At 46.1% G+C, this 211339-nt stretch overlaps 1 protein-coding gene across 1 annotated transcript; it reads left to right on the top strand.

Annotated features, from left to right (window-relative positions):
- Window positions 1-38168: 38168 nt before the first annotated feature.
- Window positions 38169-164960, top strand: FAM216A (family with sequence similarity 216 member A). Its single transcript, XM_069214873.1, has 8 exons — window positions 38169-38367; window positions 77105-77145; window positions 90360-90505; window positions 97027-97171; window positions 98282-98468; window positions 115535-115620; window positions 123732-123836; window positions 159294-164960. Exons 1-8 carry the CDS (start codon window positions 38261-38263, stop codon window positions 159392-159394), a joined length of 918 nt encoding a protein of 305 aa, XP_069070974.1. The 5' UTR covers window positions 38169-38260; the 3' UTR covers window positions 159395-164960.
- Window positions 164961-211339: the final 46379 nt, after the last annotated feature.

Raw genomic sequence — 211339 nt, 5'->3', positions numbered from 1 at the left:
AACTTGTCACAAGTGTTGTAATGAAGACTGCTCTGAAGAGAAGAATGTCTTTATTCCACGTCTCCCCTCTCCACCAAAACCTCATCTCTCGCTCTCCTGACTGAATAGAATGTTCAGTCATTTAACATTCTAATCCAGACAGCACGTCTAACTGAAGGATTGTGTCACCAGGAAACATAGGGAAGAGGCACAAGTGGAAGGCACCAAGTAAGAGTTATTTAATGACAAGACCGGAGGCTCCTATTATGCGTTTCTTTTCTTGCTTTAATTAAACAGCAGCAAGTGAAGAAAACTACAAATCCCATAAGCGAAGAGAAAACGAGCCAATGGGAAACAAGGTGTAGTACATTTTCAACAACCAATCAGCACAAATGCATGCTATTATTACGTAACTTGACTGCGAACAGCCCTCTTTTCTTGCTGCTCGCAGCCAAGTTAAGTACTTCCATTTTATACCACTGTTAATATCTACTATTTTGTTATTTAATGTCGGTTTTTCTTAAAACATTTTCGCGCTAACGCGCAGCGTTTATATTGCAGTATTGTATCTTTTCCTCTGTGTCAGTCGGCAAGTTGCCGCATAGGTGTATTCCACTCCTTTAGCTCTGCCCGCGCGCATTGCCTCACGAGCGCTCTTTCACAAATGGTTTTCAACCGTTCCTCAGGCGATGGGCCTTCATTCCGGCCCGCGCTTCAGGAACGAAGGCTTGTTATAATCAATTACGCTTACCGGAGACGCCTCGCATTTACTACAGAGTATTTCCTGCATTCCTTCCGGCAGTAGGACGATTTTTGTACACCCCCAGGGACGGGGTCTTCTGTTTCCCTTCAAAATTCATCCCTGTAACACCCAGTTTTTTCTTTCAACTGTTGTTATTCCTGGTTATATTGGGCAGAATGGAATCTAGCAGCTCTACTTCTCTTCAGGCTGACCCTGATGAAGTATCTGCAATAAAACAGGACATTAATGTGTTTATTCAGAACTCTGTTCAACAGGCAGTGAACAGCTCCATGAATAAATTATCAAAGAATCTGGAATATTCAGTTTAAAAAATGTTTATTAAGACCATTGCGGCCCAGTCTGCGGGAGAATGCAGACATCGCCTTTCACCTATTTGACAGTCAAAAAATGCTCAAAAATTGGCGTTAAAGATTTGTGAGGTTCCCTCACCCATGGCAGAGGACGCGCTTCCTCAAAAGGCTCCAACTAAGGAGAATAAAAATCAAGATAATTTTAATCCTTCTCAAAAACGTAAATCTAAAACCAAACACATTATGGGGGTCATTCCAACTCTGGCGGTCGGTGATAAAGCGGTGGCCAACCCGCCAACAGGCAGGCGGTATAAAAAATGGAATTCTGACCCTGGCGGGAACCGCCAACACAGGCCGCCACTTTAACACTCCGACCGCCACGGCGGGACAAACAAACAGCGCGGCGGTCACCGCCAACAGGCAGGCGGCAGACAATGTACTGCCCACCCTATCACAACTCACCAATCCGCCACCTTTTCCGGGGCGGGGGCCCCGCCGATAAAAACACGGTGGAAACAGACTACGAACGGGAAAACGCTCACCTCTATACACTCCACGAGGAATCAGGACAGCATGAAACCCGAATTAAACATCCTACCAGCTATTGTCTACCTGCTCCTCTACCAGGAGCACGAACGCCGGCGCAGACGACAACGGTGAGTACTGCACCTACGACACAGGGGAGGGGGGAGGAGGAAAGGTTACGGGCACACACATACGCGATACACCCACCCCCCCGACCCCCCCCCAAATACCTACACACCAATACAGAGCAACAAGTCAGAGTGACACCCCCCAAACCCCACGGAATAATGCAAAGACAAAATAAAATGATCATTAAAATTGAAGTATATTATAGCACATTTGAAGTAATGTGAAATATGAAATATATAAATAAAATAAATAACATCATGAACAATATATACATAGGCCAAAAGTCCGGCACATTTTGGCAACCTTCCATTGTTCGTGGGCCAATGTGCATAAACACATGGGCAAAGCCCACACACGACCCCCGATTCCATTGGAGAGAACACTGCTGGGGCATCAGATAATAAAACTACAGGCACCTCAGGGGGAAGGGAAGGGGGGGCACCTCAGCCATATGAGTCTACGACGCCAGATCCACGAAGGGCCTCCATGCCCACTGTACCATCCTGGGGAGTGCAAAGCCACAGTCTCTCAAGTCTCACAAGTGGGTGGGTTGCCCACTGCTGCATCCTGGGGAGTGCAAAGCCACAGTCTCTCAAGTCACTTCAGTGGGTGGGTTGCCCACTGTGCCATCCTGGGGAGTGCAAAGCCACAGTCTCTCAAGTCTCTACAGTGGGTGGCTTGCCCACTGTTACATCCTGGGGAGTGCTAAGCCACAGTCTCTCAAGTCTAACAAGTGGGTGGCTTGCCCACTGTTACATCCTGGGGAGTGCTAAGCCACAGTCTCTCAAGTCTAACAAGTGGGTGGCTTGCCCACTGTTACATCCTGGGGAGTGCAAAGCCACAGTCTCTCAAGTCACTTCAGTGGGTGGGTTGCCCACTGTGCCATCCTGGGGAGTGCAAAGCCACAGTCTCTCAAGTCTCTACAGTGGGTGGCTTGCCCACTGTTACATCCCGGGGAGTGCAAAGCCACAGTCTCTCAAGTCTCTACAGTGGGTGGGTTGCCCACTGTGCCATCCTGGGGAGTGCAAAGACACATCTTCGCAAGTAGATGCAGTTCTCTACTGGTACTGGGTGGGACTGGTGCCCAGACTGGATGAGTCTCCCCGTGAAAGTACATGTCCTGTCACAGTCCCAGCTGCACATGGGAGAACGATGCCTGATGTGCCGGACTATTCATACCCACACAGTCTTTGCTCTGTTCAGCGGTGCTTTGCCATGGCAGTCTTTGCCCTGTTCAGCGGTCTTCACCATGGCGGTCTTTTCCCTGTTCAGCGGTCTTCACCATGGCGGTCTTGGCCTTGTTCAGCGCTGCTTTGCCATGGCTGGCTATGGACTGTTCAGCGGTGCTTTGCCATGGCAGTCTTTGCCCTGTTCAGCGGTCTTCACCATGGCGGTCTTGGCCTTGTTCAGCGTGCTTTGCCATGGCTGGCTATGGACTGTTCAGCGATCTTCACCATGGCAGTCTTGGCCTTGTTCAGCGGTGCTTTGCCATGGCGGTCTTTGCCCTGTTCAGCGGTCTTCACCATGGCGGTCTTTGCCCTGTTCAGCGGTCTTCACCATGGCGGTCTTGGCCTTGTTCAGCGCTGCTTTGCCATGGCTGGCTATGGACTGTTCAGCGGTGCTTTGCCATGGCAGTCTTTGCCCTGTTCAGCGGTCTTCACCATGGCGGTCTTGGCCTTGTTCAGCGTGCTTTGCCATGGCTGGCTATGGACTGTTCAGCGATCTTCACCATGGCAGTCTTGGCCTTGTTCAGCGGTGCTTTGCCATGGCGGTCTTTGCCCTGTTCAGCGGTCTTCACCATGGCGGTCTTTGCCCTGTTCAGCGGTCTTCACCATGGCGGTCTTGGCCTTGTTCAGCGGTGCTTTGCCATGGCTGGCTATGGACTGTTCAGCGGTCTTCACCATGGCAGTCTTGGCCTTGTTCAGCGGTGCTTTGCCATGGCGGTCTTTGCCCTGTTCAGCGGTCTTCACCATGGCAGTCTTTGCCCTGTTCAGCGGTCTTCACCATGGCGGTCTTGGCCTTGTTCAGCGGTGCTTTGCCATGGCTGGCTATGGACTGTTCAGCGGTGCTTTGCCATGGCAGTCTTTGCCCTGTTCAGCGGTCTTCACCATGGCGGTCTTGGCCTTGTTCAGCGGTGCTTTGCCATGGCGGTTCTGGTACGGATATTGGTGTGTGGCATTACGATCTCCACAATGGACATTGGTGTGTGGCATTACGATCTCCACAATGGACATTGGTGTGTGGCATGACGATCTCCACACTGGACATTGGTGTGTGGCATGACGATCTCGACACTGGACATTGGTGTGTGGCATGACGATCTCCACACTGGACGTTGGTGTGTGGCATGACGAACTCCACACTGGACGTTGGTGTGTGGCATGACGAACTCCACACTGGACGTTGGTGTGTGGCATGACGAACTTCAAACTGGACGTTGGTGTGTGGCTTGACGTTCCATCATTGCCCAGCGGGGCTGTGGTATTCTGGACCCTCATGGGCTGTGACTCCGGCGGTGGTCTCCTGACCAGTAACGATACTTGGGTCCTCCTGGGCTATGACTCTGGTGGTGGTCTCCTGACCAGTTACGATACTTGAGCCCTCCTGGGCTGTGACTCCGGCTGTAGCGGTGATCTCCTGACCAGTAACGATACTTGGGCCCTCCTGGGCTAGGACTCTGGCGGTGGTCTCCTGACCAGTTACGATACTTGAGCCCTCCTGTGCTGTGACTCCGGCGGTGGCGGTGGTCTCCTGACCAGTAACGATACTTGGGCCCTCCTGGGCTATGACTCTGGCGGTGGTCTCCTGACCAGTTACGATACTTGAGCCCTCCTGGGCTGTGACTCCGGCGGTGGCGGTGGTCTCCTGACCAGTAACGATACTTGGGCCCTCCTGGGCTGTGACTCCGGCAGTGGTCTCCTGACCAGTAACGATACTTGGGCCCTCCTGGGCTATGACACTGGCGGTGGTCTCCTGACCAGTAACGATACTTGGGCCCTCCTGGGCTATGACTCTGGCGGTGGTCTCTGGACCAGTGACAACGGTGCTGGCGGTTGTGTCTGGACCGCCGGAAATGATGGCGCACTTCTCCGCCGTGACACTCACAACAGGTTGGGGAGACTTCCTCAGGACCTTCCCCACCTTCTTTTGAGTTACATATGACTCACCAATCGCCTTGGATCCCATTTCACTGTTTGTCCCACCAGGAGTCTTGATACGGTCCCGTCGTCCACTCTCCAATTTCGGAGCCTTTACAGGGGGTGGGCTGAGAGTGTCTTGGCTCCGGGTCCTACTGCCTGCCCTGGTGGACGGGGCACTCCAAAAACCTGGTACACGCACCACTGGTACTGGAGGCACTTTTGGCTGAGGCGCTACGACGGGACTGATGAATTGGAGGGGGGGGTGGGGGCAAAAAGGTCAATTTGACATAGGGACAGTTTCTGACGTACACTGGGATGGGTAGCTGGAGGGGCTCTGGGAGTGGAGGAAGAGGAGGTGGTTGTAGGAGGTGTCACTTTAGCTGTTTTGGGTGCAGGTGCAGGTACTGGAGGCTGTCGTGAGGTGGATGGATGTTGGGTGAGTGATTGCCGGCGTTTGTGTACTTTGGAGGGGGCGTCACAGACACACTGGGAGAGGACACAGGGGACGTGTATATGGCAGTGGAGGTGGTGAGTGCAGGTGAGCGGCTTGTGGTGCTGGGTGTCCTGGTGCGAGTCCTAGTGCCTGTAGATGTGGTGCATGCAGGTGTGTGTGTAGACGACACTGGGAGGGAGGAGGGAGAAGAGGAGGAGGGGGACACAGTGGAGACAGTGGATGTTGCTGTGTCTGTATGGGTCTGATGCTTGTGTGAGTGCCTGTGGTGTGTGTGGTGCCTATGTTTGCTTGAGCTACTTGTGTGTGTTGACTTGTGTGCATGCTGGTCTGTAGGTGTGCTTGGGATGGGCTGGGGTACAGGGTATTGGGTCTGGGTGGAGGAAGTTGGAGGGGGGGAGGCTGGACACAGGGACAATGGCTGCCATCAGTGCTGAAGCCAGAAATTGCAGGGTTCGCTGAAGGACAGCCTGACCAGAATGAATGCCTTCCAGGAATGCATTACCGTGTTTCAACTCTCGTTCTACACCCTGGATGGCATTCACAATGGTAGACTGCCCAACAGTGAGTGACCTGAGGAGGTCAATGGCCTCCTCACTGAGGGCAGCAGGGGTGACTGGGACGATGCCCACCCTCCTGGGTGAGCGGGCACGGGGCGAACGCTGAGGGGCTGCTGGGAGGGTGGTGCTGGTAGGGGAGGTGGCGGCTGTACCTGTAGAAGTGGGGCGCACAGATGGTGCCGCTACCACAGGGGAGCTCCCATCGGCGGACGAGTCCGTGTCGCTGTTTGGTGATCCTGTGGCCAACGTGAAGCTCCCCTCGCCCTCCGTCCCACTGGTGAATTCAGAGTCTGTGGTGTGGCCCTCCATGGCCATGTGGGATGCAGCTCCCTCGTGCTCCGGTGCCACTGTACCTCTGCCTGTTGATGCTGATGTACAGAAGGACAGGGAGAGCAGAAAAAGGGTGGAGACAGAAGAAAGAGAGTTTTAGTGCATGGCATACCGCTACCGTTGGCGGACAAGACAAACGCAGCAGCCCCCTGCATTACGCCGTGCTCCTGCCCTCTGCACATGCAATTTCTGGGATATGGCCTACATGGCAATGGTAGAAATCTGCCCACATGGATGGCAAAGGGGCAACTATACATCAATTTGCCTTTTTTTGGAGCTGGGGTAGAGTGCCACATGGCCTACATAACGGAGGGGCCTTGCCTACCTAACTCGCCCTGGTCTAGGGACACCCACAGCCCACCACCCCACCCAGACAGCTCCACTGCACGCAAAGTCCATAGGATGAGGTTGTACTCACCCCCTTGTGTCTGCTGTGATGTCCTTAAGCGCCCATCCAACTCCGGGTAAGCCACCGCCAGGATCCGGAACATCAGGGGGGTCATGGTGCGACGGGCACCCCTCCCACGTTGGGAGGCCATCCCCAGCTGAGCCTCCGCCGTCTTCTTGCTGCAGCGGCGAATGTCCTCCCATCTCTTCCGGCAGTGGGTGCCCCATCTCTGGTGGGCCCCCAGGGTCCGGACTTCCCTGGCGATGGCACACCAAATGTCCCTCTTCTGGTGGGCACTGACCTACATGACATGCACAAGGAAAGAGGAACAGTCATTACCTACAGCACCGTTGTTGTAATTGGCCCCCTCCCAACTCTATCCCTGTGGCCCATTCATCCCCATGCATGACTGTTCTATGTACTCTGTCCCCTTCCCTCATCCACCCAGCCCTGTCCACCCAGGCCTAGCCCATACAACGTGCTCCCTGTGTACTAACCTGTTGGTCTGGAGGACCGTAGAGTAGCGTATACTGGGGGAGGATCCCATCCACAAGTTTCTCCAACTCCTGTGCAGTGAAGGTAGGGGCCCTTTCCCCAGACGCAGCAGCCATCGTCGCTTCCAGACCGAGGTCACAGCAGCACTAGCAGTGTAGGTCCTCTCCTGTCGAAGGTCAGGTATCTAGTGATTGAAAAGATAGAAAATGGTGGTGACGTCCGCGGCGGTGCGCATCATCACTGCCAGCACACCTGTTCATTGGCTCCTGGGACCCATAGGGTCCAATGCTAACCAATGCAGCATTGCGCCGCGCTCTACGACCGCCTACCGCGACGGTGTCCAACGCCAGCGCTGTTACCCCACAATTCCATTGTCCCAGTTTAGAGGTCAGGCAGCCGCCATTTCAGGGGCCCACATGGCTTCAATTACTACTGCGTCACACATACCGAGGCCTACACTCAAAACCTTTCCCGGATGGGTTAATTGTCTGGTGTAGTCTTGTGTGTGACTGTGTTTAAATACCTGGAGGAATGCTGACAGTTTTTTCGCTGTTGCCCTTCTTAGGCACCGTCAGTTGGGACATATTGGAAGATGGCGGAATCCGCTGGTGTACCGACCGCTGGTGGACCTGTTGACAATGGAAGAGCGACATGTCATCGTGACCTACCGGTTTGACCGTGCCACAATCCGGGAACTATGTACCCAGTTGGAGCCAGACCTGATGTCACCAATCCGCCATCCGACTGGAATCCCCCCTGACGTGTAGGTGCTGTCAGTGCTCCATTTCTTTGCAAGTGGGTCTTTTCAGACAACAGTGGCCATGGCATCAGGGATGTCCCAGCCTATGTTTTCCAACGTGTTGTCCAGAGTGTTGTCTGCCCTGCTGAAACACGTAAGGAGATACATCATTTTCCCTGAGGTGGCGGATTTGCCTACAGTGAAAGGTGACTTCTATGCCCTTGGACATATCCCCAACATCATAGGTGCCATTGATGGGACCCATGTAGCTCTGGTCCCCCCCGCAGGAATGAACAGGTGTACAGGAACAGGAAGAGTTATCATTCGATGAATGTACAGATGGTCTGTTTGGCAGACCAGTACATCTCGCAGGTAAATGCAATGTTCCCTGGCTCAGTGCATGACGCCTACATCCTGCGGAATAGCAGCATCCCTGATATGATGGGTGAACTCCAGAGGCACCGTGTATGGCAATTGGGGGACTCTGGTTACCCCAACCTGTCCTGGCTACTGACCCCAGTGAGGAATCCCAGGACCAGGGCAGAGGAACGGTACAATGAGGCCCATGGGCGGACTAGGAGGGTGATCGAGCGTACCTTCGGCCTCCTGAAGGCCAGGTTCAGGTGCCTCCATATGACAGGTGGGTCCCTATTCTACTCACCGAAGAAGGTGTGCGACATCATCATCGCCTGCTCCATGCTCCATAACTTGGCATTGCGACGCCAGGTGCCTTTTCTGCAGGAGGATGATCCAGATGACGGTGATGAGGAGGAAGCTGATGAAGATGAAAACGACAACAGGGAGTCAGTCATACAGCAATATTTTCAATGAGACACAGGTGAGTACAATTTCATGTTTCACATTATATTACATTTCACACCTCTACCTCTATCCTCTACCTACATTTCACTCCCTATTTGGTAACTGAGTTGTCCCCTTCCATTTCAGTTTCAGTAATGTGGTAACCTAAGTGTCAACAGCTTGCACCCTTGAAAGGCTTGTGATGTGTGACATTGGTATGTTGACCTTCCAATGGGTAACCTTTTTTAACACTGTAATTGACAATACAAAGTTCACAATCATTGACTGACTCCAATATTATTGAGGTTTCAAAGGTGTTTATTGAAGTGCATAAAAATATAGGGGGGTTGTGAAATGGTGAGAGGTCATGGTGGAAGAATATCCATGGCAGAGTCCTGTCTATTAGTCTCACAGGTACATTGCACATCTGGGCATTGGAAGTGGAGCTGGGGCAGTTCCAATCTGGACAGGGTAACAAAGTGGGACAGTGGGGGGACAATCAGGGTGGTCTTATTTTCTGGCGGGGATCTTGCCATCTTGCTCTGTCCTGTTCCTGGATCTCAGGGCCCGCTTTCGTGGTGGTTGTCCGTCTGCAGTGTGTGGCTGGTGTGGTGGTCCTGTGGCGGGGCGTCCTGTCCACTAGCGCCGGCGGAGGTGGTGGGCATTTCATCGTCCTGGCTAGTGTCAGGGGCCCCTTGGAGTGCCACGGTGTCCCTCAAGGTCTTTTGAATGTCCGTCAGCACCCCTATGATGGTGCCCAGGGCGGAGCCGATGGTCCTGAGCTCCTCCCTGAACCCCAAATACTGCTAATCCTGCAGACGCAGGGTCTCCTGCAACTTGTCCAGGACCGTTGCCATTGTCTCCTGGGAGTGGTGGTATGCTCCCATGATGGAGGATAGGGCCTCGTGGAGAGTGGGTTCCCTTGGCCTGTCCTCCCTCTGTCGCACAGCAGCCCTCTCAGTTCCCCGGTGTTCCTGTGCCTCCGTCCCCTGGACTGTGTGCCCACTGCCACTGCCCCCAGGTCCCTGTTGTTGTTGGGGTGGTGGGTTACCCTGGGTGCCCTGTAGTGGTGGACACACTGCTGATTGACCTGTCCTGGGTAGGGAGGTATGGGCCCGCTGGGTGGGTGCTGTGCTGGGGTTACCAGAGGGTGGAAGCTCGGTGTTGGGCTGTGGCTGGGCAAGGGGAACCGACTGTCCTGAGGCCCACGATGGTCCGAGCTGGTCATCAAGATCCAGTAGGGCAGAGCTGCTGTCGTCACTGTGGGCCTCTTCTGGGGGTGGAGTGGTGTTTTTTTCTGGACCCTCTGGTGTGGTGACGTTCCTTCGGGTTCCTGCGGGGGTATAAGTACATGATTATTGCATGTGTGTGTTTCATGGTGTGCAATGGTTGGGTGTGCGTGAACCCCAGTGCAGGCATTCCTGTGTGGGGGCTTGTGTGGTGATGGTTGGGGGGTGTTGTGGGTCTGTGCAGTGGGCATGCTTTAGTGATGGGTGTCCATGCTTAATTGTGTCATGCAGGTCTTGGGGTTGGGATGGGTGGTTGGTGTTATGGGTAGATTAGTGAGGAGTTAGGGTGATAGGGGAGGGTGTGAGGGTGGGGGTGTGTGATAGCATGCAGGTAGGGTGGGGGATATGATAGTGAAGATTAGACTTACCAGTGTCCGTTCCTCCAACGACTCCTGCGAGGCCTTTAGGATGCAAGATGGACAAGACTTGCTCCTCCCATGTTGTTAGTTGTGGGGGAGGAGGTGAGGGTCCGCCGCCAGTCCGCTGTACTGCGATGTGGTGCCTGGATACCGTGGAATGCACCTTCCCCCGTAGGTCGTTCCACCTCTTCCTGATGTCCTCCCTATTTCTTGGGTGCTGTCCCACAGCGTTGACCCTGTCGACTATTCTTTGCCATAGCTCCATCTTCCTGGCTATGGATGTGTACTGTACCTGTGAGCCAAATAGCTGTGGCTCTACCCTGATGATTTCCTCCACCATGACCCTGAGCTCCTCCTCGGAGAAGCGGGGGTTTCTTTGGCGTGACATGGGGTGTTGTGTGTGATGTGTGGGGTGGTGTATGTGTTGATGAGTGTGGTGAGTGTAGTGGTATGTGGTGTTTTGTGCGTGGATGTTGTGTGGGTGATGGTGTAGTGTGCCTCTGTGTGATGGTGTTATCTATTCTGTGCTGTCTCTCTCTGGCCTTCATCTCTAATTTGTGGTCGTAGGGGTTTGTGGGTGATGTGGGTGTGTGTTTTATATAGTGTTGGGTGTGTGGGAGTGGTGTGTGTATGTGTATCAGGTGTGTGTATTTGGAATTGTCCAATGTGGTGGTGTTTTGGAGATGTGTGTGTATTTTGAGCGCGGCAGTGTGTACCGCCAATGGAATACCGCGGTTGAAAGACCGCCGCGTGGATTCGTGGGTCATAATAGCATGGGCGTGTTTCTGTTGGCGTGGAGGATTTGTTTCTGCATATTTATCGCTGACCTTTGGTGTGGCAGACTTGTGTGGGTGTCTGAATTTCGGCGGATTCCGTGATGTGTGTCATAATAGCTGTGGCGGTTTCCCGCCGCCGCGGCGGTGTATTGGCAGTCTTCTGCACGGCGGTAAGCGGCTTTTACCGCCAATGTTGTAATGACCCCCTATGTGTCGCACAATGTTTGAACGTTTACGAGCAGATGACTGCTCATCTAACAAAGTCCTCAACTCCCCAACTCCTTATTTCCTTCAGGAAGCCTTATAAACCTGTGTCTTCCGCTACCTTAGCCCGCTGGGTTAAATGGATTATGTCACTGGCGGGGATTGATACCTCCAGGTTTGGAGCACACTCTTCCAGAGGAGCATGGAATCTAAAGCCTTTTGGACGGGTTCCCGTCTTGAGGACATTCTTAGATCTGCAGATTGGTCTAATGATAATGTGTTTAGAGTTTTTTATTGTAAACCTGTCGATAATGTTTCTATGAATGTCATTAATTTGCTTTAAACAAGCATAATAGGAGCCTCTGGTCTTGTCATAAAATTTTGATTTTCCTAGTTTTAATGACGGAAGTCTTAATTTTATTAAAGACACGGAGGCGAGTATTATCCCACCTCTTATATTGGTAACTGTTGTTTGTTTTTTCTTTTTTCTCCCATCCCTTCAGTGTCAACATCTTCTGTTCAACCTGCCACGTAGAACATCACTTGATGGTTTGGATGCTCCAACAGCGGCTCGTCTTTCTCCTTCTCCACTCCTTGGATTGGCAGACCATCAGTGTGCTTCTCTTCATCTTCAGTTTCCTGGATTTATGAACTTTTGTTCGGACTTGTTATCCTTTATTATGGCAGTTCTTATTTTAGCTTCTATTTTTCCTTTACTTCGTACTAGCTGATTCTTAAGCGCAAAAAAAGAGGGCTGTTCGCAATCAAGTTACGTAATAATAGCATGCATTTGTGCTGATTGGTTGTTGAAAATGTACTACACCTTGTTTCCCATTGGCTCGTTTTTTCTTTGCTTATGGGATTTGTAGTTTTCTTCACTTGCTGCTGTTTAATTAAAGCAAGAAAAGAAACGCATAATACTCGCCTCTGTGTCTTTAATAAAATTAAGACTTTCCGTCATTAAAACTAGGAAAATCTACATTTTACAGCAAACAGAATAAGAATAAAATAGGTTTAAAACTATAACATTTTAATAGGTAGCAATCCTACCTATCATTCTTTTGCTCCCCATGCCATCTCAGTTTAGACCAAGCCACATGAAAATCAGTCTTGACCCTGCTCCAACAAGAACAGTTCAACCCGAACTGCCAAGCCAGGTCCTCTCTGTATCTGAACACAAGCAATCCAAGTCCGGTTTTGCCCTGATTGGAGGATCTGCGATCAGGTATAGCTTGGTTCCTATGACCAGTGGGCATGGGAACGACATCTGAGCATACTCTTGGCCACTTATGGCGGTACATCAAACACACAAAAGTTGATGGGAGGATGCTTGCAATAAGTTTAACCACTGGCATTCCTACCCATTATTATTTTGCCCACCTTGCCATCTCAGTTTAGATCCAGCCATATGCAAATCAGTCTTACCCTACTTTAAGCCTGACCTGTCAGGCCAGGCCAGGTCCTCTCTGTATTGGAACACAAGCACCCAAAACAACTTTTGACCTGATTGGGGCTCTTGAGTCTGGTGTAGCTTGGTTCCAGTGGCATACTGAGCAAGAGACCCACATCTGGGCATACTCCTGGCCACTTAGGGAAGCACATCAAACACACAGAAGTTGATGGGAGGATGTTTGCAGCTGTCCAATATTGTAGGGTATAAAATGGCTCTTACAGCTAAAGATGTAATGCTTGGACATCATGGGAAAAACACCTTTTGCTAATGCTTTAATTGTAATTGATATTAATGAAGGGCAACTAAACATTGCCAGAATATTGAAGGAAGCTATATCACCTGCATTCATGCAAACTGTATTAGAGATTTTTATAACATCAACAGAGCAATTAGCCAGGTAGATGGTAAACCTGCCAGTATGTCGAATATGGGTCTCAGTTACAGCATGTATGGAAGCAGGAAGTAACAGAATGCTATAAGTTCTGAATTAATATTTACTGTACATTTATCTGCTGTGGCTCACAGTAAGTTCATTCACTTTTCTTGCAGCCTTTGTCCTGTGCTCCTCATCTATTTTGTTGCATGCTTTCTCTCCACTGTCTTTTTTCTTCTTTTCTTCTATTTTGTTTTAGTTATATAGAGCATGACAAGTGTTTATATGTGGTTTCAGAATATCTTGATTGTGCTGCCTTGAAGTGCAAAAATAAATAAAAAGTCAATTTTAAATATATATTTGCAAATGCAAAAAAACTCTGAAATATTTAATTATTAGTTTTTGTTCTGAAAAAGTAGTGTTTCATTTTTCAGTAAATGTTTGATAAACAAACATCAATTTGTCATTTTCGTTGAGAGAACTCATATGGACTAAAGTCAAACATGGATAGAGTTTGCCTTGCATGCCACCATATAACAGTCTCATAATACAGGTGCTCATCATATGCCAGGAATTACCACCAGACCAGAATTATACCAGGAATTGGCACCATCATGCCATGGATGCCCAATGCATGCCAGGATTTACCAGTATTATGCTAGGGCCAGAATTACACCAGGGGTGGACATCATCATGCAATGAATGCCCACAGTGTTCCAGGAATTACAACCATAATGACAGGGTCTACCTTATGCCAAGTGTGAGCAGTGGGCTCTATCATGCCATGATGTTTTCAGTATGCCAAGAATTACCACCTTTATGCAAAGGCTAGTATTATATTAGAGACGAGCACCATCATGCTTTGGATCTCTACAATAGGCCAACAATTGCCACCAATATGCAGTGGTCAACATCATACGAGTGATAGGCAGTGGGTATCATACCATGGAGGTCCACAATATACCAAGCAAGAATTACCACCATTATGCCAGGACCAGCAGTGCCAAAGATGGGCACCATGATTCTAGGAATGCCCACAGTATGCCAGGTATTACCATGACCATTATGCCAGGGTCAGGCACCATCGTGTGATGGATGCCCATAATTAGCCAATAATGAATTCCTTTAAGAAGGACCAACATTTTATCAAGGGTGGTCACAACACATATACACTCACACATACACACATGCATATTTTTACCCTCACAATCACGATACAGGCAAACATAGGTACACATACAGCAGCAGTATTCAAGACATTTTCTTTCATGCTTACCTATTGCTGGCTGGGTGGATATGTTCCTTGCATGTCAATGACATTGTGTCATGCGGGCCTGCTGTTGGATATAGGGATCTGGTGTACAATATTCTGCTGGAAAGCTGCGAGTTACAATTTTAGGATCCACCTCTATAAAAGAGCACTAATGTGTCTGCAGTCTGAAAAACACAGAACTGTGCATGTCAGCTAGGCAGAATATGGGCTACTAGCCCATCAGACATGCACGACTTATCACTCCGAGGGTCTTGAGATGGTCACAGAGGCAGCTTTACACAGCATCAGACCCTAGGAAAGACTGGGGAAAAGAAATGGGGCGATGGCCAATCTTTATTTTCAATGACCGTCTGACCTGGGTCAGGAACAGTTTTAAATGGAGCACTATAAGTAGTTATGTGCAGGGTGCAGCTGAAAAACGTTTGCCTTCAGAAGAGGAGACCTGCTGTCAAGGGCCACCACTATGGTATTTGCATCGAACGCCTGTGAAATTCTTCCACTGCCTACCTGTGTCCTGGATTCACTGGCCCTCTAGTGAGTTATAATTTAGTTTTCTATTGTGATAAACAGCATAAACAAGTGCACATCTATGCGGTCTTTACAATTGCCCCCCTCCTCCCCATTGTCCGTGTTTCAAAATTGAGTTCTGTTCTGCAGTAAGGAAAATGAAAACAAGAAGTGCCCATTCTAACAGTGTTATCATAAGGCTTTAAGCTTGTTATGGATCAACATTTCATAGTATGCTCAATTGAATACTGACATTTCCTCCGTCTAGCAAAAGGTTTAGGATGTGACCTTCATCCACTATCATTTACCCGCCCTATAGTTTGGTAACAATGTGGATCAGGAACATGAAGAGTATTTGAGAGATGGTGTATTTGTGTTTTTTGGTTGAGTTTGGGTGGTGGTTACTATAGCATAAGAATTTGTTATGATCGGCTGAGAGGCTATTGTTAGCCACCTTTGAGAATCTTTTAAAACGGAATCAAGGGCCTTGGAAACTGTGGATCCCATATTTATTCCTCCGAGTATTTTGGCAGTTCACAAGTATATATCTGTATCTCAGTAAATATTTCATTTGTTTCTTTTAGAGCTGTTAACTTCACAGCTGGTGTCTATTCGTTTCAATCTTTCATCAGTAAAGGTTGGTTCTCCACCTTCTTTTAACAAGGAAGATCCAGTATCACCTAGTCATCCTCAAATCAAATCAAATCAGGATTTATAGAGCACAACTACTCACCCTTAAGGGTATCAAGTCGCTGAGGGGGTTTGTCCTATGTGCTTCAGTTGAAGAGCCAGGTTTTAAGGTCCTTCCCGAACTGAGGCAGCGATGGTGACTGCCTGAGGTGCAGGGGCAGGGTTTTCCAGCTCTTTGCCACGAGGTAGGCAAAGGATCTTCCATTCGCCAAGAACTTGTCGGGTCACGGTATGACTGACACACAGGGTATGGTGTCCCCCGTATGTGGGGTACGGTGAATAGTGCTCATTGAGTGGAGCGGTCTGGTGGGGGAGTAAAAGGTGATGCGGTGGTTGAGGTAGGTGGGTCCTAGGTCGTGGAGGGCCTTGTATGCGTGGACAACGAGTTTGAAATTAATTATTTTCTCGATAGGAAGCCAGTAGAGGTCTCTCAGGTGATTGGAGATATGTTTGCAGCTGGGAATGTCCAGGATGAGTCTGGCGGAGGCATTTTGGATGTGCTGTAGTTTCTTCAGTTTTTTTTTTGGGTGGTGCCAGCGCAGAGGGGGTTGTCATCGTCCAGTTTGATGGTAACCAGGATATGGGTTACGGTTCTGCAGCAGTCCTTTGGGATCCATTTGTAGATCTTTTGGAGAGGTCGGCGTGTGTGTAAGCAGGAGGATGCGACAGAGTTGACTTGGCGGGTCATGGTGAGCGATGAGTCCAGGATTAAGCAGAGGTTGTGTGTGTGGCTTGTTGGGGTGATGGGGGGTGCCTAGGGTGGATGGCCACCGAAATGCATCACAAGCTGATATGGATGGTCCAAGGATGAGGATTTCGGTCTTGTCAGAGTTGAGCTTGAGGCAGCTGTCCTTCATCCAGGCGGCAAAGGCCTTGATCCCGTTGTGGAAGTTCTTCTTGACAGTGGTAGGGTTTCCGGTCAGTGAGATGATCAGCTGGGTATCTTCAGTGTAAGAGACAATGTTCAGCCAGTGGTTCCTGATAATGGATGCTAGTTGGGCCATGTAGATGCTGAAGAACGTAGGGCTCAGGGGGGAACCCTGTAAACTCGCAGCTGATATCCATGAGTTCTGACAGGTAAGTAGGGGGTCTGATTCTCTGTGTTCTGCCAGTCAGTAAGGAGCGTATCCATTGTAGGACCATTCCACGGATGCCAGCTGCGTGGAGTCTGTAGCAGAGGCTGAGGTGCGAGAACATGTCGAAGTTATACGCTTCCTACAAATTAAGTAGGACTGAGTATCTGGTCAACATAAAAGTCAGGGTATAGGAAGTCAGTCCGCATTTACTATTGTGAAATGTTGACACGGTTCCTAGCTAGCTCACAGTGCCCCATCTGAACCCCTAAACACACCAGGGTACCAGATGGGTTTCGCAACCTCGAACATGACTACTCAGATTCCCAAGGAAATCATGGAAAAAGATCTACCCTTTCATTGTCACTTACAGTACCCAAGATTAGACACAAGAAAAGATGAAACAATGTATTTTACAGCATTTATTGCAACAGTCTTATTCTTGCATAAAAAAAACATGCGCTGCGATTATTAGGGAAACGAGACAGAGCATGGTAACCAGAATTGCAAAGATGGTGAAAAAGATAAACAGTTTAACCATGTTTTGTGATTGTGTTGGTACACTCCTATCTGTAACTTCCTACACTGCTGAAAGCATAGTGGGAGCACCCTCTGCCAGATCTACTGGAAAAACAGACCCCACGTACCTAGGTAAGATGTACTGGGAAGTCAGGAAGCCGGTTTGGTGTAGTGCGGCCTATTGGTCCTGTGAAAGGTGGAAGTCAGATTCAAGATCAGCATCAGAGTCAGCCAAGCTGCATCTCATGCTTTGCATGGCGTATTCCAGGATAACCCCAGTGGAAGTGCTGTTCTGTCACATATGGTGCAGAGGCAGTTTTTATAATAAAAGAACCATCTGTGTCACACTGTGTCAGGTGCAAGTTCAACGCTGTGATATGTCTACAAATGCAGAGCTGTCTCCACGGACAATAAGAATGTTTAGGCATTGTGTTCTTTGTGCTCAGTCTTGGACAGAGTGTACAGACTAGATGGCATCAGTGCTTACTAGGAACAAGCAACATGTACAATGATTTTGCAGTACATTATCACATAAACCAAAAGCCATGTAAAATGTTACAGACAGAAAATAAATACTATCTTAAAAATGTGCATTTAAAAATGGAGGCTCTAAGCAAGCCCTAGCATGCTTTACTACAGTCCAAGAGCATTCAATCATTACACTGCCTACTTTATAGTCTTCAATGGAGCCTACCCCTTTCAGTCCTTGGGCTGACATGCAATAGTATAATTATTGGGCCCAGGGACCTGAAAGGAAAAATTTAGTAATTAAGGAGAGGAGCCCATGTAGCCAATCTGTATTCTAGCTTCTTCCACCCTCTTTTCTCTGTATTTCTTAGTTGAGTCATTTACCTGCAAAGGAGAAAGGCGGTAGTAAGGAAATGAGCCCTGGCATCCAGTCTATGGTGGTCATTACAACCCTGGCGGACGGTGTTAAAGCGGCGGTAAGACCGCCAACAGGCCGGCGGTAAAAAATCTGCAACAAGACCGTGGCGGAAACCGCCAACAAAGACAGCCACTTTAACACTCCGACCGCCACGGAGGTACAAACAAACAGCGCGGAGGTCGCCGCCAACAGACAGGCGGGAGACAATGTACCGCCCACACTATTACAACCCATCAATCCGCCACCTTTTCCGGGGCGGATTCACCACGGCTAAAAACACGGCGGAAACAGGAATTCCGAAGGGAAAACGCTCACCTCTATACACCCCACGAGGAACGAGGACACCATGGACCTAGAACTCCAAATTCTACCTGTGATAGTCTTCCTGCTCCTCTACCAGGAGCACGAACGCCGGCGGCGAAGACCACAGTGAGTACTGCACCTACGACACAGGGGAGGTTGGAGGGAAAAAACAGGGACACACACACGCAACACCCCCACCCTCACCCACTACAACACACACACTAATGCATATTAATACACACACCTCCCAACCCCCTCGGAAGAATGCAAAGACAATAGAAAATTAGTGTAACCATTGTAATATATGAAAATCAAGTAGGAAAAAATATATATATATACACCATTTCCAAAATATATACCAAGCAGAGTAGTCCAGGTAGTGCTCCAATTAAGTCAGTGGAACACTGGGCCCACACGGTATGGGCGAGGCCCACACAAGATCCCCAACCATGACGGAGAGAACACTGCAGGGGCATCAGAGAGCAACTAAACAGGCACCTCAGGGGGAGGGAAAGGGGGGGCACCTCAGCTGGTTGAGTGCACAACGCCAAATCCACGAGGGGGCCACATGCCCACTGTTCAATCCTGGGGAGTGCAAAGCCACAGTCTCTCAAGTCTATACAGTGGGTGGGTTGCCCACTGTTCCATCCTGGGGAGTGCAAAGCCACAGTCTCTCAAGTCTCTACAGTGGGTGGCTTGCCCACTGTTCCATCCTGGGGAGTGCAAAGCCACAGTCTCTCAAGTCTATACAATGGGTGGCTTGCCCACTGTTCCATCCTGGGGAGTGCAAAGCCACAGTCTCTCAAGTCTATACAGTGGGTGGCTTGCCCACTGTTCCATCCTGGGGTGTGCAAAACCACAGTCTCTCAAGTGGATAACAGTCTCCACTGGTTCTGGAGGGGGCATGGTGCCCAGAGTGCTTCATCCTGCTAAGGACAGAGGTAGTGGATGGATCTCTCCACTGGTTTTGGAGGGGGCATGGTGCCCAGAGTGCTTCATTCTGCTCGTGACAGACTCAGTAGCATCAGTGCCCTTGGCGCTAATGGACCAGCGGTGCTTGAGGCGGTGGTGCCCTGTTCAGCGGTGCTTGAGACGGCGGTGCCCTCTTCAGCGTTGCTTGAGACGGCGGTGCCCTGTTCAGCGGTGCTTGAGACGGCGGTCTCCATTGCAGGGACTCAACTGCTGGTGGACCTTAATGCCCCAGCGTGGCTTTTGCTGGCGGTCCTTCATGGCCCAGCGGGGCTTTTGCTGGCGGTCCTTCATGGCCCAGCGGGGCTTGTGCTGGCGGTGGCCTCCTGGGCAGCTGGGCTGGTGCTGGCGGTGGCCTCCTGGGCAGCTGGGTTTGTGCTGGCGGTGGCCTCCTGGGCAGCGGGGATGATGGCGGTCTTCTCCGCCGTGCTGCTTTTCCCAGACTTGCCGGGTTTCTTGTGGCCCTTTCCCACCTTGGAAGGTGTCACAGCTGACTCCACATTCTCACCGGGACACCTGGGAGTGGCTTTGGTGGCTGGAGTCTTCCCCCTCTCCTGCCGGGCACTGGCCAACTTCTGATGCTTCACAGGTGGGGGACTGTCTGTGCTGTGGCTCCGTGCCACACTGGCTGCCCTACAGGCACCACTGGTCCCGGAGATGTTGTGGCTGAGGTGCTAGTTCGGGACCTATGAGACGGACGGGGTGGGGGAGGTGTGGGAAAGAGGTCAAGGTTGGACAGGAATAGTTTTTTTGACACACTGGGACGAGTAGCTGGAGGGGGTTTGGGAGTGGAGGAAGAGGTTGTAGGAGGTGTTCGTTTGCTGACTTTGGGTGAAGGTGCATGCGCTGGAGGCTGTCGTGAGGTGGATGGCTGTTGGGTGGGTGTGTGCCTGTGATTGTGTAACTTCGGAGGGGGCGTCACAGACACACTGGGAGAGGACACAGGGGACGTGTGAATGGTAGTGGGGGTGGTGACTGCACATGAGCGGGGTGTGGTGGTGGGTGTGCTGGAGAGGGACGTAGTGGCTGTAGAGGTAGTGCATGCAGGTGTGAGTGTAGACGAGACAGGGAAGGAGGAGGGAGACGAGGAGGAGGGGGACACAGTGGAGGCAGTGGATGTTGGTGTGTCTGCATGTGTGTGTTGCTTGCGTGAGTGCCTGTGGGATGTGTGGTGCTTATGTTTGCCTGAGCTTCCCTTGTGTGTTGACGTGTGTGCATGCTGCTCTGTAGGTGTGCTTGGGATAGGCTGAGGTAAAGGGGATTGGGTCGGGGTGGAGGAAGTTGGAGGGGGGAGGCTAGACACAGGGACAATGGCTGCCATCAGTGCTGAGGCCAGAGTCTGAAAAGCTCGCTGAAGGGCCGCCTGACCAGAATGAATGCCCTCCAGGAATGTATTGGTTTGTTGCAACTGCCTTTCTACACCCTGGATGGCATTCCAAATGGTAGACTGCCCAACAGTAAGGGACCTGAGGAGGTCCATGGCCTCCTCACTGAGGGCAGCAGGGGTGACTGGGGCAGGGCCTGAGGTGCCTGGGGCGACGGTGATGCCCACCCTCCCGGGTGGGCGGGCACGAGGCGAAGGCTGAGGGGCTGCTGGGAGGGCGGTGCTGGAAGGGGGGTTGGCGGCAGTACCTGTAGATGAGGGTGGCACAGATGTTGCCGCCACCACAAGGGAGCTCCCATCAGAGGACGAGTCCGTGTCACTGGTCTCAGCTCCTGTCCCCGCTGTGGAGCTCCCCTCGCCCTCCGCCCCACTGGTGAAGTCCGATTCCGTAGTGTGGCCCTCCATGGCCATGTGGGATGCAGCCCTCTGGTGCTCCGGTGCCACTGCTCCTCCACCTGATGATGCTAATGCACACAAGAACAGGGAGACCACAAAAAGGGGGGGGGGGACGACAGAAGAAAGACATGACGAGTGCATGCATTACCGCTACCATCGGCGGACACGACAGACACAGAAGCCCCCTGCACTACGCCGCGCTCTTGGGCTCCACTGTTCAATTCCTGGGAAATGGCCTAAAAGGCTATGGACGACATCTGCACACATAGGTGACACAGGGGCATGACTAGGTGTAGTTGTCACTCTACAGAGGTGGGGTGGGGTGCCACATGGCCTGCCTTACGGAGGGACCTTGCCTACGGAGCTCGCCCTGGCCTAGAGAAACCCACAGCCCACCTCTCCCACCCAGACCCCTCCACTGCGCGCAAAGTCAGCAGAATGCGAGTGTACTCACCCCCTTGTGGCTGCTGTGATGCCCTCAAGCGCCCATCCAACTCCGGGTATGCCACCACCAGGATCCTGAACATCAGGGGGGTCATGGTGCGACGGGCACCCCTCCCACGTTGGGAGGCCATGCCCAGCTGAGCCTCCGCCGTCTTCTTGCTCCAGCGGCGAATGTCCTCCCATCTTTTCCGGCAGTGGGTGCTCCGTCTGTGGTAGACCCCCAGGGTCCGGACGTCCTTGGCGATGGCACGCCAAATATGTTTTTTCTGGTGGGCGATGACCTACATAATTTGTATGGGAGGAATAGAAAGTTATTACCAACTGCACTGTCAAAGTGATTGGCCCCCATCCCTACCCTTGCCATGTGGCACATGCACTCACCGTCGTTTCATGCACGCCGCACTCTCCCCCCTTCCTTCTTACATCCACCCCTCTCCACACAGGCGTAGCCCATACATCATGCTCCCAGTGTACTTACCTGTTTGTCTGGAGGACTATAGAGTAGCGTGTACTGGGGGAGGACCCCGTCCACAAGTTTCTCCAACTCCTCTGATGTGAAGGCAGGGGCCCTTTCCCCAGACACTCGAGCCATTGTCTCTTCCAGACCGAGGTCACAGCAGCACTTGCAGTGTAGGTCTTCTCCTGTCGAAGATCAGGTATCGAGTGATTGAACAGATAGAAAATGGCGGTCACGTCTGCGGCGTGCGTACCGTCACCGCCAGCGTACATCGTCATTGGCTCCTGGGACCCATAGGGTCCAATGTTAACCAATGCAGCATTGCGCCGCGGTCTTCGACCGCCTACCGCAACTGTGTACAACGCCAGCGCAGTTACCTCACATCCCATTGTCCCACTTTAGAGGTCAGGCAGCCACCATTTCAGGGGCCCACATAGCTTCATTTTCAACTGCATCACACATACCTAGGCTTAGACTCAACACACATACAGGCCACTTTTTGAGTATGAATGGTGTTCTGTGTAAGCTGTGGTTACGTACCTCTGAGTTGTTTGACTCTGTGCTCGCTGTTGTCCTTCATAGGCACCGTCCACTGGGACATGTGAGGAGATGGCGGCATCCTCCGGTGTACCGACCGTTGGTGGACCTGTCGGCAATGGAGGAAAGACATGTGATAATCACATACAGACGTGACCGTGCCACAAACCAGGAACTGTGTACCCAGTTGGAGCCAGACCTGATGTCAGCTATCCGCCATCCCACAGGAATCCCCCCTCAAGTGCAGGTGCTGTCAGTGCTCCATTTCCTTGCAAGTGGGTCATTTCAAACAACAGTGGCCATAGCATCAGGGATGTCCCAGCCTATGTTTTCCAACGTGTTGTCCAGAGTGTTGTCTGCCCTGCTGAAACACGTGCGGAGCTACATCGTTTTCCCTCAGGTGGAGGATTTGCCTACAGTGAAAGGTGATTTCTATGCCCTGGGACATATCCCCAACATCATAGGTGCCATTGATGGGACCCATGTGGCTTTGGTACCCCCCCACAGGAGTGAACAGGTGTACAGAAACTGGAAGAGTTATCATTCGATGAATGTACAGATGGTATGTTTGACAGACCAGTACATCTCCCATGTGAATGCCATGTTCCCTGGCTCAGTGCATGACGCTTACATCCTGCGGAATAGCAGCATCCCTTATGTGATGGGTCAACTCCAGAGGCCCTGTGTGTGGCTATTAGGTGAGCACCTGGAAGCTAGTCAGTGGGAATGGTTGTCTGGGTCTGGGGATATCCCTCCAGGTTAGTGGGTGTCTAACAGTTGTCCCTCGCCATTTGCAGGTGACTCTGGGTACCCCAACCTGTCATGGCTACTGACCCCAGTGAGGAATCCCAGGACAAGGGCAGAGGAACGCTACAATGAGGCGCCTGGGCGAACTAGGAGGGTGATCGAGCGGACTTTCGGCCTCCTGAAGGCCAGGTTCAGGTGCATCCATATGACAGGTGGTTCTCTATTCTCCTCACCAAAGAAGGTGTGCCAGATCATCGTGGCCTGCTGTATGCTTCACAACTTGGCTTTGCGACGACAGGTGCACTTTCTGCAGGAGGATGGTCCAGGTGGCGGTGTTGTTGCAGCTGTGGAACCTGTGGACAGTGAAGACGAGGAAGCAGAGGAAGAAGACATGGACAACAGGGACTCAGTGATCCAGCAATATTTCCAGTGACACACAGGTAAGAATACAAACCTGCCTACTACATGTACTTAAACACTACTACCTCTCTACTGTCTGTCGTTTTCACCCAGTGTATGGTCACTGAGTTGTCACTTTCCCTTACGATTTCACAGATGTGGGTCCCACTGTAAGACATCTGCTTTGATTCCTCATGGACTAGAGCTGTGTGACATAGGTATGTTGCCATTACCAATGAAAAAGCTTTTTGCCACAGTTATTGCTAATACAGTATTCCGAAATCACAGACAGACTCCAGATTGTTTTGTGCTTTAAGGGTGTTTATTTAAGTGCTCAATATTGGAGGGGGTTGTAAAATGGTGAGGGGTGATGGCGGAGGAATGTCCATGGCAGAGTCCAGTCTATTAGTCTCACAGGTGCTTTGCCCAAATGGGCATAGGAAGTGGAGCTAGGGCAGTTTGAGGATGGACAGGGTGACAAAGTGGGACTGTAGGATGACTATCAGGGTGGTCTCATTTCTTGGCGGGGGTCTTGGCATCGTTCTCTGTCTTTGTCCTGGATCTCAGGGACCATTTGCGAGGTGGTTCTCCATCTGCAGGGGGTTGGGTGCTGGTGTGGTGGTCCTGTGGCTGTGCCTCCTGTCCACTAGCGCTGGCGGAGGTGGTGGGCATTTCATCATCCAGGCTAGTGTCAGGGGCCCCTTGTAGTGCCACATTGTCCCTCCTGATGTTGAGTACTTCCTTCAGCACCCCTACGATGGTGCCCAGGGTGGAATTGATGGTTCTGAGTTCCTCCCTGAAGCCCATATACTGTTCCTCCTGCAGGCGCTGGGTCTCCTGAAACTTGGCCAGTACCGTTGCCATTGTCTCCTGGGAGTGGTGGTAGGCTCCAATGATGGAGGAGAGGGCCTTGTGGAGAGTGGGTTCCCTGGGCCTGTCCGCCCCCTGTCGCACAGCAGCCCTCCCAGTTCCCCTGTGCTCCTGGGCCTCCGTCCCCTGGACCGTGTGCCCTACTACCACTGTCCCCAGGTCCCTGTTGTTGTTGGGGTGGTGGGTTAGCCTGGGTTCCCTGTAGTGGTGGACACACAGCTGATTGACGTGTCCTGGGGACGGAGGTATGGGCCCGCTGGGTGGGTGCTGTGCTGGTGTTTCCAGAGGGGGGAAGCTCTGTAGTGGCCTGTGACTGGGTGTGGGGAACCGACTGTCCCGAGGTCCCCGATGGGCCGGGCTGGTCATCTAGATCCAGTTGGACAGAGGTGCTGTCATCACTGTGGGCCTCTTCTGTTGGTGGTGTGGACATGTGTGGACCCTCCTGTCCGGTGACGTTGGGTAGGGGTCCTGCAGGGGTATAATGTGCCACATGGCAAGGGTAGGGATGGGGGCCAATCACTTTGACGGTGCAGTTGGTAATAACTTTGTCTTCCCCCCATACAAATTATGTAGGTCATCGCCCACCAGAAGGTGTGCAATGGGTGGGTGACCGTGTACCCCAGTGCTGGCATTCCTGTGTGGGACCTTGTGTGATGATGGTTTAGGGAGGTGTATGGGTATGTGCAGTGGGCATGCTTTAGTGATGGGTGTCCATGCTTTGGTGTTGCATGCAGGACTTGGTGTTGGGATGGGTGGTTTGTGATTTTGGGACATTTGTGAGGAGTAGGAGTGATGGGGGTGAGTGTGAGGGTGGGGGTATGTGCTGGCATGCAGGTAGGGTGGGGGATGTAATAGTAAAGCTTTGACTTACCAGAGTCCATTCCTCCAGCTACTCCTGCGAGGCCCTCAGGATGCAGAATCACCAAGACCTGCTCCTCCCAAGTTGTTAGTTGTGGGGGAGAAGGTGGGGGTCCGCCGCCAGTCCGCTGAACTGCCAGATGGTGTCTGGAGACCACGTAACGCACCTTCCCCCGTAGGTCGTTCCACCTCTTCCTGATGTCCTCCCGATTTCTTGGGTGTTGTCCCAATGCGTTGACCCTGTCCACTATTCTTCGCCATAGCTCCATCTTCCTTGCAATGGAAGTGTGCTGCACCTGTGATCCGAATAGCTGTGGCTCTAACCGGATGATTTCCTCCACCATGACCCTGAGCTCCTCCTCCGAGAACCTGGGGTGTCTTTGCCGTGCCATAGGGTGGTGTAGGTGATGTGTGGGGTGGTGTGTGGGGTGATAAGTGTGCTGATATGTAGTAGAGTGTTGTGTGAGGTGGCTGGAAGTTATGTGGGTGATGGTGTTGTGTGCCTGTGGATGCTAGTGTTGTTGATGGTGGTGTCTCTCTCTGGCTTTCGTTCGTGATTTGTGGTCGTAAGGGTTTGTGGGTGATGTGGGTGTGTGTTTTATATTGTATTGGATGTGTGGGAGTGGTGTGTGTATGTGTATCAGGTGTGTGTATTTCGAATTGTCCAATGTGGCTGTGTTTTGTATCTGTGTGTGTATTTTGAGCGCGGCGGTGTGTACCGCCAATGGAATACCGCGGTTAAAAGACCGCCACGTGGATTCGTGGGTCGTGATAGTGTGGGCGTATTTCTGTTGGCGTGACGTTGGAGGTTTTGTTTTCGCTAGTTTATCATTGACCTTTGGTGTGGCGGACTTGTGTGGGTGTCTGAATTTTGGCGGATTCCGAACTGTGGGTCATAATAGCTGTGGCGGAATTCCGCGCCCGCGGCGGTGTGGTGGCGGTCTTCTGCACGGCGGTAAGTGGATTTTACCGCCAATGTCATAATGAGGGCCTATGTCTTGGGAAAGATACTGTGTAAATCGGGATAGAAAACCCCACTCTTGCTCCTCCTTTGATTTCCAGAATACTGATTGTCTGTGGAAAGAGTTGGCTGTGTCCTGTCTCCTCCCCACTTCCGAGTATTGGTCCTGGGCTTCTATGTTCCGGCCCCTATAAAATGCCTAACCCTGCCACCTTCCTTGACATGATGGCCATGGTATGTCAGAAGGATCCCTGCTTAGCATTTACCATTTATTGTTGTCAGCCTATCTGGCCATAACAATTACACATTTACATATACCAATCCAACATAATGCTTTAAAAAACACGTAAAATAAAAGCATGTCAATAAAACTACACTTAACATTGGTGCTTAGACATGCGCCACAACGCTGCCTAATATACCCTACATTATCATGTATATTCTTTTTAACTGCGGCTAACCAATCGCGCCATAGTTTATTTACATAACACACTAGACTGTTCTGTAATGGAGTTATGGATCTAAAGATTCAGTAACTTAACCTGCCGCTAATCATTTGGGACCTTTCAGTACAAACCTCCAGGTTGATGACGTCCCAGAAATTATCCCTGTTTTACCTCTTCCTGCACCAATTTCCCCAGGCTGGTAACACCATTGGGATGCCGCAAGTAGTTATTCTCGTGCCAGCTGCAGGTACATTGATGAACGTAGCTTCCATGCCTCCAGGATGTATGTTGAAACCATCATCACAATGTGTTTTACGTGTGATCGCATACATAACACGTTAGCTTCTTTGCATTTCCTGACTCTGTGCGTTCTGAAGAGTGGGTGTAAGTACAGTTTACGAAGTTGGAGCGTAAAGTGGCATAATAAAAGGAAATGGGATAATGTTTATTGGCCACCATGAAGGCATGGACAGCAGTCTGATCTACCCGGGGGGACAGGCTGTCATTTATTGGTCACCACGGTCACCAGTAATATGCCCATACAGAATTTAAAATAAAGAGCTCTTTTTGCCTCCTGGTAGATACTATCTATGAAGGCAGCAGGTTTGAGTTCTTGATTAAATAAAATGTAATGCTTAAATAAAAGACTAAGGGCTAGATGTACCAACAAATGGGTTTGCGACTCGCAATTTGCGAGTCGCAAACCCATATGGAGGATGGTGTCCCTGACACCATCTGCGAATCGCAAGGGGGTCGCAAAGACCCACCTCATTAATAATAATGAGGTGGGTCGTATTTTGCGACCCCCTTGCGATTTGCTGCACTCACAGGGATGGTGGCCTGCTGGAGACAGCAGACCACCATGTCTGTGACTGCTTTTTAATAAAGAAGTTTTTTTTTTTCTATTGCAGCCCGTTTTCCTTAAAGGAAAACGAGTTGCAATACACTCGAGAAAATTAAACGTTTTTGTTTCATTTTTTCAGAGCCATTCACAAAGGGGAAGGGGTCCCATAGGGACCCCTTCCCTTTTGCGAATGGGCCAGCACCCATTTGAAATGGGTGCTAACTGCGAATTGCTTTGCGACCGCGAATGCGGTCACAAAGCAATTCTACATGGCAATGCGAATCGCAAATAGGAAGGGGAACACCCCTTCCTATTTGCGAGTCACATTCCCATTTTGCGAGTCGGTAACCAGGTTACCGACTCGCAAAATGGGAATGAGCATCGCAATGCGCGTTTTGCATGGCGCAAACAGCTAAATTCGCTGTTTGCACCATGCAAAACGCTTTGTACATCTGGCCCTAAGTGTCTCGCACATGTTCCGTGTCTTTTGGTCCCAATATGCCTTTTTATAGCCAGTAAACTAGGCCTTCTGATTTTTTCTGGATGAAGCCAGAGTTCTTCTAGGCCTATTGCAGCTAGGGTGGTTGAGATGTGTTTAAATCAAGGCAGTTTCTGATGGTTTTGTAGATTTATGATGTCGATCAATACATCTTTATATGATTTAAGTTCCTCTTTTGCCCAAATGCGAATCCAGTATCTTATTGGAGCCAATGAAATATAATCCTCAATTTTCCTCATTTTTAGATCTATTCTTATTGCATTCATCAGTGTGGCATTGCCTAGACAGAGTAATCGACGTATGAATTTGTTTTCAGTTACTTGTATTGGTGTAGTCTTTTTGAATCCTCAAATCTCTGCACCATATAATGCTGCGGCCATTGCTTTTGTTTTGTACGCAAGCAGTGCAGAACTCACGGAGTGATTACCTGTGGCTTTTGCAAATCTGAGTACGGTTCCAGCTTGTTGGGCCAGGGAGATGTTACTTTTATAGACTTGCGGTTTCCATGTTAATTTGTCATCCAGCTTGCAGCCCAGGTAGTCATAGGTCGCCACTTGGGCCAGGGGCTTTTTATTTACCCTGAAGGTCACTCGCATCTTCTGTTTTTGATTGAGAATCATAAACGTGGTTTTGCCCTCATGGATCGCCATGTTCCTCGAGGCACAAAATGATTCAAAGCCCTTTAGTAGACGGTGCATTGCTATCTCCGTTCTTGTCAGTAGTACAGCGTCATCTGAGAAGACCAGGATAGTTATAATTTCGTTGGCTAGTTTCGGCACATCCAAGTTTTAAGTTCCTCAGGTTTTGGCCTACTTCATTTATATACCAATTAAATAGAGTTGGGGACAAGACACAGCCTTGTTTAACACCTTGCTGGATTGGAATCTCTGCCGTATAGTCATTTCTCGCGCTGTATCTGACCCTAGCGGTATTTCCTGTATGCAGTAATATTAACAGCCTTAAGATTTTTCCTGGTATTCCCATTTCTGACAGTAGCTGCCATAATGTTTGGCAATTCACACTGTCAAATGCTGTTTGAAGATCCACAAAGACCAGGTATAATGGGGAGTCCTTTAGGGCGACATACTTTGCACAAATCATGTGCAGCTTGAAGAGTTGATCTGTTGTGCTTTGGCCCCACCTAAAACCAGCTTGATGTGGCGATAATAAATCTACATCCTGGTCTAGGCGCGACTGGATCAATTTGGCGAAACTTTTTCCAACACTGTAAAGCAATGAGATTGCCCTGTAGTTACACACCATGCCCCTTGGCCCTTTTTTGTGAATTGGAACAATTATTGATTTCCTCCATGAAGGTGGAATTACCTCAAAGTGCCAAGCGCTGTTAAATAGGCGAGCTAGAGCAGGTAGCCATAACGTTAGTTGGTTACAGTAGACATCCGAGGGAATGCCATCTGGTCCTGCAGCCTTGTACGGCTTTCGGAGAAGGATAACATGTTTTATTTCTTTCTCACTGAGTTCAAACGCTCGCTCCATGGCGCCTGGAACAACATGGGTTATTTGCATCGAGTTTGCACCAGAGAGATTACAGAGGACTGATTTGTTCTGTGTTTCGTATTCTGATACAATGGGCCGCTTTGATGATACCACATAAGTTTCTTGGGATGGCAATGCCTTGCTTGATTTGTGGTTGCTGCCATCTGACCCTTGACTGAGAATATTTGGATTATTGATGCTCCCAGGTACAGTCTTGTCCTCTTCCTGATACAGGGTGGTGAAGTGCTTTACTGAAAGTTGTGGGTGGATGTTCAACTCTAGATTTTTTGGGGGGACCTTCACATCCCCACCTAATTATCTCCCAGACATTTTTAGACTTTCCAGTCGAGATTGCATGCAAGAGGTCTTTCCAAAGCTTGTGTGGAAAAGTATTTTTCTTATATCTGAGGAATTTCTTATATTGTTGCCTGCACTCTAAAAAATGTTGCTCATTGAAGTTATTCCGGTGCCGGTTCTTTAGTGCTTGTGATAGCGTCTTTTTTAATTTTAAACACTAGTTGTCGAACCAGCCCTCAGTCGTTTTTGGGTTGGTTTTGAGCTGCCTGGTTCTTTCTTTTTATGTTTCTAATACCAAATTGTTAAAATTATGCAAAAAGAGTGAGGCCTCATTGTCTGGTAGGTTAAGGAACGTGGAGAGTGATGACAACCAGGTTTGACTAGGTGCACCCATAAAAGATTTGACCGCATCTGTTGTTACAATGTTTTTCCTGTTTGGTCTCAGGGCTATTGTTAGGTTATTTCTTTTATATGGGGGTTCAGATTTCCCAGGTCTCATGTCCGGGTGGGCCATCTCCATTAGCAACGGGTTGTGGTCACTCTCTAGCCTGTCTCTTATTTCCATGTCAATAACATAGTGCCAGGGTTCGATGTTTATTGCCATGTAGTCAATAATACTTTGCATTTTCCCAATTCGGAAAGTAGATTTGAAAGCTCTGTCTGAGTCTGTTCTGCCATTTAGTATACGGGTCCCTTCCTTTCTTGGAGTCTTGGCAACATTGAGTAGAGGGGATCGGAATATTCCATGCATGATCTTCCTCTACTACTTGTTCATCCCTGATAATAGAATGGGGTTTGGTGTTAAAATCGCCACATATTAGTAGGATGCCTTCACAGAACTGAGGAGGATAGTCATGCATGTGGCCAAATCCTGGATTCCGCCGGGCTTTAGATCTTTTATTTAAGATGTATTCCTTGAGCAGCCGCAATTCTGGCTTGTCTTGAACCCAGTTGATAGGAGGGAAATACACGTTCACTATTTTGAGTGACCACTCTTCGTATTTTACTGTTAGCGTATGAATTTCCTTGCTTAATACAACATGTGTTACTGCAGAATTTTCCAGCAGTGAAGTTCTAATCCAGATAATCAAGCAGCCTGTTGGTCTTCCTTTTTTGTGTTTAGTTGTGGGTAGATGAAAGGTGGAGAACCCATCTAGATTGATGGTGTTAGTAGACCAGAATTCCTGGAAGCAACTGATATTTTGTTTTTTAGTAAATTCTACCCAGTCCTTGTCCTCCATTTTGGCTTTTAGGCCTCCAATATTCCAACTTAAAATTTTTAGTGATGGACTAGTTCTATCTTTTGTACTCGGGCAATCCAGTTTTTGCTACAGACTTCTAAGTGACTGTTCCTCATATGTCTGTGGCAGTAAGGGGTTACCCATGATGTTTCTTGGGGAGTTAACCAGAAAGCGGAACCTCATGTTGCTCAGGTTTGTTAGTTCGGGTAACTGTTGTTTGGAGCTAATTGCTCCCTGCAATATCGAGCCAGAGTTTCCTTTTGCTTCGTACCTGCTTGGCACGTTTTGCTTTTGAGCTTTTTCAAGAAATATTGATAGATACAGTTCCTTTTGCTGGATAACAATGGATATTCCCCAGCTCTTCAGGAGACTGGAGCATTTTAGAATCTGTTTTACTATTCATGGCAAAACCCAGACTGTTTCTGTTGATTACCCACTTTCTAACCCTTTTCTTTGTATGAATCTTACTGAGAGCAGGTCTTTAGATGTTACGTTCTGCAAGGCTGGCAGGGAATTAACCAGTTGTAGAATATTACTCCTGTTTAGAATGTCTTGGCTCCCTCTTGAGGAATATTCGGGGATAAACATGATCGCGTCTTCGTGCTCTTTAGTTCTTTTAGTGTGGCTCTCTGTATGCTCACCTCCTCCCTGCGACCAACTTCCTTGCGATCGATTATCTTCCTTTTTCAATCCTGTAGATGCTGGCTCTTCCTGATCTTTTATCCTTCTGTGATACATCTCTGTATCCTTACATCCTTCATGTATTTGCCTTTTTGACGGCCAGGTTTCCATTTTTACTTCATTTTCCCAGTCAAGTGCTGGGCGCAAAAGGGCTGGCAGGGCGGTAACCCGGCCGAGCTGGCTACTGTAATTTTCTAGACTGACCTGATAACAATATGTTGTTTTTGTCCGAGGTACAGGGGCCGGAACTAATGAATTGTTATTGGTTGTCACACATGTGATTATTCTTGTACTTAGTTCGCTTCCTGTTGGCTCACGGCTCTTTGCCCTCCTGATTTTGCTTTTACTATTTGCTTGTAGTGTCCCCTCAGTAGTGGAGTTTAAGAATCGCTGGCAGTTTCCAATATGATTCACCACTACATTTGGGTAATGTACTTGAACTAAATGTTCTGTTTTTGTAACACCGGAATTCTTGTCTTTACCGTTGCTTGAGTTTGATTTTGATATCTCTGGACTCCATTTGTGTGTTCCATTGGCTAGCGTACCGCTTGCCTCACTTAACCCTAGATTTGTTACTAGATCTATTTCCGGCCTCTTTATGTTACCTGTCCCATGGGTAAGTGTTTGGCTTCCCCTAAGTCTTGTTGGTATGCGATTTATGTGAGAATGGTAAGTGCAGCTTTTGTCGCACAATAACCCTGGGTTTTTATTTGTGAAGTTGCTATCTTTGTCCGTTGCTTTCCCAGGACTCTCTGTCTTGATATTTTGATCTGTGTGCTGCTGTTGGGTGAGCTGTCCGGCAATTTTTCTGGTTTGCTCTGCTGGGCTTAACTGCCGCAACAGATTTGGTGCCTTTTTTGTTGTAACTTTTGTATTCCCTCTGACTTTTTTCCATTTATTTTTCCATTTCCCTCTTTGTTGAGGCCTTTTGCTCTGTGCCCTCTTTCCTGCTATATTTGAAGCTTCAGTTCCTGGTGCAAGGCTTCCGTTCTCTCCCTCTGTCTTGTCTCTTCAAATGTTCGCATCTGGGCAGTCTTCTCGACCCAGGCTTGACAGCCCTTCTCTGTCTGTTGGCATTCCTGGAGTTCTAGACTCTATTTCTTTGGGCTCGCGGTTGCGCACATAGAAGCTTTTGAGACTGTATTTGCAATCTTCAATTATGTGTTTTATTACCTTCGGGACTTCCAGTAGCTTTTCCAGCAATGGTCCACAGGCTTGCCTGTCCACCATGTCAACCACGGCCTGTTGTCGGAGATTTTCCCTGACAGCGCCCTCTACCAGGGCCAACCTATAGTCTATGGTCTTTATTGAGGCTGTAAATTGTTTGGTCAGCTCCAGTTGATTGTCGAATTTAAGGGACTGGGCCATGATCGTTGTTGCAATTGAGTCCAAGGTTGTACATATAACTTTCATGGTACTAAGAATAGGTTGATCTAGTGAGAAATTGACTCTTGTTTCCTAGGCTTGCCCGTTATGCTTATTAATTGTATGGCCTTCTGAGGTCTTGTCATCCTTGCCCCCAAAGCCTTTTATTAGATCGCCATCCAGGAAATGTAGGTCTTCCGATGTTATGCTGTTTAATTGGGGCTCTATATTGCCAATTGCAGAGTTGTGGAGTGAGGATAGCTCTAGACTAAATGAACTAATTTTGTGTCTACGTAGTGTTGAATTGATTTTTCCTAGTTGGCTTCCATAATAGGACTGCGACGCTGAAAGCTTACGTGTCTGCTTTGTTGATGGTTGTTCCATTTCGGGCCCCTTTATATTCTGGTGTTCTATTGGCTCTGCTTGGATGCATTCTGCAGGGATTGTTTGTGAGGCGCTCCCAGGGTTGGATGACCCTGTTTGCGCACGAAAATGATTCCTGTGTAATTCATGACTTGTTCTTTGCTCCCCTGGGAATGGCCCCACTCTGGTGGATTATTTACTTCCGCTTCACCACCCTTCGAGGAGTCGTTCATTGATCTTGATGATCGCGGCAAAGGTAAAGGAATATCAAGCTGCCAAATCTCCACTTGCTCTAGTTTAACTCCCCTCACCTTGGCGTCATCTTTTTCCCCCAGTGGCTGTACTATGGAGTCACTAATCATGGAGCTTTGCAGCTGCAGCCAATCAGTGGTCGAGTTAAGATAGTTATAATGGTTATAGTGTTTGCCTTTAATTTGGCTCCCTTGTTCCCAGCTAATCCCATGTGTGTTGATATGTTCTGTTGTTTCCTGCTTGGGGGACTTGTGGGGCCCCTCTCAGTTTCTCCTACGTTCGATGTTACATACCCGATGTCGTGGGTCAGGCTCCGGCCGTTCCCCCCACTGGGTCTCTTGTCCTCCATATGGTCGGGCCAGCGCAGGGTCCCAAGTCCAGGTCCGGCGCCCCACCCGTCCTCTCTCCTGCTTCGCTTTAATCGCCAGAGTTTTATTGAGCATCCCCAGCTGAGGCCTCTGCTTGCCTTGCGAGTTTCCCTTGGGTTAATTGTGAGGTTCTGAGGTCCTGATCTGGCCCGGGATCTTGCGGATGGTCAAGCTCCTGCTTTGAACTTTGGAGCTTCGTTGGGCGAGCTGGTCCTTCGTTGGTCTCCTTAGCCCGCTTTGTTTTTCCCCTTGTTCCAAACATCCTGGGGGTACATGACTTCACCTTTAGTTACTTGCTAAATCTTTAAGATCCTTAAAGACTATTGTTTGTTTCTGTTTGTTGTTGTTGCTGGGCTCTTGCCTTATCAGTCTTCCAGCGATTAGTATACGCAATATAACTATCCCTCGGACGTTGTTAGCATCTGCTCCACTCCTCTCCTTATCTATCCTTATCTGTCTCCTCTCTTCTCCCCTTAGCGGCCGCCCATTTGCAGCTCGACTGTCGACTGTCTATGGGTTATTACTGGCTGCTAAAGGTTATTATCAAGCAGTCAAAGCAGATCGTCGAGTTACTCGCTTACTTGTGTCTGTTTGGCGTCTGGCGTCTGACGACTTCACTCCTCTCCTCTCCTCACGGGCGTGCCTGGTCTTAGCCACACGAAGGCTACACCAGAAGCCAAGTACCCGGCAATCAACCGCCAGGAAATGGCAACAGCCAAAGTGGGGGAGAGGGAGGGCAGCGGGGAGCAACAAGGAACAGCAAGGAGCAGCCGGGCCCCCCCCTCAAGCCAGCAGGGCAGCAGCAGGGCAGCAGGGCCAGCACAGGAGCACAGAGCACTGGGGGCCAGCAGGGCCAGCAGCAGTAGAAGTGTCAGCTCACCGCGCCATCTCCAAGCACCGCCATGGAGAGGTGCACTTTTCGCGGCACCGTGGAGGACCCATGCACACCTCGCACGCCTTGCACACTTCGCGGCAGGACCCGCGCTGCCTGTATCTGCGTCGCCACCACCACTCGCCTCCACTCACAGGGAGAGCCGTGAGCCACCCGACACCAGCATCGCCGTCGCTCTTCAGGATAAAAGAGAAAATATCACATTCCACCCCCCATGCTTACAGGAATCCCTCTACAGCATCTTGTGTGTGCCTTCTTGCAGTCTTTTCCTGGGTGTGTTTCAGAGATAAAAAGGCACTGGGATAGGTTGTGTGTATGGAAGCCTTTATTCCTCTTAGTGGTTTGGCATCAGGAAAACAAGGTACTGGATCTTCACGGGGTTGTCGCACGGGACAAGAGCTATCACTAAGGACATGGCCTCCCCAGTCATTCTCCCAACAACAGAGGAAATGGATAAACCCATCTTGACAAAAGGTGTGGATTTAATGCCTGTAGACCTGAGTCTGGGGAGTGATTGGATGCCTGATCGTGAGGTTCATATTTGGACTTTCTCATTCATGTTGTTAGTTATCACTAGTAACTACTTTAGGAAGTATTCATACCATCATTCTTAGTTTCATGTTTACTTGAAATAAAACACATATTCGAAACAATCCGCCAACATCCACACTGGCATCAACACAGTAGATTTTGACACATTACAATCACTATCTGATACAGAGGATTCTAAGGATAAATTGCGCTCATCCTTTATCCACTCATCATCTCATACTTGGTCCAGGCAGGACCAGAAACGAGAAAGGAGTAGAAAAGAGAGACAAATGCAAAAGATTGAAAAAAAAAATCAAATAATATGTGTAATCCATGTTGCTCACCCCTCACAGACTCTTCCCCAGAAGAGGACTCCTGTTCTACCAAACGCCCTCCAATCCATTCAAACCCTCATCAATAACCCCAAAAAGAGAATAGCTTCAATAGTGCACCAGAACATCACCATTTATCAAAGGGAGGCATGCTTTCAAAAGAGGCGCTTTCAGAATCAAGCTTTGTAAAAGCATATATTCCTTATTGTCAGCTCTTAATTTTGCTGGAAAGCTGACCGAGGCTGTTACACCTCTCTGCATCAGCCCTCTCCTCATCTTCATGAGGGCTCTCTTTCTAGAAAAAGTCTTAGCATTTAGGCACAGAAAAATGATCATTACAGTGTGCAAAAGAACTGTACTGTGACTTTATTCACTGCTGCGCTTAGTACCCTTTGTCTCTACCCCAAACTCATCAATGTGACCATCTCAGTGCTGCCAGTCTCTATGTGTCAGCCTTGCGGCATCTGAAATTCACCTCTTACCACCTTGCTCACTTAGTTACCATTCACAGCCAGTGGGTCACTTATGGTCCATTGCATCACTTCCATAAAAAGACTCAGACAATATTTGTGCAAGAACCCCAAGCAGACTTAAGCGTTTAGCTTAGTCTTCATCAGCTCAAAGCCCTCTTTCACCTTTGATTTAAAGGACACCAAGTCCTGCACCTCAGCATTTGAGTCCTTAATCCGACACACCAAGACTTGAAACCTATTTGCCTGTTTCTCCTGTTCCTTTTCATACCAGGCACTTTATCTGTCAGCCCTTCAACCTTGCCTTCCACAGCTCTCACTGCCTTGCCGATGCTACCTGTCTTTTGACCACATCACATCTCAACTTTATGATAGATCTCAAGAGGGTTTGCACCCCAGCCTCAAGCTGCACTTCAAGCAAAGGGTCCCAAAACAGGCTCTCCTTTCCTCTTCCCTGACATGCTTTTCAGCTGGTAGAAGTCTTTGCGGTGCCCCCTACCTCTCACTTCTCCCTGAAGCAGCACAGCAGAGACGCAATTATACATGGTCGAAACATTGTCAGAATTGAGTGGACGTGTGCCTTCCGGCCTGCTGAGTGTTCTCAATCAGTCACTCACTGTCAGGGGTCCTGGTAGGCTTCGGCACGCGACATACAGTGCTGCATGGTGTAAACTGATGGATGATCCCTGGGGATCAGGAAGCCGTCTCCCTTCTGGTGAGGACCAAACCTGCCTGACACCCTCTGGCACCATCATCATCTGCTGCAGCCCCAGTCAAGCAGCACCTCCAGCACCAACTTCCTCTTACTTCAACTGGTCTGCATGCACTTTTCGGGTTTGCGGTACCAGTTGGTGCCAGGCACTCACCCCAGGTCATTAACTTCACAGGTTTGCTCCCTTACCCTACAGCTCTGCTGTCTTGTGCATTTAAACTACGTCTTAAGGTTATATTAATTCAAAGCCAATACAACCTCTTCTTTGAGCCAATAATAATCATATTTATCTGTGAGATGATTCGCTAAAAAAACTATGAAAAACTCAAACAAAAGGTGGTATACTTGTTCTAAGTACACCTGTCTGTCGCAAAGCACTTGTACTTCTCTATTAAAATGATGTATAATGTTAGATTTATTTTTCCATTACATTTTTTTTAATGCAAGCAGATGGCCGCCTCGTTTAGATGGTGACATTTGTGTGGCATATGCTTGCAGTTAAAACAAACATTAACCATCGCACCAACTTGCCAAGGCCAGGCCTTTTGACTTTGCCAATTCTTGGTTGCAACTGTGAATAAATAAAGTTTTGTGTTCTACCTCTGGTAACTCGGTTTGGAGTTTCTTGGCTTTACATTAAATGGGTGCAGAGATTCTATAATTGTTCATGTGTATGTTGTGTTCTTTTCATTTTTGTGCATTTGCTTTCTGTAGGCTTTGTTTTGTTTTCTATGAGAGATCAGACACTTGGATTACCGTTGGGAGAATGTGAGGGAATTCCCAATTAAGATTTTAGGAATTGATATTTTATTTTTTGGGGAGATACAGTTTAAGAATAATTCATATTCAAGTAAACACCATAAATGGGTCATCAATGTTTTAGAAAGAAATGTATATCAGCCATTTCATTTTTAAGTAAGCATTACTTAGAACAAAAAAAGCAGATCAAATAATATGAGCATCTGTATCCTAAAATCAGGCAATTAGTTTACAGCGCCAGCCTTACTGACAGGGCCTTCGGCTGAACCTGTCTGCGCATGCGTTTACGCCTCCAGGCTGCTAATGGTACAGCCACAGGAGCCCTTCAGTGAGCAGCGTTTCTCTACACCGGGTCGGGAGGGAAGAAAGAACCCGTGCTTGAAGAGAAAAGGAAATGAAAAAACAGGTTTCTTTCATTCTTCGGGAACCAAGAAGCTACCAAGGGAGCTCAGCTCATACCGGGCAAAACATAGCAGACAAGCCCTTAGCAACGACATCAAGGTGAGGTGTTTGACGTGAGCACCGCTCGCTTTCGACTTCAGTTAGAAAGTCAGTGCATTGTCAACGCGACGTTCATCATATCGCACTGTGTTTTTAATGTTACAATACCCGGTAGGCTTGTTTCTTTTTACTTTGACCGCACACGTGCATTAAAGCAGTCAGTATTAGTATAATTTTATTATGTGTGTTAACAATATGTGCATTTGTACAATGCTTGGTTGCATCTTCACGCTGAATAACAGCTGTTTATTCTTTCACAACTCAGTTGTACCCATCCTATCGACCTGGGAAGGTTGAAAGGTTGACTGTGGACGCTAGGATTTGAGCCTGAGACCCCGAGCTCATGCACTGATCCCTGGGGTGGATGCATCAGACCGAACCACCAGAGGCCGGCAAGCGTCCCCATGCCAAACTTGACATCTGTAATCATTCCTCTCTTTTATCTAACATGTCCCGTTCGTATTCTATGTAAAAGTCCCAGAATGCATGTTGACTAAAAAAACAGGACTAGTTGAGAATGTCACACATGACACGGGGCTCCAAAGCAGCCATGTAACAAGCATAGAAATGATGGTGCACTGTAATGTGCTTTGTACAACCAGTGCTGTGCTAGCAACACTGACGTGCACATTATACACGCAAGATGACTCAAAGAATACATGCCTTGTATAGTGTTTTTTGTACAGCGCCGACCAAGTCCTAAGAGAAGTCAGAGCGCTATACAGACGTGTGGAAGGTGGTCGCACAGATACACAAGCAAAGGAGATGTGCATATTATTTTTTGTATAGAACTACAGGCATGCCACTGGAGAAGGATAACTTTAGCACCATTAGATGGAGGTGGACAATGGTTACATATTAGTCATAAGAGAAGCGACAGACGTGCTGTGTTTCATAGTAGACCTAGCTAGCAGTGCTTAATTTGTAAATAAAAAGGTGCCGGTGCTCAAAGCCCTCCTCGTAAACACGCGGCTGCTGCAATTAAATGTGCGAACACGGAATACTGAGGCAGCGTACTCCTGAAGCCATCCCGGGCCTCTTTAATCCATTTAAAACCACTCCCTGCCCCTTTAGCTCACACCTGCAGCTTTCTGCTTTCTCTCCTCGTGAGGCTTTTTCGATTTTCTCTTCCTCCGTCTTTCCCAAACGTGTCTTTTGCTCTCAGCAAATGCTTGAGACAGAAGACTAAGCGCCGGCCCTCAAAAATAAGTGCCGGTGCTCAGCACCGGAAACAACAAGCACAAATTAAGCACTGCTAGCTAGTAAGAGGCGTGGAGAGGTGGGTTTAGAGTAGGTAACTAGGGAGTAAATAGGATTGTGCTCAGATCCTAGGGGCAGTAATCTCAGTAGATTAGGTTCAGGGATGTTACAAATGAGTAGAGGCGACATGGGAAAAGAAGAGGTGAGGGGTGCCTTGGAGCTGAGCTTCAATCATATAGCGGTGGAGATATGTTCTTAAGTATCCATAAACATTTTCTTACCACTGAAAAGGACGAGAATAAAGGCTGGAGGCGGCATCTTCCCCTGATTAGTACTTTCCGCCGTAAATTATTGTGCTCAATAAATCCTTGAAAACGTTATAACTTTAGGTACTGGGCAGCAGACCGCATTGTTACTATGTTGCTGTTTTTTAACTCTATATGACTCATTATGGAAGTTTTGATATGTGTGGTTGACGAAACCTTTCAACCTTTGGGAACTGCTGTAGCAAAGCAATCTAGAAATGGTGATAATTCGGATGAAAGTATTTACATGTTTATTTATGTATTTATTTGTATGATTTGCAAAGCGCCAACAATGTCAAATCGTAAGAAGGCAAGGATAACTCCAAAGGCTTATACTTCGGTAAATCCTCGTGCTATTTTTAATGAGGGAAATAAATAACATGTACATCAAAACATGTTAGTCCCTCGGCATGCATGAATTTACAGTTGCCCTATGCGTTCATATCACGGCCTTAGTACGTTGAGCCCCGGTGATTAGCAGTTTACTCCCAGGGCTGCTGGCAAGCGCTTTATTTAAATTCTTCTGGGAACAGCGAGCTCAGGTTAGCAACAGGATCCACGTGGAAATTAACAGTGGGAAACCTTGTCTGTGCGTGCGCGGCGGAGGCGCAGTGCGTAACGCCGAGATTCACCTTACGTATGTTGCGTAATGTCCTCGTGTGCCAGTGACGTAGCGATGTGGCGGCCAAACAGCAAGTGGTGCACAGAGGTAGGTGGGTCTATTGGAGAATTGTACAAAACATGTAGTTCATTATCCCAATTTATTTATTGTCTACGCAGGATCAGTTTGGCAAGAATACGGCCACATTAAGTGGCCAATTTATTTAGACCATTCTCTGAGGTTGTGAGCAAATGGTGGAGCTGTGAGTAGCCTATGTTGGCCTAATATATAAATGACTGTGATCTGCACACATTGAAAATGTATTTCTGCAGGAGGAGAGCGAGGTAGATAGAGGGTAGCGTTTTTGAGTTTGTTGTAGTCGCAATTTGGTCAAGCAAGGATTGATCCCAGATTTTCTATCCTCTCTCTCACACTCTCTCTCTCCAACATTTCATCTATTAGATAGGTATCGCTTTCTGACATCAAAGGTTAATACTTAGACCTTAATGCTTCAATGATGACAGAGTTTGGGTGGAAAGCAGAATTCACAGTTTATTTCTGGCAGTTATATTTATTGTAAACCTTGCCCATCGACATAAGAGAGCTTCACAGCAGACACAGGTTACAGTACATGTTTTTTACATTTCGGTGCAGGATTATTTGATTAGCCGGAATTCACAAGATGCTTTTCAAGGCTGGGATTCAAACCTGGTTCCCCTTGTTGCTAGTCATCTCGTGTAGCCACAAGGCCACATCGTCTCCCATGAAAGCTCAACTTATTTTCGGCTCAAGACATCTGGATTAAGCTTTAGTGGCTCACCCAACTTTACTCCAGAAAGAAACCCAGTCCGTTATGGGTTGGACCCTGATGCGCCACTAAGAAACTAGGAATTAGCAGAGGAGACAGAAATTTAAGGTCCAATTCCTCCAGTAATTCCTCAATTTGTCCCAGATTTTCACACAGATATTTTGGCCGTTTTTAGCAGCTAAACTGTCTGTGTGAATGTCAAGAGATCCACTGTTCCAGCAGATCTCCTAATTCCGATAAGGACAGTAATCGCTGTTAATGTCCCCATCGAAAGTAAGTGGCCACTTGTCATGAGGGCCAAGTATAACATATATAAATCTCCCTGTCAACCTGCTGGTTCCCAATTGAGTCTTAGGCTAGATGTTTATGAGGCTGGGTCCATTAAAGAGAATAGGCAAAAACACATTTTTGGATAGGGATGCAGGTTTCCAAAGAGGTGACCTAAGAAAGTCCCTGGAAGCATGTTGCCTTTTAGAAGGGTGTTTATTAGTTCAAAGAGGGTGACACCCTTCAAATGAGGATAACTTGACAAGTATGCATAGTGGTACTGAAGTGAACCATCCAGCCACTACAATACATTATATGTAGTGCACACCCCAATAAAGGTGGGTTTGCCTCTCATGGCAGAGGCACGGTCTCACTCACAGCAATGTGTCCAGTGTACGTTATTAATGCCCATTTGAGAGTGCTTATAACGATTGTATAGCGTTGCCACCACAGCGCACACATAGGCACGAGGCCGGTACCACTGCATGCCCCGGCGTGAGTGTCACCTGGATCTGGTGCCACAATTGCTGGTGTGCCTCACTGAGCTCCCTGGCGGAGAGCACGCCATTCAGGAGGCCCGGCCAGTCCATGGTGCACTGCTGGGTGCCTGAAGGCCAAACAGAGGCGAGCACGAAGGGCTGAAGCGGAGAGAAGCAGAGCACGCCATGCTGCTTGAAGCGTGACTGGCCCTGAAGAAGGCCTGTAGGCGTGGTGGATGACCACGTGGGCAGCTGCGGAAGGCCCGTGAAAGGAGAGAGGCCTCCAGTGGTAGGCGCGCGCTAGGAGCTGGGTACACGACAGGGCCTGTGGGCATTTTACTTACTATTGGCAATGCGAGCAGAAGGATGAGGTAAAAATTACACAGAGAAAGACAAAAAAAGAACTAATAGCACTGACACTGTTAAAGGCACATGGGAGCAAGATTAATGGCATGCTGAACTAAAGTCACAGACTTAAAAAAAAAATTAACAATACAGCTGCAGTGAGTTACCGGAGAGGGGGTGAAGAAGTACTCTAGCCTCCACCCTGACAATTGAATAGTACAATAGTGGAGTACCCAAACCCAGAAGGAAAGCAAGAAGCATGTCGAAATCACGGCAGGAAGCGTCAGACTCAGCTTTGCAGAAGTGTGCGCGTGCATCAGTCACGGCACTGCCGCCCTTGAGTCAACTAACAGATCTGGCAACAGCAGCGCCGAAATGGCTCAAATAGAAAGATGGCAGAATTATTTGCTCGCAGTGTGCAAAACGGACGGCGCGGTGAGAGCCATCATGTTACACATGGAGGGTGACGAGCTATAAAAACTGTTTGAGGATTTATCCAACACCAGAGCGGATGACGATTTTGATGCGGATGTAGCCGCTCTGAACAGGTATTTTGACCCCCAGCTGAATCTGGACTATGAAAGGTTCAAACTGCGGCAGGCCAGGCAGGTGGAAGGAGAGTCTGTAGACATTTTTTTTGCAAGATTACACAAACTGGCAAGTTCGTGTATTGGCATAGATAAACAAGGCAAAATCGGGGTGCAACTGATTCAGGGGTGTCGATCGTTCAATCTGAGGAAGCTCATTCTGTGACAGCCTGGTATATCGCTAGACAATATATTAATACTGACGCTCTCCCATGAGCTAGCAGACAACAGAGCGGGAGAAATGGAGTCAGCGCTAGAGTGCAGCACGTCCACCCTATCATCGAGGACAGGAGTAAAATAGGAACACAAAGAGGACATTCAGAAATGGTCAGCAATAGGGAGGGCTACCCCAACAGTAAGGTCGGGTGGAAAACGGTGTGGAAGTTGTGGAATAGTATACCACCTGCCGAGGGGATGCCCAGCCCAGGGAATAGGTTGTCCAAAGAACTATTGCATGTGGGTCCACAGAAAGTAGAAGCTATCAATGTGGCAGCCGTTTCTAGAAGCCCATCAGAGGTTCGCAGTTTCTCGGGCATGGCAAACTACTGTGGAAGATTTATATTTCAGTTGGCAACCCTATCATAACTGCTCAGAGCACTGGCATGCAAGGATGTGCCATGGGACTGGAACAGACAAGCAGTCTTCAGCAAAAAAAGGGCAACTGAACTGATTGTTAATGCCAGTCCTGTCAGTTTGGGAGCCGTTTTATTGCAAAGAAAAATCAAGGAGAGTGGTCCCTTTCGTGTATGCAAGCAGAGCATTGACAGCGATGGAAACACGCTATGCCCAGATCGAAAGAGAAGCCCTTGCCGTTAGGTGGACATGTAAGCACTTTGTGGACAGCATTTCAAAGTCATCACTTATCACAAACCACTGGTACCACTTTTTACAGGCAAAGCCCGGAGCGGTCCACCACAAATAGAACGGTGGGCAGTCCAGCTCCAGCAGTATTCATTCAACGTCACTTACCGGCCCGGAGTGAATAACCCAGCTGACTACTTATTGCGTCATCCGATGGCAGCAGACTCAAGTGCTGAGAAAGAGGAGGACCCTGGTGCCGAAGAATTTGTGAAAATAATCCTGTCAGAGAGTGCTGTTGCTGGAGGAGATGATTGAAGAGACTGAGGATGATGGTCTGTGCAAGGTCAAGGAAAATCTGTAGGAGGAATTACTGAAGGACTAGCTGGGGCGGAGGAATCGGTGATGGACCAAGTTGGGGGAGTAAGTGCTACACCTTGTGAAGAGGAAGCACATCCAGCGACAGAATCTGGCGAGAATGAGCCTGGTGAATCCCTACCATCACAGTCGCCGGGAAGGGAGATGCTGGCAGATACCCGCGGAGAGAGCCAAGGGCATCCCTATCACCAAGGGAAAATCCACAGCCGAGCCAGAGGCTTAAGGACTTTGTATGCTAAGTACCGTCCCTGTACCCTGACTGTTCTCTGATCAGCGCTCTTGTTTCTGATGTTGTTTTGGTATTGTAGTTTCATTCTTTTGTTTTAGTTTCATTAAAGGTTATAAGGGATGTAGTGAACCATCCGGCCAATACAATACATGGTATGTGGTGCACACCCCAAGGGCTGGGCGCGGCCTCAGGTGATAAATAAAGGTGGTTTTGCAGCTCGTAGCAGAGACACGTACTCACTCAGAGCTGTGTTCAGAGCATGTTATTGATGCCCATTTGAGAGTGCCCCTAGTGCTTGTATATCGCTGCCGCCACGGCACGCACAGGTACCACTTAGCAGCGGTCATAATCTTCACTGAACATCAATACCACAGACAGTGCGCTGAACTGTCATTTAGTAATGAAAATTCAGCAAGAGAGGTTACATCTGAGCAACGAGAGAAACTGCAGAAACATTAATGCACTGACAATCACACCCCTCTGATCGGGTGACCAGAATTCATAATGTCAATGTGGTACAGTATTTCCATTTCTGTTTTTTCCCTTAAAAATAATAGCTTGTTTTTTATGTAGAGCTAGATGCCACACTTCTGCAATTTCTGTTACTATATTACTATCACCCAAATTGTGGTACTCAATTTATTATCCTCAGAAGGAAGAATGGTCGAGTCTCATTGCCAGCATTTGGACTTGTGCCTCTCAGAACACTATATTTAACAGCAGCAAGTGTTGAGCCCACTGAGCTATCCTGCCAGCTATTTTCATACATTATTGAAGTTTGTTATTCCAACTGATTAAATAGAAGTGAATCAGAAATAAAACTCCAAGAATGGTTTACTTTTGTTTTTTTAAAAAAAGGCCCAAGATCTGTCAATGGGTGCCAAGAGAATATGGAGGGATGTGTGCTTGTCCAACACCAACTGGCTGAAGGCAGTGCTGCATGTTGTAGCCACACTACTATCTGAAGCTATAACATTTCAGCTCTTCATCCTAGTACATGAGGGGCTTAGTTGGTTGAGAATTAAGATTCTGCACTATGTAAGGTTACTTTTATTGCGCCTTAATGTATCTGAGCTACCTATTTATGTGTCTGTGTTTGGAAAATAATACAAAATTATGTATCTAAAAATATATAAGATTACCTTGCTGGCTTTTGAAGAATGCCATACAACTCACCCCTCTGATAAATCTGTGGTAAACATCTAAAATGATATTATTATTATTATTATAGCAATTATGTTAACTATTATTAATAATAAAATACTTAGCAATATACTAAGAAAAAGAAGAATAACTCTAATCAAACAAGACCAAAATCACTGAAAAATTATAAATATAAACACGGAACTCCAAAGGATAATGGGGCGCTGTACCATTGATGTATTTTAAAAATTCACTGCTGCATGACAAAATAAAATTGAGTACGGACTTTTTTATAATGTAACTACAGTTCTTGTGCCCAAAATAAAAGAAAAAAGGTAACAGCATAACTACAAATGAATATATTAAAATAATAAAGGCAGATAAAAGAAATATAGATTAATCACTTGAAAGAAGAAAGAATCAATAGTTCACTTAAGAGATAGGATCAATCCTCCCACACAGTGCAGCACTGAAAAGAGAAAAACTTCACCCTAGAAATATGATGATTACCAACGTGGCAGGAGCCCAAGAAAATAAATTCTACAGTGGTCGGAAGAATAAAATATTCAAATGGGTGAGCATGAAGAGCATGCCGGCCACCATTCTTAAGTCTGACATGAATTGTGTAAAGTGGTTAAAGGTAAGGAATGGTCTACCACAAAAGACCAAATATTAATCACACCAGGGAAAAGCTCCCTATTAAAGGTATTTTGAAAAAAGCACCAAATTCTTAGCCTAGAGCGAGACCAAAGGCAAAGGTTAACATACACTCTTCTACCAGACACCCATCTGTCCATAAGCAGAGATGTGAGCACAGAAAAACCCATCAAAGATACTACGTCTGTCATGGATAGCCACAAAAAAGGTCGTAGTGAACTACGCGCTTTAGCAGCTGCAGCTGGGGTAGAGGGTTTCCTCTAAGCCATTACCATTCTATCCCACTAGATGATTTAACTACTATTTATGTCCATCTTGACTTGTTGAACAGAAGTCCATAAATAACTTAAAAGAGAATAAAATGCCAAGGTTGGTGAGGCGGTGCGTATTAAATCCAAAGAAGGCAACCACTGTGACCAAGAACGAGAGTGTAGAAGTAATGAAAGAAAATAAAGAGGAGAATTGAAGAGAAAGATGAAGAGAAGGATCGAAGCAGAGTAAAGATGGGCGGGTGTAAATGGACGATTGTAAGAACTATGCAATGGAAGAGAAAAAGAAGCAGCGAAAGAAGGAAAAGGAGAAGAAGTGTGATAGAAAGAAGAAAGGCTGAAGCAAACAAATTAACCTTAGTAGAGATGTTTGGGGGTCACTTGTTTTCCTCACTTGCTACTTTTGCTTTCTCAATAACGGATATAGTTCAGAGTGTGGGATATTTTTAATTTTCTAGCTACTTCCTTGGTCACAAAGCAAGCCTTGGATAAATCAAGCTAAAATGTAACATGAAGGTAAAAAGATGAGCATCCAAACTGCCATGAGAGGGCCCGTAGTAATGATAAATGGAATAGCAAACTGACCTACCAAAAGTACAAGAAGCAGCAGGAAGGACATTTTTTGGGGGCAAAGTTGAAAAGTCAAAGGCATAGCTGCATGTACGCTGAAATTGAAATAAAGCAAAAAAGGCGTAGGAAACCAAAAGCCAGACAATGCTTAGGTGCCAAAGGGTAATACAATTTACCCCGTGAAAGGGCCAGAAATGGTGAACAAGGGAACCTGTATGGCATTATCTTACACAGCCCTGACTAGAATTCAGTGCTTGTATTTATGCTTGTATAACATGTTTTAGTCTTTTGTAATCAAAGGTCTGCTTGGGCCAAATGCAAATAAATATAAATTTAACAGAATGCTCATAAAGCTGAAAAACCTCTGATGACAGGTGAGACAGAGTTCCCAAACCTGGGGAGAAGCGGTTGCTCAGAAAGATAAATGTTCGGTTAGAGAATGTCCTCAGTTTTAGTTACCCTTTTACTGGATGATATAAAATGTATTCAGCTTCCAAAAAGTTCAACAGACCCTGCACAAGAATGTTGTAGGCAGCACTGCATACTTGAAAGAAATCCAGATGAGTGGGTGGAGAATTGCATTTTTAAAAGAATAGGAGAGATATGGCCAATTTACCAAGTGGTGGAATGCAGACTAGCCTATAACCCAGAATCAGAACACTAGTAAGAATGGAATTCTACTGACTGCCCACAAATGCAAAAGTGTCTGAATTGCCATTCTAAAGGCAGGATGAAAGCATACATTCTTCAGTGGTAAAGTTTGAAATGTGCAAGCTGATATCCATATCCTACTATATTACTTAAAATGTAAGCGAAACATCTGAAGTGAAGAGAAAGGATATCACCATGTATAGAAGAAATTGCAAGTTGCAAATGCATACAAGGAGGAAAGATAATGATGCAAAAGTGCCTAGGACGAGAAAGCAGGTACATTTGGAGGCATTTTGTTTTTTTCTGGTTACCTGTGACAAAATGATCGGATATCCACTTCTCAAAGAATTGGGGCTGTCACTTAGGTGGTGAACATTGGCAGTGGTTAGGAGCACATATAGAGTCTGGTCGGATGTTATATGGGAGGTGACTTTTTCGGAGGCTCTGTATTTGTCACAGATACGGATTTATAACGTGTGTGTCTTCTAGGCCTGATACTGTAAGCCAAAAAAAGCATTCACTTAACAGTTACCCTGTTGAATTCTCAGAAGGCCAAAGGCCTAACCAGAGGCTCTGTGCTAAGGGGCTTTCTTTATTGTTGTAGGAAGGGAATTGCAAAGTCTTTCTTACACCATTGGCAGGGAATGAAATCACAACTTAACCTACTAGAATATAGGTATTCTAACAGTGGTCATTATATCCAGACACTCACTGTGCACTGCGGTATACCTTGGGAGGACACTCTGTATCTAGGCTGGACCACTGTCCTCAAGAGCTTTGTGGTCAGCACCACGTTTTTTAAAATTGGTTTGCATTTCCAAGATGAGCTGCTAAAGACAGGCTCTTGCGATATGTGGAGTTCTCACTTTGCAAATTACTCTCAAGGTTCTATTCTGTAGTCACTGAGGCTTGATAACGGAATCAGTCTGGAGACCAGCCTACCATGCGTTAGCATAATTCACATGAGATTTAACAGTGGCTCTAGCCAGGAAGGTTATAGATTTCCTATTCATGAATACAGTGTTGTTTTTGCCAGGAAAAAGTGGCATTTGCAATTCCTTATAACCTCTGTAGTTTAACTTTGTAATGAGAGTTCATGGCCAAGACAAAATACTTAGTTCTTACCTGAGTGCTAGGTCAGAACCATGGACCTAGCATAGGGAGCAAAACAAAAGATGCCCCAGCTAAGGGTGCTAAGCCAGGACACCATGCTTTCTGTCTTTGTCCCATTTACCACCTTAATGCTCTTCTTCATCCAAGTATGAATAGTGCTACCATATTCATGAAGGGATCCCTTGTCCTATGCCAGCAGATAATCCACTGTATACATCTTCACATCCTAATAATGCTCCCATTTAATGAAAGATAGTGGCTGCATGTAGAAACTGATGAAAAGTGGAGGAACTGGTGAAGCTAGTTTTCCTGTTCAACAATAATATCTGGCAGGTGTTCATGGGCACACCAAGGCTCATAACGATCTCAAAGGGTTGTTATCATCATGTTGTAGTAGGAAGCAAATATATTTACTGCCAGCTCCATTGACAGTAGCATGAGTATGTGCGTGCTTTCAAGGGGATGTATGATCTCTAAATAATTAGAATACGGACAAAGTATCTTTATGTGCTTTTACCAAGTTTGAGTGTTTTTCTTTTTTGTGAATATTTGGCTTACGTCCCTGCACTGCTCCCTGACACATGCTCGGACGTTGTAGCATGGAATGGCCTAGGAATGTAGGAGTAATAGTCCAGGGGGCCTATGCCAATTGATACAGAGCTCAGTGTTTGGATTCAAAATGGGACAACCTGTTGGTGGATTATTCCCCTTAAATCCACAGTGCAATTACGACTAATAATTAGAAAGCAGGTTAGTCCCTTGTATTACAGGTCTCCAAAATGTCAAATTCATATTGAGAATTGAAGTCCATAAGTTAGCACTTTGTTGGTTAATAATAATTTATTGATCTCAAGGTCCTTGATGGTCTTGAAATTGAAATATTACACAGTGTTACAAAACATTCCCAGCCAACACATGTTTCACTCCATGCAGCGCTTATGCCCGGGTCTTTTTCAAGGCGAAGAGGTATTACAGCTGTGCATCTTCAAGTCCGGTCTTCTGGTTCCAAAAAGTCTGCAATGAAATCATGTATGATTCCAGGTTGGCGTATGTTGTAGCGTTCTCTGCGGTTGTGTGAAAAGCATGGAACGAGAACACTTCATGAGAAAATACTATTTACTGGTACCTGGAAGATGGTCATTTTTACAACCACAATTTTTAAAGCAGTACACTAGACGAGACACAGGCCTTTGCAATGGGCTTCTAAGCCAATCTTGTACACACATGTTGTAATAATGCCTCCATACAGAATCTTTACAGTCACTTTGCTTCATTAATATCTACGTATCAGCTATCCATGAACCACAGGATTGCAACTGCTGCAAAAAATATAAATATGTCCTTTAGCATCCCGGAACACCTTAGATATTCTCCTCTTTGTCTCCCCAGCTGCCCTTCCATTTTGACGCGAATAGCATCTAGTGCTTTGAACTACAGAGAATCTCTGATATAGCCTTGAAGTCTTCATTATTTGATTGGGCCCTTTTCCGTGTTCGAGCATGCCTGCAAGTGACATGTACGTGCCTCAAGTGTGACTCTGTCTGCCACACTTTATTGCACTTCTTGAAAAAGAAAACTGTTGCAGTGCAGACATCTCCAGCCTTGTTCTTTCTATAAATTTTTGTACCTTAACGATTGCTTTTATATTGAGAATAGTAAAACTAGAAGTACCCCGAACGCATACGGAAAACTGAATAAGATTAACTCTTGAGACCCAAACGGAGAAACCTGGGACTTCCAAAATTGTCAGTTGTCTGTTCCCAGCCTACATTCCTTTTTTGTAGTTTAGGTCAGATGTCTCAAGATTTCAGAATTTCTAACAGTGAGTGATTTCCATAATTAGTGATATCACAAGAATTGACATTACATATCTGATGACTCCAGTGACATCACAGGAAATGACACCAGTAAAAGTGGTAACATCGGCCAAAAACTCTAATATTTCACTAAAATAAGCACCTCACAAGAACTGTTGCTAAATGGATAACACAAGGGGCCATTCACTTTAAATGTGCAAAATGTATTACCCTCCAAAAGGCATAAATCATCCCTGAGGCGATATGAGCAGTAATGATCTTATAAAACGAATTAATCAAATACCTCAAAGACTATATAGATTAACAGCACAGACTGTATATGAAATATTAGCCCCCAGACATTTTGGTGGTCATTATGACCTTGGCGGTCCTGCTCCTCCACGGCTGTGGTTGCGGTCAGGCCGCCGACAGTGTGGTGGTGCAGGACCTCCAAATAATGACTGCAGCAGTGAACTGGCTGCATTGCAGCCAGTTTACCGCCTGTACCGCTAGAGGGAGTGGGACTGCCTGGCCGAACGTTGACCACCTTCGACCTGGCAGTCCTCCTAACACCGCCTGTGGTATAATGAGTACCCTGCCACGAAATCCCTGGCGGTAAGGATACTGGAGACAGGAATACTAAATCCTGTCGCCACAACAGGACTCCCCAACCCCCCCCTCCGTGTAAGAGACCCCCCACCCCTGACCCCATCAGAAGCCCCCCAAGCAGCAACAGCCTCCTGCCCCCGATTCCCATACTGACTCCCCCACCCCGATCCACATACTGACCCCCCGATCCACACGCACACATCCACCCTCACTCATTCACACACACATGCACACATGACACACACCTCACTCCCCCATTCACGCATACATACTCCCCCAACCCCCTGCATACACGCACACATACTCCCCCCACCTCCCCCGCATACACGCATTCACACAAGCACGCAGACACTTGCATACACACGCACAGACACACACAGCACCCCTCCACCCCCCTCCATTCTCACACACACACACACCCATTTACGCACACAACACTTAACACACCCCCTCCCTTGTCGGATGTCAATGTAATACGGCGGGCAGTGTTGTGGTGATGGCTGTGGAGCAAGCTCTACTAGACCGCTGACCGCCAGTATGGCTGCTGGCGGCTTCCCCGCCAAATAGTGGTGGAGAGCAGCCATCAGCCATAATATGGCGGTCTTCAGACCGCCAACACTGATGGTCATATGGCGGCGCTGACTTCGGCGGTCTACGAAATAGACCGCCGAAGTCATAATGAGGGCCTTTATGCCTTAGAAATCAATGCCCCAGACATTTTATGTCTCATTTGCTCCAATCAGTATCAATAACTGCAGACAGTAGTGGACAGCATTTTTCATCGAGCATCAGTGGTCCCAGAAACTGATTTGTAGCAATACAGTCTAACTACAATATGTGACAGTTGCCCGGGCAGTGACATGCATCAGTGGTTGCAGACAGAAAGGACATCAGTATTTCTAGGCAGTATACGCATCAATTACCTCAAACATGTAGGACTTAGTCATAGTCATCACAGATCACAAGTGCACATTGACCTCGGTAATGAGTATCAATTTAAAAGCGGCAGTATGTGCACTAAGGTCAACAAACAGTAACGGAATCACTGACTCTATCCTGTAACAAATATCTGTGTCCCTATTCAGTAATACGTATAAATGTCCTCACACAGTACAGGTATCCGTGGCCATAGATTACACACATCAATGGGCTTAGTATGGAGCATCTGTCACTCATAAAATATATGCACCAGTTGTCCAAGTAACAATCATCATTGACCCCCCACAGGCACTGCACAAATTACTTTAGTAACAAGCATCGGAGCATGCACAGAATCCATGCATCAGTCGGCCGACCCAGTGCATATATCAGTGTCCCCACAGAGCAGAGAGCACTGACGGCCTCAAGGAATATTGTATATCCATGACCCCAGGCTGTCATATCTGTCAGGGAACCCAGGTAATAACGAGGGTCAGTGGCTCCAGGCAGGAACAAGAATCAGTGGCTATATGCTGTAACAAGCATGACTGGTCCGAGACAGTAATGAACATGGTCAGCAAAAAAACTTTAATGTAGCATTGTCAGAACCCCATTCAGAGAGCCACGGTGCAGTCCACAGAATGCAATCTGGTCCCACCTTGGTCACAGCAGTAGTTTGTCGGGCAGCGCCCCACAACCTTGACTTCAGCATCTCCAGCAGCCCCTCCTGGCATATAGGGTCTCTGCCATGGCACTCATAAGTCTGGTCATGCTGGCCTAATTTTTCCATCCACGGTGGCCCCTCCTGGCATATGGTTTCGCCAAAATAATCCAGCATACGGGCAATGGCCCAAGTGGGTTTTTCTACCCATTCTCCTGGATTCAGTCCATGGCTGCCCTTCCTGGCATACAGGTTTCCGATTCAGTATGGCACATGGGCTGCAGCCCTATACATCCTCCTTGCACAGGGAGTTCTCACATCAGGGCTCCCCTCTAGACCTTGTTCTCTCCAACGCTCTCCTCTCCCTCACAAGGCACAATGATCAAGGTGGTAGCCTTCCACCACTATGAGGGCAGAGCTTGGGCGCTACATCATGCCGCATACGCATGATCCATGTTCGCAAAAAATCAGCATTAGGGATCCAGACAATAACGTTGTTGGTCACTCATACATATCTTTCACCATGCAGAGGACTTTTACCGTCCCAACAAGCACAAACCTATTAGCTATGTCTTTCCCCAGGTACATCTAAAACTATTTGCTTTGCTTCATTAAAAATCTAGATCCAAGTGCAAAAAGAAATGACTTTATTGATGCTTGTTGAAGTTTCTTTGGTAGTAATAGACTGATAGACTAATAGATGCCAATCAGCTTGAGCTTTTAGATGATTTTGTATGCCCGCCATTTCTGAACGTTTAACATATCATTCAATAGTTTTTCATCATGATGGTTTAAATTAGCAGAAACAGTTAATAAAATAAACGTCGGGCCCGAAAATGTGTCTAGCCTCAGGCCCCAAAAATCCTTACGATGGAATTGCACCATGTAATGTGTGACATCTTCAGCGAGTTTTGAGTCTTAGATAAAGGATGTTGCATTGTGGGTCTTGTAGTTTCACATCTAGAACCGTGGCTATGGACTCAGAAGCCCCAGCATTTCATGTGCCGTTAACTAAAAAATACACAGGGCTGCCATAAGGTGTCAAATATGTCGAGAGGCTATATGATAGGTAAGGATATGACGAGAATGGGATTTGATGTTTATGAAAAGTTTATTCAACAAGGATAACAAACCTGTCCTCCAGTAGAAACAGATATACAGATCTAAGTTGGTAAAACTTCGTAACACAGTTCATATAAAATCTTTTTTCTCGCTTTCTCAACAGAAGCTCAATTGCTAGGTTGCACGTGCAATATGAGGCAAACACCTTTGAGTGTGCAATAGCCACTTATGATGTGTGCAACAGCTTGAGAAGTCATACCTTTTATTCAATTGCACTTTGTTTTTGCAATATCTGAGCCCATGCTTTCAATGCTAAAACTGAAACTAAGTGTCCCATAATGCGACATGCTGTTGACTAATATGGCAGGAATGGCTGAGTGTCACACATTTCATCCGGCAGTCTAGCAGCTACAGGGACTTATACGGATCGTGCACAAAGCATTCTTTGTACATATGACTGTAAATGCTTGTTTTCCGTTTATGGGTTGCGCTTGATGGCTTGGAGAATTTCTCTGGAATGGGTTGAAGAGAACATAGTGTGGCCAACCCGGGTGCTGCCATAAAGACATCTAGACTCTCTACATGGATATCTCCCATTTATTGACTCTGGTTGACACATTGATAGACTATGAATTCCGAAGGGCACACTTTGTATTTTCAATAAGACAAGTGATATATAGATTTCAAAAACCTTTATTTGTTAGACTTTATAATAAAGTACCATAATAATTAATTGCCAGCACATGTTTTGTGAACAGTGCTCGCTCCACTGGGGCTTTGAAACTATTTCATAGTGTGTCAAAATATAAGGCTGTACTTGATATGTAAATTAATTCCTTTGATCATGAGCAGAGTACTGTTTATGTTTATGTCGTTTTTATACATAAGATGTGAGTGCTAGGTTTCATTTATTACATTACGTTTTCTGTTGTATCAGAGGGCCTTTTAGTTGATCAAGGAATCATGATCACCCATGGTGGTTAGTGATGCTGGTACTGATCTCTGCAACATGAAACCCATTTCCTCCCCAATAGACTGTCTAATGTGCCTTGGTGGGATTCCAAGGTGGTACGTAAGAGGACAGGTGATGGAGGACCTCTCTAGGGTGTCAGGTTGCCACATCCTGGAGGCTAGTGGAAGGTGCAGAATTGGCCTCAGATGGAAGGGGCCGAGCGGCTCCTCAGTGGGGGATCTCTGTCTCCTTGTCTGTAGCATACTGTACTCAGTGTGTTTTTTGTCTAGTCTCCTGCATCTGAGAGAAAACATCCCTCTTCATGTGAAACCCCTGAGTTAGTGATCTGGATTCTGAAGGGAGGGGGCATTTAAGTGGGCTGGTGGCCTCCTTACCCCATTGGCCTCGGTGTTTCAGACTCCTGCTGATCTAGTGGCACTCAAAGTAAGACTTGAACCAGGACACATTTAGGGTAATGTTGTGCCCTGCCTAGTAGACAGTACCCTGCCTAGTAGACAGTGCCCATGCGAGCCTTCACATCCTAGCCTGTTAAAGGCTCGAACACCATCTATAACTTGCTGCCAGTGTAGCAATCCCTGACTGAAATCAAGTCCTGTACCTTGATGGGGTCGGTCATGTTTTCATTGGCTTTTTGTCTTTATGTTACCACTTCTGCAGCAGTTGTCTACCCTCTGGGGTACGAGTTGTGTTGGTGTACTTACGCAAGCCACCTTAATGTGCTGTTTTGCTATTATTCTGAGCAGGATTGAATTGGGGGTGGGATAACATGTATTGAGCGTGCCAACACATTGATAGTAATTATTGTCTGCACTGATGGTGAGGAGCATGAATAAGATGTTCTGTACTTTCTTCCTTGCTTAGCAATATTATCGCTCCATCAGCTTCTTTGGTGGCAGCCAGCTTGATACCAAGTGGTGTGATACATAACATCCATTGCATGGGCTGGAGGCACTGCGAAGTGTTTGGTTGAAATGGTAGTTGCGCTACCAGGGTCATGTGTGCCCCCTCAGCCCTCCCCCAAGGCCCTTGTTCCCCATAGTGCTGTCTTTCTTTCATTTTTTTTGTTTTTACAGTTTTGTCTAACTCACAGTTTCTTAGGGTGCTGCTTCCAAACCCTACAACCATCTCACCTTTGTCCCCAGCAGTTTTAGTTGGTCTCTGTCCTGGGAAGGAGGGTTCTGAAGATAGGTGGAGTGGGTGCAGCATACTCAGAAAGATACCAGAACACACATGGTTCAACTCCAGACTTACTATCGTTTCATGCAAACCCTCCATTTATAGTACTCCAGCATCACGCCTGGTGTCCTCTGGGTATGTGTGTGCATGCAGTCGCGCATGTTTGTGTGAGTATAAGAACAACATAGACGTTGCCTTATGCAATAAAACAGCATCATCCCGACAGAGTGTTGTTGTCCCCATAAGGCATGGCATTCTGAATTCAGAGTCTTCTGGACAACCTAGATGAGAGGGAAGCAGTGCCCAGGTGTATGTCAGTAATGAGGTGGTATTGTTAGTGTGTATAATGTGGCTAAACCTCTTGTACACATGCACACACCCAGAGCTCACTCACAAAGAACTATCCTGGGCTTGCATGGCAGAGTGCAATGTCATTCTACATGAATTATTTGCATTTTATTTTGCCTTAATAGCGATTTAGAGGAAGATGCTGCTTCTAACTACACAAGTGTGTTACCAAAGACTGATAACAACAAATAATACATGAATGGAACAAATGTAGAACAAATGCTTGAACGTATATGTTTCTTTAGTGGGGTGAAATACAGGAGGTTGGTGAGGTTTGAAAGTAAACAAAGTAATACTGATTTGGGTGTGTTGCTTATGACCCGGAGTTAAGGAATCTTTAAAAGAGGTAAGGCGTGGGCAAATAGCCTCGTTTTGATAAATACCTAAATAGAGCCATCATATAAAAAGCAGTTTTATGGACACAAAAGTCAAATCGAAGCATTTGGATCGCAAAATGGCATTTTTAAATGTACAACCCCCAAATTACGATTTGGTAACTTGTTATCAAATCAGGATTTGGTTTTACGAGTGAATACTGAATCAATATTTGGAAGGGACGTGTATAGGACTGTGTTGGAAATGGACATCTCCACATGCTCACCCCCAATCTTTTTTCTTTCCTCCCCCTAATTTTTGCTGGATTTTTGCTTGTTGGCCTTAGGAATCTGTGCACTTTACCACTGCTAACCAGTGCAACAGTGCTTATGCTCTCTCCCCTAAAACATGGTTTCCTTGGCATTTACTTGATTGGCATATTTAATATACATGTAAGTTCCTTGTAGAGTGGTATACTATATACCCAGGGCCTGTAAAGTAAATGCTATGAGTAGGTCTGCAGGACTTATTGTGCCACCCTCTAAAGTAGTGTGAGAAAGTAGCCTCTTTCTAGCATGGTTACCCCCACTTTTGGCCTGTTTGTGAGTGTGTGTCAGTGTGTTTTTACTGTCTCACTGGGATCCTACTAGCCAGGGCCTCAGTGCTCATAGTTAAAACCCCATTTGCAAGTGTGTTTTGCCTGTCTCACTGGGATCCTGCTAGTCAGGACCCCAGTGCTCATAGTTTGTGGCCTAATGTGTGTGTTGTCAGTAGTACTTAACTATGTCACTGAAGTTCTGCTAACCAGAACTTCAGTGCTTATGCTCAAATTAGTCACTATAGTTTAGTGACTTCATATTCCAATTCCAATTGGCACACTGGACCCCCCTTATACGTCCCTAGTATTTGGTACCTAGGTATCAAGGGCATTGGGGTTCCAGGAGATCCTTATGGGCTGCAGCATTTCTTTTGCCACCCATAAGAAGCTCAGATAAACCCTTTCACAGGACTGCCACTGCAGCCTGCGTGAAATAGTGCACACACTATTTCACAGACATTTTGACTGCACTTAAGTCACCTATAGGTCTAACCTTCATTTATTGAAGGCTAGGTGCAAAGTTACTAAGTGTGAGGGCACTCTTGCACTAGCAAAGGGGCCCCCACGCTGTCCAGGGCCAATTCCCCAGACTTCGTGAGTGCAGGGATACCATTACACGCGTGCACTACATATAGGTCAATACCTATATGTAGCTTCACAAGGGTAACTCCGAATATGGCCATGTAATGTGTCTAAGATCATGGAATCGTCCCCCCATTCCAAATCTGGTATTGGGGGGCCAATCCCATGCATCTTGGGGGCTCCACCACGGACCCCCAGTGCTGCCAAACCAGCTCTCTGAGGCATGAACTGCAGATACACTTGCTGCCACCTCACAGACAGGGTTCTGCCCTCCTGGGGTCTGAGCAGCTCAGTCCCAGGAAGGCAGAACAAAGCACTTCCTTTGGGAGGAGGGTGTTACACCAGCTCCCTTTAGAAATAGGTGTTACAGGCTTGGGAGGGGTAGCCTCCCAGAGCCTCTGGAAATGCTTTGAAGGGCACAGATGGTGCCCTCCTTGCATAAGCCAGTCTGTACCGGTTCCGGGACCCCCAGTCCCTGCTCTGGCACGAAATTGGACAAAGGAAAGGGGAGTGACCACTCCCCTGTCCATCACCACCCCAGGGGTGGTGCCCATAGCTCCTCCAGCGTGTCCCTGGCGTTAGCCATCTTGTCTTCCAAGGTGTGGAGACACTCTGGAGAACTCTGAGTGGCCAGTGCCAGCAGGTGACATCAGAGTCACCTGCTGAAGGGTTAGGTGCATACCTGGTTAGGTAGCCATGTCCCCCTCTCAGAGCTATTTAGGGTGTCTCCTGTGGGTTCCTCTTCAGATTCAGCTTGCAAGTTTCCACCAGGAATCCTGTGAACTCCTGCTTCGTCCTCTGACTGTTAAATCAACCGCAGACTGCTCCAGGAACCACTGTAACTGCAACAAAGTATCCAAGAAGGCTACTGTGACTCAGCAAATTCAGCTACAGCCAGCAACTGCAACAGTTTCCAAGGTGTGCACACTCTGAGGACTCCCTGTTTTACCCCTGCACCAGAAGGACCGAAGAAGTCTCCCATGGAGCAAGCACCTTCTAAGACGACAACTGGTTTTCTGGGACTCCTCTCCTGATGAGGAGTGTGCTCCCTGGAACACAGGTGGTGGACCCTTTGACCCAGACTGACCTGAGGTCCAGCTGTCCAAATTTGGAGGAGGTAAGAGCTTGCCTTCCCGGTTTGCGACAGTACCCCTGTGCACCGCGTCATCTCTAGCTCCTGAGGCCTTTGTGCACTATTTGCAAGAATCCTTTTTGCACAGCCTGGCCCAGGTCCCCAGCACTCTATCCTGCAACGCTCACTTCGCTGAGTTGTTCTCCAGCGGTGTGGGACCTTCTTTTGTAGTGCTGCAGCAACCACAATTCGCACCTTCTTTGTCCCCGTGTCCTGGGACCTCCGTCGGTGCTGCTTGGTCATCTGTGGGTTCCTTCCAGTGTTGGGAGCCCCCTCTGCCTCCTCAGTCCGAGTTGAGGCCCTCAGGTCCCTCATGGGTCCAGGCAGTGCCATTTTGATGCAAACCGCGACATTGCTTGAACCAAGGCTTGTTGGATGAATCCAGTGCTGCAACTCGCCTGCATCCAACATCTCAACGTGGGACATCCTTTGCATCATGCAGGAACCCGCAGCCATCTTCTTTGGTGCTCTTCTGCAGACTTCTTCCAACCGGAGAATCGTCTTTTGCACCATCTTCTAGGTTGGCAGGGGCTCCTGTCCTTCCTGGAATGTTCTGCTACTTCTGGACTTGGTCTCCTCTCTTTACAGGGCTTCAGGTCCAGGAATCCACCATTTGTTGCTTGCTGTCTTGCTTGGTTCTTGCAATAACTCTTATCACGACTTGTAGTGTGTCCTAAGGAAACTTGCAGTACTTTACTCGTACTTTCCTGGGCTCTGGGGTGGGGTATTTTACTCATCTTTGTGGTTTTCTTACACTCCCAGCTCCAGTTTACACACTACACTTACCTAGGGGTGAATTTGTGATTCACATTCTACTTTCTTAGTATATGGTTTTTGTTGCCCCAAGGCCTATTTCTTCCTATTGCATTCTATGATATTTTCTACGATTTGCACAATTCTGTGACTATTTACTTACCTGATTTTGGTCTCTAGTGTATGTATTATGTATAATGCTTACCTCCAGAAGGAGTATTGCCTCTAAGATATTTTTGGCCTTGTGTCACTAAAATAGGGTACCTTTATTTTTGGTAATACTGAGTATTGTCTCTTTTATTGTGTATAAGTACTGTGTAACTATAGAGATATTGCAGGAGCTTTGCATGTCCCCTAGTTCAGCCTAAGCTGCTCTGCTACAGCTACATCTGACAGCCTAAGCTGCTAGAACACTGACTACATTTCACTAATAAGGGATAACTGGACCTGGTATAAGGTGTAAGTACCTAGGGTACCCTCTACAAACCAGGCTAGCCTCCTACAAGTAGCACCCTAAAACATGCCCCAGGCGTCCAATTGCAACCTGAAGGCCGTGGCCCACTTCCATGTTGACTTGCCATTTAAAACCCCTTGCCAAGTCTTAAACTCCTCTTTTATTACATGTCACCCCTAAGGTAGGCCCTAAGTACCCCATAGGGCAGGGTGCTTTGTAATTAAAAGGTAGGATATGCACTTGTTAATTTTACTTGTCCTAGTTGTAAAAAACCTCCAAATTTGTTTTGTCACTACTGAGAGGCCTATCCCTCCCATAAGGTAACATTGGGGATGCCTTATTAACATTAATATGTTGTAATTCTTAGGCCAGCTGTGGTAGGTATGTCATGTTTGGTACCTATGAACTTGTAATGAAAAACCCTCACAAGTTTAAAAAGCTGGCATTTTCCTTGCCCTTAGCTCTGTGCCTGTAATCTGCCTTAGGTCACATGACTGGGTGTAACTGACAGTTGGTACTTTGTGAATTCACCCCAGACAGTCACACAAAGGAGGGATTAGCAGAGCCAGATTGGGCCATTAACTGACTTGATCGGGGGCAGAGCTAAGCACAGCCCCAATTGCAACTGAATAGGCTGTGCTTTGCCACTACACAATAGGCGTAACAACCCTGTAGTGTCAGTGCAGCCATCTGGGAGCCAAGGCAAGGGAGGCAGGAAATTCCTCGAACTTCAGAAAATGTTTCTGGAAGCTTCACCTAACTTCTAGGAGCAGGGCACCAGGGTATAACAATAGGGCTCTTAGACCTGCTCCTCAATTCACTACTGGATCTGCGGAAGTACTCTCAGAGGTCTGCCTGCTGCGGTAACCTGCTGTACACCCTGCCAGACTGCTGCTGGACCTGGAAGGACTGCTTTGCTGCCTTGAGCCTGCTTGGAACTTTCAGAGGCCAGCCCTACTGTAGAGTCCTGTATCACCGCCTGCACCCAAGACTTCAGAAGTGACTTCAAGGGTTAGTTTAGCTAGTCTCCTGTTCTGAGCCACAGGAACATAACAGGCTCCCACCATCTCAAACCTGCACCTGGACCCAGCCTGAGTGAGTCTTGCACCCCCATGATGTCTCCATCCACTCCTGGACCTCTGGTTGTGGCGCTAAAGGTACCCAGGTGGCCATTTTCTAAAACTTAGGACTTTTAATCTTAAACTTTAAAAAAAGCATGTTTGTTTCTACTAATTGGATTTTCAAGGTTTTGGTGTCAAATAATGTATTACATTTTTCTCAATTTTTCTAAATTGGAATTTGTATTGTGTTGTGCTTTCACTGTATTGCTGTTTGTGTACTGCATTAATACTTGACACATTGCCTCAAAGTTTAGCCTGACTGCTTTTTGTGCCAAGCTACCCAGGGTTAAACACAGGTTAAATTAGTGACTTTTTGTCATTCACCCTCCAAGGGATTGTGGCATTTGCTTGACCAGGGTTCACACCCCAATCAACCAACGACCCAATTTCTCACAGACTCCCTTCCAAATACTGATTCCTTATGTTATATATTAATGTTTTGCAACTGAAATTACTTCACAAAATATTAATATTTTATTACCCAGTCAAAGGAGCTGGTAACCATTTGCAAATGGGAAGGTGTCCCGAGGCGACACATTCCGCTTTGTGAATGTGGAAAAAACATTTTGTAGGAGCTGGCAGTGGTCTGTGGGACTCCTAAAAAATGATTGTAAATGTAGTTGTTTTTTAACACATCTCCTTTTTCCTGTTAGGAAAACAGGCTGCATTTAAGAGGTGCCACTAAAAATAAGGTCAACTATTAAATACTCTTATTCTGTTTTGAGGTTTATGTCCCAAAGGATTTTTTCATTGGGGGAAACATATTATCCATTTTAAGAACTTCCAATCTGTTGAGAGATGCCTCTCTGGTTGAGTGCTACAGTCCCCATTGACCTGCTTCCCCATCAATACACAATACTGGCACAAGGAACAAGACAGATGTTCCATTTATTCTTGCTACCTCCCTAGATGTGACCGACCATTCTCTTGCCAGTGCTAGCAGCAATCTAAAAAAACATCTAACCTGAATGCACTCCTTAAATTTCTTAATATTAAACGTAAAACTGTTGGCGCTGTCAGATTAACCCCATGACTGGACTACTGATGTATGTTTGTCATTAAAAGAGTGTACGTAGTATGTACTTATGACATATATGTATACTATTTCACAAGACAAAAATGTTGAAGTGACCATCCAGTGTAGGTAAAAAACACTTCTATTTAGGCAGTACTGCATCTCTCACAATCACCACTAGCAATAATCTAGATTCTTGCTTTGATGATGCGTGCTTGGGTTTTGAGCTGTATTGTGACACTATTCATCGAGTGGCCTTTTTAAGAGAAATGTCCTACCAATGTTTGTACAAGGTGTTTGAAAACATAGGCAAAAGGTGTGTAGATACCCCATCAGTCAAGGGGTTCAAATATTGCCCAAACCAAAGCCTGCAGGGTTCTGTGACTTAGATTTTACTTGCGCCTACACAGGCTTGCTCAACGCAGCAAGAGTTCATTGTGGGATTAGCAGTAGATTTACAATTTCTTATTCGGATTTGCTTAAGTAATGTACAATGACCAGGTGACTCCGTGTCATCAGGGCAACCACGTTCCTGTCTTTAATAATCAGTTAACTACCCAGTGCGCTGTCTAGTTTATTGTGCTAATAAGCCCGAACTGAACCTATTCGGCTGGAAGTCTACGTTTCAGTGGTGTGCGAAAAAACAGGCATCAGCAAAGTGAATAGATCTGGCTCTACAGTCCTGACTTAAATATTTACCAAGACTGTTGCAGTGGGAAAAAAAAGAAAACAAAAAAACCACTGGATACAATGCATTTAAAAAAAATTATGTACTTCGTGATGATTCAAAGAACTTTTGAGATGTAAAAGAAACGAGGGTACATTTTGTCCAGATAAAACTCTCTTCCTTCACAGATTTGCTTTCAAAATAGATAATCGCTGCGCTGCAAAGACTGGCGCGCCATTGGGACACAGCTCATTCCAATAAGAGAATTTATTGTAGACAAGTCCAAGTTGGAAAATCTTTCAGGGTTATGACAGTAGTTTTAAATATTTAGATCCCGTGTGAACGACCTACTCTGAGCTAGAAAAGACAGCTGTCAGAGTCCAGTCTATTGTACAGATTCTTTAGGGATTGTCTCAAGGGTGAGCCCAAGGAAGATGTGTCAGCCGGAGCCCAGTTGGGCATTTAAAATAAAGCAAAATACATCTGGAACCCCCAAAGTGTAGCACGTGTTTAGTGCAAAACAGCAAGCAGCACAGTAAATAACCAGGAGGCAATTACCATTTCAACTGACAAGAGCTCTTGCTCATATGTTAAGTATGAGCATATAATGCTGCAATGCATGCAGTTTTGGACATGTGTTGCACGCGTTTCCCTCAGTACAAGTCTATGCAGCATAAACGTGAAAAATACCTGTTATTCCAGCAAACGTTATCTAATGAGCATGTGGCATGATCTTCTCGTGGCGAAGAATGTGAGATATTTTTGGAACTTAGATACAAATGCATGAAGACACTGCTGAGTTATTTAATTTTCTAAAATGACACTTTTGGGTGCGAACGTTGAAAACGAGGCTATGTTTTGCTACGAGATGCAGGAAATGTGCAATTGTACTACTGTGAATAAAACGACTTTTATGATTACTAGAGTCATAAAACCTACCATGCATATTAAGGCTAATGAACACTTAAGATTAATATAAAAGCAATATCCAAATTTGATTATAAAATATATCAGTGTGTGTTAAGATATACATATGCAGGGGGACATTAACCTTAAAGCAATAGCAATAAACGTTTATGTTTTCACAACCTCTCACACTTTCTTTCCAGGAGGCAAAACTTATTTACACTAATTCAGTTGGAAAAAATCTCAAAACGCCTTCTTTAATCTATTCATTGTCCTTATCATCGTCAACAGTAGCAAGTAGAAAATTATTGGCAGTGCCTTTCTTGTGCATGTGCACATGATGATGAATATTATTAATTGTATTAGTACATTTATAACCACAGTTAAAATGATTGCAATGATTATTTCAAATATCTTCATTCAACAGTGACCAAATATTCCACACAACATGGTCCAGATGCCACTGAGATTAAAATCTATCCCGTTGTGTAGCGCTTGTAGTTTTTTCTGCTATCTTTAAAGTGGTCTCTTTGATGATGTATGCTGGATAAGATGTTGGGAAGATGAGTGCAACATTTGCAACCTGCAATAGCAAACCTCCTCTGTGGTGCTAACATTTAATCTAATGTCATCCTATTATGAACCAGCATCTTGGCATGGTTGTCTAATTGATCTACCACTAATCATAAAGCTAATGAGGTGGAGTTAGGATGTTCCAAGATCTCTGCATTTCTTCTTGTATAATCTAGAGCTGCAGTTATACCATACATTGGAATTAAAGCAGAAAATAATCTAGTAATAGGTGAGGCAGTCCATCTACCCTGCCTCCGCTGCAAAGGATCATCGCCAAATTATCTCATTGCAGGAATACTATATCCTGGATAGCAAGTCCCAGGCCAATCTAATGTCAGCCATGGATAGGTTTGGGATCCCCAAATGAAATAGGCATTGTCCCCTTCTTGATGACACTTTTGAAACAACAGCTCATGGGAAGACAGAATTCATAAGGGGTTAGTTTGAAAGCAATGTTCTCTATAACAAAATCACATTTACTATTTCCACCAAAAGCACCAGAGGTGTTTACTTTTTAGTACTCACAGCTAGATGGTTGCTCAGTCACTGCAAGATAAATCACGTCTGGCCTGTTCTGGCGGGAAGGATTTTTAAACTTTTGAAGGCCCTGATAAGAAGTGGGGGATATGCCTGCACACTTTGGCAATTGGTGCCATGGTATAATAGATGAAGGTAAATGTTATTATAACTGACGGGCACACTGATCAAAGGGATACTACCCTTATATCAGCAGACAAGTGCATGCAAACCCAGCAAGAAGAAAGATTAATAGTTTGTACTTTTCCAGCAAGAGCACATAGTAGTTGTTCCCATAGGAAGAGTGGTGGCTCTGTACAAGGACAGGTTCAATACAATTAGGCCCTGGAATGATTCCCCATTCAGGATGTATCCCACTACCAACCAGACACTCAATGCAGCGGCAAGGATAGCAGGCCAGACCCACAAAGGAATCCGGTGTACGGGAGAGGGCTGCTAACCTCAAATGGCAGTGGTAACGATGAAAGGTCCCAGGGAGAACAAAGCATGGTGGTGGCGGAACAGGTAGAGAAGGCGGAATCGGAGAACTTATCCCACCCCAAGATGGCAAGATAGTAAGAGAATCAGTTATCTGGATCTCTGTTCCAGTCCAGCAGCAGAAACGGGAATACTGGAGAATTACCTCTCTTGCAGTGAGATAATGGATCTAATCTACCAGACCACAACATTTAATGGCCGTGTTGGCGATAAGTAGGCCCTGGTTGGGTACACACCATTGAGGCTGTAGTGTGTTCTTCCTCTCATGTATGCGTATGTACACCGACTCTCTGGGCTAGAGGTAATGGGAGGCCTCTGTCAGATTCTCAGGTAAGGTTGCTTGAACTTCAATATGGAAACTGTAGAGACATTGTATAAGCTTTCTCCAATACTGCAAGACCACATAATCATTGAACTATAAATCCAGCTCAGCAGCTGTGCCTGGGGATTTGAGGGCAGCATAATCAGCCCAGTTGTGCTTTTGCTGAAGGAATTGCTCTACGAGACCACAGTGCTGCTAGTGGTAGGGCATAAGGCCATTTCCATAATTTCTTTGTATACTTCAGCAAAAATTTTAGCCGCCACAGACTGTAAACACGGTGGGAGTCCATTTTGTCCAGGATTGAAGCATAATAAGCTATAGAGATTTCTGATCCATGTGACCATGTACAGACACTCCAAGCGGAAATCCATTATATTAATCATAACAAAAAGTGTAAGATTTGGCATAACTTGTGAGCTCTAAAGCAGGTGCAGAAGTCTATTCCTGCGCCTCATTTTCACAAATGTATTTTCAGATTCACTAGACAACTTGAAGTGTTCTGGGGTGGCTTTTCTGACAAAATCTTGCAAAGACATATCCATTTTGTTAATACCCAGAAAGGTACGTACCTGGGAAACAGGTATAGGGCAGAACAATGTATGAATGGCTTCAACTTGTTCAGATCAGAGGACAGATGACACTTACCACCAGACATGTCATGACCAAGGTATCACACTCAAGGAAGTTACAATTGCAGTTCCTCTTTTGAGGCCTTGTGACCTTTACTAGGCAATTCTGTGAGGAGATAGACAGAGTCCACCTTGCAGTGATGTAGAGTAACAGTTGTCAAAGCAAATCGTCATCATATTAGACTAAAGTGTAACTCTGGGGGAATAAGCATGTTCACAGCCCTCTTTATGGCTTGGAGTTTGAAGGGGACTCTGTAAATCCATGCGCAAGTCAGGTCTTTGAGAGTTGATATCCTCAGAACATGAATGAGCAGAGATACTGACTGTCCTTATGCATTAAGATGGAGATGGAAGTGGGCCAGAGACCAACCAAAGATGGTGGCAGGCCACAAGAAAGATTGTGATAATTACACTATCAATACCTGCCAGATCTAGAACAAACCTGTACATGTTGGCTTTTTTCAATTTGTTTATCAGGAAAATCAACATATTACATTTACTAACAATTGGTATTAAAACGTCTTGACTTTGAGTTGAATTAAGGTGGAAGGGAAAGACCAGGATGAGAGGCACAGGGGGGAAAAGGAGTGGAAGGCCTTTGGCTATGCAGTATAGATGGTGTATGGGAAATGATTAGTCTCTTGTTTACTTTTTTGGGGGGAGTTTGCAAATGGAACATTAGAGCATGGGAAGGACATGACAGGATGTTGCTTGCACAAGGTAGAACTTGAAGGCGGGGGAGAGTGCCACTATCATTTGGAGATTGGAATCTGGTTTTCTATGGAAATCTAGAAAAGATGGGCCAGACATATGAGGATAGGATCACACTATCTGTGGAAAGAACCTAGCGGTTGCTGGAAGTGGGTCTAGTAGGCATATGGAGGAGGAAGAATGCCACAGGAAAACTATATACACTACAACTAAGCACAGATGTGATAGGCACAGTTAGACCTGCTTCTCCTTGATCACACCCTCTTACAGTTGACTCATTGAGCAAAACATAGTTCTGTATCCCTTTCAGATAATGCTCCTTTATTGTGTCTAAGTAGTGACCACAGGCAGCAAAACAAGTGTGAACCTGGCGACTGAATGACGCTATCTGTCACAGCCTAGTTGCAAAGGTGGCAATCACTGAACAAATTACTGTGTACGTAAGGCGCCACAGATATGGGTGTTAAAAGAGGGTGTATCATGGTGGAGAGTGGCCTTTTGAACTCTGTCAAGTAGACTGAGGGATGAGCTCTTGGGAGATCTGAAGGTGGCAAAAGGCTCTCACAAACAAATTAAATCACAAAAAGTTTGGAATTGAGTGTTGAGCTTGTGAAGACAAAAGAGACTATATGATCACAAAAAACAGTATATTCCTTAGCGAAATAAGGGCAAAGGTTCGGTGAGGGGTGCAACTGGACTGATAGATTACTAGTGTGTTAGGTGCACCCATCTGGGTAACAAATGGCTTAGATATTACAGACAAATTCCACTGCTAGTACCAGCAGTTGTGCAGACCTAACCCACCCAAAACCCGAACAGGTATTGGAGTATCTGAAACACTGTAACCAAAGTGGTCATTCACAGGATCAAAGAGACGAAATTCATCAGCCTATAGCAAAGGAAGAAATCCTAAAAGCCATTAAGATTCTCATACTTTTACAAGCAGTTGGCTGAGATGGGTTCATGTGTCATCTTTACATGAATTTTTTTGGCCAGGTTTCGTAGACATGATGACAACTCTTTAATGCCTCTGATTCTATATAGAGAGTTACTCTCTCCATGGCAGAAGTCAAGATCTCTGTAATTTTTAAACCCGACAAGTGTGTCTTCTTGGCCTCTTTCACTTTTCAACATGGATTTGAAAATCTTTACCACAGTCATGACAAAAAGGGCCGAAAACTCTGCTGCTGCAGCTGATCTTCCGGACCAGTCAGAATTTGTGAAAGGTCGTTGAGTCAGTGACAACGTGAAAAAGGTGGCCCCCTGACTGAAGTAATGCTAAGCCTCAAATGAGGCCTGGTACTCTTCTCCATGGATGCTGAAAAGGCTTTCGGTAGGCTAGAATAGGAGTTACCTCAGGGAAGCCATGCATCATAGAGGCACTGCACCAGCCTTTTTAAAAATATGTTCTGGAAAGGTTATGATGAGCCATTAGAGAGAATCAGGGTAACTCTGATAGAGTCACAAATGATTTAGATCAAAGCAGGATTAGGCAGGGGTGTCCGCTGCCCCCCTTCTTTTCACACTTTATTTAGAGCTGTGGGCACAGAGGGTTTTTGGTAACCAAGAAATGAGGTTGATAGGTCTGGGAATGGATCTGCTTAAAATTACTGTATTCGTAGATTATGTTTTTGTCTTAGTCAATGAGCCGACTACCTCCAGCCCAGCACTGCTAGACAGTTTGGAGAGATTTTATATGGTCTCTGGCTACAGGATTAACCTGGCTAAATCAAAGGAACCCAACCTTAAAGTGCCCCTCACCTCCCTCCCTTCCACAATTAATGACTCTCTTTAGGTGACAACTTTTGTATGGGCAGCTGAATTAATGTAGTACCTAGTGATAAATATCACTGCCCAAAGTAGGGATATTTTTGGTCACAAATGCCCTTTCCTGCTGTCATCATTTAAGAGCAACTTGCAGTGATGTCATTGGCGACACTTCTCTTGGCTGGGACGGGTAGCGTTGATCAAGAACATGCACACCTAATTGCAGAATTCTACCAACTGCTGCGTAAGGGAGAAACCACCAAAGTAGAGCTTTCGGACTGTTTGGGGAAAAAGAGTTGGGTACAGTTTTATACTGAGGGAGTGGGAGGAAATTACCGTACAAACATACTTTATGGATATGGTTGCCACCTTAGCGATTTGCTACTAGCATGACCAGTATTATAAAGTCCTAGCAGGACCTGGGAAAAATCACCTAAAGCTGAACAAAAATGTGTTTCAAGCTCAAATGGATTAAAAGTTACTAAAATGTTTTGCTACTTAGGTACTGATTTAGAGTTTGGCGAATGGGGTTATTAAGTCAAAAAAATGACGGATATCCCAGCCACCGTATTATGATCCCATTATATCCTATGGAATCGTAATACGGCGGATGGGATATCTGTCACGTTTGTGACAGAGTAACATGTCTGCCAAACTCGTAAGGGTCTGATTTAGATCTTGGCAGAGTGGAATACTTTGTCACAAATGTGACTGATATCCCATCCCCTTATTACGATCTCATGATATCCTATGGAGATCATCATAAAACGGACGGGCTATCCATCACGTTTGTGACACAGTATTCCTCCCGCCAAGACTTAAATCAGGCCCAAAGTGGCATGTTACCTTTCAGTTGCTGATTGATATATTTTGGTGTTAAATAGATAATAAATCAAACCTTTTGCCAGATAGTGTTAACAATATAAAAATGACAAAATAGTGAGGAAATGCTGCCACAAAATGTGTTGCTTTATGCCACATATTTTGCCTTTTCTTGATGCATAAATTAGTCAATCCTACTGCATAATTTGGTCATCCTCTGCTGCATATTTGCAGTGGCTGTGACTATAACAGTGGGAAAAAGTATTGAATGCATCCTGCCATTCATTTTGCCTAAATGTTTTCAAAATGTATAAAACATACATTGAATTAAGATATGTGTTTAAAACAAGAATTGGCAAAACCAATAGGTATTGCCTATACAAGAGCTATTGGCTTTGGAAATGTGTTTTTCCATGTTGTACACCAGTGTGGCCGACCATGGCTAAAAGTAAGTGGCATGGAGTGTCAGAGTGGAGTGGGGGTATAGAGTGTCGTAGAGTGGATTTGTTGAAGTGTCGAGTAGAGTAGGGGAAGTAGAGTGTCGTAGATGGAAGTGGAGTTCTGTGGTTCAGTGGCAGAGAGTGTCGTAGAGTGGAGTGGGGTGGAATAGGGTGGACTGTGTTTAACTGTATTGCTGTAGTGGGGTGGACTGATTGGATTGGAGTAGAGTGGGGTGGATTGAGTGGACTGGGGTGGATTGGATAGGAGTGAGGTGAGTGGCTTGGATTGGATTGATAGGGATGGGGTTGGGTGGGTTGGACTGGAGTGGGGTGGATTGGAGTGGAATGGATTACATTGGACTGGAGTGGGGTGGATTGTATTGGATTCACTGGATTGGAGTGGGGTAGATTGAAGTGGATTGGAGTGGGATGGGCTGGATGAATCGGATTGGATTGGGGTGGATTGAACTAGGATGGGGTGATTGGATTGGAATAGAGTGGGGTGAACTGGAGAAGAGTGTGGTGGATTAGAATGAGGGGTGGATTGGGGTGAGGTTGAGGTGGAGTGGATTGGAGTGGGGTGGATTGGAGTGGGGTGAATGGAAGTGGGGTAGATTGAATTGGGCTGTGGTGGGCTGCAGTGGGATGGATTGGATTGCGGTGAGGTGGATTGGATTGGAGTGGGGTATGTTTGATTGAATTGGGGTGGATTGATTGGGGTGGATTGGAGTGAGGTGGCTTGCATTGAGGTGGGGTGGATTGGAGTGTTTTGGATGAACAGAGGTGGGGTGGATTGGATTGGGGTGGATTGGTGTGGGGTGGATTGGATTGGTGTGGGGTGGATTTGATTAGAGTGGGGTGGATTGTAGTAGAGAGGCTGGATGGATTGGATTGGAGTGAGGTGGACTGACCTGGGATGGAGGGTGGATTGGAGTAGAGTGGGAGTATTGGAGTGGGGTAGATTGGAATGGAGTGGACTGAAATGGGGAGGGGGCACTGGGGTGGGGGTGGATTGGATTGAGGTGGCGTGAATTGGGACTTAAGTGGGGTGGATCAGTTTGGGGTGGATCGGATTGGGGTGGAGTGGGGTGGGGTGGAATGAACTGGGGTGTGGTGGATTTGATTAGAGTGGGGTGGATTGGAGTAGAGAGGATGGATGTATTGGATTGGAGTGGGTGGTTTGAACTGGGATGGGTGGGGTGGATTGGGGTAGAGTGGGAGTATTGAAGTGGGGTAGATTGGAGTGGACTGAAATGGGGAGGGGGCACTGGGGTGGGGTGGATTGCATTGAGGTTGCGTGGCGTCGGGTGAATTGGGACTTAAGTGGGGTGGATCAGTTTGGGGTGGATCGGATTGGGATAGGGTGGAGTGGAGTGGGGTGGATTTAACTGGGGTGTGGTGGATTTGATTAGAGTGGGGTGGATTGGAGTAGAGAGGATGATGTATTGATTGGAGTGGGTGGTTTGAACTGGGATGGGTGGGGTGGATTGAAGTAGAGTGGGTGGATTGGAGTGGGGTAGATTGAAGTGGAATGGAGTGGATTGAAATGGAGTGGGGTGGATCGGATTGGGGTGGAGTGAATTGGAATGAGATTAATTGAATTAAGTGGAGTGGATTGAATTGAGAGGGGTGGATTGAATTGAGTTGGGTGGATTATGGTGGGGTGGGGTGAATTAGGGTGGGGTGGATTGGATTGAGTGCGGTGGATTAGAGTGAGGTGAGTTGGATGGGGTGGATTGGATTGGGGTGGGGTGGGGTGGAGTGGATTGTACTGGATTAGACTGAAGTGGGGTGGATTGGAGTGGGTTGGATTGGAGTTGGGTGGATTGGATTGTGTGGGTGGTTTGGATTGGTGTGAGGTAGATTGGATTGGTGTGGGGTGGATTAATTGGAGAGGGGCAGGCTAGACTAGAGTGGGGTAGATTAAGTTGGATTTGGAGTTGGGTGGATTGGACTGGAGTAAGGTGGATTAATGTGGACTGGATTGGAGTGGTGTGGGTTCGATTAAAGTGAATTGGGGTGGGATGGATTGGGGTGGTGTGGGTGGATTGGAGTGAAGTGGATTTGGTAGCAGTGAACTTGATTGGAAAGGGGTGGATTGTATTGGAGTAGGGTGGGCTGGACTGAAGTGGGATGGTATGGACTGGAGTGGGTTGGATTTGAATGAAGTGGATTGGGTGGGATGGATTGGATTGGGGTGAGGTGTATTGGATTACAGTGGGGTGCATTGGACTGGGCTGGATTGGATTGGTGTGGGATGGACTCGATTGTAGTGGGGTGGATTGTGGTGGATTGGAATGGGGTGAATTGGGATATAGTGGGGTGGATTGGATTGGAGTGGGGCGAACTGGAGTTGGGCTGATTGTTTTGGATTGGAGTGGGTTGTTTGGGATTGGAGTGGGTCAGGTTAGAGTGGGGCAGATTGTTTTAGATTAAAGTGGGGCAGATTCGAGTGGGGCGGTTCAGAGTGTGACTGGTTCTGGATTGGAGTGGGACAGACTAGAGTGGGGCATACTTTGCACCGAAGTGGGGCGGATTGTATTAGGGTACATTGGAGTAGGGTGGATTGGGGTTGATTGGTTTTGGGTGAAGTGGATTGGATTGGAGTCTGGTGTATTGTTTAGGATTGAAGTGGGGCAGATTGCAGTGGGGCGGATTGGAGTGGAGCAGATTGTTTTGGATTGCAGTGGGGCAGATTGTTTTGGATTGGAGTGCAGCAGATTGCAGTGGGGCAGATTGCAGTACGGCACATTCTTTTGGATTGGGCAGATTGGTTTGGATTAGAGTGAGGCAGATTGGATTTGGGTAGATGTGAGTGGGGCATATTGTTTTGGATTGGAGTGGGGCATATTGTTTTGGATTGGAGTAGGGCAGATTGGAATGTGGCAGATTGTTTTGGATTGGAGTGGGGTGAACTGGAGTGGGGTAGATGAGATTGGGGTTGTAGGAAATTAGCCTAATTTTAGCGTGGTTACCCACACTTTTTCCTGTTGTCAGTATGTTTTGACTGTGTTCACTGGAATCCTGCTAACCAGGACCCCAGTAACTATGCTCTCTCCCTTCAAACATGGTTGCTTGGACCACACACACCCCACATTTGGCATACTGGCGCCCCCATATAAGTCCCTAGTATATGGTACTCAGGGCATTGGGGTACCAGGGGTCCCCCATGGGCTGCAGCATGTATTATGCCACCCATGGGGAGCCATGCAAAGTGTACCTACAGGCCTGCCGTTGTAGCCTGTGTGAAAAGGTGCCTGCACCCTTTTCACTACAGATCACTTCACCAGGTCACTGTAAGTCACCCTTATAGTAGGCCCTCCTAGCCCAGAGGGCAGGGTGCAGGTACTTGTGTCTCAGGGCATGCCTGCATGAGCAGACGTGTCCCCACGAACTCCAGCTCCATTTTCATGGACTTCGGGGACGCCATTTTACGCATGTACTGGACATAGGTCACTACTTATATCCAGCTACATAACTCCGAACCTAGGCATGTTTGGTATCAAACATGTCCGAATCATACCCCAATACTGTTGCCAGTATTGGAAGTATGATTCTATGCACTCTGGGGGCTCCTTAGATGACCCCAAGCATTTCTCCTGCCAGCGTTCTGGAGTTTTCCGGGCAGCTCAAGCTGCTGCCACCCCTCAGACGGGTTTTTGTCCTCCTGCTGATTGGCCAGCTCAAGCCCAGGAAGACAGACCAAAGGAATTCCTCTGGGAGATGGGGGTAACTCAAATTCGACTTGCAAGATCCAACAGGACTCGGCTGCAACCTCTACTTTGACTTCTGGCCACTGGAACTGCCACTCAACCCTCCTGGAACCGACAGTCAGCATCCACGACAAAGACTCTGCTTACAGCATTGTTTCCACAGCACCTTTCAGCTTCTGCAACATTTCTCCAACTCTGAGGGTGGCAGGTCTTCAGCCTGCAGGAGGAGGACGAAGGAATCTCCCTTGGATTGAAGGAGTCACTCCCCTGCATCCGCAGTCACCAACTGCAACCAACTGCGACCGGCTTTGTGGATCTCCTCTCATCCTGTGTTGTGTGGATCCTCCATCACGGGTGGTGGTCTGGATTGGTCCCCTTGGTCCTCTCTGCCAGCTGTCCAACTTCGGTGGAGGTAAGCCCTTGCCTTCCCACGCAGGACAGTACCCCTGTGCACTGCTTCTCTTGCGGCTACCAAGGCTTGTTGGCATCTCCTCCAAGGGATCTTCAGGCTCAGTGTAGTCCCAGCCCCAGCACTCTTCCCTGCGACACACAGTCCTCTGCGTGCTTCTCCTGCGACATGGGACCCTTCTTCATTTGTTCTGTGTGGGCTCCTCTGCGACCCCTGGGTCCTCTTCCGGTGTGTCTCATGTGGGGGCTGCCTTTTCTTCTGTAGACTCTCTGCCTTGCTGAGGGTCCCCCCAGGACCCCCTCATGGGTTGAGTCCTCTTGGACCTTTGTGGTCCCTGGCAGCTCCATTTTTGCTTCATCGTGGCTTCTGCCTTTGCCAAGGCTTGCTGGTGGCTTTTCCACACCACTGACCGACTGCAATCATCCATCCGACGTGGGACATCAACGGTATCCTCCAGGAACTCTCCACCGACTCCAGGGCTGCAGTGCTCACCATCTTCTTCCTACCGTTGACCAACTCCTGCAACCACAGACGGGTGGGTAGAGGCTCCTGCCCCCACCGGACACTTCTGTGACTTCTGGACTTGGTTCCCTTCTTCCATAGGTCTTCTTCTCCAGTAATCCACTTCTGGTTTATTGCAGTCTTGTCTGGGTGTTGCATTATCTTCTTTTTCGTCCTTTTGGGTGGTTTGGGGACAATCCAGTAACTTACTCCTTTCTTCCTGGTCTCTGGGGGCACTGTGGTACTTACCTTTGGGGTTTCCTAGTTCCTCCAGCTCCCCTCTACACATCCCACTTACCTAGGTTGTGGTCCTGCATTCGCATTCCATGTTTTTTAGTGTATGGTTTGGGCTCCCCCTAGGGTCACTATTGTTTATTGCTATTTTACTGTTTTCTATTGCTTTGTATGTCTATTTCTGATTACTAGTGTACGTATCTAGTGTGTTACCTCCTATGGGAATGTTGCCTCTCTAGTACTTTTTGGTATGTGTCACTAAAATTAAGAACCTTTATTTTTGTAACACTGAGTGTTTTCTTTCATGTGTGTAAGTGCTGTGTGACTACATTGGTATTGCCTGAGCTTTGCATGTCTCCTAGATAAGCCTTGGCTGCTCATCCACAGATACCTCTAGAGAACATGGTTTCTAGACTATGCCTACACTACACTAATAGGGGATACCTGGACCTGGTATAAGGTGTAAGTACCTTAGATACCCACCACATACCAGGCCAGCTTCCTACAGAAGTGGGTTGGAAGGATTGGAATGTGGTGGGTTGGAGTGGATTGGATTGGGGCGGATTGGAGTGGGGTGGATTGGATTGGGGTGTGCTGTACGAGTATGTGTTAAAGCATCATTTCAGGAATTACACGTAATAAAGAAACAATGTTGGTTTGTAATGTTTAGAACAAGTTAATCATCATCTTTCGAGAACATCGCCCACATGAGCAAAAGAAAACATGAGTGCAAAGTGAGAAAAGACGACTTGGCATTGCAATTTTGTTTGTCCTGCTGGGCACCTTTTTGCCAATCACAAGCCTTTTGTTTGCATGGCACCAGAAGTTAAAAAGAACAAAATTGTACTTCAGTCACGTCGGGAGCAGCGGACGGGCACTGATTACATTGACTCAATCAGGTTTTGATCTCTGCTTCACAGAGAGGAACGGAAATGATACCAGGGCTGCAGTGACGAATTACAAGGCTGTAAAGAAGAGTGCCACGCAAACCATCAAATGATGGTCGACAGGTGGGCTCCAAGCCCTCTACTGTACACAACAGAGTGTTGCAAGCGAAACGCATGCGCTAGCACACGCACTCGCAGGCTCGACCCTAAAAAAATAGTCTGTAAATGCATTTATGATGCGCCCTAGTTAATACTGCGGTGCCATTTTAAGAAGTGTTTTGAAATAAATTGTTTATAAACGCACAATCGTGCTTTATTTTGCACACAAAAAAATGATATGGCTTTTTGGCATGTAGGTGGTGACTATTTTCTGCCTCCTACTAAGTTGATCTCTGCGCTCCGCGTTTGTTTATGGCCTATTTCTCTCCCCTCTCGCACCCCTCATTCTCCCGCACTAACCATCTGCACTGCTGGAATTGATGCTGTCGTTTGGAGTCAAGCGTGGAGGGAAACGGAGTGGGCCATGTCATACTAGGAAAAGTTTGCAGCTAGTACAAATCCTTTTTTTCCTGCGGCCTTTTCTCTTGATGGATTAATGAATGCGAGCGACGTCAATGACTGAATGAACGTATCCCATGAATGAATGAATGAATGTCTGAATGGATGTGTGGGGTGGATTTATGAGAGGGAAGATGTATGACCGGACACATGAATCCGTGTGAGATTGGATATGAGCATCGATTAATTAATCCAAATGTGGGAATAGTGAATGTCTAATAAAAGACTGGCAGAGTGGATGAATGGAAGGATGACAGAAGGGATAAAAATGGATGAATTAGTGAACCACAGTGTGAGGTTGGATAGTAAATCTGAGCATGAATGAATGAATGAGGAAGAATACATTTGTGGCTGGGTGAGTATGTGAGAGGGAATATGATTATTTCCAAGTGTATAGAAATAATGTTTATATTGTTTTTGAAATAATGCTATGTCTCTGTTGTTTGCTCATGTGTGAATTGCCTGTGTTTTGATTTAACGCGTACTTGATCTGATCTAGAACTTTAGGATCAAGGCTGGAGCGCAGGAGAACCAGAATGGAAGAATTAAAAGTCAGAGTGGATGGACTGTACGATTTAACAAGCGGTGCATTGCTTATTGTCAGCCTTTTATAGCGTTGCATTGTGAATAATTATACAGAGTTAATCACGCTGTCTATTTATTTTGTGCAGATCGGCTGAGAATCCTTATTACCGGACCCAAAAATATCCTGGTAAGTATTAGCTATGAAACCGATAATGAGCATAGCTGGAAAGATGCGCTAAAGGGAAACATGGCAATTTACCTGGTTTAAGAAGAGAAAAAGTGGTTTCATTAGATATTTTGTTCACTCTCAGATGAACCAAATGGTTTGTTGAAGGCTTCTAAGAATGTTTCAGACCACAAAAAGCAGCTGTCATTCCAGGTCTTACACGTTAAATAGTAACAGATCAATCTTGAAACAGGGATGGGCTACGATCGTGCCCGCAGCACACCTCCTGATATTATTTTATACATAATGCTGCTGAAGAGATCACTGACCCATCCTGATATGGGCTATATGTCAACCGCCGTGAAAACAGTGTTAATCACTACACTAGCATAGCCAGTGTGTGATAGACTCAAGTGCAAGGAAGGAAATGCCCCCCCGGCTGCTGTTTTGAATTATAAAATACATCAATAATTAGAGCTCAGTGGGCCTCGGTGCCACTGCACCTGCTACTCTGCCATCAGCACGGGGGAGCAGACGGGCACAACTTCCCAGGCCCTTGCTCCTTTGAGAGGCCCGTAGTGTAAGCCGTCGGCAGACGGAAATTACAGGCGCTGCACGTTTCATAGCGCTTGTCACTGTCATCCCGTTCCGCAGTATGAAACTTACCCGTGTCTGAGTCCGAACAGCCACACAAGCACGGAAACGGAAGAGACTGCTCCTAGTTGGGCCTGGGCATCCCCCCTCAAGTGTCTCTAAGTGCCAATAAGTGTGCGTATGCATTTTTACATTAAAAAATGTGTATCCTTTGACATTTCGGATTGGTTCATTTTATTGAGTGCCCTCTATTAGAGTTGATACTGAACCACACCCGTCTGCCCTGAAAATGATGTTAGTCACTAACGAGACATGTCTATTGTTCTGTGTCTTTACTGTTTACTGTTGTTATTGATGGAGCAGCATTGTAGTCTATTAAACCTTATTACATGGATCCGTCCCTCTTCGACAACTATGGACAACCCGAACTGTGCAAAATCCACCTATATTTACGGTCCAAAAGTTGTACAACCCGTGAAAAACACCAATTAGGGTGAACTTTGGGTATCCTGGAAGGTAAAACCTAGCTGCCCAGAATCTGGAATGCAAGGAGAGATTTGTAGAACTACTGTGGTAAGCAGGATATTAGAAGAAAAAAAAGAAAAAAATCAACCCTCAATAAGAGTGAACAGTCCATGATTACTAGGCGCACGCAGGAAGCCAATGGACAAAACCCTTTACATTACAATCACAATTATAATCCAGCTGCGTTTAGGAATTACTCATTAATGGGTGTAGACTTGTGATAGCAGCCCCCTGCCTTCTGTCCTTTGGGACATCACCCCGTGTAGGGTCTGATGAAGTATTTCTTTTTTTTGTAAAGTTTCTCAAATGTTTTACATTACTTTTGAAAAAAAGGGACAGTGTTTAGTGAGTTAATGGTTATGGGCATTGTAATTCTAAATATCAGAACGGGACCGTAGTATATGAGGATCATTAGCAAAAACCAGAGAGGACCCAGACATATAAGCCTAACTGTAATCATAAAAAGGACAGAGACTAAGTCATTGAAAATTTGCAAACTCCATGGAACACAAATGTTGCTAATCTCACGTACCTTGCCAGCAAAATTAAAATGTTGCCATGCCTAGTATTTTTACAGGAATGCCGACATTTTATTTTCAGTTATATTTGACTTTATCCTGTTGTATCTTGAAAGTCTAAGGCTGTGAAGCCGCTTTTCTTAGGATAATGCTTATCTGGCAGGTGGTACCATTTCACATGTCTTACAGTGAGTCCTGGTTTTTGCATTTTCAATTATCTGGAACATACATAATGGCAAAAGTGAAACTAAAAGACTCAACATGCAAAGTTCTCTGGGAATCAGACTCTCCTGGACAACAATTAAGATTTGATATTCTAAGCCTATATGTTTTTCAACCGTAAAGTTATACATTCTTTCTGATCTGTACTGATATCAGTCTGTGGAGCCTAGACATCCCCTGAAAGTTCTGAGCAGCCATGTGCATGTAAAGTAGTACTAGCACATAAAGAAGGATAATGCTCTGTCCTGTACTTACTAAAGGAGATGTGTGTTTTTCTACTGTTCAGCCACCTACCTGCCACATCAATTATTAACAAAGAACCCTGCTCCTTTTAAAAGGGTCCCCACAGTTTTGTAGTATAATCTCTCTAACTCAGGTCTGGAACAAACACTGAAGCCAGACCAGACCTATAAATTGTGAGGAATGGAAAGCATGAATTTGGCAAGAAACAGTAGGAATGAAGCAATGGAGATTACAGATATGTAATAGATATGTAATCTGAGCACTTAGTCTCAGTAGTTATTAAATGAAGATATGACCAGCCCATTATGGCTTCTTCAAAGCCAGGTATTCATAAATAAAACAGACACAGAATTCATAATACAGACCTATGCTCATATTTGTTATAAAACGTACAAGGTACAGCCCAAGGAGTGCTTGACTGTAACACCTACCCTCTCAACCTCCAGACAGAGGTAGAGCTTTACCATGGTCTGGAGCAGGAGGATGGGAGAGTGGAGAAGACATAGCAATGGTTGTAAAGGCCACTCTAGTGTATCAGACTTCTGATGGATACAACTACCTGTGGATTCCTCACCTAATGAATACTCCCATGGCGCCAGCATTCGACGGAAATCTTCTTACTAGTCTCTGCACGTCGACGAGGATGTCACTCTAGCCCACGCGACGCCGTCTGACGTCATACAGGCAATAAGAGGTCCTCGACGACGTGCGGACGTCAGTTCCCTTTTTTCCGTGCATTCGAAACGGTTATCTTCGAGGGAGCAACTGTTACTTTTGTGGTTACAGTGTATATCTTGCTGCGTAGTCTTTCGCTGTGGTAATAATGTCGCAGAGAAAGTCTGGTTTTAAACCTTGTCGTGAGTGTGGAGGCAAGATGTCGGTGACGGATCCTCATTCCGATTGCCTTTGGTGTTTGAGCTCCGACCACGACGTCTCGACTTGTGATTCATGCCAGCACATGAATCCAAAGGCCCTCAAGGAACGTGAGGCGAAGCTGTTTATGGCAAAATCAAAGGAGAAACATCACAAGAAGTCTTCTTCTCCAAGACATCGGCGTCATCGAGACTCCCAGCGCCGTAGAGAATCTCGGCGTCATTCAAAGGAGACTCGTTCCAGGTCTTCGGATCGGCGCCGAAGGACATGGGAGATCAGTCCCACGGTTACGCCGCATCCTTCGACGCCGTTGCCCTCTCCGGCGTCTCCAACTTCACCTGGACAGGCGTCGGTGATTGAGGTATTGGAGCCTCAAGTGTTTTCTCCGGCGCAGACGCCGAGGCCGGCGTCGGGGTCGCCTCTGAGACAGGCACCTCAGTATCCGGCTTTTCCCACCCCTGGAGCCGATAGTTCCGCATTCTTGAATGCGATGTATGCCATCTTCCAACAGATGGCTCCAGGGGGTGCTCCGGCTGGGCCTTTGGCCTTTTCTTTGGGTGATCCTGCGCCTCTTCGGCCGGCACCCTTTATGCCCTTTCTCCCGTTTGGGAACGTGGGCTCGGCGCCAGTGTCGGCGCCGGTGGCCGCTCCGGTGGCTTCAGAAGGATTGGCCCCGGGGATTTCCATCCCGTCGACGTCGGGATTTCGGCCTGTGACTCCGGTGGGTCCATCTGCTTCAGCTGCTCTTTCGTCGGCGCCGAAGTTACCTGTGGCGCCGGACGCGGCGTCGGTGGCTTCTGAAGATCGGCGCCGATCTTCGACTTCGGCGGAGGCATTGTCGACTCCGCGTATTGCGCAACGACTTCATTCAAGGAGACGTGCTCTCCGTGTATTAGAAGAGCAGGAGTACCAACGAGCCCTAGAGGAAGGAGAGCTAGAGGACTCTGGTGATGGGAGCGTGGACTGGAGTCGGCCAGTGGGCTGGACACTTCCCCTGAGTGGGACCTTTCGTCCCCGGGGGAATATACTGAGGAGGCTGCTTCCTTTCATGCAGTGGTACGGAAGGCAGCCAGTTTTTTGGACCTGCCTTTGCCGGTGGTGGAGGCAAAACAAAACCTTTTAACAGAGGTGCTACATCCGGCTTCAGCCGCGGCGGAGCCTCTGTTGCCATTTAATGACGCTCTGCTGGATCCGGTGTTAGAGGTGTGGAAGAGGCCGGCATCTTCCCCAGCAGTTCACAGAGCCGTGGCCAGGAGGTATCGGGCGGCTCCGACTGACCCTGGTTTCCTATCTAGGCACCCTACGCCGGAGAGCTTGGGGGTGCAGGCCTCCTGTTCGTCCAAGTCAGCGCCTGGTTCTTTCCCGACGGTGCCTGGGGACAGAGATTCAAAGAAGCTAGAGGCGCAGTCGAAGAAGATTTTTTCATCCTGCAGTCTGGCGTTAAAAGCCACCAATGCAACCTGTATCCTGGGGAGGTATATTCATGCTCTGATGGATGACATTTCCTCTTCGTTTACAGAGCTTCCCCAGGGTCTTTTGGATCTTGTCTCAAATGCCCAGGCTGCTGCGACCCAAATTATCCAGACGGGACTGGATACCACTGACTCGGTAGCCAGGGCAATGGGCACAACTGTGGTGGCAAGGAGGCAGGCCTGGCTCCGTAACTCGGGCTTTTCTGCAGATGTACAGTCCACATTGTTGGATCTCCCGTTTGATGGGGACAAACTGTTTGGAGCTAAGGCTGATTCGGCCTTGGAACGTTTTAAGGAAAGCAGGGCCACGGCTAAGTCGTTAGGGCTCCAAGCTCCTTCTTCCACGGCCTCTTCCAGATTCTTCAGGAGGTTTCGTGGATTTGGGCGTGGCTCTTCCTCCTCTTCCTTTCGGGGGAGATATCAGCAACCTGCTTCTTCCCATCCCTATAGATCCTTCAGGGGGAGAGGTAGGGTCCGCACCAGAGGAGCCTCTCAGCAGCACTCTGCCTCTTCCTCATCCTCTGGCGGGGTGCAGCAGGGGAAGCAGCCTTAGGCTTCCACCATTTCCCACTCACTCCTCTCCTGTAGGGGGAAGATTACAGCATTTTCTCACCAAATGGAAGACTGTTACATCGGACACTTGGGTTCTCAGTATTGTGGGAAAAGGCTACACCCTTCCCTTTCGGGAGTTCCCGCCCCTCATCCCGCCCGCCCTTCTTATTGTTCAGAAGAACACCTCCTGTTGCTAGAACAGGAGGTGCAAGTCCTCCTTTCAAAGGGCGCGGTGGAGTTGGTCCCGGAGCAGGAAAGGGGTCGAGGATGTTACTCAAGGTATTTCCTGATTCCCAAGAAGGATGGTCGTTTGAGACCAATTCTGGACCTGAGGATCTTGAATTGGTTCCTCAAGCAGGAAAAGTTCAAGATGCTGACCCTAGCACAGGTGCTTTTGGCGTTGAACATGGAAGACTGGATGGTGTCTGTCGACTTGCAGGATGCTTACTTTCATATCCCAATACTCAAGTCACACAGGAAGTATCTCCGGTTTGTGGTGGGATCGCAACACTATCAGTTTGCGGTCCTTCCGTTTGGTCTTACTTCAGCACCTCGAGTCTTCACGAAGGTGATGTCGGTGGTTGCGGCAGAACTCAGAAGGAAGGGGATAGCAGTATTCCCTTACTTGGACGACTGGTTGATCAAAGCCAAGTCCCCGGAGCTTGTGTCGCATCATCTGCAGTCAACAACCCAGTTGTTGTTCGACCTGGGTTTTTCGGTGAACGAGCCCAAATCTCACCTAGAGCCCTCTCAGCGCCTCCTGTTCATAGGGGCAGTACTGGATACAACATTGGGTCGGGCCTTTCCTCCGCCTCAGCGGATTCAAGATATTCAGGATTTGGTTCCAATGTTTTGAAATGGAGCGGTAGTTCCAGTCCTCAAGGTCCTTCGTCTGCTCGGTCTGTTTGCCTCCTGCATTCTGTTGGTCACGCATGCTCGCTGGCACATGAGGGCTCTTCAGTGGTGCCTCCGAAGGCAGTGGTCTCAACACAAAGGGGATCTAGAGAGTACTGTCAAGATCTCCAGAGATGCTGCTGTGGATTTGAAGTGGTGGATTGCAAGCAACAATCTTTCACAAGGAAAGCCGTTCCAGCAGTCGCCACCAGTGGCCACAGTCATAACGGATGCTTCCACTCTAGGGTGGGGAGCTCATCTGGGGGATCTGGAGATCAAAGGCCTTTGGTCTCCAGAGGAACAGATGTTTCACATCAATCTGTTAGAGTTACGGGCTGTACGTCTGGCTCTCAAGGCCTTCCTCCCTTCCCTTCGTGGTCTGTCGGTACAGGTCCTAACGGACAATACTGCCACGATGTGGTACATAAACAAGCAGGGAGGAGTGGGGTCGTACCTTCTCTGCAGAGAAGCTCTTTGACTATGGTCCTGGGCAAAGGACCATCAGATTTGCTTGATAGCAAACCATCTGGCCGGAGTCTTGAACGTGCGTGCGGACAGTCTCAGTCGCCAATTCTCGGCAGACCACGAGTGGCGTCTCCATCCAGATCAAGTCCGTTTAATCTTCCAGAGGTGGGGGTTTCCTCGGGTAGATCTGTTTGCCACTCGAGAGAACGCGCATTGTCCGTTATTCTGCAGCCTCCAGTATCCGATGCAGGGAGCGTTGGGGGACGCGTTTCAAATAACCTGGTGCGGCCAGTTGCTTTACGCGTTTCCTCCCATACCCTTGATTCCTCGAGTATTGAGGAAGATTCGCCAGGACCGGGCTCTAGTCATCCTAATAGCTCCGGATTGGCCAAGGAGGGTATGGTACTCCGACCTTCTCCAACTCTCAATGTGCCCTCCGCTCCGTCTCCCTTTCAGGGCAGACCTCCTCTCGCAGTCGCAGGGGCAGGTTCTACACCCCAACCTCCAGAGTCTGCACCTTCATGCCTGGAGATTGAACGGGGCAACCTGAGTTCCTTCTCTCTCCCGCCTGAGGTAGTGGATGTTATATTAGCGGCCAGGCGACACTCCACTAAATCTATCTACGCTAATAGATGGTCTAAATTTGTTGCGTGGTGTGGAGAGAGGCAGATTGATCCTTTGCATTCTCATCTATCGGACGTTTTGTCTTTTGCTCTGTCTCTAGCGCAGAAAGGTTGTGCAGTGGCTACCATTAAGGGTTATTTATCGGCCTTGTCAGCCTTCATATGTCTTCCAGACCAACCATCGTTATTTAAATCCCCTATTGTTATCAGATTCTTGAAAGGTCTTCTAAATAAATATCCTCTAAAGCCATTCGTTATGCCGCAATGGGATTTGTCCTTGGTCCTGACTTTCCTTATGGGGTCCCCTTTTGAACCTATGCATTCTTGCCCCTTAAGGTATTTGGTTTTAAAAACAGTCTTCCTGATAGCTATAACATCAGCAAGGAGAGTGAGTGAGTTGCAGGCCTTATCGGTAAAGCCCCCTTATACAACTTTTTATGGGGATAAGGTGGTGTTGAGGACCAAGGCTGCTTTCCTCCCGAAGGTTGTTTCACCCTTCCATTTGGCTCAGGCAATTACTTTGTCCACGTTCTATCCTCCGCCTCATCCTTCCAAAGAGGAAGAAAGACTGCACCGTCTGGACCCAAAGAGAGCGTTGAGCTTCTTTATTGATAGAACAAAGGACTTCAGGCTGGAGGATCAGCTGTTTATTGGATACGTGGGCAAGAGGAGAGGAAAGGCAGTCCACAAGAGAACACTATCCAGGTGGGTTGTTCTTTGCATTAAAATCTGTTACTCTTTGGCAAAGAAGGATCCTCCTGAGGGCATTAGAGCTCATTCCACCAGAGCTAAGTCGGCCACTTCGGCCTTGGCCAGAGGTGTTCCTGTGGTCGACATCTGCAAGGCCGAAACTTGGTCGTCCCTTCACACTTTTGCAAAACATTACTGTTTGGATTCTGAGGTTAGAAGGGACGGCCATTTTGCACGGTCAGTGCTGCAGGATTTCTTGGTTTGACCATTTAGGCACCCACCGCCGGGCGTGGTACTGCTTTGGGACTCTATTCATTAGGTGAGGAATCCACAGGTAGTTGTATCCATCAGAAGAACGAGTTACTTACCTTCGGTAACGACTTTTCTGGTGGATACGTTAGCTACCTGTGGATTCCTCACGGTCCCACCCGCCTCCCCGTTGCCTTTCTGGTCTTACCAAGTAATCCTTGAGTACGCTCCTCTTGGTCTTTGAGGGTGCAATAGATGTTGTATATATTATATTTATATATATGTATATATGTATATATCGTCGTGTATATACTTGATGTGTATATATATTTTGAAAAGAGAGAGTTTTATATATATATATATATAAAAGATTTACAGTTATTCATGCAATGTTGTGTATTTTTACAATGTAATGGGATGTTGCCTTGCTCTTTCATTGCATTGCCTGGTTGTTCTCATGCACGTAAAAAATGATTGGTACTGACGTCCGCACGTCGTCGAGGACCTCTTATTGCCTGTATGACGTCAGACGGCGTCGCGTGGGCTAGAGTGACGTCCTCGTCGACGTGCAGAGACTAGTAAGAAGATTTCCGTCGAATGCTGGCGCCATGGGAGTATTCATTAGGTGAGGAATCCACAGGTAGCTAACGTATCCACCAGAAAAGTCGTTACCGAAGGTAAGTAACTCGTTCTTCTGGGACATGAGCGTGGGGGCAGTGCCTTCTCCTGCACCTCAGAACCATTGTTATCGATAGAGACGCTTCCTTCTTGATTTTAGCCAATACATGGCAAAGTACAGGGAAGTAAGGGAAGATGAGGTAAAGACCTCGCAGCCATTTGAATGACAGAGTGTCCACTCTTCAAGCCTCGATATATAAACCATGAGTGTTACCTGGATAAAAGAACATCTCTCCTAAACCCAAATAGATTTAGCCAGGGGCAGATAGGCCTCTTCTGACTCCGTGAAGGCCATGTTCTTCAGGTAGTAGACACAGCTGTATCTGCCTGCCGACATGTTTTCTGCCCGTCAATTGCACTGACCTGGGGGGTGAGAGAGTTGGTCCCTGCCCGTTCCCCAGTGTTTCTCACAAATTATGTGAGGGTATGTCCATCAGGCGTCAAGCTGAGACTTGAAAATGACTGAATTTCCCATACAGTTCTACGCCTGACAGTGCTGCACAAGACCACAAGAATCCAAACAAGACATAATCCAGTGAAGTCCTCTGTCTACATCTACCTGCAGTTGCCGTCACAAAGTACCCTTCACCAGGATCAAAGCAGAACGCAATTCTGCAGTTATTTCCAGTAGACATGACTACTGCAGTAGTCTTCTGTGTGCTCCTGTCAGCTTATCTAAGCACACCTCTTCGCCCACCTCCAGTCACTGACACCAGGTTAGCTGGCTCACATTAAAAAATAGGTAACATACATATTTCTGAGGGGAGGAGCCAAAATGGCGGCCGAGACGGACGCTTAAACGAGAGCTCCGACTCGGGCCCACGTATAATATGCTGCAGGGCGCTCCCGGACTGGCGAGTGGTGCATATATGCACAGAAATTTGGACCAAGGATTTGGCGGTTCCCAAGAGCCGAGCGGGTCCGCGGGCTGCGACGTGGTGATCGGGCCGGAGTGCGGGCCGCGACGGAGCTGGCGGCCGAAATGTCGTGGTTCCCCTACGAAGGCCCGTGGAGTCGGAGACGGCGCAGGTGTCGCCGTTGGGCCTGGCCGAGAGGAACCGAAGCACAGTGAGGGGGGCGTCCCGGGGGGGGGACTCTCGCTCGTGGGGGTCGGCGTTGAGGGCTGCCCGCTCTCCTTCCACCTCCCCTCCCGCTCCGGCTCGCCCTGAGGCTCGGTGATTGCCACTGCCCTTCTGTGCCTGCCGCCGGGCGGGGCACCCCGGCGGCCTAACTCCGAGCCGGGTGCGTGTAGGAGCTTGTGAAGTGCTCCGAGAATACGTGTCGCTCTGCAGGGACCTGCCGGCGGGCGAGAGTGGAACAGGCGGGGCGGCGAGACGGTCGAGCCTCGGCGCGGGAGTGTGAGAGCCGCGCCGCAAAGGGAAAAGACTTGCCCGGGCTCGGCGGTGGTGCAGGGGTGGCGAAGAGGCAGTTGCAGACTGCCGTTAGAGGACCTCCTCCCCCACTGCCAATGGGGGCAACTATAATAACTACACAGGATCGGAGAGGTGGCCGTGAGGCTGGGTGAGTCTGGAGCCCCCTCACCCCCCTCTCCAGCTACACCTCACTCTGCGCCGTCGCCATCTGGGTCCCACTTAACCCTATCGGGGGGTAGGGGAGCACACACTTGCGGGGAGCGGAGAGGGCCGGTCACATGGCCCCGCGGCAGGCCACTTGATGCCTAGAGGCGCCGCTGGTTACGGGCGCGTGTGTGCCGGGCTCAGCCGCTGACCTTCTCGCACAGGGAGGGCCGTAAATCGACTTGGCTGAGACGCGGGGAGGAATCCCATTCTGCAGAGCGCGAGCGCATTAATAGCGGAATCCATCGCCCAAGCGGCGCACTGTCACGCCACTCAGCTCCTTGCGAGTTGACCAACGGCAACGCATCATGGCCGGAAGAACCAAATCCGTGAAAAATCAAGACCGACTCACAAAAGGACAGGCACCAAGCGATCAACTGCTAGTACCAACTCTACAATCATTGGAAAGCACACTCCAAGCCCACTCCACACAATTTGAAAAAGTACTACAGGCGATTATGGGCACTAAAACCTCCTTGGAGAACAGGATAGACACAGTATCACAAGATTTGAACCTACTCAGAGTGGACCATTGCAACTTGGCGGAGAGAGTGAAATCAGCGGAAGTGGTGCTAAAAGAGTTGAACCCATCGGTTTCGGATAACCAAAAACAAATACAACGGCTGGATGCAGAGGTGAAGATTCTATGGCGACGCGCTGAAGAAGCAGAAGGTAGATCCCGGCGAAACAACGTACGCTTCTTAGGATTTCCCAAAAAGCTAACAGAGCAGAATACAGAAATATTCTTAGAACAATGGCTGACCAAGAAGGTGCTAAATGGGGCGCCATCTAAGTTCTTCTCTGTGGAAAGGGCACACAGAGTCCCGGGGAGGCCCCCGGCCCCAGGACAACCACTTAGACCGCTGATAGCAAGATTCTTAAACTACAGAGACCGCGACATAATTTTACAGCAGTTCCGCAGCAAAGGCCCATTTCGACATGAGGACTCAGTAGTTAATGCATACCCAGACTTCACCCAGGAGGTACAGAGACAACGCAACTCCTATGTAAAAATTAAGCCACGCCTCCGCGAGCATAATATTAAATACGCCTTTCTGTTCCCTGCCAAGCTGAGAATAATATCAGATGAACGCACTCACGTATTCACTTCCTCTGAGGATGCCTGGACGTGGCTGCACGCCAAAGGTCTGGCACTACCCCAAGCTGGAACGGACGAAGGAGAGGAATGGCTCACTACTCCATTGCGGAAGCGCTCCAAGAAAAGAACCAAATGACAACCCACTGAAAAACAGGCAGCAGAAGAAAGGGCAAAAGCCTTGAAAGAAACTCCTTTATACACGCAAAACTCCTTTGAGGCACTCCGGGAGAACCCTGCAGACAGCCCGAAATCTGACACGGCCAGCTCAGACTCCACGTTAACAGAAGTACTAAAGGGCCCGAAGCTCACACCCAGATCCGCGGACGCACTGTAGACACAGGACACCAGCTGTTTCCCCCTCCGGAATGAGCGACAAACTTGTAGGGTGGCACAGATCATCTGTGCGTGCTCCCACACGAAGGAGGACGCAGCCGCTGACCACAAGTATCTTTTAAAATACTCATCCCCCCCTACCGAAAACATTGTTTAATGTCATTGATTATGTGCTCAGGGAGGGGGTAAACAACCCGGGAGCGCCCAGATGTACACGCAGACCATGTCTGCGGAAGGATGTGAGCCCCGTACGTGAGCCACATCTGGTTGCCTATATAGCTCCCCCACAGGTATTCACATGGATACAAATCTCATTAAGTAGTAGTGTGTTGAGTAGTTTAACACTAGTTCATAGTTGGGTGTGGGGTTTAATCAGGTTGGGTGGAGGGGGGGTGATAGATACGCTGTGCTCAAAAGGTCAATTTAAAACACAGGAAACACTGCTAGTGCTGATAGACTTACGTACATACCAGGTAGGGCTGGGTGTGACCCGTGTGGGTATTGACACCAGGATTGCACCGCAGGCAGGTGCTTTACACAATGCTAGATGGCGCCAAACGTAAACCCCTCAGCGCATCAATATGAAATAATCACGTGGAATGTGAGAGGTCTGGGTGCACCAAGCAAAAGATCCCGGGTATATGCACGCCATAGACGCCAGGGCGCACACATCGCCATTCTCCAAGAGACACACTGTCTGGAACCTGACTTACAGGAATTACGGGAAAGATGGGGTGGACAGTTGGTAGGCACAACGTACTCAGCCTTTGCCAGAGGAGTGTTGGTATGGATAGCAGGAGGTGTCCCCTTTGTCCAAACCTCACATAGAATAGACCAGGGTGGCAGATATGTGGTAATAGAGGGGCAGCTAGATGGGAAACAATTGTCAATAATCGGTGTCTACGCCCCAAATAGTGCGATAGTTGAATTCCTGGGCACACTCACCCCAGCATTATTAGTAAACCCCACAGCCCCATCCATCTGGGGTGGCGACTTTAACAGCACACCGAATGCAGAATTAGATAGGTCAAACATAACCCCGAAAGCAACACTAAATAGAACCGCCAGAAGTCCCTTGCTAGCATGGGCGGGCGACATGAGAATATATGACTTATGGCGCACAAAGCATCCGCAGCAGAGGGAATATTCATTCTATTCAATACCCCACAAAGTACACACAAGAATAGATATAATATGGGGGACCCGGGATATATGCGAATTGATAAATAAGTCAGAATACCTGGCCAAAACACTATCGGATCACTCACCACTTAGAATAACATTGAATTGGGGCAGGAGACGCTCGCAGATCCCCACTTGGCGAATGCAGGTGGAGGCTCTCCAGGATCAGGCGTTCAGCGACGGGTTAAACACAGCAGTGAGACAGTATTGGGAAATCAATAAGGACTCTACAGGTTTTAGAGCGTTAGAATCGGAGGCGCACAAGGTTGTAGTAAGAGGGCATTGTATCTCAACCACCTGGGGAGTGAGGCACACTCTACATGCGGAGGTCAACAAATTAGAAAAGGAACTGAAACCCATTGTTGCTAACAGAAACCCTATTTTATTATAAATGATAGTAAAGTCATTCTTCCCTTAAAATGTGTTCTTTTCTGTGCTTCTTTCAGCAGCCTCTGAAGTGAGCAGAGGAAAAATTGTTAAATATGGGCAAGGTAAAGGTGAAACAAAAACAGTACTGCAACCTCTACGCTCTGAACCACAAGTCCGAAAAGTCCAAATCCCCAAATCTATGATGGCGTTGTCATTTCTAAAGGTATACTTACTTAGTTGAAATACTGTTTTGACAGATATAGCGAGATGCTTTATGTAGTGAAACTGTGCTTTATTAACAGTGTACAACTTATTTACAACATTTTTTGATGTTTTACACTCTCTTTGGGATTGGGAACTGTATTCAGTTTTAAAGAGGAGCTTCAGCTCAGTATGTTTTCCAATTACATCCAAATATCACTCTCCTACCCCACCTGCACCTCTCTCGTAGAGCCTCCCAACTTGTAAGATTTGACAAAGCTTTGCTTTTGAAAGTCTGAGGCTCCAAACGGTTAAAACAAAAATTGTAGCTATTAATGTCAAAGCCTTCTGTAAAAACATGTAACGTAGAGAGTTCCCATCTACCTATCATTTTAGAGGGCCATCCAGTGAATGATTTTACAGTAGGTCTACAAATTATAATCTGACAGCATCAAACAAAGGGATATTTTGGAAACCAAACCCCAACTAGACATCATCAACAGAAGTGGCATTTAAAACTCTGAGCCCTCAACTAGACCTAAAAACCAAGAGACATTTTAGAATCAGAACCTTAACTAGACGTTGTCAAACAAAGTTACATTCTGGAATTCCAGTTGTAAAGGATACAGAACTGGGGTTAAGAACACAGTTTCTTTACACTGGACGATGTGTATAGATCAATTCCTTCGATGAGATATTAACTTAATATACTCTTCTTGCAAACTGAAGCATGGCTCTGAAGCAAAGTCATCTGGATATACATCCATTGTATATGGATGAAGTCCAAATGAAATAAAGTGAATGAGTACTATCATATATATATGTAGACACCGAAATATTTGTTTTACATGTGAAGTGTATGCTTTGTGCTAAACTGATGATAGAGATTAGACATGTAATTAGAGAGCAAACATTTAAGTGCACAATCATGATAGAAATGCTAGGTTTTTAGAAGAAACATCAATTAGAATAATTCGAAATGTTTAAACTGATCACCGAAATCTTGTTCAGTGTTTTCATATGCAACTCCACTACCTAGATTGATGCACATGAATAATCAGCATAGGTGTTCTGTTTAGGTACACATTTGTGGACCCTTTAATGTAAACACCGTGTTGGAACAGAGTGTTATGTCAGCTGTGACTTTGTGGATACCGCCACACATGAAAGGTAGTGGTCGACGTGCATACATTGCTGTGTCACCTGGATTATCTCCGCATTTGTGACGAGTGTAGAATGATGTTCGGTAAGGCAGACCTAAAAGTATAAATGGTTCTAGCTGGTGGAATTATGGTATTTTCCGTTTTCTGCACTCTGTGCTTTCGTATTTCTTAAAGGTCCAGGTCTTGGATGCCCTTTGAGTTAGCTTTGCAGTCTGTGTGTGTTGACGTAGAAAGCTAGGTATACAGTATGCCTGACATGTCATTTGACCTTCATTCTGGACTGGGCGAAACAGTGGGACTGAAAGTTAAATGCGTTTTGCAGATGACTTGATGGCAATGGCACATGAAGTTCAGAAAAGTTTGGCTGGTTTAGGTGGCTCTGGTTTCCCCTGTATAGATAAAAAAAAATGAAGTGTTAAATTGGTATTGGTGGATTGTACATATACTGGCAACTCACCTTAGACACATGGCATTGCAAGGCTTTTTTCGTGCCCTATTAAAGTTGATGTGGGCGTGCATGCCCATGCTGGTGCTTTGGGGAGCACCAAGTACCACACAGGGTGCTGTATGAAATGAAAGTAAACATCTTGGTTGCTGGGTGTTTGGTGACAGGACGGATGAACAAAAATTGACTTTTGATGTGTCGTGTTTGTTCTATGTAATGCATGGAGTTGTGCCAGTGACATGGAACAAAGTCCTCCTAAGCACCCTAATATATACTATCTCGTGTGTTAATTGTCGCAAAGGCAGTTGTGTTTGACATCATTTGTGTTTTCCCACTTGTACATAAAAAAAGCCACATAGATCACAAGATAAACCCATTCGCTTCCTCTCAAGCACTCGCATATAGTAGCATGGAATCCTTATGGTAATGTGCTTCGGTGCCCTGTCAGGGGTATGAAGAGCTGTGTAAAGGCTACTGAACTACGATACGCTCATTGAGCAGCAGTGATTTCCTGCAGTTCTTGCAGAAATAACTGGGCATGCAGTAGCTGCAGGGATCAGGTCCTTTCAATGTATATAGCTCATTTGCTTCTCGATGTATATGGTGACATTATATTACTTGTCATGCTGCCTGGTAGGTATGCTCGGTTCTATAGAGTGAAAACTGCAGTGTCAGCTGCTCGCAAAGGAAGCATACACAAGTTTCAGTCTTTCCATGCTTTGTCAGACTTATTGGTGCACACACCTAAAAAAATGTACCTACTCATGAAGGTGCAGCTGCTCAGCTTACACTTTATGTAGTGACCACATTAGTACCTGTGATTCAGTTCTGTTAAGCCCTTCCATGTGACTGTGCGTCCACACTAGGCACCCTATGATTTGCTGCACATTTATTACACAAATAGGATATTTTGTGCAAACAAGAATATATAATTGTTTTTCCATTGCTCAATGTTATAGTTCTACAATAGTCTTGACTACCTGTTGGTCGAAAGCTACTGTTATTTATGCAATGATTCTAATACCTCTCAGTACATTTTTTAAATAAGATATTTTCATTGGGGTCCTTTTGGTGATGGTGACAGTAGGCAATAAAATTGTGAACAGAATACCACAGATATGTTTTGGAAAATGCTACAGTGCTGTTTTAATATAGATCGTCATCACTATTTTCACAATAACTTGTCCTACCAAGATATTCATTCTTTGTAAATCACTATTTAAGGATAGACGTCTGCAGAGAAAGCATTACAAATATAGCGAGTGTGCAAATGTACGACCCATCATTGCAAGGAACCACGTTGTTAGTCTCCTTGCAGCCTTTTCCTCGTTTGCCATTTCCTTGTCATTCTGTGGGTTAGCTTTCTTTTTTCCAATGTAATTGTTCCCATCTGATTGTTAACACACTTAACTCGTGATTTTTACCTTAGCCCTTTTCCCTAAATAATTGTAAAAGTCAATTCCTTAATTTTAGTTTTTAATGGTTACCAAATCCAATAATTCCACATATTTATATTATACCACTTACTCTGAACCCCTACCCTCTACTTTAACCACTTACCCCTCACACTTAACCCCTTACCTTTTACACCGTACACATAACTCCTTACTTTTATACTTTATCAATTACCTTTACCCTGTTACTCCTACCCTTACCCATATTGTTACCCTTAATACTTACCTTTTACCTTACTGCGTAAACTTAACTACTGCCCACCCTTAGCCACTGCTAATTTACACCTTACCCAATTAGTCTTACTCTTAATACATTTACCCCCTACCTTTTACCTTAATTCCTTACCCTTAATCCTTTACCTTTCGCATTTTTTCCTTAATCCCTTTCCCTTAAAGTATTGCCCCAATCTCTTATCTTTACTTTAGCCTATCACCATAACCCTTAACCCGTTAACCTTAACTTCTTACTATTAGCCCCTTACATATAACCCTTTTACCCCTCACCTTAACCTCATTACTCTTACCCACTTCCTACTTCCCCTACCCCTATCCTAAAACATTTTCTCTATTATTATTTAGGAAGTTGGCTCTGTATATACTATCTCAAAGTGAGAGATAGTGTGCACAGAGTCCAAGGGTTCCCCTTAGAGGTTGATAGTGGCAAAATTAGATAATACTAATGCTCTATTTTGTGGTAGTGTGGTCGAGCAGCAGGCTTAGCAGAGGGTAGCATTAAGCATTTTTTGTACACACACAGGCAATAAATGAGAACACACACTCAAAGACTTAACTCCAGGCCAGTAGGTTTTTATATAGAAAAATATTATTTTCGTAATTTATTTTAGAACCACAAGATTCAGAATTTAGGTAAGTACATACATTTTAAGGTACTTCACACAGGTAAGTATGGAACTTTTAATTAAAACAGTAATGTACACAGTTTTGGCAAAAATGGCAATAAGCTATTTGAAAAGTGGACACAGTGCAAAAATCAACAGTTCCTGGGGGAGGTAAGTTTTGGTTAGTTTCTCAGGTAAGTAAAGCACTTACAAGTTCAGTCTCCTGGGCATAGGCAGCCCACTGTTGGGGATTCAAGTCAACCCCAAACACTGAGCACCAGCAACACAGGACCGGTCAGGTGCAGAGGTCAAAGTAAGGTCCAAATAACATAGGCACCTAAGGAGAACAGGGGTGCTCAGGTTCCCGTCTGCTAACAGGTAAGTGCCTGCGTCCTCGAGGAGCAGACAAGGTTTTCTTTTTAGAGCACTGGGTGGGTCCCAAACAGACACACAAAATGCACCCTCAGCGGCACAGGGGCAGCCGGGTGCAGTGTGTGAACAAGGCGTCGGGTTTTGTGTTAAAATCAATGGAGGGACCCAGGGGTCACTCTGGCGATGCAGGCAGGGCACAGGGGGGCTTCTCGGGCCAGCCACCAACTTGGCTAGGATGAGGGCCGCCTGCTGGTCACTCCTGCACCGGTGGTTGGTTCCTCTCGGTCCTGGGGGCTGCGGTTGCAGTGCTTCTTCCAGGCGTGGGTTTCTTTGTTATCAGGCAGTCGCGGTCAGGGAGAGCCCCTGGATCCTTTCTGCAGGCGTTGCTGTGGGGGTGCAGGGAGGTCAACTCAGGGTGTCCACGTCGTTGGAGTCACCTGGGGGTCCTCTCTGCGGTGTTGGTTCTTTTGGACATGAGCCGGGTGCATCGGGTGCAGAGTGTGAAGAGTGAGGCTGGAGTCTTCTTTAAAGATGATTTCTTTGTTGTAGTTTTGGACAGAGCCGCTGTCCTCAGGAGTTTATTGGTCCTCCAGATGCAGGTCAGTCCTCTGAGTCCTCAGAGGTCGCTCGTCCCACTGGAAGCGCTGCTGTGCAGGTTCTCTGAGTCTGGAGACAGGCCGGTAGGGCTGGGGCCAAGTCAGTTGTTGTCTCTGTCGTCTCTGCGGGGCTTTCAGGTCAGCAGTCCTTCTTTCTTCAGGTTGCAGGACTCTGATTTCCTGGGTTCAGGGTCGCCCATAAATACTCAATTTAGGGGGGTGTTTAGGTCTGGGGGGCAGTAGCCAATGGCTACTGTCCTTGAGGGTGGCTACACCCTCTTTGTGCCTCCTCCCTGTGGGGAGGGGGGCACATCCCTAATCCTATTGGGGGGAATCCTCCAAAACAAGATGGAGGATTTTCCAAGGAGGGGTCACTTCAGCTCTGGTCACCTTAGGGGTGGACCTGGCTCAGGGGGTGACTCCTCCTTGTTTTTCTCATTATCTCCCCGGACTTGCTGCTAAAAGTCGGGGCAGTGTCCGGGGGCGGGCATCTCCACTAGCTGGAGTGCCCTGGGGCATTGTAACACGAAGTCTGACCCTTTGAGGCTCACTGCTAGGTGTTACAGTTCCTGCAGGGGTGAGGTGTGAAGCACCTCCACCCAGTGCAGACTTTTTGTCTGGCCCTAGAGACCACAAAGGCTCTCATCCCAGGGGGGGCAGAAACTCGTCTCAGTGACAGGCTGGCACAGACCAGTCAGTCCTGCACTGAAGGATTGGGTAAAATACAAGGGGCATCTCTAAGATGCCCTCTGTGTGCATTTTTTAATAAATCCAGTACTGGCATCAGTGTGGGTTTATTATTCTGAGAAGTTTGATACCAAACTTCCCAGTGTTCAGTGTAGCCATTATGGAACTGTGGAGTTCGTTTTGACATTCTCCCAGACCATGTTCTTAATATGGACACTCTGTACTTACAATGTCTAAGAATAGACTTAGACACCATAGGGGCATATTGCTCATGCAGCTATGCTCTCACCTGTGGTACAGTGCACCCTGCCTTAGGGCTTTAAGGCCTGCTAGAGGGGCGACTTACCCATGCCACAGGCAGTATTTTGTGTGCATGGCATCATGAGGGTGATGCCATGTCGAACTTGCCTTTTTCTCCCCACCAACACACACAATCTGCAATGGCAGTGTGCATGTGTTAGGTGAGGGGCCCCTTAGGGTGGTACAACACATGCTGCAGCCCTTAGGGACCTTCCCTGGTCACAGGGCCCTTGGTACCACTGGTACCTTTTACAAAGGTCTTATCTGTGTGCCAGGGGTGTGCCAATTGTGGAAACAATGGTACATTTTTAGTGAAAGAACACTGGTGCTGGGGCCTGCTTAACAGGGTCCCAGCACACTTCTTAGTCAAGTCACCATCAATATGCGTCAAAAAGTGAGGGGGTAACTGCAACAGGGAGCCATTTTCCTACAAGTTACTTATATATTATCTCATTGTGCTACTTACAATAAAATGACAAATGACAAGATAGTCTTTGATGAAATTGTAGTCCATGAGGAAATGTACACAAGGAAATAGCGTGACAATGAAATAGATGCAAACAAATGCTTCCATCCAAACATCATCAAACATTCTGGTGTTATTTTCTATTATGCAAGAAGTCTTCTTCAAATCTGTCAGAGCAAGATCTTCAATAAATTATTGTACTTACCACTTTCATGTTTCAGCACCCAGATCTTACAACTGGACAAAGAAGATATTTGTACAGCATTGCCAAGATCTACAGCACTAGTTATATGAGGTCCTTAATTAACAGGCAGTATCTGATTGGGTACAGTCGCCTGAATGAACAAGCTTCAAAAAGGTGCCATGGTAAGTAACAACCAACCAAAACTATTCTTTATTGAATCATTGAAAATGTACATCTATAAAACTTAGCGGTAGAGCTGCACCATTGCTCATAACATTACAAAGTTGAAAAAGGGATACTTTCAGTCATTTAGAAGGGCATCGCCTAACACCGGCATGAAATTCATTGAATAGAATGTTTTTAGGAAGGGTGTTACATCCAAAAAGTACTAACTTGATGTAATCTAATTGGTACAGAGTTCCAAAAGAGGGGTAATCAAGGTAATCTCTATGAGTCTCAGGCCCATTCACAAAGATTTTGCAATGAGTAGGCATAACTTACTTATGTCGTACTCCTGCTTACTCCTGAAATTTGAGGTAAACAGGAGTTCTGCAAGAGTAAGTAACATCAAACGTTTTACGGACCCTAGGTCTATATCACACCTGTAGCAATTAAGTCAGGTAACAGAATGATCAGCCACTGGTGAGGAAGAACAGTCCATGACAGTGCAGCTCTTGCAGTGGTGTGTGAGCACTTACATAAAGAGTCTGAATGTAATGTAGTGGGTAAAACGGCGGACAGCTGGCGACGCTTAGAAAAGACCACATTGTCATTGCTTCACCACAAAAAAATGGACATAACAGAAGTTTTACAGGTCACATAAACAATGAGAGCATAATTGAATATCAAAAGAAGTTACGCATTAAACTAAACACAGAAGGAAAAACAAGGCAAAAAATAATGAAAAAATAGATATTTATAAAGTGGAGAAAAGTGAGTGGTTGCATTAAAAAATATATGCACTCTTCTTCGTAAAATAAACCGGGGGAAAAAATGAAAATATTCACATCGTCAGCAGATATCCAAAAAAGATGAGTGAAATATCCTTGTCATAAAGTAACATGTAAAAGGAGATATCAAAGTCTTGTTTTATTCTTGTACATGTCCCTGCCTGTTTCTTATTCCTCTATTTCTGGAGGTGTTTGTCCCGTAACATGGTTACCTGTCGCTAGCCTATACTAGACTGCCACTTCCTATTCGTTCTCAAACAACAAGTCATCCTTTCGTGGGGGCGGGGGGGGCGATGTAATGTCTGTCTCCATAACACTGATGTCTGACAATTTGTATTAAAGGTTTGAGCACATACCAGGAAAATCAGCTCAAGACACAGTGCCTGTGCAAGACACGTGCCCAGAGTGGGATATCGAATAAGCTAGCCAGTCGACTACCATCGTCGCTTCCCTCGTCGTCCATGGTGCATGGCCCTGACAGAAAGGGTGAAAAAGCTATGCTTTCAAAGACTGGAAAAAATAAACCAAGGTATGCCTCAAATAAATAGACAGCTTTTTAACATTCATTTTTATTAACAATGCAACAAAATACATACATTCACTCAGAAGGTTCAGATATAATATTTATAGACACACAGAAAGTCAAGCTCATAAATTGTATGCTTTTTTATTGAATTACAAATGCATAAAAGTACCCTTTCCTTGCATCAGTTTAAAATAAGGAAATGTTGCTTCAAACATATTTTCAATGGGGTACAGGATTGAAGAAGCCAAAACATCCAGCTGGAATGAGTGTGCAAAGCAAAGAAAGGTAAGGGTTGATCTGATCATGTGAAGTCAAAGAAGAAACAAGTCCCTATCAAAATAAAGGAAAGGTAGTTCACAAAAGTAAAGAGTTCCTACATGGATGGCAAGCTGCTGTGCTATGTTAATGAAGGCCTGTTGTTGTGCATATTTTCACCGTAATGTGCCTCATTCACAAACGAAAATTGGAAATGTATTTCCAAAGGTTTTCTGTCACATTTTGAGTAACATTTCTGAATGTTTTGGAATGAATAAAAGTTTCCATGTTTATGAAGTCTCATTTTTGACCTTTCAGAGCCATTTCCACACCTGTAAAAGTGCACAGTATAAATCTACACATGGAAATAAATTGTTTCACATGCATATAACGAACGTTTCCAAGGGGATATATTTTTCTCTTTGACAAAAACTTTTCCCACTTACATCCACCAATATTGGAGGTCTTCTCTTCCCATTCCAATCTGGAAACCTTTGTGAACATAACCAAAATTTCCATGTAATTTCTGGACTACATCGGTCATTGCACACCTCTGTCAGAAGATTAATTCACACTAAAATGTGTGGATAAATCTTTTTACAGTAGTAAACCCATGTTTTTTTAAATCACAAACTTGCTTTAAACCTATAAAAAGGCGATTTATAGGTGTTAGTTCAACTTATAGATTGAACTGACATAGAAGGTTTTTCCGTAATGCCTTACAAAACTATTATGTGCATAAGCCATGCAATTGGGGAGATAAGAACTGTGGGCCTGATGTAGGGTTTGGAGAACTGTACTCTATCCTTCAGGCTGGTGGAAGACACTATTTCCTTTACCCTAACGGACTACAATCTGACAATTTTAGAGATGACAACCGGTCTAGTGGTCATCTCTTCACACTGAAAAGAACTGCTGTCTAAATGAGGTCCTCAGTTTATTGATTTAAATGTGCCATAAGGGCTTTTTCTGTAAGCCACTATGGCTTAATCTCCATAAACCGTTTGTTGGTATGTTTGGAAACCGCAAGGGTAAGCAGGACTGAAGGGAGATCTGAGATGTCCATTTGGGAGAAGTTTTATATTTGTCGCTAGGTGTGCATGTGCAAGTGGTGTAAAAATAGTTTATTCTGGAAGAAAAGCTGTGGACACTTGAAAAGAAGGTTTACTCCCCTCTATGTGGGGCACAGAAAGCACAATATGTCAGACAACCCAAGAAAGAGGCAACGCTGATAAGGAAATGGGGCATAGAGAAGCTAACAGTTCTGGTAATGACATGGTCAAGATTCCTGTTTGTTGCCTTTCTGAAATCTCTAGCGATTAGTAGCAGCCCAGGGAACTCTAGTACTAGGGAACTCAGGAAGATAAAAAAGAGGTTCACAAAGGTGGGGGCGGAAAAGTTTGAATATGAAACAAATGAAAACTGGGTGTTCTTGCATAAATGAATGACCACTTAACAGGAAACCAGAGTGCAGGACATTTGTGAATTCATAACAACCTTAGAGGAGCAGTGCGAGTCAATCAAATGGATTTATTAAAGAAGGAGGATATTGGTTGAGTGTTATTTCACCACCTTTAAAATGGCCCCTCAAATCATTGCCATTCCAGAATAAATCCTGCATGGGTGAAATGTTAAAAGCATTGCGGTCAATGGTCATCAACCATCAACAGTAATATAAGCTCAAACTGTGCCATAGTCATTACTCAATATGCACTCAAGGAATGTCAGTGTGCTGTTAGCCAATGAAGAATGAGACAAGAAGTTAACAATATCCAGAGTTAAGAACAGCTAATACCATCTTCTTCACCCTACACATCCAAAGAAAAAAGTCTGTGCTTATCTCTGAGACATAGTGTGAAACCCTGTAAGAGGTGCTCTACCCAAATTTTGTGTCAAGAATATCATGAGACACAAATATTGTATCTTAAGTATTGTGATGTCAAAAATATCATGATACAGAATATCGCAGGTAAGAATATTGTTTTTTTTGCTATGTTTGAATATAATTGTTAACATTTTTGTAGTGTATTGTTGTGTGTTATTTTTGTCGAGCCGACAAACAAGAGGACACTTACCTCGGTAAAGAAACACAGGTCCCACGGCGACAGGTTCTGGCCAGCAGGAGAACTTAGAAAGAGAAAAAAAGGACAATGGTTAGAAAGAGAAGAGGTGAGAGGGTGGAGACAGAAAGTGGAAAATAAAGAATGACACCCTGTTACAGGAAGCAGGTGGAGAGAAGGAGAGAAAAGGCTGCAAAGATGGGAGCAAGGGGAGAAAGGAAGCAAGAGCATGCGAAGAGTGGAATAAGAAGCACAGACTAGCAAAAGGAAGAGAGGAGACAAGTTGCATGTAAGACGTATAGATGCAGGACATTGGTGACCCATGGCTGAGTAGGTCGAGTACCCAGATGCCGACCACACAAGGCGAAGAGGACACGGAAAGCAAGGAGGAGAAAGACATCTGGTCGGAGGAATGGTGGAATAATGGATACTACCGATGGTTGCTGAATTGCCCTTCACAACTCAGGAGGGTTGTGTCTGCCCAGAGGAGGGTGCCCTAAGATAACTTTAATTCACCCTCCCGCCATGCACAGTTTTTTCATAAAAACCTCTACTACAAATATTACATTGATATTATCAATGATGTAATGAGTGCCGTAATTAGTGGGGTAATTAGCACTGCATGGCGAGGGCGCGAGTTATAGTTACCTTAGGGCACAAGTTATAGTTACTGGAGATAACTCTAACTATAACTGGTGAATTTCTATGGTCATACATTTAAAATGTGAGCCTAACAATAACATCTCTGTAACCTTTGTTTTTTAAAGTGAATTTCTATGTTTTTTTAAAATTCGATTTCCTAACTATAACATCCCTGTAACATTTGGGTTTTTCAGTGGATGTCTATAGATTTTTTTAATGTATAGTAATTTTCATTACTATCCGTTAATCCAACCACTGTTGCGCATGGCTTATGGAGGTTGGGCCCATATAGCACCCAACCTTGCACCGTGCACTGCTTTCACCCGTGCGTGGCATGGTTGCCTGCAAGGCCTGGCCTGCAGTCAAACCCTCTGCAGCCAACTCCCCTAACCACCTAACCCCACACTGCGCATGGCCCTTTGGCCACAGCCTATCTCTCTAGGTGTGAGAATAGGTGTAAGACGGTGCATCTGGGGATGAAAGTGGCTGTGAGAGTCTGTCTGGGTGTGAGTGCGTGTGCATCAGTGTCTTAGTGGGTGGGTCAGTGTCTGTGTAGATCTGTGAGTGGGTGCATGAGGGTGTCAGTGGGTCTGTGAGTGGCTGTGTGAGGGTCGGAGTGGGGCTGTGAGTGGGTACAAAAGGGTCTGAGTGGGGCTGTGAGTGGCTGCGAAAAGGTCTGAGTGGGTGTGCCAGTGGGAGAAAGAGAGAGAAAGAGGGTGAGTGGGAGAGAGATAGTTTTTTAGGCATTGAATTATGATATAGTTAGAATGTGATATTTCTGCACAAATTGAAAACAAAAATGTATTTGTCAATTAAAAATAGAAAAATCACCTTTCACTATGAGCTTTAAACATTTGTAGTTGAAAAAAAATTAAAGGAGGGAAATGGCTAGGGATACACCTAAACTCAAACTCTCAACTGTCAGGGTGAAGCTCTGGGACCTCACCATTAGGCTAGCTATGCTTTTTAAAAGTTTTTTTGTTGCCCTTTACGGGCTATCTGGGACTACGGGGAGGAGCCTCAAGGCCTCCCCCACGGTCTGACAATTCTTTAATTTTTTTTAAAATTGTTTGCCCAAAACTGACCCCCCTCACTTTTCTACCAAAGCCCCGGGGAGGTGTTGGTCCTCAGGGCTGCGGGGGGCACGTGGCCCCTCACACACAATGTGATGAATGTCCCGAGGAGGTGGTGGCCCCCAGGGCCCCCCGCATCCCAGGGAGGTGATGGTCCCGGCGGCTGTGAGGAAGGCCAATGGGTTTCCCCCACACAAATACATTATTTTGCCCAAGGGAGGTAGTGGTCCCTGGGGTGTGCAGGGCGTGTGGTTCCCCCGCACATTTTTTATGCAACGTCCCGGGGAGGTGACGATCCCTGGGGGCTACAGTGGGGGGGTTGGGGTGCCCCCGTAACCAATAAACAATGATCCCTTGACTTGGCCTACCTGGGGGCTTAAAAAAAGACAAAGCACAGGATCCCACGCCTTGTTTTTTTTTCTTTTTCACCAAATCTGCCGCAAATCACAGTGATTTTTTCTTTAATGCTTTAGAGCGCAGGCAGGGTTCCTTTGGGACCCCAGCACCAGAGCTAAGGGGTGAGGTTGTTCGTGCCCCGGCCCCTTTTGTTTTTCTAATTCTTTTTTTCTGGGACTCGGCTGAAGCTGAATCCAAAGATGGCTGCCATCACTTCCTTATTGAAATGTTGGCAGCCATCGGACCAAGAGTGACCTTTCTGCCAAATTTGGTGTAATTCTGCCCAGTAGTTTTGGTGCTTTCTCTGTTAAAAATCCCTATGAAAAAATGAAAGGGGAAAACGCATTTTGAGACCCCCCTTTACTCAGCCCCGCTTGACGGATTACCCCAAAACTTTCCAGACAGCAGCTGAAGTGTGTGTCGTATTTTCCTGAAACATTTCATGAGGATTCATCAAATGGCGCCAACGTTATTAGCAAAACAAAAATGCTCTTTCTATAGAAACTAGCCACTAGGTATGTGTGTGTGTGTATATATATATATATATATATATATATATATATATATATAAATATATAATATATATATCCCCTCTCCCCCAAGAAATTCTAAACTTTCCCTCTCCCTATTTTGGTTAAGTGTGGAATGGAAATAGTAAATCTCAGTCCACCCACAGTACAACACTTTCCACGTTATGGTTAATTTTTGGAGTGGGAATAATAGATTCCCCCGCCACCCTCCCCAAAGGCCAACACTTTCCCCAATGTCGTACGTTTGGAGAAGAAATAGTATATCTCACACCATCCCCCCAAAGTTCAACACTTTCCCCGATGTGGTTAAATATGGTGTGGGAATAGCTAATCTCACCCCACCCAAAGTACAGAACTTTCCCCCATGTGGTGAAGTTTTGTGTAGGAATACTAAATTGCTCCATCCCCATAGTCCAGCACTTTTCCCAGTAGAGTATGAAGAGTGAATAGTAAACTTCCCCCTCCCCCCCAAAAGGCCAGTTTTTTCGACAATGTGGTTGTTTGGAGTGGGAATAGTGAATCTCACCCCCACACTGTAACACCTTCCCTAATGGGGTTACATTTAGAGTGGGAATCGTTAATATTAGTATCCCTAAAGTCCAACACTTTCACCAATTTAGGTAAGTTTGGAGTGGAAATAGTATATTTTGCCTCGTCCCTTCAAAGACCAACACTTTTCCTAATGTGATTAAGTATGGAGTAGGAAACATACATCTCACCCCACCCAAAGTACAAGACTCCTCTCAATGTGGTTAAGTTTGGAGTAGAAATAGTTACTCTTGCACCCTCACCCCACCCACAATCCAACACTTTCCCCATTGTGGTTAAGTTTGGAGTGGAATAGTAAAGTCTAACACTTTCCACAATGTGGCTAAATATAGAAAGGGAATAGTACCCCACCCCGCCCCAACAAAATGACCAATATATTCCACAATGTTATTTGCACACACCAGAGCACACTGAATAAGTGTTAAAGCAAGTTCAACAGTGAATTGCTCATGGTTGATCGAAGTGCTGATTTATTCTTCAGATTAAAGTTTGACAACATCTTCAGCAGAACAGCAGCTGACACGTGTTTTGTCCTCTGGACTTTCTCAGCCACCGCCACGCACTGCCTTTTGCCGTGCATGGCAGGGGTTGGCCACAGGCCCTAACCTGAGCCAGGTGCTGCAGCCAACCCCCCACATGCTCCCAACACCTCACTGTGCACACCTTTGGCTGTGCGTGGTGGGGTATGGTGTGTGAGTGGGTGAAGTTTTTTAAAATGTCCATTGGCTACTGATCTGCGGGTACCCGCGGATCCCCCATGGGTACCCCCTGATCCACGTCCCTAGATATCTATGTTTTTTTCATTGAATAACACCGAAACTACTGAACAGATTTGAGCCAAATAAAAAAAAGAGATATTTCTGGACCGAGATCAAGGTTTCTGCCAAATTTGGTGTAAATCCATTGAGCAGTTTGGGCTGTAGATGTGTTCAATAAATACATTTTGGGACACCTCTTTTTCTTAACCCCCGCTTGACGAATCACCCCAAAACATTCCAGACAGCAGCTGAACTAACGAGTGTACTTGTTTTGAAAATTTCATCAAGATTCGTCAAACGGCGCCAAAGCTATTAACAAAACAAAAAATGCTCTGTCTACAGGAAAGGTTGGACCTAACTATAAAACAAAGGTTAAAGTAACGTTATAGTTAGGTGAGATGTTTAGTAACAATGTAACATTTTAAACTTCAAACACCACTGAACTTCACCAGTTAAAGTTATCTCAAGTAACTGTAACTCATTACAATAGATAACTATAACTGAAGATTTTCAGTGTTTTTTTTAGTTTATTTTTTTTAGTCCTACTACCTTTGGGGGATGGTAGGGGGGTTGTGGGTGTTGGGGGAGGACTAACAGGAGGGGGGAAGGGGAGGGGGAGATCCCAATCAGTGCCAGGGAACGAATTCCCTGGCACTGATGGTACATACCCCCATGGATTTTGTGGCAGTAGGAAACCCCACGAAATCCATGGCGGTATGCGGGGTCCTGATACCGCCGGCGGTCTAGTGTCCATTGTCTCTAGCCTGGGGGTTGGCTGCAGCACCTGGACGGTGCGGGACATTGGCGGTTTGGCATATGCCAAATTGCCAATGCAAACCGCCAATGTCCTAATGGGGCGGTAATGACCGGCGACCTGTTTGCAGTCTTACCGCCCTTTTTCCACCGTCCGCCAGGGTTGTAATGAGGGCCTTTGTGTTTTGAGTTTTGAAAATACTGCTGCCAAACAAGAGCAAACACAGGTTTCCTTGCCGGTGTGGGCAGGGAAACTGCTGTGTGTGGACTCCCCGGGCATAGATACTGAGCCGGCCCTGGGGGATGGGGTCCCAGGGTCCATTAATGGTTCTGGGATGGGGCCACGCAGCTCCCTGCTTTTTACTTTTGTTTTGCGACTCTGGTGATAGGATCCTGGGAGCCTTTAGAGGCTCAGGGAGGGGGATTCCCCTCCCCTCAAAAAATACACCATGCCCCGGGGAATGGGGTCTCTGGGGCCAAAATCAGCACTGGGAGGTGGGCCACACCCATCCCCCTCCTCCCAAAATAAAAAAGTCCTCCCACCCTCCGGGCTCTGGCCCACCCCAGGGGGGAAGGTTTGAAAAACACACGTGGGGGACTCCAATTGTTTTTCTTTTTAATTTTTTCCACAGATTCAGGGATCCTCTGCTAATTTGCGGCAAAATGTAACCAAAAAAATAAAACCATTATAGGCACCAGTCCTGGGGGATCGGGGCATTCCAATCTTGCCACACTGTGTCTTTTTTCTTTGTTTTTTTTAAGGACTCAGGACTGAGTCCTAAGATGGCTGCCTCCACTTTTTGGTTGAGGTGGTGGCAGCCGGTCAGATTTTAGTTTGAGATCTGTTGGGATCTGCGGATCCTCCGCTTCCCTAGATATACAAAGTTTTTGAGCATTAATTGTTCACAAAATACTGACCGTATTTACACCAAGACACAAAAAGCACTTTTTCTGGACCTAGTTCTAGCTTTCTGCCATATTTGGTGCAAATCTGTTCAGCGGATTAGGCTGTAGCTGTGTCTAATGTTCCAGTGGGAAAATTAATGAGTAAAACGTGCTTGGGACCCCCCTTACTCTGCCTCCATGCACAGTTTTCTGATCAATAATTGTATTGCAAATTTTGCAGTGATATTATCAATAATATCATAGAAGTTGTTACGACTGATGTAATATGTAGGGTAATTAGCTGTGCATGGCGAGGGCGCGAGTTATAGTTAGCTTAGGGCACGAGTTATAGTGTCTTGAGATAAGTATAGCTAGAACTGCAGAACCTTTGTTTCTTTAGTGAATTTCTCTGTTTTTTTAAATTCTCTTCCCTAACTATAACATCCCTGTAACCTTTGTTTTTTTCACTGAAGTTCTAGGGTTTTTAGCTTACAGTAATACCTAATTACCATACGTTAATCCAACAGCTGTGTGCAGCGTGCCTGGCAGGGGGTGGACTGCAGGACCTGGCCTGTGGCCAAGCCCTGTGGCCAACCCCCGGCATGCACTCAACCCAATGCTGTGGGTCCGTGAGTGGATGTGTGAGTGGCTGTATGGATGTGTGACTGAGTGTCTGTGGGTGTGTTAGTGGATGTGTGATGTATGAGTGGGTGTGTGACTGAGTGTATGTGTGGTTGTGTGGGTGTATAAGTGGGTGTGCGAGTGGGTGTTTGAGTGGCTGTTTGGGTCTGTGAGTGGGTGTGAGTCTTTTTGTGGGTGTGTGAGTAGTTGTGTGGGTGTGTAAGTGGGTGTGTGAGTGGGCATGGGAGAGAGTGTGTGTGAGACTGTGTGGGTGCATGAGTGGCCGGGTGGGTCTGTGAGTGGGTGTGCAAGTGGCTGGGTGGGTCTGTGTATGAGTGTGTGAGTGGTTGTACCATCTGAGCTCCACGTTACTGAAGTCATATTCAGAAATCCCAGCAAAGGCATCTTTAGATCTATTGTGAGGTTTCAAGGTACAGTTGGTCTACGTGATGTTCTATACATTACTATAAGTACCATAAAACAATTACAGCATTCTTTTTAGGGTAAAGAATGTGAACAGTTGTCTTGGAGTCATAAATAAGGTCCTGATTAATGCAGGTGGGCCTCAACCTTGCGTGGACACGTGTCCAGATATCCGGCCTGAGGGATTGTGGTGTATTACTGTGCGTGCTGTGTTCTGATTGGCTGAGTGCTCTCAACTACATGCTGCGTCTGACTTTATGGTGTTTGGAAATGCCAGCATCCCTCCGGCCATGTGTTCTTTATTGGGGCCAACCTCCTGGGACCATTCTGGTGTTGCTGCGCCTATCTGTGGGACTGATCTTGAGTTTCCTGTTCACACGTTTGCTTGCTAGCTACGTGCTGCCCCACCTTTGACCTGTCAGTCACTAACTTCAGGTGTAGGTCTCAAAGCCTGCCAGGCCACAAACTTTGGACTTGCAAATCTGATCAGCGGTTTAGGCTGTAGCTGTGTCTAAAGTTCGTAGGAGAAAATAATTGGGTAAAACATGCTTGGGACCTTCCTTCCTCTGCCTCCATGCACCGTTTTTTTGTCAATAATTTCACTGCAAATTTTGCAGTGATATTATCAATGATATCATTGAAGATGTTATGACTGATGTAATATGTGGGGTAATTAGCAGTGCATGGCGAGGGCGTGAATTATAGTTACCTTAGGGCACGAGTTATAGTTTCTTGAGATAAGTATACCTAGAACTGCAGAATTTCTGTGGTTTTGTGTGTATAAAATCTGAACCTAACTATAACATCCCTGTAACCTTTGTTTCTTTAGTGAATTTCTGCATTTTTTTAAAATTCTGTTTCCTAACTATAACGTCCCTGTAACGAACAGCGAATGCAGTGAAATGTTTGCCTGGGGTGAAGTCTTGGTTGCCCGGGATGACATTGCCATTGCCAACAGGAACATAGTCCTCTACTCATTGCTATGGAGTCCCATGTTGTGAGTGTGGCCCTCGTGATGGAGGAGGAGTAGAGCCCGATGCCCTGTGTCTGCAGGGCAGCCAGGGGCTCTTTCACATATGTGTCCCTGCAATTGCTCAATCCATGAAGCACCAGTGTATCTCTGATTTGCTCTGGTGACATTCTACAATATAACGAAGCTGAGTGACTTTGCAATATCAGATCAGGTTAGGGACACCCTGTATGCCCTTCGTTTGGGGGGTGAAAATTTAAGGACCTGTGCATGCAATGGTGCCAGCCATTCCTAACGAAGCACTGAAGTTCCGCCTGTAAAGGTTTGAGTATGCCTTGTGAGTCCATAAGTGGGAATGCTTGGAACAGGTAGAGGGCCCTGTCACATTCTATGCCGCAATGTGGCCCAGCCACGAGAAATGGTATTATGTCCATTGGGATAGGTTTGATTTGACCTGGTGCAGTAAAGTACGGTAGTTAAGCGCTACCGTCTCAGTGAGCATAGTGGTTATTTGCACGTCTAAACTGGAGATAGAGGGCTGGGACCATGTCAAAGGTTATTGGGTAGCTAATTGCATCTGAAGTGCAAGGGTGTGACCAAGAGTGCTTGAGACTTTTGCAGGTTCATTTTAAACCTCCCATTCTCTTCCAAGAAGACTGGCAAGGAGTGTGCAGGGTCATCCAGAGCAACCCCTCCAAAGCAACCCCCAGTGATCTGTGGGTCATCGCAGACTCGGTGTGCCACTGGCTCCATGAAAAGGGTGAGCAGCAAGGGAGACAATGAACATCCCTGCAGTGTCCCCCTGTGAATAGGGAAGGAGTCTGACATGAAGCCAGTAACCTACAACATTGCCAATGGCACACTATAGCCACTTTGTATTCAGCTGCAGAATCTGTTCCCAAAGACAAAGTACCTCAAGGTAGGCGATAGGGCCAGTGCACCCTATTGAACGTTTTCTCAGAGTCAACTGTCACAAGCATTATCTCCCTCTAGGAACGTTTAGCCTTGTCAAGCAGGTGAAGTGCCCTTTTAATGTTACCCTGCACTGCCTGTGAGGGATGAAGCCCACTTGGTCCAGATTGACTAAGTACGGCATAAGAAAGTTAAGGCATGCTGCGAGAATACTTGTGAAAACTTTAGCGTCAATGTTTATCAAAGAGATAGGGCAGTAGGAGCTGCATTGTAGTCCATCTTTCCGTGTCTTCGGAAAGGCCATACTGGAAGGACGTCTCAAGCATGGATCGCAGAAGAGTCACTGAGTCTGCAAATGAGTTAAACAGATTGGCGAGTACCAGGGCTAAAACCTGGCAGAAAGTCTTATAAAATAAGGAGGTAAAAGCATCTGGGCATGGAGATTGTAAGGACTTTAGGCCAGCGATGGCTGAGATGACATCCTTTATGCAGATAAGTCTAAGGACAGCCTGTGTTATAGTCAGCCTAGTAGTGCGCGCTCCTGGCAGGTACTACTGGCCATCCCCTGTATAGAATTTGTGCTGAAGACGGAGAATGGCATAGTCCTCCATGTCCATGTCCAGTTGCTGTAGTTGTGAGTGTGTGGCCTCTCGCTGTTGACAGATCATTGGGGCCCAGGTGCACTTATGGATCATTTCTAATAGTGTGACCCGCCCTTCCAGTTCTGCTCGTTTTTCTTCTCACAATTTGTTGTCAACTGCGGAGATGGCAATGCATTCCCCCATCATCACCACCTTCAGTGTCTCCCAGAGGGGAGCTATGGACATATCTCCTTTATCATTGGTTGTCAATGAGTCCGTTTTTCAACTATGCCGCATCTCAGTGTAGGAGAGTGTCTTCTAGTCTCCAGGGGTATGATGGTCACTTAAAGGTTCGTAGACGGACTGTGAGGGCCAGTGGGGTGTGGTTAGATACCACCCTGGTTTCTATGGAAATCTTCTGAACTCTAGGTTGTAACGCTTTGGGACCAGAAAGTTGATGATTTGGGCTTAGGTTTTGTCGGTGGAGGAATAGTAAGTGTAATCCCTAGCATTAGGGTGTGCAATCCTCGAGAAGTCACTCAGCCCCACCTCCTGCAACTAGTCCCGACCCTCCCTGGATGTAGTTCCAGCTTGGGGGAAGCACTGCCCTGATCTGTTTGAGTTGCTATTCATTACCAGATTGAGGTCCCCACCAATTTCCATTGGTGATCAGGTGTCTCTAGAATGACTGCTTGTTTTAGGGACCTTTCATGATTGTCGTTTGGGGCATAGATGGTTGCTATTATGAGTGGGTACCTGCCAACCCTGATACCCTTTGGCAGTAATCTACCCTGAATCTCCACCACTTTAGTCTCTATTATCCTGCTGAAGGAGACTGAGAAATAATGGCTACCCTTCACTCTCTTGTCCTGGCCAGATGGGGGTTCTTGGATGAGGCAAATCTCCCCCCACCAGATGGGAATTCTTGGATGAGGCAAAGTTCTCCCCACTTGCAAAGGAAGTACTGTCCTTTCTCTGTGGGATTATTAAGGCCTCATGCATTGAGGCTAATAAGTTTAAGGGTCATGAATGTGCAAGGTGGGAAGCGCACGTGATCCCAGAGCCTAGACTTGGGGTGTGGGAGGAGCTTGGAGTGGCCTGCATGGTTGGAGAGGCCAGTGGTCAATTGGGTAAGTCAGTGGCAGGGGCCATAACTGGATCAATACTAGGTGTGAGTGTGGTCCCTCCCATCCCATTGCAAAACATAGAAACATGAAAACAACAAAAAGTATTGATGATAAATTAGACACATCTAGGAACCCCAAAAAATATGAATGGGTATATAAATGAAATCAGTATTTTGTTCTAAGGTACTAGAGATCATGGATGATGCAAAGCTCATAGGAAAACAACTCTGGGACAGTCTGGCACAAGGCCAGAAAGGCTCTGCTAAGCCACTGATTCAGTGACCTATCGGTTTTAAGGCTCTGCAGAGCCACTGATGCAGTGGCCGCACATTTCAATGGTCTGCATAGCCACTGATGCAGGTGCAGCCAGATTTCAAGGCTCTATAGAACCACTTGATACAGTGGCCACCAGGATTCAGAGTTGAAGGCTCTGCAGAGCTATTGATACAATAGCCTCCAAGACTCAGGTTTCAAGGCTTTGCAGAGCCACTGATGCAGTTCTCACCAGGTTTCAAAGTTCTGCAGAGCCATTGATGCCGTGACTGCCAGTTGCAAGGCTCTGCAGAGCCACTGATGTACTATATATAGACTTGAATATTTTACTCAAAATGGGTTTGCCAATTTTATTTGAACTGGTGATGTACTTTTCCTTTATTCAAGTTTCTTCCTTTCAGAGACACACACAGATACCCACACTCTGCATTTCCCCCTCCTTTTACCTCTCCCTCTCTCTCTCCTCTGTCTGCCTAGCTATGGTTTTCCTTTTCTCACTGTCTCATTATTTCTGTCTCCTATGTCTTTCTCAACACCACCATCCTTTTTTCTCTCTTACTTATTCCAAATTCTCCTTTTCAAACTTTTGTGTACGTCATTGTCTCTTTGCTTTGCATTTCTTTCTTTCCTTGTCTTTCAGTTAACTTTGCCTTTCCAAAATCCTTTCACCGCCCTTCATCATATCTCCCCTCCCTTGTCTTCCTTAGCCACTCTTCTCCAATACACTTCTTTTTATCTCTTTCTTCTTTTTCTCTCGTGCAGTGACAGAATGCCAACGGTACCAACAGATGTGGCTTTAGTTTGCCAATGTATGCAAAAACGCTGTTTGCATCTGTTAGCAAATTAAAGCTAGATCTATTAGCTTGCTGATGCTTCTATTATTTTATTTCTCTCCCTCTTTCCTCGTGCCTCCTCTCAGTTTTTTCATTTTTATTTTATTATCTCCATGTTTTAAGTCTCACTTTGAGACTGCAGGGTTGATTCTGACTTCTTTAACCATTATCTCTTTTTTGACCAGCATCTTTCGGCCGTTAACCTGAAACTTTGCCAATCATGTCTTGGCTCTGCCCAATGGAGTATTTCTTTCTTGTTTAATGACATTGGCTGATTGTATCTTTCTGTTAACAACCAAGGGTTTGCATTGAACTGCTTGATGCATCGCTCCTCAATGCTCATTCCCCCTTACATCTTGCACCTTGTTGTCCTGCCACCGTGTGCCCTCTGCGTTCCTCCCCCTCTCCATTGTGTCATTCCTCCTTACTCTTTTTTCCCACTTTCCTGTGAGTCTTAGTCCTCACTGCCCTTTCCTTTCACCTATTTTTCCAATGCCACTGTTTAAACCTCGCATTCGTTTCTCTTTCCCAGCACCCTACCAGGATTCCAAGTCCAACATTGACATGCAAGGAGTGGCAAGCAAGTCTCTGATTCACATTCTGCCAATGCTTGTTTTTTGTATAAACAAATGGTGCTGGTATTGAAGGTTCCCCTGCCTTCATCATAGAACTTTTTGGCTTCCATTTAAAACAAATGAAGCTCAGGTGGCAAGGGACCCTTCATTGTAGTCCTTCGTTCCTATCTGTATCAGAAAAAAGATACAAATACAAAGACGTTAATAAAGGCTTGTTTGCCACCTGAGCTTCAGTTTACATCGAAACAAAAAGAGGACTTGTAATGAAGGCAAAGGAGCTTTCATAATCCACTGCCTTTCGTTTCTTAGCCTTTTCTGGCTTTCATGTGCTAAACCCCCTTTTTAGGTTGCAGCCTACCAGACAGTGCAGCTGCCTGGTTTGCTAAAGACATCTTGAGGACATTCAGAAAGCTGACCTAGGAATTGCCATTGGCTTTGTAGTTTGTAACTCACGTTTTATTGCTTATCATTTGCTGACTTTATTTGTTTTAGGCTGTCCAGCATTTGTCCATAACTTCCCTTGCCGAAACCTATAAATCTTGTTCTTATCTCCTGACATTTGCTGTGTATTCAAAAACCAAGGCCAAATATCAGGCACTGTCTTCCGAGGGTGCTTGTTTTCTTTTCTTTCTCTGACGTCAAAGTGAGAGGATTTATGTAACAATCTTGTTGGATACTGGGAGTAGGAAAGAGTTTTTTACTAGAATTTGCTGACATTTAAATGAACTGTATAAGTATTTCAGAATATATCAGGATTACGAATACAATTTTTTGTTATTTCTGAAGAGTTTTGGAAACAAATACTTTAATATGATCAAAACAAATCATTACACTAATTATGCCATTTCCTCACATTTTCATCGGTGCACTGTATATATATATTTTATTTTTTTAGTAAAACTGTATGTCTGTGCAAATGGTCATTTTAATTGAAAATGTATTGTCTGTAATGGCAGTGTGCTACCACACCATGAATTCTCTACTTTACGCCCTCCACTCTACTGTGCACCACTCCACTTTACACCACTCCATGCCACTGCACTCTGCACCACTCCCCTTTATGCCACTTCACACTGTCTCGCAATCCTACCCAGTACGACTCTACTCTATGCTAATACTCTCTTCGCCACTCTGCTCTACACCACTGCACTCTTTGCCACAGCACTCTACGCCACTCCAGTCTAGACCACACCAATCTACTCTGTACAACTCCACTCTGTGCCACTGCCCTCTACACCACTCAACTCTTAACCACTGCACTCTACGCCAATGCACTCAACACAACTGCACTTTATGTTACTGCACTCTTCTCTACATCACTGTACTCTGCGCCACTGCTCTCTATGCCACTGTAGTCCACTCTACATCAGTGCACTCTGACATTCTACTCTGCAACACTGCACTCTGCGCCACTGAACTCTACACCATTCTACTCTGCACTATTCCACTCTGTTCCTCCACTCCACATAACTGCACTGTATACCACTGCACTCAACTGCACTATACTCTACTGTGCTCTGTACCACTCTTTGCTACTCTACTCTGTCCCACTCTATCCCACTGCACTCTATGCCTTTTGACTCTACTCTGCACTCTATGCCACCTGACTCTACTCTGCCACAACATCCTCAGCATCACTCAGCTACTAATCTACTCCACTCTCCTCTATGCCACTGCACTCTACGCCACTCTACTTTTCACTGCTTTACTCTGTACCACTCTACTCTGCGCCACTCCACTCTACTATGCATCACTCTAAACTACACCACTGTATTCTAAGATGCTGCATTGTACACCGCTGAATTCAATGCTGCTGCACGCTACGCCACTATACTCTGTAACACTCAATGCACTCTACACCAGTCCACGTTACTCTATACCACTCAACTGTATGCCACACTATGCAATTCCACATTATGTCACTCCAATACATGACAGTCTCTGCCACTCCACTCTACATAACTCTTCTCCACTCTTCACCATTCCACTGTACGATACTCTACGCTACTCTCCTCTATGCACCTAACTTTAACTGTTACTAAGCAGCAGCTATGCTGGTGTACAACATGGCTAAAACACATTGGCAAAGCTAATAGCTCTTGCATAGGCGGTGCCTATTGGCTTTGCCAATGCTTGCATCTCTTCCTTCCGCTCTTATTGTTTCCTGCTTCTGTTATTCAAATCCCTTCCTTGAGTAATGATCCTATTTTCGATCAGAAAAGTGCAAATTTATAAGTTTAAGAGTAATAGTGCTACCAGCGCTCTGAACATGCTCTTCAAACATTGTCCTTCATGGAAAATGTAGAACATAGTAGTTTTAAATTATTTTTAAAAATGGAATTCCAGCAGTTTTTTTCCAGATTACGAAATTATATCCATGCTGCTCCCCACATGCTGCCTTTACTGTATTGTATACGTTGGGAAAATCAAAATAGTATATTAGAATGAAGTCCCGTCTGTAAACCACCATTGTGGCCCCTGGGACGTCTTATGACATCACAATAATTTAAGAATCATCCGTACTGCTATTACATATTACATCTGATTTAGGGGGCAAGCTGATCTTTGGTTTATATTTCACAGATTCTAAACATGGGGTCCAAAAAGCTTCACAATTGGTACATCAAAAAGTACATGTTGGTGAAATTCCACTTTAATAACAGAACTGGCTTTACACCGTAAACTAATTGTTTCTATGTGCAATTACCGTCCTAATAGTACCTAAATTAATATTTTTTTCGACCTTGCCTCAAATTAACTCTTGATCCATTTATTTACCACGGACACTTCACTCACAGAGCTATAATGCTTGCAAAGCTGCTAACGTCCTCTCCTTGATGCATATGTTTTCAGATCACAATCTCAAGATTCACCCAAAGTGAGAAGTAAAGCACAAAACACCTCAGATGCATGCAACGAGAGACCTCCTAGCCAGAAAGGTAATTACTGGTGAAACATGATTACGTTATCAGAAGTGTTGGGAGGTGTTATATTTAGTAAATGTTTCACGTTTGGCATGATGATTTTAAAGTTGAACTTTTTTTATACTGATGATTTTTGGACTGTGCACGGTACAAACCAATAAAATACGTCAACATTTCACAACTGTTGCATTACAGTGAGCCATGGTGTGAGCATTTCTGTTGCCTCAGGTCACATGAGGCAGACTTATCATCTCCTGCCCACAAATCATTTTACTTATTTTAACTGAATGTCGCTCCGTCCTGTTTGCACCCTCTTCGGCCTAATCTGCCTCTTTCTAGTACCTGATTTTCCCTCTCCTAGCTAATTCACTAAATCCTTACTTTTCTTTCCCTGTGAAGCTATAGGGTGGAACTGAAACAAAAAATCCAGTCCCATATCACACAGGCAACATAGTTTGAATCAGAGAATGCAACTTCAATCCCTACACACACAGGCATTGGGATGAGATAGAGACAACACGTCAAAATCTACCACACCCAGCTTATAGGCTGAGACTCAATTTCTTCATACTCTACCTATAGAAAGCATGCATTGGTAAAGTCAATAGATCTTACATTTGATCCCTTTTAGCTACGCCAATTACTTGTGGCAACGCTGCTCAGCATCCCTGATGCAATGCAGCATGACTAAAGAGTTAAAAAAGCCCTATGATACGGATGCCCTCGAAGTGATCGAAGCATGCGTGCACCCACAATATGATGCAGTGATTTTGTATTTCTTTGTAGTTACTGATCCAAGTTGGATTGGTTAATAAAAAGAAAATGAAATGTGTCACAGAAGCAACACAGGGATAGATGGAGAGCACGAAACCAAAACAGGGAATGCAGGAGTGGGGTGGAAGCAACACAGGGAGGGCGGGAGAAGCAAAACAGGCTTTGATATGTATCAGCATGGAGGGCGCAGGTGGGGATAAGAAGTAACAAGCAAGAGAAGAGGGGCAATGGGTGGGGAAAGCAACATAGAGGGGGTAGATGAGGGTATCAGTTTGGAGAAGCATATAGGGAGCGCAACACGAAAAGTGCAGGAGAATCAGACATGTGACATAGCAGCCCAGAGTGCAGGGGAGAGAAGTATACGAGGAAGACAGCTCAAAAACACATGCAACTTCATGGAGTGCTTAACACAAAAAAGAAAGTTCTTGAAAAGAAAGCAGTGGAAGGTTCAAACACAGTTGATCAAAAGAGGTGTAAAGAGGCAATGCTACATGGCTAGGACAAACACAAGATTGACATGCTGTGATGCGAATAAGAAGCAGGCAAATGAGAATTACAAGGAATGCAAATCAGTGGTAAGCAATAGACGGTCTCAAAGCCCCTGTATGTTCTGGATGAGCCACAATATGTCTCACAACAGCGCTGTCATATAGACTTCGACCTAAAGAAGTGGTAAAACATCTGAACTATTTATTCTCCAGCATGGAATTGGCTGAGAATTCAGAAACAGTGGAATATCTCTATGCATAGGAGGGAGACGAGAACACATTTCTAAATATTCGTGTTAGATCTAACAAGAAATCATGCCTCTAAGAGGCAACATTTTCAGCCATTTTGTTCCTTAAAATCCAGTTAGCTAAATCGGTCATAATAAAGTGTCTTTGATTAACATCACAGTCCTGATCATGTATTTTGAAAGAAAATCGTACATGTTAGATTGTGAATGAGGGAAGTAATGACTCTGCCTCTTTAAGATCCATGGGAGCTGCTATCTCCTTACTTAGGAAGATCCCAAACAAGTGCTGCATTCTGGGAAAGCTCCATTTTCTTCTGCATTTTTATATTTACTTCACATCCTAGGACAAATACTTTCTTTTCTTCTTTTTTCAAGTTAGGATATTTTGTGTTGCCTTTTGCAAAGGCACACAGACAGAGTTCCTTTATAGTGTTATGGAACTCCAAGGTGACTTGCAATATACTTATCATGTATGGCAGGGGGTACCGTATCCCTTAGGATTCATGATCACACCATCACCTTTCCCACACACTACTTAAATCCTTGGTATGTAGCTCTTTCATGTGAAAAGCAGTGCATGTTTGCAAATATGACTGCAACCAGTGGATCACTTTCAGCTATGAGGCAGGCACAGGAGAAACACCTCCATTCAGTGGAGTGACTTCTAGCTGTTGTGTTACCTGTGACAAGGGATTCAATATAATTTGAGATCGGCCCCACTGTTAAACAATTTTTGTACAAGGAGGTTTGGGAGTAATCCAGAGATTAAGGTGAACTGAGTGTAAGTTACAAGTTGGGACGCATCTGGTCAAGAGAGATGAGCAGTGGTTTGGGTCTGAGCCATTAATGTATTTAATGTCCCAGCCACTAACTTCCAGAGGATTCAATTTTATGCTGACATCCTGCCAGGTTGGTTACGATAATCAAAGATGGGATTTTGTTTGTGAGAGTCCTTGTGGCAAAGTTTATTACATTTTTAGTGGGGTAAAAGAGTAACCAAGAGAGCCACAAGAAACTGGTTGCAATAGTCACGTTTGCTAAGCATAAGTGTGCACATTATTGTCTTAGCTTTGTGGAAGGACATATGTGGACAGATTTTCCAAATATTAAATCATTGAAACTAGGCTGTTTTGTTATGTTATTGGCATGTTTATGCCACTAACCACCTTTATTATGGCACCATAAAACATCATTTATTGGAGTGCCTTTTTCTGGAATCTGATTCAATTTTCTGTTCTGCTTGAAGGTAACACCCAGGTTGACATATTTCTTTCCCCACTGTATTTTCTACTAGGATAGTTGACAGGTTCCTATAATCTGCCCTTCCCCGTTTGGATATTTTTTGTTTGGGAGAGTGTCCATTGTATTTAAAATATTGCTGGATAACTTGGAGCTATTTCTGCAGTCCATCTATTCTAGTCAGTTCAGTATTGTCAGCCTACAGAGGACCACTGACTTTATGCTTACCATTGTGGGAAGCATCATTACCTTCCTCATGCTTCTCGACAATGTAGCAAAAATAGCCCTATCTTAACCCCTTATTTCTGCTAAATTGTGTGGTTGATTGATAACACCTCCTCAGTCTACGAGATCTGTATATAAAGGGCCTTAATTAAAGATATCAGGCCATGATCCATCCAAGCTGCTCTGTCTAAAGACTCAGAGTTCAGTGCTATTTACGGAATCAAGGTCTTCGCAAGGTGGAAGTAACCAACGGAGGTGAAGCATTTTACACATATTTTCCCTCATGGTTTTAAATGCCAGTTAGTGATCCATTATTGAAAGCCCTTCTGTAAATCAAACATGGTGAAATTTGAGTTTCATTTTACTGTTGCCCACTCCTCAACCAAGCAGAAGATCCGCCTTCACGTTTAAAAAAAAAACTTTATCATTTTAGCAATAAACAACAAAAAACATGCCACATTATGTAAGATCCACCCACCGAAGAAAGAAATAATCTTTCAAATAAAAAAAAAAAATAGACAGCAGCATATGAGGCCTCATGTTTATGAGCCTGCACACAACAGTAGTATGTGGGGTTGTGTTATGGAGGCATTCAGACGAGTATCACAGTTCAACCACAGTATGGTTGCAGTTCCCGAGCTCGTAGAGTGTAAAGTCGTCCCCATCTCAATCCCACGGTACAGTCAGTATACGTCTAGTGTAGCAAGGTAGTCCAGTGGTTGCCAAATATTCTGAGGACGTGAGGTTAGTGGTAGGAGGGAAGCGTATGTTTTACTGTTTGTGTCGCACTAAATGAGGCTGCGTATCCACGCCTCCACCGTTGGTGCAGGCTGTGAGACAAAGTGTATGGCTACCTCTCACTTAGCCAACAGTAATGCTAATGCAGTATTTCATCTAACTGATTTAGGAATATTACGCTTGTAGCCCAGCAAAACCAAGAGGGGTCAGGTTCTAAGACCACATCTACCATGAGGGAAAGACGTGTAAACACTTCCCTCCAATACTGGGAGACAGTTGAATATGTCCATGACATATGTATAAAATCAGCCATCAGGGTCTGACATCTAAGGCACTCATGTGAGTGAGAGGTGTCCATTTCAAAGAGAGAGGCTGGTGTGACATACAGGCGCCTGAGAAATTTGTAGTGTATTAGGCAGTGGTCGTTATTCATGGATACTCTGCGCATTTGGGTGCAACAATCCATCCACATTTTATCTGTTACATAGTGCCCCATGTCCCTTTCACAGTGTCTGTGAAGCACAACGTCATGTGTGGGTAGTAGGATTAAGCATGTTCTATGTAACCTGGAGACCATCCTATCTCCCTCTATTTCTGTAGTAAGCAGCGTAAGCGGTGTAAAATCGCTTGGTGCAAGCGGGTATGTCGTGATAAGAGCACAAAGTGTCCCCTGTAGTCTATGTAGCATAAAATGGTCCATAAGGGTTGCCACCAAGACATGCAAGTCACCTGTCCTGGAAAATATGGGCCCATCAGGAAACAGGTCTCCCATAGTGTGTAGGGACAAGTCTGTAAGTGTGCGCTTAACTAGCTGTTCGCAGGCCAGTGGGAGCCATGAATTGTCGGCTAACGGCAATGTGGGAGAATACAGTATCTCACCCGCCAACATACGAGCCAGGCTCTGCTGGGTCCAGCACGTGGTGAATAGTGTTGGTACACCTGTGGGGTCCAGGGCATTGCCCCTCCGAAAAAGCATACGCAGAGTGCTGTGGTAGATCATATCTCGTTTGTGCACGGTGTATTGTACGCATTCATCTGGGTGGTACCAATGATTTGCAAAGCTGCACTGAGCCACCAGGTAGTACAGATAAAAATGGGGAAGGCCATAACCCCCCTTCCGTAGGGAAGTGCAAGCACCTCCCATAATACCCTTGGACATCTGTCTGCCCAAATCAGATGGGTCAGTAATCTGTGCAACTTTCTGAAAAAGGAATTAGTTAGGGGGATGGGGATATTCATAAAGAGATTTAAGAATTTGGGTAGGACTGCCATTTTGATAATGGCAATGCGACCTGCCATGGAGAGCAGAAGTGTCACCCATTGTTCTATTTGAGTTTCTAGTTTATCCATCACCGGTCCATAGTTGAGGCGCACAATTTGATCTTTATCATGATGGACGTGTATGTCCAGATACTTAACTGTGTCTGTGCTCCCTTTTAACAGGTATTGAGAGGTGGCAGAAGTCAACGGAAATAATTCTGTTTTGGACCAGTTAATTTGAATTCCCGAAAAGACCCCAAAACAGATAATCTCCTGTTGTAATGGTTCCAAGTTCCTATCCGGGTGGCAGATAAATAATAATGGGGGTTATTCTAACTTTGGAGGAGTGTTAATCCGTCCCAAAAGTGACGGTAAAGTGACGGATATACCACCAGCCGTATTACGAGTTCCATAGGATATAATGGACTCGTAATACGGCTGGTGGTAAATCCGTCACTTTTCCGTCACTTTTGGGACGGATTAACACCTCCTCCAAAGTTAAAATAACCCCCAATGTGTCATCCACGTACAGTGATACTAATAGCGGTCCAGTGTGAAACTGCAGTCCTCTGTAGAGGTGCTTCTTTTGCAGCTGCCGCACCAATGGGTCCATTGCTATTATAAAAAGCAAGGGGGAAAGGGGGCAGCCCTGGCGTGTTCCGCTCTATACCGGGAAGAGAGCAGAGAGTGTGGTGTTCACCCTGATATGTGCAGTTGGATTTACATAAAGTAGTTTGATCAGGGCAGTAACACCTAGCGGTAACCCCAGTTTGCAGTATGTGGTAAATGAAAAAGGCCACTCTAGAAAGCATCTATCCTTTTCAAGACTGCGATTATTGTACGTAACTTAACGTTAGTAGATCTATGAGGTACGAATCCAGATTGGACTGGAGAGATAATGCTGTCCAGCAGTTGGGATAGGCATGTTGCTAATACTTTTACCAGAATCTTATTATCAAAATTGAACAATGATAATGGAGGGTACGATTCGCAATAGCGGGGGTCTTTGCCAGGCTTAGGTAAGAGAGTGATGACTGCTTCTCAAATAGTTGGAGGTAATGTACCTTTGGCAAGGGCCTCATTATATACTTCTAAAAGTTGAGGGGCAAGAATCTCTTTATAGGCCTTATAAAACTCCCCAGTAAATCCATACAATCCTGGTGCTTTGGAGCCATTTAAAATTTCTATGGCTGTTATTATTTCTTCACAAGTGAAGGGCTCACCCAGGTATCTTTGTTGTGCCTCTGTGAGCCACACCATGGCTACCTCCTCAGATAGTCAGTCAATGCTGAGGTATCATAATGGCATCGGCCACTATACAGTGTGGTAAAATAGAAATGAAATGCTGATTGTACCTCTTCAGTGTCTACCCTATGTGATCCATCTACAGAGTAGAGCTCTGGGATATAGGTCCCAGCGTGCAGCTGTCACAACAACTCTCCAGTGTCTGCCCAGGTCGTTCACCCTCACCATAGCGGCGCACAGTAATATATTTCCCCAGAAAGAGGACCTCCAGATTCACCAGCTCCGAAAACGCCCCCATCAGGGCCGCACGGGTCTTCAACCTGAGGTCGCCACCTGAACAGGCACCCATCCGGTCTTCGTCCTGGAGAACAGTCTCCACCTTCGCCAGACCGGTGCGTATGGACCTGAGTACACCAGCAGCCTGTGCGATGCATATGCCCCTAGCATAAGCCTTGAACACCTCCCAAAGGGAGGCATATGGGGATACTGATCCAGTATTTAATTCGAAGTAGTCCTTTATGGCCTTTTGTAGGTCAGCACGGAACAAAGCGTCTTGAAGTGCCAGGGTGGGAAAGCACCAACAGCATTGCCACATACCTGGGTGTGGACTACCACATGACATCACCATCGATGAATGGTCGGAGAGTGTGCATGGCAAATGATTGACAGAGGTCAGCCAAGCTGGGACCAATGGGTTAAGAAGCCAGAAGTTAATTTGTTTCCATGTATTATGTGGGGCTGAAAAATGTGTGAATGCTAGAGCTGATTGTGGCTGCACGAGCCATGAATCTTGTAGTCAGAGGGCCTCACACATGTGCCTAAGGATGTGCAGTGCTTTAGATTTCAATGTCGAGTTGTCTGACGTAGTATCTGATAGGGGGTTTATTATCATATTGAAGTCCCCACCAATAATTATGGTGTCCGCAACTGTGCGATCAAGTTTGAGCAATAGAACGTGAAAAGAATCGGGGTCATCTATGTTTGGGGCATTGATGTTAGCTAATAGTACTTTATGACCGGCCAACACACCCTCGGCCAGTATATACCTACCCTCTGTGTAAGCTGTGGTGGAGATATGGTGATAGGGAATTTTCTTATGGATTTATATGTAGACTCCATGTAAATATGAACTGTAGTTCGAAAAAAAACGATGAGGTCCCCATTGGGATGTGAATGAATACAAGGACTGTGGGGCTAAATGTGTCTCCTGAAGGAATGCGATCATGGTCTTGTGGCAAGTTAGATACTGCACTACCAATTTACCCTTACAGGGGTTATTCAAGCCCCTGATATTCCAAGACATAGAGTACGTTTTGTTTGTTATGTGTATCAATACTGTTGGCCTAACTGAATGCAACCAGTGTTGATTGCAGATTAGGAGATTTGCCTTAGGAGGGGATTGTGGTTGGCCTTGTGTGTAACCCACCTCAATGTGTTCAGTGGGTGTAGAAGTTATTGAGTCAGTGTGCAATGGGCAGACATTCTCTTTAAAGAGGGAAGACTTGTCCTGTAACCACTCACCAGGCCCCTGTGAGCATGATCTTTGTGACGGTTATGTAGTGGAAGGAAATTTTTTGAACCGTTGGAGGTCTTAGTGAGCAGCCCAGCGTTTGCAGGCTGTGGGTTATCCTTAGAGAGGATGCTTCTTGGAAGTTCTCCTAACCTCCTGCCTAACTGTTGTGGTTGGATGGGACACTAGAACTGTGAGCACCAGTGCAATTCAATTCATCAATAGATGGATGATCTTTAAGAAGGTGCATACCTGGCCACATCGCTTAGTTGGGGAGGTGTTAGAGTATTTAACAGGTTTCTTGCCTTTCTAGTTTACTGGCCTAGTTTTTAATTACCTGCTGTGAACCTCTTAGACCAAATAATACATTGAAGTAACCAAATTATTGTTCTCACATAGATTCAACTGAGCAGCCTGAGTCTGGTACAGATGAAAATAATGTAGAGCAGGCATCAATAAACGAGTCCATGAATTCCTTGTCAATACAGGATGAAGAAGAAAAAGGTGAGCATGGACATTAATGTAAAACACACTCAGTCGTTATGTCATTGTACCCATTGCTTGTTTTTTGAAACCATGACATACAAATGGCAGTCCATTTGGACTTACTACGCAGATTTCCATGTCAAGCATTCCATAGAAAATAAGATACACAAGATGGTTTACAGCAAAAGAAGCTACACCTGGGATACATAAATTCCATTTGCAGACTTAGGCCCTCATTATGAACACGGCGGTAACAACCACCGTATTCATGCTGGCAGTCAAAACACTGACCGTCAGCGTCCCCGGATCCCCGCCGGCCAAAAAATGAACCTTCCTGTGGGCCGACGGGTGGAAACATTGTTTCCGCCCGCCGGCCCACAGGAAGGCCTGGCCGGGACATTGACGGCAGCTCAATGCCTCTGTGCGGTGGGTGCAGCTGCACCGGTCGCACAGATCACTGCTCGAAAATCGGGCAGTGACCTGCGCGATGGGGCACTGCACCGGGGCCTCTGCACTGCCCATGCAAAATGCATGGGCAGTGTCCATTATGAGGCAGATCATTATGTGGCGTATTGGCCAGACATGCCGGCTGGTGGTTTTACCTGCCAACGACGGCATGGTGGGCCAACACGCCATGTTCATAATGACCGCCTTAGTTGTTCCCAAAGCACATCACAGGAAGTAACGCTAGACAAAGCAGTCCCATCACCTTAAATGTAGCTGGCCCATCTGGTATTAGCCTTCTGTCCTTTCCTTTAACAGCCTAACTCATTCTGAGAATTGTAGTCTTGGTTAACTTCATTTGAACTAATTCACTTATGTGCCCGATAACAATGACTTGCAAAATGAAATTGCAGGCTGTGAGCACGGTACCTGCAGTCATCTGGTAACTGCAGACTGCAGAATCTCAGAAAGATTCAACAAGACTCGAGCATGAGGCAAGGGATGTAGCATTTCCATCTCACTCCATGTTGTAATCATTTAGTCCGGTTGAGTGGCTGACATGGCGGATACAGAATGACAGAACTCCCACTGCCACTGATGAGATCTGGCGGTGGAGGGCTGAGAGAGATGCCATCTGAATTGATGAAATGGCTGGGGAGGCACACATGTTGCTGACCTGGAGGAGGGGAGTTCTGAACAGTGAGTGAGAGTGATGACAAGATTGCTGACCACGGTTCAGAAAGCTGAGCTGATACTAGTTGCCTGGACTCCCATTAGACAGACATTACACCTGTGCTGTGAAATAGAGCTGAGGTTCGAGTGGTGCTCTGGATCTTCGCCTCTGGCATATGTCTGAACTTTAGAAGAGGAGAAAAAGAGGAACATAAGCAGTTGTCCATTTCACTGGAGAAACGAGGAGAAATCTGCAGGACTTGCTTTGTGCAATGGGGAGGTCACTTCAGAGCTGTTCACAAATTTGATAAATTTCTTTCTGAAGGATTCACACTAGTGCAATGCTTTCCAAATGTTTTACAACCACAATACAGTAAACTCTGTATCCATCAAACTTCAGAATTACCAAAAATGTGCTTCATATTTGCTTTCCTGATTGCTGATTGTGTACAGTAAATTTATAGATATATTCATTTTGCTGTATGTTACAAAAAATGACATCCTGCAGCCTTTCTTTTTACACTTTACTGAGCAAAAAGTCACATAATTCACTTTACTTTTCTTTATCTGACTGCAGAGTGAGAGCGGGGGCAGAGCTTGGTTAGTAAGATTGTGGGGATTTCCCAACAAACATGCAGGGCAAACATAATGAGAAGCAGGACACGAGGGGGGCTTAAGAGGCAGTGGGAATAGAGGAGTGTGGATTGTTTGGGGTACTTAAAACACAATAGGTTTTAAACTAAGCACGTTTTAAGGCAGAGACGAGATTGGGTGTGTGTGTGTTTTTGTCAGCGTGGCATATAAAAATCCAGGGGGAAATCTGACAGGCACCTTACCATACCCGACTGACAGCACCTGTACCCAACTATTTACCACAAAATTCAGTTTTTGGGGGGGGTGTAACACCCCAAACACCCCTCTGAAGTTACGCCCCTGAGAGAGGAAGTTTGTAAACAGCAATTACCATGTAAAAAAAGCAACAATTTTGTCAGAAGACAGAGCCTGGCATTTGAACTCTGTCTTTGAGATAAATGCTGAATTTAAAGGCATATTTATTTATTGATTAAACTTTGAGATCCACCAAAAGTTGGCTCAAGACCCACCAATGGGTTGTGCCCCACAATTTCACTGTACTAGTGGATTGTGTGCTATAGTGAGGGAAACGCAACTTTTCAAGAACTGGCACAGTGGAGATTAGTGAACCAGCTATTCTGAGGCAACAGTGGTGCTGGAGACTGGCAACTAAAGGAGACCATGAATGTTCCATTGCAGTGTCCCCCTGGGATCCAGATGACGCATGGGGCAACAAAAGTCCTGCAATGGGAGAGAAGCAAGAGGGTCAGCAGGTTGCTATGGATCGCTGGAAGAAAAGGCATCCACGTAAAGTGAGCTCTGGTACTAGGTAACCCTGATGAGGTGGGTGGCAGCAGGGACTTCTTGCTATTGATTTAATAGAAACCAACATGAATGACAGTAAAATACAATACATAAATTAAGAACTACATCCATAATTCTTAGAAGAAAAACTACAACTCATATTACAGGGGACCATCAACCAATAGCAATAAAGTAAAGCACATAAACATTGGTGACCATTGTAGAACCGCTGCTTCTTGCTGCAAGGACTTTATCACCAGTCATGTAACCCAACTATTCCTGTTTTTATCTGAAACTAAATAAAATGAAGTAATTACTTATCCAGTATAGTCAGTGGGCGGGAAAAGTAGGTCAATGAGATGTCTGAAAATATATTTTGTCAGAATAAGTAAGCATATTAGCAACACACAAGTGGGATCATCCTTGCATTGAAAATTCTAGTCATGGATGCTAGAAAGTTTTTGATTCTGTGACATGCTGTTGACAGTGGGTTACCCACTAGCTTAAAGTAGAATTGCTTAAAAGTGGATTCTGAAGGGTTCAGTCCACCAAACATATGATATCCTGCAAACCTGCCCCAGAGAGAATATTTTTGAAGCCATGGCACCTCTGAGCGGATGTGCCCCAAAGATACAAGTATCAGTACTGCCTCTGAAAGAATACAGTGTACCCCTTTAGCCAGAGTGGGAGTGGTAACGTTTAAAAGGTCGGACTAAAGTCCAGACAGAGAAACTCTGAGTTATCTTGCAACATTTTCATACGTCTGTAAACAATTCACAACACAGTGTTTGGGATCTTCATGAAAGTTTGAACATGAAATGTCTGAGAAACAAACTGTATGCCTCTGAGCAGCTTAGAGACCAGGGGATGTTCCCCTACATATGATCCACCCCTGAGTATGTCCGGAGGAAATGATGGACCGATCTGACTGATATAAATTGATAGTTCTGTAAGAGAGGCCCTCGGACACCAAGACTGTCAAGAAATCGACTACAAAAGTCACATCTGCCCCAGGGTTCAAGATACAATTCAAAATACCAGTGTGTCCATCAATTCCTCATTGAATTATGTTGTCCAGGAATTGTCCATGAAGAAGAGAGCTTGGCTTGAAAGTCCTCGCACGTGTCCACGATCTCTGAAAGATGCTATGCCGCTAGTTGTAGCTAATTCTGATGTATCAGGGGTGAGGTTGGCCAGAATGGTCTAAAAGTAGGAACGAAGACAGGAAAACTGTAGGAGAGCTCCATTAGAATGTCTGTGGCAAATCCGGTGTGTCTGTGGTGCCAGCGGTTATTTCACACCGCCAAGGCCTGCAGTGACTGAGTGTCAATGGACTAAAGCCATCCAGGACTGTGAGGTAAAACTTTACATTGCCAAGCATAAGAAAACTCCTCACCGAGACCCATCTAATTTGCATTCCAAGTCCAAGGTTCATTCCCAGTCCCGTCCAAGAATTACTGAAGCTGCTCCAGAAGCTGATCTTAGTCGCGATCCAAAATCTGTGGTAAGTCCAAAAAGAAGCATTACAAATCTAAGGAGGCACAGGGGCAGTGCCATTGCTCTTAATCTTCCTCTCGCCATTGCCTGACTCCCGAGATGATGCCTCAACTGGCTCCAGCACAACTCGAGTTTCAGGGGCCATCTAACACTCCACAACAGATTGAAGAGTTCTGCACAGCTATGCACTGCTACTTTGGATCCTTTGCTACCTACTTTGGTGCACCTTCAGGTCTTTAGGAGCCAGGAGGCCTTCCATCTGGAGTACTGCTGGTGCTTTTTCCCTCAGCACCAGTTGGACCACCCTCCAAGCCCATCACAATGCTTCTGGCTCTGGTTGGGACCCCACCTCCAGCACCCCGGTCCACACCGGTTCCTGGGACTTTGACGCAGGTACCAAATTAATCAATGTTGGATGACTAATTGCCTATAGCAGTTCTTCCCAACCTGTGGTCCCAGGACCCCTGGGGGTCAACAAAGCCTCCTCAGGGGGTCTGTGACTGCTTAGAAAATTAACTAATATTAACAGATTAGTAAAGTGTATATAAATAAAGTGGCTAAATGTTCAATAGAAATTTTTAAAACGTACTTTAAATGTCAAAGAATTTGAAATTGGAGGCTAAAAATGAAATTAGTATCCTCTGATAGATTCATGGGAGCAGTGCAGGTGGAAGAGAAAGAATACAGTATGGACGATGCATGGCTTTCTTTTGAATTGAGGAAAGCTCCAACCTTCCTATTAAAATTAAATTTTGTATTTTTTAAATTATATTTGTTTGTAAATTAAAGAAAATGTGTTATCATTTGTGTATGTGGTTAAATGGTTGTTTATATTTTTTTGTTCATTGTTTTGAATTTAAAATCATCGTCATAGTTTAGGCCGGGGTCCCTGGCTTTCAGTAGCGACTCAGTGGGGGGTCCTCGAGTTCCAATAATGATTCAGTGGGGGTCCCCGCGTTCCAGTAATGATGAAGTAGAGGTCCACAGAATTCAAAAATTTGGGAACCACTAGCCTATAGTACTGCTTGTCTCCAAGTTGGCACTAGTCTGATCACAGTGGAAGCCACACTCACCGACAGTTGAGACACCATTGCCTCCACTTGGCCTGCCGCCTCCACAAGTGAGACAACACACCTTCACTCACTTTTTGTCACAGACTTAGACAATGATGATGATGTTGGTGATAAGTTTGCTCAGCCTTATCAAGATGACAGTTGGTAAAATGACATCCAAGAGGCAAGTGATCTCAATACCTCCACTGAGATGGGTCTTCTTATTTCACCCCCTGGACCAGCTGCAGCGGAATCTGCTTCCTACGTCATGGTAATGCGTAGCACAGCCAAAATTGTTGATTTCCATCTCTCCACCATGGAGGTCAAGACTAACATGTTGACAGAAGTTCTCCAGCTGAGGCAGACATCTTCTAAGCCCCTTTTGCTATTTATTGAGGCGCTAACAGATATTGTATTGTGGGTTAGGCGAAACCTTACTTCTGCCCCCAGTCAACAGACCAATTGCAAGGTGCCACTGTCCTGGCCCAGGGAACCCTGTATTCCTCTCTCAGCACCCTCCCCCTGGAACTTTAGTGGTACCAGTATCCACGAACTAATCAAATCCAAACAACTTCCCAACTTCTTTCCCCAATAGGGAGTCTAAAAGGGTGTAAACCTTTAGTAAACACATTTTTTCTTCCATCATCTTGGCTCTCCAATCAGTAAATGTCAGCAGCCTCCTGAGATGCTATAACCACGCCCTTTTGGAATTGGAGGCTCAAGTCTTCCCCCGCGGACAAGGCCAATGGGCTGCTCAGTCCACTACCCCTGCTGGAGCCCCACCTACTAAACACCTTTAGCGTTCCCTTACAGGAACGCAGCCACTCATGAGAGGCAGGATCCATAGACTTTTCCTGGGTTGGTAAGGCACAACATCAAACAGGAGGGTCCTACAGATCATCTGCAGGGAATATTCCTGACCCTTCCTCTGTTCCCCTCCTCCATCCTCCCAGCAACTGACGGAGAACCATCTCTCCATTTTGCAGCATTAAGTGCAAATCCTTTTGGCTAAAGGGGCTGTTGAGAGGGTGCTAGCGCCAGAAGAAGGACAATGATGTAGTTGTTATTCTCACTACTTTCTGGTCTCAAGAAGGGCAGAAACCTCCACCCTTTTCTAGGCCTGCGCCCTTCCAATGCCTTTCTCCAGAAAAAGAAATTCAGGATGTTCACCGTGGCCCAGGCCTTGCTATCCTGTACCCTGGAGACTGTCTGGTGGCGTTGGACCTGCAGGACACCTATTTCCATATCCCCATCTTACCAGTCCATCAGCACTACCTACAGTTTGTGGTGAGGCAGGAGCATTTTTGTTAGCAGTGCTCCCCTTTGATCTCACTAGCACCCCTCAGGTGTTCACAGGGTGATGGTAGTGGTGGCTGCATACATTCAGGGGTATCAGTCTTCTCCTACCTTGAGGACTGTTTTTTTAATGCTGGCTCACCCCAGGCAATCATCATCTGCCTCCAAACTAGGTTGAAGTTCCTGTCATCTTTGAGGATCACTAGCAACGTGCTGAAGTCACACCTGACTACTTCTCGGACACTCACCTTCATCAGAGCCATTTTGGACATGGTTTGGTTTTGTGCCTTTCCCCCGGGAAAGAGAGTCCAGGAAATCCAGGCTATGATACAGATCTTTCAGCCTTGGTACTGGATTTCAGTGAGGTCGACTGTGAGGCTGCTTGGACTGATAGCCTATTACATCCTGGTCGAACACACCAGATGGCATATGCAGGCTCTGGTAATGAAAAGCCCCTCCAGCGCTTTTTCATTATTGTGAGGCCTAACCCTCTCATAGACCAGCATTAGGAATTCCTTATAAAACCCTCAAGTTGTAATTCCTGATCTGAGAGGAGTGGCTGGGTCTTGTTTAGTACCATTGGAATGGTAAGAACAAATCCTCCTTACTAGAAAGTTTGGATTTGTTACTACTAGTCTAGAAATGCCACTTTTAGAAAGTGGACATTTCTATGCACTCACTACCGTGTGAGCCGACAGCCTCCCTCCAATACACATCTGGCCTGGATGAGGTGTCCGTTCCACTTGTGCATTCCCTTAAGACACCCACAACACAGGACACTCAGCCATATCTGCATATTGATTGGTCTTCTCGGGGAATGGGTGGAGAGGATCTCACTCTTAGATTTTAAAGGGTAAGGGCTAGGGTGCACACAAGAGGGCTGATTACCCCCCACTGGCTGTCTAGAGTGAAAGGGGGACCTGCGTACTTCACAAGATGTCTCTGTGCTCATCCCTCACATCAGGCTTGAAAGGGGGACCTACGTACTTCACAAGATTTCTTTGTGCTCATCCCTCACATCAAAGGCACTTTTTTGTATAAAAAGTGGCCCCCTTGACCCACTAGTCAGATCAACCCTGGACCAAGAAGGAACTCTGCAGGAGTACTGGCTGCTGTGTTAGAAGGAGTGTCACTTTGCTGGGATTTGACTGTTTCTAGGAACTGCTACCAGACTCTGCTGAGCTGTTCTCTGCCTGCTGACCACTACCCAGCACCATCCCACCTCCAAATTCTACCAGGGAGTCTCCAGGGCTTGTTTGTGTGCCATTCCTTTGTTACCACCACTTGGGATGCCAGGGAACGTCGCTCTCTGTGCCCGCCCCCCCTTCCTCACTGTGCCTGGCTCCTAAGAAGCAACCGGGCAGTCCATGCACCCTTTCCGGGACCGCCATCCCCTGAATTCCCACACAAGGCTGTTGCCATCAAGAAGGCTTTGCAGTCAAGCTGATGCACTGAAACCACCAGCATCGGAGAGCTATCCCTGTCCTGTCAGGCACCCCTGCCTCACCGAGGATCCAACGAACCTGAGATGGGGCCGCCCCTGGGAAGTCAGCCGCTCTCTCCCGGCCCGGAATATTCACCACACCAGCCAGCCCTCATCACTGGGCATAAGGAGACTTACCTGCGGTCTCAAGTACTGGATCCAACGAGGCTGGGACCAGACGACCCCTGGGAAATCTTCTGCACTCCCCTGGCCCCTGAGGACTCGCTGCACCAGCCCGCTTTCCTCACAGAGCATAGGAAGACTCACCTGTGGTCTCCATTACTGGACCCAACAAGGCTGGAACTGGGCGACCCCCGAGAAATCTGCCACTCTCCCTCGGCCCTGGAAGACTCACTGCACAGACCACCTTCCTCGTAGAGCGAGTGGACAGCCTCCCCCAACCTCATAGAACACACCATTTGCGACTGCCCAATGGTGGTGAGCGCGATCAGAGGATTACCGCATTCTTTGTAGACAGGGTGCCTCTTCTTTTTCGTGGACCTCATGCCCTGCACCTAGCAAGCATTGCACAACCCCTGCCTACGGTGCTGGGAGAATTAAACTGCACATAGCCCCTAATAATAATTTGCTCTTTGTCATTATGCACCTTCTTTGAATGGATCTATAAAGATTGTATTTTTTTTTCTAAAAGCATTGTGTGGAGTATTCTTGTGGGTGCCTACAGGGAATCGCTACTTGGGGGATTGCAGAAATACTTTACACACTGCCTTCTAAGTTTACCCTGCCCTCTCTGTGCCAAGCTACCAGAGGGTGAACACAGGTTAGCCTAAGTTGTGTGTCTGACTTGCCCTGACTAGAGTGAGTGGATTCTGCTTGGCTAAGGTACATACCCTAGCCAGCCAGGAGCCCCATTTCTAACAGTGATTCATTGCTTTTGGTTTGGGGGCAGCCATGTGGGAGAGGTGGAGATAAGAGGCCTCTGGTCTCTGGCAGTATCCTGGTGCCATATCAATATTGAGCTCAGGTCTTTCTGCTTGCAATTGAAAGCTTTCCTTCCATCCATTAAAGGGAGTCTGGTACAGGCGCTCACAGACAACATCACCGTCATGGGGTACTGCAACAAACAAGCATGTGTGGTGATGTACCCTGTGCCAGAAGCCAAGGGATTTTTCTGTTGGTGAACCAATGGCAAGTGCCACAGCAGACAAACTCAGCTGTCGATGTCTAGTGGATCATGAGTAGCCATTGCATCCAGAGGTGGCACAAGAGCTCTTCGGGGCCTGGGGTGAACCTTAGCTCAGTCTCTTTGCCTCCACCAAGAACACGCATTGTCTGTGCGTTGGGGATTCAAAGAAGTCTCTTGCTCGGAGACCCGTCCCGCCTCGAGTGGAACTCGAGATTCCTGTATGTTTTTCCGACCATACCACTCCTGACTCAAGTTCTTAAAAAGATCAAGTTCAACCAGGTGCAAGTCATCCTAGTAGCTCTGGATTGGGCACATAGAGCATAGTGAGTTTGGGCATCTGTTCTCTGATCTGGCTCCCCCTCCAGGAGGACCTGCTGTCGCAGCAGTAGGGCCGGGTTCTGAACCCAGCCTAAGCAATCTCCATCCTCATGCTTGGAGATTGAGCAGTGACATCTGAACACCTTTAACCTCCCTTCAGAGATGGTTGATGTCATCTTGGCAGCTAGGCATCTCTTGAAAAATACTGTATACGGCTGTCGTTGGAACAAATTAATATCTTGGTGTGACACTCACCAGGTATAACCTCTCCAGGCAAAGTTATCTGACATTTTGTTATTTGTTTTGGTGCTTGCCAGACAAGCCTTTGCTCTTCACACTGTCACAGAGTATATTTTGTCTCCTTCAGCTTTTTTGCAGTTGCCGGATCATCCTTTGTTGTTTAAGCCTTCAGTTGTTAACGCATTTTTGAAAAGGGTTTCAACATCTGTTTCCTCCTTCCTCTGTTGTCATGGCACAGGGGTGGGGGGGGCTTAATTTGGCCCTTATATTCCAGATATATACTCCCCACAAGGTGCTTCATAGTTGCCCCTTGCGCTCCTCACCCGCAAGGCTGTGTTCGTTATCGCTGTTACATTGTCATGACGAAGGAGTGAACTTCAAGCTCTCTGCTCCACACCACCTTTTTCCCAGACAAACTGGTTCTGCAACTGCAAGCATCCTTCTTACCACCAAAAGGTGTGGCCATTTCACACCCTGAGGTCGTTGTGTACTCCACAATCCCCCAATGCAAAGAGTAGGGGACTCCATCGCTTGGACCGCAAGAGAGCACTGAGCTTTTACATTGGTCATACCAAAGAACACTGGGTGTACTATCAGCTCTTTGTTAGAGGTCTCTGGAGATAATAAAAAAAAGCAAGTCATTGCAGAAGTGGACCATTTCCCACTGGATTGTCCTCTGTATTTAGCAATGGCTAAAAAACAACCTCTGGAAGGACTGCATGCTCATTCTACTAGGGCCAAAGCTGTTACCACTACATTAATACACGCAGTCCCTCTTCTAGACATTTGCCAAATGGCTATGTGGTGTCCCCCATATACAAAGCACTATTGTGTGGACAGTCAGATCCGCTAAGAAGTGCATTTTGCCAGCTCTGTTCTTCCAAACTTTCTTCTTTGAGTCCATTCACAGACCCACCTCCATTTAGATATTCCTTTGGTATCTATTCAGAAAGTTAGTAATCTCTGGCTAAATGTCTCTATCAGAACAAGTTACTTACTTTCAGTAACACGTTTTCTGGTAGAGACTCCGTCTAGCTGCAGATTCCTCACCAATCCTCTCATCGTCCCCGTTCTGTAATTGGACTCTACCTTTAATACGTTCCCAAGTCTAGCAATCTGCCCACATGTCACATGAATTTGCTTTTGGGGCACTGCATCTGGGGGAGCAGACACTCTCAGAAGCAACTGATGTCAGTGTGTGGGAGTGTCACCTATAAAAGCCCCACACGTAATTTCCTGAGCAAAACGCTGTCAGTGCAGAGACACACAGTGCCACCTCACAGGTAGTAATGAAAAGTTTCCAGGCCCAATCTAATACCTTTGGAATATTCAAAAGATGGGGAATCTGCAGCTAAATAGAGTCCCTACCAGAAAAAAGCATTACTGAAGGTAAGTAACTTGTTCAGTGGGAACTCTTTGGAGTCAGGGAATGGATTGCAAATGGTCCTTCCAGGAGCTCAAGTCAGTTGATATGTAACTGCCTTATTTCCTGTGACCACCTACCTCCCTTGGAGACCTTTTCATATCTAGCTCCCCAACCAGGAAGACTGATGTGTTATTTGATCACTGTGACTGGGTCCACCCCAGAAATGGTCCAACTATTCCAAGCCTCCATGTAGGCTAACCACCACTAATGCTCATGTCTCACCGCCTAGGACAGGGGAACTGCTTTAGCATATGAAAGTCGTTTGTGGGTATGGAAGATTTGTAGTATCTGAGGTGCTCAGTAAAGTAGCAAACCTGGAAAGATTGCTTGGATAGATGCTAATAGTAGGCCCACCAGAGGAGCCGTCCAATGTAAAGTGGCTGTGTCCTTTAGTAGGATGCTACGGATCTCTTTTTTGATGTCCTTGATCATCCGATTTGGTACAGAGTCATGGTCATAGAGTTTATGAGGAAACCTAGAAACTCTATGTGAATGGTTGGCATAAGAGACTTGGACTGGTATATCACAAAACCCAACTCCTGGACAAGAGAAACGGTCATAAGAAGATAATGCTGTAAAGGAAGTGAGTCTTGCACCATACATAGGATAGTGTGTAAGGAGATTATAAAAACTGATTCCCCTCTCCCTAAGAACTTTCACTACAAGTTTCATGAGCATGGCAAAACACCAAGGGGCTGATGATTATTCAGAGGTAATCACAGAGAATTCGTAAGTCAAAGTTTTTCAAATGAAATGGAGGAATTGATGATGAGGAGAAAAAATGGGCACTGAAAGGTAGGTGACTTTGAGGTCTAGACGCACCATGAAATCCCATTCTCTCAATATATGTTTTAGCCGGTAGATACCCATTTTCAATTGTCTGATCAGTTTCCATGAGTGAAAGTACTTCAGATTGATGACTAGCCTATCACCTCCTTCCTTTTCTTTTTTTTTAGTTTTTATTGTTTTATCATGGCTGACCATATCAGCAAATTATGAACCACTAGACATAAAACTTGAGCACAGTACAGCATATGAATTATGAATTTAACAGCGGAGTCTTAATGCATACACAACACAATACCCAGTAGAGGCAAGAGCAAAGGCCTGGAACATTTTTAGGTGGCAATGCGAGATTCTCGTACCTACCTCTGTATGGATGTCTGAGGGTCAGTGCAATTGCTAATGTGTATTACAGTGTTGTGCAAAAAGCCAACCCATCTATGCGCTATTGGATTATAGAGCAATGTTTTGGCTTAGTAGAACGTTTTTTAGTGGTCCAAAGATATCTTCAGGGTGCGAGGAGAATGTCAGAGATTCCACATATGTTTCAAGTTTTTGTTACAGTATATCAGGTCTTAGGACATGGTTGTGTGCCCACACAAGATAAATAGTTCAGAGCAAACCACAACCTGTGTTTTAGAAAGCAGCAATGTTATTGCAAGTAACCTCCTAACACAAACATATGCTCAAATCTGGGCCAGTGTGAAATGCAATAATTCTGGGTAATGTTAAGATGAATGTATGCTAATCTGTTTGGATCCCAGAGCACTCCCACGCTAAATGTAAAAAGTCGACGGCTGGAACCTTACACTTCCAGCCCAATGCATTATCTCTGAGGCCCCATTTCATCAAACTATAATGTGTGGTAGATTCTATGAATAAACTTGAAATGATTAATGCACAGGTTGCAATTTGGCAATAGCACTCCAGTCTGTGAACAGCAGAATGACCAATTTGCTACAGAAAGCAGATGGCCATGCATTCAATTCCATCCATTTCAAGTAGATGACTTAATGATATGTGCTTCTTTCTTCATGGAGTTATATGGGATCATGGTCAAACCTTTGCGAGATGCGATGATAAGCAGTAGTGAAAGTGTTTTGAAGTGAGGAGGTTTGTGGGGATCGTATCAGATGCGGCCTTACATCCCTCAAGGAGCCTGTAGTAAGGAAAGATCGCTAGTGGACTGAAATCTTCATGACTGCCAAAATCTTTACATTGATTACAAATGCCTTTAGGGAGCAAAAATATATAGTTTCTCCAAGTTAAGCATACTTGAGATCTTGTAAGAACTTTCCTTCACAGATCAGATTTACTTGGGGATGGTGCAGTAAGGGGAGTTCTGATCATATGGTAAAGGGAGAATTTCTACTTAAGCCTTCGTTGCTTCCTACCCAGGTGAATTTGATCAACAAAGACCAGATATACTTGAAGAATTGTTGGGTAATTGTGAGTGGTATATTACTCAATAAATATAAAAAAGTAGGAATAATAATAATTTTCTTCAGTGCCATTCTGCCCACAAGGAAGAGCGGCAAGCTGAGCCAACTTCTAATTTGTTTTTTGAGTCTAACAATAGGACTACCGTAGTTTTCTTGTCTAACAGACTCAGGGTCTAAATTAACCCACATATTTCACTAAGTTACCACAGCATTAAAGTGGATACTCAAGGGGGTATGCCTTAATTGAAGGTGTAAGGGGGAATACTAGGGACATATTCCAATATATTTGTAGGCCAGAGTGAAAGCCAAACTTTATGCATTCTTTAATGATAGGAGACATGTCTCCAGCATTTCACACAAATTGTGTTGTAGTGTATTGTGTTGCAGCATTTTATATTGTACTTACTATGCTTGCCTAAATGGGTAGCATGTTAAACTGTGTTGGGTATGTGACTGGAAGTATATGGTCTTAGTTTTGATCCTATTTGGGAAGTGTTTCCATGTCATGCGTGCTGGCCACAGAGGTGCGGTTATCGTGTTATGGGATGCAGTGCGTAGCAATATGTTGGATGAAGTGTGAAAGAAAGACAGACAAACAGTTTTATCATGTTCAGTATGCTGGTAGCTTTGGACAGCACTGCTGGTCTTTTTATAGTATTTCTTAAGATATAGGTGGTCATTATGACATAGGCGGTGACTGTTAAAGTGGCGGTAATACCGCCAAAAGGCTGACTGTAATTACCGCCAAATTAAGACCATGTCGGTGATAACTCCCATAGACAACCAATGTACCACACTGTCCACCAGGGCTTTAACAATTTAACAGCACTCACTGCGGCAGCAGCCAGCAACAGCCAGGCGGAAGACAAGGTACCGCTCACCATATTAAGACACAGCACACCGCCACAATTTCCAGGGAGGTACCAACGCCATCAAAAGCCTGGCGGAAACACAACACAGAAGACCAAAGACTCACCATCAGAGACACAGAGAAGATCAACGCCACAATGGAACCGGAACTGCAGGTCTTCTGATGCTTTTCTACGCCATGCACCACCTGGAACACCAACGCCGATGAAGGTGACGATGGTGAGTACAGCCGCCTGGCACACAAGGGAGGGAGGGAGGAAAAGGAGATTGACACACACTCGCACAACACACACCATTCACACACACACCATACACACAACCAGCTGCAGACGAAAAACAATGTCATAGGGCACAGCTTGCAAGGACAACAGTAAGGCAGAATTGAAAATATATTCACATGCCAACAACCACCATAAGTACCGAAGTGACAAATATTATACATGAACTATTGTCCAGAAAGGGCCAATGCCAGTCCAAAGTATAAAAGGCCCACATGGCTGCAGGGCACCGTCCAAGCCCCAACTTGATCCTGACATTCTCCGCACCAAACTGTGCAGGGGCAACATTTTGGAAGTGGGCAGGCACCTCAGGGGGAAGTGGGGTGGGGGGCACCTCAGCTGAAGTGGGGAACTTGCCCATTGGTTCTGGAGGGGGCTCCATGCCCATTTCCCAATGCTGGTCAGTGCAAGGTCACAGTCTCTGAGGTGGGTAACTCACCCACTGGTTCTGGAGGGGGCTCCATGCCCATTTCCCAATGCTGGGGAGTGCAAGGTCACAGTCTCTGAGGTGGGGAAGTCGCCCACTGCTTCTGGAGGGGGGTCCATGCCCATTTCCCACTGCTGGGGAGTGCAAGGTCACAGTCTCTGAGGTGGGGAACTTGCCCACTGTTTCTGGAGGGGCTCCATGCCCATTTCCCAATGCTAGGAAGTGCAAGGTCACAGTCTCTGAGGTGGGGAACTCGCCCACTGCTTCTCGAGGGTGCTCCTTCTACAGCAGTCCCTGGAGGGTAGCCTACATGCCCTCTGCTGGAGGTGAGAGCTGCATTGTCACTGCTGGGGAAGGTGTCTCCTGGGCAGCCTCTGCTGGAGGTGAGGGCTGCTGGGTCTCATCTAGAGGTGAGGGCGTGTGTGTCTCAGCTGGAGGTGAGGGATTCATGCCTTTCATTGGTGGTTGAGTGGGAACCTCTCCTGTCATTGGTGGTTGAGTAGGAACCGCTGCTGTCATTGGTGGTTAAGTGGGAACCTTTGCTTTCCTGGCTGGGGGAGTGGGATCCTTCCCTTTCCTGGCTGGTGGAGTGGGATCCTTCCCTTTCCTGGCAGGTGGAGTGGGATCCTTCACTTTCTTGCCTCCACGACTAGGAGGTGCCTCTGCTGTCCCCCTGGAGTGTTTGGCTGAGGTGCTGGGCTGGGTCGTTGGGACCCTGCTCTTACTGGCAGGACGGGGGATTGGAGGGGGAAGGAAGAGGTCAAGTTGGGCAAGGAAAAGCTTCTTAGGGACAGTGGGGCAGGATGACGGAGGAGGGATGGGAGTGGAGGTTGAGGGAGTGGTTGTTGGAGGAGTACGTCTGCTGACTTTGGGTGCATGGACAGTGTGCTGATGTGAGGTGGATGGCTGTTGGGTGTCTGAGTGCCTGCGTTTGTGTCCCTTTGGGGGGGACAGACATGGTGGGAGAGGACACAGGGGACGCATGTATGGATGTTGTAGAGGTGTCTGCTAGTGAGGTGTGGGTGCTGCTTGGTGTGGTGATGGTGGTGCTGGCTGTTGAAGCAGTACATGTAGGTGTGAGTGAGGATGTGACTGTGAGGGAGGAGGAGGAGGGGGAGACAGTGGAGGCAGTGGATGTTGTTGTGTGTGCAATTGTCTGTTGTTTGTGTGAGTGCCTGTGGCCTGAATTGTGCTGCCTGTGTTTGACTGTGCTACTCTTGTCTGATGTTTTGTGTGCATGCTTGTCTGTATGTGTGCATGGGATGGGTTGGGGTTGAGGAGACTGGGACTGGGAAGTGGTAGATTGAGGGGGGATGGGAGAAACAGGAACAATGGCAGCCATCATAGAGGAGGCCAGAGCCTGGAACGATCTCTGTTGGGCTGCCAATTTACTGTGGATGTCCTCCAGGAATGCATTGCCCCTGGATGGCATTCAATATGATTGACTGCCCTACAGAGATGATTCTCAGGGGGTCAATATCCTCCTCAATCAGAACAGCAGGGCTCACTGGGGCAGGTCCTAAGGTGCCTGGGGCGAAGGAGATGCCCACCCTCCTGGGTGAGCAGGCACGGGCAACTCAGTGAGGGGCTCCTGGGAGGGCGGTGCTGGAACGGGGGGTGCCAGCTGTACCTAGAGCTGGGGTGGTCCCAGAGGTGTCTGCCACCACCAGGGAGCTCCCATCGAAGGAGCAATTAGAGTCAGTGTTGTCACCTTCTGTTTCCGCCGTGGTTCTCCCCTCACCCTCCGTCCCACTGGTTCCCTTGGTGTCTGTGGACTCTGCCTCCTGTGAAATGCAGCTCCCTCAGTTGCTGGTGCCCCTGCTCCTCCGCCAGATGATGCTAATGCACATATGGACAGGATGACAGAAGAAAAAAGGGGGGAGTGAGAGAAAGGGAACACTGGGTCAATCACAGCACCAACACCACAGTTGGCATACACATTATCATCACACACAGGGTTCAGGATTGAGCACTATGCACCAAACTGCCAATCAATTGGCTAGGTGCCACAGCACGATGAGGGCCCAAACACCACGAACTGCAGCCCTCTTGGGACCCACTAAGCCCTGTCTGACATGGAATACAACCTAGCTAGGCTTTCTGAATTTGCTATACACCCATTACCCTTGAGCTGTGTCACGCTGCAGTGTCTGACCTGGCATTAAAGGGTACCCACTGACTCACAACCACCACCCGGATCCCATGCCACCTACCAATGATTGTAGTTATGCTCGCTGTACTCACCCCCTTGTGGCTGCTGTGATGCCCTCAAGTGCCCTTCCAGCTCTGGGTAGGCCACTGCTAGTATGTGGGCGTTTAGGGGGGTCAGGTTCCGACGGACGCCCCTTCCTCGTTGGGAGGCCATCCGCAGCTGGGCCTCCACAGGTCTTCCATGCCCAGCGTCTCAGGTCCTCCCACCTTTTCCTACAGGGGTGCTCTGGCTGCTGTAGACCCCCAGGGTCCACACGTCCTTGGCGATGGCAAGCCACAATCCCTTTTTCTGATGGGCGCTGACCTGCAGAGTTAATACTGACGGGAGGACACCATTACACATACAATCCAGCCTGTCACACATATGGCCCACAAATCCCATTTCCATCTCCATTGGCACACACATCACCCGGCACCCACCAACAGACATACCACCCCCCAAATGACACGATGCTTGCACAATCTCCATGCAACCTTGCCACATGCATCGTGCCCAAGGTGTACTCACCTGTTGGTCTGGAGGCCCATACAGCAGTCCATACTGGGGTAGGACTCCTTCCACCAAATGCTCCAACTCCTCCGAAGTGAAGGCAGGGGCCCTTTCCCCGGTCACACGGGCCATAGTATGTTCCAGACACAGGTCACAGCAGCACCTGCGGTGTAGGTGTTGACCTGTGGAAAGTCAGGAATCGAGTAAGGATTTAGATAGAAAATGGCAGTCACGTCCACAGCAGTGTGCACCGTCACCACCGATCCCCTTTGACCACTGTACTCCATAGAGCCCCATATTAGCCAATGAGGAATTGCACAGCGGTGCGAGACCACCTTCTGCCACGAAGTCCAACGTCGGCGGAGTTACCTTACTTCCACCTGTCCCTAGATACAGGACAGGCGGTCGCCATTTAATGATGGTGGACAACATTCAGATAATCCATACCTGCGTCATTGCTGATGATTGCACGCACATTACCATTCCCACTGTCCCATCACATTAATGCTGTGTGGACACTGAGGTGGCGGTTCCATTGTTCAAATTGGACAGCCTACTCACTCTTGAGTCCCTTAGATACCTACCACTGCAGATGAATAGGAGGAGTAGACAAGCCCCCGTGTACAAACCCCTTGTGGACTTGGCTACAATGGAGGACAGGCACATGATATTTACCTATAGACTGGACAGGGCCACAATCACAGAGCTGTGTGCCCAATTGAAGCCTGATCTGATATCAGCTATCTGTCATCCCACTGGGATCCCTCCTCTTATGCAAGTCCTGTCAGTGCTCCATTTCCTGGCAACTGGTTCTTTCCAAGTGACAGTGGGCTTGTCAGCAGGAATGTCACAGCCAACGTTCTCAATCGTGCTGGCAAAGGTTCTGTCTGCCTTGGTCAAACACATGTGCAGCTACATTGCTTTCTCCTAGTTGGATGATTTGGCAACTATGAAGGAAGGATTCTATGAAATGGGACATATACCCAATATTATTGGGGCGATTGACGAAACACATATTGTGTTTATCCTCCCCTGCCAGAATGAACAGGTGTTCAGGAATCGGAAGAGTTTCCACTCATTCAATGTGCAAATGGTGTGCCTGGCGGACCAGTACATTTTCCACGTCTCTGCCAAGTATCCTGGGTCAGTGCATGGCGCCTTTGTTCTGAGGAATAGCAGCATCCCACAGCTGATGGCACAACTACATAGGCACAGAGTGTGGCTAATAGGTGAGCCTGAGTGCGCACCCAATGTATGTCAGTGTATGCCTTCTGGTGTTAACCCCATACCATTGTGTTAGGCTAATGTTTGTCCCTCAATACTTGCAGGTGACCCAGGCTACCCAAACCTATCGTGGCTCCTGACCCCTGTGAGGAATGCCAGGACAGGGGCTGATAACCGTTGCAATGATGCACATGGGCAAACCAGGAGAACTATCTAAAGGGCCTTTGCCCTCCTGAAGGCCTGGTTCAGATGCCTGCATCTGACAGGTGGATCCCTGTGCTACTCACCCGAGAAGGTCTGCCAGATAGTAGTGGCATGCTGCATGTTGCACAACCTGGCCCTCAAGCGACATGTGCCTTATCTGCAGCAGGGGGAGACTGGAAATGCCCCTGTGGCAGCAGTGGACCCTGAGGACAGTGAGTATGAGGAGGCAGAGGATGAGGATGTAGGACAACAGAACATCAGTTATTCGTTGGTACTTCCAATGACATATAGGTGAGACAGTGTAACTGACCATTCCTCTGACTATTGTTTTATCTGTGTGGCTGTAGCAGGATGATCATTCACTTCCTTTGCATCTCAACTTACTATCACCTATGGCTTCTCATTTTGCAGATGTTGGTGATATTACAACAGTGTACTGATGTGATGACTACAGACAGCTACATGTCATTAATTGTAAGCTATCTCAGTTTTCAGATCATTTGCACATAATGTGACTGTTTCCATAAATTCACATTTTCATCACATAAAACGCTATCAGTCAAGTTGTGTTCAAGGGTGTTTCTTGTAGTGCAAATAATTGACGGGAAAGTGCAATGGAATGGGGTGATGGTAGAGGAAAGTCCAGGGTATGGTTCCATTCTGTTTGTTGCACAGGTCCTGTGTCCAAGGGGCCACAGGAAGGGGAGCAAAGGCAGTTCAAAGTGGACAAGGTGGGCTTCAAGGGGGACATTCAGGTGGGTCTTATTTCCTGGCTGTGGTTTTGGTCCTGACAAGTGTCTCTGGCTTCTGTCTGGGTCGCAGGGAACGTTTGCGCAGTGGTTCACCTTCTTCAAGCGGATGGGTGCTGGTGGCTTTTGTGACCTGTGGTAGGGCCTCCTGTGCACTAGCTGCAGCGGAAACGGAGGTTTGGTCAGTAGGCTGGCTAGTGGTAGGGGTCCGCTGGTGTGCTGTCCATTCCCTCATGATGTTGGCCATGTCTGCCATCACCCCTGCTATGGAGATAATGGTGGTGTTGAGGGCCTGCAAATCCTCCCTGATCTCCTGATGGTGTTCCTCCTGCAGCCACTTTTTCTCCTGCATGTTGGTAAGGATCTGGCCCATCTTGTCCTGGGATTGTTGGTAAGCCCCCAGGACATTAGTGATTGCCGCCTGGAGAGTCGGGTTCCTGGGCCTGTCCTCCCCCTAGCACACAGCGGTCCTCCCAGTGTCCCTGCACCCTGCGCCTCTGTCCCCTGAACAGTGTGCCCACTGGCACTGACCCCAGGACCCTGATTGTCTTGGGTGCAAGGTGTGGACTGGGTGACTCCTGATTGACGTGTCCTGGGGACAGAGGTGTGGGGATGTTGGGTGGGTACTGTGGTATTGGATACTGATAGGGGAGGCTCTCTGGTGGACTGTGAGTGGGCTGGGGTGGCCTACTGACCAGTGGTCCCTGATGGGCCAAGTAGTTCATCCAGATCCTGAAGTCCAGAGTTACTGTCATCACTGGGGACATCTTCTGTTGGGGGACTGGTTAGATGTGGCACCTCCTCTCCACTGAGATTGGCTGGGGCACCTGTGGGGATGTAAGTGATGTATTATGCCTCATGTCTGTGACAAATTGGACATCCCTGCCTTCCCCTCTATCGTTGCTGTTGCCCTGCCACCTTTGTTTGTGTATGGTGATGTATTGTGGGATTGTTAGTTCTCCATGCTGTGCATGCTTTTGTAATGGGTGTCCATGTAGGGCTGGGAGGGCTGTCTGTGCATTGGTATGGCATGCAGGGCTAGGCATTGGGGTTAGTAATATGTGTAGATGCAGTGCGTGGGATGGAGTGGAGTGATGGGGGTGGGGGTGTGATGGCATGCAGGTAAGGGGTGTGATAAGTAGTAAATATTGACTCACCAGTGTCCAGTCCTCCGGCAACTCCAGCGAGTCCCTCAGGATGCAGTATTGCCACAACTTGCTCCTCCCATGCTGTGAGCTGTGGGGGAGGAAGTGGGATCCACCACCAGTCCTCTGTATGGCGAGCTGGTGCCTTGCTGCCACGAAACATACTTTCCCCCGTAGGTCGTTCCACCTCTTCCTGATGTCGTCCCTTGTTCTTGGATGCTGCCCCACTATGTTCACCCTGTCCACAATTCTCTGCCATAGCTGTATCTCCCTGGCAATAGATATTTGTTGTACCTGTGCTCCAAACAGCTGTGGCTCTACCCTGACTATTTCCTCCACCATGACCCGCAACTCATCAGTGCAAAGGGTGTGCCTCTTTGGGGGGGACATGGGTGATGGGTGTTGTGTGCAGAGAGGGTGTATAGTAATGTGGTGGGGTGTGGGATGTGGGATGTGGGATGCGCGACGGATGTGTGGGTGTTTGTGGTGTGTGTGTCTAGTTGTCTCAGTGGTCTTGGTTTCAGTCTGGTGGCAATAATTGGTGTTCGTAAAGGGGTGTGGGTAATTTGAGTGTGTGTTTTATAGTGCTGTGGGTGGGTGGGGGTGAATGTGTGCCACTGTCAGATGTGTGATTTCGGTTTTGGCCAATGTAGCGTTGTTTTGTATTTAGGTGCCCATTCTGAGCGTGCCGGTGTGTACCGCCAATGGTTTAGCGCCATTGAATGTCCGCCGTGGTGATTCGTGGGTCATACTATGGTGGGCGTTGTTTTGTTGGTGTAACCTTATGGCTGTTGGTACCAACACTTTACCACTGACCCTTGAGCTGGCAGATTTGTTATGTGGCAGTATTCTGTTGGATTGGTGTGTGTGTGTCATAATATGGCGAACGGATATCCGCCACCACGGCAGTATGTTGGCGGCCGTTACCGCGGCGGTAAGCAGGATTTACCGCCAATGTCATAATGAGAGCAATAGTCGGTTTAGCTGGCTGCTTCATGATGTTGTCCAGTGTGAGATTTTGAATATAGTTGTGGACTGGATCTGGCATGGTTGGAGGGAGAGAGAAGTGTAAGAGATCTGTTAAGATGGGTATTTTTATTATCATCCCATATCTGAGTGTCTATGTGAGATGTAAAGAAGGTGGCAGATTGTATAGCTATTTGGGACTTGCAGTGGTCGACTATATTAAAGTCATCTGAACTGTCCAGCAATGTGCAACAGATCTCTTAATTATTCCATGACTGTTCATTTAGTAATGTTTGTTTTCTTGGCTGTACAGGACTGGTGATGCACCACCCTCATAGCAGATATGTCTTATGTGAATTTAAGAGATATAAGTTACAATTTGCTGCCAACCTCTGCGCAGCACTGTCTTAGTAGTATTGTGGGCCATAACTGTTATATATGCAAGTACATAACTATGGGCCAGATGTAGGAAAATTGCAAATTGCGACTTGCAATTTGCGAGTCCTTCCAACTCGCAAATTGCAAGTCGCAATTTGCAATGCAGAACGGTGTCTCAGACACCGTCTGCGAGTCGGCATGGGGTCGCAGAGACCCACCTCATTAATATTAATGAGGTGGGTCGCAAATTGCGGCCCCATACCGACTATAGGCACTCGCAAACATAGAGGCCTGCTGTAGTCAGCAGACCTCCATGTTCGTGACTGCTTTTAAATAAAGCATTTTTTTTTTTTTTTAAGCGTAGCCCGTTTTCCTTAAAGGAAAACGAGCTGCACTTAAAAAAAAAACCGAAACCATTAGTTTGGGGACCCCTTCCAATTTGCGAGTGGGTTACCATCCACTTCAAGTGGATGGTAACTGCGGCACCATTTGCGACCGCATATGCGGTCGCAAATGGTATTGCATACCACTCCGAATCGCAAATAGGAAGGGAACACCCCTTCCTATTTGCGATTCTGAAATGCATTTTGCGAGTCGGTCCCGACTCGCAATATGCATTTCTGAATAGGAAAATGCGATTTGCGAGTCGCAAACGGCAATTTTTGCCGTTTGCGACTCGCAAATGCTTTCCTACATCTGGCCCTATATGATGCCACAGCCAACCATAGGTCAGCTCTTCTTAGCTTACCTGCATATTGAAACTAGTTTTCGGGTTGAGTGTTTTTTATTCGTGAATTGTAATCTGAGGATTAAGGGTGCAACTGTTTTCTGGGTTCCCTTGCCAGGGTGTGGGAGGTGCAGCTATCTAGGAAATTGCCATGTTTTGAACCGTCTTTGGAAGCATATATGCTGCTTGGACTGAGAAAGCAGTGCCTCCTATGGATTTCTTGCGGTAAGGTGGTATGATGATAAGTGGTGCTAGCCTAGACGCAGTGTTCTGTGTGGTTTGTATTGCTTGAATTTAACTTGTAGGTATAGTGGTCCCTTTCATTGAAAGGCTCTGTGGGCAATGCAGAGTGCTTAGAATATTGCCAGTGGTGTGATTTCAAGACTGGAATCATGCGTTCTCTTGGGTGAAGGCAGAGAAGAAGCCTTGTTACCTTGCAGAAGCATTTTGGATGAGTTAGATGATTGCGGTTGCACCAAGGGATAGGCTGTTGGCATAGTCAGGTTTAGAGATTAGAGTGTGAGGAAGACTTTCTGTTTATGTTGGTATTCAGAGTATGGGAAGACACTGCTTAGTGTTATCATTGTTCAGAAGGCAGTCTTTGTGACATTGCTGGCATGCGGCATCAAGAAATGGTCAGAGTCCATGGTTACTCCTAGGTTTCTAACTTCTCTTGATGTTGTTGTAGCGGCAACAGTTCCTCAGGCCATGTGGCAGCAGGCTTGTACTTTTACCATTGGCCATAGGTTATAATCTCTGCGTTTGTTGTATTGAGCTTTAGATGGTAATTCATCATCCATGTGTTGATGGCACAAAGGCAGTCATCAAGTTGTGAATTGAATAGGTCTTCTTAGCTATCCATTTTAAAATGATTTGGGTGTCATTTGCTTAGTTGTAACAGGTGACATTGTATGGTGTAATCAGATTTAGAAAGGGGGGTTATGTAGAAGTTGACTAATAGAGGGTATATGAAGATGCCACAGTGTCAGGTGTAAATGTGTTACAACGACTGCCCATTGCCTGTCTGTGAGATAAGAAGGAATTCATTTTAGAGCATTTTCACAGATTGTGGAGTCTTTGTAGTAGTGTGTGGTGAAGGACGGTGTCAAATGCAGCTGATAAATCCAGAAGCAGCAAGGCAGCAACACTGTTATTGTCTACTGTGAATTTTACACCATCCCAGATGGATATGATGTCTGACTTTGTGCTTCTGTCTGGTCTAAATCTGAACTGTTAGTCTGACATTAGACCATAAGGTTCTGTAATGTTAAAGAGTTGAATAAACACTGCCCTGTCATAAATATTCCCTAAGAATGGTCCATTTGATATGGGCCTGTAGTTTGCTAGGTCAGATGGATTGAGGTTTTTATTTTTACGGAAAGGTCCTTTGTTAGAGGTTTTCAGTTCAGGAGGCAATGAACCTAGCTCCAGGGGCTTGTTGAATAGGCATCTGGCCACCTCCACAGCATAGGTTGAATGAAGGTTACCTTTAAAGATTTGTGGCAATGCTTGATCTGAAAGTGATCCTGGTTTTCTGGCTGCAATGATAACATTAAGAAAATCATTTTGTGCCAGGATACTGAAAGTATCCATTGAAGGATGATTATTGTCTCTTTGTATGGTGGTTAGGGCAAGTGTGTTATGGTCTTGTTATCAGCATTCTCCTTATGGTAATTTTCAATCTTTTTAACTTTTGAGGTCAATTCATTGGAGATTTTAAACAGAACTCGTGTGAACATGGTGTTTCTGTGTTTTGGCACTCTGGATTGTGGAATTCGGTTAGAATTTTATGGTGTTAATTAATAGGTCAGGCTGCTTCAAGTATGTTGCCTTTTGTGGCTGTAGTGGCTCTTTTATATGTTCTGCTATAGTGGTGTAGTGTGCTTTTGTCTGTTTTATCTCCTGATTTTCTCAAATTGTGTTGTAGTTTGTTGAGTTGTGTTTTCATTCTTTTGATGGTGTCATTAACCCTTGTGGCATTCTTTTTTGTAATCAATCCTGGATATGTTTTGTGTTAGTATCAGTTTGTCCAGTATAGTGGAGATCCAGTTGTAGACGGTATATATGTCTTTCAGCTGTATGTTTATTAGCTTTCTTCAAAAGTGGGGGTTGAGTTGGTTGATGTTTAGTTTTTTTCCATTGTCTGTTCAAGCATTTGTTGTTGTTGGTTTTTGATGTCTTCGACATATTGTCATTTATAGTGTGTTAATCTTGAAAGTAATGATGTAGACTACCATATTATCAATGTATAGCAGCACAAGTAGTTTACTGTTAGTGAAGTTTGAGGCAGTGTCTGAGTGTTGCTTCGTAATGTACATGCTAAGGGTTTTAGTCCTAGGGCAAACATAATTGAGAAGAAGGGACCCTGCTGGTTCTTCACTTTATTGTTACAGGATCAGAGACAATCCAGTTAGCCCAAATGCATTCAGTGGGAGAGGTGTAGAGTACAGTGGCGGCTGACGACATTTCAAAGTGATGGGGCGAGTAAAAAGGGCAGTGTTGAGGCAGGCTCCCTTTCGGCACACACAATGCTTTTGAACGCTCCTTGGTGTTTTAAAACCCACAAGTCTCCATCGATTAAATAGTGACCCACGCACAATGAAGGCGTGTCTCATTAATTAAAGACACTCTTTAAAAGGGAACAAGAGAAAAAGTCTGACAGCGACATTAAAAGCTTCACCTGCGGATCACCAAGTATTTCTCTGGCTCAAGGAGGTCATGCCTGTCTTCACTCTGGTGTGCGCCCGCTGTGCGGCGCAGTGATGCACCGGCTTACAGTTTCCTCCTGGATCACTAGGGTTCTGGTGCTTTCTCCAATCTTCCTGCTCTCAGCGTGGCCCGGACGATGCCCCCAAAGCCAACTGCCTTAACCAATCCCTTTGCTGCTCTCATGCTGTTAACCAGCATGAAAGCAGTGCCAGGATTGGTTGGAGCGAGCTGGCTCAGCGCTCATATTGGTACTAGGGGCCTGTGCTTTCTATCCAGCCTGCTATCTAACACAGCTCAATTTGGAGAAGTTCAAACTGCGCATGTCAGGCTGGCTGTCGCGAGACAGCCGGGCAAAGTGACATGCACAGTTTAAACTGGTGTAGGCAGGCACCCCTCCTCCCGGTGCCCAGGCTGCACCGAAGCAAAGAAGCCTCCCTGCAGTGCCTTCACACTCAGCTCCGAAGGCTGGTAGAACAAGAAATAAAATGGTAAGAAAGTTTCTTTATTACCATTTTATTTTTCACTTTTGCTGTGCCCACAGGAGGGGTGGCGACGCTCCTTCGCTCAAATGGAGCAGCCGCCGCTGGTATAGTAACTGGATCCAATCCATGGGAGACAGTGCCATACCTGTTCCTGAAGAACAGAACCCACTCCAAAGGGTCAAATTCCTTGGCGGAATCCAGAAGGATAGCTGGCAGCACCAGGCTGGGGTCCAGTTGGTGAAAAAGCGTGAACAGTATTTGATGCAAATTATGGGATTTGGACTTTGCAGGAATGAATCTTAATTGGTCAGGTAGAATTAGATTGGGAAGCCGATGCAACAATTTACTTTCTACTATTTTAGCCAACATTTTGGCATTTATATTGATGAACGATTGTGGCCTATATGATTCACACAGGTCCCACGGCTTACCAGGTTTAAGAAGTGTAACCAAAAGAGTTCCCCCATGGAGAAGGGGTGATGTGCTTTTTGCGCTTGCCTCTTGAAGTTGTGCAAGTAAGTGCAGTGTGGGTATGGAAACAAGGGCCAGATGTAGCAAGCTTTTTGCATGGCGCAAACAGCGAATTTCGCTGTTTGCGCCATGCAAAAAGCACATCGCGATGCTCATTCCCATTTTGCGAGTCGATAACCTGGTTACCGACTCGCTAAATGGGAATGCAACTCGCAAATAGGAAGGGGTGTTCCCCTTCCTATTTGCGATTCGCATCGTGATGTGGAATTGCTTTGTGACCGCGAACGCGGTCGCAAAGCAATTCGCAGTTACCACCAGTGTCACACTGGTGGTAACCCATTCGCAAAAGGGAAGGTATCCCTTTGTGAATGGCCCTGAAAACATTTTTTCAGAGTAGGCAGTAGTCCTATTGACCACTGCCTGCTCTGAAAAAATGAAACAAAAACATTTAATTTTTTCGTTTGTATTGCAACTCTTTTTCCTTTAAGGAAAACGGGCTGCAATACAAAAAAAACTGCTTTATTTAAAAGCAGTTACAGGCATGGTGGTCTGCTGTCTCCAGCAGGCCACCATCCCTGTGAGTGCTGCGAATCGGAAGGGGGTCGCAAATTGCGACCCACCTCATTAATATTAATGAGGTGGGTCTTTGCGACCCCCTTGCGATTCGCAGATGTTGTCAGGGACAACATCCCGCATCTGGGTTTACAACTCGCAAATTGCGAGTAGCTCAGACTCGCAATTTGCGAGTCGCAAACTCAGACTTTGCTACATCTGGCCCCAAATTCTTTGTATAATTTGCTCACAGTCCATCTATGCTAGGCAACTTGCTGCCAGGCAGTCTGTGAATGACTGCAGTAATCTTCAGTGGTGATGGGTTGCATGAAAAAATCACAGTGTACACTACCCAAATATGCCAGGTCAATGCTTTTCTAGTGTCTGGTGAGTTGCAGCGTGATATAGAGGTCAGAATAGAATGCCATGATGCACATAGTAGAATCTTGGGCCCATATTTTTACTTTTTTAGCGCCGCATTTGTGTCATTTTTTTTACACAAAAGCAGCGCAAACTTACAAAATTCAATTATATTTTGTCACTTTGCACTGACTTTGCGTCAAGAAATGACGCAAATGCGGCGCTAAAAAAGTATAAATCAGGCCCTTGGTGCCATAGTATGACTGGCCATCACGTAGGGTAATCGCAGCAGTTTTGTTATTGGTTAATGGGAAGATAAGTCTGTTTGCTAGATGTCTGCCTGGCCAATCCACCTCTCAAAACGTTCGATCTGTTGCTCGCATGGACAGGTGTTTAACTTCGCAGTTGGCTATCTTCTATTCTGTGATTTTTGTGTTGCATGGCAGGTAATAATGAAGGCTCTGGTGTGAGTTCCAGTTTCAGGTCTGTGTTCCCCATTTCTTGCTCCAGTTTCTTGAAAGTGTCTGAACTCTTTTAAGATTCCCATGTTTTTTTGCTAAACACAATCCCCTTATCAGTGTCTTGAAGGATTCCTAGAGTGTTCACATGCTGCAGACTGTACCAATATTATTTGTGAAGTATTGAGTGGCTTTTGTTTTAAGGTCATCTCTAAATACTGAGTCTGTCAGGGCATCAGGATGTAGCTCCTTGTGAATGAGGGTCGAACCCAAGCTGGGAAGTCTAGCCTAAGTAGGACAGGTGATTAATCTGAAAGCATTTTCTTCAAACGATGGAGAGTGCATCCCTGCATTAACTTCTGTTATTGCCTGCCAGTAGTCTCTAGTCCGGACCAAGAGATGTACTTATAGGCCATGTGCCTCCAAAAGACTACAATTGGCACTCACAGTCATCCTCCAGTGTCTCCTGGTTGTCTTAGATCTCTCCAGTGTGGGGTTTAAAGTAGAATTTAGGACGTTTCCCCAGATTATTTTGTGGGGCGACAATAGAAGTACCTTGTGCCAAATCTCTACATAAAAACTTGGATCACCCACCTTTGCACACTATGTATTTATAAGTGCTTTGGGTTTTGCCCGTATGATGTGCCCTGCCCTGCTACATAGCACCCCTGACTATCTGAAACTGCATGAATAAATTGGAAAGGGACACCCCTTTTAATTAGGATGATAGTGCCCCGGTAGTAGGATAAAAAGGAAGATGCATGGGTAAAGGAGGTACAGAACTTGGCAATTGATGCTGCAGCTGTTTTAGTCAGGTGAGTTTCCTGTAACATTATATCTATCAAGGTATGCCACCACCTGGCGAGTTTGGTTGGGATTATTCAAACCCCTGATGTTCCAGGTGAGAAAATGAGTGAGTCTAGTGCTTATTTTCGCTGAATAAGGTCATTGCTATTTAGGATAGTTGAAATACTGTAGATCATTTCATATTGTATGTATTTGAAGCTGAATGGGCATTGTATATTAAACTAAAAAGAACAAGAACACCATCTGTGAAACCCACCCTCCACCCACACTGGCAACCGAATTATGCCAATGGCCAGACCCCATCTGCTCCACACAACTATTCTACATAACTCTGAACTATTCTACATAATTCTGGTAGCAAAACCCAAGGCCTACCATGCCACCACATATACGCAGTGAGATAAAAAAGAGTATTTCCTGAGGGGCGCACCATGTGCACTAGGATAGCCCCTCAATATAAAAACAGAGGAGGGTGGGAGTACAGAATTTATGTAGCATAGATACAGAACGGAGTGTGTTATGTACTCATTGTCGGTCTCAAATCAAGTGCACTGCAAGGGTGGCTGCAGACCATGCCCTTTGGTGAAGTAAAGTCCTTGGCATATTGCAATAGTGCGACTGGCCCTTCATGCAGTAGTCAGAATGTTAACCAGGTATATATCTAATTGAATCAGGAGGCAGGAAAATAATGATAAGTGGTGCTTTCATGTCATTAGCTAGATATCAGTCAGCATTACTTAAATTGTTGTTGCTGGATGTAGCGAGAGAGGTGATTGGTCGTCTGGGTTTTCACAGTCCCTCTCTATTCAGGTGGTGGATGCCTGGTGTGGGTTTCTGAACACATGATGCTTAACCCTGGAGTGAAAGTTGGAGCCTGGCTGAGTATAGCATGGCATATTCAGTGCCAGGCTGTTGCAATTTCTCCTCAGTGGCAGGTATTCCTGTCTGGCTTCCTAAATGGCCAAGGTAAAGTCCAAGAAGAACTGGAGCCTTTTCAGTTTAGTTTTTTGACCTTGCCACAGCCAAAAGACTGTGTCCTTGTCCCTGAAGTTAAGGAGAAAGGCGATTATCGGATATGCAGGTGCACCAGGGGAAGTCTTGGTGCAAGGGAGCTGTGTCCTAGCTCCACTGTAAACAGATGAGGACCCCTGCCCCCACCAGATCTTCAACAAAGCCAGCGACATCATCGCCCCCCCATCTTCGCGCCAACATCAACAGCTCCTTCGAGACAGCCACCTTCCCGGAGAGCTGGAAACACACTGACGTCAACGCCCTGTTGAAGAAACCCAAGGCGGACCCAGATGACCCCAAAAAACTATGGCCCATCTCCCTCCTCCCCTTCCCAGCAAAGGTCATTGAAAAAATCGCGAACAGCCAACTATCCCGCTTCCTGGAAGACAGCAGAGCGGTCAATACCTCCCAATCCGGATTTCTCAAGAACCACAGCAATGAGACCGCACTCATTGCTGCTACAGATGACATCAGGACCATGCTCGACAAAGGCGAAACTGTAGCGCTCATCCTCCTGGACCTCTCAGCAGCCTTCGTCACCGTTTGTCACCACACCCTTAGAACACGCCTCCACAGCGCCGGGATCCACAGCAAGGCCCTCGAATGGATCTCCTTATTCCTCTCCAGCAGAACCCAGAGAGTCCGAATCCTCCAAAACCATCTGTGGTGTCCCCCAGGGATCCTGCCTCGGCCCAACACTCTTCAACGTTTACATGGCTCCTCTCGCCAACATCGCAAGATCCCACCACATCAACATAGTATCCTACGCAGACGACACCCAGCTGATCATCTCCCTCACGAAAGACCCTACAACAGCAAGAAACAACCTCCACAATGGACTACACACCATCGCCAACTGGATGGAATCAAGCAGCCTCAAGTTAAACACAGACAAAACACAGATCGTCATCTTTGGCAGCAACCCCTCCGCTTGGAACGATTCCTGGTGGCCTACCTCCCTAGGACCCACACCCACCACCCAAGTACGAAACCTGGGAATCATCTTGGACTCAGCACTCAGCATGACTCAGCAGGTCAATGCAGTCTCCTCTTCCTGCTACAACACCCTTTGCATGCGCTGCAAGATTTTCAATTGCATTCCCATCGAAACCAGAAAGACTGTCACCCACGCCCTGGTCAGCAGCCGACTGGACTACGGCAACGCACTCTATGCAGGAACCACGGCCAAACTGCAAAACAAAATGCAACGTATCCAAAACACCTCCGTCCGACTCATCCTGGACGTCCCACGCCCCGACCACATCTCTGCCCACCTCAGAGACCTACACTGGCTACCCGTATCGAAGAGGATTACCTTCAAACTACTCACCCACACACACAGAGCCCTCCACAACACAGGCCCGGCCTACCTCAACGACAGACTCACCTTCCACACTCCCGTCTGCCAGCTCCGCTCCGCCAGCCTCACCCTCGCCTCCGTCCCCCGCATTCGTCACACCACCGCTGAAGGAAAATCCTTCTCTCACCTCGCCGCCAAGACCTGGAACTCCCTACTGCTCCACCTACGCCAGATCCAGGACCTCCTGACTTTGAGGAAACACCTCCAAACATGGCTATTCGACCAGTAGCTCCCCCCCCCCCAGCGCCTTGAGACCCTAACGGGTGAGTAGCGCGATTTATAAATTACGTGATTGATTGATTGAATGAGAGAAGTTTATCTGCTCCAAACAGGCGCCATGGACTCAACAAAAGTTGTTAAGTCTGCCATATTTATAAACCTGGGGATCCAAAGTATGAGAATATTGTTGCACCGGGACCTAGCCTCTAGATCTTCTTTCTTCACTTAGATGATGGATAGGACCTTTTCCATACTGACAAGTTTATCGTTCTTTTCCTGTAAGCCATCTACATCAGAGATGCACTGCTCAGCCAATGTCAAGCAGTGGTCTTGGTTGCCCATTTTTGAGGACATAAGCTCCATTCGAAATGTGAGAGAGGCAATTTTATACTTTAACTTAGTGCATTGTGCTCCCTGTCCTTCCACCTGCAATCTAGTGTTTTTCATTGTCTATGTACGTTGGATCCGAAGGGCAGACAGGCCTTCTTATTGTCATTTTTGCCCACATAAGGGAGCTCAGATGTCTGCGGGTGGGCGAGCCCGATCAACAAGTGTAGGATTGCACCAGCTGCACAGCTCTGTCGTGAAGAGAGGTAAAACTAACTGGACTGTATAACAATAGGCTTGTTGAATCACCGTATTAGTCATTTATGAGGTGTCTGCCCTCAAACTGATACAACAAAAAAGTGAACTCCACAACACCAGTGGCTCTGCTGTCATAAGCACAAGCAGCCCATTAACATAAGTAATAGCAGCCAACTGAGCTCCCAGCCCCAATCGCAGTGATCCATGTGGTACCCTCACCCATCAGGCAGCATAGATCCCACCCAAACCCAGCGTGCAATCTCAATGGTGGGGTGGCACAGGCAGATGTGTCGGAGCAATTGAGTGTGTTCTCCATACTCTTCTCTCACTCCACCATATTTCAAGGCTGTGAGTCAATCCACCTGTTGGGGGGATGGGCATAGTGAAGCCTTAAAGTATTGCACCACATAACCACACACTCTTTTGCATTGGTTTTCATCAATTATGTCATAGCTTATTTTGTCATCTGTCGTTCTGATTTTAATTGCAACTTACGTTTGAAGTTCCCCTCTCAGTATGTATATTTTGCTAACCTCATGTGAGAGAGGCCCCCCTTTCTCTTCCGGCTTGATCCCTTGCTGGGAGGTCCACTCATTCCATGAGAGGTGCCTCGATATTAATAATATGCTTGAATTGTGCGGCCTACCTATTGCCTTAAGATCACCCGGCCTTGATGTGTTCCCAGCTGTCCAGGCCAGGGGAAGGCCATGTGGCCCACAATTGTCCTAGTCAGGCTTCGAGGATGAAATCAGGGCTGCACCTCCACCTCCACTCCCGCCTGCAGCCCTGCACCACTAGGCAGTCTGTAGAGTGGGCAGCGCAGCCACACCAAACTTTTGTTGGGCCCAGCAATGGGAGCCACACACGGTTAGGCTCCAGCCACTCAATTGGAGGCCCGAGGCAGCATAGAATTTAATATTGAGTGCAGATGCAATGTATCAGCACCTCATCTGTTTCCCCACGCAGGCGCTGGATTGAACTAGTGATGTTATTACTAAATCTGCCCTCCTCACTTATCTGATGCAAGCATTTCAGATTCTGACGCCCTTGTGTCCACCAAACTTCTCCCTCCTTGCCCACAAGAAAGTTATTGCTCAAAAAGCCATTGTGCTGAGGTGCAGTGCAGCATATAACTTTCTTTTAAAAGAGGGAAAGAATCTCATGGGTTATTGATTCTTGTTTCTCCAAAGGGAAATGAATTGAAGTCAGGAGAGGGGATTGGTGTGGGGGTAGCAAAAAACTCCAAATGCAAGCTCTCACCATTTAAAGAATCCAAACGTCTTAAGCAATTTGGGCACAGGTGTGAAAGAATAGTCAAATCCTGCCCCCTAGCTTTATGAGGAAGAAATGAGAACTCTCACTAGAAAATGAGGTTAAATATTCTCTGTCCATGATTCCTGTGGCCTGTGAAAGTTTTGGATTTGAAGGGAATGAAGATCTCTCCCCGCTGGAATATGCCCCAGTAACTTCATTTCCTTGGATATTCTCTAGATGGGTGCTAAGAGGAGGCCTACCCAGCAAACTGCACCCTGCCTTTGCTGACCAGAGAAAAAAGATGAAGACACTTATTTTTTAAACATATGGTTTAGATTAATGCAAAACAGATCGGTCTCTGTTAAACCCGGACTGCTAAGCTCCCTCAGGAGTGAGGCCAGTTGTAGCAGAGCTAGGATTCACGTGAGACATTTTCTCCGGGGTGGAAACGTACTCTGACAGTATCTAGTCAAGTCCCCATCAAAAACACCATATATACACGCAGGGTCCGCGAGACCGCCTACCAACGGATGTAGGAAGAGAGGGGAGCTTCCTTCAGCAAGAGTGACGGAGGCACCATCAAGGAAAGTGACAAATAATCCCCAGGTTCAAGCAGTGCTGGAAAAATTGTAAAAACTGTACCAGAGTACCTGCTTCTTTCTGAGAAGTGCCGGTACTCTCTAATTAAAAGTATTGCGTTTTTCCCAAGAAGTGCAGGTACTCTACCTCTCAAAATAAAAAAGTGCCGGTACTCAGTACCGGACAGTACCGGCCCATTTAAAGCACTGGGTTCAATTAAACCAGTCTATTATTTTGTGCTAAAGAAAAAGGGGGTTAAAAGCTGACGGCCTTTACGGCGCCACCTACCGGACCTCCTATGGGCTACGCGTCGGTATTGTCTTATAAGAGGACTGCGAGTATTGGGTGGGGGCGAGGTGGGGGCCCTGGCACATCAGAAGGGGTGGACCGAAGAGGCAGAAGCCGAGTGAAGCGCGCAGAGCTGGCGGAAGAATCTCCACTCTTGTCGGAGGAAACTGCGCCAGAAAATGGGGTCCTCGGGGAGGAGGATGGGGTTGTGAAGGCACAGTATTTAATCATGAGGCGGTTGAGCCGACAGACAAATGAAGGAAAAGGGATTGGTGTCGCTGAAGACAGTGTGCGCATCTCTGAACCATAAAACACCACACTATCAGGCAATTGTAAATCTTCACCTTGAATAAGGAAGAATTACGTGGCTGCTCTGAACAGCGAAAAAAGGCGCGATTCTACAGTGGTCATACATTTTTATGTGCTTCAGTGGATTGCTTTAGCTTGGTGGATTCCTCTTAAAAGATTTGTAGTTTTTCGTCTAAGAACGATGGCTATTGGAATTCTTTATTTTATGTTATTCATTTTGGCTGCTGTTAAATAGCAAGAAGGAGAATGCATAATGTGAAGCCTCTGGTCCTGTCAACGAATTGGTTTTGGGCTGCATGACGCCTTGAATATGTGCTTTGAGTGTGTGATGACTCGCTGTACTTTTCAGACGCAAAATCTGTTTTAAGTGATAACATCTGATAAACGGTGTTGTCCACATCACAAAAAAGGAGCTGGGTAGAACAAATAAGAGTGGATAAAATCCTGATTGATTGTATTAAATGCATGTGTTTTCCCTTTCAGGATGACACAGAACTAGACATGACACCATTTCAATTCAGGTGCAGTTGTTACCTTATGACTTTTCCCTTTATCAGCATACAAAATTAGAGCTAGAACACCTCATTGGGTTGGCTTAGGATAGAGGGAGGGTGGTGCCAAGATGGACTTTCTCCCTGGATGAGGATGGGCAAATAGCAAGGGGGATGAAAGCGATCTACTCTGGACTAAGGGTTTGCATTGTATAGCTGTTCATTGCATTGTTGCAACAATTTCCAGTTAGGTAGTTCACATGCTGCTTTCATGTTAGAATCTGCCAGTACAGTATAGGATAGTACAGCATTCAAGAACCACAAGGTATTTATGGGTCCACAAGATAATTAAGAATCCATGGGGTCCACCTGAAAGTGGCACAGGTACAATCAGTGGAGGCACAACAATGCTTCCAGTAGCATTACAGCAAGACTAAAGTGTCCATGTGGGCTGATTCAAGGTGTGATTGATTGTGTTTCAAGCCAGTTACTGAAGGAGGTTGATTCAAGCAAACCACTGGTTTGAAAGGGGCTGACCCTAAACCTACTTTGTGTTCATCAAACACGAGAGACCAGGCTGTAGCAAGCAAGGCTCTAAAAACACTATTTTGTTTACATTTTCGCCTATAATATGACATTGACGACGGTGATACATTTTCTCCATGCTAACCAAACTGTGGCCCATTTATTGCAGGTTCTTCAGAAAAACGAGAATCCAGTGCATATCAAGAGAACAAAGAAAATGATTCAACCATCGCATCTGTTGACTCCATTTCAACAGAGGATGAAAAATAACTTTGCAGCCAGTGAGAAAAGAGGAGATGGCCACTGCACTAGAGCTGATCTGTGGTCCCACAAGCTGCTTCTTTTGATCCAGACTCAGATTTTTGTTTCCAGCAGTGCTTTCTTAACCATTTACTAAATCGAGGATTGGGGTATCAAATCATTGATACATTCTGCCCATGACAAGATTTACTTGTTCTATAAGAGTAATGGCAGTTATGTATGCAGAAGTTCAGATGTTCGAATGTTAGGTGTTGTTTATCACAGAGAAACTTAAGGCCAGATGTACAAAGTCATTTAGCATTTCCTAACCGTCCGAATCGCTATTTCAGGCTGTTAAGCAATGCTAAATGGGCTCCGATGTCCAAAGCTCTCTAAGTGGTTGCAAATTGCAATTTCTACCCAGTAGAAATCGTAATTTGTGATCGCCTAAATAGGAAATCGCACATAGGGATTACCTATTTGTGATTCCTATTCACATGTACAAAGCATTTCCTAAATGCGAATTGGGCGTTTAGGAAATGCAATTACTATCAACTCCAAGTTGATGGTAACCATATGCAATTTAAAAAAAGCACCCAAACATGCTTTTTTAAAAGTTCAATAGAGCACACACATGCCCATAGGGCATATGTGTTCTCTACATGTGCACCACTATTTTTGGGGTGCATCATGGTGATCCTTATGTCCATAGCCATCGTTGGTATAGCATTTTCAAAATAGGAAATCACTATTTTAGAAATGATAAACCGACCCATTGGAACAAATGTCATGGGATTTGCCAATTGCGATTTCCTAATAGTGATCCCTACTTCATATGAATCGGTATTAAAAAATCGGTAATTTCATACATATCATTTAGCATTTCCTAATTAGCAATTTCTAATGAGTCGCTGTTTAGGAAATGCAAAATTGCATTTTGAAACCTGTCCTTAATCCACACAATAATCAAACATCATTCGTTGTGTATTCATCATAATACATTTAGACAACCATCTTGTCAATAAAAAGAAACTACAGGTAATTATTTTAAAAAGAGAATGACAACCATCTTAACTCCATACTTGATCCAACACACTAATCATTAAATTACTTCACACGAAGCCAGGTCTGCCTTATGTAGGTAGCTGTACCATACTGCACCGAGATCTTATTAGCATACTTGCTTAATGCTAAGACCAGCACTTGAATAACAATTCTAAAATCTTAATAGGTGGCTTCAGGCGAGATCAAGATCCATAAATATTGGACAATAAAACATAAAGCAGTTTTCATCTTTTGTGCTAGTGTCATCACATAAATATCTTGAGGAAACAGTGCATCACCACCTAAACATGAAAGTGTTCTCCTTTCAGATCTCCAAATGGAACCTTAAACACAGACGAGTCAGGAGCTCTGTATCTACATAATTTTTATATCGTTTTTTTGACCTACAGAAAAGTATCTCCAAGAGCAGTATCTCTTAACTTATTACAAAGTTTCATTTCACAAATTACGCAAACATATTCTTAATAAACTTCAGTCACCCATTAAAATGTAACTTGATTACGGCATTCTTTATATAGGTTAACTATATTAACTTGTGGAAACTGACAGGCCTCATTACATTACAAACACCAGCGTACAAAACTAACAATTTGGAGTGCGATCACAAATTAACCCATAACCTTCCTCACACCCATTTTTCTCTTTGATGAAATGAAAGCAGATTGGTTTGAGAAAACCCATTATCTTACCCCCAAAAAAACATTTTGGAAAGTTTGTAAGCAAGTTCTGTGCCTTAAAGCTCAATGCCAGAATCTACCCCCTCCTGGTAGTTTATCAAGTGACCAGAACTGCACCGCCTCCATTACGCATAGAATTATTTATTACTAGATGTGAGATGCGTGTTATTCATAATTAAGTTACTTTATTCTATTTCAGCAGGATTGTCCCCTTGTCTACTGAATCTAAAACCAAGACGACTGATAAAATATGAATGGGATAGTATTCAATTTAAATTTCTTGTTCAGAGTATAAGGTATGCCTATTAACAATACCTTGCTTATTAGAGTTAGGTAGTAAATATTTCTTACATCTATAGAGTTCGAACTCATTTTGATGAGTATGTAGTGCATTTTCCATTAAGGATAGAAAGAACTTTGTCATCAGAAGATTAACAGAAGCCATCTGGCATCAGAATGTCTTTGATTGCACTGAAAATGTATCTAGCAAATCATCAACAAAAAACTGAATTTAGAGTTAGCAGGCAAACCTGCTTTGTTAACATTAAAAGTCTTTTTCCATTCTTCCATACTGGTAGAACTAATTCTAGCACTATTTTGACATAAAGCAAACCGATATATTTAATTTTTCCGATTTCAGAAGGGACTTGTCTACATAAGGAAACACAGCTTCAATTTGCAAAAATGCCAGAAACCGCCTTCCTCTTTCCTCTTACTCATTTGTACTGAATCTCTGTCTGAATCCAGTAGGGAATCAGACAGAGCTCCAAACAGTTCCAGTGTGCTGTTAATCAAATTTGATCTCATACTGATGCACACCTTTTGCATCTGATGTAATTTCTTATTGCTTATTTTCCCTGTTTACTGACTGATCTTGCACCCAAATGTGAAACCACCCTTTTATTGACTTTGCACAAGATGTGATGTTGCATCTAAAAGTGTGTGTACACTCCTCTTGTACTAAGGGTGTTTTCACCAGGATGATTCTACACCTACATTCGATTTCTTCTCCTAAACGTGTTTCAAACCAAACTTGTGCTGATGTTGCACCAAGGATTTTTTTTCCATACGAATGTGTTGTCAATTAAATGTGCATCTAATGTGGTGTCTTTTGCCACAATTTCTCTCTATACCTGATTTTGGCACCTAGATGTGTTAGAACACCTAAACGTGTTTTTGCTCTCACAAGTGTTTTCACATGGCTGTTGACTTTTCACAAATGGTGATCGTATGCCTAAGTGTGCTTTGAGCTCCCAAACATGTTTCACACTCCTACTGATGTGACATTAAATGTGAGTTTGCACCTAAATGTGATTTTGCATTTATATGTGATTTTCCTCCTAAGTGTGACACCACCATCGTTCTTACTTTGCGCCTAAATGTGTTTTTTGCACAGGGATGTGATTTACACTCCTTTTAATATAATGAGGCATCCTACTACAACATTTCATTTTGTGTTGTATGATATTGTCAATGTTCCATACTGAATATTCTTCTTAAGAACAATATCTGATGTGTTTTGTGTGTTATTATGGCCATCAATCCTAAAACCGAGTTTCATACCAGATCATGCTCCCGGTTGCATGTAAAAATACCTTAGAGCTCACAATTTCCCTCACCCTATACAAAACTACCCTAAGATACCACAGACACCAATCCCTGATTGCCAACTGGAAACCTTAATTTGCAACAAATGCCATAGCGTCAGATTGAGCTCCATTCAAGCTGCCCTTCTCTTTCTTTTTGACAAAATGCCTGCCCTACGATGTACCATATATATATTGTTATGTCCCCGATATTTGAATGTATTTACATCATAAGCTATTATAGTTGACAAATCCAAATACCCCAACCATAGAACTATTTTATGGTCCATTCCATTACCCATATGTTTTATATTAATCTGTGTTGCGGGCACTCAAACCACTGAACTGTCTGCTAACTCTTGTGCAAATGTTTCTCAGTGCGTGTGTTACTTGTTTGGAAGGATGAAGTCTACATCATGAATGGAAAGAATATTAGAATGAAAATAATAAAAGCGGGTGGATGTTTCATCATGTTGACAACCTGTACATCATCATAAACTTCACTTTCTCAAACCTTTTACTTTATCTTAGTCATTACCTCGTCCTGCCGTGACTTTGATCTGGAAAATTTACTTTTAAACTCCAGTCATAGAAGTTTGAGGTGGTAAAACTATGACAAGGTACACAATCAAGATGAACGGGGGTCCTCATATATTTAGAGAGGGTGTGAAACAGATGCAGTTTTTTTACTACACGTAATACTTCTGCAGATGGGTGTCACTGGGTGGTACACACTCAAAGATAGGGTAAGACTGCACTGTTATTGCCATCATCCTGCAGGTGTTTCCCCAAAATATCATTGCTCCTTTTAGATGTCCAATTAGGAGACTTACCTTTGTCTATCTTCCATAGTAGCAGTTCACCTCCCCGGGGTGAAAATAGAGCTCCCGCCAAACGAGAGTAAACACTAATTCCACTTCCAGCAAGCGGGAGCTGTCAAACAGCTTCTACTTGCTGGAAGCAGAGTTTTCATGTTTCCCTGCCTGCAGTCATGCGGGCGGGTAAAGAGATGAAACGATTGCTCCCACACACAGAGAGCTGCATTTCTGGCAGCTCCCTATATGCAGGAGCAATGCTAGCTCCCACAGGAGGTGGGGAGCCAGCTGGGACCAGGGTGGGCTTAAGGCTCCCCGTGGTCCCCAGCAATGCACACTGGGTGCCCTGGGTGGAGCTAGGGCACCCAGGGTCTAGTGACCGGGCCACAGGGGATGGGGTCTCTGGGACCAAAAATGGCCTGGGGAGGGGGGTGCTGCTCCCCCCTTTAATTATGTATTTTGCCCCAGGGAGGTGGGGTCCACGCTGACTCCCTGCATTTATTGCTTTTTAGCCCTGGGGAAGTGGTGGTCCCCGGGGCATATTTAAGTCTAAGGAGGGGGTTCCATGCAGCCCCCCCTGTTTTGTTAATTTAAGCCCTGGTGAGGTGGTGGTCCCCGGGGCTTGAGGAGTGGCATGGTAGGGGTCTGCGCTGCCACCCTCCTTAATAACAATAAAGCCCTAGGGAGATAGTGGTCCCCGCGGCTCATAAGAGCCTCAAGAGGGAGGCCCCATGCGCCCCTCCAAATTTCTTTTTATATATTGGCATGTCCTTGGGACATGGCCCACCCGGGGGGGAAGGTTTGAAAACAGGTGTAAAAGAATAATGCTTTTTAGCCTTGGCAGGTTCCCAGGGGAACCCCAGCTCCAAGGATAGGGGGTCAAAGTGTTCATATCCTGCCCCTTTTATTTTCTTTGGCAGGGCCGTGTGTGGTGTGACGTTGACTGATTATAAGGAGTTGGTGCCTACGGCTAACTCCCACTGTGCATGGCCAAAGGCCAGGCACGGCAATGGTGAGATTATGGTAAAGTAATTAAAATTACTTATCGTTAAAAACAACCTAGAAATTCACTGAAAAAAATAAAGGTTACAGGGACATTATTCTTAAAAAAAACAAAGGTTACAGGGATGTTATTGTTAAGGTCTGAATGTAATCGCACAAAACCATAGAAATAGAAAGAGATCCAGAAAACCCAGTGACTCAGTAGCCAATACTAAGCCCTCTGCCAAGAAGTGACTCTACTCGAACTGTCTCCCTTGTGTGTCACTGAGCCATCTTGTTGACTATCCACTGCCATTTGCCCATTTCACTTTGGCCCCGTCTCTTCTGCCCCTGTGCTACCAACAGCTTGTGGAAATGTAACAGAGTATTTTGTTCACCATGTGCCCAATCCCTTCCACATTCCCATCCCTATTGTCATACACAACATCAATAAACAGTACCTGATCACACCAAAATATTGTTTTTATTTCATACCAGTGTTTTGGATTTACATGTAACTGACATCATGAAACATGAACCTAAATTCGGGAACACATTGTACAGAGAGGTGGATGGTAAGTATGTGACAGTGTACACTCCAGCAATGTTAAACTCATCCCATCAACATCCATGATGTAGCCATATGTCAGGGGTAGGACACCATAGCAGCATCTGTCAGCAAGAGAAATGCAACACAATTTCAACTGCACTGTACCAATACAGCTGTTGGCACATTTGCTGCCAGACATACCCCCTCCCATTACCACATAGGGAACTAGATTAAAGGTAGCACATACACCTAATGTGGGCCATGCACTACTCAGACATTTGTAAAAACACATTTTTACATGGCTATGTATGTAGAGTGGCAGATAAAAACAGAACATTACATCACCCACCATAGTGTCTACGAATCAAACAATCAATCAATCATGGGATTTGTAAAGTGCACTACTCACCCGTGAGGGTCTCCAGACGCTGTGGAGGGGAGGGGAGATAAGGGGGGGGGGTGCTGCTATTGCTCGAACAGCCAGGTCTTGAGAAGTTTCCTGAAGGTAGGGAGGTCTTTGGTCTGGCACAGGTGGGTGGGAAGAGTGTTCCACGTTTTGGCGGCGAGGTGCGAGAATGCCAACCTGCCAGGACAACAATATGCTGATGAGCTCCAGACACCAGCCCTGTCAGAGGTATGTGGAGAATAAAGCCACCACAGAGCCATGCAGGTAATGATGATGTGTAAAACTTCTGTGACCACTCTGTTCAACACTCTGCAGATGGCTAAAAGTGGATCCCCAGACATCCACACATACACATATTCCTATCCATACAGCACTGTGGAGGCACAGTCATCATCTGCCACTGACATCCAGCCCAATCTAGCTAACATAACACTGCAACATGTACCTGGGATTCATTGGAAGTAGAGCTGTATTAGCTGGCTCCTTGAGGCTACTACAATCTGACACACCTTGTCAGGGGCATAGTACAGTGCTCCATCAGACGTGCAGGCAGCGGAATCTGGCCTTCAGGAGCTGAGTGGTACACTCAATCACCCTTTTTGTGCGACCATGGGCATCATTGTACCGGTGTTCTGCATCTGTCCTGGGATTTCTCACAGGTGTCAGGGGCCACTGCATGTTTGGATATCCTGAATCACCTGGGAAGAGGGCTAAAAGTTAGTTCAAAAGACACTTTGCTGCAATGTTAACAAGGTGACAGTCATGTATGATTGCAGGTCTGTGTCATACACACCCATCTATTAGCCAAGCTCTCTCCCCCTGTAGCAGTATCATCATGTGTGGCACACTGCTGTTCCTCAGTATGAAGTCATCATGGACAGATCCAGGGAATCGTGCAGCCACCTGTGAGATCTACTGATCTGCAAAACAGACCAACTGTACATTCAATGTGTGGTAGTTTTTTCAATTCCTGTACACCTGTTCATTGGCTCGAGGTGGGGGGGAGGGGAATTATGGAAATGATTGGTGCCATCTATGGCACCAGTCACATGTGGTATGTTGGCAATGGCGTAAAATTCTGATTTCACAGTAGTGAGATCATGGCTTTGGGGAAACTGGATGTAGCTCTGCACATGTCGAATGAATTCACACAGGAATTTTGTAAGGATGTTGCTGAACATTGGCTGTGACACACCGGATGCCATGCCTACTGTCACCTGAAATGACCCAGTTGCTAAGAAATGTAGGACTGATAGTACCTGCAGTGTTGGAGGGATGGCAAATGGGTTTCTAATTGCAGGCTTGAGTTCAGGCATTAATTGGTCACACAGCTCACAGATTGTGTTACGGTTCATGCGATAAGTGATGATGATGTGGCGCTCCTCCATGGTAGCCATATCAGCCAGGGGTCTGTAGACAGATTGAGCCCTCCCTCTCCAGATGGGTTGGAAGCTATGTGGGGAAAAAGGTAGATGGATGTTGTGTAGGACTGATTACTCTACATTCACCTCTTACATCCATTCTATTTGCATTCCACACACACTACACAGTAACAGTCCCGAAGCAGGATCTAACCCTGAATGGGCAATGTGTTGTGATTGCTGCGGATGGGACATTCAGCAGTGTAGGCATACTTGCAACCATGATATGGGAATGAGCATTTGTCATGTCACCTCTAGCTCCCTGACAATAGACGAAATGGTGCCATATACATTGCCCCTGCCCTGTTTGTGTAAACGTTTTTGTACATAAAATGGCAGCCTCCAGTCATACAGATTGTGGAGAGTAGGAAGTGACATCATACCGCTGGCGTATGTTTTTATGGTGGTAGGTGGTGTTCCCCTCGGTGTGTATGCTCATTGGCTAACATTGAGGTCTATGAGTAACAGGGGCCAATCAAGATCACCGTTGGCGGTGACAGTGCACACCGCCGCAGTCTACACCACTATTTTAGTTTGCTTATGCCACTTGACTCCTGCACCTCAAGACGGCCACTACTCCACTGCGTGTGCTGCTGTATCCCGACTCTGGTCCTGGAAATGGCATTGGCTACAGGGGAACTGGCCCCAGCCTTCACATCGTTGGGGCTGGAGAAGCTGGTCGACAGGGTCCTACCCTTGTACGCAAAGCTGTATGGGCGACCAGAGGACCAGGTGAGTGGTATTCATGGGTCCTAAGAATGTGTGCCATTGCATGGGAGGGTTGTGCGAGTGACTGGAAAATGTGGGCATGGATAGGTGCAGTGTGCCAGGGCATATGTGTGTAGGCTCAAGGATGACAGTAAGTTTGAATGGAAAATTTGCAAGTGTTGTTGTGTCCCATGTGTTAATGGTGCACCTCCACTCACAGCTACTATTTCCTCTGTGTGTTACATGCAGGTTAGCGCCCATCAGAAGAAGGGATACTGGAGAGCCATCGCCAAAGAAGTGCGGACGCTGAGGGTATACAGCCGGTGGAGCACCCACTGCAGGAAGCGGTGGGAGGACCTGAGACGCTGAGCACAGAAGACCGCAGAGGCCCTACTAGGGACGGCCTTCCAACGAGGAAGGGGTGCCCATTGGACCATGACCCCCCTAATGGCCCGTATTCTGGCCAATCCTAAGTTGGATGGGCGCTTAGAGGCAACACAGCAGCCACAAGGGGGTGAGTACCACCACTGTTAACATTGCTTATTGTGAAGTCTAGTTGGGTGCAAAAGGGTGGTTGACAAGTAGTGGCTGGGTGGTACTAAGGTATGTCCATGCAGTCGTCCCGCTTTCCGTAACTGGGATTGTGAATTCTGCTCTTAAGGGGTGGGTATTTTGCCATGTCACAGGTCCCATGGGTGGCCTAGTGGGTCTGATGTATGTCCTCTGAGACTGGACACATTGTGGTGGGACAGCATCCCTCTCCCTTGTTCAAACTCAACCTATTTGGAAATGTAGAGAATGGATGGTGATGTAGTTGGGCAGTGAAGTGTAGGTAGGTCAGTGTACTGTGGGAGCTAGAGCACCACTCAGAGGTACCTTCATTGATGTAGTGGGTGATGTTGAGTGATAGTGTCTGGGACGGGTGGGAGTGCATTTGTGCCCACATGCCATTCAATCAGGTATTGAGAGCCTACATCCTTCTTTTTTCTTACCACCTCCCTTTGAGTTCTTGTGGTCATGTGTGCATTAGCATCATCTGGCGAAGGAGCAGAGGCACCGGCAAGTGGGGATGCTGCTGCCCACGTGACCCAGAAGGCAGAGACCACCGACGCCGAGGGGACCAGTGGGATGGAGGGTGAGGGGAGCACCAAGGGGGAGGCAACTACCACTGCAGGAAGTGACTCTGACAGCTCCTCCAATGGCAGCTCCCTTGTGGTGGCGGACACTGCTGGAAACACCCGATATACAAGATTCTGCCATCCCCATACCAGCACCGCCCTACCAGTAGCTACCCCTGAGTTGCCCATGCCCGCTCACCCAGGAGGGTGGGCGTCTCCTTCACCGCAGGCACCTCTGCCCCAGCCCCAATCAGTCCTGCTGCCCTCAATGAGGAGGCTGTTGACCTCCTGAGAACCTCTCTGTAGGGCAGACAACCATTGTGAATGCCATCCAGAGGCTGGCTTCCCAGATGCAGCAATGTAATGCATACCTGGAAAGCATTCACAGTGCCATGTCTGGCCTACAGAGATCTTTTCAGGCTCTGGCCTCCTTGTTGACGGAAGCCAGAGTCCCTGGTTCTTCCATCCCACCTCCTCTGCCCCTTCCATTACCCCACTCCATTCACCCATCCCAAGCACACATACAGACAAGCATGCACCCAAGCCAACACACAAAAAAGTCAAAGAGGAACACAGGCACCACACGTCCCACCACAAGCAGGCACACACCCAACATCCAATTGCACACACCACAACAGCCACTTCCCCCATTGTGTCAACCACCCCTTCCTTCCTGTCTGTCACATCACAATGCACACCCACATTCTCTGCATCCTCAGTCACTGCTCCTGCCACCATTCTCTCAGCCACCACAACTACTAACATCCCCTCTTTCACCTCAGACACCACACCCACAGTCACCACGACAACTTTCACAGACACTTGAAGCACACTCACCAGACCTGCACACACACACACAACATACATCTACACTAGCTGCCTGTCTATCCCACTGTTTCCACCCCTCCTCCCAGTACACGCAAACGCACCCACACATCCATGCAACAGCCATCCACCAGACATAAGCAGATGAAGCACGCAACTGCATCAACTGACAACACGCCTACACCACATACTTCCACTCCATCTACCTCCACTCCCAAACCTGTCTCCAAAACCCCTCCATGTGCACCTAAGAAGCTTTTCCTTTCCCCTGTCGATCTTTTCAAACCCACTGGCCCACCCCATCTTGTCCCTAAATGCTGCCTTGCCCTCACCAAATCCACTCCTTCCTCATCAGTATCCTCCTCAGTCGTCCCTTCACAGTCCCGTGCCCCTTCCCCAGGGAGGAAAAGGACATGTAGGAGGCCTGATCCCACTCCCACCTGCCGGTCCAAGCCCACTCCCAATTCTTCTCAGGGCAAGGCCAAAACCCCACCCACTCCGAAACCTAAGCCAGGGAAGCCCCCTCCCAAGCCTGAGTCCCCACCTCCGCCATCCCTACCCCTGCTCCCTGAGGTGCCTGCCTGCCCCATTGATGCCCCTTTCCTGTGGAGGCCATGGTCGTGGTAGGAGTCAAGTGGGGGCCTTGTGGGCCCAACGGGACAATTTGAATGGACTGGCCCATGGCCTTGTCTGTGCTTATTTTTCTGCCTACAGTTTCTGGTTTAATATATCTGGCCAGCAGACAGGTTAGTGCAATGTTCTTCCGTAGTCCTACGTTTTAATGTGGGAGGGTCGTGCGCATAGGTATGTGCTTCCCATTTTCTTGCTGTGCAAGTGTCAGGTAAGTGTCTACCTGTACAGATTGTGTACCTAGTTTGGGGGGGTGTACGTTGGGGTGTTGGTGGTGAGGGTGTGTGTGTAAGGGTGTTGGTGTGAGTGGGCGTGGTGGGATGTGTGTGGGATGCGTGTGGCGTATGGGTGTGTAATGTTCCCTTCCCTCCCTCCCTCCTAGGCGGCTGTACTCACCGTTGACGTCTTTGTTGACGGTCATGGAGAAATGTCGCAAGGATCAGCACTGGGAAGATTTCCAGTTCACGCTCCATGTCGGCCTCGACGTTGTCGGTGTCCCTACGGTGAGTGTTTCCTTATGTATGGCTCACTTCCACCAGGTTTTGTGTGGCAGTGGTTCTTGGCGATGTGGTGTTTCGTATTACGGTGGGCAGGATGGGCCTTTCCGCCGGCCTGAAGATGGCCCCCGCTGTCGGCGGTGGCTCTCCCACTCTGGCAGTAGCAGCAGTGAAGAGGCTACTCTGCCACACATTTTCTACCTGACTCATATTACGGCGGTCCGGACTGCCGGGGGGCGGTCCAACACCTCCAGTCTCATAATAACCACCTAAGTCACTATATTCTGAAGTACTTGTCATATACACAGTCCTACTATCCTAGTAGGAACTATATAAGATGGCACACCAAAGTTTTAGGTCAGTGTTAGACCTGACAGCCTTTTGCTTTTTACCGCCTGTTTTTGCTGTATATTTATGTTGGCCTTAGGACTCTGAGTGCTTTACCACCGCTACCTAGTGCTAAAATGCATGTGCTTCACCCTTAAACATGGTAACATTTGGGTATAAGTACTGGGTCTCTGACCCCACCAAATCAGTACACTTCTGGACTTGGGAAGAACTCTGCTGGAGTAAAGACTGCTCTGCTGTAAGGATTGCCACTTTGCCGGGACTGAGTGTTCCAAGTAACTGCTTCCCTGCTTTGGTGAGCTGCACTGCTACCTGATGATCTCTGCCCTGCTGAGGACTTTGATCGTCTTGGAATGACACTTCAAAAAAATAAAATTAGGAGTGATCATATAATGTAGTGATAAATCCATTATCCAGAGAGAATTTGACACCACTGTGTCATGGACTATATGAACAGGTCTTTTAAAATTAGGTGTCTTTACATGGAGATGGTTACTAATCAATCAATCAATCAGTGTGTATAAACCGCAGCTCCTCACCCCCAAGGGTCTCAAGGCACTGGGGGGTAGGGGTGTAGCATCCACCGGTGAGGTGGGTCTTAAAAAAGCCAAGTCTTCAGTTCCTTCGTGAAGTTGAGGAGGGGAGTGGTTTGTCTGATGTGGAGTGGAAGGTGAGTTCCTAGTTCTAAGGGCACTTTATTCGTCATTGGGAACACATTGTCTTCCTTTGTATCCTTTGGTTTTTAATTTTATGCATGTAATAACTATTTTTGTTTTTCAAAAAAACGTCTTGTATACTTTTCCGAAGAATTCAAATGATGAATGTAGTACTTGTCTTGTTTGTATGGCAATCATCTAAAAGATATTTATTAAAGTAGATCATATATGTTTAATCATTTATGGCTTCCAGTCCTTGCTTTTGCAGTACAGCACTGTCGCTACATGAACTTTATACAATATTTTATTATTATTGTTGATTAATTTATTCCAGAGTGCCTTGTTTGCACCATTGAGGCTTCAAATAATAAGTCGTAATCTGTTTGAATAACGTTTTGATTTATGCTGCTAGTAACTGTGTTTATTTTTTGTTCCTGCTGAAGACAAGGCTCCGACCCATCCTGCTGTACCCCAGTGACTCCAAGGGTTTGCTGGCTTACTCCCTGCTCTTCTGCAATCTGCAGGACTTAAAAGACTGCCTGCAATCTCCTGGTGCTGCTGAATTATGCCATCTGTGAGTCCTACCCTTGCCTGAGGTGCCCACTCCAGTCCTGGGCCTCAGAAGTGGGTTGATTTCTGCAAAAACCTATGCATGGGCTCAAGTGGGTGACAAATTCTGCAGCATCACTCCTTCAACACTTACGCAAAGGCTGTTCAACAACATTGGATTCACAGCCTGCACAGCGCGACGATGATGCTCTGCTTGGCTTGACGATGATGCTTCGCATTCACTTCATTGAAGCCAGACAATGTCGCAGTGATGCAACTGCGTGGAAAATATTGCCACATTGTGCCCTCAGCGTCAACACTGTGCATCATCAAAGGTACTGATTCCGCAGACCCTGCATGGGTTCTGTAGCCGGCCTACCCTCCATCGCAGTCGGCCTGGACTTTGGATTTGCATGGGTCCCTTGCGACCTCAAGTAACCTTTTGGCCGCTAGTGACTTCTAAGCACTATTTTTAGTTTAATCTGTAAAAATTCATATCTTGACTTCTACTGATTGGATGTTTGTTGTTTTGGTCTTGTTATACTCAGATAAATATTCTCTATTTGTCTAAACTGGTATGTCTTTTTGTGGTGTTTTCATTGTGTTGCTGTGTGGGTGTTGCACAAATACATAACACATTGCCTCTTATGTTAAGCCTGACTGCTCTGTGCCAAGCTACCAGCGGGTTAGCACAGGTAAATTTAGGGTATGTATCTTGCCCTGATTAGAATTGTGATTCCTACTTGGACAGGATGCATTACTCTGCCAACTACAGACCTGTTTTTTTACACTGGTGGCAAAGGTGGGCTAGGACTTGTTTTTGTGCCATAGAATATAGTAATTCAGTGTATGCTACTACTCGCATATAGACTGATTTGAATCAATCGACTCTGATCCCCATTGGCATTTGTTTCTACTCTGTTCAATTGGCATTTTTACTCTTTCAGTTCTCCCTGATTGGCATCAATGTTTTTACTCTAAATCATGTGTCTCGTTGGAGGTTCTGCATTTGCAAGAACAGAGTTTCAGCAAGCCAAACGTGAGGGTTACACTGTTGCCCAGCTCAAGTATTTCTGCTTGGATTTTGGGCTTCCTGTAAAAAAGCAGCACCAAGAAGGTGGATTTGCAAAAGGCACTGAGAGCCTATTCAGAAGCCCATGCGGCATTAAATGAGACCTCAGAGGAGAATGAGGCTGAGGAAGAGCTCGATGTGGAACATGATTTGGACCAGGGTTTAAGAGGAGACCTTGGGCTGCTGTCTGTGGAGGAGGAAAGCAACTTACTTATAGGAATAAAGGGCCCTCCAAGGCAGGGAGCAGTGTGTCATTCAAAGGCTTGTCCTGAGAGGAGCTGGAGGACAGGAGGGAGGAGAGGAAATTGAAACAGGTGCTGGCTAAGCTCAAATTGGAGAAGGAGAGGGCCCCGGAGGACAAATGCTGGCTGTAGAGGAAAAGAAAATGATGTTGGCTCAGGAGTTGAGCCTGAAGGAGCTGGCCATCAGAGCCAGGAGAGCTGAGTCCAGCAGTAAATGCGGCAGCATACCTACAATGGCCTACCAGGAGTCCAAGTTTCATACTAGAAGATGTGGTGTCTAGTTATGGAGCATGGAATGACATAGATAAATGGTTGGCAACCAGCCTATGGAGTGGCTTTAAAAGTGCACAGGGCCCCAGTGGAGTTTTGTTTTGGGGAATGGGGGGGGGGGGATCTTTGACAGTGCACACCTACAGTGGGAGGGACACACTCCTTATATTAGAGGTGGTCACCAGACCACTACATTGTTATGAAGACCGTTTCAGTCAGTAAGTTTGGGTTGACACCTGCGAAATATAAGCAACAGTTCAGGGCTAGTCACAAACTCTCTACACAAAGATGAGTGTATTTCTGGGACTATATTAGTAAGGCAATGAAGGGCTCGGTGAGGGTCAGCAAAGGTAATGATTTTGAATAGTTGAATATCTTATTTTTGAAGGAGCACCTTGTTGATAATTGTTTTCCAAAGCTGACTGACTATAGCTGAATCTTGCTGAGGAGGCGGACAGCTGGGTCACCATCAGAATGTCCAGGCAGGTATCTTGGGGAGGGGACTCCCAAAAGGTTGGTCAAAGTTCCCAACAGAAGAATGAGTGGGGAGATAAGGAGTTCTCCAAAGACCCCCAAAACAACTCACAGAAGAAAGGGTCTGGTTCTAATTACCAATTTTGCCACCAGAAACAAACTACCCTAACAAAAGTTAGCAGCCCAAAATGCCCAAGTACCATGAGTGCAGCCAGTATGACACTACAATGGGCACCTAAAATGCCCAAAAGAAGCACACCCTTCCACTGGAGGTAAGAACTTAGGGGTGGCTAGCATAGCACTAGGGGAGGAGTTTGATCCAGTTAATGAGTGGAGGTTTAGTGGGGTTATTCTAGTGTCCCTGGATGGCAGTGAGATGGTTCCTAAGATCTATGTGCATCACATACTACAAAGTATAGGCAGTGGGTCACCAGCAATGGGCAAGATGTCGAGGCTCTGAGAGACACAGGTGCCAGTGTGACTATGGTAAGGAGTCAGCTGGTATCCCCAGAGCAGGTGATTCCCAATGCATTCTACCAAGTTTTGGTGGCTGACAACAGGGAGGGTCACTATCCAGTGTCCCTTGTTTCATTTGAGTGGGGAGTGGGGGTTCAGAACCTCTGAAGGTTGCTGTGAGATCTGCCATACATGTGGACTGTTTTTCGGGTAAGGGCCTGGAGTCCACTATCTGGAAAGAAGTGGAACTCAAGGCTTATGTGGAGATGTTGGGGTTACCTGATTGGATCTGTGCTGCCACAAGGTCCAGGGCTGCACAGCAAGAGAGTCAGAAAGGGCTGGAGCCTGGAACAATGGCTCAGCCAGCTGCTATAAAGGGGAAAGGCAGAGGTCGTGGGAAACCAGCCTCTTACTGTACCCCAGGTGAAATGAATGGAGCACCTGCGGTGGCTGCCCTGTAGTCCACTGAGGAAGGCACTGCTCCCCTTGGTGACCTGCATACACTTGTTGGATGGCATGTAGAAGGAGGCCCCACCAAGGAGGAGTTCTGTAGGACACAGAGGTGTGCCCAATCCTTCAGGCCATGAGGAAACAAGCAGAAGCCAAAGAAGCAGGTGATGTCTCTAGGAGCTATCACATTTACTGGGAGGAAAACCTACTTTACATTGAGCCTAAGGTTCCTGTGTATGGGACAACAATGGCCTTGGTGATCTCCCAATGCTAGAGAGCCTTCCTACTGGAGTTGCCTCACAAGATTCCTCTGGCAGGACACTTGGATCAAGACAAGACGTTTGCAAGGCTGTCCCCTAGTTTTATTGGCCTAAAATCAGGGCTCCCACGGATGCATTCTGTAGGACCTGTGTGACCTGCCTGGCCAGTGGGCAGACAGGGCAGAGGCTGAAAGCCCCCCACTTACTCCCTTACCTGTCATTAGCACCCCCTTTGAGAGGGTGAACATAAACATTGTTGGACCTATGGATCCCAAGACTGTTTCAGGCAACATGTTTATCCTGGTTCTAGTGGATCATGTCACTCAGTACCCAGAGGCCATCCCTCCGAGGATCACCACTGCACCTGTGGTGGCAAAGGACCTAATGGGGATTTTTTACCTAAGTGGGTTTCCCTAAGGAAGTGGTGTCTGACAGGGGCACCAACGTCATGTCTGCATATATGCAGTCCATGTGGAAAGAGTGGGGAGTAACTTATAAGTTTTCCACCCCTTACCACCCCTAAACCAATGGGCTTGTTAAGAAGTTCAACAAGACCCTGAAAGGCATGATCAGAAGTCTGCCTGAGGGCCTGAGGAAACAGTGGGACATCCTCTTGCCCTGTTTGTTGTTTGCCTACAAGGAAGTACCACAGACAGGAGTGGGCTTCAGCCCCTTTGAGCTTTTGTATGGGCACCCTGTCAGAGGATTTTTCAGTTTAATGAAGGATGGATGGGAGCAAGCTCCCAGGAAAGTTGCCCTAGGATGCAGCAAGCTACATGCTTGTCTTCAGAAGCCAAATGACTAAGCTTTGGAAGCAAGCTTTTGACAACTAAGAAGCCAGTAAGGCTGTGATAAAGGAGTGGTATGACCAAAATTCTACCACTGTGGAGTTACAGCCTGGGCAGAAAGTGTGGGTTGTGGAACCCGTGGAGCCTAGCGCATTTCAGGACTGATGGACTGGGCCATATGAGGTGATTGAAAAGAAGGGTACGCCACCTATGTGGTGGACCTTAAGACTCCCAGGCAAACCCACATGGTGCTTCACATCAGTCGCCACAAACCACACTTTGAAAGGTCTGAGCTCACAAGACCACTCAAACCACACTTTGAGAGTTCTGAGCCCGTCATGCTGTTGGTGACAGATGGAGTAGAGGGAGAGTGAACCTCTCCGTCACCTCTTAGCCTCCAAGGATATGGATGGGGTTAGTGGATGGAGTAATCCTTTCCCCCATCCTGACTCCTGAACAACAGAGGGATTATTGCCAAGTGTTGGAGCAGTACTCCTTTCTTTTCTCCCTTACTTCTGGGATTACCCACCTGTGTGCCTGTGATGTGGACACAAGAGACAACTTCCCTGTCAAGAACAAATCTTACATGTTCATGGATAAGGTGAGGGCCAGCATCAAGAGCAAAGTTTCTAAGATGTTGGAGTTGAGGTGATAGAACCTTCCAGTAGCACCTAGTCTAGTCCTGTGGTTCGGGTACCAAAAGCTGCCCCACCGGGCACCATACCGAAATTGAGACTCTGTGTGGATTATAGAGGCCTTGATTATGTGACCAAGACTGATACTCATCCCGTGTCCCGGGCGGATTAACTTATTGACAGGTTAGGGGCTGCCCAGTACTTAAGTACCTTTGATCTTACATCTAGGTACTGGCAGATCGCCCTAACAGAGGGAGCCAAGGAGAGGTCAGCCTTCTCCACTCCAGAGGCCCACTGTTAGTTTAGGGTGATGCCCTTTAGAATAAAGAACACTCCTGCCACCTTCCAGGGGTTGGTGAACCAGGTCCTTGCTGGACTGGAGGCCTTATCAGCTGCCTACCTGGATGGCATAGCTGTCTTCAGTAGCAACTGGGAGGACAAACTCTTTCACCTCCAGGAAGTGCTTCAGGGTCTGCAACAGGCAGGCCTTACTATCAAGGCTTGTAAGTGCCAGATAGGGCAGGGTTTTGTAGTGTACTTGGGGCACCTAGTGAGGAGGTGTAAGATGCAGCCCCTCCAGGCCAAGATTGAAACTATCATGGCCCGGGAGCCCCCCAAAACCTAGACTAAGGTCAGAACATTCTTGGGTCTCACTGGGTACTATGGAAGGTTTGTGTAGGGATGTGGCACCATTGTTGTCCCCGTGACTGAGCTGACTTCTAAGAAGCAGCCAAGAAATGTGATTTGGATAGAGGCATGCCAAAAAGCATTTGACTCCCTGTAGCAAGCCATGTGCACAGCCCCTGTGCTCAAGGCCCCTGATTCCTTCAAGTGACATCTAAGCACTATTTTTAGTTTAATCTTTAAAAATTCATATCTCAAATTCTACTGATTGGATTTTTGTCAGTTTACTCTTGTTTTACTCAGATAAATATTCTCTAATTGTCTAAACAGGTGTGGAGTCTTTTTGTGGTGTTTTCATTGTGTTGCTGTGTGTGTGTGTTGCACAAATACTTTACAGATTGCCTGTTAATTAAGCCTGACTGCTCTGTGCCAAGCTACCAGAGGGTGAGCACAGGCTTATTAATGGTGTGTACCTGACTTACCCTGACTAGCATTGTGGTCCCTACTCTGACAGGTTGCATACCTCTGCCTACTAGAGACACAATTTCTAACAGTCAGGTACTTATTTAATGAATCTCCGTAGTAGTTTTCTTGCTTGTGGCCAAGGCTCCTTTTTCACCTCTGCACAGAGACGTCCATGGTGAAAAGGATTCATCCTCCTCAGCTTAATAGAAAGCACCTATTTATGTCTATGTGTTGTTCAAGCTTGAAAGGTTTAAAAGGATTACCCCACTATATTTTACCTTTTCTCTGAATAGTATTCATTAAATATAGTGCAACCAGTGAACAGTGCTGAACAACTGCACATTTAACTGCACATAGGATCACCAATGGCGGGGGAGATATTACCTTTGTGTTTGAGGCACCTGAAGCTTCTAAATTTGAAGTTTTTTATTCTTAGGTTATCTTTCCTGCAGGAAATGCTAATATGCAGACATTTCACACATATACTGAGGCAGCAGTTCCAGCTGCAGACAGACCTTATGAATATTTAGAAATACCATTACCATACAAGGAACATCAAAATTGGTACCAGGGAGCCCTCTCACATACACTTCAACATGTAAGACTGGGTCCCATCAGTAATGATGATGGGGCAACCTGGCTCCACACCATATCTGGATGCAGGAGCATTAAATAATTGATATGTGACCGGTCTTTATACACATTTAGTTAGACTGTTTCAATGTTAAATGGGGTTTGTTATGAGTACAATAACTACTGCCCCAAATGAGCATCCACAGTTAGCTATGTCTGCTATTAGTCCAGTAACTATTAATGCCTAGGTAAGTACCAACCAAACGAGGGGAAATTCCATTTTGGATTGCATGAAAAATAAACCAGCTTGAAGCAGTGATTCCCCATATGGGACCTCATGACAAATTTGGAATTTTCACTGTGTGCCTACTGCTTGGTATGGTTCCCCCAGTCGAAGATTGAGCTACAAGGGGTATTGTCTTTGCTGCCTTATATACTACAATGCTACAACACACGTTACCCCATCCATTGCTGTATTACATGAAGTACTAAAACAAATTCAGAATGAACATGGGGCGGCCCCTGTCCTGGAACAGGGGATGAAATTAATTGCTAAATTTGCCACAGTATCCTCAATGATTATAAGTAACATTAAGGGAAGGGCAGCATCTTTGGCAAAACACCAGTGTCTCACTGCAGTTCCAATTGCAGACCAGTAATGCAAGCTACCTAAAATTATTTATGAGATCTATAAATCTATTGGTCATGATAATCTGGAAACAAGGCCTAATAAGCCCAAACTTAAAACAAAATCTGATACAGACACGACCAAGCAAACACCTGAGTCTTCCAAAAAGCACTGAGATAAAAACAAAGATAATAAAGCAAAAACACAGAGTGGATGTCCGCAATAGGAGTCCACTGAGAAATGTTACAATTTATGTAAACCTTGATACAATTAAACAACCTGATTGGTATCAGTATTTTGATACATGTCCTTGTTCCTTTCAGGACTCTTTAGACAGAAAGTCAGAGAGAGTGGGAGGAGGCAAGCACAGACAGAAAGAGTATATGAAACCAAAAAAAGGACTTGCAACTCTCTTCTGATATCATCAAAAAGGAAGAGAAACTTCCGCAACAAAAAAGCACAATTTCAAAAGAAAAAAGTGGTAGGATTTTCCAATAACTATGCCATAAATACTCAGGATGCTTCTTCTGAACAAGAAGTAGGTAAAAACACTGCTTGACAGCGCAGCAGAGTTCACAACAGTTCGCCAGACTTTTCAAGAGTTTCTCGCGGGGAGACCAACTAAGAACTTCATACAAGTTGAAACACCAGACCAGTGGTTAAGCCCTCCTGATAGACTTCATAATTTATACATTCAGATAGAGGGTGACATATCGCGTACTATTAAAGGAATATTCTGAGAGAACTTGTCTAATGCGTATGACATTCTATTGGCTGAGGTAGATTGGCTGCCTGGGTTTGTTAAAAAAGTCCCATAGAGGGAGAATTTACTATTACCATCCTTTTCTATTCTTGTTCCAGAGGAAGTTAAAGAAGCGCATGCTGCAGAATGGGCTCGCACAAAAGCTCCAGCATTATACTGCAATCAAGCATGCTGGGATACATACTCACCTTATCACATTATACCTATAAGATCCAGCCCACAACTGCAATCACAATACCTAATTAAACATGCAGCTAATGCCTTGTTAGAGAAATTCTGCTGCAATTAGAATATCAGGGTATCATTATACCTTGTATCTTGCCTGTTAGTATTCCTTTATTGCCTGTACCTAAACAAGATCATTCCTATTGCATAGTCTTAGACTACACACACTTAAACAGTCATACCCGCACTTTTGCTATACAAAATTCTTACATAGCCCAGCTTTGATGAACATTATTTGTAAAAAATACAAAACTACATTGGACATTTCATTTTTCAAAATATAGCACCTGAAATCAGGGATTTGAGGGCGTTTACCATACTAGTGACGCAAAGACGCTTCTGTAGGCTCCCTCAGGGGTATAATCTCTGCCACCGGAGTCCTCAGAGAAATGATACAACCTTAGAAATAGGGAAACTTTAAAAACACTCGATAAATACCAATATACTGACAGTCGCCCATCTTGTGCCCTTTCCAGGACACATCGGATAAACGGAGTGACAGAGGAGGGCAGTCAGGACACCGAAATGACTATGTGAAGTTGAAAAAGAACTCACAACGTTCTTCAGAAACATTCACACAAAAGACTCAATTTAAAAAGAAAATGTTGGCAGCATCATCAATCAAAGATGTCACTCATATTGAGAACACTGTTGAAGAACAAGATGTGGGCAGTGACTGCTAGACAGCATGACAGAGGTCTCAATATGTCGCCAGAGTCTTATAGATCTTCTGAATGTGACACCAACTAACGACTTCCTTGAAGTCAAAACAGCAGACAGGGGTGTCTCCCCCCCGACAGAGTTTACAAATTAAACATTCAGATTGAGGGATACATAAAGCGCACTATTAAAATTATCTTCTGGAGAAGATTAACACTAAATTATGACATTTTATTGGCAGAAAAAGATTGGCCACCTGAATTTATCCACGTACTCCCAAAAGGGGAAAGATATAATTTTGCCTTCTTTCTTGGTCCTTGTTCCAGAGGTAGTAAGGAAAGCCTACGCTGCTGATTGGGCTTTGGCACAGACTCCTGCACTGTATGGCAACCACATAGTGTGGGATAAAGTTTCCTCCTACCATGTAATACTCTGAAAATCAACTCTGCAGATCCAGCCTCAATATTCAATTAAACATAAAGCTAAAGCTCTGGTCAGAGAGATTCTCACACAACTTGAGTATCAGGGAGTAATTGTTACGACTCTGTCGTCCCATTTCTAGGGGGCTCTGTAAGGGGACTGTCGGTAGCCTGGGAATCACCTTGAGCACTTATCTAGAGTCCCTTGCTGACTCCTGTTTGTTTCTCTTTTCGCCATGGCACACTTGTGCAGTACTACATTTGCTTCCTGGGACTGCAAGTCCCATAATGCACAGCCTGGTAGTCAGGAAAGCCTGGATTCAGTTTCCCATTGTTTTCTATGGGAGAAGTCCAGTTGCTCCTTTTCCCCGGATCCTCTCCTCCAGGACTTGCAAGTGTCTGAAACTACACACACCTGAGACCTCTCCTGTGCAGTCCAGCTTGGAACTGCTTATAAGCAGCCATTTCCTCAAGATCCCCGTTGTGCATTGGAGTTCAATTCCTTTGTGTTGCAGACCCCTTATCGGATGGTGTTCGATCTTTGTTCCTGTGCTGTTCCAGCTTGATCCTGTTTCCTGTTTCTCTGCCCTGCTCCTGATTGTTCCAGCCAGAGTCTGCTCCCTATCTCTTAGCCTTGTACCTGTTTGTTTCTTCCAGAGCCTGCTCCCTGTTTCTCTGCCCTGCTCCTGCCTTGTTTCAGCCTGAACCTGCTCTGTTTCCCAGTCCTGTTTACTGCTCATTCCTACTCCCTGTATTCCATCCCTGTCCTTGCCTGTTCCAGCCAGAGCCTGCTCTCAGTTTCCCAGTCCTATCTCTGTTTGTTCCAGCCAGACGTTTGCACCCTGTTTTCAAGTCCTAGTCCTGCCTTTGCTTCAGCCCGAGCCTGTTCCCAGTTCTTGCCTCTGCCTCTTAGTTTGTTCCCTTCTGTTTCTGTTTCTTCTTGGTTATTTGTGTCTGGTAAGTGTTCTATCTGTCTTCACCAGTGTATAAGTGTCCTTCTTTGTACTGGGGTTGGTTCCTGGTTTCCAGGAGGCAAGTCCAGCCCCCATCCTTGTCTAGTGTTATACGTTGTCTTTCGTGCCTAACAGTGACAGTGTGCTATTGCTGTTTTCTCAGGAATCGCCACTGTGTTTCCAGCTGGACCCACAAGAGCGTGTCCTGTGTATTTAAGTACTATCCTTGTTTTTGCTCTAGGGTCCAGAGACAGAATCACTTCTGCTGCCTCCTTTCTATGGGGCTGGCAGGGTGACTATCTGTAAGAGCAAACTGCACAGAGGCATTGACACTCCCTGTCACTGTGGGAGGTTCTGCGCCCTGCTCTGTGTACAACCCCAGCATGTTTGTCCATTAGTAATCCATTTCCTGTTTGTTCACACAAGGGTTGCTCTGCTTTTACTTTCCTGTTTCCTGTGCCTGTCCATAGCTGTCCTTTCCAGTGTTTGCCTTTAGCTGCTCTTCTGCCCCAGTACACTACCTCTTTAGGATATTCAGTGACCTCAAGGGGTGTCCCAACCAGAGTTCTGATCAGACCCACCCGGAACCGTGACAGTAATAGAAGTCTGCGTCTCTGCAATGAATAACTCGCCATTCCCCTTAGCAAAACCTAACAATTCATATAGATTAGTCTTAGATTACTGACACCTAAACAGTCATGCACATTTACAATCCAAAATGCACACAGCACTTAATAACATACGTAAAAAATATAAAACAACCTTGGATATTTCCAATGTTTTTTTCTGCCCAAATCTAGCACCTGAAAGCTGGGATTTAAGTGTCTTCAGTGCACTTGGCTCTCAAAGGCGGCGTTGCCATTTGCCTTAAGGGTATAAGAACAGCCCTGTGTTGTTTCCTGCCCATATAGCATTATTACATGATACTGATCCTGAGGTGTTGTCCAATGTGGATGACATCTATCTCACAGATGGTACCCTAAGTACCATTATACGGAGACATCTGTGGCCTTAAGGAAAAATCCTCAGTCGAATCTAGGGTGTAGGTTGTTCAAGCTTGAACCTTAAAAGGATTCCCCCATGTTTTGCTTCACTCCGGACTGAGATGAAACACACATCCACTGAAAGGAATTTCTGGTATACAGCTCTTAGTCTAGGAAATACATTTATTAAACCACTCAGTGAGTCTCGCAAAGAAAGGTCGAAAGTGTACAACTGAAAGTGCACGTTTAAAAATGGTCACAGCAATGAAATAAAAACATGTACAAAGAATATGGCACTTCAATCTATAAACAGCAAATATATATATGGGTAAATATTCATGCACAATGCAAAGCAAATAACAAGAATGAAAAATGCATCACCATGGGGCACAGTTGAATTTGCATCATCTCTTCTGCCAGCATCTCTTCTGTCAGCCATCTCTTCTGCCAGCAACAGGCTGTTGAGCCCCATTGACCGTGAAGAAAGAGAGAGAAAAACTACCCTCACAGGAATTTGTGATGGACATAGGTGTCCCCGTTCTGCCAGAGCTTAACCCACTTCCTGGTCAATTTGGTCTTTGTCTCTTATATACCTTAAACAAGCCAGAGGGGAGAATTCTAGAAAACCCTTCCTGCTCCATAGATTGTGGTTAAAACGTGCTGGCCACTTCAGGTCAATTTTGAAAGGAACACGTTGGAACTGGCCAAGATCCCAAGGTGCTTCACCAAAACTAAACTGTTCCCTGACACACCATAAACATCATCCTAGTACATCCTTATCTCTCTGACTCCCCCATGTTATGTCCTAGCCCTTGATGAGAAAGAATTCGCAGATATGTAGAGTAAAAACGTGAGCTAAAAACACATTGCATAACATGTTGTGCATGGAAAAATACACTTGTACCTCTAACTTGGCGGCGAAACTAAGTCAAGTACAAAATGGAGTCTGTAATCAAAATAGAGCTGGTGATCACTAATGTGACGGTGTGCAGCTAAGCTAAGTGCAAAATGGAGTCAGTGTTCAAATACAAATATCATTACACCCTATTGGTGTTCCCAGCTGTGATAACTATTATTTTATTATGACACAACTAGTTAATATCCCAGCGAACTGCAGACATGGGGTACCAAATGAGGGAGGGGATGTCACATTCTTTGTTGAAGCTCACAATGCTTACACAACAGAAATATTGTAATCATGGGTCATCTTTCCAGCAATCAATGCAGACTCAAATACATTTCACACATATAGAATAGCAAATATACCACATCAATACAGAGCATACCAATATTTAGAAATGCCTTTAAATTATCATGAACACCAAGATTAATTCAATGGCGCCCTTTTACAGGTAATACAACTTGTTAGATTAGTTCTTTTAAGTACTGACAGACCAACAAGGCCAATATTGGCCACATATACACCACATCCCAATGTGCAAGCTATGCAAGTTGCTGTAGTACACACATTATACAATGAGTTATTAGCGATATATAGATGCTTAATAACATTTGTAATGCGGACCTTAAACACCGCCCCAGTGAGGGCTGCTCCAGCTATATGTCAATTGGCCATGGCAGGGATAAATCCACAAACTGTCCATTCAATAAAGGGAAAAGCACCAGCTGAGCAGGAGAATATTCCGTTCTGGGTTGCACAAAAAACAAACCAGCTGGAAGCAGTGTTTCACCATATGGGACCCCAAGATAATCATTGAATTCTCACAATGTGCTTGCCATTTGGAATGGTTCCTTCAATAGAGGATTGTGCCACTGGGTGCACAGTCTTTACTGCAATATATACCACTAGGCATGATACAACGACACTTGCAGATTTAGGGGAAGTGTTAAGACAAATTAAAAATTAACATGCAGTGGCTACACATCTGGACTTGGGATGAAACTAATGCATAATTGTGACACAGATTCCTCAATAATTTTAAGTAATATTAAAGAGAAATCAGCAGCACTGGTGATTCGCCAGTGGCGCAGAGAGGGTGCTCAGTGGGATCAGGAACATGAGCTGTCAAAGATTATTTCCAAAACATATACAAATATAGGTCAGGATAGTTTGGGGACCAGACCAATTAAACCTCAATTACAGAGCACTTCTACCAAGGAGAGTACTAAGCAAGTACAAGTGAGCTCCAATAAATGCTGGGATAAACAGGAACAACGCTAAGATAGTAGAAGCCAAAGAGGAGAATCTCTGCCACCTGAGACCTCAGAGAAATGATACAACCATAGAAATAGGGAAACTTTAAAAAGACCTTATAGATACCAATATACGGACAGATAGTTGCCCATCTCGTTCCTTCCAAGACACACAGGATAAACGGAGTGAGAGAGGAGGGTGGTCAGAACACCGAAGTGACTAAGTGAAGCTGAAAAAGGACTCACAATATTCTTCAGAAACTTTCACAAAAAAGGAAGAGAAACTTCCACAGCAAAATCTACGATTTAAAAAGAAAAAGGTGGGAGCATTATCAATCAAAAATACCACTCATATTGAGAACATTGTTGAAGAACAGGACGTTGGCAGTGACTCTGCTAGACAGTGCGGCAGAGGTCAAGATATGTCATCAGAGTTTTATAGATATCCGGATGTGGTACAAACCCATGACTTACTTGAAGTCGAAACAGTAGGCAGGCATATCGGCCACACAACAGGTTTTACAAATTAAACATTCAGATTCAGGGAGACATAAAGCACACTACTAAAGTTATCTTCTGAAGAAGATTAACACTAAATTATGACATTTGATTGGCAGAAAAAGATTGGTCACCTGAATTTGTCCACATGCGCCTACTAAGGTAAAGATATAATTTTGCCTTCTTTCTTGGTCCTAGTTCCAGATGTAGTAAAGGAAGCCTAAGCTGCTGATTGGGCTTTGGCACAGGCTCTTGCACTGTATCGCAACCACGTAGGGTAGGACAAAGATTCCCCCACCATGTAATATCAATTAGATGAACTCCGCAGATCCAGACAAATATACAATTAAACATGAAGCTAAAGCACCCGTCAGAAAGATTCTCAGACAACTTGAGTACCAGGGAGTTATAGAATCCTGCGTCTCTGCAATGAATAACCTGTTATTCCCTGTAGCAAAACCTGACCATTCATATACAATAGTCTTAGATTCCAGACGCTTAAACAGACACACACACACACATACACACACACACACACACACACACACACACATTTTCAATCCAAAATGCACACAGCACTTATTTACAATATAGTGCGTAAAAAATGTATAACAACCTTGGATACTTCCAATGTTCTTTATTTCAGCCAAAGTCTAGCATTTGAAAGGATTTAAGTGCCTTCCGTGCGCTTGGCTCTCAAAGGCAGTTTTGCTGTTTGCCTCAAGGGTATAAGAACAGCCATGGGTTGTTCTCTACCCATGTAACATCAATATTACATGATAGTGATCCCGAAGCATTGTCCTATGTGGATGACATCTATCTCACAGAAGACGACTTCAGTACCTATTTGGTCTGAGTGGATCGTTATCGTTTTGAGATTCACTTCCCAAGGCTATAAATTCAATTTCAAGAATATCATTCTTAGTGCCTTATTCCTAGGATATGAACTAGCTGATGGAGGCAAGAGCTTAGCCCCACACTTTATAGCAAAGAAGCAGCGACCTCTTGTGCTGCCCGTGGTGCCATTCATGCTGATTTATCAGCATGGGAGAAACACCTGGTGCTAAAAATCAGCTCGAACACTGCAACCTAACGCACTCCACAGCTTGAGGAACTCCACGTAGCGCAGGTGAGTTTTTTGGTCCCAGGCCTAACCAGAACACATGCATATTCAGAGCATTACAATAGGACAAGCTAGAATCACTCACACACATGACCACAAAACAAATTTGGTCATCAAAATAATTCCTGGTGCCATCCGGTTCATCTATGTCACAGTTAATGGGGTGACACGGTACCCATAGCATACAAATCACTTTTGCCACAGATGTCAAATATGTTTTTGACCCTAAACTGCAGACCCAAGAATTCCTTCAATATGAACTTGAGTACCCCGTGCCCACTAACATCTTGCCTCTTGGTCAAAACAAAACAATAATTCACACCAATGGTTCAGCACTACCAGATGTAGGTACTAAACTCCAGTACGCTCCAAACGCTTGTGCAGCTGTTAGCGGTGTAGTGAGGGATGCTACATTCCACCCTCAACATACCTACATGCAGACCCTAGAGGACTGCTCAGCACAACTTGCAGAGCATAAGGCTCTAATTTTGGCACTGGAACATACGGATCCTGAACCGTCTACATTGGTTGTGTGTGATTCATACTACTATATCCAGTCCTACAATGAATACCTACATCATTGGTGCCTGAACAGGTTCAGAGTTTCAAAAGGAAACACCATCAACCACAAGAACTTGTGGGGGAGGGTAGCAGATCTTAAGGACAGACTACTGAAAGCTCATGTACTTCATACATTGGACCATCAACATGTAGGAGTACATGTTGTAGTAAACACTTTGGCTAATGAAGCAGCCAATCCGCAGTAGCCATGGCTTCTTTTTTTGCAATTACTCATTCTCATATGAGACTGGATGATAAGACATTGGCTGCTGTGAAAACTTCAGCAAGCCTTTACCAAAAGCATACCCTACAAAATATTAGGTGCCCAACATATTGCATTTGCAACTGTCCTGGTTAAACTTTGCCAACAGTAGTTACGTTCTTCCACATTAACAGCTGTCAACGAACACCTTACTCTCCTCTCAAAAAAGTGGACTTACAAGATTTCCTGTTAGAGCCAAGAAAGCCACGCTCAAAATGTTATTTTTATGCCTTATATATGAAATCCGGAAGCTTATGCAAATGGAAGCTGCTACACATTTAAGGCAGAGTGATAAAGAAACATGGAAAAGGCTGTAGCCGTTGTCGATAATGGTATGACCACATTGTCCAACCACATTTACACAATAAATAACATTGTGTTGTCTGCAAGAGACATAATTCAAAATTATATGTCTTTTTTTACATCATGGACAGAGCCAGCTTAGGTCCATTATGCAGTTGGGTCGGGCATTGCAGGTTCTTAGAAGTGGCCGTGTGCCTTGGCAGCACGTTAAATCCACTGAGTTATTTACCACGTTTAATTTAACAAGACCACAGCAGATAATGGTTAAGAAAGAAGAGAGTTACATCATGCTAAACACTGAGAAACTGGAAAAGTTGCCTTTTATTGTAGGGGAAATTCCATTAACAGTACAGCTAATACAGGGGGTGATTAATCTGCCCATTTCAACATCTCAGTTCACCAAGTGTATGAAACATTTTGCAGTAGGCAGATTTGAGTGGTTAGGGGACAGTTACATCCATGAGGTGTGGGAGTTACCTTCTGATTACAAAGGTCTAAAAGGCAAAGCAGAGGTCTTTCTTAGCAGAAGCGAATGTGACGCCGCTGTTAGTCATTCTATAAATTGTAAGCAGAGGTCTTACTTAGAGGAAGCAAATGTGAGTCCGCTGTTAGTCATTCTATGATTTGTAAGATTTGTAAGCATGTGTCCTTGCGCGGTACTTGTAATGCACCCATAGCGAACATGGCTTGCTATCTGAAAGGTACTACTGTCTCTTTGATTTGCCCAGTATTTCAGATACTTACAAATGGAAGATATGTTATGCTGAGTGATGAAGGCTGTTTCAGGATTTCAGTCTCCTAAATTGTAACTTGCTGTGACCATGTGTTATTCCCCTACCACACAAGAGATAAAAGTAGCTGAAAAGTGGCTGCACATTGCTACTTCAAATGTAAATTTGACAAGCTGAGCTGACTAAAGGAGCTATTGGTTCTTAAACATGTGGCTCTGACATCAGCAGAGATGCAGTCCTTATTAAATACCCACCATTTTGGAGAGTTCCTGAGCAGGATTTTCCATGCATCTAATACTGCAGGAATTGTGCACTTTTTTAAAGCTGTCGGTTCTGGATTTGGTAGCACCTTTCAAACTGTATTTGGAGTGATACCTTCAGCCATTCATTCATTCTTCTTGAGTGTTTTTGGTGGGTTCCCAATAATTTTGGCATTAATTGGCGGTATCCTGCTGTTGCTATTTTTGGTACGCAATGGCTGACCTATCTCAGCAAAGCAAAGTAATGGAGCTCTCACCAGCCTACCTGTGTTGTGATCACATGATGCAGTATTTTGGAGCTTCACAGCTGGAGGAACTCTTGCTGAATTGGTCATTGTCATTTTGACCAATACTGACCTGTGCGCAGCCAGTATGCAATTGCTTATGGAGCTTCTTCGAGTGTGCACCAAAGGTGTGTCTTGCTGTGCGGCCTGTGCCTTCTTTGGGCAAGGATCTGTTAATGTTCCAGATGAGGGTTTATTCACGGACATATCCATTGAGACTACAGTTGATACGTGAGGCATTTTATAAACCATCACCTGTGGATTTCCTGCCTCCTTCTACACCTAGCACTGCAAGGAACGTGGCCCCCTCAGCCTGTCCTATGTCTGAGGCATCTGCACATATATGTTCTGTAGATCGTTCAGCTAATGTTCTGGTCAACTTATTGCTTTCCAAAGTGGACTCCTTCTTGGCTTCCATCACCATTGATGACATCAGAGATTTTCTGCAGGACCATAATTATTTTCATTGACAGTTTTGTTTCAAATACTAAATTGTCCTTTAAATTGGACTGCCTGTTGGCCTGCCTTACTTATCAACTTTGACGTTTTTATCTCTAGTATGTATATTATTTTATGCCTTTGGTGTTTAGTTTTAGAGCATTATAGTTTTAGGTCTTCAGCGTGCACTCTTGTCCCGACAACGGGGATGGTGTTGTGGGTCCATTTTCACATCTTGCTGGGCACACATATTTTAGCTTGCCTGCAGCCTGTGCCCTTTTGCCCAGATGTATGCTCTAATTTCATTCATTCATTCATTTGAGTTCAGCCGACTTTTCAGCAAGGATGTTTTATTTTTCCTAATCAGCTGTGATTCTGCAAAAGCTTTGTTATCATTTTTGTGCAAGACATTTCACCATGTACTTCTGCCTAAGGCTGACAAGAACAGTACATGACAATCCATCCAGTATTGTCGCCACAAAAGTATGTAAATAGTCCGACACTTAGGAACATGCTCACATCAGGCCTATTTCACAGAACATAAACATGTTTCTTATAAAAACATCATCCAGGCCAGGGAAAAGGAGGGAGGTCATTCTGGCCAGGATACCCATTCACGCTGTATGCCATTTTACTGCTGACCTCATCCCTGTCTCTACAACCAGCCAAGGAGACGGTGGGTAAACCCCAGTTCACCAGGGGTCATGCATCAGGCTGCCACAAATCACCTTTGATTTGTATGTTTAGGTGAGGTGCTGCTAGCTAGCCCGCCGAAAGGGTTGGGCCGACAGCTGCCAAGATGGTGTTGGATTGACTCAGTCACCCACAAGCGGTGTTGCTGCTACCTCAAATACAACAGTCTTGTTCCAACAATGAGAGTCCTACGCCTGCCCGGGTTGGTTCTAAGCATAAGTACTCAGCAGCATGTGCTGAAATGAAGAGTTTCATGAAAGATGGAGACTTTTAGGCACAAAAAAACATACAGAAACCTTGGCTGAGTGCATCGATCAGCTGGCTGAATTGAAAGCGTTGGTTCTGGCACTGCGGGATATGAATCCTGAATTACTGACACTTACAGTTTGTGATTCCTATTGTTGTGGCCAGTCCTATAACAATAATTTACATTATTGGTACTTGAATGGATCTAGAGACTAAATATAATGCTATCAAGCATAAAATGATTTGGGGTAAAGTGGCAGCTCTTAAAGATTCTTTTCCTCTGGCTCAAGCAAAACACACATTGAGTCACCAACATGTCAGATTGTATTTTGTAGGGAATTCATTGGCTGATTAGGCAGCTAAGGTGGCTGTTCACACTGTACAAGTAGCTGCTATTACTCGTTCCCTTAGGAGAAAAGATGATGACATCATGGCTGTGGTCACTGCTTCTGCTAGTTGCATGCCTTTCGTAAAACTCTTTCCAGCAAAATACTTCTGTCTGTTGTGTGACCAAAATATTCCTTTTGTCCGAATTCCCTGGGTGGGTGATTGAGTAATACTCAAGCAGGACCGCAGGTTAGTATACATTTTCAGGAATCCCCAAGGTGCCTCCTGCGGTATCTGTCAGCATCCCCAGGGATTAGGGTTAAATCATATCTCTGTTCCTGGTTACACCTTCATGATTGTAAGTAAACATATTGTGCTGTGTTACACAATTGGTTTTATCAATGCTTGTTTTACCAATGCTTGTTTGCTAATGTGAGCAAGTGTAAGACATGTGCTTCTAATTGGTTGTGGTGTAGACATGTGCTTCTAATTGGGTGTGGTGACTCATCCACATGTGGAAACTCAACTGCTTTCCTGATTGGCTATAAATAGCAGAGTGAAGCATGCCTCCCTGCTTGGCTTTGTTTTGCTTCCTGATCTCAACATCTGATTTGGCAGTCCAGCCCCTGCTGTCATCCTCATATTCAGGACTTTTGAGGCAATTCTTTTCTTTGTTCCTGTACCAGCTGACACCAGGCATTGCTCCAGCACTCTGGAAAAGACTGCAGCTAAGTGACTAGTATTCTCCAGGGAGTTTGTTCTTTGAACGCCACTCTTTCCTAGAACAGCTGGTGTATTTCAGACCTCCTATTTTGGCAGAGTGCTTATCTTGAAGAGACAAAGGCATTTCTGAACATTCTACATTATTATTGTAGTTACAAGCCTAAAGGTGCTTCAGGAAATCTGTTTGAGCTCAAGTACTACAAAAAGTGACAGTGCAAGTTTAAAAGAGCATTTACATTACTTTTCTTTCTCTCTAATAGCATAACTCTTGGATTTAAATTGTGTCATTCATGCCTGTGTTTCAGGTTTGAGGAATTTGCTTTTTGAAGGGTTTTTCACACACAGAGTGAAACCAAACCAAACTGTGCCACCCTAACTGTTTGAACCCAGAGTGGACATTTGTATTTCTTGGATTGTTTCTGTTCCTTTTAGTTTAACCCTATGGATGCAGGAAAGTTATATGTGATATAATGAATGCCCTTGTTTGCCTTTCTTGGGCATGATAAGTGCAACCACAGTTCTAATTCTAGTGTGCAACAGTGAATCGCTGTGAAACCAGCCCTAGTGTCGCAGTACTTACTGTTATGGTACTCAGTTTGGGTTTTTGGTAATGCAGTGTTAGTAATTCTGCCAACAGTTATTATTATCCAAGAAAAGTGCTGGAGCATGCCGGTGTTCTTCTACCGCTCCCGTGCCCATATCAGAAAGAGAGATTCAGTTTCAAGGAAGTTGAGTGCACTAACTCTACTATCACTCTGTCAACAATGACCTGCCCCCCGAAGATACAGGGTGCCTGGCTGGACCGGCAAGACGTGGCAGTGTTTTGTCTGTTTCTCTTCCATCACCCCTTTCCTTTTGGGACACCTGCTGCGGTTTCTGTGTCCACCAGGAAGTGCTGAGAGGTGTTCCAGGAAGTTGGGGGCATTCCATCAACCCTGCAGACATCCTGCTTTTCAGGTGAGTGGCCCCGTCTCGACATTAATAATAACTGCACATGAAGAATTAACATTTGCCCATGCTGGTGTAGCAGCTACAGTTTCTTTGTAACAAAACTCTTCTGGTGGAGGGTCTTTATAAGCAGAATAATACATATGTTCTTTGCTGTGACATTTGTCTACAAACCAAAGGTTCCACAATTGCTCGCCCACTGCAGACACCTCTTCTAGTTTCAAATGAACCACTACAATGTGTCTGTTTAGATATTGGCTGTCGATTCATGTTCTTGATTTCTATGTGTGTGGCCACAACAATTGGCTGATGTTCGAGCTTTTATAAAAGATTTGCAGGTCATCGGTACATATGCAGTAGCAGCATTCCGCTTCGACCAAGGGCCAGCTTTTGCCTCTATGACCTACCAGACACTATGGGAACTCTCAGTGTTGCTGTGCATTATTCTGCCCCCTGCCATCCTGAGGGAAATTCAGTAGCGGAACGGAAGAACTGTGACATAAAGCAGTCCTTAACACCTAGGGTATTAGGTTCCAGTTATAGCTGGACTCATCATCTGTATGGAGCCCAGAGAGAGTTAAATAATCTGCCTAGAAAATCTTTGGGTGGTCGGACCATCTCTGGGGTTCTTTTTGGAGTCCTAAATGTATTTTCCAGATCTTGATAACCCTGGCAGAGTGGTGACAGATGATCACTTTGACATCAATGAACATTTAGCTGTTATACAGGAATTACACGACTTCTGAGATGAGCGCTTAAATGTGAACTTTAAATGTTCTGCCACTGACAAGGTGAAGGAGCAACCAGAGACTTCTGGTTGGATTCCTAAAACTGAGGATCTAGGATGTGAGTAGATTACAGAAAAAAAAGAGTTTGGCCTGCCTTACAGAGCTCTGGTGCCTGTTTTTGCTGTTCAAGGTAGTCAAACTGTGATTTTTCCACTGTCTGCTGGTTGTAAACAGAAACTACACGTTTCCTTTGATTTGTTCAAGTTACATCATGTGGCCAATTCTCCATAGTAGGCCACAAGGGTATCTGAGTAGTTCCTTATCTCCTCTCCCTACCCTGCAAGAGATCCCTCTATATGCATTAAGCAGCCCTAATCTTACTACTCCACAGCAGCGGACTTTTGATGCTGAATTTTTCTTGGTGCCTATTACTAGTGCCAATACCAGGCACATTTCTGATGTGGGTCTACTACCTTTGACAGCTGCTTCTAATTAGGCCTAGGCCTAGGCAGAGCTTGCAGAGTTTCACTCTGCGGAATTCCACAGAGTTACCAAAAAATTCCACCAAATTCCAAGGAGTTGTGCAAGCGAGTGGAGTATTGCTCAGCTATACCTAGACTGCCATTACAGTGCAGACAAGTCACTGGGCACATTGAACACTTTTGGTATGTGGAACACTATGGTGGTGGGGTTTGTGAAGGATGGGTACAAGTGTCATGGGGGTGTTGGGCATCAACAGGAGGGGGAAGAGCCAACGCTGATCGCCAGAGCGGCTGAGGTGGACAACATTTGGCGCTTGCGTTTCGGCAGCCCCCAGCAAGCCCCCAGACCCAGTGGTCCACACCAGGTGCAGTGCAGCACCCCAGCCTCAATGTCTTGGCCCCATCTGCTTCCTGCCTTCTGGCAGGCAGGTTGTGCACAGGACTCAGCACTTGGCACATGGCACTGTGAGAGGACACCAGAGGAGGCAAGGTGATTCAGGGGTGCCACAGCAGGGGTCGAGGCAGCATTGCCCCCCTACCCCAGTCCACCTAGACTCTCATCATCAGTGAGCAGGGGAACAGTGGAAAAGTCTCCGGTCACACTGCCTGCCTAACTACCCCCAACCCCACCGGTACTGGCACCGGCTGTGCTGTGCTTGGTGCCTACACACACACCAGCTCACCCCTGCTGCCCCTGATGACGCCTCGGCTGTGCCTGTACTCACAGTCCTCCCTCCTCCAAAATCAACCCCAACTAGTCTAGACCAGCACAACATTTACCCACCTTTTACCCATTCTATCTATTGGCTTCACACAGGCTTGCCGAATCTTGAACCTAGAACCTTGGTTGAACTCTGACCTGGCGATCTCGCTTAACTCCATTGATCTCATCGATCTTTCTCCAGCTCCGGCGTGCTCTTGCCCCTCCCAACCCCTCACCGGCAAAGGGGGAGCCAGGGTGGTGAGGTGGTGCAGAAACAGTCTGGAACACCCGGAAGCCGAGAAGCACTGATGTGCTGGAGCACCTCAGTCAAGGTTCAACCCTAGGGAATCTATGGGGACTCTAGAGGAGCTCAGAAGATGCCCCAGCACCAGCGTGCTTGTGCCCCTCCCACTCCCCCACCCTCTCTCCGGCAAAGAGGGTGGGCGGAGAGGAGAGGCGGTGCAGGTGCTGTCCGGAACATTGAGAAATACCCCCGGTGCGCTAGAACACCCAAGTCAAGGTCAAGAAATAACCTCAGGAAAACCTAGACAATGGCCACAAGTCTCCCAGAAACAGAAGGGCTGGGAGAGCTACCACCCTCAAATTAAACATATAAATACCCAAATCACACCTGCGTACGGGCTCACAGTAAAACACCTGACATAACCACCAAGCGCCTTCAAGCACCTTACTTACTGAGTACCTCACTGAGCAATAGCAGAAGCAAAGGTAACAGTCGAGGTGATGCGGCAGGGTCCAGGCAGCATTAGGCCCCCCTATAAGTAGGTTGAACCCCATGCCACAGAAGCGGCCAAGCCAGGCCTTGGTGCAGCTTGTGGCCGGGGGTGCTCCCCACTCTGTTCCTCACCTCCACCCCTAACCCACTCTCAAACAATTCGGAAAGCTCACCAGTAGAACCCTAGAGTCAGACCATGAGATCTGGTAAGAACTTGCTGCAAATTGCAAACAAGCCACGGATGAAGCCCACTCTGAAACTCCCCCTGTGCTCAGTGAGGGAACAATTGTGTAAGGATAGTACAATGTGTTTGTTTGGATGAGGACTTCTAATATTCACTTACAAGAACAAGAACTATTATAGCTGTTGAATTTATAGCGTGTGCCGCTACAATTTTGCTAAGCCACGGAAGAAGCCCACTCTGAAACTCCCCCTGTGCTTAATGAGGGAACAATTGTGAACAATACCACCAGGTTGGAGCCTCTGCTGGCGCCAACATCAAAGCTGCTCACTTTCTTGAAGGACCCAATGGCTGCAATATACACAATTTCAGACGACGCTGCTGCCCTTCCCAGTCCGATCATTCCAATCAAGAGGAGCACCGCACTAGAAATAAGTGGTGTATGTGCCTCACATCAAATGGTAATGTCTCCATTGAAACCTACAAAATTAGTAGCAGCCAAACAAGACCCAAAATTCACCCCACCCAATCATGGCACCTCTGTCTTTGCAAAAACTCTAGAAACGGTAGGTCATATCCTCCGGTCTTTCACAACAACAAATGAAAATCTTTATCTACTCTCCTCAACCCATGATCCGCTCAGACATCCATAGTAATCAGCCTTCCAGCATAGCAGCCTGTGCACAGCCTACACAATGACAACCTTTGGTCCGGCTCTCTCTCCCTCTCAAACAACGCCGAATTGCTACAAGCATTAGAAGTCAAAACTGTTCATATCGAGGTTGTCCACTCCACAAACCGCCTGGGAAGGTACACACCATTTAACACCGCTCACACACCAGCACTTCAATCTCACAGTGCATGTGAAACTAAGATGATCCCGGATTCCCCTGAATCAATCAAAGGGGATCACATGCTGGAAACTCCTCCGCCTAGGGACATGCATTCATCCACTGACATAAGGTCCCCCACAATTTACCACCCAACGCAGGGCACACCTACGCAAGACGGCAATGACCTGGGCCTATCAATCCTTCAGCAAAACTCTTCCACTCTACGGAAGTACAACCAAAAAATAGGAGAAGACCCAACACGAACCCTTGATCAAGTAGACAATCAAGAGCCAACCATCCCGTTGTGGTGGGACTGTCAACTCTCAGCCCTGCAATCATCTATTGAAGTCCTAAACTTCCAGTTGGACAAACTGGACACACAGATCAACATTCTGAACTTAATTGCTGAGCAAATTGCAGGAATAAACCAGAAAATGGAAACCCTCACATCTCTAATAGTGAAATCACAAGCAGGCCCCACACCAAACCTAGTGCAATGTGCCTATGGCCCAATCGTCGATAAACTAGCTGCACTCCCAGATATTCTGTCAAACATATTAATATCGCTGCAACCCACCAGAAATCAAGAAGTAACACTGTCACCGCCTACTGCAAGCTCCACTCAAAAACCAGATGTGATCCTCAGCCAGCACAAGCTGATCTGGGACCACGCTCAGACTACCACTCAGACCAACCCTGCCTCTGAGCTATCCCGTAGGGAAGCAGTACAAGAAGGGCTTATTTGGCCTAGCTATGAAACACCTTTCCAAAATTAACGAAAAGACAACGTAAACATTGAAGAAAAGTCAGAAAGAAGCAATCCGACCACAACGATGGGACATGCAAAAAAATATTCCCCATCTTTGCTAAACAACCTACCAATGCAGTCCCAGAGAAGGCAGACAAAGATACCAGCACACCGGACTACAGCAGTCTGCCCGCTCAGGCGGATTCATGCCTGTCATCCTCAATGCTAGACAACACCGCAATTCCTAAAACGAACCAACTAAAGAATAAGAACAAGCTGACTCCAGCCACCACCAAGAGTGGGGTACAACAGGCTTGCAAGAGGATCAAAAACTACTGACAGCCCATTACCAACCCCAAGCCACTCCACTGGAATCACACGCCATAACCTCAAATCACAGGACCAGAGTCCAAGACAATGTTGACAAGCAATCTGCCTCTTGGGTAAAGAGGCAAGACCCATCTCATATTTCCACCCAGTCCATACTGGCTCAACAGTACTCAACCACCCACAGCCCACAGCCGGGACAAAAATTGCGGCAGGAATCAGACCTCCCCCTTAGCCTCTCACCAGGCACGAAGCAATGCAACTATAACAATACCACACAGCCCACCTCCCCTGGTGAGGACACGCGACCAGCAAACTTACGCCAGATCAAAAACCCTAAACCCACTGGCTCTAGGCCACACACCTGGCGCAAGTCTTCAACCCGCCAACTCAGATGTCCTAAGAACCAACACAGTGAAACAAGCAACTGGCCTCCCTTCAAACAGCAGGCTAACAGTAAACACAGGCACCCATGGCCGTGCAGTTGTGGTAAAACCAGCCACTCCACCAAGGCAAGTGCCCTTCACTCACACAGGCACTGCACCCCTCCCTGGATCCAAATTCAGTCATCTCGAGCTCCAGCAAATCCCAACAGTGTACGCAACTCAGAAGGCTCCACTCCCTGCCCATACCTTCCCGCGTGCCACAGAATGCCAAGCACGGTACTTGCATACAATACATCCTCACGACAATCACAGCTGGCAATGCAAGATGAACTCCCTCTCAAGTTGCGGTTCCAACCACACTATACCTCTCAGGGGAACCACAACATCCTGAATAGAGGCAACATTATGAGGCCCCTAAAAGCAATCCTAGAGCTCAACAACTTGTCCTCAGCGGAACTAACATCTGTAGAATTCCAACCAGCTAAGGACAACAACTGAGCAGAAGGCACCCTAACAAACTGGGAAACAGCAGAAATAGCAGATTATATCCTGATGTTTGCTTTGCGTTTTGAGGCATGGGGGATTTCTATAGTAAGGCCAGAGCCGGTCAGATACCCGTATCCACTTCTGAGCACTAGCGCTCCCATGGCAGCAGTCGAACCACCAGCAACGGTCTTGAGGGGCGCCCTTGGAGTCTCTCCTACCCCTTTTGGTAATCAAAGAATCCACCCAACTCAAACCCAAAATCCACTCGCCAGAGCCAGGTGGGAGTGGCTGCCGGTTGCCCTCAATGACCCTCGCCTCGCATGAGAATCACACCCATCACGGGCAAGTTCAGACCAGAAGCATCTAAGACTGCTATCCTGGAGCATAGCAGGTGCCCAATCATTGCTGGAAACAGGCACCCGACCAAAAGCCTGGCATAACATAGATATAATCGCACTTCAGGAAACCTGGTCACACAGGTCTTCCCACTATCGGGCTTCACGTCCTTTCAAATAAACGCAGTTAAGCAGAAGCTGCATGGGAGACCAAGTGGGGGTCCAGCAGTCTACCTCTCATTCGCCCTGAAAATGGATATAGAAGTGCTGCCACATGAAAGCAAAGACTGCCAAGTGCTCAACCTCTGCAACTGGAACTCCTACTATAGACCTCCAGTATTATTGGTCAACGCCTACGTACACCCCGGCTCTGCCCGCAAACGAGCTGCAATAAATAACCTAACAGCCATTTTTAGGTATTACCTCCAGACCCACCCTGACTGGGACATCATTTTGTCAGGAGGCTTCAACTCAAATGTATTTAAGGCTCAAGAGGCAGACTAAATACTAAGCACCAACAACTCCTACTAGAACGTCCCAACACAGATGTCATCAACCTTTACTCGTCGTGATCAGCAGGGAACACAATTGGTGACATCACTAGAATACCTTAAACTACGGGTAATAAATGGGAGGTTCACTGGTGACTACCCCCAAGCCACACCTTCCACGGCTCCAATTCACGGGCCATTCTACACTACACCATAGTTACATTACCTGTGATCCCTTTGGTACAGCTATTTCAAATAAAATACGCCACTTCCAGTGATCATGTGTCAAATACTGACCCTAATGTCCTCTTTACCTGTCCATGAACCTGCCCCGGCACAAATAGGGCAAATAGAGTCAATAAGCTTGAAGAGACTACGATGGTCATCTGCCACAATAGGAGCCTTATCTTTAGCTGCAAAACTGCAGATGTTGGAGAGCCTTAGCACCCACGAACACATAATGGATGCCTGGAAGGACTTCTGAGGGAAATACTGGACCAACACTCTAATTACAACCCATCAGTGCCAAATCGTCGAGTCCCCTGGCCCGCTTTTCAAAACAAGCCCAACTCTTGAAAAAAGCTCAAAGGAAGCTTGCAAGATTTCTGAAGGCCTGCCCAGGCAATCTGCTACTCTAGGAACAACTGAAGAATTCAATGAAAGAGTACAAAAGACAAATACGTAAAGAGAAGACCGAACAAACGAGCTCCCTTTGGCAAAAAATAATACATGCAGCAAAAGGGAAAAACCCCAGGGAATTCTGGGGTGTCATCAATGATCTAAACACATGAGGGTACCCAATCAACAACTCAACCGTCCCGGAAAAGACCTGGATGAGTCACCTCAATACAATCTTCACAGTAAAGTCCAACCCCGTGAAAATACCCAGCAACTGCCAGCATGGAAGCACATCACGGGAAACATCTCGCTGGACGACGGGGAAACGACCAAACTCACCCAGTCAATCGACAGAACATACAGAGCACTCTTAAAGGCCCGTCTGGAAGGAGCACCCAGGCCAAATGGCCTTCCACAAGCCTTTTTTTCAGGAGAAGCAGTCTTCTGGTCAGAAACAAGGCTGCGTACTCACCCCACATCTGTTCAACCTTTCCTTGGCAGATCTCACCCCAGCTTTGGATGCCGGTAACACTCACATCCCCTCGTCCCCACCTGGGAGGGCTCTCATTGACACATCTACTTTATGCGGATGATCTGGTATTGTTCAGCTGCACCAAAGTTGGGCTACAAAGATCCCTAAACATTCTTGCAGACTATGTTCAATCCAACCAGCATGAAATCAATGTCTCAAAATCAAAAATAATGTGTGTTGGCTGCAAGCACACCCTCAAATTTAGGATGGCCTTAAGCAATGTGTCATTAGAAATGATGCCGTATTACAAATATCTCGGAGTAATTTTAGACATCCAGGGCTCCTTCCGTCAACAGAAGAAATACATTGCGTAGAGTCCCAGCACTAATTTACGCTTTCTCCTTACTGGGCAAAGACTACAACGACCGTCACTTTGTCCTCTGCTAACAGTCATTTCATCCAAACTGCTTCTCACCCTAACCTATGCAAGAGTGGCTATGCACGGTCAAGACGAGCCCCTGATAGATAAAGCACAGCTCAAAGTATTCAGGCGAATCCTCAAATGACCAAACTCTGCCTTTCTAGCACAGTTCAACCTTGAATTTGGACTTGTTGTATGATCAGCACTCAGCCTATCATAAGTACCTCCGATCAGCAATTGTCGAGTTACCACTCAAGGATGTGTGGGAAGCAGCCTCGACATACAATTATTTTTCTAGAGGGGCTACCATGCCCACCAAAATCCTTTCGTTCATAGAAGATATAATGCACGGGTACATGCGTGGACGACCATAAAACACTATGCCAAACTTGAACCGGCTGCCTACCTCTCCACAAAGTTTGCATCACACGTAAAATATAATCTTATGACAATGCGACTAGGCAACCTGCCAATGCCCAGTCCTGGAAGAACATTATCTTGCACCAGTGCAGGCACTGTGCTTGCCAAAAGGAAGACCTAACACATATAATCTGTATCTGTCCAGGCCTGCTAGATTTTCTAAAGAGATTTCTTAAGAGGTTGTTCATTGACAGAGCTATTAGGTCTTGCAGGGGAGCCATTGTAGCCTGCTTTAATCCACATGACCCACAACTAAATTGCAAGTTCGTCAAGTTTTTGAAGCACGTCATGCATACTGTTCCCCCCCAGTTAAACTCTAAATTAATTAAGTTCCTGAAATATGCTACGTAAAAAATGATGTTCAGGTTTTTAACTCCAGCGTGCCAAGTACTCGCACACCACGAAAGGCCTAAGTATTAATGACACTTCTCAAGACCGGGATAGTAATAAACGTATCTCTCCCATCTAACGACATCCTGAATCCCCGGGCTGCACATCTTTTATCCCCCACTATAACCAAGTCATTTTTTGATGATTTATTAATTTGAACCTTCAAACTCCTCAACCTTCACTTAATGTTTTTTACCATGTAACGTGGCAAAACTGTTATCGTCTTAATCAATTGAAACAATAATTCTTTAATCTACATCTAATCTTCTTGTATCACAATCTTAATTTTCCTTCTTTTCTTTAGAATGTTTTCACCATGTAATTTGGGAAAATTGTTATGGTTTTAATCAACTGAAACAATAAATATTTACCTTACCTCCTAAACAGTATTAAAAAAATGAGGATTTGTACTTGGATTCTGCAAATTATGGCAAAATGATTTGTTATTATCATTATGCTCATCATTACTTACACAAAACTATTTCTCCATGTGCTGTTTTTAACTATGCACAGTGGGAACATTGGCTAATACCACCTGTATGGAGTCCCCAACAATATTTGAAAAAGTTTCCTTATTTCTCTAGTCATGTCCCCACAGACCCAGTTTCATTTTATTATAGTGCCACACCATCTCCAGCAAAGAACAATGTGCTAACACAAACAAAATTAATCTATTCTGAGTCATTTGTTTCCCAATTGACACTGAAAGGTTATGAATATTGGGGAAAAATGTATTTGAGGTGGATGACACTGGCAGGTCCAATGGCACAATTACATTGTCTACTCGCATATATTCATTGAATGATGTTGTTTCATCTGCATTTGGTATCATACAAAATGACATGTCAGCACTTTTACATGGTCAAAGTGAATTGAGATTGATTTTGCAGTTGAGTTGGCCATTGTAGGTTTTAAAATCCCATCTAGTGCCATGGAAATAAATGAATGCAACATAATTGTTTTTGCCTTTATAATCTTTCAAATATCCTTCAAGTAATAGCAAAGTAAGACGAGACTCACACTATGCTTAATATAGAGCATCTAGAGAAACTGCCCCTCATAGTAGCAGAAAGACCTTCAGGTATTTGGTTAAAACATGATTTCATCTCTTTATCAGTTTCTGCGTTTCATTTTACATCATGTCTGAAACATTTTCAAGTAGGCAGATACAAACAGATGGGTGGACGTTTTCTGCATGAACCTGGTTTCTTCAATTTGAATACAAATCTACGAGTCGAAACAGAGATGTTTTTCTTAGTGGAAACAAATATGGAATTTCCTTGGGACATTTCTGTAAGCAGAAAACACTGAATTGAGAATGCAATGCATCCATCGCTAACTTAGCATGTTATTTGAAGGGAGTTCCTGCTTCTGTGGTTAAGCCAGTTTTTTTGTTAGTTTATAGTGGAAGTTCCTGCTTTGTTGTTGTGTAATGAAGCCAGGTGTCCCTTACTTTGTAACTGTTTCCAAGGTTGTGACTTGCTGTATGAATGTCTAGTATCCACCTACACACACGGCTAGGAAAATAACCTTGTGGCCAACAGTTCCTATTTCTAAAATTAAGTTTGATAAGTTAAGCCCATTGAAAGTTTTATTGTTTCAAAAAGATGTCTCACTAACATCTGCCAGAGACACTTTTGATCTCCAAGCTGCCCGATCTTCCTCAGAAGTACAATCAATCCTGTGCACTGATTTGCCACTGCTTTTGGGTGAACTTGTACACTGCATTTTAATGTTTCTAATAACGCTGAAGTAGCACACTTTTTTTATTTTTTTTATTTTTTTAAAGCTGTTGGGTTTGAATTGGTTTCTACATTTCAGACTTTACTTGGAGTGATTATGTTTTTTGTACATTCCCTATTCTCAAGTGTGTTTGGAGGCATTCCACTTGTGCTCTTCCTGGTAATCGCTATTTTGGTTCTATTTATGTTGCTCCGCAATGGATGTTTCACAAGGCCAAAAGGTGATTGAACTGCCACATGTTCTTCTGTGTCATGCATGCATGATCCATTACTTTGGAGTGTCCTTATGACAGAAACTGAGCAATAATTGGTCTTTATCCTTCTGGCCTGAGTGGTTTCAGGGTGTACCACCTGTGTTTCATAGTCTGTGGTGCTCTTTTGAGTGTACAGTAGACTTAGACTTAGCCTTGCTAGGCAATTGGCACTGCCTATGGACATGAATCTGCTAGCGTGTCCATTCAGGGTGCAAGTCCAGTGCTGTCCTATGTTGCTACCTTTGCTGCAAGAAGCTTTCTACCAGTTGCCTGCGCCACTTCAGATGGATGCTTCCACTCCAGGCTTATGGCGCCTGGGGTCCTCTTAAGAGGCTGCACTCCACTGATTGAGCTGGTACACACCAGGTTGGTTCCTTGGAACTTGCTCCTCAGGTACCTGTGGACCTGTCGGCGGATGCAAGTTCCTTCCAGGACCCAAATGACTATGAACATAGAACCATTTTTTGAGATGCTGTTCTGCACTTCTGATGCCTCTTAGATGCTACAGTTTGTCTTTAGTTTTTAAATTTGCTTCCCTCATTTTTTAATAGCTTGCACAATTTTTAATTAGCAGGTTTTTAGTGGCTTTCAACATCTGTAAGGATTCATAATGTTTTTTGTGTTTTAGATTCTTAATATTTATTTTATTGCTACTATCTGATTTTTTTGGGTAGTCTCCTTTCCAACCAAGGGGGGGGGGTGTTGCATGGTCTGCATTAGGTGTCCCTTTTAGATTCATTTTCTTAACTTGACATCTTTTTCTAATGAGGAGTTTTTACATACTTTCCTACTAACACGGGAATGTGCTGCTTATGCATTTATTCTTGGTAGGGATTGTTGCCCTCTAGTCTGCACATTCAGTCCAGAAACATATGGTCAGTATGCAATGACTTTGTTTTCCTTTTCTGTGCTTATTAGGAGACAACTGTTTTTTGCTAGACAAACCAAAGTGGGTGTTCTTCACCTCCGTCACAGTACGATAGGAAAAGCGTTTATTATATAAACAGCATCTGTGCTACACACGCTGTGAAGAGCACTTCATACCAGCTGTGAACCTGCATACTGAGACCGGCTTTCTGAAACCTAAGACCAAGGTAAGGAGTTAGACTATCTTAACTGATCTGGCAGGCGAGAACTCCAGCTATGCTCTCTTGTATTAGATACAGTTAAAGTGAACCAACATTAGTAACAATAAACATGGTTGAATTGTTTATATTGTTTACCATTCTAACAATGCTGATTTCAGTAACATGTCCCATTTTTCTAATGATCACAGCACATCCTTTTTATGCAAGAATACAATCATTTCAATAAATGTGCCGAAAATGCATTTTCGTATATTTCTTGTGTTTAACTTGGGCATGCAGGAATGTCCAAACGAAAGGGTAGATTCGTTCTCATGCATTCTTAGGAATCCATGTCATTCGAGGTTGCCGACATCTATTTCCCTGGTCAGTTTAGAGTTTTGTATGTGGCACTGTGAGCTAGCCTAAACAAATCAACAATTACTAATTATATAGGTAGACTAAGGGCCTCATTACGACTTTGGAGTTCTTTTCACAGGACTGCCTAAGCCGCTGCAGGCAAAAGACCACCAGGAATGGAGGTCTTTTGCCCACCCTATTAGGAGTTTTCCGCTGGGCCAGCAGGCGAAAACAGCCTTTCTGCCTGGTGGACCAGTGGAAAAGTCACCACAACATTGACGCCGGCTCGTAATTGAGCTGGTGGCAATGTTGGGGCTCGTCTGGTGCGACAGCACCTGTCGGGCAGTGAAATGTACGACTGGGCTTTCCATGGGGGCCCCTGCACTGCCCATGCCAAGTGCATGGGCCCCCCGACGCCCCCTTTCCGCCAGCCTTTGCATGGCGGTGAGACCGCCATGCAAAGGCTTGCGGGAAGGAGACTCGTAATCCACAGGGTAGCGCTGCTTGCAACCGCCAAGACCGTCAGGCTGTCGACAGGCGGCAACCTGACGGTCGGACCGTGGCACATCTGCCACAATCATAACAGGGTGGTCGGACCGCCCTGTCTGCGGCGGTCAGACCGCCATCGCAAGGGTGGCGGTCTTGAGACCGCCACACTCGTAATGAGGGCCTAAGTCTCTATATCCCAAAGTTCTTGTCATATACACAGTCCTAATAACCTTGTAGGAACAGAATCACATTGCAAGGGTGAGATGGTTGACTGTCAAAAGCAGCTGAACCACAGACATCCCTCCCAGCCTGGAGATGGGATGCTTGGGTAGACTGGTATTGACTATTTTGCAGTAATTCAAATGGATTCAAAAAGGAAGTGAGCTCTATTGATGGTTTGTTTTGAGAAGAGGAAGGACTTCCTGAAGGAGAGACATTTATAAGTTACTTCACTTGAAAATTATGGCAATTTATGAGATGAAATGGAGGTCTTCATGAAGTTCTGTGAGGGGATATGAGGTAGTGGTTATATTGGCAGGCCACTTGAAATGCAGTGACTAAGCAGATACGTATGACAATCAAACCATCAATCTGATCCATTCAGGCAGAGGGAGCATTTTGTTCATCTAGAACAAGTTACTTGCCTTTGGCAACACCTTTTCTAGTAGGAGAGTGTAACTGCAGATTCCTTACCTTGTGAATATCCCCAGGTGTCCAAGTGGATCCGAAAACTTTCATAGCAACACTGCTGTGCCTAGGTAAGTGGAGTCTTGTAGTTCTATGCCGGATCTTTCCCACCCTGGGAATGACATCAGGCCTCTATACATACGCCACCTCCATGCCCTAACATCAGTTTCTATCTAAAATCTATCTGCAACTATAGATGTGGAGCCCATAGAAATCAACATATGACAGTGGGTAGATGTTTTCGGTTGATGAGACCCCATTATTGGACAATGCCAGCCCATTTTACAGAACAGGGAGAATGGTGAGTTGGTGGGGAATCTGCAGTTAGAAGTCTGTATCAGAAGACCAAGTTATTTACCTTTGGAAACAACTTTTTTGTTAAAGACTCAAATTGCAGATTCTTCACCTTTTGAACAGATACCAAAGCATTACTTTCCGAGGTGGTGGGACTGTGGCATGTTTGAGACCAGGAAATCCTGCAGGCCAGATCAGGCACAATGTCCCTCCTACAAGACCTGGCTATCCAGGTAGTAATGCTCAGTGAACGTTTCAAGGGATATCCACATAGCAGCAATTGCAGGTGTTAAAGACTTGCACCATTGCAGTGGTAGTGTTAACTTTGGTGGAATGGGCCCATAAACCTTCATGGGGTTGCTTCTTAGACAGCTCATAACCGATCTTGATGCATAGTACAATACAATTGGAAGATGGTTCTCTTCTGCATCACTTTGCCATTCTTAACTTCAGAAAAAACACAGAAAAGTTGGTAATTCTGTCAGTATTCTCATGAACGATCAAGGGAGAAGCTAATGGCTTTCTTTGGATCAAGACAGGGGAACCTTTTATCTTCATTGGAGGAATGAGGCAGTGTATAGAAATCCAGTAAGGTGATGGATTTCCCTCTGTGAAAGGGTGTAATTAACTTGGACAAAAATGCAGCTTTTGTCTGGAAGATCATTTTGTCTGTAAAGAACGGACTGTACATGGTGCTACTGACAATCCTTGCAGTTTACTCACTTATCTGGCTGATGTTATGGTGATGAGGAAAACTGTCTTGATGGTTAACAGGCGACAATAGCAACTGTTCTTGGGCGCAAAAGGAGCGCATACGTGATAAGTGAGAACAACATTAAAGTCTCACCGCGGCATGAGAAATGGTGTAGGTAGGAACCCTAAAAGAAGTGCATCACAACAACAAAAAGTTTGATCCAGTAAACGTAAAAGGGCCAAAGGTGCCAATAAATGACCTTTAACTGTGGTCACCACTGGAGGATGCTGGCAGACATCCTGACCGACCAAATGGGGAAAGGCCACCCTCTCACAAGCACTAAATGATTACTTGGGAGATTAACTGGGGCTCCACAGGCAGCAGGACGACAGAGTGGGAAGTACTCAAAACATTGCTGAGGAAGACTTGACCAGAGATGAGGCAAAATTGGTTGCATTACAAACTGGGGAATCTACACACACAACAAATAATAGTGAGTAAGAGATATGCAGGTGCATTGCAGACACCTGGGATCATCTGGAGCCATATACACTTAAACAGTACAGACAAAGGCTCCATCTTGCAGGGACTGTGTAGGGAGCACCCAGCCCCCCTAATCACACCCCTATGCACATCAGGTGGCACAGGTGCCACTACTAGAGTAGGTATCGTAGACATCTCCAAACAACACTTACAGAAATGTACCCTTTCTAGAGGGCTTCGAGATTCCACACCTTTACCCACATGTAGCGGAGGCGTTAGATGCACCAATGGATCTTGGATCAGAACCGCCCTCAGTATGCTACCCAAAGCTAAATCTCTGGGAGGAGACTGCTTCCCATTTGAATTCTACCAAATATTATCTGCAACAATAACACAGAGGTTACTAGAGGTGATTTTGGAGGCTCATGATGGAGCGTTGCCGCCTTCCATAAAGGAAAGGGAAATCTGTACGTTCCTAAAACCGGACAGGAATAGGTCGGACCTGGATGGATACAAACCAATAATGTTGATTAATGCAGATATGAAAGTCCTCTGTAAATTAATAGCCATATGTCCCAGGTGGTACATGAGGAACAATGTGGGTTCATCCCTGCAGGGAAATCAGAGATTAATCTCCGACGACTAGTCCATATTATTCGCGAACTGGAAAAATGTGATGAGGAGATGGCACTGGTCTCTGTCAACCTAGAAAAAGCGTACAGTGGACTGGGGTGCTCTTCATACAGTCCTGAGTGCAGTGGGGTTTCGGCCTCAATTACAAGGTTGGATAGAGCTGTTGTATTTGGGCCCAAGGGCCAGGGTGAGGGTGGGCCACAGATCAGAAGCTTGGACACTAGAGAGGGGATGTGACAGGGCTGCCCACTCTTCCCCCTTTTGTTCGCAATAGCCCTGGAGCCTCTTGCGATCTGGGCACGACGGGACTTACAGGAGTGGGGCATTAAATTGGGAGACATAATATCACTATATGCAGATGATGCACTTTTTAAAATCTGACAGCACAGTGGGTTCTGTTACCCATATTGTGGATTCTCTTGGACAGATTCTGTGACAACCCGGGCCTCAGACTTAACAGACAGAAATCCTGTTTGTTCCCTCTAGTGACCATGACTAAAACATCTGAGGCACTCCTTCAGAGCCTGGGCGTAGGCTGTGAGGTGTTACAGCTCAGATATCTGGGGATCAGAGTTGCACACACACAAGAGCGCAGCAATTAGCAATGCAATCTGACCACCCCCCCCCCCTCCCTACCCCCCACCACTATCATTGGATGATTGGGAATAGAATTCGGTACGTGACCTCACACGTACCATCTAATGTAATGCCAGATTTAAATTAATACACAACAACTTCTTACACAGGACATACCTGACTCTCACAATGCTACATCAAATATCACACAAGCAATCAGACAGGTGTCCCCTTTGTACTGCCACAGACTTCCTTCACTTATCCTGGTGCTGCCAGCCAGTCCAAGACTTCTGGAAGCATGTGGTGAATGACCTGAAATGGGCCGCACACCTTGTGCATCCCACAGACCTGCCTACTGGGATGTGTAAAATGCCCTAAGAGACATAGAATGGCATACAAATTTGTTCAGCTGGTGTTAGTGTTAGCTAGGCACTGGGTTACACTCTCTTGGATGGGACAATGATCCCCCACAGGCAGATTCTGGCATAGGGATATGCAGGAACAGGACTTAGCGGACACGATACATATGAAAATTAATAGATGGGATGCGAAAGTGGAGGAAGACCTCCAAACCTGGCAGGACGGATCTGACACACTGGTACACTCAAATGAAGACACCAGTGTTGGTGACAGCTTGGATGACAGAGTATGGGTTCCCCACATGAGGAAGCAAGGTGATATCACCATACAGGGCACGTAGCATGGCACCCCCAGGATCAGCAGGGAGAGACTACTATCATCGTGTATACAATTTACAGTGCCGGACTTGTCACAACATGCCAACTGCATCACTGTTTTGTGTTGAACTGTTTTTTCAAAAACTGAAAAATAAAGGGCTACAAAAAAAATCATGGTCACTGAAAGACCTTGCTGCATCAGTGAAAGTCAAAACAGAAGAATGCCTGATAAACTTGCTTGCAAGGGTTGAACATGATGGGAGGAACACAAAGCAATCAACTTCTCCAGGGTCCTGCATACAGTTTTGTGTCGATGGGCACCTGGCTGACAAAAACACCAACTACTTTTGGAGGAAGACCAAAAGCCATTAACTGTCCCTGTTCAGTCTTTAAGCATGGAGGTGCATGTTGTGCAGGCCCCAGCCATGCTGCTGTGACAGGAGGCTCTCCTGAAGGGCTAGCCGAATCAAGAGGACAAATGCTCATGGCCAGAAGTTCTGAGAACCACACTTTACTCACCCATTCCTGGCCCACGAGGATAACTTAGCGTGGTCTCTTCTGATCTTTTTCAGTACCCTGGGCAGGACAGGAAGGGGCGGAAAGGCATACAAGAGCCCCGACCTCCAGTGCAGGTGAATTGTGTCTCAAAGAGGACTGCCTTGGAAACTCCAACATGCAAAGGCTTGGACACTGCACATTCTCTCCAGTGGTGAATAGATCAAGCCAGGGTTCTCCCTATTGCTAGAGGACAACCTGTGCCATCTCAGAGAGCCCACCATAATCACTTTTCGAAATCCCCAAGGTGCACTTGTCAGGCCGAAGGGGAGCAGTGATTACTGGAAAAGCTTGTGGCTTACCTGGCACCAAAGATAGCATCTGTGCGGCTGCCAGGATGGGATGTGACAATAAGCACACTGAAAATTGAGCACTAACATACAATGTCCTGGATCTAGAGTAAACGGAACTTGGGTTAAGGTGCACATTTTGAACTTGTATTTCTGAGCCAAGAGGTTAAGAGAGTGGAAATCCAGAATGGGACCGAGTCCTCCCACCTTTTTGGCACCACTAAATAAAGGAGTAGCAACCAGTTTGGATCTCTAATGCTGGTACCCTCTCTACTGCTAACTTAGCCAAAAGACCCAAGACTTCTCCTTAGAGTAGACACAAGTGACCCTCCAGGAGTTGTTGCAGTGTGAGTGGCATGTCCAGTGGGGCAGACAGGAAGGGTAGGGAATAGCTATGTTCTACAATTTGGAGCACCCATTTGTTGGACGGGATGCTTCTCCAACCGAGGTGCTGAAAGGTAACTCAACATCCTATCGAAAGATCGTGTGCCGCCGAGGGCAAATTTAAGTGGTTTTCCAGTGACAGTGGGGAGAAATTAGGGGGGGGGGGGGAAGAGCGCGGGTGAGGAGCATTTACAGTAGCATTGTCCCTGGGGCCCTGGACACTGACTGCCTGTTCCCCTGCCTCTACCTAAAAAGAATTGGGAGGGTTACTGCTGCCGTTGCGGACTCTCACTTTGACACCTTTGCTGGTAACTCCGTCTGAAGCCTTGAAAGGTGTTACTGGTGTAGGGAAACTGGCGTGCAGATGGAGCTATGCCTAAAGAGCGAGTTGTGGCCTTGCTCTGAGGAGTGTTTAAGTCAAGTCCACCTGTGTCAAACAGGAGAGAAACGTCAAACAGCATGTCCATGAAGGATTGCTGGACATCTGAAGAGAAGCCTGTGAAGCGTGTCCAGCTAACGTAACAGTAGTGCTGACTGTCCTACCCAAACAGTTGGTTATGTCCAGACTAGACCTCATAACATATTTCGCTGCAGTCCAAGATGAGTTGTTGCAAAAGTATTCTGACTTTAACTGAGACAGCTGACAAAGCCTCTGCCACTTTGTCCCACTGTACATGCCCAAGAAAAAGAGGTATTTGTTGATCTTAGAGAAA

The sequence above is a fragment of the Pleurodeles waltl genome, chromosome 11 (genome assembly GCF_031143425.1).
Source record: "Pleurodeles waltl isolate 20211129_DDA chromosome 11, aPleWal1.hap1.20221129, whole genome shotgun sequence".
Taxonomy (NCBI): Eukaryota; Metazoa; Chordata; class Amphibia; order Caudata; family Salamandridae; genus Pleurodeles; species Pleurodeles waltl.
Note: the sequence above shows the minus strand (reverse complement) of the source record. Positions and strands in the feature narration are given on the sequence as shown.

What these genes read in the sequence shown, in the direction of transcription:
- FAM216A (XM_069214873.1), top strand. Translation starts at nt 38,261, where the DNA reads ATGAAAAAACAGGTTTCTTTCATTCTTCGGGAACCAAGAAGCTACCAA. An exon ending in CCGGACCCAAAAATATCCTG is followed by an intron (nt 77,146 to 90,359) that starts GTAAGTATTAGC and finishes TGCTTCTTTCAG; the next exon opens with CAGCCTCTGAAGTGAGCAGA. An exon ending in TGGCGTTGTCATTTCTAAAG is followed by an intron (nt 90,506 to 97,026) that starts GTATACTTACTT and finishes TTCATGTTTCAG; the next exon opens with CACCCAGATCTTACAACTGG.